This window comes from Podarcis cretensis, assembly GCF_951804945.1.
Source record: "Podarcis cretensis genome assembly, chromosome: 11".
In the NCBI taxonomy this organism is placed as follows: domain Eukaryota; kingdom Metazoa; phylum Chordata; class Lepidosauria; order Squamata; family Lacertidae; genus Podarcis; species Podarcis cretensis.
Window position 1 is genome coordinate 21,496,034 of NC_137180.1, and position 288,358 is coordinate 21,784,391.

The window sequence follows — 288,358 nt, forward strand, 5'->3', positions numbered from 1 at the left end:
CATGGTAAAGGATGGGAACAATAACATGCAGGTGGAAATAGTTATTACTCATTAGGCTAAGGAAAAATTTCATCTCCATTAGCAGAATTAAGGGTCTTGAATAGGCATAGTCTTAAAGAATAGTGGTACTGAAATATACCAGCTAGAATTGAGGAGCCTGGTCCTGGTTACTGCCTTAAGTGGGAGAATGCCTGGAAATCACATAAAAGACCATTCTGAAGGAAGAACAGCTGGGTGTATAGGCATAGTAAAAAGATAAATTCTGTCAGAGTATCAAATCTATGAAACTTGGAGAAAAGCAAGAAAAGGCCATCTCATGTGCTTGACCCAAATTGTGCCTCAAACTAAATCTGTCCTTAAACTTTCTAGATTTCTTCATTTTGATTATAAACTAGGAGAGCAGAAGGCAGAGACTATCCCTGACTGGGATTTGCATATGTAGGGTTCAAAACCTTATGTGGACTATACTTGGATTCATTGTTAGTTAGGTAAGAAGGTAAGGAAGACCTTCACCCACCTAGTCTGAGGAGTTTCCCCACTAAAAATAGAATTTTTGAATAGGTTACAGTCTTGGAAAACAATAAACACATTTCATTTATGGACCACCAATATTTAAGTTACCATCTTCTCTGCAAAAACGTCACCAAAGCCAAAACCGACACAATACACTTCAAAGTAATTCAAAGAACAGCAAAACAAGGTAGCTATACTCTGCCCCCCAATGATACATGTTCTTGAACACTGGAAACTCTGAGGAGATTAAGTCAATTAGAACTTCAGTTTTCCTGTCAATGATTTAATTTAAGTTACTGGCCAAAGAAGAGATAAGCCATTTATTGACAACAGCCAACTAAGTATTTCAGCAAACACTGCCAGCCAAGTTATCTTCAATATTGAAGTGAGAGGAATGTGGTGGGAGAAATTAAGTCTTCACACAGTATCACGTAAGAGAATCCAGCTGTGCTTGTATAGTCTCCAACTATTTAACAGAAAAGAAAAAAGAAAAATGTTTAGAAACATGGAAAGTAGAAGAGAAATAATAAACTCTGCAAATTCAATATATCCAAACAGCAACAAGAACTCCTGAATGTGTTTCCCCATGAAATTAATTCCTGCAAATCTGCAACGTATATAAATGTTTAGTCTGATTGGGTGAGTTCACCATGTGTATAAGCACAAATAAGGATATGCTATCCTGAAAGTCTCTTGTCCTTTTGTTAAGTTTGTAGATTTAAAAGGGTATATAGCAAGCATCACCTTGTTCGAAAGCACTTCAGCGGCAAATGTGAAACCTGCATTCAGTTAGTGCTTTATAGGAGACATAACTCAGAGATGCAGTGCTTTGGGGGATGAAGCTATTACATGTTTACAAGGAAAGCGCAAACCAAAAACAGCTAGAACCAAAGGACTGGTAATAAAGACTTATTAAAGGTAAAAGAAAGGTTATCAAAATGTTAGGAAGTCTGTAAAAGCACCAGTACAGACCTTGTTATAGAACTCAAACAGCTCTTGATGACTGAATTCCACAAACACTTTCTCCATGTTCTGTGAAAGAGAAGAAAAGAGTCAGCCCGTATAATGTGATGTTACCTGCAACACTTCCTTTAGGCATCATGACTCTTAAAGTTTTAACTCCAGCAGTTTGGGACATAAAAGAGCAGAATACTCCAACAAACTCCTACAGATGTTCACAGTACATACATATTTACATTATGGAGAGAGAGAAATGATGTTTTTTGGTCTGCAACTTCATTTGTTCCTCTGGAAGTTGTTCTCCAAGTCATAACAAAAGTAGATGCAAAGAAGAAAATTATTTCATTGCTGTGCTTTTCTTTTTAAACACAAGATTACATTTCAACTTTCTCAGTAGTCCTTTCAAGCGCTGGCAAATTCCATTGCAGGGAGACTGTGCAGGCAGTGAATGTGACTGAACTCACAGAGCCGTTAAAAGTAAGTACATCAGCTCAGAGTTAATACCTCAAATTAATCTAGCAGTTTTGAACTTTTCATGCTGAGATTGCTACAGCCATTCACGCAGCCGTTCTAGTCAAAGTTAACGATTAACCAAGCTGCTTCAAAGCAGTGGTAAACTAAAAGGAAAAGAAAAAAGGACACAGTGGATGAAACCGATAACAGCTCTGTGCATTAGTAATCCTATGGTGGTTTGAAGGTGGCGTTAAATACATTGTTTTAGGCATTTTTTTTTCCATATGTATATCCAACCTGATGGTCTACTTGAGTCAAAAAAAGCATGCATGTGATGTCTTCCTACACTGATTGTGCCTCTGCATTTGCTTCCAGCTATATAGCACTGTTTTCTATCACAGTTGCATCCCGTCCAGAGCTGAAGTAGTACATAGGGATACGCAGCAACTAACTCCAGCAGGTAGGTTAGGCCACGAGGGAATGACCTGTCCAAAAGTACATGTCTCCCCAGCCCAGGTGCAGCACACTGTTCACTATACCACAGTGGCCCAACTATCCCTGTAGAAAAGCTGTCACTGTTGTATTGATCCTGGTGTGTTGCTTTATCGATCTGTATGGAAGAATTTCTTCTTGGCACAACCGACTACGGAAGGAAGTGCAGGAAACAAATTGATGGCAAACACACGCATACACACAAAGTACACTCCAGCCCAATTAAGACAGATATTAAAGTACAAATTGGGACAAGAACCCCATTCAGTTTGCTTGAAGGCTGCACTGAAAATTCTACTCTCTCCAGTGTACTTTTTTTCGGGTAAGACTACTGCATTAGCAGCTAATCTTTCAGTAGGCATTGTTGATCAAGTTACCTAAAAGGAAATAATTTCTGAAGGCTAAAGAATCTGATTTTAGTGCCCAGACTTCTTGTTGTTTAGTCGTTTACTGCGTACTAAACATTGGAAACATTGGACGCAGGTGGCGCTGTGGGTTAAAGCCTCAGCGCCTAGGACTTGCCGATCGAAAGGTCGGCGGTTCGAATCCCTGCGGCGGGGTGCGCTCCCGCTGCTCGGTCCCAGCGCCTGCCAACCTAGCAGTTCGAAAGCACCTCCGGGTGCAAGTAGATAAATAGGGACCGCTTACCAGCGGGAAGGTAAACGGCGTTTCCGTGTGCGACTCTGGCTCGCCAGAGCAGCGATGTCACGCTGGCCACGTGACCCGGAAGTGTCTCCGGACAGCGCTGGCCCCTGGCCTCTTAAGTGAGATGGGCGCACAACCCCAGAGTCTGTCAAGACTGGCCCGTATGGGCAGGGGTACCTTTACCTTTACCTTTAAACATTGGAACCCCAACGTAAACGAATGGTTTATTAAACTGTGGGGTGGTGCTCTTTAAAATAAGCTTACTTGGTATATCTACATTAAACAAGGATAATGCAAAATGTATGTTGATTTAAGGTGAAAATTATTTGGAGCTTTTCAGAATGCCAAGCAAAATATTGTAAAAGGTAATCCTTTTCCTCTGATATAGTATTTTTCTTGCCTATTCAGACATGGATGTAACATGACACATACATTAAATACATCACTTGCCACAGCCTGTATGAGGAGCTGGCCTGCCCCCCAACCCGCCCCCATCCCCAACAGTTACAGGAAGAAAGTCAGGGGAGCTCAGAATGAACTCTGGCTTTCCAGAAAGGTTAAAAACAATAAAAAGGTTTCTTCAGCTATGTTTGAAGCAAGAGGAAGAACAAGCAACTAAGTAGGTCCCAGGCATTCTCACACACTGGATACTCCTAAAATACCCACTCACATAACCTTTATTTTATAACAGATAAGAGTTTCTGAATAAGATGTGTACAAAGGTTAGACTCAGACCTTCTCTAAAGTGATTTATTATTATAACGGGTGTATAAAATCAGTTGTGACCATGCCAGACCAAAAGATTAAACAAATTAAAATGACACTTCTTTCCCCCAAGTGGTTTAAGATGTGCTTTATATGCATCTTCGGTTCAAGGCAGGAAAGAAAAACAGGAACTACAAGGATTGGATTTGACCACTGGCCCAACTATTTCAGGGAACTTGGGACTGGCATACTGAATTTTCATAAGCAAACACACTGCCCAATGCATACCCTTAAAAGTGGCTATTAACAGCCATAAAATCACTGGGGCCAGCATGTCTACCTCAACGCCGCCTCCTCTCTTCAGTAGAAAAAGCCCCTATTCTAGCAATCTGGGGGAACTTACAAAGGACCAGTAATTTGTATGAGAGACTAGTCTTAGCTCTAGTGGAGGGAACAAAGCAATGCTGGGAATGGGGTAGAGAATAAAAAAACAGAAGTCCTGGAAAATGAGTTCTTTCTGCCATGATTCCCGCTGCTCCTCTCTCTATAAAAAACACACACCATAATACGCTAAAAGGAAAGAGAAAGATTTGTAAAATGTTCTGTCGGCCTTGAAACAGAGAGCAACAGAAGAGGGACCCATTTCTAAACAACAACTTACTGTAGTGTCTCAACCTCCTAGTTTATCACCTGCAAACTGAATCAATGCTACTAACACACAATTCTGAAAAGCAAACACACACAAACGTTAGAAAATATTACTGGAAGTTTGCTCTTCACGCTATACAAACAAAACTTGGATGCTTTGCTCAACTGTCAGTCGAGATTTGGCACTGGTTAGCGCAGACCCCACGTTGCCCAAAACTGTTCACAGAAAGTCACAGAAGAAAAGCCTCAATATACTTTTGTGTGTATCTTTTAAACCATTCAACAAATAAGTATATAACAATGCTGTGAAAGAGTACCGCTGACTGGAAATTTTGCTTTACTTTAATTTTTGTTTTAAATGTAATATCCTTGGCACCCATCAACATTCAGAACTTCTTATACTTTATAGGGTTTAGGTATATTACATTTTCTACATTGCTTTCCACTAAAAAGAAGTCCTGGATCAATTGACAACCAAAGTAAAAGAAAAAAAGCAATTACAACATTAAAACAACAGTACAACATAGCTCAAGGGACGCGGGTGGCGCTGTGGGTTAAACCACAGAGCCTAGGACTTGCCGATCAAAAGGTCAGCAGTTCGAATCCCCACGACGGGGTGAGCTCCCGTTGCTCGGTCCCTGCTCCTGCCAACCTAGCAGTTCGAAAGCACGTCAAAGTGCAAGTAGATAAATAGGTACTGCTCCGGCGGGAAGGTAAACGGCGTTTCTGTGTGCTGCTCTGGTTCACCAGAAGCAGATTAGTCATGCTGGCAACATGACCCGGAAGCTGTACGCCGGCTCCCTCGGCCAATAAAGCAAGATGAGCGCCGCAACCCCAGAGTCGGCCACAACTGGACCTAATAGTCAGGGGTCCCTTTACCTTTACTTTTACAACATAGCTCACGACACATCAAAACGTAAACTGTTGAAGTTGGTCTTGAAAAAAATAATCTACTGATGATGCAAGGGAAATATTATTTAAGATAGAGGTGAGGAACCTCCAGCGTTTCAAATCTGGCCCCTTTTACATAAACCACGGTCACCTGACCCATAAATAACATCATATGTGACAACAGGTGTAGGGCCTACAGAGGTGCAGCCGCCAATGCGCTTAAAGTGCACTTCCGATTGTGCATTGGTGAGGGAATCCAGGCTCTGACTCTATGGCACAGCCAAAACCTGCTGAATCAGGTGTGCAGGATTTAGCTGTGCACAGTCTGTGTGCAGGATTTAGCTGTGCAAAGGATTTAGCTTTGAAGTCTTGACTTTGGGACTTCAAATCACCCAATCACCTGGTGTCATTGTGACATCACGTGACTGACAAATGAGCAGCCCTGTACACCTGTCAATTTTAGCCCATGAGGTTAGATCCTTATAAGCCAAAAAGGTTCTTCATGCCTGACTTGAGAGATTTCAGCACTTTAGCATCAAACCCTTCAACTCAGCTTCGTACTGATTCATGTTGCATATTTCATTCATTCTTAACTTCCAGTCTGCATTTTGACACAAAGCACTTGGTTCTATTTTTCCCCCTGCCTTTCTAGGGAACACATATGAAAACAGAATTATGTATTTAAAATATTGCCACATTTTGTGCAATTGTATTAGTGACTGGCAACCTGGAATTGACAGCATGCTGCATATTTCATTTACTTTTTAACTAATGTTATTACTGTTGTAAGCTACTCAGAGAACTTGGTTATTGGGTAGCATGTAAATACTGTTAAGATGTAATAAATAAATGAATGATGAGACTCATGGTGAACACTAAAAATATATATTTAAGGCTGGACTCCTACCTTGACTTGTAACGTTGGCTGTGCTGTGTTTACTTTTATTTATGTATTACTACAAGGTTTATATGTTGTCCATCAACACACATTCCCTGGGTGGCTTACAAAACAAGTAGTATTAAAATGCAAGGTAATAATTTAAAAACCACGTTGAAAAACCCCACTAAAATGCAGCATTAAAATATATATCCTTTCTAGCAGATGAAAATACAATAAATTAGCGTCTCAGTTTACAAAATAAAACATGGCGTAAAACAATGGTCCAGTTTGCACGTAACAATAAGACAAACCATGGATAAGCAAGGGTGTAAAAATCACATCTGCTTTACTCTTCACAGGTCCTGCAGAATCAAACCACGGTTTGGCTTAGCGTTATGCCCAAACTCTGGTTCGTGGTTTGTTTTGTTCAAGGCTCAAAACAAAGCACAAGCTGTAACAAAGCTTTATTCTTGGCACTACCATTCATGGTTTGTTTGGAGAGAAACAAGCCAGAGGCCTGGGTTCAAATGTAAGGCGGAGCCAATCCATGATTTGGCTCCAGGTAAGATTGCCGGAAGAAATATCAACAACCTCAGATATGCAGATGACACAACCTTGATGGCAGAAAGTGAGGAGGAATTAAAGAACCTCTTAACGAGGGTGAAAGAGGAGAGCGCAAAATATGGTCTGAAGCTCAACATTAAAAAAACGAAGATCATGGCCACTGGGCCCATCACCTCCTGACAAATAGAAGGGGGGGAAATGGAGGCAGTGAGAGATTTTACTTTCTTGGGCTCCATGATCACTGCAGATGGTGACAGCAGCCACGAAATTAAAAGACACCTGCTTCTTGGGAGAAAAGCAATGACAAACCTAGACAGCATCTTAAAAAGCAGAGACACCACCTTGCCAACAAAGGTCCTTATAGTAAAAGCTATGGTTTTCCCAGTAGTGGTGTATGGAAGTGAGAGCTGGACCATAAAGAAGGCTGATCGCCGAAGAATTGATGCTTTTGAATTATGGTGCTGGAGGAGACTCTTGAGAGTCCCATGGACTGCAAGAAGATCAAACCTCTCCATTCTGAAGCAAATCAGCCCTGAGTGTTCACTGGAAGGACAGATCCTGAAGCTGAGGCTCCAATACTTTGGCTACCTCATGAGAAGAGAAGATTCCCTGGAAAAGACCCTGATGTTGGGAAAGATGGAGGGCACAAGGAGAAGGGGACGACAGAGGACGAGATGGTTGGCTAGTGTTCTCAAAGCTACCAGCATGAGTTTGACCAAACTGCGGGAGGCAGTGGAAGACAGGAGTGCCTGGCATGCTCTGGTCCAGGGGGTCACGAAGAGTCAGACACGACTAAACGACTAAACAACAACAAAACAGCAGCAGGACTGAGGAAGGAATTAGCATCTCCAAGCTTGCAGGGCTCCCTGAATTCTTACAAAAATAAACCAGCCCTTAGGGCCTTTTGCACAGCTTCATCTGAGCTGTGTTCAGGATCAGGATAAAAACTGAAGGAAACTTTTTCCCCTTTTCTTTTCTTGGGAAATATTTTAGCTGTTTGTCAGAAGGGTACCCCTCATCAAACATGCAGATTCTGACATGAAAAAGTCATCTCAGTTCTAAGTAAAACTGGCATAATACTGACAGATGTCAAGTTTTAAAACTAAAAGCTACCTTTTTTAAAAAAGGCACTAACATGGCAAATTAATGTCAAGCACATCTAAGAAGGCAGATGGAGAGACAGGTTGGCTTGTGAATGAGCTGCAAAATAGCTCTTGCTGCAAAAGAAGCATTCAGAATTTTCAATAGTTTGTTAGTAAAAACTAATGGAAGCCTAGTATATACCCTTTACTTTTTAAGAGTCTAATACTATATGGGGTAAAAACAAAATTTATTATTTAATAATATTGGGATTTCACAGTGTTACCTGCCCAAGATACTATTTAATCCCATGAAAATAAACACGAGTTCAGCTAAAAAAACAGCTTGGGAAGCTTTCTTTCAGATTGCACAGATTATGCAGTACCTTATATCAAAATACCTGGCTGTACTTCTAGGCCTGTCCACAAAATCACAAATCTAGATGGCTTGAAGTATCATCACTGTCAGTACTTTGAGGAACAAGTAGAGGTATGGCGTGAAGCAGCTGGCTGCCTAACTGACCTGTTTTCAGGTGCAAGGAGTGGGAAGGTTAGAGAAAACCTCAATAGCATAGTGTTTTCCTAAATGGTGCTCATAAATAAATAAATAAATAAATGAATGAATAAATAAATAAATGAATGAATGAATGGCCGGGATCTGTTCCCTGATCACACTACTTAGCTGCACTTAGTTACTACTGAAATTACTTTATTTTTCACTCTATAAGAAGCACCAGACCATAAGACGCACCTAGTTTTTGGAGGAGGAAAACAAGAAAAAATATATTCTGAATCCCAGAAGCCAGAACAACAAGAGGGATTGCTGCGCAGCGAAAGCAGCGATCCCTCTTGCTGTTCTGGCTTCTGGGATAGCTGCGCAGCCTGCATTCGCTTCATAAGACGCACACACATTTCCCCTTACTTTTTAGGAGGGAAAAAGTGAGTCTTATAGAGCAAAAAATACGGTAAATGGGACTTACCCCATTTATTTCAATGGGAACAGAGCCCATTGCAATTTCATCCAATTAATATGAAAAAAAACCGAAGCTGTCTTTATCTGTTATGGAACTCTATAGTAAGATTTAGTCTGGGCATAATTCAACAACTTTGATAGTTCTGGTTTTTATACTGCAGCTTTATTTTATTTTTCCAAAACCACTACCTTACAGTACAAGTTGATACTTACTTGCATTAGCATGGATACAAATGCGAACATTTTGTGGACTTCCTTGACCTTTTTATCTGCTGAAGAAATTTTGCCAAGAGCAAACTGTGACCATTCAAGAGTTACTTTCCTTCTGTACTGATCTCTTATCTGGCACAGTATTTCTGCTTTTTTACATTCTCAAACAGAACACACTGAGCGAATTAGGTTACCAACTACATGCCAATCAGAATAGAGAATTCATTTACTGCTGTTTATGTGTGTGTGTGTATATATAAAAGTGTCTGTGTGTGCAGATATGCCACTATGATTTAAAAGCTCACTAGGAAAAAGCTTAGCCACAAACATAAAATGCAATATATATGTTAAGAGTTGCTTTTCGAAAATCATTAAGGCTTAGCATTGCTCTGTAATCGGACTTCTTACTATTAACTGAAAATCATTGATTAAATTAAGAAAGAGCTTCTATTGCAACAACTCTTTCCTTAAATGTTATCTTATCCCACGTATTAAAAATGAACTTTTCTTTTCCTACCCAAGCACACTGTATCAAATGCAATAACACACACCTTAATCACACTGTATTAGCTAGAGATTTGAGAGAGAAAGGCTAAAAGGCAAAGCTCTGCCTTCCTCAGTCAATATCCATTTTGTCTGGTACAGTAATATTTTAACCACAGAAATGAATCAACATACCACTTCATCTTTTAAATTACATTACTGCCTAAACTCCGGAGTAATGAAGTCAGTTACAGCACAAGAGGGAAAGGCAACGAGAAAAGCAAGTTAATATTTCTCAACAACATAGCTGTTTTAGTTTAAAGGAAAGGCAAGGAAGAGGCAACATGACAGAAGGGTATAAAATTACGGAGAAAGTGGAGACGATTCACTGCCAAAGGAGGCAGCAAAAGCAAGGAACCCAGCGTCTCCCATCAGGACACACACACCCCAATCTGACTCTGGGCCCATCGTCATAACACTCAGGTTCTGAAGGTCTGATCCAGTAACGCCATTTGGCTTTGGCAATCCACATTTCCCTCCTTCCAACCTATGCAAGAAGAAGTTGCAGGTCCCACAGTCAGTCTCTAGCTTCTCAGTGCTGCTACTACAGCAGTTAAAAATGGATAAAGATGAAGTGATACACATAATAATATATTAGGACTGCCCTTGAACAATGACCTTTATCAGGTGTAGGTTTACCAGGTGAGCAAAAACTTTTGAACCAATCAGTGTTACACTTACTAATAATATTTCATGTCACTCAAACTAATGTCACCATATTCAAAGGAACAGAATACAATATGCAAGACACAGATTGGTCATATCTTCTTCAATAACAGTTTCCCATAAAACAGAACCAGCTTCTTCTACATCATCATCAACAAAATTCCCAAAACCAGCTTAGACTGTGCTCAGTGGGGAGAAATTTGTTTCAGGCTAATGAAGCTCTAGAAAAGCACCCAGTCACACGGGTTTAAAAGTGTTTATGTTGAGCCAAGACATCACATCATTTGCTTACTTTATTATAAGAAACCACAGCTATATCCCAAGGCTCAACACCAATCAGCTAAGGTTGCTTTGATTTGGATTCTCATTGGTACCTTACTGGACATTTGGACTCATCACGTTTTCTTCCACAAAGCTGTGGAAAGAAAAATCGGCTGCAATTCTGTAAGAAACGTGTTAACTCCAACCTCCCATTTAATCTAATTCATGGTATGTCCTCCAACACGTCTAACCATTCAGTTCCATAAGAAAGTACATCTATTTCAACAGCACTCATTTTTATTTAAATATCTGTTGTCAATATTATGAATGCCCCTGGGTCATTCATATCAATGAGGTTGAACTCTACCACTTTTTGTTTGGAATATAATCCAAGTCTTCCTATATTTTGTGTGTCAGTGTCCCAAAGCTTGTATTTTCATTTAAAATACTGGTCCTATGAACACATTTATTACTATAAGCAGTAACATTACTATAAACAATGTCAATGTTCCTGGAACAACCTTATGAACAGAGGCTGAAGACTATATACTTTAAAGACAGGCATCTTCCCATCTTATTTACAGAACTTTGAGTCATTTTTGTGTGCATTTCAGAACTACGGTTTGTTTATCAGGGGATATGAGCCCTAATTCATAATGACAGTAGCGATATGATAGCCATATGAAAATACAAAAGCGGGGACATGATTGTCCCAGAAGGCCTAAGGTCTACTGGGAAATGTTACATTTCAAATTTTAAGACAATGGAAGACTGAGCCATGATGAAGAACTTGCCAGAACTACTGAAGTGATTCTAAATCATTAATGCACACTGTAATCAATAGACACATTACAAGACAATTCCTGCAGGATCAAACTCAAGTCTAACATTCTTCTCACAATGGTCAACAAAATGTTGACTAGACTACCACAAACCATTGCTCCCCAACATGCAATGGGATTCTACTTCAGAACAAAGAAGGTTTTTTTCCCGTTATGGCCTGTGAAGCAGACTTGCTCAATTCAGGGTTCAATTTTTCATCTTACAATTATGATTTAAAATAATAATAATAATAATTGTGGTCTTGCTCTGCGCTACATCTTCTCTACAACAAACATGTTAACCAGTTAACATATTGGCCATTTAACATTCCAGTCATTTTTGTGTTTTGCAATGGCCTCACTTTCAAGGATTTTTAAGGATTTTAATCCGAGCCACCTTTATACTTTTCAGGATATATTGATTACCTAAACACAGTCTCCGAAACTGACACTATGGAAAGCCTGGTGTCCATCAGATGGTGACCATTTCTCATTTATGATTGATTGTTGATGCTTAAATAGTCCTGTACCAAACGCTTGCCATGACAGCAAAATAGAATGACTTTGCTAAGGGTATGCTCCCAGATAGAATCAGAAGAACTATGAGTAGAATGGTACCCTTTGTTCTAATGTTTGTTCTGTAAAAATACTGAAGAATGGCAAAGCTAAAAAGACAGTTGTCTATACAGCATATTTGGGAAGTACCATTTAAGTCAGTACAGCCAAAAGATCACAGTCTATAAACACAGACATAGCTAGGAGATGCAACAAATTTTTTTCATAAAGGTCAAAGGGGTATAAAAATGAAGGGAAACGAGAAATTGTCTGACTTGGAAACAGCCATGCCGTGCCATGACATCTTCGGGCAGACCCTGAGTGTGATATAGCCAGACTTGGCAAGCCAGGCCCTCCAATGTTTTAACTGTTCTTACAAAGAGAGAGAGAAGGAAAAGGCATTTTAAAGGCATATAGTGAACACTTTCAAGATTGGTTGTTGTTGTTTAGTCGTTTAGTCGTGTCCGACTCTTTGTGACCCCCTGGACCAGAGCACGCCAGGCGCTCCTGTCTTCCACTGCCTCCCGCAGTTTGGTCAAACTCATGCTGGTAGCTTCGAGAACACTGTCCAACCATCTCGTCCTCTGTCGTCCCCTTCTCCTTGTGCCCTCCATCTTTCCCGACATCAGGGTCTTTTCCAGGGAGTCTTCTCTTCTCATGAGGTGGCCAAAGTATTGGAGCTTCAGCTTCAGGATCTGTCCTTCCAGTGAGCACTCAGGGCTGATTTCCTTAAGAATGGAGAGGTTTGATCTTCTTGCAGTCCATGGGACTCTCAAGAGTCTCCTCCAGCACCATAATTCAAAAGCATCAATTCTTCGGCGATCAGCCTTCTTTATGGTCCAGCTCTCACTTCCATACACCACTACTGGGAAAACCATAGCTTTAACTATACGGACCTTTGTTGGCAAGGTAAGGTCTCTGCTTTTTAAGATACCTTCCCATTAATTTTGTCCCTACCTTGAAATGGTTGAGATATGTTGTTTGTTTGTTTGTTTGTTACCATTTCAAAGAAACATTTAATACAAGTTCCTCGTGCCAATATTTAGCCCGGAGTTGCTTTTATCTTTCTTAAAAGGCTCATAATAAGGCCCTGGGGGGAAATCCATAAAAAAGAGAAGGTAAGCAAGGGAATGTTGTTAACTATATGACTGGGTTCATTTTTAACAGCATCTGTAAATAACAGTTTAATGCTATGGAGTGTATTAATAGCAACTGTTGCTGGGCAGACCATAGGACAGTTTGGGTTGCGTGTTGTTGCAGTTTCTCTCTTGGCTATAAAACTAAAAGCAAAAGATCAGCAGTTTTTGCTGCTGAAAAAGCTGAAGGAGAAATGTTACAGAAGACATGGCGCTTCATAATTAAAGGAGTGGTTGCATTTCAGAGAAGAATCAACTAGCTCAACTTTCTGTTTTAAGAGTACTGAACAACAGCCACAGGCTACATTTTTAAAATATATGCATAAACACAAGAAATACTGACTGTACTCCAGCCATCTCACCACATCGGTAAAACAATATAGTTGTAAAGGGGGAGGGAGTGACACGCATACTACTAACCCTATGTTGTTGCATAGTATCTCACACCAGAAAACAAATTCAGAAATCTTTTTTTAAAAGTCCTACAGTATCATTTACATTTTTCTCCCTTCCAAAAATTGACTCAATCAGTATGCAGGCTTTAAACAAGCCCATCTGCTTTCCTGTCCATCCTAGGAAAATTAATTTTCAGTGACCAGATTAACAATTCCTCTACATAACAATAAGAAGACTAGCACTTAGGACTTTTGCTATATTGCTCCTGGCAACGTGCAGAGACCTTTTTCTGTTAACTCTTATTAAAATGTACAATGGTAGGGCATCTTTCAAACTGAATTTTTTAAATCTACAACTCTTCAATGTTTGGCGCTTCATATCCAATGCACATTCTAAACAAAGTGTGTCAGTAGCAGACAGCATATATTAATAATAATCAGGCTATTAGTAGGGACCCTTTATTGCTGCTCTTAATAAGAAGAGGTCGTACACCGGAAAAGCAAGTTGGCTGCCAATCTGAATCTCCTTTACATGCCAGCCTGAATCGCCTTCTAACGCTAACCACTTTGCACAACCCAAGATCATTTTAAATTAACTATGATTATACCTTTACTTACATGTCACAATCAAACAAATTGATATAATTTCAACATATGACCATAACACTTCAAATATGGATGAAAACATATTCCTGGCACTGAGAAAAAAAGGTGAAAATAAATATTCAAGCTACTGAATATAAATTTGTGGTTTTTAAAAAATATATATATTAAGCTAAAGTATTATGCAAAACAGCAACAACAAAAATCAAATCCATGAAATTCGTAAGAGGCTAATTTACTGCTAATTCCATGCTCTTAAAACATCCAGAAAACACTACAGACTTTTTCCAGTATGGAATCATTTACAGACCGTTCAAAATACTGATACACCTCACTCTGGTAGATGTGTAGACCAAGTCTAAGCAAGGAAGTACAGGGGAAAGAGAATCAACATTCTACATTTTCCTTTCTGGAATGACAAAAAAATACCCTAACTTTAATTTGGTCACTCATTTTGCCAAATGATACATCATCTCCGATCTGTACTCCATTGCAGGTTGCAATGGTTGTAACCACTGAATCCTGCAAGCATTGTATAGTGTTGAGGGATACTGTCAGAACTCCCGAGACTTTCATGTCACCAAAAAGTACTCTGTGTCATTAAAATAGTCCAAGTGTCAGTTTGCATTTCTTAGTACAGAACGTATTGATCTGATGTGCAGAGATCTTTCCTATTCTACTTAATTCAAGAGGGTTCTGGAAGCTTATCTGTGTGAAAGAAACAAGCAGAAGGTCCATGATGTTTGGGTTATTCCTTCAGATAAGCTGAGTACAGCTGATTTGAACTGGTACGGTTATCTTGTTCAGTCAAGGTCATGCTGACTATAATAAGGCGAGAAGGAGCCAGGGTTTCACATTCTCTTTCTATCTCTTTTTGTGGTGTTCTGTACATAGTATGCTTAGTGTTTAAACTTATTATAAGTTATTGTAAGGTTATGTCTGCTGCAATTGGATATCTTACGGTCAGGGCCAATCCTGAATGTATTGGATTTGTGACCTTTATGCTCATTTGCCTTCAGTAGCAGTAAAGCTCTGCTGGATGAAATACAATGGCCTCTGGGCTATTTTGGGGGGAATCCTGCAACGTGTTTAAGTTGCTACTCTGCTAACGATACATTGGAAAACACTCTGAGTAGAATTTTCACGACACCAAGTGCATTAGTTTGAGATTTTTAGAAAGAACCAAACAGGTTTTGAAACCATCTGGTAATGGCTAGCTGTGGGCTAGGAGTCTTGGAGGGAAAGTGCCATAATGTAAGTGAGAGTGCTTTTAAGTAGATTACCTGTGGTGAAGCCATTTGCATGGGGTCATATCCCGACAACCACATGGAGAGAAGTGGCCAAATGCACATTATATTTTAACATATCAGCAGAAATGAGCAACATGCAGTTCAGGACATGCTAAAAATAGTCTAACCAACTAAACGTCCTTCGGCTGCACTCTGTCCCCTGAACATACACTGGTACATATATGTCAATTACATTAAAAACAAAAACAAAAAAATTCCAGCATGAACAGGAAACAAGACCAAAATTGTAGAAAGCCAGGTTTTAATAGCACTCTAAGAACATTCCATTCATGACCCCAAACAAAAGGAAATGAATGTATATGAGAAGATGAACTTACTAATTATTCAGTTTGGATACAAAAGTTCATGACAAAAAGATCTATAACTAGAAATTCAGTTTCACAGTGAGTGCATGCCTTCACTAATAACTCGCAGGAAGGACCCCTGCAGTAGATTATTTTATTTTCAACACAGGACTTCATAATTATGAACATACGACTACAATTTAAAGCTGCGTGAACTCCTGAATAGATCTCTGACCAGCCAAACAATAATTACCTACTGCTTTGATATTGCAGTTTCTGCTGAAAGGTTTATAAAATATAGTAGATGAAAAGAGTGAGAATTAATAACCTGGAATAGCAACTTTAAAAAAAAAGCACCGCATAACTTTTGTCGCAACAGTCTGAACTCAAACTCAGCTAGCCCTCATACAAGCATACAATCACTTACAATAACTTAGATACAAAATGATTTTTAAAATAGTAAATAAGTTTATGTTTTGCCATATATTACTGTAATCAATGGACTTGTCTGGAGGTAATACAGGAACTCTGACAAGTAAGGGGGAAACATATGTCTGGCCTGGGGGTGAGCAAGTGGCGATGCCTGGGCCAAATATGGCCCAGCTGGTCTCCAGTTAACCACCCTTCCCTAAGCGGCCTTCCAGTGAAACCACAGATGCCAACTTAACATTTATTTATTTTTTTATAAATATTTATTAAGATTTTTTAAATACAAAAATGCAAAAAATAATAAACAATATAACATATATCGTAACATATTTTCAAAGCTTCTTTGGACTCCCTCATGCCTCCCGCTCCCACTTGCATCATTGTAAAAATTTTTCCAGCAATTTATCAACTTGTTTACATTCTTAAATCTCATTCATTTAATTTAATCTAATAATTCTCCAAAAAAATTATATTTTCCTCAATCTCGTTTATCATCCAGATTACATCTAGTTTAATGGTGCTCAATTGTTTATGATCTGGCATCCTTCTTAACATTCAACCAAATTACAGTGTTTTTGTAAATAAATCCTAAATTTCTTCCAGTCTTCTTCAACCCTCTCCTCTTCCAGGTCTCGAATTCTGCCGGTCATCTCAGCCAATTCCATATAGTCTATCAGTTGCATCTGCCATTCCTCCAGTGTGGGTAGATCTTGAGTTTTCCAATGCTTAGCGATGAGTATCCTTGCTGCCGTTGTTGCATACAGGGAAAAAAATCTGTCCTTCTTTATCACCCTCTGGCCGACAATACCCAGGAGGAAGGCCTCTGGTTTCTTAGGGAAAGTATACTTAAATACCTTCTTCAACTCATTATATATCATTTCCCAGAAGGCCTTCACTCTAGGGCACGTCCACCAGAGGTGAAAGAATGTTCCTTCATTTCCTTTACATTTCCAGCATTTATTATCAGACAAATGGTATATTTTGGCAAGTTTAACTGGGGTCATGTACCATCTATATATCATTTTCATTGCATTTTCCTTCAAAGCATTACATGCAGTGAAGTTCAACCCAGTGGTCCACAACCTTTCCCAGTCCTCAAACATAATGTTATACCCAATATCCTGTGCCCACTTTATCATAGCCGATTTAACCATTTCATCTTGTGTGTTCCATTTTAACAGCAAGTTATACATTCTTGAAAGTACCTTGGTCTTAGGTTCTAACAGTTCTGTTTCCAATTTCGATTTCTCCACCTGGAACCCTAACTTTTTGTCATTTTTAAAGACTTCTTTAATCTGAGCGTAGTGTAGCCAGTCTCGCACTTTATCCTTCATTTTCTCCAAACTCTGCAATTTCCAATTGTCTCCATCTTTTTCTAGTATTTCCCAATATTTTGGCCATTTGGCCTCCATATTGGGTTTTTTTCGGGCCTTAGCTTCCAGCGGTGAAAGCCACCTTGGAGTTTTATTTTCCAATAAGTCTTTATATTTTGTCCAGACATTAAACACTGCTTTTCTGACAATATAATTCTTAAAGGCCTTATTGATCTTAACCTTGTCATACCATAAGCATTGTTAAAACCTTCCAGATCCAGAACGTCAGTGTCCTCGAGAAGTAGCCAGTCTTTTAGCCAGCAGAAAGCTGCGGCCTCATAGTACAACTTTAGGTCTGGCAGGGCAAAGCCCCCTCTTTCTTTCGCGTCAGTTAATATCTTAAACTTAATTCTGGGCTTTTTGCCCTGCCAGACAAACTTAGAGATGTCTCTCTGCCACTTCCGGAAGCACTCCGTCTTGTCCACAATCTGTAGTGTTTGAAACAAAAACAACATTTTTGGCAATACATTCATCTTAATAGCGGCAATTCGGCCTAACAAAGAAAGTTTCATCCAACTTAACATTTAATCTGCCGCTAAGCGAGACTCTTCGTTTAACAAAATACTGTTTCCCTATCAAGGTGCAATCATGCTATCTCTACCAACGCTTTCAAATGCCTATTTTTACCTAAGCATGAAGGTCAGCTAAACAGAGAAATCAAAGGCTGGAAATGGGATTTCCTCTGCCCCCACCTGCTACAGCCCCCTGCTCCATATCCTACACACCATTCTCCCAAGGATCCCCCAAACCCCAGGACAGATTTTTAGGAGGGTGCAGTGAAGTGAAAAGGGGAAGGATGGAAAACCCTGTTCTGTGACTATATTCTGTTCACAGAAGGAGTTAGGATCTTGTTGCAGAATTTGGGACAAACATATGAATGATATGTTCAAAAGGGGGGTGGGATGGGTTTTGAAGTCTGATATTACTAATTGTCTGATATGTCTTTTGCTACCTTGCTTCTGGACAAAAAGGACAATTTCCTCATCCTTCGCATAATGGCAAAACTGTTCCTAAAAGTGACTGCAACGAAGAAGAATCACAGGATTTGTGTTATTTTGTAAGAAGTCTCGTCGTTTGGAAGTGAATGCAGAGGAATAGAAGTTCTGTTGAACAGAGTGAAAAGATCAGGTTTTCCTACTTAGCCATTCACAGTACCCATCTGTTTTTATGTTTTGTGTTACACTTTTATACTTCATTTATTATATTGACTGTGTCCATAATAGAGAAAAGAACATTTTAGATATATATCGGGCTCAAATTTCGAAAGCTGTTAGAGATGCTTTTACGAACTGGAAATTTGCCAGATCAGAATAGCTTTTTCACTGGATTTGGTCAAGCATTTCTGGTTAACAAATTTTGGGGCTGCTCCAGTAGCTCTGCTGAAGCAGCAGCTCCATCAGGCTCCTTCCTCAAGTGCTACTGGGCAGTATCCATCCCATCAGGCTGCAGCAGCAATTCAGATGGGAAGCAGTGCCAGTCAGCTGTTTTGGGAGCAGCTGGTCATTATAAAAACTACTTCACAAGTTTAAAAAATGGTGCCTGAGGGTGCTTGTTTTCCTCTTTCCTCCCCATTCCTTTTACCTTTTGATTACAAGCCTGTGGGCAAAAAGGACTGTCTTGACTGATCATCTGGAAGTCCCTCTGGGAGCCTTTCTGGCAAAGAGTGGTATAAAAATGCTTTCAAAGTAAGGTATATTATAGATGCCACAGAGGTTCTGCTGAATGCCTCAGTGAAAACTTGGTTTGCTTCCATTATTTGGAGAAAAAAAGCAACTATTGGTTTTGCCACCTGATCCCTAGGTTTGATGTCATATTTTGTAACAACTACAGTACAGTCATACCTCGGGTTAAATACGCTTCGAGTTGAGCGCATTCGAGTTGCGCTCCGTGGCAACCCGGAAGTAACGGAGTGCGTTACTTCTGGGTTTCGCCGCTTGCGCATGCACAGACACTCAAAATGACGTCACGCACATACACACACGCGTGCAGACGTGCCATCGCTAGATACGTTTACCTCTAGATGCGAACGGGGCTCCAGAACGGATCCCGTTCGTATCAAGAGGTACTACTGTACTTTTGCAAGACACTCCCTGTTTGTTTGTTTGTTTATTTCATCTATATCCCACCTTTCCTCTAAAGAGCTTAGGGTGGTGTACACAGTTCTCTTTCCCCTTTTATTGGCACAACAACCCTATGAGGTAGGTTAGTCTGAGAGAGAATGGCTGGCCTACGGTCCCCCCAAGAGCTTCAGGAGTGATTTGGGGATTTGAACACTGGTCTCCAAGGTCCTAGTCCAACACTCTAACCTCTACAACCACACTGGCCCTACCTATATCAGGTTGCCTTTAGCTGCCTTATACCAAAGGACCAATATACATGGTCCATTAACGGTCTTTAAATGGCAGCAGCACTTTGTGGTCTTTTTTACCAGTTCTGCTTTCAGAGAGCCTTTAAAAAGAATATATTAAGTGCTTTGCATGCAAATGCAGATAGTCTACCTATGAGCAATGGCATCTTCCCTTCAAGGTTAAAGAAAGGGGTTGTAACATTTCCTCTCCACTCTTTAACTGGGTGTTATGGTCGTCTGTAACTTTTAGTCCAAAGGGACTATTTAATTCTGTGAAGTGTTTCGAAATCATGACACCACAAAGAGCTTGGCTTATAAATCAGAACAGTAGGCAAGCATTCAGCACCAACAAGGACATACTTTAAGTTAGTACCCAGCAACATTTATAACCACAGCAAAACAGCAGCGTTTATGAACTATTTCTAGCCCAAGGGGAAAGAGATTGTCACAAGTTCTTCAAAGATGGTTATGTAAAAAGGGACCAGAAAGATGAAGCAAAGTCATAATGGGACATGATAATGGTGCAACCATTAAATGACCATTAATAATATAATCTAAGTAATTCTATGGTCATTCCCTAACACCATTCTCCAAACACAACTGAAATATTTGACACCTTGGAGTTTCAAGTAAATGGGATTGTTGCTGTCTCACAAACTTGATGGTCAATCTAAACTTCTGCAGGGTATTTGCATTGTTTCATGTCTGTCTGTCTTGCATACAACATGTGGTAGGGCTGGGAGATGTCAGCTTTTCAACACTGCAGTGTATCACCAGCCAAACATTACAATATGGCTATGCATTGTGTTGCAAGCTAGGAGAGGGGAAGGACAATCGCCATCTCCTTGCTTTGAATCGTTCGTTTGCCACCTTCCCAGCGCCACAGTACCTTCCCCTCAGGGCAGCTGATTTCCCAAGGAGCCGATTTCTCCTCTGGGCTGTGGTGCATGTCCCCCACCCCGATTTCAAACCTCTTTCACTGCATGCCCAATTCTCCATGCTCCTTCATCCACCCATCTCAAGCCTGGCCAAGGCTGCTTGTTCCTGCCACCGGGTGCTAGAAGCGGAGGAACTAAGGAGCAATGGTGGTTTCACTCACAGTATACCACTGGGTGAAGCCACCAGAACACTCTGGCCCTCATCCATCGCCTCATACATTGGTACATTGCCCAGGCCCACCATGTGGAAGTCAAATTCCTCATGGGGCTATCCCACACGACTGCTGTGCACATGTATACAACAACCACAAGGGTGTTGTAGATCTCCCTTGTCTCTATTTGGCAAGGTCTAAGTAGGCTTTGAGATTAAATTTAAAGGAAGGGAAGAAGCACAATGCAGCACAGCAAGGAGTTCCTGGCAAAAGGGGATTTAAAATCTCAGCTCAAGTGATTATATTGTCTAAAAGTTATGCTTTTCCTGTTTTTATCAATTCGTCAATTATGAGCCAAGTAACCAAGAAGTAAGTACAAAAAATAGTAACACCCTATTGCTCAGCAGGATGCTACATCCTTGAACTTCCTGCAGTGTTGCTTCCTGTAAATTAAGAAACATCTGCACAGAGAACAACTTTAGTAAGATTTGCAGGAATAATGTCTGCTTAAAGAAACTCCACGTTACCCAAATATAGCCTGTATAACTCCATATAACCCAAATATTATAGTTGCTTCTTTTTCCTCACAGAGTTTAGTGCTTAGAGGAGTTCGGAGTATAAGTAGAAATCTTTTTCTTTAGATTCAGTATCAGCAAAACATTACTATGTGCATACAGAAATGATCAGACCTGAGCTAGGAGTGCTCCGTTTACAAAAGAATAAGACACTTGCCTGAGCTTGTGGAGCAGAGCTGAGAAAGGGACAGACTGTGTTCACAGATAACAACAGCATCATAGTCTGCTGCTCCCATTTTCCAAGACTGCTAGACAGTGTCAAACACTTACTTGTGACTGTTTTTGCCAAAGATTTCTGAGTAATATTCAGAGTCACTAAGGTTTGTTTTGGGGGGGGGGGGTTTTGGAAGCTTAGCTGATTATATATAGCATTCTCCAGTGGAACCTGTAACAAAGCATTGCAGTTATCTCCGGTCCCTAAACAGAGGAGGGTTCCTGGTCTGGGCTTCAGCCAGCCTGGAACAGGAACCCTGTGCAGGCCTCTCGGGAGAGAGAGACATTTCAGGGGACAGGAAAAGGAAAGGACACATTCTGGCCCCACCCCAAGCCCTGTGCCATATACAGAGTTACCTCGGGTTACATATGCTTCAGGTTACATACGCTTCAGGTTACAGACTCCGCTAACCCAGAAATAGTACCTCGGGTTAAGAACTTTGCTTCAGGATGAGAATAGAAATCGTGCTCTGGCAGCGCAGTGGTAACAGGAGGCCCCATTAGCTAAAGTGGTGCTTCAGGTTAAGAACAGTTTCAGGTTAAGAACGGACCTCTGGAACGCATTAAGTACTTAACCCAAGGTACCACTGTATTAGCAGAAGGATTTCATTGCAGAACATTTAATAGCGGCATAGTGGTGGGTGGGGGTCCTGGAGACTGGAAAAGGAAACATGCTCCTTTTTCCTTCATTTCCTGCTGAAACATTCTTGTATAAGTGCAGGGGCTGGGGGGGGCAACCCCCCATACTCCCTCCAGGATTCAGTATAAGCTGTTAGGGCTCTAAGGTGGCCTACTGCCTCTCATTACCTGCCCTCCATTTTTCTCCCCCTTGGCTTACACTGTAACATTCAATATCTCCACTGCTCTCCCTCATACACTCAATTGATGGTCTGTCTACAGGAGTCTAATTTATGCTCTTTTCAAATCCCTTTACTCTCTCGTTTCAAATGCCAATGAATTCTGTAAGTCCTAGAACCATTTTGGTCTTTAAAAAGGAAAAGGAAAACCCTTTTAATTTATAAGCACATATACTTCTGTATCCTGCAAAAGCCCCCAAAGCATATAGATGCCACTCCCTTCTTTTTGAGTGGCCTTGTTGTGCTTCCAATCACCTGTGGTTAATGTTGAAATTAATAATTTCTATTCTGAGGCAGGTCAAGCTAGGAAAGGATACTTGCAACAGTAAGATCTGCATTAATTGGACTGGGAGATAATGAGATCACTAGGAAAGTAGGCAATGTATCTTGCCGGAAACCTGCTGTCGCTAAATTAATAAAGCTTTCATTGCCTAGAAAAACTATTTGAAAACTAGACATGATAGGGGAACAACTTGAAAAGCATTTAACACACCTAAAATACATGAAATGTGTTCCCATGATATGTCATAGAATAAAAAAACTATTAGAAGGGATTTACTGTTGGATCAGAGAGCTTAAAGTTGACACAGCTACCAAGAAGATTGTCAGGAACGGATGATGTCCTGTTCTGTAAAGGTCTTATCTTAAACAGTTAACTCACATCGCAAGTACAGTGGTGCCTCGCAAGACGAAAAGAATCCGTTCCACGATTCTCTTCATCTAGTGGTTTTTTCGTCTTGCGAAGCAAGCCCATTGACGGCTTAGCGGATTAGCGCTATTAGCGGTTTAGCGGCTTTTAGCGGCTTATCGGCTAAGCGGATAAGCGGCTTAGCGGCTTAGAAAAAGGGGGGGAAGGGGGAAAAAGTTGGAAAAACTCGCAAGACATTTCGTCTTGCGAAGCAAGCCCATAGGGAAATTCGTTTTGCGAAGCGCCTCCAAAATGGAAAACCCTTTCGTCTAAAAGTTTTTCGTCTTGCGAGGCATTCGTCTTGCGGGGCACCACTGTATAAAAGTTTCAGTGACAGCACAATATTGCACATACCTACTCATAAGTCAGTCCCATTGAGTTCAGTAGGACTTGTTCCAGGTAAATTTGTATAGAGTCGCAGCTGAAGAAAACTTTTATCTTCATAATCCCAAAAGGTAGTATTTCACTCTGAAGCACATACTACAAGATGTTAGTTACAATTTGTACAGTTAGTATATCATGCTTGTCATTTATCAATATGAATTGGTTTAACACGACAAATTGTTTAGACTAGTAATCTGCCCAAACCTAAACTCCTTTGAGCTTGTGTGCGTAGCTACCACAAAGTTATTTGGCTTTGAAGTTTAAAAATATCACTGGCATCGTAAGCACTAACATATGCAATCAAAATATAAATTCAAATTATGCCATTTTTGGTTTGGAAATATTTTGCTGAACCCTTGCTTGCTTAATTTAAAAAGTCAGGAGTAACTCCTCATTTAATAGGCATATTAAATGGCATAAACTCTGGACAAAATAAAAGCTTTCTCTTATTCTGCATAGAAGCCAAGACCCCAAAAGCAAATTTTGTGTACCCAAAGCTGTACTTGTGTTTTATGAACAGCTGCCTTGAATCCTGTATAGTAAAAAGCTCTCAAAACCAAGGGGAGCAGCAAAAGAAATCTAGGATATGGCATGGAGGGATGGGGAGATGAAATCTGCTGTTGAAATCTAAAATCCCACTGGGTGGGTACAAACTCTTGAATAAGCTTAAAGTAGCTCTTCAGATGCTGGCCAAAAGCAACCCTTGTGATGCTCCAATTTTAAGCATGTATCAGCTCCAGTGAGGTTATCTCCATTCCTTCAGCTGCATTTTGATGCATGAAACTCATATAGTGCGAGGTGGCACATTTTTTAAAAATCTTTTTTTTTTTTTAATGTTATGCTCTTCATTAAAGCCATAGAACAGTTTGCAAGTAACAGTATAAAACGCATAATCATAAACAGTTAATTAAAAAAAATACAGTTAAAATCTCCTAAACCAACTCAACCGTTACAAAGAGCAGTGGGCAATACTGTTCAGTAAATCAGATGTCTAAAAAGCTTCTTTAAAGCAACATCAAAAGGACCCAATGCCCTTTGTATTCAGCATACAAAGGAGCGCAACATATGCAAACATTGCAAATGTTCAGATATAAAAATGTGCAACTGTCATGATACTATTTGATCATCCTTATTAGCTGATTGCAACGCAGTATTTCTAAAAGCATTGTCTTTAAAAGTTTTAAAGAGAAAGCACTTCTGCTGAAATATCACTGGACAGAAAAAGCATTAAGCGGTTAAATTACCATCACCCGCTGTGGATGTAGTCCATTAGGAAGTTTTACCAAAAAAATAACCTCCCTAAGAAGTGTGGCAGCGTAAGATCACATACCTACTAAAATAGAGAGGTCAATTTTGCAAATGCTCCTTAATACAGAGGCACATTCTGTGCTGGACCAAAACAATTTCATTTTGCTGTTAGAACATAAACCGCAATGAAAAATACACACACATACGCACCTAAAGTACTATGGTGTGCCCAGTCTGGGGAACGGAGCCATCACATCAGGTGATTATGCACTTTGAAGTTCTGAAGCCAAGACTTCAAAAGGACCTCACAAACCAACAAAGTACTGCTAAAACAAAATAACCCCCCCACACCCCTTTCTTTCTAGCAGCAAGTTTCTATGAACAACCTTTTCCAGAATTGAAACAAATCGAAAGATCCACTGGACTCACCTGAAGGGTGTATCTTCACACCAACATTTTGGACCTGCTCTAAACAAGAGGCATTGCTCCTGACGTGGGTAGAGGTCAATGTGAAGCGTGTCAGTGGAAAAGCAAATGAGCAAGGGGACCCTACAACCAGGGGAACGGCATTTATCAGACCAACTATTCTGCCAAATCCAAAGGGAAATCAGGCTGATCCAACTAGAGCTGTCCACTTTTCACCTCAGCAACCAAACACCAAGGTTCTTTTCCAGGTACCACCCACAAGTAGAAGCCATGGATGCCCTCCACACAAACTGGTCCAAGGGACTGACTCCTGTTTACTTTCCCCCCTAAAGCCTCTTCTAGCCATAACCCTCAAGAAGATACAGTAGGAATCACAAGAAGACCCTGGCTCACCGAGAAAACATGAAAGCCACCACGGCATCTAACCAGTGTTTCCAGAACTTCTCACACCGGAGACCAGCATAGGAGATAAAAATCTTCATTTTAGAAGGGGACTCCATTCTACTTAGCTGGGTTCAAGTGAGCAAAAGTTCCCTACAGGGAGCTCTCTCCATCATTCAAATGAGCAAGACTGACCTCACCATACATCAGCTGCTGCATGGAAGCTTTACTCAACGATATAATCTGCAGGAGCATTGCTGACTGTCCCACAAGTTGATGAAGCTCATCTGATAGCAAAAAGAAATCAAGCCTTTAGTACAATTGGCCTAATCCTGCGCAATTCTCTGTCCATAGATATTCAGCAGGTACCTTCTATTTTAACCTTTAAAAATCTAGTGAAAACCAAGCTTATTATAAGCATTGAAAAAATATCTTCCTTTAATAATTAACTGATCTATTATTTGAAATCTTTACATGGTTTTTATTGGGTATATGTGTTTGTGGGTTTCATTAGCTGCATAGATTTTTTGTATGAATAGCAGTATTTTATGCATACAATAAAAATAACACATTATGTTATTTAACACAACATAACATAACATAACATAACATAACATAACATAACAACATAACATAACATAATCATAATGTGTTAATAAAAATAACACATTATGATTGATCTCCTTGTTAGTTTTGTAATTGGAGTTAATTTTCTCACGCTTATGGGGACTGAAATATTCACCAAGTGTGAATTCGAGGCAGCCATCTTGGGTTCCAATATGAAAACTACTTACCTGATTGGCAACAGCTTCCCCAACATAATGCAAGTAGCTCTAACTGAAACAGACGTCTGCCACTTGTAGCAATGAGCTTCCTAAGAGGAAACACACTGTATCTAATTTTTTAAAGTTTTGAGCATTTGGAAAGAAAGAATAAGTGTACAAAGCTTCTGTTTATAAGACCTGCGCATGATTATTGTATGAAATAGGCATGATACCCACTTTAGAAGGAGAAATTAAAACCAGCTGCCTTGTAATTTTATTCCAATATATGCTGAAAATATTTTTATTGTGACAGGTGTAAAGCATGGCATGAATTCAAGAGGTAATAGCTTGAAGATGGCAAGGCTTTGAACCGTCACAACAAAACAGTAACTTCTATTAGGTTACTTTTCCTAAATCAATATCAATTACAATAACCCACTCATGAAACCTTTTCTAATCTAGCTGCCTTTTCAAACCCACTTCAAGAAGATAGAAGCTCTCTCATTCGCCACTACTTATCATCATTGTTAGGTATTTTACATAAACAAGTAGGCAAGCAAGAAAACCTCCTGATAAATTAATGTAATCATTCACTCATTTATCGCTAGAGACCGATACAAAAAAACCCTTTAGTCATGTTACCTATAAAAGCTTTTAGAGTGCCTCGCAAATTTATGCATACGTGCCTCTTTCAAGTGACATTTAACTTACTTCCCTGTCTTACTGACATTTATTGAATGACCTAGTTTGGCTGAAGTTACTAGAGTGAAAAAGTATCTTCAGTTTGATAAGTAATTTTGCCCAGACACAGTGTCTCATTCTGAACAGCATACAAGCATCTACGTCCCTGATTGCAAAAAGCTGATTATTCATACACATATTTAGGGGGGTGTGGAGGGTAGGGGAGCTTAGAGAGAAATGTGGTACTTCTAAAAGAACCTTCTTTAAAAATGCAAAAGTAAAGGTTTTCCCACTATTAACCCAAACACTGAAATATATGCTATGAAGTACAGTGGCACCTTGCTTATGGAAGACCGTTCCACTTCCTAAACATTCGACAACCGAGGTGCAATGGGTGGTTGGCAAATTCCATTGAGAAAATCAGGAAACACACCTCGGAAACCATTCGACATCCAAGGCACGTTCGCAAACAGAAGCATTTACTTCCGGGTTTTTGGCCTTCGAAAACCGAAACGTTCGACAACCCAAGTACCACTGTACCTACATGACTGTTTTGAAATTATCTCGCAGGTGGCAACATTACTTAAAAGCAACTCCTCTTAATTAATTAATTTCACTTATATATCTTGTCTTTCCTATCTGGAGTTTAGGGCAGCATACATGGTCCTCTCCTTTCTACCTCACAATACCCTTGAAGTAGTAGGCTAATTCAGAGTTAATGAAAATGAGCCTAGCCTCTTCCAAGGCTTGCACACACTCTGTCATTCACTAGGGTGGCCACAAGGAGGAATCTGGAAACTTTGCTGTGTATTTTTGATTAAACATAGTTTACTGTGGCATGCAAAGCTGGACAAACCGTGGTTAATTTTAGTGGAAACAAGCCATAATTAACAAAGCTAAATTGTTTTCATGAGCCACAGCTAAGATTAACCACAGTTTAAGTTTGGACAGCGTGCTGAAGTGTTCATCTAAGACAGAAGCTTCTGGTCTCCTGTGGTGGAGGAAAGTGATGGGGAGAGGAAGGAGGGCACAAGAGCCTGGGGGGAAAGCTAAGTTAATATGAAGTGAGCTTCATGGCTGATTTGGGATTTGAATCTGGCTCCTCGGCCAACACATTAAACCAGTTCTCTGTTTTGGCAGTAACAGGGAACTCTGGTTTAAAATAAGCCAGGATCTCCATATCAAAGATGGCAATAATAGTAACACAGAAGCCAGTAACTGCTCAGTTTTGCAATTCCTTGCACACACTCTGTCATTCACTAGGGTGGCCACAAGGAGGAATCTGGAAACTTTGCTGTGTATTTTTGATTAAACATAGTTTACTGTGGCATCCAAAGCTGGACAAACCGTGGTTAATTTTAGTGGAAACAAGCCAACCTTCAGCCTTTCAATGTGTACTGTTCTATTATGTTTATGTTTATTATGTTAATGTTTTGGAAGCCATCCAGAGTGGCTGGGGCAACCCAGTTAGATAGGCTGGCTACAATGGTTGCTGTTGATTGTTGTTGTTGTTGTTGTTGTTGTTGTTTTATTGTGCAATTTATTTCTTAAATATTAATTACAAAACCTAGATTCAAGTATTCCCGGGTAGAAGTATTATTTTGTACTGGAGCTTGATATAAACTGATACTGGATTTTTTGGCCTGTCATCTCCGCTGTCTTACCTAGAACTGGGAATACCCAAGTTGAAAACCCCATTCAGACATGAAGTCCACTAGTTAAAACTTCAGTGTAGTTATCATCTCTTTGCCTAATCCACCTCTGCTTTTATAGTTCCTGACATAAACAAAGCCCACCAGAAAGGTCATTTTGCTGGAAACGCCACCCAGAACACCCTCTCCATTCCCAGCTCACAAATCAAATGACTAGAGTGGCACCCCTTCTTGAATGCAACACACACACACACACACACACACACACAGCAAGTGCCCACAGCACCATCCCAAACAAAACATTGCTGTGTTGGAGAAAAAAAGAGGTTGGCTTCTAAACTAATCCAGTTTCTGATATACTGTATCCTGATATTTTATATGCCAATTACATTCATTAATCTTATCAAAGTTTATCGACTCAAATTATATCTCTGGCTGTAGACTGAACCTGGTGGCAGATAGGAAGCCATTCACTGTTATCTTGAAAGTTCAGTAATGTAACACACCTGAAAGATTTAATGAGCGACTTGGAAACTAGTCAGCTTGGCCTTTGGATGAAGACTGGTTATGCTGCAATACCAAACGCAGCCTAGAGTTTAAAGCACAGCAGATACCTAAATCACATGTGCAAAATTAATGTATAATTGCAACTACAGGCAACCAACAACTGTGGAACGTGAAAATGTTCAGTTTCTTTTCCTTTATGCAGCTCACAATTCTACACAGTTCTCTCCTCAATAGGGCATCTATTCAAGAAACAGCTAACAGGTCCCTAAAGGTAAAGGTAAAGGGACCGCGACCATTAGGTCCAGTCGTGGCCAACTCCAGGGTTGCGGCGCTCATCTCGCTTTACTGGCCGAGGGAGCCGGCGTACAGCTTCCGGGTCATGTGGCCAGCATGACTAAACCGCTTCTGGCGAACCAGAGCAGCGCACGGAAACGCCGTTTACCTTCCCACTGGAGCGGTACCTATTTATCTACTTGCACTTTGACATGCTTTTGAACTGCTAGGTTGGCAGGAGCAGGGACCGAGCAATGGGAGCTCACCCCGTCGCGGGGATTCGCCGACCTTCTGATCGGCAAGCCCTAGGCTCTGTGGTTTAACCCACAGTGCCACCCGCGTCCCAACAGGTCCCTAGTTTTGTGCAAAAGCAAATATTAACAGAAGAAGAGATGTAAAAACTGTTGCTGCTTGGGTTTCTGGTAATGCTGCAACCCAGGTGTAAAAAAGTGGGTGAGGAAACAACTCACCACAAGGATATGACTCTGAAGGCCTAAGTAGTAGCAAGAGGGTGCATTTCGTTTGGATGAATCCTGAGCTGTTAACAGGATGGGTCCAAGACTCTTCTGACATGAAACGGTGTCCTCTGAGGCAATGACCAATTTACACGCATCCAATTGATGTGTGACTGCGCACACCCTTGCATCGCCACAACCTGGAAGTGGCCAGGGCGGACTTGTGTGCGCTCTGCCAACATGCACGGGGGTCAGGAATGCAAACCACCACCCCTGCAAAACAGCCATTGCCTGTATCCCAAACCTCATCGGGCTGCTACAATTAGCCTAAAACCTTCTTGAAGCATTCCGGTTTTTACAATATTCATCAATTCATTCACCAAAATGCAAACAAATGTCAGTTACAGTGGTGCCTCGCAAGACGAAATTAATCCGTTCTGTGAGGCTCTTCGTATAGCGGTTTTTTCGTCTTGCGAAGCAAGCCCATTGACAGCTTAGCGGATTAGCGCTATTAGCGGTTTAGCGGCTTTTAGCGATCAGCTGTTAAGCGGCTTATCAGCGGATCAGCTGATAAACGGCTTAGCGGCTTAGGAAAAGGGGGGGAAAGGGGGGGAAACCCGCAGGAACTCGCGAAGCAAGCCCATAGGGAAATTCGTTTTGCGAAGCGCCTCCAAAACGGAAAACCCTTTCGTCTAGCGGGTTTTCCGTCTTGCGAGGCGTTCGTCTTGCGGGGCACCACTGTATCCTATAGTAGATATGTCACTCCTATCTGTAATAAGACAAAGGATTTTTAAAAAACATAATCAAATGAAACTTAAGGTTAAAAAACAGGATTTGTAGCTATAAATAAGAAAAGTGTGTATGTGTGCTGGTAAGTTTACTTCAAAATACGGGGGTGGGGGAAGGCTATACACAAATACATTTTATTGCTTGTAATAAAAAATAACAACTGTGAAAAAGCCAGTGGTATACTTGGCCTCTTTATTTTTGAATTCTGTGCTTCTGCAGTCTCAGTTAATTAAACTAAGGAACTTCTAAAATGTGCACTATGGGTACATTTGAAATTTATGACAAGGGACAACAGCAGGAGGCTTATTGTGCCCTTTGACCTTAAATGATGCTGTTCAATAATGAGGGTCACTTTACAATGCAGCTTTAGTGTTAACAGATGTGCAGATTGCCACTATTCTCATAATAAGGTATTAAGATGAATATGTCTGCAAAAATAAAAATAAAACATTATTATAATTATAATCTCTGATTTGGAGTTTTGTTAAGAAGCCAGACAGTCGTCCAATAAGAGTTCTATTTTTAATTACTTAAAAAAAAATCCATTCTATAATATATATTTATTAAAAGATGCACAATAAAAGCCTAACTCAGACCACACATACCACATATTACTTAGGTTAGCTTCCTCTTGCCCACAATTAATACAAAAGTTCTGAAGCTTTTTCAAAAAATCCCCTTCTGGCCAAAATCTGATGTAGCAATTAAGAAAAATCAGAGCAATCTCTGGAAGAAATGAGAAATATAATTCTTGTTCCCCAAGTTTTTTTAAAAAAATAGCATGATTTGATTATACATTAAGAGCTATGAGGAAATGTAATTCAAACTTCCTTTTTCATTTTAATAAGACCTTTGATGGAATCCATCCCACCAAGGGCCTTTACCACATTTCTTACCTGGGTGGTCATTATGTCATCATTTAAACTTTTTACAAAAGGGCTTTATTTGGTTCAAACAGTGCTGAACAACGAGTTTCCAGGGACCTAAGAGCGGACAAGGAAACGTTCTGCGGTGAAAAACTTCCTCAAAGAATAATATAACCTTACAATGACTTACTGTTCTAGCAGCATATGGGCCTTGTTTGGACTTACAATTGAACATAATTCTACTTTATTTTCCTGACAGTTTTTATGTCTCCAAATCTTCCCAAGTGCTGTGCTCTAATGCAGCTATGAAATCCTCCCAATCGCAGATATTCTATAAGTACATTATCACCGCCAAATGAGTCTTCAATCTTGCGTGTTGGAGGACAAGGAAGACACTAGAGCTGGTTTCCCAAGTCCACTGATGATTGTGAGCCCACAAGCTATTACTTTTGGGGGAACAGAAGTACTAAAGAGAACGTCTAACCGGAATCATCACTAGGGCTGTTAACATTCTAATTTACTTTGAAACATACAGAAGATTTATTTGTTTGTTCCTTTCCCGCCAGCTTGGCTCTACAGAGCTCTCAGGGCAGGCCTACAACAAATCAAACTCTGACGTTCCATCTTTCCCCAACAAATTTGACCAAGCTAGCACACACAAAACTAAATGCACTGTAAACCAAGTTTTCAGCAGTAGCAGATCACTCAATGCAAAACTGCCAAACGCCTACTGAGATAATAAAGGAAAAATAATAATATAAAATCAGGCTGGCCTGATGGGATTTCTCTGTGGAAGGAGTTTCATAAAGCAGGTGCCACCACAAAGGTGGCTTTGCTCCTCAACCCAACCAATCTGGCTTCAGATAAAGAAGATATTTTGAGGAGGCAATTCCAAACGTACAATGTGAGAAAATTCGGAACAACTCCCTTTGAAAACAGAAGCAAATAGCTATGGAGTCATGTCTGGATTAGGGCAACCTATTGTACTCCATCTTATGTTGTGTTAAAACTCAAACATTTTGGATCGGGTTATTTAAGGAAATAGCACATAATGCCAGTCAGAAAGGGGCATCCATGCCTGTCAAGAAGACAGGAAGAATGCCAATCTCCCAGACCTGAGAACCAAATACCCATAGCATGTCCATCTTGTTGGGATTCATCTTCAGCTTGCTGGCCCTCCCCCAGCCTGTTACTGATTCCTGTTAATATAGAGAGTAATTATTCTCAATGCCATGCATTATACCTGATGTTTCATTGACTTCTTCAAGGTATGCTATTTATATCTGTTACAAACTAAAAAGGTCATAATAAAAACTTTGAAAGTTCCAGTGTAGCTCTGAATCTGGAAACCCCAGTAGCTGCTAATAGCGACATTTTACAATTCACTTTATCATTTTGAGTCATAGTACAATATAAACTGCTGAAGCTTTGAGGCGGAGCTACTATGAGCTAGAAGGTTTAAGAGGAGACATATATCATTTTAAGTCTGACGTGAAGTGCATTTGCAGCTCCTTGCTCTTTGGGAAGAAATCTTGATAAAATGTGCAGTTGAAGTTAGAAATCAGAGAGCCAGACCTGGAGCTGGCAGGGGGAGAAATTATTTTACACTTTGGATATTTTAATAATTCAGGGAACAGATGTTCGTCAGTAGCGTAAGATTAATAACACCATCCTATGCATGTCTACTCAGAAGCCAGTCTCACAAAGTTCAAACGGGCTCATTCCCAGGTAAGTGAGCACAGGATTTCAGTCTTAATCTACAATTCAATGTCCACACAGCTAGGCCAAAGTCCCACTGAATTTGGAATATTTCTTTCCAAATAAACAGATAAGGGGTGGGGATAAAAGACTTTTAGCAATAAAAAGCATGAAAGACTTGCAAAGGAGGATTGCAGCTATATGCATGGCTCTTTAATAGAACTATATTTTGATATTAAACAAAAGCTTTACTGGTGGTGTCAGGAATAACGTGCTTCCTCACTGATCAGCAGGACTAACTATTCCCATACCTCAGTGACCATGGAAGACCTTTGGAGGGAGGGAAGGAGAGACATGCCTATTCTAGGATCTGCCTGTTCCCAGATAAGATCTAAATATTTTCCACGTGTGGGAGGGTGCTTTGTTTTGTTCATTATTTTTAAATTGTGTTTCTCCTAACAAACCCAGCAGCAGCAGCAGCAGTTGGCTGCAATGTTGAATCTGTTTGTTTCACCAAGTGCATCCTAATAGATTTTTTAAAATGTTGTCCACCCCAGCTCATTTAGTGAAATAACATTTAAACAAGCAATGAATAAATTCTTTTTTTATGCTTCTGCTTTCTGTTTTGCATTAATATTCACATATATCATATTTCAAACTAAAAGGCATTTTTTGAATAATTTGTAAAAAGAGCTCCAATTTCAGCTCATGCAAATTATAAATGCTAATGACAGGCAAGTGTTTTACTCCTGCTAATCTGTAACGTTTGGAAGAAATGTGGGTTTTTTTATTCATCTTATGTTCAATGCAGAAATATACATGAAGAAGTCAGATCCAATCACTCTCTCCAGAGTGGAGATGTATACGAGATGGAAAAGAGAGGGGTGTTCAATGATTGTTTCCATCTTAGTGCGCATACAACACAGGCCTTTAACTGTGGAGCCACCAAAACCATAACACAAAGAGCAGTCCTCAATCCAAAGGGTCAATAATAGAGGGGGGGAACCATCCTTGTAAGGTGAAATAATATGACACTAACTGCAAGCATTCAGAGATTTTCTCTCTCTCCAAATAGCAATTGAATCTTGTCTTTAGAACAAGCTTTCACTAAACAGTTTGAAGTCAATTTCTGCAATTCTGCAAAAACACAGAAATAACACAGAAAAATAGACTGTAAGAATTTTTTTTTTACAGATAGTTCAGCAATTCTGCAATATTATCGCTTGGAGTTGATTGTGCTAAGCCAAATATGCAGGCTTCAAGAGATGAGCTTGCAACTGATTTCCTCCAGTCCTTTTTGCGCACAGTGTTCATTTGTGTTTAAGGACATTCCCTTCTGTACCTTTGTGCTGACAACTGTAAGTGTGATGAAGTTAAGTTGTAGAATAGCTGCAGGTGGCAAACTTGTTTGCTGCAAACTGCACAATGGGATCGATGTAAACTGCTGGCCTTGTAACTGATTGAGGTGCTGACCTGTAACTTCAGCTACCTGAAACATGTCTGCAATGGTTGCTGGAACACTGTGACTGCTTATTTGGTCCCTGCTAAGCCTATACAGTGTTTATAACATGCAACAATATGGACTGCAATATTCAGCTTGTCAAACAATACAGGTTTTATGGAGATGAAACTTAATCTTCCAATAATCTGCATTACTGATTTTATGTTTTTACCGCCCACCTTCCCTTCCAAGGACCTCACGATGCCAAGCCACAACAACTCTGAGGGGTAGCTTAGATGAGAATGACTAGCCCAGGGTCACCCAGTGAGTTTCATGACTCCTATTTTTTGTATGTTTGGGTTTTTTCCTCCTCATTTCCCTCAGCCCTTGCTTTGTATAACATTCCCGCCTGATGAAGAGCACTGGAGAACTTGAAACCTTGCTGCCTATTTTGTGACATTTGGTTGGTCCCAATGAAGGGACTGCGGATTTGGGTGGTGGTGTTTTTTTAAAACTTATGAACAGATGCAGATGCCTTTGTTATATGCCTGGGAGACAACATACTGAGTGGAATATACAGTGGTACCTTGGGTTAAATACTTAATTCATTCTGGAGGTCTGATCTTAACCTGAAACTGTTCTTAACCTGAAGCACCACTTTAGCTAATGGGGCCTCCTGCTGCCGCCATGCCACCGGAGCACGATTTCTGTTGTTATCCTGAAGCAAAGTTCTTAACCTGAAGCACTATTTCTGGGTAAGTGGAGTCTGTAACCTGAAGCATATGTAACCCGAGTTACCACTGTATAGCCAGAGATTATTTTCTACCACCTGAATTGGGATTCTGCATCCTATGTTGGAAGCCGCCCAGAGTGGCTAGGGAAGCCCAGCCAGATGGGCGGGGTATAAATAAATAATAATAATAATAATAATAATAATAATAATCATTATTACTACTACTACTACTGAGGGATTACATGCCCTCCAATGACCAATACTACACAATTTGGCTTCAGATGACTTTTACCTAGTGTACTACCCACAATTAATCTCCAGCTTTGCTAATATAAATACTGCCATATTTTACTTTGCAGCTGCTTCCTGCCTAACCAGAAACTTGCACGTTTTTGCTCAAAGCATTAGACAGAGCTGGGTAACAACCAGCCTTTAGGTTTTTCCAAATGGGGATCAGCCATTGTTTTGTCATCTTAGAATATTAGGTATTACTGAATACCTGCAACTACCCTGCAGGGACTAATTCAGCCTGCAATCTTCTTTGTCAGGCTGAATTGAAATGAAGACCTCAAGGCTTCAACATCCAACCTAATTTCTGCACTAACTCCATTCCCAGCGTCCCCAACTGTTGCTATGTGCAATTTCTAGCCTGCTCATTGCTTTGTGGGATTATCGGTACTAATAAAGGTACTGCCCAATGTTCTTATGAACAAGTATGAATACATTTGCTAGTTTAAAATTCTGTCTACTAGATCATGAGACCAGTTCAGATTAACCAGCCTCCTCAGTAACACCCTTTCGTATCAAGTTTTTAATCCCTTCCAACACAGCTTCTCTAATTTCGAACAGTAAACAACATAGCTTCTGATCTGCAGGTATCACATACTGTTCAGTTTAATTTTAAGAACAAAAGCCAAGTTTCCCCTCACACTGGTGCTCTGATGCGGCTGAAACTGTGTTTGTCCTGCAGCAGCAGCACTTGACTGAGGAGGGATGTGTCCCTCAACTATACATTCAATGCATCAAATACACATCTGCCAAGAATAGGAGTGCCATGAAGAACGATACAGAACTAGGTGCACGAGAGGAGCAAAAGGTCGCTTTTTACAGGTAAACAATGACACTGGGGAATCTGATTCTTCAGCTACTAAGCCAAAATTATGATTGGTGTGCTCAATGGCATAAATTAATGCAAAGAAACCAATTATAATAATAATAATAATAATTTATTATTTATATCCCGCCCATCTGGCTGGGCCTTCCCAGCCACTCTGGGCGGCTTCCATAAAAACCAAAAATACAGTAAAATCACACGTTAAAAACTTCCCTGAACAGGGCTGCCTTAAGATGTCTTCTGAATGTCAGGTAGTTGTTTATCGCTTTGACATCTGCTGGAAGGGCGTTCCACAGGGTGGGCGCCACTACCGAGAAGGCCCTCTGCCTGGTTCCCTGTAGCTTTGCTTCTCGCAATGAGGGAACCGCCAGAAGGCCCTCGGCGCTGGACCTCAGCGTCCGGGCAGAATGATGGGGGTGGAGACGCTCCTTCAGGTATACTGGACCGAGGCCGGTTAGGGCTTTAAAGGTCAGCACCAACACTTTGAATTGTGCTCGGAAACATACTGGGAGCCAATGTAGGTCTTTCAAGACCGGTGTTATATGGTCTCGGCGGCCGCTCCCAGTCACCAGTCTAGCTGCCGCATTCTGGATTAGTTGTAGTTTCCGAGTCACCTTCAAAGGTAGCCCCACGTAGAGTGCATTGCAGTAGTCCAAGCGGGAGATAACCAGAGCATGCACCACTCTGGCGAGACAGTCCGCAGGCAGATAGGGTCTCAGCCTACGTACCAGATGGAGCTGGTAAACAGCTGCCCTGGACACAGATTTGACCTGTGCCTCCATGGACAGCTGTGAGTCCAAAATGACTCCCAGGCTGCGCACCTGGTCCTTCAGGGGCACAGTTACCCCATTCAGGACCAGGGAATCCTCCACACCTGCCCGCCTCCTGTCCCCCAGAAACAGTACTTCTGTCTTGTCAGGATTCAACCTCAATCTGTTAGCCGCCATCCATCCTCCAACCGCCTCCAGACACTCACACAGGACCTTCACTGCCCTCACTGGTTCTGATTTAAAAGAGAGGTAGAGCTGGGTATCATCTGCATACTGATGAACACCCAGCCCAAACCTCCTGATGATCTCTCCCAGCGGCTGCATGTAGATGTTGAAAAGCATGGGGGAGAGGACAGAACCCTGAGGCACCCCACAAATGAGAGCCCAGGGGTCTGAACACTCATCCCCCACCACCACTTTCTGAACACGGCCCAGGAGGAAGGAGCGGAACCACTGTAGGACAGTGCCCCCAGCTCCCAGCCCCTCAAGATGGTCCAGAAGGATGTTATGGTCGATGGTATCAAACGCCGCTGAGAGATCCAGCAGAACTAGGAAACAGCTCTCACCTTTGTCCCTAGCCCGCCGGAGATCATCAACCAGTGCGACCAAGGCAGTTTCAGTCCCATGATGAGGCCTGAATCCCGACTGGAAGGGATCCAAATGGTCCGCTTCTTCCAGGCGTGCCTGGAGTTGGAGAAATTCCTGAGCTAATATTCAGCATTCATTCCATATCCTTTGGTAACCTTGCAGCTGTAGCAAAAATATTAACAGCAAACTTAAAAAAAAATAATGCAAGGTGTGTGACTAACACCGGGTACTATAACTATGTGTGATTTCTAGTTAGACTGACTACGATGATATACTTCAGCAAAATGTCCTCTCTTTTTTACAATTAGTACATTGAACCAGCTTAGCAGGATATCCTGTATAACTTGCAAGGTACTGTGAAGGCCTACAGTGAAAATGTACTCTCACTAAAAACACTGACTTTGCTGAAGTAACCGTTTTCAACCAGCTTGCTTTATAACTCGCCGTCTCCTTTATACTGGAACTTCCCTGCACCCCACCCGCTTTTACTGGAAAGGCATTAGATGCTTTCTCAATCAGATGGTCTCTAGTCTCATCTGCCACATATCTGAAGCATGTTTCCTTGCTTCAGGGATCACTTATCACTATCTGCAAACAAGAGTTTGCAAAAGTCCAGATCCAAACTGAAAACGTAATTGGCTTTAAAAAAAAATGTTGCAATAAGGTTCAATGGCAGAAGAGCCATCCTAATCACCAATGTGCAATAGCCAAAATGCAAGGCAAGAATAAGTCACAAACAGGACAGAAGTAACCATGAAAGCAGAACTGAGCGACAAGCACCTAGGCTTAAGGGAAAAGCCCATTGCTACTTCCCGCTTCTATTAATAGTCTGCTTTCACTCATATTCCCAGCTGTTCTAAAAAGTTACACTCCCTACAAAATCACTACACAGCATCACTGGTATCTCAGGGGAACGGCAGAGAAAGATCAAAGCGGTTTGGGGGCTGCAATAAGATATGAAGATTGTACCAAAACAGTCACTTCTACATACAAAGTGTGTGTTTGTGCGTGCGTGCGCGCGCGCACACACACACACACACACACACACACACACTTACTTTAAGACCTCTGCATTTTATAAGAAACGAACTGAAGATTCAGAAATTGCCAAGAACAACCTAAAGCCTAACATTGTCAGTGCTGCTGGCTGCAATAATCACATCTTCCCACCTTGTAGGTACCCATGCATTTTCTGAAATTCCAAGATTTATGAGGATATGCGTTGTCTGCCCTCCTTGAAAGGAAAGGAAAGGCAAATTTCCAGCAGAGAAGGGGCAGAGAGCACAGATATAGGATACGGATAAAATTATACTCCCTGGTGTGCACTACTGGTTTAAAAAGGCTGTCGACAGGTATGGCAAAGTTAGCAAGCTGAAACGTTTTCAGAAGGCAGAACCCTGTGGACAGACTTGAAAGGGCCAATATAGCATTTAATTAGAACAGACTGGAAAAAAAGTTTTCAGTTTGAAAAGAACAGTAATTTTAGTTTATAAATCTCAGTGGCATGTTTATGCTTTGATTTTTATCAGGCTGCTATAAAGCAGGGCTAGATAAGAGTCCACAAGAGAAAGAAATCATAAAATAAATCTACAGCAAGTTTGTATTTTACATTTCAGTATCATGTGATTTTGCTTAAATTAAAGATTGTCAAGAAGATTCTGTAAATTCCTTTAATAGGTTTGTTTTGCACAATCACACTTTTCAAAGGAAAGAATTTGTGTGGGAGTCCACTGAAATGCATCAAATCGCACAGCGTGGTGGATTTCATCTTCTGGCAGGTTTCACTAGATACATGTTTTAGGAGGCAACATGACCAATACAGACTACAGCTTTTTTTAAAAAAAAAGAATGTAACAGATACTGTATTCACATAATCAAAAAGAGTCTTGAGGCACCTTAAAGACAAACACAATTATGAGTTTTCAGGGTGCCACAAAACTCTTCATACATTTTGCTTCAACAGACAGCTTTCCCTCTAGAAGATATTCATGTAGTGATATAGGGATCACACAACAGCACCTCCTCCTCTTCTCTGCAACTATTTGTGCACCCTGAAAATTTGCTGGGGGGGCACTAGGGGTGTCTGTGGGAGCTGCCAGAGAACAGGATGGTACTGTCTCATTGCAAGAGTTAAAGTCACAATGTTGGTTCATTTGGGCTATGGTACTGTCTCACTGCAAGAGTTAAAGTCACAATGTTGGATTCTGTCCAGGCCTTCTCGGTGATGGCGCCTGCCCTGTGGAACACCCTCCCATCAGATGTCAAGGAAATAAACAACTATCTGACTTTTAGAAGACACCTGAAGGCAGCCCTGAAGGCTGCCCTATTTAGGCAAGTTTTTAATGTCTGATGTTTTATTGTATTTTTAATACTTTGTTGAAAGCCACCCGGGGAAACCCAGCCGGATGGGCGGGGTATAAATAATATATTACTCTTATTATTTATTATGTCCACAGTTACTCTTCATATTTTCAAAAGAGATGAAAATTTACGTAGGATGAACAGAAGAGTACAATTATTCAATGGATACAGATCTCATTTTTTTGCTGTTCAAAATGTAGAAAATCTAAAGGGCTCAAATCTGGAAAATTTGCTGTCACTGGATTAACAAAGGTCTAACGCAGTGCTGCTCTGGTTTGCCAGAAGCGGCTTAGTCATGCTGGCCACATGACCCGGAAGCTGTATGTTGGCCACATGACCTGGAAGCTGTATGTCGGCTCCCTCGGCCAATAAAGCAAGATGAGCACCGCAACCCCAGAGTCGGCCACGACTGGACCTAATGGTCAGGGGTCTTTTACCTTTACCTAATGTAGCCATTATTCATTTGTTGTCAAACTGATGTTGCAGGATGGTACAAATAAATCTAAAGTACATGGAAGTTGTTGAGGGGGGGAGCAGCATTCGGTTCACCAGGTTTTAGAAAATAAAGGCTTACTTCCAGGATTTTACACAGCCTTTACTTTACACATTCCTCTTTTTTTGTTTGGGGGGGGAGCAGGACATTCAAAGCGTTTTACAGCACAGTTCAATACATGTCTACTCTGACGGAAGTCAGAAGGAAAGATAAACAGGACTCACTACCAGGGAAGCAGGCATACAACTGCAACTTTATGTGGCCAAAATCCTGAAATGACATTTAGTAGTCCACTTAATACGCGCTGTGTCAGCATAGCTCTTTTATTTACATGCAGGATACAATGAACTACAGTGATACCTCTGGTTATGGATTTAATTCATTTCAGGGTGCCATGCGCACCCTGTAAAACCCGTAACTAGAGGTGCTGCTTCTGCGCACACGTGCGGCGCAGCCATAACCCAAAGATTCTGCAACCTGGAGGTTACGCAATATTCTAATAGCCATTAAGAAGCAGGAGGGGGTTTATTGTTCATGTTTTTATTATATGTTTTGTGTTTTTATGTTGTGAACCTCCCCAAGATCTACAGATGAAGGACGGTAAACAAATTTAATAATCAATCAATCAATCAATATCTCTTTGCAGACTTCCAGTATAATAGTCAATTGATCCACACTATCCATCCATCCATAGTTTAAAAGCTTAAAAAGAACTTTCAAAATATATGTTCGGTTGAAATAGTGGCAATTGAGGAAATAAACACAGTCATTACGACAAAAAGTTAAGACTGCAATCCTATGCACACTTTAACAGAAGTATGTTCCATTTAACACAGTGGGGCTTTCTTCCAAGCAAACATGCACCAAATTGCACTGAAAGGGAAAATTTATGGCACAGTAACAACAGTAAGCGGGAATGAAGGGAGACGCTTAAAAAAAAAAAAAAAAGGAAAGAAGAGCCAGTAAGATACATTTTGCAAAGACAATGTTTCTCATCCAGAGTGTTTCCAATTTGAAACGCTTCCCACAAATAGTGCACCCTCTCCAAACAGAATCTAATCCAATTTTTTTGTAAAATAAATTATCCTTTGTTGTCAAGGCGATTTCATGGCAGCACCCTGGGAAGACGGATTAAATATAAACTCAAAGCAAAATGGAATTTTTATTTTATGATAAATATAATCTACCAGAAGTGATTAGATCTGAATTTACCAAAATCTCTCTTCATCAGTTCAGTCACTGCTAAGTTTTGGAGAGCCTCCTTTCCCTTACTGTTAGAACACTGCAATCTATAGTGCAAAATATTCCCCAAGAGTCAAAGAGCTCTGACATAACAACACAAATCTCTTAACACTAGAGCATTAACCGTAAGCGGTGAGTCCTCACAGTTTAATCCGTTCATTTCCTTATACTCACTTCGTAAGTGTTGCTTTTTTCTATTTTTCCAGCAAGGCATGTTTTTAAAAACTCTGCGCTTATTTTTCCCAGCAAGCAGACAGATCACACAATAGCAACTGAGCATGCACTGGCAAGAAAACAGTTTCCGCTCCAAACTATTCCAGCACAGGGCAGACTTAAAGAAGAAAGCCATGCTAGACATCATTTTCACCACAGGAAATCAGCACCCCTGTAGAAAGTTGCCAGTCTCCTGGCCATAGCATGAAGCGGAACTAACTGTACAAGTAAGGTGATTGTGGGGCAAGTTCCCATGTCTGTGCTCTACATCAGCAGTGGCCACCAGTGAAGACGGGGAAGCTAATAGCACCGACTCACTTGGCAAGCTGGTGGGAAACTGATTGCAGGGATCAAGCCCACTTTGAAGTGAGAGAGAGAAGGGGCAGAGAGAAGGGGGAAGAAGGAAGGAGACGGGCAGCCCTGGGAGATGAATGATGATGAATGACGACTATCCAGCACTTCAACAAAAAGAGTTGCACCTTATCAAGTTACACACTTCATTCTCCTCCCATTGATGGAATATGCCTTAAGATGTAGGAACCCGTAAGGAAACGGAATATTAAATTATCTCCGAATAGTCATTTATTGGAAATTTCTTTTGAAATTATGTGTAGATGGTATCTGACCGCATGATGGGATTAAAAGAATGATGGGTTTCACAAGTGGATTTAATATATTCTTCTTTTGTATCTCTGCATTTTGTATTTTATTTTTTATTATTTCTTTTTTGTACATCACCACAATCTCTTTGAATGGTGGGCAGTTTATATATTATATAAGGGGGGCGGGGAATCAGTATCCAATACCCTGCATTTAAAAGCTAACAAAACATATGGAATCAGTGGCTGCACACATCAGCTCTCAGAACTCAGTACTGCTGCCATGATCCAGATAAGGCCTACATGGGCATAACACAGTTTGGCTTTGCTATTTGCTTCACAAGATTTCTGTTGCCAAAGAGACAAGCTGCTTTTTATACTGAAGAGTGGCTTGTCTCTTCTGCACTGGAAACATCTGTGGCCAAAAGCAGCACACAAAGTTTAACACTGCAAACTTTCTTCTTTGGTTCCCATACTGGAACAATAAGCAAAAAAATGGTAATATACCTCTGTGGCTTCTTTTGAGGAGTCCAGGCTAATAAGAAATCCCTTAGGTATGTCGACCACTGGGATTCCTTAAAAGGGGGCAATAAGGCTTCCACTGATGAAAAAAGCATTGCATTGATTTAAAAAGCATTAAAATGAGCAGACAGGTATAACAGAACTGTATTGTTGTATGTAGATTAGAAAAGTAAACACTGTTTCCCACCACAACTAACTTCACAACTAATTCAACAATGTTATTTGAGGAAAGAAAAAAAGCATTCAATGTGTCAAAGAAAAACAGACACTTGGAAGAGCTCTACTGCCCTCTAGCGAGCCAATGCAACACACATTTTGGTCAATAAATAGCTATCCACCAACTACTACTACTAAAAGATTTTGAAGTTGTTGCTTTCCTCAGCAAAAAATAAATAAATAAAAATATGACAGCATAGCTTTGCATGAGGAAGAGGAAGCTGAGAAGGATTAGAAGAATAAAGGCACAAGTGTTTCATCGCACCTGAAAGCAAGATTTTATACATTCCTCAAAATAAATAATTCAGAGCATTCATTTAATGAGGGGACATACTTTTACAAAAGGCTCTTCATAGTTCAAGTTTATTTCAGTTGGCTTTTATTAAGATTCAAGATGCAATGTACGCAGAAAGTTATTCATGTCTGCAAACATTCGGAGGACTGAAAAACTACCCGCAAAAGAACAAGTGTATTATATGCCATCAGAGGTCCACGTAGCCAGCCAAAGTTCATGGTTGCCACAGATCCTACCCTTCTCCCAAGGAGGGGGGGGCCTTGCCCAAGATCACATGGACCATCTCTCAAGAGTCCACATGACTGCAAACTCAAGACTGCACATTTGCCTCAAGACAGGCAAGAGGGTGTATGTTGCTACCATGGCACTAAGTCTTCCAAGGGCTCAGAAAGCAGAAAGATGCTTCACTGCTTACCACACCTCTTCTTAAGAGTTCAGTACAAAGGACTGGAAGAGAGGGACCTCTCACTGTGCCTTGGGAAAGGGTGGAGAACAACATGCTGCCTCACTCCTTTCGGAGCACATTCGAATCAGCATGACACCTACTGGCTGAGGGAAAGGGCAAGGAAACTTTCCAGAACAATAATAAAAACACTTTATTTTAAAAGGAACTCCTACGTCAAGTGAAAAAAATTATACAGCAAGAGATTATCTGCTTAACTGGAGGTAAATCTGCAAGTTGGGGCACTATTAATCTAGAATCCTGTTTATAATCCGCATAGGAAAAGTGATAAGGATTACCAGGTCCCATTTCTCTGGGAAGGGAACTTTTAAAATGATGGGCTTGAGTACAAAACGTTACATATCATGTCTCTGCAAGGGGCAAGTTGTACCAGCATTCATTTCAAGAGGCTATAAGAGAGCTTTGCAAAGCCACAGGCTGCATTCCAAAAAACTGTGTTCCACTTTTTGCTGTGAATGCTCGTAATGGTGGAGGGAAACTGTTGCTAGAGAGGCTATTCTGGAGGAAATCTCCCCACTTCTAACAGGGAGATCACAGAGGATGGCAACAGGCATTTTTCCTAGGATTGGTCCTGTGACATCCCATAAGGTCAAAAGACGGGACTGTGCTGAGCTCTAGAGTTCAGCATCAGGACGATGCTAAGAACACGCAATATGACATTCATTTTACGGAAGTCCTGCATATGTGGGTAATGATGGCCGACTATTTTGGGAACGGGTCAGAAAGGACAGAAAAGGAGACAGGAACATCAGTAATAAGTGGTTCTCATTCCCCAAACACAAATTCAGCTGCACAGATTGGTACGGTTTATATTTCTAAATTGAAGTTCATTGTAATGGGTATCGACTATTATCTCAAATGTGCTGAGTGCTCTTTAGGATTCTGTAATCTTTGTATTAAGGTTAAGATATTGTAGTATTTATTTTATTTATTTGTACTTAACCTTGGAGGCAGTGATGAATCCACTCCAGAAGAGGATTTTCCTGGACTCAGAAGTGCCCACTATTGTTCAGTGGCAAATATCCCCTTTTGGGGCCAGGTGCGCGGTGTGTGTGGGTGTGTGTCCAGTTTCAGGCATGTTTGGAGGACACTAAATATCTGGATCGTTTTTGGGTTTCAGGCCAATTCAGGACACTGAAATTGCCTTAGTTGCTGTGGCTGATGGCATTTGTTTGGGGGGGATGGGGGGAGTGTCAACTTTCTCTTTCTTCTTGACCCCTCGGCAGCTTTCGAGACTACAGACCATGGTATTCTTCTGAAGAGGCTCAAGAAGGTGAGAGTTCTGTGATTCAATCAACAATCAGCGCCATTCATAATATTTATTAAAAAGGTATTTTGAACGGCTGTAATGGTTGAGTTGGATGATTAAAGGGTATACTCTTTAGATTTACTGGTGATCTGAAAATGGCAATGTAAATAAATATTATATGTAATGGTTTTAATGCATCTTCCACCTTAATGACCCAAAGAAAGCCCTGATACAGTAGTTCACTACAAAAATAAGAGAAGAGTTTCCCTGCATGGCACACATATAAGAATCATGAAACCCAGATCATTTAGCAGGGCAATGATACCTCAGCAGCTCTACACACCAAGGCCTATTTAAATTTGTTACCTATATTTGATATCTGAAAACTGGAGCCAGCTGAATCATCACCAGCAACAATGCAGCAATGGCTATGAGATGAGGCTTCTTACCTTTGAATCTTCGTTGCTCATTCCAAGTTCTAAAACAGCTTGAGGAGATTTTTGTTTTGCTTGGGTTGATTGAGCCATCTGAAGGTTAAGCTGCCATCCAACAGACTCAAGCTAGGAAACACAAATGCAAATTAAAAGAAGATGTGCCACAACCACCCAGGTAAACCAATGTTTTAGCTTTCAAGGCTGATGCTATCACTCCCTAAGCAAACGCCGACAGCCTACAGAGTGAAAGAAACACACTTCTAGAAACTTTACTCAGTTCTTCCTTAACCTAAAGCCTGGCTCGTTTTCACTGCAATTATATGAAGTAACAGATAAGGCTTATTTTAGGACAATCACCCTATTCATGAGGATAGACTTCAAGCACCCTAAAAGTATGCAATTGTGATTAAAACCACAAACCACAAATGATGTTTGCTAGTTCCTAGTTCTCATAGGTATTAACTGTGAGAGCTACAAAGATAAAAAGTGCCTGTGCTGGAGAGGTTACAGTGTGAAAACAGGGCCTTCTCAAATCAGCCAAACTGCTCCCTATGTGCATTCAGTCAAAGCTACTGGCTTCTAGCAATGAGGTGCACATTGGTGGCGCTGTGGTCTAAACCACTGAGACTCTTGGGCTTGCTGATCAGAAGGTCAGCTGTTCAAATCCACATGACAGGGGAGCTCCCAATGCTCTGTCTCAGCTTCTGCCAAGCTAGCAGTTCGAAAGCATGCCAGTGCAAGTAGATAAATAGGTACCACTGTGGTGGGAAGGTAAACAGCATTTCCGTGCGCTCTGGCACTCGTCAAGGTGTCCCGTTGCGCCAGAATCAGTTTAGTCATGACCCAGAAAGCTGTCTGTGGACAAACGGTGGCTCCCTCAGCCTGAAAGCTAGATGAGCGCCGCAACCCCATAGTCACCTTTGACTGGGCTTAACTGTCCAGGGGTCCTTTACCTTTACCTTTATTCTAGCAATGAAAATATATTTATAGATCCCTGACTGGTCAGCCATTTTTTTGTTTACCAAGATAAGCGCATGATTCAAAAGCCGTTTCCTTGAGCAGATCAAAATGCAAGCCTGAAGGCAAAGTTGCAAACTTTAACATGATGTACCGATTTTTAAACCTAAGGATTTTTCTGTGTTCTATTTCCAAACATTTCTGTAAGCAAGTATCACATGGCAAACACCATTGTTATTTTTAAAGGAAACAAAAACTTCCAGGATTTATAGAGATGTGTGTGTGTGTGTGTGTGTGTGTGTGTGTATGTATATGTATATGTATATATGTATATATATATATACATTATATAGATATAGACCTATTTAAAAGGGAGGGAAAACTGGTATTATTTGCTGGGCCCTTTTTATTGTTTCCATCAAGTGCTATAAAGTTCAAAAGGGAGATTTTTATTCTCTGGGTGAGTATGAACAAAACAGAAACAGTAGGCCAGAGTATGTGGGTAGAGAATTCTGGATTCCCATTACAATATTAACCACCCCTTAGACAATTTTGATTATGTGAGCAAGTGGTACTACTGGTAGCTGCAAACAGTATTTTCCTAAATGAGTTACCGTAATCTCTCAGAATCCGTTTGGCCCCAGAGGATCCTGGGTCATTGTCTAAAAGGCAACTGGGTCCTCATAGCCATACTGTTCTACAATTCTATTTTTATGTAAATACTTGAAAGCCAGGCTATTTATAAATGTTTTCATTCATATATCACATTTATTTAAATGTGCGACTTCCACAGGGGAAAATCAAACAAGAACACCATATGGTGTACCAGTTTAAATACTGTAAATCAGGATATTTAAAGCTTCAAATTTGCTAAAAGTTTGAGATAGAATTGATAACTTTTTTAAAAAAGCTAGGCTTAGACTTTCAGTGAAAAGTTACCAGTGTAGCCTTGGGGCTTCCACTATATGAGAAATAAAACATTTGACCTTATTAATGTTAATATATCTCTGTTTTACAAGTATAGTTGTCTCCTATAGAAATAAGGAGATGAAAGATGGAATGTTCTTGTCAGAAGAAGACTTCATACAAAGGTATTAGCGTCACATAATCATTTTTCCATCCCGGTTTTAGTCATCTCAAAACATGTTTCATTTCTGACACACAAGCCACAATATATCTTGCGCACATGTCATTGTAAACCATAATGAAAGTTTATAATGAATGCACAGATTTCACGCTTTGCTCACAGAAGAAACAAGCCATGATCCCCGAGTTAACATTATGTCCAACCCAGAGACCATGGTTTGTTTTGCTCCAAACAAACTACATCTAATAGCCAATATTTTTTATTCACTTACTGACTCTGTGGTTTGAGCAGGTTTAAAGAATTGTTGTTTTATGAATATTTTGCTGTGAATCACCCTAAGGTCCCTTGGTGGAAGAGAAATTCATAAATACAAATAACAACAATTCCTTTTGTGGCATAAACAATTCCACACATTTATCAGCCATTTCAGAAGCTCTTCGACTGCATCATGCTGGCTCCCTTTTCTACCATCCCCAACTCATGAAATGTGATGTTGTGTCAATACAGTGGTACCTCGGGTTACAGACACTTCATGGTAATACGCTTCAGGTTACATACGCTTCATATTACAGACTCCACTAACCCATAAATAGTACCTCGTGTTAAGAACTTTGCTTCAGGGTGAGAACAGAAATTGTGCTCCGGCGGCGTGGCAGCAGCGGGAGGCCCCATTAGCTAAAGTGGTGCTTCAGGTTAAGAACGGACCTCCAGAACAAATTAAGTACTTAACCTGAGGTACCACTGTACACCATGCGAGCATTGCTGTGCATGGAACACAGGTTTACCTCACAACTACACTTTCTTTGACGTATGGTTATTTTACCACAATGGCATTGAAAACTATTAGAAAAAATATATATTCAGATTTAACGCACACTTTAAAAAATATCACAAATTACACTGCAGATTAACGGAGTTAGCAAGCAAAGGAAAACACAAGTAACCTTTTCATAGATTGGATAGTCTGATTTTCCAGTGCAATTCAAGTGGAGTTTTCACCCCACATTTCTAGAAGTACAGCTATGCTTTCAAAATATTTGATTAATGTACCATATGCTGCCTGGGGCTTCAGAATGGCTTACCTATTTATTTTATTGAAAGGAAGATTGAATATAATAGAGTCCATCCAATTCTGACTGTTAAGAGTACATGATATATGATCGCAATAAAATGGGACAAGGCATATAGGCATAGAGAAGTGGGTTACTTAACACATGCTGAGAATTAAGGAACCCTCCAAGTAAGCAAAATTATTTTTTACAGAGATTTGCTTTTGAAAAAATGTTATACAACAATATATTGTTACATACAGCAGGTCTCTTACCAAACACAAGTTTTAAGGCTGGGGTTTTATTTTTTGACTGTGTGTGTGTGCAAAATTATCACACCTAATATGTAGAATTACACAGTTCAAAATCATTTCCCAGAAGCAATAACTTATCAGACAGTGGATAACCTTAAGTATTCCATTAGAATGGGAGAAGGCTGACTTCAATCTTGAGTGGTCTATGTCCCTCCCCACTTTAAAGACTCCCCATGGTCCACCAATGTGTTTCGAATTTACACAACAAAAAACCAATGCACACACACATACACAATCTCTTTAACAGCCAACTTATTCCAACCATACACTCTTAAGAACAAGGTATTTGCAAGATCAGACCAAATTCTACATACCGGTAGTTCTCTTTGGAGGAATCCCAACACGGACAGAGACTATGCAGCTCACTAGAAACTGGCCAGCAGGCTGCTTTCTGCAACCACCACCACCACCATCATCATCATCATCATCAACCACCACCATCATCATCATCATCATCATTATTATTATTATTATTATTATTATTATTATTATATTTATACCCTGCCTTCTTCCCTGCCAGGACTCAAGATTGCTTACAGATAAAATCAAGAACTGCTCAAAACAAAAACAATAATTAAAAAACAATTAAACATTGATAGAAACAAAACTATATTCATATGCAGTGAGTAACCCTTCATTAAGCAATGGCACTCTTTAATGAGGGCACTCAATAACCTCACAGTACAGTGGTGCCCCGCAAGACGAATGCCTCGCAAGACGGAAACTCGCTAGACGAAAGGGTTTTCCGTTTTGGAGGTGCTTCGCAAAATGAATTTCCTATGGGCTTGCTTCGCAAGACGAAAATGTCTTGCGAGTTCCTGCGGGGTTTTTTCCCTCCCCCACTCCCACTTTTTCTAAGCCGCTAAGCCGCTTATCCGCTAAGCCACTGAAAGCAGCTAAAAGCCGCTAAACCGCTAATAGCGCTAATCCGCTAAGCCGTCAATGGGCTTGCTTTGCAAGACGAAAAAACCGCTAGATGAAGAGACTCGCGGAACGGATTCTTTTCGTCTTGCGAGTCACCACTGTATCTAAATTAAAGGTGCTTGAAAAATCTGCGACTCTACTAACATATATAACAGATGACAAAACAGTTTTAAGCAAACTTGTACAAAGTCATAAAAACAGTTGACTAGAAAGATTTACCCTTTCCTTCCTCCACCATCCTGTGCCATGAACCATTTTCATTTTTTTTTTTAATAAATATTTATTAAGATTTTTTAAAATACAAAATGCAAAAATAATAAACAATATAACATGTATCATAACACATTTTTCAAAACTTCTTTGGACTCCCTCACGTCTCCCGCTCCCACTTACATCATTATAAATTTTTCCAGCAATTTATCATCTTATTTATATTCTTAAATCTTATTCAATTAATTTAATCTAATAATTCTCCAGAAATTTTATATTTTCCTCAATCTCACTTATCGTCAAATTCAAATCTAATTCAATGGTAGGCAGTTATTTATGATCTAGCATCCTTCTTAGCATTCGACCAAATTACAATACTTTTGTAAATAAATCTTGAATTTCTTCCAGTCTTCTTCAACCCTCTCTTCTCCCAGGTCTCGAATTCTACCAGTCATCTCGGCCAGTTGCATATAGTCCATCAGCTGCATCTGCCACTCTTCCAGTGTGGGTAGATCTTGAGTTTTCCAGCTCTTAGCGATGAGTATCCTTGCTGCCGTTGTTGCATACATAAAAAATGTTCGGTCCTTCTTTAACACCTTCTGGCCGACAATGCCCAGAAGGAAGGCCTCTGGTTTCTTAGTGAAGGTATACTTAAATACCTTTTTCAACTCATTATATATCATTTCCCAGAAGGCCTTCACCCTAGGGCAAGTCCACCAGAGGTGAAAGAATGTTCCTTCATGTTCTTTACATTTCCAACATTTATTATCAGACAAATGGTATATTTTGGCAAGTTTAACTGGGGTCATGTACCATCTATATATCATTTTCATTACATTTTCCTTCAAAGCATTACATGCAGTGAAGTTCAGCCCAGTGGTCCACAACCTTTCCCAGTCCTCAAACATAATATTATGCCCAATATCCTGAGCCCACTTTATCATGACCGATTTAACCATTTCGTCTTGTGTATTCCATTTCAGCAGCAAGTTATACATTCTTGATAATACCTTAGTTTTTGGTTCTAACAATTCTGTTTCCAACTTCGATTTCTCCACCTGGAACCCTACCTTTTTGTCATTTTTAAAAACTTCTTTAATCTGAGCGTAATGTAACCAGTCTCGCACTTTATCCTTCATTTTCTCCAAACTCTGCAATTTCCAATTGTCTCCATCTTTTTCTAATATTTCCCAATATTTTGGCCATTTGGCCTCCATATTGGGTCTCTTTCGGGCCTTAGCTTCCAGAGGTGAAAGCCACCTCGGAGTTTTGTTTTCCAGTAAGTCTTTGTATTTTGTCCAGACATTAAAAACTGCTTTCCTGACAATATGGTTCTTAAAGACCTTATTGATCTTAACCTTATCATACCATAGATATGCATGCCAACCAAAAGCATTGTTAAACCCTTCCAAATCCAGTACGTCAGTGTCTTCGAGAAGTAGCCAGTCTTTTAGCTAGCAGAAAGCTGCGGCTTCATAGTACAACTTTAGGTCCGGCAGGGCAAAGCCCCCTCTTTCTTTCGCATCAGTTAGTATCTTAAACTTAATTCTGGGCTTTTTGCCCTGCCAGACAAATTTAGATATATCTCTCTGCCACTTCCGGAAGCACTCTGTTTTGTCCACAATCTGCAATGTTTGAAACAAAAACAACATTCTTGGCAATACATTCATCTTAACAGCAGCAATTCGGCCTAACAAAGAAAGCTTCAATTTTGTCCAACTATCCAAATCTCTCTTAATTTCAAACCAACATTTTTCATAGTTATCCTTAAATAGACTCAGATTTTTTGCTGTTATGTTTACCCCTAGGTACTTTACTTTTTTGACCACAGTTAGTTCTGTTTCTCTCTGAAACTGTTCCGACTCTACATCTGTCAGATTTTTCCCCAACACCTTAGTTTTCTGTTTATTTAGTTTAAATCCCGCCACCCGACCAAAATCTTGGATCAGTTGTAATACTCTTTTTGTACTAGATTCTGGCTCCTGCAGGGTCAGAACTAGGTCATCTGCAAAAGCTTTAAGTTTATATTGCTTCACTCCGACCTGAATCCCTTCCACCAACCGGTCCCCTCTAATCATATTCAAGAGCACCTCCAGAACTGATATAAATAACAAAGGGGAAATCGGGCAGCCTTGTCGTGTTCCTTTTTCAATTTTAAACTCTTCCGTGACCACATTGTTTACTATCAATTTAGCCTTTTGTTCTGAATATATTGCATCAATCCCATTCTCAAAACCCCGACCCACTCCCATTTCTTTTAAATTTCCCTTCATAAATTTCCAAGAGATATTATCAAAGGCTTTCTCCGCATCTATAAAGATTAGCACTGCTTTTGTATTTATATCAGTTTGCAAAAGTTCCAAAATGTCAATAATGTTCCTTGTATTAGCAAACATGTGTCTACCTGGGAGAAAGCCTGCCTGGTCTTTATGAATTACTTCGTTTAAAACTTTTTTAAGTCTACTTGCCAAAACGTCTGCAAATATTTTGTAATCCACATTTAAAAGGGAGATGGGACGGTAGTTCTTAAGTTGTGTCTTTTCAGCTTCCGATTTTGGTATCAATGTGATGAAAGCTTCCTTCCACGACTCCGGCGCCCTCCTCCCCTCCATAATTTCGTTGCTAACCTCCATCAATGGTTGTATCAAATGGTCTTTTAATATCTTATAGTACTTGGAGGTTAGCCCATCTGGTCCTGGAGATTTGCCCAGTTTCATGTTTTGAATGGCTTGTTCAATTTCCTGGCATGTTATTTTACTATTCAGGAGAGATCTATTTTCTTGTGACAACTTTTAAAGTCCATTTTTCTCTAAAAATTGTTTGATCTCGACCTCATTCTGCGGCCCTTGGGTGTATAATTTTTTGAAATATTTCCAAAAACACTTTCTAATCTCCATGGGGTTCTGAATATTTCTTCCTTCAATTTCCAAATTTGTAACTGTATTCAATTTTTGTCTCTTCTTCAACTGCCAAGCTAGCAGTTTCCCACATTTGTTTGCCGATTCAAAGGTTTTTTTGTTTCATTAATTTAATCTTCCACTCTATTTCCTGATTTATCAGTTTAGAATACTGTGCTTGATAGAGTTTGATTTCTCTCAAGGTCGGCAGGGACTTCGGGTTTGATCTTAGCTTCTTCTCTAGTTCTTTTATTTTCTCCAAAATCTTATCTTTTCTGTCATTTTGTGTCCTCTTCCTTGCAGCATTCTGTTGTATCAAGAACCCCCTCATCACAGCTTTACTTGCATCCCAAATAATTCTTTTTTCCACCGTAGTGTTCATATTTATCTCAAAGTAGTCCTTCAATGCTTTCTGGGCCTTCTTAATAATCTCCTGATCTCTGAACAAATTGTCATTCATCTTCCATCTAAAGGAGCCAGTTGGTAATAGTGTCATATCCATTTTCAATGCATTATGGTCGGAGCAGGTTTTTGGGCAGATTTCCACCTTTCTGACCTTCAGTGCCAGACCTCTAGTTATCCATATTTGGTCGATTCTTGTCCAAGTCAGCTGAGCTTCAGAGAAGAATGTTCCTTCTTTTCCCAAGGGGTTCTTCGTTCTCCAAATGTCAATCCAGTCCATATTGTCAGTCAGTTCAAAAAAGGTCTTTGGTAGTCTGCCATCTTTTGTAACATTCTGACTTTGTGACTTATCCATGTTAGTTGATACGACCCCGTTCATGTCTCCCATCATGATGATGTTGTCATAATCCAGATATTCCAGCATAGTCTCATGCAACTTCTTGAAAAATTCCGACTTCCCTTCATTTGGTGCATAAATTCCTAATATCAAAATCTTTTCTCCTTGATGTTGTATTTCGATTGCCAAAATTCTTCCATGTTCATCTTTAAATAAAAATTTAGGTGACAGGCTCTCTTTTGCATATATCACCACGCCTCTCTTCTTTACTTTGTCTGAAGATCTAAATTCCTGACCAAGTCTTTTGTTTATTAGTACTTTCCTGTGGAGCCTAGTCACATGTGTTTCTTGTAAGCAAATAATGTCCAGTTGCTCCTTTTTCAATATATGAAAAATTTTCCTTCTTTTTTCCGGAATGTTACAGCCATTTATATTCCAACTCAAAAGTTGCAGAGACATCCTGGATAAGTCTGGTTATTTTTCTAGGGGTAGTACCTTGTTCGCTGGGTCTTCAGAATCCGAGGGTGCAGGCACCTCTGGTACTACAGGCCCCGAGGGTAGTTCCAGTCCTTTTTGGAGGTCCTCTCCGTACGCAGTCAAAAATTTGTCTCTATCTTCCGGTGATCTAATTTTAATCTTCTTCCCTCTAAAAGTAAAAGATAATCCTTGAGGAAAATCCCACCTGAAGATAATTGTATTACTCCTTAACAATCTTGTTAGTTCCAAATAGTCAGATCTAAGGTCCAACAGTTGTTTAGGAATATCCTTGTAAATTTTGATTCTTTTGTCCAAAATATCCAGTGACCTTCCGTAATGTAAACCCAAAATCTTGTCCCTTTCCTCCTTTGATCTCAGTATTATTAAACAATCTCTGGGCTTCTCTCTCTTTATAAGTCTTCCAAGTCTAAAGGCTGATATGATTTTAAAGTCTTTTTCCTCTAAGTTCCAAAACTTGGAAAATTCTTTGGTCAAGAACTCAGCTAAGTTGCCTTCTTCCACCTCTGGTACCGACCTTATCCTTAAATTGGTCTGTCTATTCTGTAGTTCTATCATAGAAAGATAAGTCTGATGTTCACCTACTTGTTTGCTGAGTGGCCTTACCTCTTTCTCTAAATTTCCCAATCTTTGGCTGGTATCTTCAGCCAATTTCCGATTTTCACCTGCAGTCTCCTTCAATTCTCCAATTGCTTGCACATTCTGTGCAACTTGTCCAGTTAGTCTATTTAAACATTCAGTATTTTGATCAATTTTAGCTGTTTGCTGATCAGCTTTTTTATCCAGAGATTCCACTTTTTTATTCAAAGATTCCAATTTTTCAAGAATTTTCTCTAAAGTAGAACTAATTTCTCCTGAGGCCATCTCTTCCAATTGAAATTCCTCAGTTTCTGCCCGTGGCAGAAAAGCAGCTTCTTTCTCAGAAGTCTGAGTAGGCAGAGTAAGCACAGTAGGCACAGATGATCTGCGTGCCTGGGAGACTGCGGTTAGAGTTGTTTGTCTGGTTCTCGGTCCCTTTTTTCTTGCGCCACTCATTCCAGAGTTATCTAAAATTCAAGGTCAAGCTGAGTTGTTCCCATGAGAAAGCAGCGGCCCAGATGGTAATAGTCAAACAGGAGGCCGGGAAAAGGAAAGTAAAACAATGTCACTGCTATTAATCCCAAATCCTCTAGGGGGGGCTTAAAATGTCTTTAGGAAAGAAGACAATTCCAATAAAAATAATATAGTCCCATTTAATGTCCGAGAACCTTCTATAAGGTAACTTTTAGCAGAGTTAGCATTTAAAAAGTCACAGTATTTCAGACAGTGCTTGCTGGTATTCCAAAAGATGCTTCAAAGTAGCCAGTTCAAACTCCCTCAGATTGTTTCAAAGTTTAAGTTCAAAAGTATCCAGCCCTGCAAGCTGGCTGCTCAATTGCTCAGGCAGTTCCAGCACCTGGGTTTCTTGTTTAAATTGTAATCCAAATAGAAGAAAGGTATCACAGTCCACATAAGAGTCATGTAATCAATTGCTTAAAGTCCTTATTCTGCTTAAAAATAATTTCCACGGGTGTCCAGATCAGTTAAATTAAAAGTTCACTTTTTGCCTCCACTCCTCCGGCTCCTTGCTTAGTGATTCAATGACAGCGGAAGACGGACTTCGTATTTTTCGTCACTCCGCTTTCAGCCAGATTAAGTACTTTAAGTCCCGAAACTTTTAAAGTCCATTTACTCACGGATTGTTGTTTTCCGAATCTGTAGTTTAGGAAGAAAGGACAGCGCTCACCGGCAGCAGCAACGCGGCTTCACTCCGCCGATTGCGGAACGATCCACAGCGCCGCAACCCCCTCCGCGATCCGGAGCCCCTTACGGGGTTCCTTCAACGTTTTGGGGGCTGCTCCTGGCGCCCGCCGGACCCCAAGACCACAGGCTTCTGCTGCCTGTGGTTTTCCAGAATGGGTCCCCGCTTCGCCGCAGCGGGAGACCCTTTTTCGGCGGAGCTTCCCTTCCCCAGCTAGGAAAGGGCAGCCATTGCCGTTCGCGCCGCCTCCGGAAGTCCGCACAATATTTTGTTTTATTTAGGAACAACAGCCCACCACGTCAGCAGATAACCTCAACCAACAGTGCAGCGCAGCAGCTAAAAGAATGAACTGCAAATCAGTCTCTGCCTTAGGCCACCCCATCTCGCTCTGCCTTCATTTCCCCAACTACGCTATGAGGGATACTAATATCAACCTATTTTACAGGGTTGCCGTAAAGAATACAACTGTTAGAGCTTTCCCTGAACACTTGAAAGCTACTTCCAGTTCAGCAGGCATTTTTTGTGAACTGGGATCCCTAAATACTAATTATGGGCACCTATGTTTTGCATGGGGGTACCCTACACAAACAAAAGGGACGCTGGTGGCGCTGTGGGTTAAACCACAGAGCCTAGGACTTGCCGATCAGAAGGTCGGCGGTTCAAATCCCCGCAATGGGGTGAGCTCCCGTTGCTCGGTCCCTGCTCCTGCCAACCTAGCAGTTCGAAAGCACGTGAAAGTGCAAGTAGATAAATAGGTATGTCAAAGTGCAAGTACATAAATAGGTACCGCTCCGGTGGGAAGGTAAACGGCGTTTCCGTTTGCTGCTCTGGTTCGCCAGAAGCGGCTTTGTCATGCTGGCCACATGACCCGGAAGCTGTCTGTGGACAAATGCCGGCTCCCTCGGCCAGGAAAGCGAGATGAGCGCCGCAACCCCAGATTCGGCCACGACTGGACCTAATGGTCAGGGGTCCCTTTACCTTTTTACCCTACACAAACACACTTTATAGTCACATTCTTGGCCTACACAGTCCTCTTTTTGATACATAAATTTCAATTCAGTTTACATATTCCTCCCAATCCCATCCCCCCCAAACCTGACAGAGTACAGCAGTGGCTCAAACTAGAAAAACCTGCATTTGTTTCTTCTTAAATAGCAGGCATAGTGGAGGGCTGTTAGGGTTAATTTCTCCCTCAGGATCCTGATGAGAATCCCTTCCTCTAGGTGCTATTTGACCTTGGATGGAAGCTGCTATTGGCAGAAACGCTTGTTTCCAGCACCGAAAAGTCACACTTGCATAAATTTCTTATTTGTGCTCCAATTTTAAGCTAAGGAATCTGCGCGTGAAGGATTCATGCTCCCAAGAGGCGGGAACAGGTGAAGAGACTGGGGAGTGAGAAAGAGACTGCAGACAGGTTAGATGATGCATTTAAAAATGAACTTAATGTGATTTATAACAGTGTTAAAACAGCCTCTTTAGTAATGACAAAGGTGACAAAGCCCAACATCGTTTTAGGAATCAAGCTAAAAAGAGGACGATAAGCATCGTTAAACATTAGCGCAGGAGGATCTTTAAACAGACAGTGGCTCTAAGCTCCTGAAAAGAGGACATTGCCAGAAAAAATATGGGAAGCTACGAATCACCTGCTCTTCAGGAAATGTTTCTCGTTTTCAGCAAAAAGGGATTCTTCCAAAAGAGAGTATTCTACTGGACCTTTCTCACTACTCTATGTCCTATTTTTCTTTTTCTTTTCTTTGTTTTTGAAATATTTTTTATTAGTTTTTATAATTACAAAGTGGTAACAAAAATTCTTTATATAATCAAGCCATGAGATTCTCTGAATCTCGTGACCTCCCCCAATCCCTTACATGGGTCCTAATAACAATTTTTTACCAATCTACATATATTCTCCATACTTCTCATAAGTGTAAGTTGTACATAAAACCCGTTACTTTACAAGTGGTTCTTAAAGTCCAGCTAAAGTTTTGATTTGCTTACAGTGTTCTCTTGGGGAGATTATTAATTTTCCCCATTCTTTTTTGTATGTCCTATTTTTCAAACACCCATTAAAACTACTAGCCCATATTTAAAGAAAACTCAGCAATGAACTTTTGTCCTTCCTCTAGGAATGGACTGGATCAAAAGCATCTCTGGGAACTGGGATACAGCTAGAGCCAGTGGCTACATATGCATTAAATACCAATCTTGAAGCATCTCATCTGAGCAGTAGCAAGCTTCTTCTGGACATGGAGCCCAGACTCAAACTGTTGCAGCTGCTTAAACCAATCACATCACATTTAGTGGCTATGGTGCAGCCAATGGGCCACTCAGTACCCCATTCCTAGGAATGTATAAGGTTTCTTAGTGCCTTGCTGCTTGCAACGATGGGCATGGAGAAAGGGAGAGGACTTGGGATCCAACACATCATCATGTCAAGAAAAGAACTGTGAGCAAATCTGAGCCTATAAAGCAGTGCTTCCCAGCTGGTGGTCCTTGAACCCCAGAAGGTTCATGTAAGCCACTCAGGGGGTCCATAGTTCCATTCACCTAACAAAAACTACCATAGAGATATCAACATTTTCAAAAGTAGGGGGTCCATGGCTTGGCTTTTGAAAAGCAGAGGTCCACAGTACTTAGCTAATTGGGAACCACTGCTGTAAAGAAGAAGAAGAAGAAGAAGAAGAAGAAGAAGAAGAAGAAGAGGAGTTTGAATTTGATATCCCGCTTTATCACTACCCTAAGGAGTCTCAAAGCGGCTAACAATCTCCTTTTCCTTTCTTCCCCCACAACAAACACTCTGTGAGGTGAGTGAGGCTGAGAGACTTCAAAGAAGTGTGACTAGCCCGGGGGGCCACCAGGGGGCGCATTGGAATATGGCCGACAATAACATCTCTCCGACCCACACGAGGTAATTAAGAGGCTGCTATGGGAAGTATGCAGCCTTCCTTGCCCCCCCCCCCAAGGGGATGGGGGGACTGCCTTGCCAGCGGTGTCCATAATGCACCCCCGGATTCGAAAGAAGGGGGTGTGGACACTTGGCACGAAGCCCTCGAGTGAAGTCGGCTCTTCCTGACGCTGTCTCCAATTAGCGCACTGGTTCGCATTAGCTCGAAATATTTAATTGGAAATATATAATTGGAAAGAAGCTAATGCACATACATCAAGTTAAGATCGGGAGTAAAGACTGCTGATTAATGGGATCTCTGTGAGCGGAGTGACGGGCGTGAAAATAAATCAAGTGAAGAATCAACATCAAGAGACTGGTATGTTGGAGTGAAACGGAAAGGGAGGGGAGGAAAAAACTTTTCTTTTTTTGCCTTATGTGAGTACCAATAACCCTCCCCTCCAGACAGAGAGAAGAATTGTTGCTATTATTAATCACAAGCAGGAGACTAAGAACTGTGTGGGAGTGGATTATTGATTAAAGAGAGGACTGGTGGAAATACCGGGGAATGAAAGGAAAGTTTTATGACACAGTTAAAAATGGAGTTTCGTGAAGACAGGCTTGCCTAAGGTGGACGAGAGGGAGGAGGACCAGGGTCATTGGAATGTGAATGTATGGTTATCGGAACGTTATCTTGACCTGGCAGAGCCCTCTGAGATATAGATTCGCAAGCTTGTGAATCAACGGACAGACAGTGGGAATGTTTTTAACGGAGGTGTGGAAATGGCATCTGTCCTTTATGTGATATGATTTTTGGAGAGTGTAAAACCCACACAGGAGATGTTTGTCTTTCACCCACTTGTGAAGATTATCAGAGATCACAAAGAAAGGAATATATGATAACAACAAGAAGATGAAGAAAATAACAAAAAGACTATCTGGACAGAACTGGATACAACTTTTTGATCAAGGCAGCAGCAAGAGTGATGTTTTGACCCCTTTCGGAACTTGAAGTATGGGTACCCCCAACAAAAAAATTAAAAATCTGGCTGTATAATTTGGATTTAATATGATTTGGAATTAATGTGATTTGATTGGCCTGTTAATAAAAATTATATTTAAATAAAACAAAGAAGTGTGACTAGCCCAAGGTCACCCAGCAGCTGCATGTGGAGGAGTGGGGGACATGAACCCAGTTCACCAGATTACGAGTCCACCGATCTTAACTACTACACCACACTGGCTCTCTAGCATAATATGGGCTGGTTTCATTCACTTAACTTTTGTGGATTTTTGTTTTGTGTGTCAACCTTCAGCGGGTTAGCAGTAGAATCTTGCCAGCATAAAAAAAGTATATATAAAAAGTTAAAGCCATAGAATCATCTTTTGATGAATTTTTCTTCTTTTTTTTTAAAAAAAGAAAAGATTGCTAACACAGCAATAATATAAGCACAATGAAAAAAGAGCAACCACAAAGTTATGGCACGGTAATAAATCTCGTATTGATCTCTGTTATAATCAACTATCAGTCAGACCACACCAGTCCCTCATTATGTCATCCCTTGAGCACAAAAGAAAAATAAAACTAAACGTTTATTTTTATATTAGATCTAGCCATGTATCTGGATCTACTTCTAATAGTTCTGCTCCTTCTGGCATTAGCAGTACCCCTAACCAAGCTGTTAATGTGAACACTCATGCTTTGAATTTATTCCAGTTAATTTCAAGGCAGCTTCTAACGCATTGCTTCCAAACAGCTACAGGCAGACAGAGATTTTAATCGTATCTTAAATACCTGTACAAGAAGCCATTTGAAGCCAATAACTGCTTCCACCTCCCCCCACCAACCCACAGAACACAAAATGAAGGCAGTGAGAATGAATATCGTCCTGTGTTCTAACCATGCAAATGAACAAAGGTTAATGTACATTTAAGTCAGGGGTCAACAACCTAAGCTCCATGGGGGTCGTTTAACCGGCCCATGGACCGCTGCCGCCCACTCGGTCAGCTCCTGTGCGCTGTGCTAAACCAGTGCGGAGCAGAGCGGGGACCACCCTCCACGATGCTGGCCGGCTTCCCATCGGCTGCAGGAAGCTCCCACAGCCAATGGGAAGCTGCGCACGCCTCCTCCGCGCCAGAAGGAGCGCTGGAAATAGTGTTTGTGCATGCGTGCACACGCACTTCAGCCCACCGTTGCGTCTGCAGGACCGTGAACCGGCCCAAGTCACAAAAACTTTGCCGACCCAATTTAAGTTATTGAGGGACTGTACCAATCGTGGAAATACAAATCAAAAAGCAGAGGCATGGTGTGGCGTTTGCCCTCCTAGGTGTGTGACATCATATTGGGTTCATAAGGAAAGGGTTAACTAATTGTAAAATGACTAACCAATGGGAACCCAAGGGGCGGGGTTAATTGTGTATAAGGTTTAAGAACAGAGGTTTTTGGAGGAGAAGGAAGTCTGTGGGCTGGGCTAGTCTGGTGTAAGAGAGAGTGAGAGAATTTGTTAAGAGGAGTCAGTCAAAGAGGTGATATAATCAGTCAGAAGGTATTAGGAAGGCATAGGCGGTAAAGAAACTAAAGTTAAGAAACCGACAGGAATATTATCTGAGAAACCATAAACTTGTTAATGTTTGTAAAATGAACTTGTTTATTTGGTTCACTTTTAACAACTGTCTGGACTCAGTGTTTTACCCAAGAGTAACGGGTTGGTGGCGGGACCCAGGTGGCGCTGTGGATTAAGCCACAGAGCCTAGGACTTGCCGATCAGAAGGTCGGCAGTTCGAATCCCCACGACGGGGTGAGCTCCCGTTGCTCAGTCCCTGCTCCTGCCAACCTAGCAGTTTGAAAGCACGCCAAAGTGCAAGTAGATAAATAGGTACCACTCCAGCGGGAAGGTAAACGGCGTTTCCATGTGCTGCTCTGGTTCGCCAGAAGCGGTTTAGTCATGCTGGCCACATGACCCAGAAGCTGTACGCTGGCTCCCTCGGCCAGTAAAGCAAGATGAGCGCCGCAACCCCAGAGTCGGTCACAACTGGACCTAATGGTCAGGGGTCCCTTCACCTTTAACGGGTTGGTGGCAGCGGGAAAGCAAGCACAGTGGTGGCACAGGGATCAATAGACCGTTAAATGTCCAGGGACCCTGTGTGATCGGCACACATGGCGTCCTCCTTGTCCCAAAAGATCCCTTTTCACACAACCTTTTGCCCCTAGGCCATGTATGAAGCCTTTGATGGGGCTCCAAACACTGCCTCTTCAAGCCCCTTTCCCATATTCTACTTCCCACCTCCTTTCCTTGACTCCTGCTTGCCTTTTACTGAACTTGCGTCCTTTATAGTCCTAGGTTTGTTGCATTCAAACCTACACCATTCAGTTTTCATCTAGCACCAACAACCCCAAGCTCCCTTCGCAGCCCCTCCTGTCCTGGCTTATGCAACATGAAGCAAACTAAGGGCTGCTTTACACTCACGAGCATTTCCTATGCAAATACGTGGGGAGCCTAGCATGGCAAAGGCCATCTTGCAGCCAGGCGACACTCACCACGTACAGGGGAGAGATTACTGCATCTGAGCAACTACTGCAATTTCTGAGCGACAAGGGCAACACTTTTTCCATGATGCTCAAACATAGGTAGACTACAGGGCACCCAGCCCCCTGAAACTTCGGTGACAGCTCCCTTCTACTGTTTTCTATCCCACATAAGGCACAGAAGTAAACACAATTCTCTTGATAGAGCACCATTAGAGTAGTTTTTGCTTAAACCTTTCCAAACTCATTTGTCACCTTAATTATGCTCTTAACAGTAACAGAGGTGGTTATTTTTTTTAATAGTCCCAGGTTTTAATACTCAGTACATTCTAATTTCCTCCCATCTCCCTTATGCATCCATCTCATATGTATGTTTTTTTAACTGTACATGAATGAAAACTGTAAACAATCAGTACAGTGACAACCAATTAAAATAAGATGAGGCACAGCAGAGAATAAGATTCGTGGTGATACAACAGAAACGAATGCTCTGAATGTATTATTTATTAATGTATTGCGACATTAATAAATGAACAAATAAATAAATAAATAAACGCTCTGATCTTGCTACATGTATGTGTTGCCTTAAGGAAACTTGGGCACAGTGCCCAAGTACATTTCACAATTCAACCAGTAACCACATCTACCGATAATACTATGCAATATGTTATTCTTAAATAAATGGTTTCATTGCCTTATTTGAATCATTTAATGCTGTACTCTCTTACACCAGCCAAGTATCTTATTCAACCAAAAAGCCAGTCACGTAAACTACTGGATTCTCTACAAGGCATTAATGGGTTCAAAGCAAGGTTTGTTGCTGTTTTTTGAACATAATGTGTCAAACTCTCAAAAATGACACATGCATATGTATGTACACACACTAGAATGTTTACATTGCTTGGCTAGCAATAAAATCTAGGTTTTCACTATTAAAATATTTCTTTCAATTTTGGCACACACCTAGTTCTTAGCTCATATGCATCACATTCACCATTTACCGTATTTTTCGCCCCATAGGGCGCACCGGCCCATAAGGTGCACCTAGTTTTTTGGGGGGGAAATAAAGGGGGGGGAATTATTTCCCCCCCAAGGTGCGAGGCTGGGGTGGGGGAAGCCCGAGCTTCCCCCGACCCCAGCCACCAGAACAGGCTGCTCTCCGCAAGCCATGGGAGCCCTCCTGCGGCTTGCGCAGAGCTACCCGAAGCCCCGGCGCGACTGCTCAGCGCGCCGGTACTTCGGGTTAAGAGGCAGCGCTGCGCAAGCCGGGGGAGCCCGGGGGGAACTCCCGTGGGCTCCCACGGCTTGTGGATAGCTTCCTGAAGCCTGGAGAGGGAGAGGGGTCGGTGCACACCGACCCCTCTCGCTCTCCAAGCTTCAGCGAAAGCCTGCATTCGCCCCATAGGACGCACACACATTTCCCCTTCATTTTTGGAGGGGAAAAAGTGCGTCCTATAGGGCGAAAAATACGGTACTGTGTACCCTTTGTCCCAATGGAAAGGTATTTTCTATATGTTTCTGTAACTGTTACCTTCTGAGGTGACAAAGTCCTCTGTCTGAACTTTTCCACCGTCTCTGGACCTGCAGCAGCCCATGTGGTGGCAAACACTTCTGCTTTGTCGTGATCCACTTTGGAATGCTCCAACTGCTGTTGCAGAACAGCTGGCTTCAAGTTGTGATACACAGCCTGTAAAAATAATAATAATAATAATAATAATAATAATAATAATAATGCAATACACACATTTCCCTAGCTGATACACTAGACAACATGCTAAACAACCCAAGTGATGGTAAATATTTGACACTCACAGTTCATTATTTAAGTCAAGGTGGGTATGTCCAAAATGCACAAAAAAAGTTAGCACAAAATTTACAACAGCAATGAGGGCACTGGCTGAAGGAAGAACAGAATGTTTCTAACAACAAAATATTTCTGCAACAGAAAGGATACTTTAAAGTTGCAGGAACCCTTGAAATGATTAGCTGCACATTTGTTGCAGGGCAAACCGATTGTCTGGAAAGACCTTGTAGAATTGACACATGATATATATACAGTACCAGGATAAAATCCTACTTAAGTCAATGTTTAGGATCAGGATGTTGTATTACTTGTAAACCTATTTACATGCCTAATAGCAGGCTTCCTCAACCTCAGCCCTCCAGTTGTTTTTGGCCTTCAGCTCCCATGATCCCTAGCTAGCAGGACCAGTGGTCAGGGATGCTGGGAAGTGTAGTCTCAAAACATCTGGAGGGCCGAGGTTGAGGAAGCCTGCCTAACAAGAACAAATTGCAGCTCTATTATTTCTTCCTATGCACCTATCCCAGTTAACATATGGTATATGTTCTTCAGTCCCATGCACTACAGCACACCATTATATATACCACTGCAAGAAACAGGGAAGACTACATGTGTGACGTGTGTGCGTGCACACACACACAGGATTCTGAATTACAAACCCAGATCATCCCAATTTAGATCACAATCCTATGCATGTTTTCTTGGAAGGTAGGTTCCATTCTGATTAATGCAGCTTACTTACTAATAAGCATGCAGGTACAGGAATCTTAAAGCACGAAGAAGCAATCCCAAGTGTTTTTAATGATGCAGTACCTTAAAGGAGGAGGATTATCCCTTATACTTTGCATCCTTTTACTGAAAGTATAGAACTATAATAGAAGATACCTGTTCCAAAATGAACGCAATGGTTTCAAGGACAAGATGGAGATCTTGCTTCTCCACTGAAAAAGCGGCTTGAAGCTTTTCTTCCTCCTCTTCTGTGAAAGTACTCTCAGCCTGAAATAAAAAGATTCCCATTTACCAAAAATTAAGATACTATTTTATTCCCTAGATTGATTGGTCTCATGCCTTTTCACAAACAGCATAAATGTCAATTATATTGGCAAAAGCTGCTTTACACTGAGTCAGTCCACTGGTTCACCTAGCTTATTATTATTTATACTAACAGGCAAAATCGCTCCAGAGCTTCAAACAGGAGTCACCATCTTTTATATAGCTCCCTCTCCTACTCCCATCTCTTCCAACCTCATCCTCTGGCTGTCATTGAACTAGCTTTCAGCCATTTCCCATGAGAGTGGAATAATATTTTTTAGTGGTGGTAGTAGTAGTAGTAGTAATTAAATTTATATAGTACCCTATACCTGCAAGTCTCAGGATGGTTCACAAAATAAAATTGCCTAAAGGAGAGCACAGCAGACCACAGCAGCATTTTTTAACCCCATCAGTGTGCCCGCAAAGCTAAAAATACCTGTGAAACATCTACTGAATGGTTTTTCCCCCCAGGTGTTCCTCCCAGCAGAAAATATTGCCCTTACAGAGCTCTCAAAGGAAAGCTCCCATTGGCAGAGACACTTGGACAAGCAATTGTATTGTACTTTTCTGGAATCTATACTCAATTGTAGCCCATGGATACTACCAGCTTAAGAGACTTCACTGTGCATTGTGCAGTCATTTTCTCTCTGTGTATACAAACCTTTAGGTGCAGCTTCTGAAGGATGCGGGAGAGCAACCGAGAGAACTTTCCCGTGTCTATAGCATTGATGAGGGACACAGCCTTTCGAACACTAGAAAAGGGGAAGAGAGGATGGCAAGAATCAGTTAAAGACAAGGGACCTGGTGGGCACAATAAGTTTTTCTCTGCTCTTTTCAGATGCCAGGAAGAGGTTTAAACAACAATGAAAAGGGCTGCCTACTTTCCCAGGCAAAGTTCCTGAACACACAGGTGTTGTGAAAAAACCTTCCACCAGAGACGCAGCTGCCGAAGGAAAGAAAAGAAACAGTCTCCTGATCAGGAATTATCACTTTATTTAAAATGCTTATTGAATATATGGAGGGGGGGGAATTGTGTACATATGAAAATGTGGCAGAATTAAGATAAATTTAACAATGTAAATAAGTTTTGATGGATGTAATAATGGAATACTGAATGGCTTAGTTTATACAAAATATGCAGGGATTTATGTTATGCAAAGTGAACCATGGGAAGAGAAGGGAAGTCACTGAAATTTTGAGGTTGTTTAAATGAATATTCTAAAATGTAAAATAGAAAAGTTAATAAAAATTGTAGAAAAAAGACGACAGAATTACCACTTTATTCTATGCTTGAGCATAGCATTTCAGCTTCTGGGAAGCTAGAAATTAAAAATGCTGGAACTGCAAACAAAGGACTTGGAGTGGGTTATACCCAAGCAGAATTTTACATCTGGTTTTGGGCTGTCTAGTTCCTGCTTCTCAACCAGCACACCACCCTCCGCCCTGCCTAAAAGTGTGCGTTGCTGAGCTCATTACTGCTATTTTCCTTTGGTTCGTTGCTCTACACACATCACAGGCTATTCAACAGCAAATGCTGCTGCTGCTGCTGCTGCTGCTGTTGCTTTTCCTACCACTGCACTTCTATGCGAAGAGGGGGAAATCAGCAATAGGTTTTCTTTGCAGCACAATTTGATGGACGTCTCGGAAACCAAGACCCGCTGAGTTCAGGAGAGTTTGCTCCCCAATAACCGTGTGCACAACAGCAACCCCGGTTGCCACGGAACTGTGCAGGCACAGGAATACCTACTAGGTAGGTAACACTGGTGCGGGGAAAGAAACCTGCACATGCCCAGACACCACTTTGTTTTTACTACTTTAAGCCTTGGCATTGGAAAGCGTTTCAAGGCGCCACCCCCCGCCTGCCCGTGCCATATTTAAAGGGAGAAACGGGGTTGGCAGACCCACAAGGGAGGAGGCAGCAGAGCAGATCCTACCTGAGGGTATCCGGAATAACAGTGGGCGCCGCCATCTTGGTCGCTGTCGATCATACTGTCCCCGCCCAGCCAATAGCCAGGCAGCTAAAGCCGCGAGCCAATCCCGGCTCAGGCTGCCTCGAGCTAGCTCCGCCTTTCGACTTCAACCCACAGGACTGAGGTTTAGCGTCGGAGATGCTTTCGCAAAGCGGGACGGAGGGCAGAGCGTCTCCTTCTCTGTCCGCCAGGCGGCGCAGTGCTTAGCTCGCATATGCCAGATCACTTTACGCCAATGGGTCACTGTTTAGGAATAATAATAGCCAGCAGGGGCGGATTTGCGGCACAGGGTGCCCTGAGCGGGGACAAAATGTGAAAGGGGCCCCCTTGTAATATTTCTTATTCTCACAATAATTCCTTTGGGTACAATTGTTTTTCTAATGGATCTTCTCAGTAGGTACAAGTGCTTTTATATATAAAAAGCATGTCCAGAGGTGCTCTCATTTTCCTACTCATATTGAAATACTGCCCCTCAGTGTGGCCAAACTTAGATTCACAAAATGTTTAGGGTATGTGTACCCCTGTGTGTCCCCCAGAAAATAAAGCACTGGGTACTACACATGGGTGGTGGTTGTTATAAAAGTTGGGTGCCCCCCTTACTCTCTGCAAGAGAAAATAAGGTTCCTAGGATCTGTGTTCCTTTGGAGAATTGAGACATGGCAGAGACTGCTGTAGCTTTAAGAAATATGATTTATTCACCTATTTGCACCTTCAGTCTGCATGGAGGGAGTCCAGATCTTACAGCATGGTTATTTCAAGAGGGCACTATTCAATTTCAGAAGCCTTTATCCATACAGATATTGTTCATCTTCATCATTATTATTATTAATAATAATAATAATAATAATAAAATATTTATCTCCCGCCCTCCCCAGCTGAAGCCGAGCTCAGAGCAGCTAACAGTAAAATGATACAACATTATAAAATCATTTAATTATAAAATCAGTTCAAATCAGATTAATGGCAACCATTGGGCTAGAGTTCTGTGAGGATTGCCAAAGGAGGGTGTCAGACTGTACCTTGGCCAAAGGCCTGGTGGAACAGCTCTGTCTTGCAGGCCCTGCGGAAAGATGTCAAGTCCCGCAGGGCCCTAGTCTCTTGTGACAGAGCATTCCCCCAGATTGGAGCCACAGCCAAAAAAGCCCGGGCTCTGGTTGAGGCCAGCCTAATCTCTCTGTGGCCTGGGACCTCCAAGATGTTTTTGTTTGAAGACCGTAAGGTCTTCCATGGGACATACCAGGAGAGGCGGTCCCATAGTTACGAGGGTCCTAGGCATTCATCAGATTAAATATTCATCAGATGTCTTTTCAAAACTGTTGAATTATGAAAACATACTCAATAATTGCATGTTGAACTGGCTTGCTTCAGTGTTATTTCATTCCTCCCCTGCAGTTTTTCTAATTGCCCATCTATCAACAGATGCCTTCCTAGTTCCTTATTTCGGATGCAGAATACTGTTTCTGCGTTTGCACCTCTATGGCTCCTTCCTGGGTCTGCACACCACATTAAAGAGGCATTGTGCATGTGTGAGTACAAAAAGGAGTGGTATCTGCATTTTATTCAGCATTATTTTAAAATAACCCAGAGTTTACCGAGGGAAACAAATATGGGCAATAAACAGCTGGAGGGATCTCTTGACTTAACTGGGCCTCTTATGTAACTTGAACATGATATAATAGGCCCCTGTAACATACTCCTAAGGCACTGTGGTACTTGCATCATAATGTCAGCAGAACAATTCTGGCCCTAAAAGTACAATCCCCCAAAGATTCCTGGGTAGAATATTACATGATAACATATCTGCACTGTTTTAAAAAAGATGAGCTGTCATGTCAGACCTATGGCTCCAGAAAGTCTAGTAGTTTCAATCCCAGGTTTTGACCATTAAGCCACCCCTTTGGGTTTCAAAGAGTGATTCTGATGTATTTTGGGCAAAATGCCAACTGGTCCCACTTCATCACTTGATGGAAAATGAGTCTGGCCTGTTCAACCACTCGTACCGATCAACGTCTGCTAAGGGGAGAGCTTCATAGTTAATGTTCACCAGCCTTGGCCTGTTAAGAGCATAACTATGCCAGAAAATTCACAAATCACAACCTCTTTCCAGGCTCTTTTTGTTTTTCAATAGCATAACCTAACAATACAAAACTGAACATAAGTAATATTTCCAAGCCCAAGTAGATCTGATTGAGGACCGCCAGTCTCAAAATCAGTTAAACTTGGAACAAAGCCTCGGCAAACATTTTAAGATATGATCCAGACACTTTCTTTCTAGGTCTCTGCAATCTTGCAACTGATACAAAACTTAAGTTGTAGTGTGTAGCTGAACACATTCCAAACTCCACACTAGAGTTTTGGAGTCAAAGAGCAACCATTTGTGAAGGGTATCTGGCTGCCTAGTAAGTTAAGTTCTCTGCTTTTTTGTTTTTAATACAATAATACTATTTTAACACACTAATGCTATTCGTAACACAATAATGCTATTTTTAAAAATATAAACAGTGAAAAGCAGCACAAAAACAGTGCTTTCTAGAAGAGAAAGAAATAATTAAGAACACAATAATGCTATTCTTAACACAATAATGCTATTTTTTAAAATATAAACAGTGAAAAGCAGCACAAAAACAGTGCTTTCTAGAAGAGGAAGAAATAAAACTATTAAGAACACAGATATACAATAAAAACTACTAACTTTAGAAGCCCAGATTGTAAGACAACAAGGTGTTTAAAGCCTGAGTGAACAAAAATTTCTTCAACTAGTGCTGAAAGAAACATAAAGGTGGTGCAGGGAACATACGTTACTGGGAAGGATATTCCATAACCAGGGTTTTGCCACTGAGGTCTTTTTTCATTAGCCACCTGATTCACTTAGAATCATAGAATTGGAAGGGACCCATTGGTCATCTAGTCCAACCCCCTGAAAAGCAGGAATCTCAGCTCAAGCATCCATGACAGATGGCCACCCAACCTCTGCTTAAAATCCTCCAAGGAAGAAGAGTCCAGAACCTCCCGAGGAAGACCATTCCACTGTCGGACAGCTCTTGCTGTCAGAAAGTTCTTCCTGATGTTTAGTCGGAATCTCCTTTCTTGTAACTTAAAGCCATTGGTTTTGAGTCCTATCCTCCATAGCAGGAGAAAACAAGCTGGCTGCATCTTTCATGTGACAACCCTTGAGATATTTGAAGATGGCTATAATATCTCCTCTCAGTCTCCTCTTTTCCAGGCTAAACATATCCAACTCCCTGAACCGTTCCTCATAAGGCTTGGCTTCCAGATCCTTGATCGTCTTGGTTGCCCTCCTCTGCACACATTCCAGCTTGTCTATATCCTTCTTAAATTGTGGTGCCCAGAATTGGACACCGTATTCCAGGTGTGGCTTGACCAAGGCAGAATAGAGTGGCTGTATTACTTCACTTGATCTGGACACTACAGTATACTTCTGTTGAATTGTTAGATGCAGATTTTGCTGAGTAGTCTTATACCTCTCAGAATTTTGTCTATATGCCAATAAAGGATTGAGATTGAGATTGGTTTTTGGTCATGCATGTCTGCAAAGGGGAAGCCCATATGCATAGTGTGCTATGCAGCAAACCCTACAATCAGTGGCGTAGCGTGGGGGGTTCAGGGGGGGCTGGCCGCACCGGGCGCAACATCTGGGGGTTAGGGTTAGGGATAGGGTTAAGGGGCGCAAATCCAGGGTTAGGGGGTGCAAATTACTTGCCTTGCCCCGGGTGCTGACAACCCACGCTACGCCACTGCCTACAATTTGTACCGGATACAAGTATAACAAAATTTAAAACTGCAAACCTACTACAAACACAGAAGTGTGACTTGGGCACTTCCCAAAACATTGTTTTGTGTGACACTGAAGGGACTTATGGGTACCTTACAGTAATTTAAGGTACCGTAGTAAGAAGTGAACTGTTGACTCAATGCTTCCCTTGATGGCTTAGTAAAGTTACAATCTCAATTATGGAGTTTTGCAAGCCTTCATTTATTGAAACTAGGTTTCTTTGACTATTTTTAAAAATTCAATTTTAGACACACTTTTAAGCAAAACATCAACTTGTGTTGGAGCTATACCAAACAGCACCAGCTGAAAACCTGACCAAGTTGGCATATCAGAAGTGATTTCCCGTGGCTGCCTGTCTCATATTAACAGCCGATGAGGGAAAAATGAAAGTGAACAACCAAGCCTCCCAATAGAAAGTGTAATGGCTCTATTTTTCTCTGAAATAAGAAAAAGGGGTCAAGGCCACCTAGCCAATTTTGTGGAGGTCAATTGGAGTCAAAAGAAAACTACAACCAAGCAAAGAGGTATTGTGGGGAGGGGGGAACCAATCAACTCTCACAGGATTTCACATGGGAGTTAGCCCAAAGTTCTTTAAAGTTTTAATTTACATTAACAATTTAAGTGTGCGGCTATTGCATAAGTAAACTGCAAAGAGAAGCAAACACTGCAGAAACCTTGGTTAAACAGAATAACAATTTAACGTGTCAGCGTTTCTCTTCGCTGGGAAAGGTGGGGCTCCCTCAAAATTCTAATTAAGTTTTCATTGTGATTTTAGCCAGTACTGTATATCATTTGATAACTTCTTCATATACACCACTATATTACCAGCATACATGCCTATTTCCTTTCCACTAACCTCTATGTCCCTGATTTTTCCCCCCAGTCAAGGAGCCTTGACTTGTTATCCATTTCAGTTTGTTATGACCACAGTATCTTAAGAGTAAGCAACTCATTTAAGGGGGGGGGGGGACGGACTCAAAGTTGGAAATGACACTTTTAACAAAAATCACCTGCATGTTTCCTTTTATGAATACGAATGTCCATTTTTTTATGTACATTACAGGCAGACTAGTGTAAAATGGTTGACTTTTAAACTATGAATTCCTTAAATACATTTAGAACCCGGGTCTTCGTACCAATAAAAACTGTATGCTTGACATTACTTATATCCAACTTTATTTTCTGCAACTTTGCTCAAGGACTTAAACATTTACTTTGATAGCCCCTCGTTCTGCACAGATGATAAACACAGAAGGAATCAATTTTTGAGTTGTGCAGCAGCCCGTTGGGGAACAAGAAGAGGCTTTCATTAATCTTGAATTCCTTGGTTCCCCCTTTCTTCCTTCTGTTTGCAAGAGTCACTTTGCAGTGTGATTTTCAGGAGGGCAGTCTTTTCACCTGAGCAATAACAGGGTACAATAATCTATATGAGGCATGTATAGATGCAGTCAAGAAATAATGAGCTTTTAAAGAGGGGAGGCCTGCTTTTTCTTTAATTTGCTTCTGCTGGCTTTGAATTGGTTTATTCCCGAGGCAGCTGGATCTGTCCAATGAAAATGTTCAAATCCCCCCCCCCAGCCTTAACAGATGAGAAAGATTAAATAAACTTCCTAGTAGCCAATTCCAACTCCTAACTTGTTTAAATTGAAGAAACTCAGAGGCTAGGCAACATATTATGAACCAACGCCTGGCTCAGAGCAAATGTGAACAAAAAGATATGAGAACTTTTTCATCTGCCCTTTTCCAACTCCACACACCTAGTGTTCAAAATGTGGCTATGCATGTATTTTGGCCCCCACAGGCAGAAAAGACTGCTTGGGGAGTGATTTGGAGCAGATACCTAAGTGATGGGTGGTGAAAGTGTTAAGCTCCGCTCTCTTCCACACTCAATATTATGGTCTGCATGTCACACTCTGACAGCTCTGCTACCCGTCTTTGCACGTCAGGCATTTTGTTCCTCTAACTAACAGGAGGAATAATGCCCCTCTCTCTTCTTAAATAAATAAATAAATAAATAAGTCCAGCCTCTGTTTCACAACAACAGTGGTCAGGTAAATAGCCATTCAAAACGGAAATCTGATAACCGGCCCGGCCTCTATTTGAATCTGATCGTAAACCCATTTCCGGTTGCAGCGACACTCTGCCCCACACTTGGTGGAATTGCATTTAGGGCAGGGGTAGAAGCAGCCCAAGCAGTTCTTCTCCAGGCAGTCACATAAATCCGCTTTACTGGAAAGCAGCCGGCCGTGTTTGTCATATTTCTTTACGGGTCTGTAAAAGAGAAAACATGGAATCGCCATTGGTTTTCAGAGTACAAAGCAAATAAAAGTGAGAAAGCCGTGGGTGGGGGCCTCCGTACTTCCTCCTGATACTCCTGCAATATACAGTGTACCTCGGTTGTCGAAAGTAATGCATTCTGGAAGACCATTCGACTTCCCAAACGTTCAACAACCGAGGCGCAATGAGCAGTCTCCAAAGCCCACCAAAGTCAATGGAGAAAATTGAGAAAAGTTTCAAAACGGAAGCAATTACTTCCTGGTTTTTGGCATTCAAAAACCAAAACGTTCGGCTTCCAAGATGCTTGAAAACCAAGGTACTACTGTACTGAGAAAACAGTTTTGATTCTCAGACCTTAACTTGGGGCCATATTACCTAAGTCCAACTTGGAAGGATGAGTTGGGGGTTGTTTTGGGAAGATGTTTGCTAAGGACTGCTGTGCCCTGGTAGATTTTCCACAGGTAACCTAGATGCTCATGCTAAGTTATGCAGTTAAGCACTGTAGCCATATAAAAACAGCTGTCATTTGTGCAGTTAGCAAGGGACCCTAAATATCAGAAATCTGATCAGTTGTACAATTTACCTAACAAATGGGCACACGTATCAACAAACTAGGCTTCAGCGGAGTATTCTGCAGGGGACAGCCAGGAACATTAGCCACAAAGACTGGCCAGCATGATTAATTACAATCCAAACTAACTAGAGATAGGGAATTGCATTCCTGTACTGTCTTGCAAACAGCATATTTAAAATAAATTAGAGGTGTCCTGGATTCTGATCTTGATGAGCACTATCAATAAGCCTATCCTGCTTCCTTATCAGCAGAATTCACAACCACCATCAATTCTAGTTTTCTTGGGATTCAGACTATTTTTTGTCCTCCTCATGCAATTTATTAGTGTCTCTAAGAGTCAGTTCAAAGCCGCTATTTGCTTCCGATTCAGATGCAAAAACAAAATAGAGAAGGGTACCATCAGCATATTGATGGCCCATTTCTCCAAATCCTGGACATTTTCCATGGAGTTTGTTATACTGTACTAAATAAATCATGTGAAGAAGAAGGGGAATGAGAAAGTTTTGCTGCACTCAAGTACAGTGGTACCTTGGTAGTCGAATGGCTTGGTTCCCGAATAAATTGGCTCCCAGATGCTACAAACCCGGAAGTCAGAGTTTCTGTTTGCGAACGTTTTTCAGAAGCCGAATGTCCAACATGGCTTCCACAGCTTCCAACTGAGTGAGGCTCCTGCAGCACAATCAGAAGCTGCACCTTGGTTTTCGAACCATTTCGGGAGTAGAACCGACTCCTGGAATAAATTAAATTCGAGAACCAAGGTACCACTGTAGTCTCCATAAAGATGTAAGCTGTCCGTTACTATTTTACCATTATACTGGAAAAATTCTAAACCAGTTGAGTGCAGTGACCCTAAGGATGGCATGATAACTTATGGCAGTTTCTTTTATGCACTTTTCTCTTGTTTTTTAAAGAGAATGCAGCCTCGGCAGATAGAAAAATCAGCTCTGCCCTCAGATGAGCAGGTAATATTTATGATCAACTGTGGTTCTACTCCAGATGAACACCTGCCTACTGGGGCTACTAAAAAGGATACAGTCTATGTTGGAGCATGGAGAACAAGAGAAGATGGATGTTACCATTGGGCCCCACTTCTGATTTTTCCCTTGTCAGCCTAATGAATGTTAATCAACTACCAATTCTGTGCCTTTTTATCAGAAAGCAAATTCCAGAGAAACCGGTGGGCCTTAAAAGACAGTTTGCATCGTACTGCTGTCTTAAATTATGAACATCAGGACCTAGCCTTATGATCTTATGGTAATTATTATGATGGTCTGTAATTATTCCCAATTTAAAATATAGAATAAGATGCCGCATGTTACTTACTTCTTTGTATTGTTAAAGCAATCCTGGTTTATCATTGACAGGCAGGCTTTCTTCTGCTGCTCTCGGGTTTCAGGGTTGAAGTCTGCTAGAAGCGGTCCCGGATTTTGAAATGCCAGGCATTTCAGCTGACGCTCTATTTGTTGCTAAGAGAAAACGAGCGGTTCTGAGTTACAGTGATAAAATACTCTAAATCAGGCAGTAGCACAGGGTGGACCCATTTCAAGCCAGACCCAAACTTAAAGCATTCTGGGGGTTGTAACATGATTTTGAACAGGGAAGGCATTCACATTCTTACCTTCCCCATTTGAAGTTTGACACCCACACCTACATATACCTGGCCACTTCATTATCACTCACGCTTATTTATTTATTATCTATATTCTTAGTTGTCTCAGAATACAGATCCTCCAGATGATGCACAATGTTAAATAAAACCACATTTGAAATGTAACAATGATGATACAAGCTCACACTAAATGCCAGACCAACACAAAGCCATAAAGCAATGCCTATCCCAAAAACTCATTGTGCACATCAGGAAAGCCACAACAGAGGAGCCACCCCCAAAAAGGCCCTCTCTCTCCCTTGTAGCCAGTGCCTGCACTTCAAGATGAGGGGACAACAGAATAGATGCTCCAGCCATTCCCACAACCTGTCTGCTGTGCTGAACCCACTTTATTGCTTCATGAATCGCAGTGGTGGATTGCTGGGTGCATGAAGGAAGGAAGGGAGGGAAGTATGGTCGACCATCACAATGCAGACGAGATCAGGGTGGCAAAAGGCAGCCAACTGATTTCTGTTGCAATGCAGGAGAAAGGATTGGTTCAGTCATCCATCACTCTCTTTTCCTCTCTTGCTCACCATTTCTGCATGCTCAAGGGGTAGGATTATTTTTACCATGATGGCATCAGCTGTAGGGCACATGCAGTTTTATAAATTATGAATTATAAATTCCCCTCAACTTGTCATAATTTAGCAGAGAGAGCAGGTGGCAAACACAGGGGTGGGGAGATAGCCAATGCACAAAGGAGAAACTAGGTGCAGTGCCAGCCAACCTGTCCTGGCCAGACAGGCAGCTGCACTAACTGCTACTGGAAATGGTGAACAAAATCATGATAAACCAACACTTATGGGTGTCAACAGTAAGTCATCATCAGAAACAAATCACGGTTTACAGTGAATGAACAAGCAATGTGCAGAAGCACTCGTACCCACTCTGCCTTGCCTACCCATAGGAGAAACAAATATTACGTGCAAACCACTAACTGGTAACCCAAGAACAAACCTTTGAATCCATTTGTGGTTTACTGAGAGAGAAACAAACCTCAAATGCTCTTCACATATAACACTAAGGCAAGCCTTGTGGTTTGTTTGTCCCAGAGATGCTGATTGAGTAGAACACACCAGCACACTCCTCATAGTTTTTTTCCCCTGATTATAGCTCACCATTACTTGTGAACCAGATCAAGGTTAAATGACAACAAAGAAAACACAGGGCAGCACCACTGAGCCTCTTGGGCTTGCCAATCAGAAGGTCGGCGGTTCAAATACCCGCAATGGGGTGAGCTTCCGTTGCTCAGTCCCAGCTCCTGACAACCTAGCAGTTTGAAAGCACGCCAAAAGGTGCAAGTAGATAAATAGGTACCACTCCAGTGGGAAGGTAAACAGTGTTTCGGTGCACTGCTCTGGTTTTGGTGTTCTGTTGCACCAGAAGCAGCTTAGTCATGCTGGCCACATGACCCGGAAGCTGTCTGCGGACAAACACTGGCTCCCTTGGCCTGTAAAGCGAGATGAGCGCCGCAACCCCAGAGTCATATGCAGCTGGACTTAACTGTCAGGGGTCCTTTACCTTTACCTTTATTAGCACTAGGAAGGAAGCTGCTAGGCAGGCATGACAGTTGAGTTGCTCACTTAGGCTAATTCTGTGATGTCTAAGAGACCCTCAGTTTGCCTAGGTGCCAAGACAACCACTCAGAATGTACTGGTGTCATGACCAAGGGCCCCTTACACTTTATCTACAGGGGGAAAGGCCATGGATTCAGAGGATATCTCTGACTGGGAGGGAAATGCATCCTCTGAACCCACTTGTGACATGCATCTTCAGCCTGAAAAGGTCATATTACTTTCTTCAAACACCAAGGGCTTCAGCTCAGAAGCTACAGTAATAATAATAATATATTATTTATACCCACCCCCCGGAAATGCTTGAACTCTGCTACTCTCTGCTAGGTAGTTGCCTCCCTCCAAACTCTTACCGTCTTCTTTTTCCACTCATCCCCTTCGCCTGGCAACTCAAGAATCTGAAGGCAAGGAAAAGGCACAGAAAGAATCACTGATGCAAAAACAATAAAATAGGCAGAGGTGCTACAGCACAGTACTGAAAAAAATGAATAAACCAAAAGCCAACACATTAATAGCTAGGGAAAGTATTTCAGGGTGGCCGTTTTATTTTCAGAAGCAAGAAAGGGTTGAATTTTGAAACATAATAAAATACAAGTAAGCAGGTAAATTTGTGCACAAATTCAAATGGGAGCTAAGAATGAGGTCGTGCTTTTATTTATTTATTTTTAAATATCTAAGTCAGCAGTTGACTACTGTATTAATTTAGTTGTTCGAAAAGGTGAGGGGGAAGGAGGGACAAGTCAAATGATTGAATTGCAGACAAAACAAGCATCCGTTCTAATAAAAGGCTTGCACAATGAAAGCGAAATGATAAGGAGCAACGCTGAAGGAGAAAATGCCAAACACATGCAGTCTGCTGAATTAGATAGACTTATGCTTGATCAACTGTGCAATGATGTGCCTATGTGGCTAAAAATATATCACCTGCCTGCATTTGACTAAATCGCTCTCGGGCTGTTACCTTTTCCTAATATCAGCTTAGGGCTGAACGCCTTAAATCCTTCCATGTGGAAACTGTTGTGACATGACGAGTTGTTCGTTGTGGCTCACCATAAAGTCCCAGCAAGTTCCACCAGGGAAGTGCTAACCTCCCTCTTCCAACATCTGTGGTTACATGGCCAAACCTGCCTAATCTGTGAGATGAATCACCATGGGCCAGCAGCTCTCCATGTAACAACAGCTGCCACATGGAAGGATTTAAAGCAGCCTTCACATGCTAAGCTGTACTGGATACATCCCTCCCCTCTCTATCACACACAAACTTTTCAGAGCTGATTGAGGATGCAAAAGCTGATTGAGGATGCAGATGCTAAAGCGTTAACCTATGTTGTATATTTGTAACGTGTGACTGTTTTCTTTGTGTCTGGAACTTTATGTCAGGATCTGGGCCAGATCCTTATCTCCCCCATCATGCACAAGTGCATTTGATAGGTGGGTGGGACCCCTCACCTGTCTGTCATGTGACATCACAATGCCATCAGGCACCTGTGTGGGTGGTCACCAGATGATATCACTGGCGCATGAAGTTTTGATACAGGTACAAGGATGTAGAAATGTTAAGGATAGTGGGAGAGTATATATTGATTAAACATTATCCTTCCTTCACTCACGCCTGTGAGTCATGTAACAGAGCAGATTCCCCTCAATACAGCAGGAAGCTAGTTTGCAGATTCTCTTTAGTTTAAGCAATCCAATCTGGCTTGCCCAGATGCATTATTCCTGGTGTCCCCTTTTTCACCCTCTTAAAAGAATAAGGACACAAGAGCCTTTCCTTAAAAGTAGCAATAAGTTTACTCACATTCAGCTCACAGTATGATCCCTGAAGGCAGGCTTTAGCTTATAATTACATAGCAAATTGCGAGTTAATCCCACATGGGGATTGAGCCCATGTGCTGCTGGCTGAGAGCCAGCAGACAGCAAAATACAGTAAGAGAACAGCATCAGGAGAACAAAATAGAGAGCAGCATGGCATCAAGGGAAAGATGGCTGCGTGACTTGGCTCTTTTGTGGAGTCAGCCAGGGTCATGCCCATCTTTTTGGTCACATGCAGGGGGAGGACGCTACAGACTAGGGGAACAGGAAGTTATACTGGCTGGAGTAACACCTCCCTGCCTGTATCCACTCTAGGGAAACAAGGAATGCTCCAATGGATTACATCCCACAAAGGATAGGTTTTTTTTAGGCAACCACATATAACTTCATGAGTAGGGCAGGTGAGTGTGGCAAAACACACTTGTAGGTCAAACTGGGATGCCTGGAGCTTCCCCACTGCTGTTTTAGATTGCTACTGCTATCCATGTGGTTTGCATTGCCACACCCTCATCGCTGACAACATTGATACACACATATGGATAGGTTCTTTTGACAAGCATTCCCTTTGTTGCCAAAAAAAAAAAGTCAGATGGGCCATTGCACCATGTAGCTGAGTATTTATTTATGTTTCTCAGGGAAGCAGAATGGAAAACAACCACTGGTAGAAAACTGCTACAATATATAAGAAAGCAGATAAAGTAAAAGCAGCTAATACACCAATTCAGAGAAGAATAAACTAGCTATAACTCTATGTGTGTTGTGTGCAAAGGATAGCAGTCTGTACAGTGACGGTACCTATGCACAATACAACCTATTATATGACCCCAACAAAACCATTTGCTGCATCACACATCCCTGACTAATCCACTTTTTGTCTAAGCAACAGCATATGTAAAACTGAATTCTATGCACATGTCAACATAAACACATGATGACGCTAGCCCACCCTAGAGCAGCTATATATTTTCACCCTAAGACAGAGAATGTTTTAGTTGCTGAATCAGTCCCTCCATAAATTTCTTGGTTTGGGTACTTGTGGAACTACAAAGTGACCCAGTTAAAACAACACTGTGGCAGAGTGGTTAGAGTTGTGGACTAGGGTGTGGAAAGCAGTGAAGTTCACTGTATGACCTTGGGTCAGTGGCAGTATCTCAGCCTAAGCTACCTCACAGGGCTGTTGGGAAGATAATGTGGGGACACATGCCATCTTGATTATCTTGGAATGGAGGTGGTATATAAATGTAATAGGCAAATAAACTCATGGTGTGAAGTATATTGTTTTGAAACTGATGATCTTGTGGTTGTGACATACTCTGAGGTCATTTACAGAGTTCTTACCCTTCCCTGTATCCTGCCACATCCTGGGGGGTCACAAGACAAACTTAACTGTGTACCTAAAGGCCCCACCTTAGTAAACAGAATTAAGTCTACAATAGATTAGCCAAATGGATTATTAACTGCTACCATATAGAGCCATAGAACTTTACCATAGTTTGGTTAAAAGACTGAAGATCAGGACAGGGGGTGAGATACTGGAATCCCACTGTATCAAACCACACCAGCTGTGCTTAAATCTCCGAATTTGATTTATAAACCAATTATACACAACATGGTATTGAAGCCAACTTACAAAAAAAAGAAAAGTTTGTTCTGAGTTCTGAACTTGCTTCTAACTACTGACATAGGCAGTGAATGTTTCTCATGTGCTTCAGAAATAAGGTAAAAGGTAAAGGTACCCCTGCCCGTACGGGCCAGTCTTGACAGACTCTGGGAAATAGTGGAAATAGTGGAGTCTAAAATTACCAGTCTTTTGTGCTGCTCTCATGGCAGATGAATAGCATTGCGCCTCACCAGGTAACTCCAACTGAAGGCCCCGAGCATTTATAAATATTTGCCTGTAAAATGAACTGAGGCCTAAACTGCATCCGGACGTTGGCTGGGATGAAACGAAGGTCATCTCTGATGGTCCATTCAGGAAAGGAGGCAGGAAGGAACACTGGGGCCTTGGGGTGTAGCAAAAGGTCAAACAAACATTTCAGTTTTCTATCATTTGACCCCAACTCTTTGTGACAGCTACAATAGTTCAACTTCTGGTTCATACACAACAGCAAGCCAAAATTAGGGGGAAGTGAATCTTAAACATTCTGGCAAAGTCCTTCTGGTAGCACAGGAAGAGAAGGAGGGGGAGAGGCATGAACCCAAAGCTTTGCTTGGAGTTCTTCCAGCTCATGTACATAACACTAAAACTGTGAACCTGTCCCATGTGGAAGGAAGTGTTAGAATTCCTGCTCCATGATTGCAGTCATGGGATTTCTGTCTTTCACAGGACAGTATATGCTTTGACTCCACAGAGTGGGAAGTGACAGAGACAGGATGTTTGTGTTCCGTGAAGTGGGACTATTGTCCTTTGTTTTTTCCCTCTTTGCTGTCTGATGCTAGAGAGAGAGGGAGCCATGTTGCAGTGCTCCATGTGTGTTTATATGTAAATAAAGTAGATTAGCCAAAATGCTGAGTTGCTGAGGTCTGTCACACGAAATGCGCAAACTCTGTGGATCCCTAAGTGTGCCGGTGTTGGTTGACATTGGTCGCTGTGATGTTCGAGCAGAAGAAAGCTTTTGAAGCTCCCGAACAATCGACCAGGAGCGAGGGAACATGCCAGTCAGGCATGTGTCTCTGCCAGGGTCCTACTCGAGTGTAGGCTGAGCTCCTGACAGGAAGAGGGGTGGTCAGTAGTGGTCAGTGGAGTACTGCTTACCTAACCTGACATCCGTATGGCTGTGGCTTTCTGGGAGGGGTGAGGCAGCAGCAAGGATGCCTAAACATGTGAACCTGGTCATTGTAGCAACAAGGATGTACTGGCAGGCAAGCTGCATTGGCTCCAACACCATGCCAAATTCTACTGGAAACAGGAGAAGATATTGGGGGTATCCCAATTTCAAAGCAGCCTTCTCAGAGAGGTTCAACTGGCACCAGTGCTTTTTTCTGGGGGGACACAGGGGTACACATACCCCTAAACATTTTGTGAATCTTTGTACTTTTGTCCATTTACTGTTTTTTTTTCCCCGATTTGAACAATAAAATGGTCATTTTCTTGAGTCAAAATGAGAATACCCCTAAACATTTTTTTAGAAAAAAAGGACTACTTGGCACCATCTTTATGAAATTTCCAGCACCAGGTGAAGAGTTATCTATTCTTTAATTAACACTTTATAGTCTCAATCTCTGAGTCTTAAGCTGAGTTTTGAATTGTGCTTTAGGGGTTTTTTTAAATTAATTTGTTATAGTTTTTTTGTGTTTATACTGTTTTTAAATATTGTTTTTGCTTTGTGAGCCATCCAGAGAATTCCTGCTATGGGAAAACATTATTATTATTATTAATTATTCATATTAATCAAACTTATTAGTTGCCCCTTTTACAAAATGCAACTCAAATAAATGCAATAAATAATCAACAGCCTAGTACTTACTGTCTGAACCTGTGACACATTGTCTCTGAGCTATATATCCCCCCCTCCCATTAAGATGATGAAGAAAAGTACACATCACTTTATTGACAGCATAGTCTATCCTCCATTTCCTTTGTCCCATAAGGACCCTTGTCAGTAGAAAGATGGTTGAAAATATGGGCATCTTGTAGCACTTAGGAATATTGGAGCTGCTAAATAGCTAGGTTGAGGGGTCCAAACCCAAGAGAGATCTAGGCATGTTATACATTTGTATCAATACTAAGGTTCCAGACAGATTTCTAACGGGAGGAACCCCCTGGTTGGAAAATGTAAACTTTTATTTTATTGTTATTTACTAAATTTGTATACCACCATTCATCCTCAGGGCAGTTCACACACACACACACACAAAATACAATATAAAAACCACAGTGTGGATCAACTTAAAATTTCATTTTCTATAGTGTAATTTAGAAGACACCTTTTGAAAGATAGAAATAAATAATATGTGTGCACTCAGATATCCTACCTGTTGTTTTTGCTCTTTAGTGCAAGTGCTAATTGCTCCTACCAGCCCCGCAGCTGCAGATTGTTCTCCTGCTGGACCATTTCCTTCTGAGGAACCATCCATTGTCAAAGGTACGCAAAACCTAAAATGGCAGGTGTACAATGTATACAGGTGAAGCATGTGCCAGACTCTAGGCAGCTAAAGGTTTTCAAAGATGGCAGCAACGAGACATTTTATAGGGCAGATTAACCTAGATACAGAACCCTTTCTCTCCCATAGTAACTGAACCCAGATTTTTTATTATTCATTCTTTCTTACATTACTCCCCTGGCCGCCCCAAAAATCCCATGCATATACTTCATCTCCACATGTTAATTCCTGCAAGAGTACTTCTAAAGCTTCAGAAGGCACAACGAAAATGTTAAAAAACAACAACGGCAGATTAGGACAATTTGAGGGCTGCTAAATCTAATAACATTATCAGCAAGAATGCCAAACAGCCTTGTGGCACATTAAAAAAAACACCTAACAAATTTGTTACGACAGGAAACTACATCAGATGCGTATGCCGTAATAATACATTTGTAAGTGTTTAACGTGTCACAAAGCTCTGCTGGCTGTGGGCAAACAAACTAACAGAATTATCAGAAAGCCAGTGACAAGTACACATTAGAGATATATTAAAAGGTATTGAAGCAATACATTGGTACCTCGGGTTAAGTACTTAATTCGTTCCAGAGGTCCATTCTTAACCTGAAACTGTTCTTAACCTGAAGTACCACTTTGGCTAATGGGGCCTCCTGCTGCCGCCGCGCCGCTGCTGCGTGATTTCTGTTCTCATCCTGAAGCAAAGTTCATAACACGAGGTAATATTTCTGGGTTAGCGGAGTCTGTAACCTGAAGCGTCTGTAACCCAAGGTACCACTGTATACTATAAAGGTCTACAAATGTTCGCTTGGCTTTCTAGCCAAGCCACCAACAATCCTCAGTACTAATTCCAGCCTCACCCACCACCTCTCTGACCCGTGCAGAAGACGACTTCCAAAATACACCAGGTTTTTGGGGTACTGCAAAAGACACCAGGTTTTTGGGGATAAGCTTTTGGTTTCTACTCCTGATGTGTAAGTCTGAGCCCGTCTTCCCTAATGCGAAGCCCTCCAACTATATTGGACTACAGCTCCCATCAGCCCCACCCAACATAGAGGACTCAGGAAGGAGGCGGAGCCCGGCCTGAATTGCACCAGAAATCTAGCTGAGATTTTTTAAAAAAGAATATGAGGAGATATGGTGGCTGCTTTTATTCTTAGCCAAATTAGTTGCAGGTGTGAGAGCCTCTCTGAGGCTGCCTTGGGGGTCTCTCCCACCAAGCCCCCACCCTCCTGAGGAGATCTAGATACAATATATATGCTATATACTAATCTCCTCAAGGGGGTGGGGGTTTGGTGAGAGAGACCCCCAAGGCAGCCTCAGAGAGGCTCTCACGCCTGCAGCTAATTTGGCTTAGAATAAAATAAAATATATATTTGGCTAAGAATATATTATAAAATATATATTTGGAGATTGCACACACAGGGTTTCTTTCAGGTCAAGTTTTGTAACAATCAGGAATGGAGGTCATGGAAATAAGCTAAATAAATCAGGAGCTGGAATCGGGCCAATGTGCTTTCCTGTCCCTGTTCCTCTGCACCAAAACAGAAATCTTCCAGGATTTGTTAATGGCTGCTTCTCCTTGTGTGTATAAGCCCTTCTTCTCATCCCCCCCCCCCCACTCAGGGAACAATGTATCTGGCTTCTCCCTCCTCTTTATAGTCAGAAAGCTCAGTTAATTACAGGGACTTCTTCCATCCATTCTAACTATATATTTCCATTTATTTTTGTATATAATTTTATTAAGTTTTCTGTTTTACAATTTCAGATACGCATTTTACATCCTTAAGATGCCAGTTACTTCATTTCTTCTCTTTCCATGGTTCCTTTTGCATATCATAAACCCCTTCATATTTTACAAAAAAAACCCTATTCCATTATTGCATCCATCCAAACTTGTTTACACTGTTGAATTTATCTTAACACTTCCAGCAGTTTCAGCCGTACACAATTATTTCCCATATATTCAATAAACCTTATTCAATCTTCTTTAAATGTATGTTCTTCCTGTTCTCTTATTCTGTGTGTTAAGTCTGCGAGTTGCAGTGGCGTAGCATGGGTTATCAGCACCCGGGGCAAGGCAAGTAATTTGCGCCCCCTAACCCATGGATTTGCGCCCCCTAACCCGTGGATTTGCGCCCCCTAACCTGTGGATTTCCCTAACCCCCAGATGTTGCGGCCGGTGCGGCCGGCCCCCCCTGCACCCCCCACGCTACGCCACTGGCGAGTTGTGCACGTTCTGTCAACTAGAGTTGTTGCCATTCTTCTTTAGTTGGGACCTCGCTCGTTTTGCATTTTGGGGTAATTGCAGGGACTTTTTAATGACGCAACAGCTTTAGACAGCTTTCCTTAAAGGTGACGATATTTCCAAAATATAAGATAAAAAACAAATAAACTAAAACCTACATACAGCAACAGTGTTTTGTGTTGTGTAGGCTCCTATGGTGCAAGTAATGGGCCCCAAATGCTAACCTGCTCCCTAAAATATCACTGGTCTGCTCATTTCTATATCAATTACTTTGATAAAACACATATTCTGTTATGTGCAAATGGCTTTAGATACCTATTAGGTTCATAAATTACCATATAGCATATATTCAACACAAAAAGCAGCGATAATTTGTTGTTGACAAAGGACAGCTGGACATATAAAGGGCCCATTACCTTCAGTAGCTTAGGGTCTCATCAAACCTAAATGCGGCTCTGAGCAGGGTGTGTCATTTTAAGGGGTGAAACTTATTTCCCCCCCCCCCAAATTTCTTCAGTGAGGGATCTTTAAAATATTGTTTTTGGGTGTGAAGAATTCAAACCTGCTGTTATTTTTGTGACTGGACAACATTTAGCTTAGTAAATCTAAGATTACCACAGAAACATAGAATTGCAGAATTGGAAAGGACCATGAGGTCCAACCCCACAATGCAGGAATCAGTATGGGGCTGGAACACACAGCCCTGAGATTAAGAGTCTCCTAAGAACTGCTTTCAGAAAAGCAAAGAATTTTAATTTTACCTTCTGAAAACGTCAGGTAATATAGAATACGTAACTGCAAATACTTGGCCATGCTTTTTAACAACTTCTATGCAATTTCTCACACATTTTACTTACCAAGCAAAACTAAATTATATTAATTTAACCCAAATATGTTTTGAATTCCCAAGTCGCGTTAGAACTTTTTAGCACCCTTCGCTTTTGAAAGCTGGAAGTTTAAAAAGTCAACACACACAACGCTCACATTTCATTTACCTGCAAAAGTTTTATTTTTATCTGAAACTCATGTGCTTCCCTGTTGCATAATGCCCAAAAGGGAAACACCAAACTCCATTTGCAGTGATGAGGCCAAAAACACTGGCACCTAAGACAAAAAATCCAAATGGCGCTCTCAACTGTGGTAAAATATATATAAAAAACTAAGTAACTGACAATTTGCTGTTCTTAAATGGTACTCCAAATTCTGATATTTGAAGTTGACCACCACGCTCTTTCTCACTGTAGGGCCAATTCCAGAAGCAGTGGCATCACTGTGTTACTCTTTATCTTAAATATGAGTTCTGCTGTCTTTACATCTGATATGTGTTGTTGTTGTTGTTTAGTCGTTTAGTCGTGTCCGACTCTTCGTGACCCCATGGACCAGAGCACGCCAGGCACTCCTGTCCTCCACTGCCCCCCGCAGCTTGGTCAAACTCATGCTGGTAACCTCGAAAACACTGTCCAACCATCTCGTCCTCTGTCGTCCCCTTCTCCTTGTGCCCTCCATCTTTCCCAGCATCAGGGTCTTCTCCAGGGAGTCTTCTCTTCTCATGAGGTGGCCAAAGTACTGGAGCCTCAGCTTCACAATCTGTCCTTCCAGTGAGCACTCAGGGCTGATTTCCTTCAGAATGGAGAGGTTTGATCTTCTTGCAGTCCATGGGACTCTCAAGAGTCTCCTCCAGCACCATAATTCTGATATGTAAATTCTGATATGTAAATAATTCTGATATGATAAATCTGATATGTAGGCCACACATATAACACAGGCCCGCTGTGCCATCTCCCTTCATTGCAATGTTATTTCCATCAGTGGTCACTGAAAAGTATTTCACAAAGTTTAAAAACTGAAATTGGAGGCTGTCTAACTGGTCACGCTGAAAGGCCCTGTGTCGATTTGAAGTAAGAAACAGGACTTTAAAAAAAACAAAACAAAATGATTTTTCCCCCTTAAAAACAAACAAAAAACCTGTACAGCAACATGTAATATGTAGTTAAACTAATATGCCATTAGGTGTCACTATTGTTCTATGAAGGCGCAAGGACAGTATCGTGCCACCCGAGCAATGAAAAATATGTTTCTTTTTGACACAGACTATGAAGCATTCGTTTGAATTGCCATCCCACTTACAAATGAAATACCTTGCAAGGTTTTCACACAGCTTTTAAGTTAGCATAAAAATTATTGCCAATAATTATTTTGACACATAACACGCCATAAATCCCAATGCAAGTTTCAGAAAGAGCCACTATTTCTCTCATCCCAAATACCCGCTTTAACACACAAATCCTTGCCTCCAGGGCCAGCCTTACCACTGGGGCAAGGCAATCGCCTCAGGCGGCACAGAGGGTGCAGTAGCAGCAGCAGCAGCCCCCTATGGCATTCCTCATGAGCCCCCTGGACAATTGCTCTTTCTTGGAAGACCAGAGCTCTGTATGCCACAAAACCTGGCATACATCTCCTAAAGTAGCCTGCACACTCCCGTTTGCTCCATAACTGATAGCTGGGCCCCATAACCTGAAGCAAGCACATCACGTACCCAGCTGTCCCCAGCCTGCCAGGTTGCTGAGCCTGCATAATCATGTCCCCACAGTGATAACTGAAAGGCTGGCCACACCTGCTCTGCCCCTGAGCTCAAGATAAGGGTGGGATAGGAAATAACTGCCCTGTAGCCAATTGAAAGAATCCCTGACTTAAGCATGCTTTGTCTACGCAAGTTCTTAGTCAATAGTAACACAAGAAAGGAAGAAATTGGGCATGCACTTGCTAGGATAGTATAAATGCTTTGGGTTTTGTGCATTCGGGGACTGGTCTTTTGGAGAGATCCTGCCACACCTCTATGCTGCAGCACTGAATAAGCTCTTTTGACCTTCTGCCTGTTGTCTTTTATTGTGACAAAAAGGCAGCAAGGGAGGTCTTGCCTCCATAACATAGCCATCCCATGCCTTCCAACTGCTGGTATGAGAGGCAGTGCACACTTCATGTTTGCAGCAATCCCTATCTATCCTGTATCCATCTTGTCGTTCCTTAGGAAATACAAGTAATTTGCAGCTTAAGTGCATTTAACTTGTACACATTCAGCTTTACACACCTGGCATAAAAATAAATAGAAAGGGGTTGTTGTTGTTTTTTAGAAAATGATTACGGCAATCCCACCCACCATTGGACCCAATGTTTTTTTTACTATACGCAATGGTGGCTTTGCACACAATCGCTGGAACCTAACCCCCACATAATATAAGAGTCGCCTGCACTGCATTTTGATGCATTTTCCTGCAAACCGGCTTCAATCCATATTGCGAAAAATGATGGACCTAGCCGTAATGTGTACACAGCTTCAGGTAAAATGGAGAGTGCTGTCCCATTGCCAGTGTTGAAATAAGAATCAGCTAAACAGTCAGCTTCTGTACATGTAATGTGGTTGGAGAAATGACGTCTTCATTGTCGCATAAAATGCCCTGGGCCAGCTTTCCTTATTTCTCATAAGTCTACCCAGCCTATCCTCTGCTATGCACAGTTTACATATTTTAACAGAAAAATGATGCTACTCATTTGGATAATCAAACTTATGAGGATTTCAGTATTGTCTTAATGCTTCTCTTGGATAGCCATGTGTCCTACTTCGTTGAATATATGTCTCTCTTTAAAGGAGTCCATTATCTGAAAAGCTACCTGTGTCATGGAGTGATCAGTGCTGGATTTACGTATAAGCTAAACAAGCTATAGCTTAGGACCACTCTCTTGGGGTCCCCCAAACATGTCACTATTAATATACTTCTTCTTAATTGTATTTCAGTTCAACAATTTCTCTGATAAAATACATATTTTGTTATGTGAAAATGGTTTTAGATACCCATTAGGTCCATAAATTGCCATATAGCATATATTCAACACAAAAAAGTGACAATTTGTTGTTGACAAAGGACAGCTGGACATATAAAGGGCCCCATTACCTTCAGTAGCTTAGGGCCTCATCAGACCTAAATCCGGACCTGGGAGTGATTCTGTAAAGTATCGCTGGGTGCGGCCCCCTCAGGCAGGTGTTAATAATTAATCCCCAAAGTGGGAGCAGGTGATGGGGCTGCCCTATAAATCTTGGAGTCAACCTGCGGGGGGGGGGGGGAGAGTACACGCTGTAGATAAGACTGCTGTTTGATGTCTGTAACTGGTGCCAGAGAAGACTGCAGTAAAGCCTTGTAACCCAATCCCCTACCTTTGAGTTATTGGAAGCTTGGAGGGAGGACTTGGGAAGGTGACCCCCTCCTTGACAACCTGGTCCAAGTACAGATGAAACCATAAGGATGGAAAACAAGGCTCTTTTGTCGACATAGACAGTGAACTCTGAAGGCAAACAAGGTGACTTGATCACAGGACTTCCTCATTAAGGTAAGATGTATTTCTGTCAAATTATCTAAAGGCAGCTATAAGGGACGCGGGTGGCGCTGTGGTCTAAATCAGAGCCTAGGGCTTGCTGATCAGAAGGGCGGTGGTTCGAATCCCCGCGACAGGGTGAGCTCCCATTGCTCGGTCCCTGCTCCTGCCAACCTAGCAGTTTGAAAGCACGTCAAAGTGCAAGTAGATAAGCAGGCACCGCTCCGGCGGGAAGGTAAACGGCGTTTCCGTGCACTGCTCTGGTTCGCCAGAAGCAGCTTAGTCATGCTGGCCACATTACCCGGAAGCTGTCTGCGGACAAATGCCGGCTCCCTCGGCCTATAGAGCAAGATGACCACGCAACTCCAGAGTCATCCGTGACTGGACCTAACGGTCAGGGGTACCTTTACCTTTAAAGGCAGCTATTTGTGTAATCACTGAAGATTTTTGCTGACCTAGTAGTACAAAATGAGGAAGATAGTTCCAGGAAATCGGACACTGGAGCGGAAGAAGGAAGATACTTTAGCCTATTGTAAATAACATTGCTCAAGCCACAAACAAGAAGGAGGAAGCTGCGCTGATACTGCAGCTGTGCATTTAAATCTGCGAAGGAGCCAGTAATACAAAAACCTTTCTCGGAAAGAGCAACCGCACACAGAGGTAACTGCTACCAGATGATATCGCATTGCCAAACGCACATTTACAGAAAAGGTAATCTGGGAAAAGTTAGTTGGACTGACACCATTTCAGTTTATTATATTATTTTGATAAACCATTAAGTATAAAAGTTTGGATAGTTTATAACATGCTGGTTTAAAAGGAATTGTGCAGAAGCTTGCATTAATAAGGTGCTTTTCTGCCTTAGAAACTAAACCATATCATTCAGGGGGAAACAGAAATCCTTCTTATTCCAAACCTTTCTACAATAGAAGGATGAAACACTGCTCTGTAAATGTTTTCCCCTCTCTTACAAATTTCACAGCAAATTAGTTACTTGGAAGAAGCATTTTAGTCCGCAAATTAAACCTGCACTTGTACTAGAATGAAAAGGGGTTTTTATATTTAACTCTTCCATGTAAAGCTTTTCTCTATTTTTGCAGCAGAGAGGGACGAATGCAGCATTTAATGTGAATATGCACAAAAAATGTTCTGAGTGTCATGAATGCAATGACAGTAACTGATCATTTACTGAAGTTAGCTGCATTAACCTAAAATCATGTCATTTTTTTTAAAAGGTTTCCAGCACATTTGGCATATTAGAGAGAGATCAAACTTTTTCAATAAGCTAAAATGCCTATATCCCATATCAAAGGACCACTGTACATTTTATCTTGAACTGCCATGTCAATAGCGTAAGCTTTGCCAGCTCAGAATTTAGGAGAGAAAACCACAAGTTCCCACCTGTTCTTTTCTGCAGAATATGAAGAATCATCCCACCCACAAGCTGGAACTGAAATTTGAATGTTATGCAAACAGATACATATGTAGATTATTATTTTCTACCAAGTTAGCATTTTTATGTGCATATATATATATATATGTATATCTTACCTAATCTGATAATTAAACTGCAAAAAGCAACCTATCGCTGCATTCCATTTGGAGTTGCACAGAGCAGAAATTCAAATGATGGTAGAATTACACAATGGTCCACAGATAGTCTCTTGGTAGCGATGCTGCTTGTTTGCTATACACAAATGTAATTGGACACAATGGGCCGCCGATTCTGCCAATTAAAATTGTTAGTGCACCTGAGACATGATTTAATCAGTGATTCTGTAGACTGCATGAGAAAAATACTGTATGGCAAAAAGAAAGTGCACATTTTAAAAGTGTGGATGGCAGTTTTCAAATGTTTGATTTGTTAAAAGAGTTAAATCAGCTAGGAACTGTTCAAAATTTAAGAGCTCTCATAAACACAAAACAGACCATTCTCTTCATGCGACTTCTCCATCCATTAGGACTCAAGCCTACAACACACACTATCAGAAGTCATATCAGTTGTGCATTCAGTGTGTGCAACATCACACAGCTCTGGCCAAAGCAGGGATCTTCAGAGACTGGAAGATCAGCCAAGCCCAACAAAGAACAACAGGCCACAGTCAGTAAGCTGGTGGCACTGGCTTTAGGTCAGGTTTCCCTACAAGTCTTTAATTTGAATATGTTGCTGGTGGTTATAGGCTTTCAGGGTTGGGCTCTAGAGCACTGTGTTAGGAGCCAGAGAATGAGATCTATGGGACCAAGGAGAAATTGTCACAGAGGTGTAGGCCAGAGTTTGGGAGTAAGTAGGAAATGGAACCAAGGAATAAGTCAGAGATGAAAATCTGTGTCAGTAAACAAGTCAGAATGAGTACCAAATAAGCAAGCAAGCACCAAAAAATGAGCACTGAACAAACCAATTACTTGTGACTGGACTAAAGCCAGGAAGACTTTGCTTTTCAGGCAAGGCTGAATTCACAACGGAAACCACTTCTTGCCCAGGGAGAGTCAATGGCCATCTTTTCTCATGTGGTGAAAAGGATGCAGAGCCCTCAGCTATTCCACAGTCCCATCACACAATCATGTATTTCATTTCTGGCACCGTGCGTTGTCTTTGACATGAACTTCCAGATTCCGTGTAGTAATTTAGAAGATATATTTTATTAACAAGCAAACATCCAAGTTGTACAACATTCATCAACTGAAAAGCTGATAGGCTTAGCGGAACAGTAACAAATACCAGTATGGGGAGTGTGCATAAAAGAGGGATGCAGAATAGGAGGAGAAAGGAGGCGGCGTGGAAATGGGGTGGTAGTCTGAGTGCAATGAAAAGTTGAAGGAATTAGTTGATAGGAAGCAGGGAGTGAAGGGGTTAATGGTGTGTGCGCACAGAATGGGAGTGACAATAGGAGAGGAAAAGGCCTAGAAACAGGCGATCTGTGTGCAATGGAGAGTTGAGGAAAGTAGGGGCTGTAGGAAATAAAGAAGTGAACATGAAAATGGGGGTGCAAGGTAGAAGGAGGTACAGAAATGGGGTTGAAGATGAAAGCTTCTGAAGAACAAGGGGGCTGGTGGCTTCATAACTGGACAGAAGGTGTAAAGGGTGTTTAGCAGTGTCAATGTGTGTGGGGAGAGATAGTGGGGCTACAGAATAGAAGAAGTGGCTTCAGAAACTAGGCAGGGAAAGTGAAAAGGGAGTTTAGTAGTTTATTGGGGTAGGAAGGCAAAGCTCTAGGGGGTTGATGTGGAAGGAGTATTTGGGGGGTTGGGAAGTTGAGGTGCCCCCCCTTAGTGCGTTTTAAAAAGCAAGAAAGCTGAAATTTTACAGATGTGTAGCCCGAAGAGTCCCACGTCACATAGCAAACTGACAACAATGGCTTCTTCTAGTTGCTAGTTCTTCATTTCAACTGGTAAGGCTTGCTACATTCCATCCATTTGACATAAGCGTCAAGATATTCCTTGAGTTTCCTTCTACCTTTGTTTAGGCACGGGGTTATTTTTTTAGTTCATTCTGTCTCGTATGGCAATGTTCTGAGTAGAAATTTGACTCCACAGTAGCCTGATTTGGACAGACACCATCTCAAGACTACTACCATTTAAAACATGAAGTGGGAGCTCTACGCACAAAATATGTGCTCCTTAAAAAAAAAAAAGCTATTAAAGCAGTTACCAAAAAACACAGATATTTGGAAGAATTATCAAATGTCAGATGTCCATATTTCTTTGTAGCCACTTGACCATTTTAGTAACCGATTCTTTTCTTTCTTCATTTCTAGATTTTGCTTTCTGCAGCATCTCTGTAAGGGTTGTTCTTTGTTCTGGTTCAAGGGTATTGTTAAGAAAAACCTGGACCTAAAATAATTAACGTTTATGGTAAATTGGCAGGTGTTATTCAAAGTATTGCGTTTTCACTTCCACACTCTCTTTAATTATTATTTTAAAAAATCCTACATACATTTCTGCCACCTCCAACCCTCATTTCCACCACGCTCCTCTGCACAGAAGGATAACATTGGGGGAAAACACAGAAGAACAAAGAAAGTGAATTCACAGGACTCTTGTGCATTCTGGCTTTGGGGCAATTGAAGAGAAGATTCCAGTCCCTGCTGATATGGATCAGAGATGGGCAAAGGCTTCTAAGCAGTGGAACTACCTAAGAAACTCAACTGCATTATTCTTTCTATTCCACATGGTTTTTAAATAAGATTTTTTTTTTAAAGGGTTTAAATCCTTCATTTTCAGAGTGACTTTTCTATGTTGTGTCTGTTCTACTTACCACTTGAACCTCAAAGTCTGTACTGATAGAATTCATGAAAGCGTATAATGGTTCAAAGGAGCACCTATAAAAGAAAGCATGTTTATAAAGAGAAAATATTTTGATAAAAATGTTGTGCGTGCGCCACTCGTCTGTTTTCACTCAAGCATATTTTGACAGAATGTTCATATGTATTACCAGAGTAAACAATTCACCTTGTTAAGGGAATGAATGTTCTATGATTTAACACCACGGATGTAGCCAAGGGGGGCGGGAGGCAGATGCCCCCCTAAATCAAGTACCGTATTTTTTGCTCTATAAGACTCACTTTTCCCCTCCTAAAAAGTAAGGGGAAATGTGTGTGCGTCTTATGGAGCGAATGCAGGCTGCGCAGCTAACCCAGAAGCCAGAACAGCAAGAGGGATCACTGCTTTCGCTGTGCAGCGATCCCTCTTGTTGTTCTGGCTTCTGAGATTCAGAATAATTTTTTTCTTGTTTTCCTCCTCCAAAAGATAGGTATGTCTTATGGTCTGGTGCGTCTTATAGAGTGAAAAATACGTTAAATAAAAATATTTAACTAACTGAGGTTCTGCCCATGTTTAACACCCTTATTATGTTTTCCGTATACTATTTTCTGTGTGATTCTTGAGTATTTTGTCTCTGGATTATATTGGTATCAGGGATGCATATATCCTGTCCGCTTCCCCCCGAAGAAAATGCAGCCCTCAGTGGGGAAAATGGTTTGTCACCCCCTGCTCTAGATAATGGATTGGATCCAGAGATTCCCATGAGCTGAATTTCATTCATGAAATGCCGCTGTGAGCAGAAAGGAGGCAAGTAAATAATCCCCCACAACCTTCCCTGCATCCCCAGGTGCCCAACAAAAACCTAATCTGCAGAGTTAGAAAACTCTGAAACAGTATGGGAGATACTTTGGAATATACCATAACAAAGTGGAATGGGGGGTGGCCTCCCCCCCCCCCCCCGTTTTCCATGAGTAGGAACTTCCACTCCTTCCGCAAATGGATTTGAGATAATATGTTGGTTCCAAGCCAATGAGTTTTGGATACTTTTCATTTATATATTCAAGTATATAACATTAAATATCTGTTCATTTTTTAATGCTGTGGTGTTTATTCTCTTTTCCAGTAAATTAATGTGCTTAATAGATTCTCAAGCACACCACCATTGTGTCTGGGTTTTTGAGGGGGGGGGGATTTTATCCCTTATTCTGTTGATACCCAAGTAAAACAAAACATTTGCAAAGTAATTAACACTTCAACCCTACCGGACCCAACAGATTAACATTAGAAAATCAAGTTAAAGGGAAATTACGAAAGCAGTCGCTTGCCATACCTATTATATAAACGCGACCAATTTTCTGTTATGAATTTCCATGCTATCCAGTGGCCAGTCTCACTTTCTGCCACGTGTCTAATTACTTCTGATACAAGATCTGATGAAGTTACAGAATCATTCAGGATATACTGCAAGAATCTAAAGAGAGGTTTATTCAAAATAAACATAAAAATTATAATAAAACAATTTCCAAAACACTTCTAAGATGAGCACCAGACTTCCATCTTCATACATTTTACGTTGTGGAGGGGAGACAAATAGGACTGGGCGAGGAATCCAGTGAACTGGGATTGCAGAGTGGACACACCAGATCTGATCTACTGAGATGTGGCGTCCAGTGTCTTACTCCATTGCCTTGCTCCAACTCTCTTATGGCTTTTTCTTTGAGACGATCAGAGAGCTGCCCATTTGTCCTCCTGGTTGCCTTTTAAAAACTAATCAGAGCTGCCTACAAGTGGCTAGCTAGCACACAGGGCTCCTGCCACCACTATATGTACATTCCAAATAATGTCATCATCAAGTTCTAATGCTCCCAGGGAGACTTTGCTACTACATTGTTTTGAATGTGCACAGCAGAACTGCAACTTCCATCAAACTTGATCATTAGCCACATTTGTTAGGGATGGTAAGAGTTGAAGTTCAAGTAATAATAATAATAATAATAATTTATTATTTATACCCTGCCCATCTGGCTGGGACTTGCCGATCGAAAGGTCGGCGGTTCGAATCCCTGCGACGGGGTGCGCTCCCGCTGCTCGGTCCCAGCGCCTGCCAACCTAGCAGTTCGAAAGCACCTCCGGGTGCAAGTAGATAAATAGGGACCGCTTACCAGCGGGAAGGTAAACGGCGTTTCCGTGTGCGGCTCTGGCTCGCCAGAGCAGCGATGTCATGCTGGCCACGTGACCCGGAAGTGTCTCCGGACAGCGCTGGCCCCTGGCCTCTTAAGTGAGATGGGCGCACAACCCCAGAGTCTGTCAAGACTGGCCCGTACGGGCAGGGGTACCTTTACCTTTACCTTTTATTAAACATTAAAAACTTCCCTAAACAGGGCTGTGTTTAGATGTCTTCTAAAAGTTTTGTAGTTATTTTTCTCTTTGACATCTGGTGGGAGGGCGTTCCACAGGGCGGGTGCCACTACTGAGAAGGCCTTCTGCCTGGTTCCCTGTAACTTGGTTTCTCACAGCGAGGGAACCGCCAGAAGGCCCTTGGCGCTGGACCTCAGTGTCCGGGCAGAACGATGGAGGTGGAGACGCTCCTTCAGGTATACTGGGCCGAGGCCATTTAGGGCTTTAAAAGTCAGCACCAACACTTTTAATTGTGCTTGGAAACATACTGGGAGCCAATGCAGGTCTTTCAAGACCGGTGTTATATGGTCTCAGCGGCCACTCCCAGTCACCAGTCTAGCTGCCACATTCTGGATTAGTTGTAGTTTCTGGGTCACCTTCAAAGGTAGCCCGGAAGTAACATTTGAGGGGCCAAAGATTCCCCACTTATGAGATAAAGCATGATGGACAAGGAACATGAAGAACCTGCATGTGAATGCAAAATCTGACCAACCTGGTAGCTTTCTGTAAGCCTGTGGTGGCCTGGGATTCAGACTCGGATGCTGAACCTGAGGGATCCCAGCCTGCACAGGATTCCCCGCCTCCAGAACCAGTTGAGCCGGGGCCGGGGCATGAGCCTGAAGGGTCCCCACCTGTGCTAGATCCTCAGGTGCAGGCATCAGCTGAGTCTGCTCTGGCTCCTGAGGTGATGGAGGACCCATTGCCTGCAGGTGCTGTACTCTCAGCCCTGTCAGAGAAAGCTGAGGTTGCCTCTGGGTCCAGTAACCCTCCAGCCTTTCCTGAGCTGCAGAGGCTCAGGGCAGAGATGCGGAGGGAACTAAGTTCCTGCAGGAGGAGTGCTCGCCTCCAGGCCAGGAGAGGCAAGTCACCAGAGGATCGGGGCCGCCCTATGCCTCAGGGCAGATAAAAGCCAGCCAGCCCCAGTCCCAAGTTGTGGGAGCAACATTGTTGGTTGCCAGTACCGGCCTGAACCCTGTCCTGCTTTCCTGCCTGAGCTCCTGGCCTGCCCTGGCTCCCTGCTTGCAAGCCTGTTCCTGACTTCACCCGGCTCCCTGCCCTGCACCCAGCTTCAGCTACTACGGACTGCCATCCCGTTGCACCTTTGACCACGGACCGGACTTGGACCTCGCCTCTCGGGTAACCCACGGGACCAGCACAAAGCCACTGGAATGCATATTATTTGTCTTAATAATAATAATAATAATAATTTTTTATTTATATCCCGCCCTCCCCAGCCGAAGCCGGGCTTAGCGGAAGCCCCTGCTGAAGCCTGACCTATCCAGCGAATCCTAAAAATCTTGTCTTCTTTTAAGCAAGATGGAAACTTGCTCTAAATTTTTGTCTTATGATGGCAGAGGTGCAGCTGTGGACAATTTCTCCTAAAGTCGCAGGCACCAGAGACCACTTTGTTAATTAAAGATGGACTTTCTTAACTACACCACTCAGGCCCCCCCCCCCAAGTGCTGAGAGTAATTCAACTTCTATCCCGCCAACCTGATAATCAAGGAGCAAGTTCTGAAGTGTTGTGGAGGAAGGGAAGATTTCTGAGTGCACATTAGCTAACTTTATCCTGAGAAGAAGACTGCCTTCCTAACAAACCCTGCAAGATTGTGTGCTAGACTTGGACAGCAAGGGTTTGTGTTGGTTGTGTTGCGAGGCATTTCACCCACATCAAGAGTGGGGAGCAGCAGCTGTGGAGAGCTCATGGAATGGATGGTGTAAAACAAAACAAAAAAGAGTAACGCTTTTCACACCATTTCTGTTGTTTGTCCTCAGTGCACCATTCAGTTACTGAGCATAAATTCACGATAACTGATCAGATAACCCAGCAAAAAACATATTAGTATTAGTAGTAGTATTATAAGGGATCTCAAAATTCAGTAGTGAATTTCCCCTGTTCAGAGAAAAACTTGAATGAATAAGATGTATAATGTTACTGATTTTCAAACAAATCTGGAGTGGAGTCCCTAAGACATTTGAATGGTACCTTGTATGCCTCTTTCCAGCAACTCCTGGAGCCAAGCTGGTGCCAAATGTTTTGCTCTGCTTTCCTTTGGACCACATCAGTGAAGCTGAGAATGGGGTCTTGTCACCTGGGCAGACCAGGGCTTAAGCCCTGGAGAGGTCACTTCAGTGCTCTTAAAAAAAGCGGTTTGACTTCACCTCCCCCCCCCCACACACACCCAGGCGCACTCCATTGTCTTTTGAGACAGATGCATGCCAACAACAAATTTGGCAAACATTTTTTAAATGCACTGAAACAGTAAGTTAATTATGGTCACCTTTGAAGTAACCATGGCTCGCGGGTACAGCTCATGGCGAAGAGTAGGTGATCATTTCCTTGACTATCATTCCGCTTGTACATTTGCCATTCAAAGTCCCATTCTTTGTCACTACCCAGCTGAATACCAAAGCAATGAACGGCACTGCTAATAGAAACGGGAACCCTGCAAGAGAGAATATCACTTAGAACAGGCACCATGCAGTCCTTTGTTTCACAATTTAAAATAACCTATTGACATAATGAAATCTGTCACTATGGATGATGGAATTTCACATCATACACTGTGGTTGAGACAAAAGGAATTTAGAGTTCTCCATTTCAAAAAATGAGAATTTGCTAATTGGAAGATTCACATTTGGGAATGCTATACTCTTTTCTGATAAAATGGAGTATTCCTATAAAAACATTACCTAGGTACAAAGAGGACAACATCATGAGAATAATTAAGCCAAGTTTGAAATTTTGTGTTTTCAAATATTTAACTTGAGAATTCTGAAAATCTTTCAAATCTTCAACTAAGAAACTTCTGTGAATATTTCAGAAATATGTTTACGATCTCTCCTTTTTATTGAAAAGCTTTTGTTTTTATTGAAAAGCCTTTAGTATTTGTACTGTTTGTTAATTATGATAGAAAGCAGTCAATGGAGAAAACGATGAACATTACTTGGACTATTACAATTTCACTTATTTGTGCAGCAAAATGCTGTTCAAAGAACAACTGAACTTCTTCAACTATTACTTTGCTAATATGAACTGATGTGTTACTGTATTGCCATGTGTGAAGCTAACTTCCACCCCTCGTTCACACTCTAATTGTGGCCCCTTCCAAATGAATCAACACCTAACGCAAAGAAAAACCTACTCAGCCATTCTGTGTACTGAATAACCGTGGGTTGTTTTTTTTTATGAAGGGTTTTGTGAAAATTTCACTCGCTCCAATACACGACAGCCTGGATAGATTAGTTGGTTAGAGCATGGTGCTGATGATAATGCCAAGGTTGCAGGTTCAATCCCCGTATGGGACAGCGGCATATTCCTGCATTGCAGGTGTGTTAGGGGTCCCTTCCAATTCTATGATTCTTTATAACCAAATATGTATCTGACCTGTCAGAAGGGGAAGAAAATCCTTTTTACTGAACCCCAGCAGGAATCATCCGTAACCAGCTAGTATTTTCAGTCGTAAATTTGCAGACAGATATTATGCACCATACTCACTCAAAATCGGGGTCGTTCATCCACTTGGTGAAGATTTCGGAAGCTAGGTCTAAACAGTCACGGACCCCCAACCAACATGCAGTTTTTATAATGGTTCGTATGCCCCTTTTTGGAAGAAAGAACAAAATGTAAATGAATAAATAAAAGGAGACAGACAGAAAAACATATTACCATATTTTTCGCTCTATAGGATGCACTTTTTCCCCTCCAAAAATTAAGGGGAAATGTGTCTGCATCCTATGGAGTGAATGCAGGCTCCTTGGCTTCAGCGATAGCAACGCGAAGCCTCCAGAACGCAGCGGGAACTTGCGCTGCGCTCCGGAGGTTTCAGGTTCCTTTTGCTGAAGCCAGAGGGCAAGACTCTCCTGGCTTCAGCAGAGAGAGCTGTGCAGCGCCCCTTCAGCGAAGCGGGAGGAGAAATGGAAGGGGCTCTGTTTCTCCTGCCGCTTCACTGAAGGGGCGCTGAGCAGAGAGGGGGAGAATTTTTTTTCTCTTGTTCTCCCCCTCTAAAACAAGGTGCGTCCTATGGTCGGGTGTGTCCTATAGAGTGAAAAATATAGTAAATGTGTTGCATCCCCCCCAAAAAAGGGGGGGAGTTGATGTGAACTAATGCACCATCACTGGAGTCACCTGAAACTGCATCCTCTGCAGGCACCTTTGGGCACCTGAGTTTTTATGTGAGTTTATTTATAGGGAATGGCCATGGCCCATTGGTAGAGCATCTGCTTTGAATTCAAGTACCAGTTTGCCAGCATCTCCAGGTAAGGCTAGGAAAGGTTACCTGTCTGAAACCCTGGAGAGTTGCTGCCAGTTACGTGTATACAGTACATAGAGCTAGATAAACCAATAAGGCAGCTTTCTATGTTCCTATTGTCCAGTTTATCTGCTCTCATCGGGACTGCACAATCTGATTTCAGAAGTAGGGTGGGATTTATGAGTGAATAGTTCTGTTTCTGTGCATGGGGTTCGGCCAGGTGGCTTTTTAATTTCTTCCAAATTTGCAATTCTATCCCGTGGTTGAATAGATTCCCAGTCTATGTTCATATGCTTGGATGACAGGGCAACTCGAACAACTAGCACTAAATTTACAAGACCGGGGACAGGATAGGGTGGAGGTGGGAAATCACAGAAGGATTTGTGGCTGTAACTAGCAGGAATTTTTTTAAGGAAAGGTCAGTAATGAAGTAGCCCTAGCACGGTACAGCTGATAGACATAAACTGATGGCTTACCTTTATGTTGCACATTCCATGATAAGGATGCTGGTTTATTAAAAAAATTAAGGACTTACACAGTATAAAATTCATCTTCCAGTACTTCAAAGCTCTGACGAAGGAGATTAGTATAATGATGACATATTGGTGAAATCCTTGTTAAGAAATATTTCTTTGGAGAAAAGAGAAAGATGTAACATATAGATGAACTCTACTTTTATTACGTTTCTTCTAATACAAACAGCACAATCTTTTCATATCTACTCAGAAGTCCCACTGAAATAAATTTTCTTTTTGTTCCAGGTAAGCATGTATAGGGACTGCACACAGCCTTAAGTAGATAACCTAGGTTAAGGTACTGTGGTTTTCATTTTAGCATTCTCCTTTTCCTCCTCCAATATTTATTTTATTATTATTTCCTTTGTCTACATTTGATAGAAAGCCTGTTTGGACAAGGATATTTCCCCCATGTGTTCTGTACAATATTTAGTGTTTTAGACACTGAATGGCAATAACAACGATTATAGCAGAGATTATTATATCTAATTTATATTAAAATATGGGCCTGCAATGTCAAAAAAATTATTTCACTGACGAAATAACAGAACATATTGCTGCTGCTTGTGTGAATGTTTTTTTCTACTTAGAATGAGGATGGAAATAACACATAATTCCTAAGTGGACAGCAAGACATATAGCTAATTCTTTGGATGTTACATTAATGGCCACTTTTCTGCATGCATTCAAATGGGGAAATGTCACACCAGCAAGTATCTGTACTCATTGTAAAATAAGCACCCTAAATTTCAGAATTTAGATACCTTTAAAACTGGGTATAATTCATAATCCCTCTGAATGAGCCCCCAACTCTCAACTTCTAGATGATGCAGTACCGATTCCCACACTAAGGCATCGTCTTCCTTTTCAAGGTACTTAGTTAAATATAGTGGAGTATCATACTCAGTATAACCAGACCTATATTAAAAGAAATCATATTTAAGCAACGCATACAAGCAGCTATGTACATATGTGTATGGGTGTTTTCATTATTAGACAATGATTACGAGCAAATAAATGGTCTGCTCTTGAAATACTTTAAAGAGAGCTCACAAAAGAATATTCTGCTAGGGCAGGGGTCAGTAACCTTTTTCAGCCGTGGGTTGGTCCAACGTCCCTCAGACCATGTGCTGGGCCGGACTATATGGGGGGGGGAATGAACAAATTCCTATGCCCCACAAATAACCCAGAGATGCATTTTAAATAAAAGCACACATTCTACTCATGTAAAAACAAGCTGATTCCTGGACCATCTGTGGGCCGGATTGAGAAGGCGATTGGGCCACATCCAGCAGCCCGTGGGCCTTAGGTTGCCTACCCCTGTGCTAGGGGAATGCTGGGTTGTTTACAAACTGAAGTGTCTCCATTTAGAAATGATATGCAAAGAGTCCTTTATATGAAAGCAGATTCTACTGAAATCCACGGAACTTGCTTCCATGCAAAGTTCATGATCCGGCGAATGTGAAGCCGTGATTCACCGTGGGGCCATTTGCACATGTGTAGCTTCACATTTGTCAGTTATAGGAAGTGAAAGTTTAAAAAGCTTCGATGGGCATCCAGAGCTGAGAAAATCCCCAGACACTGAGGTCTATGAGTGGTTTCCAGGGAATGAGTGCTCACACCTCCCTTTGTGGGCGCCCTTTGCGGGACCGCACACAGCACACACACACACACCGGGCCAGCTGGTTGGGCTGGCCCACTCCCTGTGCTAGTCACTGGGGGTTCCCGCCAAACCCCACTTAACCTATCAGCATCGTGTGGAGGCGGGGCCAGTTGCATAAATAGGCGGCGGAGCCAGCAGCAACCATGCAGTCGGCTCTGGAGCTTCACTCACTCACCCACCCTTCCCTTTGCTTAATGCTTGTTTGCTGGTTAACCATTTCCCTTCCTGTTCAGCGGGCGCTGCTACGGTCTTTTGATGGTTGCTGTTGAAGAGCCGGGAAGGAATTCCCCTGCATTGGCAGGTTTTGACTTCCCCGTAGCAACTGTCACAACTTTGGCGGTTTGAGGACTTGAGCGGAATCCTTTGGTCTATCTTCCCTAAATGGGGAGGAGTGGTGACTCACACACTCCCGCGACCAAGATTCCAGGGTCCCCTCTTAAAGGGGTTTATGAAAAGAGTCACTGGCCACACATTGAAAGGTTATCAGTGAACTCCCCTGCATTGAGCGGATATGGGGTGGGCTGCTGCGTACACAAGCATCTTGCAGTGCACCCTTCCATATCCCATTCACCCTGAGGAGTCCCAGTTTCCCCGGCTGGGGGGCTGGGAGGGATACATGCCCAATGTCTAAGCTGAGGTCTTCCTGCATCTGAAAGGTTTAATAAAGTTGTGGCCAATTTTTAATTCCCTAACACCTTGTCACAAGCCGTTATTCCTTCTGGTGGTCTCTCGGAGTCAGGGGGTCGTCGCCTGGGCACGCAATGTTATTTAAGCTTGAATCCAAGTGAAATCAATCAGATTCAAGCACAAACTTAAATTTCTAAGGAACTTTAGTGACAGCAATGCAATAGGAGAAACTTCATGCGGAAGCAGCTTCCCACATGAAGGGTCTACACTGACATACCTGAAATCACACAACAGCAAGGGAAGCTTCATAACCCAAATCACTTCCTACACGGTGCTGCACCCCACACAGTGTAACTAATGTGGCAATCTGGCATTATGACCCCAGCTTTAATGGTTTATGTGTCAGGACACAAATGGAGGAAAGTCCCAGCAGAATTAGGTGCAGCAGACAGCAGTGTATTATATACTCACAGTTCAAATATTATTGAATGGTGATATTCCAGGCAGGCAATTTATAGGAGGAGGAAGCGGAGCTGGAAGCAGAGTCAGGAAGCAGGTTGAGGCTGGAGAAGGGAGGCCAGGTGGGCTGGACTCAGAACTGGAGCAAAGAGAGGGCAGGAGCAAGACACAGGCTAGAGGCAGACCAGGAAGCACATGTTTGGAGTGTAGGATCAAAGTTGTCTATGAGAACTCGCTATGTGATCGGCTGCTGGCTGCACAGGCAAAAACTTCTATGAGTAAGGTTCTAATTCTAAGCACACCAAGGAGTCTGCTGCGTCAAACTTGCTTCTGAGTAAGCAGCTTAAAAGTGTGCTGCAAATTATACATTTGGGGGACAAATAGGGCAGGCCTTCATTAAGAGAGTCTGTGTACTGGTCCAGTAAACGCTTCCGCTGCGCAACCAGCAACAGTTCTCTTTGCAGAGCATTAATTAAGTCCAGTGCAGAGATTCTTGTTGCAGTACAAGCTTCAGAGTCTCAGCAGCAAAGAAATAACGACACAGGGAAGCCTGTCTTTCCAAAGACAGGTTTATTGCAGAAAGATAACAGAAACACCTCCGGAGCTTTCAGACATTTTTGCTTCATGCCCCCAAGAGGCAGAGAAAACAAACACTCTTTATATACTGAGCAACTTAACAACATAACGAGCTTCACTACTTAAAGTGACATGACATTGCTAACTTGCCAGCGTCTTAGGTTTCACACCCTAACACCCCCTCTCGCTGGCAATACAAAACCAAAATTACTTCAGACCCATTTCTTCACAAAAGTTTTCATGCCGCTGAAACCCAAGCGGTTTTGTAAAACCATCAGCTTGATTTTCATGACTGGGACAGTAATTTAATTTAACAATTCCTGCTTTTACCGTTTGACAAACATTTTGAAAGCGGATATCCAAATGTTTTGTACGACCTTTAAACTGCCCATTTTGTGCTAACTTAAGACACGGTTGATTATCACCCCATACAGTGATTGGAGTGATGGCCTTTTCATACATCTCTTGTGCCAAGCATTTGTAAAATTCTAGATCTCTACATAACTCAGATAAGGCACAGAACTCAGCTTCTGTTGACGACAAAGCAATCAGGTTCTGTTTCTTGGATCTCCACCCAATCAGAGAGTTACCAAATTTTATTACACAGCCAGACACTGATTTTCTATCCTTTAAATTTCCCCAATCACTATCTGCCCAACAAGTAATCTGTGCTTGTCCTTCAGAAGATAATTCAAGGCAAAAATCTTTAGTGTATTGTAAATATCTTAACACTCTTTGAATTCCTTTCCATGCATTTACACTAGGTTTTGAAGCTTCTCTGCTGAGTAAGTTAACAGCGTAAGCAATGTCTGGTCTACTCCATTGCGAAAGATGAAGTAAGCTTCCCAGTGCTGACTGAAAGATTTCAGCACGCTTGAATTCAGCACTATCCTTGAACTCATTGTCTTTTACAAAACCCATTTCCATTGGTGTTCTAACACCTGCACACTCCGTCATGCCAAACTTTTTCAACATTTGCAATATCTTGCCTTTTTGATTCAGTAGAAAACTGCCATTTTTGGTCCTATCTATCTGAACACCAAGATAGACCTTTACATCACCAAGATTCTTAACTTTGAAGTGTTTATTTAACTCTTTGGCTAGTTTTTTTTTTACTTGTTCTTGTGTCTTTGAAGTATAAATCAGGTCATCTACATAAACAAGCAAAGATTCTTGAGCATCTCCTGAACCTCTGAAATATAAGCAATTGTCAGCCTTGCTCCTGCTAAAACCAATGCCTACCAAAACGTCATTCAAACACTCATTCCAATTATGAGCAGATTGCTTGAGTCCATAAATAGATTTATGTAGTTTCCATACCTGATTTGATTTACCAGCTTTCAATCCTGGCGGTAGCTCCATATAGAGCTCTTCAGCCAAGTCTGAATGAAGATAAGCTGTAGAGACATCAAATTGATTCACTTTGAACCCTTTCTGAGCAGCAACTGCTAATAGTGCCCGAAGGGTTTCACTCCTTGAAGTGGGTGCATAGACTTCGGAATAATGTAACCCCTTTCTTTGAGTAAAACCTCGAGCTACAAGCCTTGCTTTGTACTCTGGTTTCCCCATCGCTGTTGTCTTTATCCTGTACACCCACCTACAACTTACTGCCTTGGTACCTTCTGGCAGTTTGGTGATGGAAAACACACCCAGTTCTTTCATAGAATTCAACTCTTTTTGCATGGCCTCACGCCACCTACTGGCCTCCTCCTGGGGTAATTGCTCAACCTCCTCAAAACTTTCAGGTTCGCAATTTGCCAAACCAGCCCAAACACTAATAGCTTGGTACCTTTCAGGAGGTATACCTTTGTTGGCACGCTTGGAACGCCTTAACGGTTCCTGCGATGTTCCTTCAGTTTCCCCCTCTGACCCAGAATCACTAGTCGTCACCTGTTTGTCACTAGTAGTTGAAGAACTTTCTGATTCTGACTTTACACGTCTCTCTTGCTGTACGGGTGAACTTTTAGAGCTAGAAGATTCTGACTTTATAGACTTGGGTGAACTAGACGATTTCTCACCCTCGTCCTCAGACTCAAATTCCTCAGCCTGTTCTGGAACTAATGCCTGCCCTGGGGCCTGAGTTTCATTGTTACTGTTCACCACATCAAATAGTATGTCAGGATTTCCATGAATTTTATTCCAACCATCCTGTTCACAAAATTCCGCACTTCTGCTGATTGTGATTTTTGTTTGATTGCCTTCTACATTCACAAATCTCCAACCTTTTGTGTTGGCTTGATAACCACAGAAAAGCATTTCTTTCAATCTAGGATCGCCTTTCCTACGTTGTGCCCTAGGCACCAGCACATAAGCACGACATCCAAAAACTCTTAGATGATCAATTTTTGGTTTTTTCCTAAATAGCATGAAGTAAGGAGTGTTGCCTACTGTGCTATTGTACACTCTGTTAAAAGTATAATTCGCATACAGTGCAGCCTCAGCCCAAAACCGCTGTGGAAGTCCAGAATCAAACAGCAAAGCAGCAATGGCTTCCTGTAATGTTCGAAATTTTCTTTCGGCAACTGCATTCTCCTGTGGTGAATAGGGATTGGTAAGTCTATGAACTATACCTTTCCTTTTTAACCACGTCTCCAGCGTGTGGTTCACATATTCCCCACCACGATCTGATTGTATTTTACGCACCCTGGTGTCAAATTTACATTCGACTTCTTCAATCCAATCCATCAGGATGGAAGCTGCTTGTGATTTTTCTTTCAGAAAGAAAACCCAACTAGCCCTTGAAAAATCATCCACCAAAATTTGCATAAATCTCGCACCTCCAAGCGATTTGACTGGCATAGGGCCACACACGTCTGTGTGCACAAGTTCAAAGGGTTTCTTGCTTACTCTATCAGATCTAGGATAGTTACATGTCTTAACCTTAGCATGTTTACAAGCACAACAATCCAGAAAATTTGGACAGGGTTTAATGTTACACTCCTCAGCTAAATCTGGCATCTTGCTTACATACTTAAAGCATATATGAGCTAACCTTCTGTGTAGTAGATGTGCACAACCTGTATGAGGAGCCTTATTTACACACTTAGCTTGCGCTTCACCTGTTGAACATCTACCTACTGCTAACTGCTCTTCATCCAAAACAAAAAGCCCATCCTCACAGGGAATTTTAACTAGCTCCTTCCCCTGTTTCGAAATGGTGCACACATCATTTTCAAACTCAACCTTAAAACCACTTTTTACCAGGCATGACACACTCAAAAGTCCATTCTTCATTCCTGGAAGAACGAAAACAGGAAGGTTAGTTTGCAAACAATTAACATAAATTGTGCCTTTAAGGTTCATTTCTCGTTTACTATTGTCTGCTATAGTCACAGTTTTTGCAACTGGCAATGTCTTGCAGTTCATCAAGCTGCCACTAGATGTCGCTGGAACTAAATTGTGACTTGCTCCACTGTCAATTATCCACTTCAAGGTTTGTTGGCTCCTTTTAGGACTCTGTTGTGCTGCCATTGCAGATAGTCCCTTATCAGCACCTGCTCCCCCTCTGGATCGTTGATTCTTGTAGTTCTCACTTCGTCTTCCCCTGTAGCTCCGGAAACTGACCTTGGACTGTTGAAATTCCTGTTGCTTTTCTGGACACTTTGCTATCAAATGAAACCTGCTGCCACATCGAAAACATGACTTGCTGGCCATAGCAGACACTTGTGAGGCTTCCTTACAGCTCTGCCTGCTAGTTCCCCCACGCTCTATGGTGGCTCTAAGGTGAATTCGCCTAAGAGCTTCCCAAATTTCAAATGCAGACCTTAAATTTTCCACATGAGGTAATTGGGAATCGTCTATCGATACCATCAACATGCATCTAGCTTTAGTGTCCATTTTATCATGTTCCCTGTTCTGAGCATGTGCAGCAGCCTGTTGCTCTGCTGTGGCATCTGCTGCAACAGCCACAAATGGCTTTCGCCTCTGGACATAGTCAGCCCACACTTCTTTGGCTTCCAACCAGACTTGAGCCCTCTTAGACCACTGCACGTAATTAGCAGAGTTCAACTTTGTAAAGGGAACCTGGAAATTTTCCACTGCCATTCTTGGGGTCTGCTGCTACTCCCTCTGTGTGCCCTTGCTTCTCTTTCCCCTTGGGATTTGTTTTACTCACTTTTCAGACGCCTCCAGCCTCCTCTGAAGCCTTTTAAACTTTTTTTCCTCCGTCTCTTCACTAGCAACCTACCACCGTCCTCTGGTTTTATTAACAAAACAAAAACACAACGGGAGGTCAAGCTAGCCTTTTGCAGCTAATGAAGCTGTAAATCTTCACTTACGCAGCTCTCTCAACTTTCTGCAGCCTCTCAGTTCCTTTAAGAGCTGGATTTACTACCAAGCCGGTCTTCTCTCATCCGAAAGCTGCTCTCACTTTCTCTGCACACAATACAGCTGTAGAAACGTAGAAGGAGCCATAACCTAAGAGAGTCTGTGTACTGGTCCAGTAAACGCTTCCGCTGCGCAACCAGCAACAGTTCTCTTTGCAGAGCATTAATTAAGTCCAGTGCAGAGATTCTTGTTGCAGTACAAGCTTCAGAGTCTCAGCAGCAAAGAAATAACGACACAGGGAAGCCTGTCTTTCCAAAGACAGGTTTATTGCAGAAAGATAACAGAAACACCTCCGGAGCTTTCAGACATTTTTGCTTCATGCCCCCAAGAGGCAGAGAAAACAAACACTCTTTATATACTGAGCAACTTAACAACATAACGAGCTTCACTACTTAAAGTGACATGACATTGCTAACTTGCCAGCGTCTTAGGTTTCACACCCTAACATTCATTATGGTCAGTGTATACCTTAGCTGATTAAACAGAACAGTGAAGGAAAAACTGTAACAGGCTAAGAAAGCCAAGCTGTTAGCCTGAGTCCTAGCAAGTCCAGATTTCAGATTTATGGACAAAGATCCTGAGTTATAAATAAATCCCAAACATTTCTTTTATTTTCAGGCAAACCTCTGCTTCTAGAAGAAATACCGGTATTTTTCAGTCAAAAAATTGAACTAATTATTCCTCTACTCTACTGTAACGCTGCATCAATAGTGCCAGAATCCATAGGCATGTGTATTGTAGCACAGGGGTAGGGAAGCTCAGTCGGTAGAGCATGAGACTCAGGGTTGCGGGTTTGAGCCCCGCGTTGGGTGGATGATTCCTGCATTTGCAGGGAGTTGAACTAGATGAACCTCATGGTTCCTTCCAACTCTACAAGTCTATGATTCTAAATCTGTGGGAACCTCTGGCCCATGGGACAAACTTGGTCTGCAAGGTCATTGCTCCCTAACCACCTGACATCAGGTGTGGGGCAGGCAGATACACAGCTGATCCCTGCAGAAAGCTGATGCACAGAGGGTTCAATCCTGCTTGGTTCTCACACAGCAAAACCCTGCAGAAAGCAGGACTGACACCCACCGGCTGCCGTCAGCGAATGGGCAGGGAACTCTATCCTGTTTTGTCACTATCTCCCCCTAGCCCCATAGGCCAACTTTGAGAGAGAGGTGGGACCACCGCTTGTCAATCACCAGGCATCATTATGACCTCAGATGATTGACAGCTGGGTGAGCCCACTCACCTGTCAGAATTGGCCCACAGGATGGTGGTGGGGCAAGAGAAATATCTGGCCCACCAGGTCAAAATGTGTCATGCCTCACGCCCAATACATGCAGACAACAGTTGCTGCATAGAGGTAAAGAAAGAGATCTTTATTCCAGCACATAATGGTACAGGCTTGGCAGTGGACACAAGATGTTCAGGACTGCACAGAAGCAACCAAGATGTACCAACAGTCTCCATGCACTGCCTGTCAAGTTTTTAAAGACAAGGCATGGCATGCTCAGTTGCAAAATTTGGCTTTGTGACTGATGGGATTGCAAACAAGCACTCCTCTGGAAACTGGCCTGCCTAGTTTCAGGCTATAATACTGCACTGGTCCACCCCAGGTGCCGGAGGGGGTTGCTACGCTGCTGTTCCCCCTTGGCGATCCATGGCTCTCCCCAGTCTCCTCTGAAACTCTCTGTTCTACTGGGAGGTTGGGGTGGGGAGAAGCCAGCATTCCTGCTCCCCTTTCCCAAGTGGTTCCCAAGTCAAGGAACACCAGAAAGAGACCCTGCTCCTGTATCAGGGCCTGTCGACCGAATCCCAACGGAGCTGCAGGGCTCATGGAACCAAAAGGTTTTTCACTCCTTTTCCAGCAGCTAATCTGCTTGCGCATTTACACTGGTTGAGGAAAAACAAAATAAAAAAAAATTCCTTCCAGTAGCACCTTAAAGACCAACTAAGTTAGTTCTTGGTATGAGCTTTCGTGTGCATGCACACTTCTTCAGATACACTGAAACAGAAGTCACCAGGCCCTTCTATATAGTGAGAAGGTGGGGAGGGGTATTACTCAGAAGGGTGGTGGGAATGGGTGATTGGCAGATAGCTGTGATGAGCCTGTTGACGACTCTTAACGACTGCAATAGGTCTTACAGGAAAAAGCAAGGGGTGAGAAGGTGAAAAATGGCTTTGTCATGTATAATGAGATAAGAATCCAATGTCTTTGTTCAGACCAGGTCTCTCCATGGTTTTAAGTTTGGTAATAAGTTGCAATTCAGCAGCTTCTCTTTCCAGTCTATTTCTGAAATTCCTTTGTAATAGAACAGCTACTTTGAGATCTTGTATAGAATGTCATGTATAGAAAGAGAAGCTGCTGAATTGCAACTTATTACCAAACTTAAAACCATGGAGAGACCTGGTCTGAACAAAGACATTGGATTCTTACCCCTCCCCACCTTCTCACTATATAGAAGGGTCTGGTGACTTCTGTTTCGGTGTATCTGAAGAAGTGTGCATGCACACGAAAGCTCATACCAAGAACTAACTTAGTTGGTCTTTAAGGTGCTACTGGAAGGAATTTTTTGTTTTATTTTGTTTTGACTATGGCAGACCAACACGGCTACCTATCTGTAACTGGTTGAGGAAGTAAGCCAGTGATGGCCAAACTTGGCCCTCCAGCTTTTTTGGGGACTACAACTCCCATCATCCCCAGCAAACAGGACCAGTGGTCAGGGATGATGGGAATTGTAGTCCCAAAACAGCTGGAGGGCCAAGTTTGGCCATCGCTGGAGTAAGCCAAGGGGAAAGGAAGGTGGGGGAGCTCTTTCACTGAATTTGCAGCTGTGATCATCATAGCTGGTGAAGCTATTCTAAGGAACTGGGGAAACTGCAGCCTAACATAGGACAACATTATCCATGTCCACTTTCCCCTTAACTCTTTTGTGCTAAGCACCCTGCACTCTCAAAGCAAAAGGTGGTGCAGAAGAAGGGGTGTGTGTGTGCGTGTGTGTGTGTGTGTGTAAAGAAGCAGACAGAAGTGGGAAAAGTATGGAGCTCATTTACAAATACAGCAAAAACCTGTCTTTGGGAGGTATGCTTACCATCGCAGCTCAAAGGCATCTCCGAACAGTTGGAATCTGCTTACAGAAGGAATGGCCTGCAAAAGAGCATCCATTAAATCTACATGTTCAAAAGGTCCAAACAGTTCATTAAATACGTCTACTGCATTTCCAGATATTCACAAGAATCTGCAGCACCTGAAGTCAAGCTCATGCATACTTTTAATTGAAATGGTTCTCAATTATTCCAAGATGAATGTAATGTGAGATGTTGCACATTTGGAACTGGGACATTGATTTCATTTACTTAACTAAGTTTACATAGCACTCAAACAACGGAATTGCATTTAAAAAATGTAAAATTTTCATAACAAAATACGATTAAAATAAAATCTTAAAGTAGGCATAGAATATATCAAATAATTTTAAAAAATCTGAAGTTTTATAACAGATATACTAAATAAAATTAAGAGTTTGGGTAGACTTGCCTTAACAAAACAAAAAAAATTGGGGGTAGCAACAACAGTACAGCAAAGGTGTCTGCCTAATATTAATAGGCAGGATAATCAGGCAATCCCTAGCTGGATAAGCAAACTTCAGCTAGCATACATACACAAATAATGTAGAGAAGGTACATCATATCTGTATAGTTGATAATAAGTAAAGAATATATTGCTACTTTTATTTAATTACAAAACCAGCCAGACATGTTTTTATTTCACGTCTAAATTAACACAGCTACTGGAATATAATTAAAGGCATTGGTAATATATATATATATATAGATATAAAGATATATAGATATATATATAGTACAAATATTTGGTGGCAGCATTTAGAAGGTGAATCACCAGTGGTAAAAGAAAAAGGTGATTCTCCACATATAAAAAGAAGCTGTACTCCCCACACAAAAAAGGAGGTTGTCTTGACAAAGAAGGTCACATGACTATATAATAATCATTACCTTACCTTTGGGTTTCTTTCAAGCACTTTGGCCAGTCTTCTCCAAGACGTCTGGTCATAATTCACTCTATAGTAGCCAGTCCAATTCACATTTAAAATAATCCAATCATGTTCTGAATCTGATATCTTCATTTCTGGAAATATTTCTGCAAGTGGCATGAAGGAAACAAAGTTGGCATGAATTTAGTGGTCTTTGTAGGCATGTGAAGACTGTGGGCTCATTTCTAAGGTAAGATAAAACATATGACAATACACAAATGTGCTTCCTACAATGCACAAAAAAGCAAAAAAAAATACCAAAAATCCCTGGGAACCAGGCAAAGGACCTTCTCGGTAGTGGCACCCACCCTGTGGAACATCCTCCCACCAGATGTCAATGAAATAAACAACTATTGGACTTTTAGAAGACATCTGAAGGCAGCCCTGTATAGGGAAGTTTTTAATGCTTGATGCCTTACCGTGTTTTAATTTGCTGGAAGCCGCCCAGAATAGCTGGGGCAACCTAGTCAGCTAGGCGGCATATAAATAATGTGTTGTTGTTGTTAACGATCCCCACCAAACATCAATACAAGATGAAGTACAGTACACTGCAGGACTATGCCTGGATCTTAAACTGATGCACCAGACAACAAGTTCCTGAATTATAGCTAGCACCATATTTTTCACTCTATAGGACGCACCCAACCATAGGACGCACCTTGTTTTAGAGGGGGAGAATAAGAAACAAAAAATCTTCCCCTCTCTGCTCAGCGCCCCTTCAGCGAAGCCGCAGGAGAAACGGAGCCCCTTCCATTTCTCCTCCCGCTTGGCAGAAGGGGCGCTGCGCAGCTCTCCCTCTCTGCTGGAGCCAGGAGAGTCTTGCTCTCCCGGCTTCAGCAAAAGGAACCCGACGCCTTCAGAGCGCAGCGTGAGTTCCCGCTGCACTCCAAAGGCTTCAGGTGGCTATCCCTGAAGCCTGGAGAACGAGAGGGGTCAGTGCGCACTGACCCCTCTCGCTCTCCAGGCTTCAGCGATAGCTACGTGTAGCCTGCGGAGCACGGAGGGAGCGCTCCCTCTGCGCTTCGGAGGCTTCGCGTTGCTATCGCTGAAGCCAAGGAGCCTGCATTCGCTCCATAGGACGCACACACATTTCCCCTTAATATCTGGAGGGGGGAAAGTGTGTCCTATAGAGCAAAAAATACGGTATGTCCCAAAAGAGATGGGAGTATGACTATTAAAACCAGTGCTTCCTCACTACATCATAAAGCCAGAAACTTGTGTCTCTTTCCCTAACCGTGTTGAGGCTCCAATGTCAGTAGAAGCAAAATGGGAATGTGCTGAGGAGTGCTTGAATGTGATGGATCTAAAGTGTTCCTATTCCACCAGCATTAGGGGTGGGAAAATATGCCACCCCCTGAAACAGACTGGCAAGGGGAGGGGAAAACACTCTCCTCTTTTCCTACTGCCACAAACCCAGCAGAGCTCTAGATCTGGCATTTTGTTCCCCTTCTCCCTGCTATTTGAATTGCTCTTAATATGCTTTTAGCCTGTTTTCAAGATTGTGTATTGCAAATCCTGTAGAGGCTTTCTTAAATTCAAAGAGAGAGAAAACTACTTACTGCTGCTCTTATCAAGCCATGCCAAAGGTTGTACAATTCCGTTTCTTAACCAAGAAATGGGAATCGTCCACATGTTGCTTCATTAAGGACAAAAACACATGATTATTTATTGAACCTAAGTAAATAAATAGTTCAAATGCAATAAAATAACTTACATTTAGGAAACGTTTTCTGGAAAAAAATCTAGTTCTCTCAGCCTTTCCTTTTAACTTCTTTATCGTTTTAAATGTGCATTTCAAATTGCATCAGCACCTAAAGAATACTCACTTTAATCATATTGGGCACAAGCAAGAGCAGCTTACTCTGGAACTTGAGTTTTGGTGTGAGTTTTGATTCAAGCTACACTAACTTCCTCAGACCCCAATTCCAACTTCCATGAGATTTGGAAAGTCAAGCTTTGTATATGCATGGCAAACCTTCACTTTCCATAACTAATAACTGGGAAGCCATAGTCATCCACATGGCTCCACTCCGAACCAGAACTTGCCCTTGGATTTACTTGCAAGCAAGTCTCGTGGATTTCTGTGCAGTGTGCTTTCATGTAGTGGGAACAATCCATATAGAAGCAAGCACTGTTAAGCATATCTGACTTTCATCATCATAATTTTCATCAAATTTATTATTCACCCTCCACCAGCAGATCCCTGGACAGGTTACAATTTAAAATTTGGTATAAAAACAGTTAAAATAAATTGCCTTCACATGAATATGGTTGGTCCTGAAAGCCCAGAAAACTGAACCCAGATATTACAGTCCCAAGATTCCAGGTCTGCCACGTTTATGCACACCATTCCCCCCCCCCATCAGCCAAAAGATGCATCTTGCATTAAATGCCAGGTGATCCTGACACAAAATCTGAGATCATAGGAGTTATGGAAACGATGTGTGTGCACGACACTTGGTGCGGCACACGTTGTCATATATTTGACACCAGTAAAAGCCTTTCAGTTTAATGCGAAGAGAATCAACAGTGCTTTGACAAAATGCAACTATTTAGTTTCTATACCACTTTATATTTTTAAGAAAAACCTCAAAGCTGTTTACAGCATACTACTGAGAGCTCTTAATAGAGAACAAAAACAATACAACGGCCCATTTCAGATGATCATCCAAACCACACTGTGGAGGATCAGAAATTAGCCCTAGGGTTGCATTTCCCTCTCCCGCCCCCCCCCCCCCCACGTGCATGTTTCACATCTCCTTTTTGACACAACCCCATAATTCATGTTGACATCCAAGGTGGATTTCAATGTCTACTTTGGAAGGAAAGTGCAAAACATAATTTGCAGAGTCAGAAGATGTGGCTAATTATAGTTCAGGCAAAAATAGAAGATTATCAGAAGAAAAGAGTTACCTACTATTCAAATATATACCAAAGTACTTTATGAAATCAAAATTAAAACAATTGTCCTAAATTAGGCATACTTGGTCTTGTTTGTTCCTTTTTTAGAATAAAACTGTTCCTGACTGATGTTCCCAGTGGTCAGATTTACTGTTAGGAGTGGCGAGCCATGTTGGCAGGTCCATGAGTCCATTATAACTTTTACTGGCGCCGGCAACTGGAGGTCATTCTGTTCATCTACTACCTTCAAGAAAAGTCTGGATTAGAAAACAGTTTGGTTTATTTAATTTCACATAAATGTTTCTACTTGTACTAACAGCAGGTTTTCCAGGTACTATTTGCTGGTTCATACACAAGTAAAATCCAGCATTTATTAAACATTTAATAGCTCATATGGAGCGGGGGGGCGAACTTTACAGATCATAAGCAAGGTTGCCATTACCCACCTCAGGCAGCAACGAGGTGTCCAACTCGGAGAAGAAGATCCCATTGGATCAAGGGGCTGAGCAGTGCAAGATGTGGGATTGCTGATCCCTGACCCAGGCCTGATTCTGGAGTGGAGCTGAACCCTTTCAGCCAGGAGCCTCAAGAAACAGAATCCCTCAAACAGACGTCCAGAGACAGTACCACCCAAGCAAGACTGAGTGACTGGTCTCTTCACATCATAGGCTATTAGCTCACTGGTATCTCCTTGCAAATACAGGTAACACACAAAGCCTCAGAGTATTAGACTTCAGGCCAAAGGACTACCACTTAAGGCTCTCTACTCTTCAGGAAGGGACAGGAGCCTGGGAGGTATAGCCTGGTCCAAGAGGGATGAAAGGCCCCTGTTGAGCTCCAGATTTGCCAGAGCAACTTATCCTATTGAAGCCAGTTACCATACTAATTTGTGATTGGGCCTGGGTGATGAAACTGTCAATTATGTATAGGATGCCTGATCTAAGCAGTTCTTGAAGTGGGATGGGGGCTTTTTCTCCACCTACTTTATTCCCCAAGTCTTTATTACCGTATTTTTCACTCCATAAAACGCACTTTTTTCCTGCTAAAAAGTAAAGGGAAATGTCTGTGCATCTTGTGGAGTGAATGTGTGGGTGATTGCTGGCTTGCTTTCTGGCCCCGCCCCCTTGCCCAGACCTCCACTGTTGAATGTTCTGCAGATGAAGGCTGTTTGTTTCCCCAGGGACATGTGACTAGACTGATTAGATTATCTGTCTGGAAACTGTAGAAAGGGCTCCCTTTCCTTTCTTAAAGAAGCTGCAGAACTGTGAGTTGAACCCCATAAAACAGGATATTTTCCCGTTGCAAAGTAAGCTCAACAACTTGAGCTGATCCTCAAAAAAACAGGGCTTTTCCCCTTTGCAAATGAAGCTGCACAACTGTGAGCTGATCCCCCCCAAAAAACGGGGCTTTCCCCCTTTCCTCCTCTAAAAACTAGGTGTGTCTTATGGTCGGGTGCGTCTTATGGAGCAAAAAATACGGTAAGTAGAAACTTTTCATGTGGGATTAGTTTGCACTTCACACACTGCTTTCTGACACACCCATGCTTTGCTGACTGAGGGCACATGACTGCCCACAGATGGTGGCGGAAAGGACTATAGACAACTACAGATATATAAATGTACTGAGATTCATATAGACTTTTGTGTGTGTTAAATGGGCTATTAACCACTGCCTGCAAGGTAATATCACGTACCAGACATAAGCTATCATAGATGTGGGAATGTTTGGCCCTCCAGATGTTGCTGAACTGCAGCATCCCTGACGTGCCTACTGGGGCTGATGAAAGTTGTAGTTCAACATCTGGAGGGCCAAAGGTTCCCCACACCTGAACTATCAGATCAAAAAAATGAGCTGCTGCTCAGGGAAAGACCTGACTTGGAAACATGTCAAAGAGGCTTAATGCAGAATGTATTTGGTGCTGCTCATCACTGAGCCCAAACTAGCAGAGCATCTGAACAGTAAGTTCAGCACTGTTGGTTCAAACTAGTGTTGTGCACTGGTTTTAGCTGAACCCTGAACACCACATCAGGCAGAGTCAAACAGGTCATTCATCTCCCAGCCCTCTCCTGACCACATGTTTAAACTAGGATGAAAAACCCTAATTAAGCATTAGAGCTAGCCCCTAAATTGATTTGGCATATGGATACGGGTCAGTTAGGCCCCACATTGACCTGGGGCCAACACAAAGTGCCAGATTGGGTCTCAGTTCTTATTGAGAGGCCATGCACAGCCCTGGTTCGAAGGCCTTTCAGGACAGGACCAAGAATGCCCCCACACTGGATATTCCAAGAGCACCAGCGAAAACATTAATGGTTTTAATCACCTTTTGAATGTGATTCCACAGATCATCCTGGTTGGCATTTGAAAAGGAAAATGCATTCAGGTACGACTGTAATTAAACAAGTATAATTAGTCAATTCACAGTGACAACACATTTTGAATAGTTGTCGAGAATCCAACTGTTGGTAAAGTTGTTTTTGAAACTCACATTAAGTGCTTTCATTAAAAACCTTTCAGTCACAAAGTTGGACAGCATCCGGATGATGGCAGCCCCCTAAGAGAGAGAGAAATAGATATAGATATAGATGATTTATCTTTATGTATTTAGAATGATGAGACTTTGCAAGTCATGAAACTCAAGACATTAATCTACCAACATTACATTCAAATTAGTAGTTTTATTAAATATATTGATTGTTGTGGGGGCGTTTTCAGATGGGTAGCTGTGTGAATGTTGCAGCAAAACCATATAGAGTCTTTTTATATTATACAGTTTCTTCAAAATGATTCCCTGCACTCATATCATACATCTCCAAGTGATGAGATTTTGTATATCTCACACTGTTATATGGCTTTATATGGAATCTTGTGAGTGGCTATTTTGCCACAGAATGCTTTATTTAGGATGGGCATATATAATTACTAAGGTAATTTTCACAAATGATACAAAGAAGAGTAAAAAAAATTTCTCACACAGCCTAACAGCCACATTGATCCGAATTCACAAATCAGAAGTAACAGACTGGAGAATAAAAAGGCACTTGTGGCATTCAATGATGAAGTTTGCTGACCACATCAAACCTGTCGGGCAGTCATTCTCTTCCTTAAAAACCCTCTCCAGTTCTAGATATGTGGGCACATATTGTGTCTCCTCACAGGTGAAGGGAACATGGGGTGGTATTCAACAAAGCTTTATTCAGAACAGACCGACTGAAAGGAATGGACCTAACTTACAGTGTGATCCTATACATGCTTCCTTTGAAGTAAATGCCATTGTTCTCAGTGGGGCTTGCCCCAACATAACTGTGCATAGGAGCCACTCGTCTGTCCCCCCCCCCCACTGTACACTGCTATTTGATATACAGACTCCACTTCAAATGCAGCAGGAAGCCTTCTCAAACCTGGTACCCTCCTATCATTCCAGATCATTGGCTAAACAGTTTGGGGGCAACAGGAGTGGTGGTTCAAAACACATAGAAGGCACCAGCTTGGGGAAAACTGTCATAAAGGCTTTACCATTCAATTCAGTGGAGGCAGAGAATTCCCTTTCTCATGTTATGAAAAAGTGACAATTTCATACTAACTTTTCAAATCATGTGACCGATAAAATCCTTTAATATACTGCTTACAAATTTTGTTTTTACCTTCTTGTATGTTATTAAACCAAACAGTTTAAGTAATGCACCCGATTCTTGTCTTTCACCTGTGTCTGATAAAGACTGATTTTGTAGTTCATTATCCATGCGCAAGATAGGTTGAACCACTTCGTAACTAAAGATGTTGTCCTGAAAATAACCATAAAATAGCAATGTTTACCTAAAAATAAAAGACCACATTTTAAGTTCTTTTGAGAATTATACTTAATTCATAAAACATTTAATAGGCTTCCTATTTAAAAGCCTTCATTCAAGTCATTGCATTTATAACCCCTTTCAAGAAAATCTGTATTTGGCTGAAATTCTTATTGCAGAAAGTCAATTTGTGGAATGCCAGCATGTGAAATGTAATTGTCAGGAAACCAGTATCATGCCCTAATTTTAATTACCATCTGCTACAGATAATGTAGCATTACATTACAGAGCCTGGCGTGCTCTGGTCCATGGGGTCACAAAGAGTCGGACACAACTAAACGACTAAACAACAACAGATAATTAGTGCGAATCAGTTCAGTAATACATAGCACAAAATTTCAACAAAAAGAATACCTATGGTCTATAGTATTACCATAGCACAAAAGAGCAGTAGAAGACAGCGTGGACCTAGTATACAAGGCATAATTATTAGCTAGGGCAGCTGTTTTTCAACCAGTGTGCCGTGGCACCCTAGGATGCCTTGAATGATGATCAGTGGTGCCACAGGCAACACTGGCCTCTGTCCCTCTTTCCTTCCCTCCCTCCTCTGATGCCCTCTCACATCTCTGCCTCCCAAAGGCTTGCACAGCTGTTTGTTGCAGCAGCCCTGCCTACAATGTGCTCCCCAGGTGAATGGTGCCTCTGGGGCTGGCCAAGGGGTGCTGGTTGCCAGGAGCTGAGGTGGCCTTGCAGTAAGCAAGCAAGCAGGCAAGGGAGCCCAGCCAGCCAGTCCGTCAGCCCTTAGTGTTGGGAATGGATAGACAAGTGGGAAGCTGGGCAGGCAGGCAGGCACTGCGCTGGCCTTTCTTGTGCTTGTTGTGGGCAAGGCCTGCCTGGGAGGTGAGTGCCTGGTTCTGAAGGGGAGCCTTTCTGCCTGGCAGGACTGGCCACGCCTGCCGCTGCCTCTCAAGGTAAGAAGAAGAAGAGGAGAAGAGTTTGGATTTGATATCCCGCCTTTCACTCCCCTTCAGGAGTCTCAAAGCGGCTAACATTCTCCTTTCCCTTCCTCCCCCACAACAAACACTCTGTGAGGTGAGTGGGGCTAAGAGACTTCAGAGAAGTGTGACTGGCCCAAGGTCACCCAGCAGCTGCATGTGGAGGAGCAGGGACGCGAACCCGGTTCCCCAGATTACGAGACTACCGCTCTTAACCACTACACCACACTGCTGACCTAACATGAAAGAACCATTGCATAGATCCCATTAATTTCAAGGGACTGAAAACAATCCCACAGTTTGGATAAACTTTATATAAACAATGATATAGTTCACACCTACCAGAGGCATTGTGGGCATTATGTAATATATACCGAGATACTCCAAGTAAGATGCAAATCCTTCGTTAAGCCATATGTCGTTCCACCAATTCATGGTAACTAGGTTTCCAAACCACTTCAAATAGAAGGAAGAGGAGAGTCTTTCAATGCATTGTTTTCAAACTGCTCTTCTAATCATCAGGCATAAGAGTGTACAGTAGTACCTCTGGTTATGAACTTAATTCGTTCCGGAGGTCCGTTCTTAAGCTGAAACTGTTCTTGACCTGAGGTACCACTTTAGCAACAGGGTGTCCGGCGGCCGCCAGGCCACCGGCGCACAATTTCTGTTCTCATCCCAAGGTAAAGTTCTTAACCCGAGGTACTACTTCCAGGTTAGCGGAGTCTGTAACCTGAGGTGTTTGTAACCCAAGGTACCATTGTAGTTAATAGTCTCACATTGGCATACGTTATCAAAAAGGAATGCTATAATGTTTACAGGTTTGTATGAATTTAGGAAGATGCAGTGCTTTTTTTCTAAAAAAAAATGTTTAGGGGTACTCTCATTTTCCTACTCATATTGAAATACTGCCCCTCAATGAGGCCAAACTTAGATTCACAAAATGTTTAGGGGTATGCATACTCCCAGGAAAAAAAGCACTGGGAAGATGCCATTTTAGAAAAGCTACAAAGATAGAAATCAGCAGTTAAAGTACTAAAAATTCATTCTGGGATTTGATAACATAACCAAATAGAATTCTCTCTAAGTGTGATGCATTCAAGAGCGCGAATGCAATGAATTTGTATGTCTTTAAACAGCAGAACCACGTGGAATGAGGAGGGAGCCATAACGGTCTGGAAGACAAGGCTGCACTACTCACCTGCCTTCCCAGCACTGAGTGTTATTATTGGTTCCTGAGAGGTGCAGGGGAGCTGAGTGTGGCGCAGGCACGGCAGGAGGAAGCACCAGATTGGCTCTGCTGCATCTCCAACATCACCCTGAGCTCCCTGGATCTCCCCTCTCAGGAAGCAGCAGTGATGCTCAGTACTGGGAAGGCAGATGAGCAATGCCCCCATGCCTGACTGCTACTGAGAAAATTAACTTTCCCCCTGCCAACTGCTATATGCATTTCCAGATGAGTTCCTATAAGCACTAATGGAGGCTTCTATTGAAATGGAAATGGAGACTTATCTTGAGATGTAAATAAGCAGCAATTTGGGGTCTGGTCTTTTACCCTTCCCACCCACTCCCTTGATCCTTTTTCTACTTTAATTTAAAAGAGGCATGTTTATGCTTTACCACCCCGTTAATCGTGTCAGGATAAAGCGTGTAAAGCATGGCGTTCCCCCAGTTTACAAACACTTTTTTCAGACACCACTTTAAATAATACTGTAATCACTTAACTCATAATGAAAAGAAAAACAAGTGAATGGGAAACACAACAGGAAAAAATAGATTTGCTTTAACAACATAAGCAGAAGCATATATTGGAGGTTCAAAAGGTTTGTTTGGTATTAAAGTTTATAATAATCTGATATATGTTTGCGGATTTGTAGAGCAAACACTAATCAATCAAGTTTTGATCCAGTGTCTTATTTTACATGCTTTCATTAAGTACTCCTTTTTAGGCTTTTAGCAAAAAAATAGTCTGGTGCTAAACAAATGTGACAATGTTCCCTGCTGTTCCTCTCTTGCTCCCACTTCTGTGCTTCCCCTTGTTACTTCCTTCCCCCTTGTTACTTCCTTCCCCCCATTAAACAAATGAGGTACCGGTACTCCATATCAGTGAGTACCATCACAAAAAAAGCACTGCATACCCATAGCTGCATACTACATTCAGCTTTCAAGGAATGGGATCTATTACAAGGTGTCCAACTGCAAGCTCAAAGGGACAATGCGCAATGAACTTCTGGAAATCACTAAATGTATTATTTTTTAACATGGCTGGGAACTTCATGGAGACTAGCCATGACAGTTAAACCTCCATATTTGCAGGCAAAACACCTCTTGAGTATCAAGTGATAGGGACAAACAATATGAGAAGGTCACCACTTTCCTGTCTTGCTTATGAGCTCCTGTATATTCCTGCCTGTCCACTACTGGAAGCAAAATGCTGGGACAAATGCACTATAAACTGAACCAGAAAGGTGATTCTTGTGTGTTTCACTTATCCTCCTACACTTCTACTGGGACTAGATTGTAGCTGTGTTGCTAATTAGAGCAGGGGCCACTGGCACTGTACCCCTTCTCCTTTGCGGCCCAAAAATGCTATTTAGGGGGGCTTACTTTTAGCTGTTAGGGACGCAGGTGGCGCTGTGGGTTAAAGCCTCAGCGCCTAGGGCTTGCCGATTGAAAGGTCGGCGGTTCAAATCCTTGCGGCGGGGTGCGCTCCCGCTGCTCGGTCCCAGCGCCTGCCAACCTAGCAGTTCGAAAGCACCTCCGGGTGCAAGTAGATAAATAGGGACCGCTTACCAGCGGGAAGGTAAACAGCGTTTCCGTGTGCGGCTCTGGCTCTGGCTCTGGCCAGAGCAGCGATGTCACGCTGGCCACGTGACCCGGAAGTGTCTCCGGACAGCGCTGGCCCCTGGCCTCTTAAGTGAGATGGGCGCACAACCCCAGAGTCTGTCAAGACTGGCCCGTACGGGCAGGGGTACCTTTACCTTTACCTTTACTTTTAGCTGTGGTCTCTTAAACAGCATCTTGTTAAACAGCACAGTGTCACAGGAAGCTTCATAGGTCAAAAGGACAATTCTGGTGTGCTGGCAGCAGTGCAAGTAATTGCTTGCATTTCTGCAACATTTACCTAAGTCATACGTGGGAAGCTTTGGCCCTTCAGATGCTGAAGAACTACTGCTTGCATCAGCACCAGCAGGCATGGCCAATGGCCAGGTTACAGGGGAGCCATATTTAAGCCACATCCAAAGGACCAAAGGTCCCCCATACATGATCTAAGTGCTTTGAGAGAAAGCAAAAGTGAGTCCTTCATTAGTAAATGTACTCGATATATCAGTGACCTTTTTTTAGTGAACAGTCTGTTGAGAAAACTCTCCACATTGCTTATGTTAATCTCAACACAGACACCCAGATGCATTATGGGCTTTTTAAAGGTCATGCTAGGATTCACTTTTATTAAGTTTGTTAGTTCTATGCAATTATCTATAAAACTCTAAAAATGTATTCAGTCAGTGATATGCTGCTTGAGCCTTCTACTTCCCCAAGAACTGTACTCCCGATGACCAATTCCAGACACTTGGCAGTTCTCAGGATTTATTTTCACATTAAATTGGCACTATTGCAGCTACAGCTACTTCGAAAAGAACACCTTCGTTTTTAAGATAGATTAAAGTGCAGAACATTTTACCACATGCCTGGTGTGCTATCTCATGGGAAATAATTTTGCAAATCCAATATTTCTGGCGAGTGAATTTATCTTCTGGGAGATACAGCAAGGATATTTCCTGGAAAGTCATTAGCCCCCAGTGTTCCATAGCACCAGCTCCCATATCAGGTAGCACAAGCAGATCTAGATTGGTTTAAATATAGAGAAAAAGAAGAAGCTTTAACAATTTCACAATTCATACATTTACATGAGTGCTCTTGGCTTAATCTGCTATTTCCCAAGATTTTCAGTTGCTGACAATATTGGCATGAAAAGAAACCTAGTACAGTGGACGCTCGGGTTGTGAACATGATCCGTGCAGGATGCACATTCGCAACCCGCAGCAGTGCATCTGCGCACATGCGGGTTGCGATTCGGTGCTCCTGCGCATGTGCAATGCGCGATTTAGCACTTCTGTGCATGCGCAACCGCCAAAACCCAGAAGTAACCCGTTCCAGTACTTCCAGGTTTCGGTGGTCCGTAACCGAAAAAAGTGCGAAAAAGCATCTGTAACCCAAGGTATGACTGTAAATACTATTGGGAGCTTCCCCCCCGCCCCGCCCCCATGTAGGTTTTTTCCATGTTCCGTGTTTTTTAATAACAAAAAAACAAGGAAGTATTCGTACAAAAGAACATAAAAAGATACCTGCTTAATCAGGTCTCAGGTCCACCTTTGTGTAGTGTGGCCAATCAGATGCCTTCAAACCCTGTTTGTGGGCTTCCTGAAGGCACAGCCCTCTACTCTTGGTTTCAGCAACTGATATTCAGTGGCATATGGAATGTTAACACAGAGGTTCCATATCATCACCAGCACAAATACCCATTCATCAACATATTCTCCATAGATTTGTCTAGCCCCCTTTTAAAACTATTTGGCCGTCGATGTATGTTGTGGCAATTAATTCCAGAAATGGGATTGTATGTCGTGGAGAAAAGTGCTTTCTTTTGCTGTACATACTTCTTTGCTGGCAAAATGGCAGCTTGGAAAAAGGAGATTACTTCTTAGATGTTAGGTGTACCACCAAAAAAAAATCAAAAGGGTGTGGTCAAGGAAGGAATGGAAAAGTGAAGTGATTCAATAAAGAAGGGACACATTATGAATGAGAAATTCCATAAGATAGATTCCAGAGGATTAACCAGTCAATAGCATCAAACACCCACACATGCACCCCAAAATTGACCTAACACTTAGGTGACATTTTGGTCTCAGCTTTCCAAGAAAAGAAACTCAGGCAGAACATCAATCATATATACATCGAAAGGACAAGTACATATAGAGATGTCTGTCAGCATGTTTGCTAGCAAGGGTTATTTCCCTTGACTGTGCCACAGGTTCCTAAGGGCAGTAGCAGAGGCAACCAGAGAGCTGGGGAGAGACATTAATATCACACCCTCACCACATCTCTCTTAGCTGCCCCACCACCAAAGCTTTCAACTGAATTGCATAATCTGTTGATGGCTACTTCAGGGATATTCTAAGGTGTAGGCTGTTTCGGACAGCTCACACCACAATAAACCAGTTAGTTTCAGGGTCACAGAAATGTTATGCCTTTTGTTTAGAACAGCTGTTCCTCAAACACTGTATGGATTTCTAATTCAAAGTCAGAAGAAAAAAAGCATTTCCGGGAACGTACCGTATTTTTCACCCTATAGGACGCACTTTTTCCCCTCCAAAAATGAAGGGGAAATCTGTGTGCATCCTATGGGGCGAATGCAGGCTTTCGCTGGAGCTTGGAGAGTGAGAGGGGTCAGTGCGCACTGACCCCTCTCGCTCTCCAGGCTTCAGTAAGCTATCAGCAAGCCTGGGGAGCCCGTGGGAGTTCCCGCAGGGCTCCCTAGGCTGTGGCTAGCAGCCTGCTGCCCGGAGCGCGGGGCGCACTGAAGCTGCGGCTGGGGGGGGGAATAAAATTTTTTTTCTTTATTCCCCCCAAAAAACTAGGTGTGTCCTATGGGCCGGTGCATCCTATAGGGCGAAAAATACGGTATCACATGATTCCAAGCAAAAACAGTTTTGTCCATTTTAAACATTGTAAGAGGTTGTTTCTTTTTTAAAAAGAAGCAAGCAAGAATACCTGTTTTTGAAAGAGGGTAACTGATGTTAAGTAAGTCTTCCATAAATGAAAAGATTGGTCCAGTGATATTTAAAGCATAATCAGCAGATCCATTTTTAATTGCATCCTTCCGAGCCCAAATGCGTATCTATGAATATGCACAGAAATGGTTATTTTGGACAACTGATGAAAATCTGTTTCATATCATTAGGCCTTCTTCAGTGGCCATGAATTTGCACAGTGACTTTCAGAAAAAAACAACCAGGTATTTAGCAGAATTCCTTAAAACTTCATTGCATTTTAGACCTCTGTTCAGGTTGCCTTATCTTTTGCAGACCACCACATTTTCTTCCACAACATCATGCACCCTGAAAGTCTTGTTCTTTAAAAGCTTAATTGCTCCCACATCCGCATGCAGTTGTGCCATGTATGCTTCCAAACAAAAGAATGTGTTTGCAGGATGAAAGGAAAAGGGAAACGGTTGCTAGATGGTGGGTGCCACTGCTAGGTTTGTGCATGCTCCGTGTCAGTTAAACATTTGACAATCGACACACCAATGAATTCATTTCTGTGTTATCCAGGACTACATAAGCAGTCACTTGAAAAGCATTGTGTGTCTGCTACACACCATGTTTGTCGTGACTACAATTTGTAAGAACCATTTATTACCTGGATTACATGCAGCCAGTCACCAATCAACTTAAAAATCTGCACTAAGTTAAATAAGTGAGAAGGTACGAGTGTGCTAAGCAGCCACAGAATGCTGCCTGACTCTTGATAGGCAGGTGGAAAATTCTGTAGAAGGGGTAATGGAATGGAGCCTTCTGAATTGGTGCATTCTGTTAATATTTTGGATTATCAGACATTTGGGTAAATGGGAGTACTAGCTGCTTAATGGTTAGAGATATGAGGCTTCATGAGTGAAACTTTATATAATCAGTAGGCTGCTACAGACAACTTAGCTAGACAACACAAGCGCTGATAAAGACCTTGGAAAATGAAAAGCCCAGAAACACAAGCATCTTACTCTTTCCCCCATAGTGTAGATCAGTGTTTCCCAAACGTGGGTCTCCAGTGGTTTTTGGACTTACAATTCCCATCATCCCTGACTACTGGTCCTGCTAGCTAGGGATGATGGGAGTTGTAGTCCAAAAACAGCTGGAGACGCAAGTTTTGGAAACACTGGTGTAGTTCCTAAACCCTTCTGCCCATTTTGCAAGTGACAAGACAAATCCACATGGGCAGTTTGGGTAAAACAGACAGTGGGACAGAGTCCCACGAGAGGCTGTGGGCTGCTTTAGCTGAGATTCCTGCATTGCAGAGGTTTGGACTAGATGACCCTCAAGATCTCTTCCAACACTATGATTCTGTAATGATATAATGGCCCAGACTGACAGCCTTTTAAATGGGATTATATCAATTTAATAAATCTTTAAAGGAGCACTCTCAGCACCAGTCAGCTGACTGGTGCTGAAAACATATCTCCAAGGAGTTCCCTGTAATCACTGATTTAATAGTTAGAGCAACCTCATTTGAACTTTGACAGCGATCAGTCACCTGCCCTCTTAATGTTAGGTGATTGACAGGTGGGTGATCCCACTCACCTGTCAAAGATGGCCTGCACGGGGTGAGGGAGATGAGCATCCAGCACACCAGCTAGATCTGGGTCATCTGGTAAACCATGTCTGGGATAGCATTCCCTACACGTTGTGAGTGATGTTCTAGTAAGAGAACCCTATTCCAAAGGTGGACTGGCGTGTGGAAAGCAGTCTTCTAACAAACTAATGTTTCTCCACTAAAGGATCTAGTTGTACTGTGCTTAAACAAAACCTGATCTGGAGTAACCCTGTTCTGAATAAGATTGACAGTGGGAGACGGGAGTAGATGTTGCATATTAGTTTTCAGGATGCAATTTATTTTTTAAAAAACCATTTAATCTTATACCATAATTTAAACATCAGTGCATATTGTGCAACACATAATTCACTCATAAACGCAAGTATATGCTGCTAAAGTCTATAATAAATTCAGCAGACTTATTCACCTCATTGCCCCTCTCCACTGTGGTGACATAATCAAAGTTACAGACCGCAAAAGCAGTGACATATGTGGACATTTTTGGTGTTGTTTCAAATGTTGTGACAGTCCAGTTCATCAGTGCAGTCCCATTACTCAAAGTACTCAATGTGCTTTCATTCACATCTTTATACTCAGATACATCTATAAAAGAACAATTATTATAGGCATTAATACTGAATATTATGGCAAATTTGCTCTGTTCAGAATGGAAGACTAAAGGTGCCTTCTATATAGTGACCACTAGATCTAATAGTCAAGCTGTACTCTTGTTTCCTGTGTAAAAAATGCCATGGCCAAGCGGGGAGTCGGCCCCAGTTTTGTTTCATCAGATTCCTAGGTTCCAGCACCAAAATCTTAGGCACCTAGATGATCAGGGCACCTGGGATTTTTCCAATCCTGGCTGCAGCAACTATAATAGCAACAATATTAATAATCCTAGTACCACTGCCATTACTAATGGGTCCCACCACACAATTAGAAAGTCCCACATTCCCTTACTTACCCTTAATCGGCATGTTGGAAAGCACTTTATAGCTTGGGTGGTGAACAATACTGATGTTAAAGGTAGCTTTCATTGCAGGTTCATCAAAGCATGGGTAAACCCTCCTGGCATCTGCCGGTTCTAGGTGCGATGCGACCAACCACCTAAATTGAGAATACAAATAAGTTTAAAGTCAATAGCTCGTAGTCTGGGGGATGCTCCTGAATCCATCTCGGTCATTAGAGACCTCGGTGGCTGGGAATCCCTTTTACCAGCTTTGTGGTTTCTGCACCGGGATGAACAGTCTTTCACGTGGGATTACTTCAATGCAATCTGCCCTTGAGGCTGGCCCAGGCTGAGGTTGGTATACAAAGCCCTGTACAACCTGGAACACTGAGGTCCAGCGCCAAGGGCCCTTTGGCAGTTCCCTCGCTTCGAGAAGCCAAGTTACAGGGAACCAGCCTTCTCGGTAGTGGCACCCGCCTTGTGGAACGCCCTCCCACCAGATGTCAAAGAGAAAACATTTAATAATAATAATAATAATAATAATAATAATAATAATCCCCCCATCTCCAATACTGCAGTTGTCCAGTGGGGCTGCTGTCCATTGGGGCTGGTGGAAGGCAGGGTGGTCCAAAAGTAGGAGGAATCCAGTGATAGGCAGTTAGAGCCAAGGATAGGCAGACCCAACTCATGTTGGTCCCCTCCTCTTCCCTGCAACAAGTCCAATAAGAGGAATTCGGAGACTGAGGAGAAGCAAGAGGAAGAAAGCAATAAGCAGTACAACCCCGTCTCTGGCGGCAAGCAAGAAGGCAGGATGGTGGGGCCTGGGGCTGAGGCCAGACTGAGGTTGCTGGAGCAGCGCCCCATTTGCTCAAATAGAATCACAGAACTTTAGAGTTGGAAGGCACCCCAAGGGTCATCTAGTCCAACCCCCCCGCAATGCAGGAATCTCAGCTCAAGCATCCATGACAACATGGCTGTCCAACCTCTGCTTTAAAATATGCAGGGTCTACTGCAAAAGGTGTCGACATGTCACGCACATTGGATCAAGAATCATCGCTGTGCCTGGACGCAAGACTACTTGGAGATCCCACCCTCCTTGGAAGACAGAAGGAATAGCGTTGGGACAAATAACCAAATATCAACAGGCACCACCATTGTTCCAAATTGAGTCAGAAGGCCCGTGCTAAGCCCGTGGGCCTCGGGCTCAGGGAAAGTGTTTAACACTTCCTCCCATGCAACTTTCCCCCCTTAGTTCCATCAGAGGGATAAGGCATACATACCCTCCAACATTTCTCTGATGAAAATAGGTACGTCCTATTCCATAATAACAATCATAATAATATTAATACCCCACCTATCTGACTGGGTTGTCCCAGCCACTCTGGGTGGCTTTCAACATCTATAAAAACATAATAAAAGTTAAACATTTTAAAACTTCCGCATACAGGGCTGCCTTCAGGTGTCTTCCAAAGGCTGTATAGTTCCCTATCTCCTTGGTTGGGGGGGGGGGGTCACATAACTGCATACCTTCCAATGAAAACAGGGACGTCCTACCATACCCTCCAACATTGCCCCGATGGAAATAGGGACATCCTAAGGAAAAGCGAGGGACGCGGGTGGTGCTGTGGCTTAAACCACAGAGCCTAGGGCTTGCCGATCAGAAGGTTGGCAGTTCGAATCCCTGGGATGGGGTGAGCTCCTGTTGCTCGGTCCCTGCTCCTGCCAACCTAGCGGTTCGAAAGTACATCAAAGTGCAAGTAGATAAATAGGTACCACTCTGGCAGGAAGGTAAACTGCGTTTCCATGTGCTGCTCTGGTTCGCCAGAAGCGGCTTAGTCCTGCTGGCCACATGACCCGGAAGCTGTACGCAGGCTCCCTTGGCCAATAAAGCGAGATGAGCTCCGCAACCCCAGAGTCGGCCACAACTGGACCTAATAGACCCTTTACCTGTACCTTTAAGGAAAAGCGGGACGTTCCAGGATCAAACCAAAAACCTGGACAGCTTCTGCACATTCGGCCCTTGGAGGGTTCTGGGAAAGCAAGCCCGGGAGCGCATACCTACCTTCTCTCTCCTTCGTCCTTATAGGTGCTCGCGAAGAGCCCGTGGAACTCCGGCTCGGGCTGGATCTTGCCCCGGAAGGCGAGCTGCAGCTCGTAGAGGGCGCCCGCGCTCAGGTTCGCGCGCAACTCCAGCACCGCGTACTCGTTCCGCGGCGCTTCCCACAGCTCGGCCACGGCCACGCTGCTGCTGCTGCTGCCGTTGGCGGCGGCGGCGGCGGCGGGTCCCGCCAGGGGCCCCCAGACGGCGGCGCGCTGGTAGACCAGCCCCACGCTGTGCAGCAGCACCGCGTCCGTGTCGCGGAGGCAGCGCACGGTGATGTTCGCCTGCCCCGAGTGCGTGCGCGGCTGGGGCAGGCCGGGCGCCAGGTGCGGCCACAGCAGCAGCGAGTAGTGCACGGGCTCCAAGTCCCCCGGCAGGCGCCAGGCGTCCCAGGCGCCGGGCGGCCGCGCGGAGGGCTCGGCGCTGGCGGGAGCCTGGTCCGTGGGCGCCGCCTCGTCGCCTCTCGCTTCCAAATCCCGCGCGCAGCGCCCGTACAGGATAGCCAGCGCCAGCAGCGCCAAGAGCAGCGCGCCCAAGAGCAGCGCCAGCAGCGCGGCGGACTTTTTGCCCACGTAGAAGCCCGAGCGCAACTTGACGGTCATGGTGGCCGGTTGAAGGGGGGGGGGGGAGCCTGAGCGACTGAGGAAGAAATTGAGCACAGGATAAGGCCTCCTCTTCTGAGACGGGGAAGGGTCAGGGCCTCTTCTTCGTGGCCTCAGGGGGTCGTCGGCGGAGACGGGAGCGCCAGGACTGCCGGGCTGGAGCCAAGCAAGCTGCTGGCTGAGGTGGTCTGAACGCGGCACACCCCGCCTGGGCGCCCCAAAGCCATCCTTCCTTCAAGCCCGCCTCTTCTTCCACCCTTCCTGGGAGCTCCTCATCTGAACATCATCTCCCAGCAGCTGGCTGGAGGCGAAAGCCCTCCCTGCTTCCCTGGAAGGGTGAGGAGGACTTGGAATTGCTTTGCATCCTCCCAGACTCCTCTGGTAGTCCAGAGCCCATACTGGAAGCTCCAGCAGGAGGGGCTTTTGGCACATTCCTCCTCTGATGCAGCTTGGAAATCGGGCAGGGAAGGTTGAGGGGGGAGTAGGACACTCCCTCAGCCCTTACTTTAGATGTTCAGGCCCCTTTAAGGTAGGAACACAGCTCTTTTTTTCCTCCCTAATTGTATTCCCACACAACACATGTTGGGGGCTCCTGTCCTGGGCTGTGTAAAGTGGGTTTGATGCATCCCAGGTGTGCACCCTTTTCGGCTTCATCAGCACGACCTTGTACTCATCCAAATAAATGACAGTCTGCAGTTTCCCCGTTTAAGTTGCATGTTCCCGATCCGTGGATAAAGTGGTGAAGGGAAATACAACAATATAAAATTGTATGTTACCCAACTGATGGTACTGAAGTGCATGGTGTAGGTGAGTTTGTTTGTTTGTTTGTTTGTTTGTTTGTTTGTTTACTTATAACATTTTTGCTGGATGCCATCTGTCTAACTCTGTTCCCATTGACAAGGTGCTCATCAGTGGGCAGCTGACTGGGCCAAGCAACACAAGGCTTTGGGTTTTTTAACCTGCTGTTTTGTATAAGTCTGGTGTATCAGAAAAAAATTGAGAAGATTGCCATGTGCCCTCTTTTTCCAGGACACTTTTTCATGGGTAGAGTCGTCATAGCAATCCATAGTTAAAAGTAGAAGTCGGCAACTGTGTCCTCTTTGTTTCTCTTCAGAATATGGCAACCCTGTCCATCTTCAGATATGTCAAGGGCTGTCACACAGAGGGTGGTGCAAGCTTGTTTTTCGGTCTAGGACCCGAACCAATGGGTTCAAGTTACAAGAAAGGATATTCTCACTTAACATGAAGAAGAAGAGCTGTTTGACAGTGGAACAGACTCCCGCGAAAGATGGTGCACTCTCCTGCCTTGGTTTTAAGCAGAGATTGGATGGCCATCTGTCATCCCATTTAGCTGAGATTCCTGCATTGAAGAGCTCTGGACTAGATGACACTTGGGGTCCCTTCCAACTCTACAATTGCATGATTCTATGAAAAACAATTGGCCATGCATGCCCATAAACAAATACCTGTGCACATGCCCACAATGGACATCTGGTTTCCTGAACTCAGGATACGGTGGGGAAGTACAAACTGAGGGGAGGCAACAACAACAACAACCCACAGTGAAATACATTCCATTAAGGACTGCCCATGAGTGTGGATGGAAAACATTGAGATAAGAGTCTAAAGTGCTCATGTGTGGATGAATGCGCACAAAAGCACACTTGGAAAAATAAGATCTGTAGCCACCCATGTGTGCATTGCTACTGGATGCAACCTTGAAGGTAGGTGGTCCATGCAGTGCTTAAGACCACTGAATATACATACAGAAGCGAAGGAACTAAATCGCCAGTCCCAGTTTGTGACATGTGCACCTGTGCCATACAAGTGATGCAAAACATGTTTCGGTAATGCACCTGTGGTAACAGTTTTGTGTATCCTTGTAAAGAACTTGGATATCAAAATCTATAAAGAAGCACTCTCCTTACAAGCAGAGACATAAAGCACACAGTGTAAAATCTAGAAATTTTGCAGTGCTTGGGGGTGTGGAGGGACCTTTAGTCAGACAAGGGATTTTAGATTATCCTAGCAATGCAAAATCATTTACGCTTTTGGAGCTGATCCCCCCCCCCTTCAACCCCAAGAATGCAAATGTTTATGTCTCATTCTCCTAAGTATAAAGCTAGTGAATGTTAATACGAAAAAACAGAGGGACAGTTTACATAAACAAGAGTTCATAAAAATGTGTACAATGTGGTGCTGAGATGATACAAATAACCTGTATTTATGGGAGCACTGAGCTAAATCCACTGCTGAGACCCTGACCACTGCTTGTTCACCGCCTATCTGCTCAACCCTACTGTTTTGAAGACATCTGGAAAACAATTTAAATGCATGCAGAAATTCAGAACTCAAGAAAACGTTAGCATTCGTTTTGTTAAATACTAGTTTACATTATCATATCCTGGTTTAGTTCTCTCAGACAGCCTCCATCTGCTTCTTATAGAAAGGACACCAGTTGCTGCATATCGCCTTACATCGCAGTCATCACCATACTGGTTATGGTAAAAAGATGCATATACAAATAAACCCCTGAGCATGCATTATGTTTATTTGCTGTCCTTCTTGAACCTCAAACAACTTTTCCATTCCTCCGTCACCCTAAGCACGGTTCTGAAATCCTGTTGAGTAAAAAAAAAAAAAGACATTACAAGAGGACTACTGTGCAAGGATGGCCATAAACCATACTGCTGTGTGTCTGAGTAAAAATAATGGCTTGACCACAGGTAGCTATGTAAAATAGGGATAGCCAAGATAGTGCCATCCAGATGTTATGAACTACAGAGCCCATGATGAGAGTGCCCAGAGGTTGGGGTTGAAAGCTCCCTTAGAAGCCCAACTGAATGCTACATGTCGGCCAAATGAGCCTCAAAATTCCTCCCATCTCCAGGCTCAAGTCAGGGATCAGATATGTCTGGCACTTGCAAACTCATAACAATGTTCATCTTAAAAATACGGTAACATATATCATCATGCTGTGTGTGTTTATGCAAAGAGCGCTGCAAATCGGCATGGAAATGAGGGGTGGTCTGTGTGCAAGGGGGAGCTGAGAAAGAGGAGGAGCAGAGAAAAAGAGGGGAAGGTGAAAATGGTGTGCAAATGAGGTTACAAAAAAGGAGAGAGTAGGAGGCATAGGAATGGGTTTGAAAATAAAAGCAGGGGCATGATGGAATCTGAAGAATAGGAGGGGTGGTGGCTTCATAATTGGCCAGAAGGTGAAAAGGGTGTCTAGCAGCTGCAGTGTGTGGGAGGAGGACGATGCAGGCGTAGTTGCATAAAAGCAGAGAGAAAGATCTGAAGGTGCAAAGCAGGCCTGCAGAACAGAAGAGAGAAGTAGCTTCAGATATGAAGTTGGGGAGCTGAAAAGCAAGCTTAGAAGCTGAATGGGATGAGGAAGGCAAGTTCTAAGGAGTTAAATGTTGGGAGTTGGCAGACTGAGTGAGCAAGGCGCAGCCTCTAGTTACAGCAATATAAAGCAGCAAGTGGGACAAGCGCAACAAAATTGGACAGTGTGGAATACTCCTGTTTAGTGTTCCAACAACAACAACAACAATTTATTATTTATACCCCACCCATCTGGCTAGGTTTCCCCAGCCACTCTGGATAGCTTCTAACAAAATATTAAAAATACAATAAAACATCAAACATTAAAAGCTTCCCTAAACAGGGCTGCCTTCAGATGTCTTCTAAAAGTCAGATAGTGGTTTATTTCCTTGATGTCTTATGGGAAGGCGTTCCACAGGGCGGGTGCCACTACCGAGAAGGCCCTTTGCCCGGTTCCCTGTAACCTCACTTCTTGCAGTGAGGGAACCGCCAGAAGGCCCTTGGAGCTGGACTTCAGTGTCTGGGCAGAACGATGTGAGTGGAGATGCTCCTTCAGGTATACAGGAACAAGGCCATTTAGGGCTTTAAAGGTCAGCACCAACACTTTGAATTGTGCTCGGAAACGTACTGGGAGCCAATGAAGGTCTTTCAGAACCAGTGTTATGTGGTCTCGGCAGCCATTCCCAGTCACCAGTCTAGCTGCCGTATTGTGGATGAGTCAGCTATGTCTTCTTAAATACTCAATTTTATTCCTCCTTCCACTTGGTTTTGCATTTATTCTCCCCAACAGTCAGTCTGCATTTCACAAACACAGAGTTGCTCAGTCCTCGTTAAAATGTTTCGGAAATTCCTTTAGAAGATCATGTTCTTTTTTGTACTTTGGGAAACCTCAGAGCGCTGCTAATTCGTTCCTCTTGTTTGTCGGCAGTGCCATTTTGGCTACAAAAGCATCAGCCCCAAACAGTGCATCCTTTTTCCAAAGGGAAGTTGCTCACACTCACATTATAAGTTTTGTTGCCCTTTTCCAGCTTTCCAGCTGTGCGGTATCATTCTGAAACGCAGCAATACTATTATGTACAGTGCTCCAGATGTGGTCATACCATAGATTTGTATGAGGGTACTATGATATTACCAGTTTTGTTTTTTATTCATTTCTAATTATCCCATAATCCATAATTCAGCTATTTTACAGCTGTTGCCTCAAGCTCTCCCCTATTACCCCAGGATCTCAGTCACCACCAGTTTTGACCCTATTAGTAATTATGGAGTTAGGAAGTTTTGCCCTGGTGTTTATTGCTTCCTTACATTGAACTACAGGTGCTATTTTAATCGCCATTCACCCAGTTTGGAGGGAACCTTTTGGATCCCCTCCCAATCACCTGACTAATTTGTTGTCATCAGCAAACTTGACCATCTCACTGCTCACTTCTAACTCCAGAGAATTTATGAACAAGTTTAAAAGCATTGCATTTATTTATTTTTTACATGTCAATTCAGAAAAGTTTCCTGGAGGCAACAGGCTTATAGAATCATGATCCAGAAAAATAGTTTGTATCTCACCACAACATGTGGTTGCATATCAACTATGAACAGAACTGGCCAGAAATCTATAGTCTTTGTTCCAGGGCCCATTCCTGGCAGAACATCCAGCCTTCGTCATCTTGAGGCTTGAGACGGACGGCAAGCTGGATAGCACCGACTGTTGCTTAATCATTTTGTAGAGGCTCCATTTGTTTCACTTGAAGATGTTTAATTCTTGAAGTGATGTAAAGAGTGGGGTGCCCTTTCTGCATTTTAACGTTTTGCAAACAATCGAACATTGTCTCACAAACACCTCCATTTTCCTCTATGGATCTGTGGCCCGTTTGAATGGACAGTTTTTTTGAGAATTTGGAATGGGATCAAATAAATGCACATCCAACCCAGCAGTCCATACTGTGTCATCTTCAAAAGTAGTGGCCACCTGAATTACAGGGTGCACAATTGCAGGGCTATCTTAGAACAGACAGAATGATTGCTTCCGGACAACCTGCTTATCAAGCATTAATTCTGATTTGTTTGCAGGGAAGTTAGATGAGTCAAGCAAGTGTAAATCTGCACCTTCCAGTACATTTTTTTTTTACATCACTTTCCTTCTTGTAAGAATCTGGTCTTTTGGGAAAGTGGGCTTGTTGCACAAGACCAAATCAGCTTTAATTATGCAGCCAAAATTTGCTGGTATGTACTTGAATTCCACAGTCTGGAAGCACAATATGAAAGCAGGCCATGTTTTACCTTCTAATCGAGGTAGAATTTATAGTATCTGACCAGGCGTAGGCAAACTCGGCCCTCCAGATGTTTTGGGAGTACAATTCCCATCATCCCTGACCACTGGTCCTGTTAGCTAGGGATCATGGGAGTTGTAGTCCCAAAACATCTGGAGGGCTGAGTTTGCCTATGCCTGATCTACACATAGAAGTTCAGATACCTGGTTAAAAAATGTACCTGTGCTATCACACACTGGGGGAAAATAGTAGGAAATTGTTATTTCCATCTTACCTTAGGGCAGTGTTTCCCAACGTTGGGTCTCCAGCTGTTTTTGGACTACAACTCCCATCACCCCCAATTAGCAAGACCAGTGGTCAGGGATGATGGGAATTGTAGTCCAAAAGCAGCTGGAGACCCAACGTTGGGAAACACTGCCTTAGGGAATCTGGCTGCCCAAGTACATTTAGCTGTTCAGTTTGTGGTTTTTAATATTACACACAACAACAAATCATAACAGAAAAAGTAATTGTGTTCTTGTCAGTTCCTTTTTTCAAGACTGCCATAGCTGTACTTGCACAAGCCAGATAATCTCTAGAATCTGTAACACTACAGGAGTTCTAGTATGTATTCAGTAAAGAATGCATTCATTATACCAAGGTGGTCCAGATCTTTTATCTCCCACCATCCATGGGCTTTTACAGGTGGCCTTCTGCCTACCAACCATCTGACATCATTATGATGTAACTGATAGGCAGGCAGGTGATCCTGAACATCTGTAAATGCTGACCCACACAGTGGCAGGGAGTTCTGTTTTGAGTGGAGAATTCAGTCCTGCTCTCTGCAGGGGCTTGCTTCACCAACACATCCTCTGCGGGGAACGCGCTGATGAATCAGCACCGCTGCCCATCACCTGGCACCACCCAATGATACCAGCTGATTGACAGGTGGGTGTGGCTTTGGAGAAGTGACCTCACACTCCAAATAGTACTCCCTGGCAGGCCAAGGTTGTACCAGGGGCTAGAGATTCCCCACCCCTGAGTTATGCAGCAGAGAGCTCAAGCACAATTGCATTTGTTTTTACTAAAACATATTTTATGGGAATCATCTCTCAACTTTGCAACTAGTTCTGTATTAATAGGAACAGCTTATAAGCCTCAGAGCAGTCATTTAAAGTTATGACATGCAAAGCCACGACTTAGAAGTGCCAAGACTTTTGTTTTGCGGCATGACTTTACACTTAGTTTGTGCTATTTATCTCAAATGTTTTCCCCAATTCATCAAAGTTGTTAAACATAAAAATACAGCATAGATGCTAAAACCAGGCTCAGCTACTGATACTGTTGCACAGCCTTAAGCCTGCCTTTGTCTGACTATAAGACTTTGGAAGTGCAACAAAATACATATTTATTGTAAAGTGGCTAGAAGTCTAAAAAAAACCCTTTTAGATCAAATCTGATGGTTATTAGTATTCAGAGAATACACAAGGATAATGAAAATATGGCACACATCAGCTCTTCTAGGGTCAATTCAGGTTTCCAGCTTCATCAACCATTAAAGGAGGAATTGAGCCTGCTCTCTTCTCCTTTACCTGTTCCCTCCTCTTCCTGTCACATAGACATCTTCACAAAGATCCTGATTTGTTTAAACCAGCTTCCAATTGTGTTTTGATGTTGTGCGAGCTTAAAGTCAGTTGCAATTCCACTTCTGCCTTACAGAAGAGTGGTTACTGAGTAGGACTGGAAGCAGCCACAAATATTCACACCATCTATTTCTCACAAATAATTGTCTTGTTTACCGGTTGAGCATTTTATTTCATCGTGCCAAAAGACTAGAAATATATTTCTTATTCACAATTTCTGCAGGAGTGGCAAAAAGTGAAATGTATCACAAAAATCAGAAACCAGAATTCTGTAGCTCATTTATGTTCCTGGAAGTGAGGCTGGCAGGGGTAATTATTTAAGGAAAATATTAAGGCAGATTTGGCTTGTTCTGATTGTTTTTCTGTTGAAATAACTTTCCCCCTCACTTTTGCAACTCTGATGGCTACTCACAGGGAGTCTCCGTCTTAGAATGAAGATGAATGACTTATGAATCATGTGAAGGACTCTGTCCCAAAGGACCTATGGGGAAGGAAAGTTCTTAGATAACAATGAGTAAGCCTGCTGTGACATTGTTGTAGTAAGATGGCTTCAGCAAATGGGGATTGATGGCATAATTGTATTTTGATAATTTACAGTGCAGATGATGCTCATCTGCTTAGACCTGAGAGAAAGCTGCTGGTTTGCATTTCAGCTTATTTTCTGCTCACCCGTCTCATCCTTCCCTGCTGTTCTTAGATCATTTTTCTGAAGAAGCCCCATATCATCTCACTTCTCGGATCTGCTACCACCAGATTTGTTAAAAGTATTAATGTTGATGATGCAAATCCCTCTGTTACCTCCATTTCCATTTTTTTATTTTTATAAACCATTGGTGGGCAGGCGGAGAGCAGTAAGGGAAACAATTTTCTAGATTCAGTAACTGCTGAGTAAATTCTGCATGAGCTATGTAGTTCAGGATGAGCAGAGTTAAATCTTAACTAATGAATCAACAGTCCTTCTTTCTTTGGTTTGAATTAAAAGCACATGATAAAAAGAAATAGGCAGATGCTTGTGATCTTGCCAGGCTTATTTTTCCAGCTGGAAGTGTGCTGTTCCAGCTATGATTATTTGCAGATGAATATTCAGAAATGCATTATTTCTATTTTTTAGGGACAGTCAAGGCGGTGAACTGAGCCATTGTGGATTGTCTTGTTTATATTATATTTAGGAGAACTTTGCTACGGCACTGCATAAAACAATTTCAAAATACACCAACTCCAAAATTGCAGTGTTTCCTGCAACACTTAAAATGCTTCATGTACTCACCTGTAAGGCAGCCTTTAATGCAGATGGAAAAAAACCTGAAATTAATGGACAATATTAGCCCACTGAAATTCATAGGCAGTATTAGCAGGTCTAGTCGTTGGATCTACTGAGTAAATTCTACTCTCAGAAGAACTTGGTTGGATACAACCCAGTCTAAATAAGTCCTGTTGGTTATATCCATCGGATTCTAGCTTAACCTCTTTTGGAATCTGCTAGCACATTCTTATCTTTATGAGAACCTTCAGGTGTCTGAAGACATCTGCCATGTAACAGAATTTTGCAGCCAACAAGAAGTTCTTGAAGCACATAGGTAATCAAGATAATCAAACTTAACCTCTAATCTAATGCAAACAGATTGTTCTATCATTTGCAAATAGCAGGTTAGACTGTGTTTTCCATAACCAAGCACATATGATGTTTCAAAAAAAATGTCCGAAACCCACAAGATTAGGATAAAAATGTGAGCATTTGCAAATAATGTAGAAGCAACCTTTCAGTTTTCTGTATTGCAGTCATTAACCTATGACTCAGGAAATCCAAGAGCTGTATGCATGTTTGGCTCTCTTTTTGAATGCAAAGAAATGGAAATGAAAACACACTGAACTACTTTGAAGTATATTATTCATCTTTTTTTACCTTTTCTAACCCTATTAAAAAAAAACAGAATAAAACAAATTGTTACAAGTTTCTTTGTGCACATTGTGCAAATGTTTTAGTGCATCGCGAGAAGCCAGGACCTGACGCTAGAGATTTTCTCTATTTTTTCCAGACACATTGGAGCTTAGCACTGGCATGAAAAACAGGTCTGGAGTGGAGCAGCAACTCAGAGGAAATCCTATTTATACAGGCACAGCATAAAGTTGGCTTCCACAGGTACATTTTGCATCTTCATTGGATTATATGTCATCACCTCTCTGTACATTAAGAGAGTAAAGCTGTTTCTTAAAAAGACATGCTGAAACATTTAAATGTATGCCATGTTAGAATTATATAGAATTTTCATATAATCATGGATAAGCTAGAATACCAATTAAATTTAAGGTTCACATAGCCTCCAAGAATCCCCTACATCCCAGTTCATATAGTTGGTTCTAGTTCAATAGTTCAACTTAGCCCATCTTCTTAGCTTGCAAAGAATTTGAACTTTTAAAAATCTCGATGCAGTTATTGGGGAAGGGAACAGAAAATCCCATGGACAGGATAGCATAAATCTGAATTTAGCCTGAGGAATGATTAAGTAATTCTGCATTCCATTTTCCCCCAAGAGATGGGGAAGCAAAGATGTGAAAGAAGCCCTTAAGGAGCTTTGAAAACAAGAAGAGCAATCTTAACCGTGGTGTATATAGTAAAGGGAAACCAAACAAAGATTGACGATATTGTGTATCTGTTTTTCTAGCTAGGCTTGAGATTATGGCCACCCACTTAGTGATTATAGAGTTTATGAAAATCTTAACAGAAATGGTTAGGGACGAGGCAGGAAGCAATTAATACACTGAATAAGAAGTGGTCAGTGAAATGTTCTGGCAACAGCCTAGAAAACAGAATAGAGAAGCCACCCAATATGAGATGTCGGAACACATTTGTAGGGGTTGTACGCAAACTGCTCCATAGAACATCAAGTTTATCTGGTTTCAGGCCCAGTTTTGGAACAGAAACTGCCTTGGTTGCCATGATAATGACCTTTGCAAGAAAGGCTCTGGGAGAGTACAGTCCTATCTCATTCACCTTCCTATAGCTCAATCACAGCTACAGGTATATCCTGGATTTTTCTGTTTTCTATGGGCAGCTCTCTCTACTGCTGTAGAGAAAAACAAGGAAGGACTGAAGTGTGTGTGGGGGGGTGAGAACTGTGTAAAAGTAAAGGTAAAGGTACCCCTGACAGTTAGGTCCAGTTGCGGACGACTCTGGGGTTACGGCGCTCATCTTGCTCTATAGGCTGAGGGAGCCGGCGTTTGTCCGCAGACAGCTTCCAGGTCATGTGGCCAGCTTCCAGGTCATGTGGCCTTCTGATCAGTCACTTCTTTCATTCAAGCCTTGATAGCTCCTCTTCCCCAATTCCTGCGGCTTGCCCCTGTACGCCCTGCTTTTATTGTTTTGCAAAAGAATGAAGAATGCTAGTGTAATGAAGTCAGAAAGCACCCCATGCCTTCAAAGTATTTTTAATTAACATTAAGTATGAACAGAAGACAGGAGTGCCTGGCGTGCTCTGGTCAATGGGGTCACGAAGAGTCGGACACGACTAAACGACTAAACAACAAAAGTATGAACAAGACTTTGAAGGGAAGTGGGTGGCGCTGTGGGTTAGACCACAGAGCCTAGGACTTGCTGATCAGAAGGTTGGCGGTTCGAATCCCCGCGACGGGGTAAGCTCCTGTTGCTCGGTCCCTGCTCCTGCCAACCTAGCAGTTCGAAAGCACATCAAAGTGCAAGTAGATAAATAGGTACCGCTCCGGCGGGAAGGTAAATGGCGTTTCCTTGAGCTGCTCTGGTTCACCAGCTCCCTCGGCCAATAAAGAGAGATGAGCACCGCAAACCCAGAGTCAGCCACGACTGGACCTAATGGTCAGGGGTCCCTTTGCCTTTACCTTTATGAACAAGACTTAAAAATATTCTATCTAAAAATAAAAAAGATACGTTGTGCCAGCTACAAAGCCAGGTTCCTACATTTAAACCCAAAACCATGTTTGCAGGGTTCCTATTCTTTCAGAATCAGCTTGTCAATAAACTTTAACTGGTCTTTATCTACATTTAGACCCTAGGACTACATTTATGAAACTGAGGACAGCATCCAACATATGCTTAAAGCTTTTACAAGTGTTTTATTTCTGGCTGTCAATGTTTTTTGGGCTTGGTGGTAGAACCTCTTTGGACAAGGCAGAAGTCAACAGAGAGCAGATATGTTCCCTCACTAACTCTTCTGGGCCTCTTAATAAACTTTGATATCCTCCTGGATCTCTGAAGCTGGCACTGGTTGTCTTCAGTACCCAGCTTTGGGCCAGCCTTATCTGTCCCAGGTTCCCAAAACCCAAACTCACTGCCTTCCTAAGTGCTTAGCCATTTTAAGTATTACCCACATGCAGCCTAGCGATAGGAAGGGTGCTTTTATTTTTCATCCCAAAATACACACGTTCAAGAATTCTCCAAGTTTACTTTCCCCTAACCCTTCCATAGTGACCTTTCTAGTCACCACTGTGCCTTCAATGTGTTTGTAGACTTAACTCCTATAGCCCTAGCCATCATGGTCAGTTGTCAGAAGTGATGGGAGTAGTAATCTAGCAGAATCTAGCAAGGATCCACATAGGGTACTCCAGCTCTAGCCATATATATAAAAGAGAACACAGCTGCCTGTGTATTCCGTTACACCAGGGAGCTCAAACAATGTTCTTGATGAGTTATATCATCTGAGAAAACTGGGACAATTGAGAACCATTTTTTCCTACAGAAAGTTTTAAAATAACTGAAAAAAGACAAGTGTCTTTTGGAAAATGTTCACTTGAAATTAGGTCCCTTTCATCCATGAATTAAAAAACAACCATCAGCTTTACAAACATATTATAAAGCCTTCCATAACATGGAAAAGCTTGTTTCCAGACCCAATTAGTTTCCAGATATACAAGTGTAACTGTTTTCCTTCCAGTTCTATTCAGACATGTGCTCAACAATAATTTTCATACTTCAAAACTAATCACCTTGCTCCCAATGCAGATGGTTATGCTGATATGCCTGCAATATTTCAACTGAATACCCCAAAATACAGGTGCTCCTTCATTAAATTGTTCCAGTATTTGTTGTGGAAAATCTATCTGAAAACAATGCCTTACGTACTCAAATCCTCAAAATCTCTCATGCAACCTATTGCTCAATACCAATTATCTAAGTGAGCTTCTGGTTCTAGGGAGAATATGTTTGATTACATGGGTGTGGAAAGAAAAAGGCAAGAGCTTTCATTAGGTCCTTGCATGCAATAAAAATCCAGCCAAGAAGCTTTATTTGAAACAGGCTCAGAGAACTCTGAATTTTAAGAATCTTAAGCTTCTTTCCAAATAAGTATGTTTGTCACTTTTCGGTTTGGCTAACCAGATACAAAAGCTATTTAGTTTTTTCAAAATCCCAACCCTTAATGCATCTACTGTATAGTTATTCCATTTTAAGTAAAAATTATGAAAAGGAGGTTCCAGAGTCCTATTAAATGTTAGGCTCCAGGGTGTTTTCCTTTACTGTTCTCTGTTACTTAAAAGTTCTCTGGCTGCCAGTGTAAGGGATGTTGCACTAGTGTAAAGGAAAGAATAATGATTGTACAGTTTGAATGATTGTACAGTGCAGCAGCTGTGCTAGTGAAAGCTTGTGCAACAGGAAGTATTGGGGCTACAGCAATCTGTTACGCAGCCAGCCACAAGAACCATGCTGGCTTCCTGGGCCTCCTCTCGTGCAAGTCATTCTGCTACTGCAACTAGTATACTGCTAAGGAACTTTAATTTAGCACTACACTGAATTCCTCCCTACACTGCACAATTGCAAATGGTTTATATGATCCAATTTTAATGCAGTTTGATATTATGTGCTGTTATTACTGTAGGAACCCAGATTCTGCAACAGAACTTCTACACTGAATTTAAGTCAGGATTTCTGACTGAAAACTAGCATATTTGTGGTCAGAGTTCATCTCAAGTGACATATACACTAGACTTTAAGGTTAATACAGTATGGAACAGTCATTTATTGCTATCCACAAAGGTAACAAACAAATGATTGCAGTCCACATAGTTATGACTTTATTTAAAAAGCAAGAGAAGATACAGCTGAATTGCTTTCATGCAACATTTAAATCAGGATCTTAAATAACTTGAAGGAATGTATACAGGACTGCTGTACTAATTACAGAGCTTAGTCAATACAAAAAAAATGTCATACAAAGTAAATAAACAGTTTGAATTATTTTTCCAGAACATTATATGCTTGCTTTAGATGGGCACAGGAATTTTATTTGGAAATCACAAACCACCCACTCTCTTTAAATTCACTAAGCAAAGCACAATCAACTTCACATAATTTTATAAAGGATTTCTACAGGGTAACATGACGTTTTATTTAAACAGCAAAACATTGGTTTGGTAAACATTTGCGATCAACTTCTATTTGTTCTTCATTTTTACCTGGAGTGCACAATTTATTTAAAAGAGGGAAGGTTTGGCACTTTTATACTGATGTCACCAATATTTATATTTCTTGGGATCTCTGGAAGATTCATATTCTTTACAGCTGACACAGCCCGGGCTGGGGCTCCTGCTAAACCAGCCTGTATACAGAAGAAAAAGATATCACTAAGATGGCGCACATTACACTCAGTCGCATACCACAAGGATGACTTTATTACCATAAATAATTATACACAGACACCAAGACTCGAGATTAGAAAAAACCAGATGGTATTTTGGATTGGAATGAAATGGACTACTCTGAAGTATTTAACGAGAAAAAAAGCAGTTCACACAAACTCTAAAACATGGTTAACACGTGCAATGGCGACTTGATGGAAAAAATTAATGTAGAGTCTGTAAAACAACCAGATTGAGGTTAATAAAAGTTAAAGCTCATGCTGTCTTTGATTTTTACTGTTTCCAGGCATTGCAGCACGCAACCTGCACCAGTGTTCTTACACCTTCAGTTGGTGACCAATCTTGATAATCAGCCATTTTTTATTGATTTGTATTACCTCTAATATGTTTATTTCTCTTATGGCTTTAGCATTTAATCAAATGCTGAAAACTAAAATCATATGCAAAAAATATGAAGAAGCTTTACACTGATTTTATATCTAATCATTCATTTAGTAGTGCTGAATAATGAATGACCTCTATATCTTTTTTCCATTCTACCTCACTTCAAAGGCTATGGGGACGTTCCAAGAATGAAATCCAAAACACTTAAAAATCAAGAGCCTGCCTGCTACATGGCTGTTGATCCTTCAAAAGAACACAGGCTTACACTAAATAATTGATTTTGGCAACTCAGATGCTAAATATAAACATGACTAGTCCCTCCCATCCCTGACTTATTGGGTCTTCCCTTTCCATTTGTAAGGTTTAGAGAAAAATGCTTCTGAGCCAAGACTTCTGAGTTCAACATAATTTATCTATGAAGGAAAAATCCCTGTGTTCAGAATTATTATCCACACAGAAGACAAGTAGTTACAACCGATCTTTAAACAAATACATTAAGGATTAAAACTAAGCAACTATGTTCAGGATAGATTGACAACATAAAGGCTGCCGCTCCAATGTGTGCAAAAGTTGTATGATTCAGAGATTACTACTACCTGTAGCCTACCTTCTTGCAAAATATGCAAGAAATCCTCTCAATTTCTAGAAACGTCTTATATACACATTACCCACGCTGTTTAAGGGATGCAGATTTTGGAAGCTTTGCCATTATATCTGCATTGCTCCCCCAACTGCATCTTGGTATTTCAAACTAGTAAATTCAAGAGCAAGCCAGGGTTATGGAGGACTGCCAGTTACTTCAAAGAAAACTGTTAAGACTTAAATATTCAAATCACTATTGTGGTACATTGTTCTTTAAGAGAAATGTACAAAATGTTTGCCAGCACAGATGAATGAATTTAATTAACCAAGATGTTTATGTCTTGCAGTCCTGCTTTACAAAGCTAGGCTGAACTCTTGCATACTTTGATTCACAAATGAACATTAATACTCACATAAATTTGCCTAACTACCTTCTTGATTTTAAGTTTCCACACTCCCTTGAAGTTAATCCAGGGTAGAGAACAATTCCTTCTGGCAGAAAACTTTCCAGGCTCACACCAAGCTGTTCTGTGACAAAGTACAGGTAAGCCAGTATACTTCTTGCCTGGAAAGTTGTCTTAACATTTTGCTTCATATACTAGTCTACTGCATTCTTCCTTTAGACATGGAGAAGCTGCTTACTACACAAGCACCCTTAGTCAAGGGTTTTTGCTAGGCACTGTGGGGGCCATGAAAGAAACTTTGCCTATGTTAATTTAAATGTATAATTGCTTCTGGGATATTAAGATGGTGGGTAACTGGGGTCTCAGCAGCATTACAGTGTCCCTAGCTGTGCTATAAGCATTTTGTTTAAGGGTTCAGGCTTCCCCTGGCCTTCATTAGAGCTACCTAAAATACAGGGCTACTGTGTTTTGTCTAGTACAAGCATTTGTCCATATCAGAAGTTCACTACTTTCAAAAAGCTTCTTAAATGATCACCAGAACCATTATCCTCTTAATCTGCAATATTTCTAAATACCCTTTAAGTATTTATACAATGGAACAAAAACGATTTCAAATCCCAGCAATCTTTTCACAAGGAAATATATCTGAAATGTGTTACAGCCTACATGACATATGCCAACCAAGCATGCTTGAACACAAACCCCACTGAGTTAGTTCTATGAGTCTTATTTCTGAGTATGCTTGGGATCAGAATGGCAGCAAAGGGAAAAAAAATCCACCTGTTTCATCTTCTGCCATTAAATTCTTCCTCCAAATCCAACCTTATACCCCACTCCACTATAGACTCAATTTGGCAATAATGTTTAGTCATTACTAGTATCAGTTGCAAAAATGCATGAAAGTCACATTGCACTGCCCAAATTTAAACAGGGACGGATACAGAGGAAGACAGCGTTCCTAATCTAGTTAACCTTTAACTGACTGTCACCAACAAAATCCAGTCAGTGCTTTTTCTAACAACTGACACTTCTAGTCTTCTCCTTCCCAACACACACTTTTACGTTCACACACTTTTAAGAGAAAGGGCTTAGCTTCCAAAATTAGGAAGCTTGAATCAGGATTTATATGTGGTTTTATTACAAAGATGCAAAAAAGGCAGAATAATAATAAATGCTGACTTAATTGTTGAAAATACAATTAGGGCACCAAATTAGCAAAAAAAGAAATATAATACACCATAGGTATTTACTGCTAAGTTAAACTCTACCAAGTTAAATATTGCTTACTCCGAAGTATGCATGCACAAAACTGCAGCCTTAGAGCAGAAGATAACTTCACATAAAAGCTCCTGCAATTTTTCAAAGTTCCTTTCAACTGAATTGGGAGGGGGGGAGGTTAGAAAGGCTAAAATTATTACACATGTTCACCTATTGAATCAGAATGTTTAAGACAGGTTAGCTTAAGCAGGTACCATATTGGAAAACTAGGACATACCCTTGTGAACTTGCCAGAACCCTGGAATCTGAATATAATCACATGAAAATATACATAACTTCTGATAATCCCTCAAAATTCTTCCAGGTTTGTTTTGTTTTTTTGTTATGTATTTTGTATTCTCATTTTGTATTTTTCTGCTGTGAACCACACTGGGATCTTCAAATGAAGAGCAGAATACAAATTTATTTATTTATTATTTATATCAAAAGCAGAAGAAATGTAGTTGTAAACAGTCTCTCTGGCAATGTTTATTTGCTCACAAGTCCTAAATCTTGTGATAGCCTCATCTAATGGCTGATTAAGCCCTGGCAAACTCATAATTTTCCACCTATAAATGGTCTAAATTAGATAACTGCTGTAACATGCATCCACTCACATGTTCTCAGCCTTGGGGTTTCATTGAATCAAAAGTATGCATATATGGCCTTAAGTTGTTGTTGTTGTTGTTGTTGTTGTTGTTGTTGTTGTTGTTTGGGTTATACATTAGAGCTAGAATGAGCAGAGATGCTCACTGGATGTTTCGGTGCAGCACTTGATGGCATGATATCATTTGCAAGGTAGCACCATTTTTGTGCTCTGCCAGGCCTGCCAATGTCCATTACAAACACTTGACTAGTGTGTGAACTCCTCCCTTGCCCTGGGAACTCCTTCATATCCAGCCAGTTAGTTGAACTGATTTAATGTGAATGACCTTGGCACCCCACTTCAAAGCAGCATACAACAGGAAACACACATTTCTAGCTTTATGTTGGTTAACATGGCAGCTTTTTATTCCTTTTTTATTGCTGTCAAACATTCCAGTATCCCTTCACCTTACTTTACTTTGAACAGAAAAAGAAAAAAACCTCTTTTAACCAACCTGAAACTGTTGTTATTAACATCATAAAAACACTCTTCTACACCCAAAATAATAAAGTCATTTGGGAATGTCAGTATTCATGTATACCACGACTGGCTACCATCTATTAAAGACACCAACTTTGTTTTATATGATTTCCATAAGCAGACCTTAGTGGGGAAAATATGTACATTTGGGGTTATTCCCATCCATAAATGCTGGGCAGATGCCAGAACAGACAAGACAACATATTTACCCATACACCACTATAAGAGAAGAGGACCAGGACCTTATATTTAATTTGGTGAATTGACATCTGCCAATTTAAACTAGAATGCTGGATTCAACATACATCACTTTAAGCATGGGATACAGGTCACACAGTACTTCTGAGACAATGTGAACAGTTTTGGAATAATGTTTATAAATACTTGGGTGCTTTACCTAAAACACATCAAATATTGGGAACGAATTACAGAAGATTGTGGCAAACATGCCCTTCTTTTTGTGAGCCCATCCAGTTCACATAAGACAGATGGGATGGCGTCTGTCAAAGGAAAGGGACCTTAGGGAGAGACCTGTTTATTCATCTTACCTCCTAAACCCATTCCCGTCTCGCTCCTGGTATCAGAGCTGGAAAGGGAGTGGGCTAGAGCAATGAAGGCAGATGAGGCACAAAGAAAGGATTCAGCACCCTTCATCTGTGTGCTCCTTTTACTGCTAAGGACAGATTGTATACCCCGATTACACATTTATGTTTAAGCGTTTCCACAGAGTTTCAGAAGTACAGTATGAACTTACAGACAGCTCAAATTGCAACTAACCAAGCAACACATTCCCCCAGCTGCTTTATAATCTCAAATTAAATGAGCACACAGCAGTTTGGCATTTCAGTTCTTTGTCAAAAGCCACTGGATAGACACAGAACTTAAAATACTGGCTTGTGGCTATAAACTGAGCACGGTAAAAAGGCTGAGGTGACACAATTAAGTACACTCACCCAGTGCACACAACTAGGAAAGCCATTTCCCTTTCAGCAGAAAATACAGAACTTTCAGGACACTATTTAGTAATATGGAAGTTGTGCATTTTTCTCTTTCTTTTGTAGCACATTACATGTGTTTAATTAACATCAAAAGTGTGTAATTATGATCACTTTAAATCTGTATTATCCCCAGAATAGGAGGATTCTATCAGCTACCTTCCAAGACTTCCTTGGAAGACATATGGACAGGTTAGCGTCCCAAGAGCTTGTGCTCATTATAAAAGGGGAGCCCTTTTATATGCACCTTTCTTGGAAGTGACTCCTCCCACATGTTTGAAACTTGGATATCACAGCTGCTGGTGTTCTGCATTAACCCTTCTTCCCAGAACAAGTATGATTCAAAGCAGCAGGGTTATGAAGAGGATGGAAGGATGCACTACAGAATATAAAAGAATGGTCATGTTCTCTTCTCATGAGGTTAAATAAATGAACAGAATTAGAGAAAAAACAAAATGAAGTCTGCAAGTATATCAAAATGCCAAACAGATAGAAGACTTAGACATACTCTTGGAAATTTCAAGCACTTGGATCACAGCGATAGTAATGGATGGGCATGGTTTTTTAAAATTTTGTTTGTTTGTCATCTCCTTTAAAAATTGCCAGACCCAAAAATAAAAAACAGAACATATACAAGCAGAAAGTAAAATAGAGCAATACTACATAAAAAGAAAACACACACTAATTAAAACCTCTTTTCTTAATTGTAGAATGTTTTTTGTGATTTGGGGGAATTACATCAAACTGAACTGGCTGAATTACTTATTATCTAATATACAAAATTCTTCCATGATTTTGGTCACTTTTAGGTTGAATCCTGTCCAATATAGCCACTTTAAGCCATTGCTCCCACCCACTGTTTAACTGAATGAAGACACATTTAGCTACTTATAACATTTTAAAATTAGCTAAGAACCAGTTCTATAGAGATTTTTCATCTTCTAAAACAATTAGAACAAATATCTGAAGTTTCCTTTCAAATATAATAATGGTGGAAGTAAGATATTATAATAGGATTTTCCTTGTAACCAACAGGGTCAAGGGTCCACCTGACATTTAGCGTATACAGAACTATGATTGCAGCTTTTTTTCTTCTCTGTAAGAGAAGTCTACCCAGAAATATCTACCTTCTGAAGCTTATTGTGTGCAGTTTTCCCTTTCTGTGGAAGTTATTTCAATTCACTGAGTTCTAAAAAAAGATTATCTTCATTTGTACATTATTACTCTGACTGGTTTTTAATTTCCACAAGTTTTGACTGCTTGAAATTTCTTTTAAATTCTTAGTTCTCAAAATCGTAAGACTCACTGAATTGCAGAGTTGGAAAGGGAACCCAAGGGTCATCTAGTCCAACCCCCTGCAAGGCAGGAATCTCAGCTCAAGCACAGAATCATAGAATAGCTCTATGTAAATTAAAATAATACAAATTAGTTGCACTATGTTTGCAATATGTACCATTACAGCTCAATTCAACTGGCAGTGGGGCTATTTATTTAATTCATGCATCCATGCACAATACAGCGTGGGGTTGATTTTTGTTTCCTGAATCTCAGCTACCTTTTAAAAACACGCACTTCTAAGATTCATTTTTGGCATTAGCTTGAAAATACACAAGCAGCTAATCTTGAAAGCTTCATCTGGTAGCACTACATCTCTAACACTATTTCCGCTCAAGTTAAAAATGAAAAATTCCTTCCCTGGAGCATCACATTACTTAAGAAGAACATTCTGACCATGGACTGTGGCTTACCCACCTCCTTCCTGCTGCTGCCCCCTAAAAGTCATTCCCAAGGGTCAGACAACCCTCTAGGATAGTTCTCAATGCCACATGATGGCAGAAATCCAAGACGCCATCTGCAAGTGTGAGCAGAAGCTCCACTAAATTCAAACCCTACCCTTGGGATTATCCATGCTTCCACACCAATAAAGTTTATTCTGCAAAACTTAAAATATTCAATTTGTATTACTGCATTTGTAATTGGGGATCAATAGTCCTTGCAAACTTTTTTTAAGCAATTGGAAGTGGTTTATGAGATGATGTGCTGCTACTCTGTCTCCTTTCCAGAGTATGAAGTCCTTGTGGCATTCTCCATGTTTAAGTGTTACATCACCAGTGATGTTAATTATAACTGAGGATAACCAGGGTTCCTCTTTATTCAGAATTTTAAATCAGCCCGGAACCTTAGTTTCAGATTCTCATTCAGCAGAAAGCCTAAACAGCCTTACTTAATAGCTGACCTAAGAGTTATGCTGTGGTTAAGCCAGATGGTAAAACCCATGCTCCAGAAGGAACAAATGGGAGCAGAGAAGAGGAAACACACAACCCAGATTTCTGCTTCTGATTGCGTAAGCAATTAGAAGCATTACGTTTGTACTAGCACAATCAGATTGCTTTGTAATGTAAGCATACAAATAATAAAGCTACATTAAGAAAAAATTATAAATTCTAAAGTTGAACACTAATGAAAGGGGAAAGTAAAAATAAAAATATATGAAGTCAATGACAATCTAGTAAATACACTACAGGCAATAAAAGATGAGGGAAACTAGCACAAAAAGTAGGCTACAAAGACTAATATGGGTTTATCAACACATAATTTTTGAGTCTGGCCTAATTTAGTTATTGCCTTTGACATCATTTTGCTTTCCCTTTATTTTATAGAAGCACATTTTTTTTCTGAAAATTGGCAATACCTGGATCTACCTGTCCTGTCTGGGAGACTGAAAGATAAAGGTCTGTAAAGAGAAGAATGGAAAGAACTAGAAAAGATCAGGTGGTTTGGAAAAAATGAGGAGTGACTTAAACGACCAAATTTACACCCAGCTGAACACTGCAAGTACACCACAAGTATCCCAGTTTTTATATAGGACACCTTCCATGTCACTGATAGTGCCTGACAAATCCTTATCCTAAACTCTCTTACCAAAGCCTTGAATGAAGTCTTACTAACTTTTGGAGTGAATGGCACGACTTCTGCTTCTGTGAATAGGTATCAGAAACTAACAGCTAAAATTGTTTATAGCTTGCAAAGAGAGAAGCAGAAGGTGCTGTTGTTCCATATCCTGCCCTAAATTCAGCTGACAAACATTATCATGTTTTTAAAAATCATTGATTTCCGAGGCAGTAATGCACCCATTTACTCTGGAACAGCCTTATTCACTTGTAACAAAACCATCCGGGGGAAATGGGCTGTGCAGTGGAGGATAAACTGTTTAAAAGCTGAACAAACTTGGCACTGCTTTGGATTGTCTTCCAAGTTCTGTGCTAGGAAGATTAAATATACAGCTTCCGGAACCAATTCTGTTCACTTTTGGAAAATGAGCTTTGTACACCAATTGAGCTAAACAAATAGGTGAACTAATGACTTGGATCCAAAGAGCCACATGCAGTGCTCTGAGCACACGCCAGGGCTTTCCCTTCCGCCCATTCCCACTGCTTCCTAAAAATGCTTTCTAAAAATGCACCCGAGGGTCAGAGGACACTCTGGAATAGCATGGGGTGCTGGAGCTGAGAGGAATCAGACACAGACACACACACAATCACACACACACACACACACACACACAAACCCTGCACACAAGCAGAAAGGGCACTTTGGATCAAAGCGAATATTTTGGATTAGTTGAAGTAGGAGTTGATATGCTAACAAATAGATCTTCAAAAGAATATACCAAGTAGCATAAAAAGGACCAATTATTCTCTCCAGAGATTATGTTCCCTTTTTTAATCCACTCTTTTAATTGGTGTTGTAACAAGAAGTGGTTCTAAGTGAAGATAAAGCCACTATGATCTAATTACTTTTCCATTATTTACCTGTCAAGTTTTATACAGAAAATAGAAGCTGAGTAGATGAAACAAGGGAAATTGAGGTTAAACTTGTCCACTTCACTTAAGTGGCCTGCTTCGAGAGAATTAATTATTTGACGGTCCAAGTTACAGATCAATAATTTAAACCTCGGCTTTTGTTTTAAACTGTGCTTCAGAAAAGCATAAACAACTTTTTAGGCAAGTTCTCTTGAACCATCTGTAGAAACTCAGTTCTGCATAATTTAAAGTCAGATTCTAGTTTTCACTGATTAGATATTTGCTGATATTCTTGCACTAGCGTAGTGCCATGCATTGTTTCATGACCTACCAAATTTCTGTGCTTCTCAGCCAATGCTCTACTGCTCATGTTAAATGTACGTAAGATAGGCAAAGGGACAGAGAATGTCCAACCAAATTGCAAAAGCTATGTGAAGGGTCAATACAAACTGCTAGGAAACTCACCTCTCAATTTTATGAGCAAACTAGTTGCAAAATGAGTTTCATTTTTAGGTAACACAAGGAAGGATAATGTGTGCCATACCTGTTTATATACAAAAGACTAAGAATTGAAACTAGATGAGACATTTATGCTTGACTGAAGCTATTTGCCCTGGAAGGGAAGGGATTTGCCCTCAAAGCAACTTTCCTCCTCCAGTAGTGGGGGAGTGGGGAGGAACAGCATGAGGAAAGCATTAAAGCAATGTTCTCGAGGACTGATTTAAAAAAATAATAATTAAAAAAGAAAGAAATGCAGTCATTTAGCTTGACTATAAGAATTCCTGGGGTTTTTTCAGTTTATGCCTTTTATATTCCCAGATCATTATTTGTGGGAAAGGCAAGATACCATATCAATTTCTAGGTGCCCATTGGTTTAACACTTTGGTTGTGTAACTCCAGACATACTGGCTTACATTGTTGGGAAGGAAAATAAATCATTCCTAGGATGAAGTGGTGCTAGATGTCAAATTCACCAAGTTCTATAGTGTGGAACTAGATAGCACTTCAGAATCTAGGATTAGCCATGCTAATCTGTTTCTTGCTCGAGCTTCTTTGGCCACTTTGGCCACAGTGACCCTCCAGATGTTACTGAACTGGCACCAGCTCATGGTCAGAGATCATGGAAGCTGCAGTTCAGTTGCATCTGGAGGGATGCAGCTTAGCAATCTCTAGCATCTCATTTTATTAACAGGTTTCATTTCTGTTTAACATGCACACACCCTTCAATAGGGTGTTCTAAAAAATCAACACAAAATTAAGCCTTGACTGAAGGAAGCTCAGAAATGTTTCGATACACAGATGCCAATGGCAGATGGGAGTTCAGTAGAAGGAAAAGGGGATGTTCAGCTATTTCAGCAATCAACAAAGGCTTCAACATGCTACATACTAAATGCTTCTTTGTAACAGTACATGTAGCTAAGTATAAGGCATACTAAACAATACATGACAGTTTCAAATCATGCAGGTTGTGTGACCATGCTCCAAATGGCTTCAATTCTTTCCATTCTTACCTCAGACTTTTCCAATTTATTTTGAGCATCAATTTGGGTGACAATTTCATTCATATTTGTCTCCAAAACCATTCCGCCCATCACCATTTCAGCCAAAATATTATGGACCTAAAAAAAAAGAAATGACAAAAGAAACAAAGGCAAGCAAATTAATCAAATATTATTGCGGAGAGGCTGGTGAAATGTGGACTGGACGAGGAAACTATTAGGCAGATTTGTAGCTGACTGTCTGACCGAACCCAAAGAGTGCTCACTAATGGTTCCTCATCACCCTGGAAAAAAGTAGCAAATGGGTTACCATGGGGTTCTGTCCTGGGCCGTTGTTGTTCAATGTCTTTATATACAATTAGGACAAAGAAACTGAGGTGATGCTAATCAAATTTGCAGGTGACACCAAAATGGGAGGGGTAGCCATTGACACTGAAGACAGAATTGGGTTTCAAGATGACCTTGATAGATTGGAGAACTAGGCCCAACCTAACAAAACGAATTTCAACAGGGACAAATGTAAGGTTCTGCACTAAGGCAGGAAGAACCAGCTTCACAAATAACCTGGGAGAGGAAGCAGTGGAAGAGGACTGGAAGAAATTTAAGGACTATTTACAAAAACACTGTAAACTATATGAGTGCTAAGAAGGATGAGAGATTTGAAAACAACAGGGCCCCATAAAGTTAGTTGAAAAGATTATGAGGAGTGAATTTTATGAGAAAAATAAATTTTGAATAAATATTGTGTTAAAACTAGATATCTAAGACCTAGATAAAAAAATATTCAAAGTTAGGGACAAAACATTGGAAATATGTACAATAAGAATGGAAATAAGGTGATAAGTTGCTGGCCAAAGTTTTATAAATTTGGAACGCAGGAGCGCGAGATGTGAGGAAGTCCAAAGATGAAGAAAAGATGGGTATCACAAGATGTTAAATTTTATGTTTGTTTCTTCTATGTCTATTCTTTGTTTATTCTGTCTTTTCTCTACTGTATTAACAAAACTCTTAATAAATTTAAAAAAAAAAAAAGAACCAGCTTCACAAATAGAAGGAGGATATTGACAAGCTGGAACATGTGCAGAGAAGGGAACTAAAACAATAAAAGGTCTGGAAACCAAACTTTATGAGGAACACTTGAGGTAACTGAGTATGTTTCACGTAGTAAAGAGAAGACTAAGAGGAGATATGATAGCCATCTTCAAACATCTAAAGGGCTGTCACATGGAGGGTGGAGCAAGCTTGTTTTCTCCTGCTCTGGAGGGTATGACTCGAACCAATGGATTAAGTTACAAGAAAGGATATTCTGACTCAACATCAGGAAGAACTTTCTGGCAGTAAGAGCTGTTTGACAGCAGAACAGACTCCTACAAGAGGTGGTGGACTCTCCTTCCTTGGTGGTTTTTAAGCAGAGGTTGGATGGCCATCTGTCATGCATTATCTAGTTGAGATTCCTGCATTGCAGGGGTTAGGCTCTTAAATTCCTTTCTTCTTTGTAAAATTAGTAACATAGCAAACATTTAAGTTAGAGCTGTAACACTGGTTGCTCATAAGATGCAGCTAAAATATTATGGACTTAATGTTAGAGACCCGTGGAAAACATGTGATTGCCAGATCATCCAACACAAAACTGCACACCTCCTTTATGAGGCTCTTCAAATAAATATTGTTCGCAAGTGTTGCATAAAGATTACATATTGATGCCTATATATCCTATGTTTACCAGCTTTCCATACTGGATATTTCTTCCTCATCTATAAAAGCTTCCACGTTTGCAGAACACTGTCAGCACATGTTTTTAACTCGTAACACAATGTACAGTAGAATTGATTTTTTAAAAAATAAAATACTGTCCTCCAGTTCAGGGAGCTGCCGTACTGAAAATGAGACATGGGGTCTCACACTTGTCTAGTACAAAAATATTTGAAATTAAATAATTAAAATCAAGAACCTTCAGGTGCTTTGACTGCAGGCTAACATACATTGCATTCAGCTGAATATTTTTTTTGCAGTTACCAATATTTCAGGTATTGTATCTGCTTCAAGCATTACTGTGCAACATATGCAACTACTCTGGCATTTCAAATGCAATATAGCATTTTAAAGAAGCATATGATTGGAGTCTTTTCTCAAATACGGTTGCCAACTGACCAGGAAAAAAAATGGACCACCCTGCAGATTTGGCATTAGGCCGAGCTCCGCCCAAGATGGCGGCTGTAACAACTTCTCCTCCGTGAACCCTCCTGGATTACAAACCTTTTATAGCCTTTTACAGCCGTTTTTATAGCTGTTTTTATTAGACTTTTAATTATTTTACCTCTGTTAGAAGTTTTAACCGTTTTATCTCAACTGTTGGCCAGTCGTGGCCAATATACGTATTAACAAGGATATTCAAACCTTCTGCTGAGAAGGCAACTCCCCATTTGCACGCAAGTGGCCCGTGCGTGACACGTGATACATACACCATTTTCGACACCGCAAGGAGGCAGGGCGGAACTCAATCCCTGCATAAATGGGGAGCTGCCTGTATATAAGTTACACAGAACATTCCAGGACAATGATTTCCAGTGAGGGCTCTGTGCGCTGAAGTTGCGCAAATCAGGGTAAGTGCACTTAGTTTACATGATTTATCCCAATAGCTGTTTTTCTGCCTATTTCAAAATACCTTGGCAAGGAACAGATTTGCAGAAATCAACAAAAGAGGGAAGGCATAAGCCATTGGGGAATAAGACTTAGCCTAGGAAGCAAAGAAATATTAGATTGCTCAGAAATCACATCACTGAAAACATTTCAGCTGCAGGGTGGAAGAGTGTTTAAAAAAACATTCTTAAAAATTGGAAGGGCAATTTTTTTCATCCTCCTTCAAACCCAGATGTAGAGACGAATTAGCAATTGTTAGTAAGGAGGAGTACTTCCCATAGGAAAAAGGTGGGGGGAGCTTGCTAGTCTTCATAAACAGACGTTTACTGTTCTAGTCCACATCTAATTTCTTGGAAGAAGTAACAATAGCCTCAGAGGAACTATAAGAGGTGTCAAACAGTGAAGCCGGAGGGTGGGGAAAAATTCCCTATACAAGGGAGCAAGTTCAGTTCAGGCACTCAGAAAAGTTGTTTTCTAGTATCTTTAACCAACTGCCTTTCCGCTGCAAGTTATTATAAACTTGGCAGTGCAGATAGAAGTCATGCTCATGTGGAAGAAATCTTGACAATCATTAAAAGCAATTTTATGTTCTTTACAGAAACTTCTGGCCTGTTGTTTCTTTCCCTAATGGAAGAATTAAGCAGCTTATTCCCTCCACTGCCTCATTCTCTCAACAAGCATCAAGCTGCTGTACAACTTGGGGGGGGGGGGGAGTGGGGCAAGTACTTTTAAGTTTTCAACCCACACAATTTTCTTATAATTGTTTTTTGTTTTTACTGCCTAAGCTATATGTTCTTCTCTGCATGGAAAATTATCTTCCCATGGACAATACACTAGCCTGAGTATTGCTTTTCTACAGCTACCAGATAGGAAAACGTCAAAAGCAACTTACAATTCTGAATTAAGACTATATGCCAATCAAGGGGTTTTCTGTATACCACCAGCTTTTTCTTTATAGCACAATTGTATGCATTGTTAAGTCTCAGAAGTTAAGTCTGCAGTATTCAAGGCAAGAAAACCATGTGTAGGATAGCAGATCAGTAAAATGGAGGTCAAGAGGTTTGACTTGACAAAAGCAATACTGCAAATATGTTTTCGAAAATACATGTAAATTTTACTATTCATTTCTCTGGGTAAATTTATTCAGTTAAAAAGTGACTAGCTAATATAAAATGACATTTGAACAAGGAAAGGGACTGTTTACCATTCTGACAGATACAAGAATGTGATTTTCAGGTCAACAGAATACTTTGAATTCATGTTAGAGCAGCTCACCACACTACCTTATCCACATGGAAAATTAAATCCAGTTCACAGACATTCTCAAAGCACTTGTCTAGCGTTTCTACAAATACCTGTGGGGAGAAAAATTGCAAGGGGTCAAAGTTTTATAGCAACTCCATCATTCCATTATGGACAAACTGTAAATGTGGCAATCAGAACACAGAAGACCATCAAGAATTATGGAAGTTTTATGTATCTGTATAACATGTGGGGTTAACACAGCGGATTCTCTTGGCAGATCCCAAGTACATTATTGAAGATCAAACTTCACTAATGTGACAGCTTGACATTCCTGTTCCTTAGCCAAATATAGCACGCGTCAAACAAAATTCACACTTTATTACTTTAAATACTTCACACTGTGTCTTACTATGGTCTGAAAGCTTTACTATCAAATTTTTGTGGCACAGTTTACACAGACATGCTGAAATGCTTAACCTGACAACAACAACAAAACAGATTTGAGAGCGGACTAACCAATTTAATATTTAATCTCATCTGCCCGAAGAGACAGGCATTACCTGAACATCGCATTAAAATTTCTAGACAGTTGCTTTATTATCTGCTAAAGCTAGAGCCATTTGTAGTATACAAGCAGCAGCCTCATACTGCTTCTATTTAGGAGCTATGATGTTCTGCCACAAACACGCAGTAATGCACGCAGATTAATCCATTTAAAAGGAGACAGAAACTTACTTTATTTAATTCATGACTACGTAAGGCTATTACTAAAAGCAGCATTTATACTGACTATATACAACCAAAACATATAAAAATGTTCTGGGAAAGAGCAACAGAGTTCATTAAAGCTAGACATTTGCCTCAACTGGACTCCCAAACATAAGGGAACAATTTTAGGTAGAAAATATTTTCCCCTGAAATCACTAACTGTCTCCTAGTGGACCAGGGTGGCACCTATCAAAATGATTTTCTTTCTGCTTTCAAATATTGCCATTTAAGATTCTGCCAGAATGTTTTAATAGTAAAAAATACAAACCTTCAGTACAAGGGGAAAGCGGTGAGTGGGAAAATGCATTATATATGCACCAAAAAGAGGAAGTTGGGGTTACCAGGCTTCAAGGTATATTACAACCAGGGCTTTCTTTCAGCCAGAACTCGCCAGAACTCAGTTCCAGCACCTTTCAGGTGAGTGCCATTGCTATTATAAGAGAACAAGGGAGGTGTTTCTAGTGAGTTCTGGCTCCTCTGTTTCTAGAAAAATAGCACTGATTGCATTCCTTACAATTAAAACAATCTAGATAAATAGAAATGATCATATGATCCCCTAGAGTTCAGTGGAACTTTACTTTATTGCTATAAACTCTTTTATTCCTATCAGTTAAACCATCTGCACTGACAGGCTGCATGAACCATTTTTAGGAGCTACACCTGGAAGTAATGGGTAGACCTGGAAGTAATGGGTTAAGGTTTTAGTTTTGCCCATCAACAACACTGCCCTTGCTTCCTTTCCTAGCTCACCCCCAGCTTTCAGCCTCACCAAATATAAGCATTTTGAAGCATGATGGGAGCAGGAATATATGGCATGACGGATTAGGCCCATCCTGAGGATTATCCTAGAATGCATCTCATATATGAAAAGTCCCAGACTTTCCTTTCTAAGTAAGCACAATAGGTTACCCAGCACAGCTATATATGGATTTTTCCTGAGAGACACCCATAAATATTTTTATAAAGTGAACAAATTTCTGAACTCAAGTTTACTGAATGGATTCTCTTTGCTAACAAAATATTAAAATTAATAAAAACATGTTTGTACAAGGTTACATAGCATCATAACATGAGCAGACTGGGGTTTTTTGGGGGGGAGGGTTGTTGGGCAGGGTTGCTGATGTTCTTTTTGTATCTTTATTTTAGATTTTGTTGTGATTTATGTGAAGATTATTCAGTTTGGTTTTGTATTTTTAAATGTTTTATTTATTGTTTATGACTACTTTTGTTATGTTATAGTTATTCTTATTAAATTTCTATGCTCACAGGGTGGTTTACAATGTAAGAACACAAAAATACATACCATAATGACAAAAAAAATCCCTAACATCCTGCCCCAAACACCCAGTTTAAAAGATCATAGATTGTTTAGTAAGTGCAAGACCTGGGAATGTTTTTGCCTGGCACCTAAAGATATGTAATGAAGGCGCCAGGCAAGCCTCCCTGGGTATGTATTACAACCAAAATTTCCAGAGTCATTTCAAACTTGGGCAATGAGTGTCACACTACAGCTAGCCTTTTGTTTTGCTGTGGTAGGACACCCTCTTGTGGAACAAAATGGAATGCGCCCCTCCTTTAATTAAAATTAAGCATAAAAAGTGGTATTTTAGCCTGATAACAGCTCTGCAGGCTGAAAACAGGCTTGCAAAGACTACCTAGTGAGCAATATAGCATTTGCCGTATTTTTTGCTCTATAAGACTCACTTTTTCCTCCTAAAAAGTAAGGGGAAATGTGTGTGCATCTTATGGAGCGAATGCAGGCGGCGCAGCTATCCCAGAAGCCAGAACAGCAAGAAGGATTGCTGCTTTCACTGAGCAGTGATCACTCTTGCTGTTCTGGCTTCTGAGATTCAGAATATTTTGTTTTTGTTTTGTTTTCCTCCTCTTGTAGTCTGGTGCGTCTTATAGAGAGAAAAATACAGTAATTGTTTCCCATGTCCTACCACTGTAGCCACATCACCAGAATGGTCCTGACTCAGATTGCATTTATCAAAACCCACGTAGCCCTGTTAAACAGTCACATCCTGAACTGCTGACTTCTTATATATCTAACACATTTCAAAAGAATAAGCATGCAGCACAATTCTATATGTGCTTATTCAGAAGTACATTCCACTAAGTTCAGTAGGTCTTACTCCCAAGCATGCACACAGTTGCCTTAGGAATAGGTTTGAGAAGTTACAAAAACACACGCCACTTGATTACCACAGATTACATATGTACACAAAATGAATAGCAACAGAAACACTTTCAGAAATGATTGCGGTATTTTTGCATATCATGAAAACCTAGTGCCTCATTTCCAGTGGAAATATATTTTATTTTCCAAGCTGTTGTTACATGCAGGCAATATTTTGTTCTATGAGTGGTTCTCCAGAGCACCCAATCCAAGTGAGCTTCTGTTCAAACTTAAGTAAGGAACTTTGCTCACAATCAGCTTCCTAGCACCATTACCGGAAGCAAAACATACAATAGTGTGGCCATTGTTACATAATTTCCTCGCCATATAAGTATTAATACTTAGTGTTGAGAAATATTGTCCGTATTATTATACATAGGCATGTCAAGCCTTACAGGCAAGCAAATACACAGGTCAGCTTAGACAATAGTTCACCCAAAATATTTTTAGTGGAATACAGTAAATACTTCAGGATCTCATTACCTTACATCTAATGATGGACATTGTAGATTAAACTTCTTTATTAGTAGATAAAATAAAGAAAAACAACAGCACAAAAACATACAAAATCCTCTATAAATTACTTACTTGTATTAAATCTAAAATGCCAAGTTCACTTTCTGAAGAATCAACACAGAAGACAAAGTACAATGTGGCATAATGTCGGTATATCAATTTGTTGTCAGATCCACCTATTAATCTAAAACAAAACAAGATAAACATTAACAATTAACTGCAACATTCCAAGTTGCATTTGTTAGCAGCTACAACATTTTTTAAACTAGAAGGTAAAATTGGGGACCGCTCCCCCTAGTGGTGCAGCAATAAAATTGCTAGCACATTGCAAAGCTTAACCAGGGTCCAGTATGGTCCCAAATTTGATAGGGAACTGTGTCGAGACTGTGTGTGTTCTGCACTGCAGAGGGTTGGACTAAATGACCCTTGAGATCCCTTCCAATTCTATGAGACCTGCAAGCCTGCCTTACTCCATGTAGGGCCACTCAGCCACTTTAATCTGGACAACTAGCGCTGTTACAAATGCCACATAACACTCATTCTGCACTTATAAGAAATCTATATTTTAGTGTGGCAACATCCACATTTTGGAACTCCCTCTCTGTTGACGTGGGGCAAGCATCTTCCCTGTAGTCTTTTCAACACCTGCTACAAACATTTTACTTTAGGCAAGCCTACCCAGACATGCATCCATGTCATGTGTTTTAATCTGGTTTTAGCTTGCTGTTGAGTTTAATTATTTTGTGCATGTTTTGAATATTTGTTCTTGATTTCTTTTACTGATAATTGTATTGGGTATTTTGGTAAACCACTCTGATGGTTTTATTACAATCAAACAGTACACACATGTTGTCAAATAAATAAAACACACATTAAAGTCAAAACCATTTAAATCAGTAGGCAGTGACTCCTCATAATAAAGACTATATCATATAAAATGTACAAACATTGTAACGTACAATATAACAGATAATGTACAAACATCGACCTACGCTGGTACTGAAAAGGGTAACTACCCAAATGAACAACAACGCCAGGTAAGAATGTACATATGCCTTCTTCTAAAGCTGGTAGCCATGGCTTGCCAGTTCAGGCAAAACAGAAAGCTACACCTAAGTAGAGACTTACTGGATTACTTTGGGTATATGCAAAGGGACAGGCAAACAAAAGGATTGTTCATATCTCAGTGTATTAAGCTGAGAGTGGTGGTCCTAATGCAACAACATGTGCTTGCTAACATAGTAAGGGACCTTGAATCCTAGAAGATCTGCACCTGGGTTTAGCCAGCTAATCAAAGCCATCTCCCAGAGTGAGGCTGCTGTTGCATGCTGACAGCTTCTAGGAATCAGGTGAGAGCTGAGTGCAAGATGGGGACCAAAGGTGGAGAAACTGCCCCAGAAGGAGCACATGTACCCCACCAGAGGCATTACCCTTCCTCTAACACTCCATACAACCCTATGACACCAGTGACAAATCTGGCCACCATCAGGCATCACAGCAGAATATGCACATTGTCTTCTAAGCCTAAACATTTTACAGGAAATGTCATGGGTTTTGATGTTGGACTTGTACAAAATCAAAATAACGTTGATATGCCAAGTTTTCAAAGTGGGACACTTTTCACCACCTTCATATTTCATTTTAACAACTGAATACAATGCAGGATACTTACAAGCCACCTTCTAGGAAATTACAGACATTTTCATCACGTTTTGAGACTAAATGAAATGTTTCTCTGATAATTTGTTGCTGTGTATCTTCACTCTGGGGAGGAAAAGATACTAGGGTAGTAAAACAATCTATATTTCTAAATACAGTTGGATAACATAAGCACTGATCCATCCCTATCCAGTACTATGTTCTCTAAGTAACAATTTTGGTGCAACATTTTAGGAGGGATATATAATGTATATACACACACAAACGCGCACGCGCGCGCAAACACGCCCTTGGTACTGTTCCATACCACACTTTGTTTCAGAAATAAACAAAATATCAACATACAGACATATGTCCCTCTTAGTGCAAGAGAAAAGAAGTTATTATTCTGAATGGGTAATACAGAAATGCCGAAACTAATTTCTTCAGGGGGGAAATTCAACTAGCATCTCCGATTTTGCTTTGGGACAAGAGTAGCATTTAAACTAAATTATTTATTACACACAAATTGATCCAATTCCAGTAAATCACTACATTAAAAGTAGTATATTTTGCACAGCCACATTTTTTCCATTTCTAATTCATTATCAGAGTTTTGTGGCACCTTATGAACTGACTAATTTATTATATCAACTTTCAATAAATTTGTTTGTGTAAGGTGCCACAAAACTCTTAAGATTGTTGTCACTGCAAAACGCTACCACAGCTATCCCTCTAGTTTAACTCTCAAAGCTGAGTGACTACCTAAACAGAGATTCATCCTCTGAAGCATAGTCAAATCATCATGTCAAGCAAGATGCTGTGCACAAAGACAGACACAAAGGTGCATTTAAAAATCCTTCTTGGCAAGTTTTTTGCACTTACTTCACCTAAGCTGTTCTGTAACTCTACCACATTACAATATTTCTATATTAGCACAACACAAGAAACGAGATTTTCTTATGCAAATACATACCTTTTTGCAGTATTTAAAAGTGACTAAAAAAAATAAGAACTTTCGGAGTTACTAAGGATGGTGGTTCTGCAATTTTTATACAGCATAGTTCTCATCCTATCCTTCTCCCCTCTAACAATCACCAAGTAAAGGAACCAACTCAGTGTCACTTTGGGTTGACATGTAACAACTTTTCTACAAGTACACTTCTTTGTATTAAAAAAACCCGGGCAAATACACCATCATGAATAGCAAATGTACATGAGTTTCAATGTGCAAACACAGCAAAAACAGAATGACCACAAGTACAAAATAGACTTAAGGATACTCCAAATTTTCTGATTGGAAATGGTAGCACCATGTTTCCTCTTGTCATACGGAAAGCAATCTTTAAAAGTGACATACCCTACACATTTCTGTCCTGCTAACAAACATCCAGTTTTTAGTACCTTTTCTCTGTGTGTGTATTTAATAGTGCCAAACACTACAAACCTGGAATTCCTAACGGTTCAGGATCAATACCAACCATAACCCCAAAGCCTGGCTGAGTATCGCATGTCACTAATTAGAAGGAAGCATCAGCTAACAGGCAACATAAGAACTCTTCTGCATCAAACAATAATCACCTGCTTCTCATCTTACCCACTAAAATACCATTAGAACTGCCATCCTCCTACCCATCCCGCTCAGCCCAATGTGCTGAAATACAGCAAAGCAACCCCCTGTGCCACTAACATTTATCTTTCTTCACCATTACTATTCAATATCCCATTGTTGTTGCTGCTGTAGTTGGCATCTGCCTGTCTCAAGAGACAATGGAGTTCACCTCCGGGGGCAAAGTCAAACCGCTGGGTAGCAGGCACTGAAGTGATCTCCCAGGGGCACAAGCCTGGACAGTGTGTATGGAGGTTCTGGGTCACCCATATAACAAGACTCCCCTCTCTCGGCCTCGCTGATATGGTCCAAAGGAAATCAGAGCAATACAAAGGACTTGTGTCTGGAGTGCCTGCACATCCATGGGCAACATCTTTGGAACATTTCTTGCCTCTTCAGTCCTGTAGTAGGGCTACAAGGTGGATGGAGCTGCTTGTTGTTCCCCTTACATGGGCTAAGACTAGTCTTGATATGCAGAACTGAAAAGCATAGGTGGAGCTCATTTTAGGGGCAACACTGTCCCCAGTGTCATCTAATATCTGCATGAAACCACTGGTTGGGTTGTTCATGATGGGCAGTTGCAACTCTGGTGATGGCAATGTCTGTTTTGCACAGGACATTAGGAGAGGGGTCAGGGTGAAACTAAGCTTTATTTCACTGGGGATAAGACCTATCTTGGCACTCCCATGCGCATTTGTGTACACGCACAGGCTGGGAGCCTCAATGGCACCCCTCCGGAGACTTCACCAGGAGCAAAGAAAACCCAGCTAGCCCCCCTCCCCTCCATAGCTAAGGCACTGGGAGGGTTGTTACCTCTAGTGGGCGACACATCATGCTCTTATATCCCCATTAAAAAGAAGGCACGTGTCACAGACCTGGAGAGCCACTGCTGTTGGGGACAGCCACGAGCCAGATGACCCAGTGACCTAACTTCTCACAAGGCATGCATGTGATGGTGGGTTATTACGAGCCAGTAATTCTTCAGCCCCTGGAGGCCAAAATACGGTTGGCAGGTGATGCAGACCAGCACAGGAACCGACTCCTAAGGACTGAGGCCCCTTCGCTCCCTACCTCCCCCAATAAGGCGGGGTGGGGCCCCCCCAAGTGGATGAGCATTGCCATTCCAATGGTGTGTGTGCGTGCCAGTCATTATCGGTTATATAAGGCAGGGCTTACCTGCTCAACCCCCACTTCCCCATTATCTTATTCAAGTTTCAAGCTGCAGCACTGCTTGAAAGGGCCAGTGCCAACACCAAGGGGGGGGGGGAGAAGAAATGCCAAGAAGGGAGTGAGAGAACCAGGGCCAGATTTAGGTTTGATGAGGCCCTGAGCTACTGAAGGTAATGGGGCCCTTTATATGTCCAGCTGCCTTTGTCAACAACAAATTGCCGCTGTTTTTTGTGTTGAATATATGCTATATGGTAGTTTATGGATATCTAAAGCCATTAGCACATAACAGAATATGTGTTTTATCAAAGTAATTGATATAGAAATGAGGAAACCAGTGATATTTTAGGGAGCAGGCTAGAAGGAGGGGCCCATTACTTACACCATAGTAAAAGGTAAAGGTACCCCTGCCCATACGGGCCAGTCTTGACAGACTCTGGGGTTGTGCGCCCATCTCACTCAAGAGGCCAGGGGCCAGCGCTGTCCGGAGACACTTCCGGGTCACGTGGCCAGCGTGACATCGCTGCTCTGGCGAGCCAGAGCCGCACACGGAAACGCCGTTTACCTTCCCGCTGGTAAGCGGTCCCTATTTATCTACTTGCACCCGGAGGTGCTTTCGAACTGCTAGGTTGGCAGGCGCTGGGACTGAGCAGCGGGAGCGCACCCCGCCGCAGGGATTCGAACCGCCAACCTTTCGATCGGCAAGTCCTAGGCGCTGAGGCTTTAACGCACAGCGCCACCTGCGTCTCTTACACCATAGGAGCCTACAAAACACAAAACACTGCTGCTGTATGTAGGTCTTATTTTATTTGTTTTTTTATCTTATATTTTGAAAATGTACATCCAGGTTTTTTCCTTTAATTTTTTTTGATGGGCCCAAGAGAGTGGAGAACTAAACTATAGCTTGCTTAGCTTATACGTAAATCCGGCACAGAGAACATGTGCAGAGTGAAGGAGCATCTCCACCCCCATCCTTCTACCCGGACACTGAGGTCCAGTGCTGAGGGCCTTCTGGCGGTTCCCTCACTGCGAGAAGCAAAGTTACAAGGAACCAGGCAGAGGGCCTTCTCGGTAGTGGCGCCCGCCCTGTGGAACACCCTCCCATCAGATGTCAAAGAGAACAACAACAACCAGACTTTTAGAAGACATCTGAAGGCAGCCCTGTTTAGAGAAGCTTTTAATGTTTGATGTATTAAAGTATTTTAATATTTTTTTGGAAGCCGCCCAGAGTGGCTGGGGAAGCCCAGCCCGATGGGCGGGGTATAAATAATAAAATTATTATTATTATTATTATTATTATTATTATTATTATTTCCCTAAAAGTAAGCCATAGGGGAAGAGAGGAATATTCGTCTTCCTGGGCTGGAGCCGCCTGAGCGAAGGGCGCCTCCTGAGGGAAGAGGGCACCTGCCTCGCGGCGCCCCACCCCACCCCATTCGCAAGGAGGTCCCCCGCCACACAGCCACGCCACCGAGTCCGGCCCGCTCGCCCGCCCGCCCCTTCCTCTCCTCTCCTCGCCCCCACTCACATAGCGCTGGTAGAACTTGGAGAGCCGCGGCTTGCCGTGGTTGTTGAAGATCAGGATGGCTTTAATCATGGTGAGGAAGGAGCAGCAGCTGCTGCTGCTGCTGAGGAGCCGAAAGAGAGAGGCGGTTGGGGGGGGGTGTCCTGCGCCTCCCCCAGTCCGAGGCCCGCGACTCCGGCCCCCTCAAAACCCGCCTCTACCGAAAGACACCACAGGCTCCTCGGAACCGCTCCTCGCTCACGTGACGACGAGATTAGAAGAGGGGAGGGGGACGGGGAAGAGAAACGGTCATCTGACTGAGGCGAAGTGCGAGGACGGAAGCGCGCGAGGGACAAAACGGCGGCGGCGCGGTCACGTGCCCCCGGTAGCAGCCTATGAAAGCGAGCGCCGCTGGGGCTGCTGCTTCCGCTGTTTCGTTGCTATGTCGGAGCTGGGCGAGGAGCAGGAGCAGCCCGGTGCTGCCGCCGCTCCTCCCTCGCCTCAGGAGGGCGGCCGGGGTGAAGGGGGCGAAGATGCCCCGGAGGGCGGGGCCGGGCCTACGTTGGGGGTGCTGGATTCGGCTCCCGCTTCGGCCGTTTCCCCGGTGACCGAGGAACCTGCGGGAGACGCCAGGAAGAAAAGTAAACGGGCGGGTCGCGAAAGGGAGGGAGGGTCGCCCGAGGCAGGTATCGCAGGCCTCCCTGAACGGCTGAGGGCTCACGCTGTGCTGTCAAGTTTCCGAAAGGTCCCGATCTATTGTCCCGCTTACCTGCCAGTTGTGCTTCCGTTGATCTTGCTCTGCGCCCCAGGCCTCCATGAATCAAATGATTTCTTCTGGTTCCCCACCAATAAATGACACCCGTATTAATAAATATTATTGTATATATACGTGGGTGTAGCCAGGATTGGGAGCTGCCCATTGTGGCTGGGGAAACCCAGCCAGATGGGCGGGGTATAAATAATAAATTATTATTAGAATTTTAGTTACGTTAGGGGTGGGCAGGACACCCACCTCCCTCTGGCTCTGTCTAGCAGATTCAGACGGAAACGTCTCAACAATAGTTGTTTTAAATTACTTTCTTTTGACCCCATATGTTCAGAAAAATCTCAAAATCTTTACAATTTCTGCTTTTAGTTAAGTCTTTTTATTTATTTACTTGCTTTGGGGACACAGCTTTTCTCCCCAGCTGCACCCATGTATGTATATCCTGCTGTACCTCAAGGGCTCAGCAGCAGTATATTAAGTATATAAATTCTACAATTATAAGATTTTTGCAAATTATTCCGTTGCATTTCTCCTTATCTGTTTCCTACATTTTATTGATTTTCTTTCAGTATATTTCAGTGACATATTCTGCTGTGTTTCTATTTGTTCTCATTTGCAATGTTCTCTGCTTTCTAGTTGATGTTTTGCTCAAGGCTGTTGGGGATACCCCTATAATGAAAACCAAGAAATGGACAGTAGAGAGAACGCGCACAATCCAAGCCCTTATTGACTTCATCAAAAAGTTTCTCAAACTAGTGGCCTCAGAACAGCTGGTATGTGATGTCCTCACTTCCCTATTTAGGAATATAAGAGCCACCAGTAAGAGCTGAATCAGAGTAGGATGCTGCTGGGAAGCTTACAAGTAGGAATTGAAGGCACCAAATATTCCCTCTAGTTTGTCCCCACCTACCTCCAAAATATATACTTGATGAGTTCTGAGTCCCCAAATCTATTTGGAAGTTTACTACCATGCACATGGGTAAGCTTTTCCAAGGTTATTTCTCATTGTAGTAGAATAATGGCTTTAGATATTTTGAATTACGTCTATCGTGAGATCCTGAGTGGATGTAACTTGAAACTAAATGTAATGTGGGCATCTTCAAGTGAATGATTGAGGTTCCAGGTGTATATTTATGCTGTTGTCAAAAATGACAAAAGACAGAGAAATATAGAAGCTATTAAACATAAAACTATGAAAAAATAGATGTTAGATGAAATGGTTGTATGGGTGCAAAAGTAGCCACATGTTATATACTGGCAGTGGTTTTAGTTCACAAATGCTAACCCAGTCCTGAAATTATTGTTGTGTTGAAACTGAATATTTTAATATTGAATCACTACTCACAATGTTTGATCAAGAGCCATGAACACTAAACATAGTTGGACTCATATCCAATCTAGCTTTCCTGCAAAGCTTTAAGAAATAGCCACTTAGCAACTATCCATAAAGGAGCTTCGGTTGTGGCCAAGCAGTTATCCTGATAGCAAGTTGTCTTTTCTTTCACTCCTGTTACCAAAGGACTTCAAGTAGCTATGAGCTGGAGGTGGGCTGGAGGAGGAGCAAACTCCTGTCAACTCTTAAGTCCTCAGGCCAGTAAATATGGGTAGGCTGGTTTCCTCCTTTGTACAATAAAACTAATGGACCTATTCCTCATAGCAGTGCAGCAATAAAACTGCTAGCACATTTGCAAAGCTTAGCAGGGCCCAGTATAGTTTAAATTTAACATGTCGAGATCCTTGCCTTTGCAGGACTAGATGACCCTCTAGAGTCCCTTCCAACTTGACAATTCTATGATTCTTGGGTTCTTCGCCCTTGTTGAACCTTCAGCTTACAGCTGGCTGTTCTTCTCTTAGCCCTGTAATTGCAGTGACAGGATGCTGAGGTAATACGGGAAAGAATATTGTCTGATAAAAGTTTTCTGTTCAAACAGAGTAACTTCCTCTAAAAACTTACCAAGTATCTCTTTCTCATACAGTTTATTTATGTGAATCAGTCTTTTGCTCCTTCACCAGACCAGGAAGTTGGAACACTATATGAGGTAATTCACAGCTTCTAAGTATTTCCTTTTCTTTGCATTAGAAACTAAGGCAGGCATAGGCAAACTCGGCCCTCCAGATGTTTTAGGACTACAACTCCCATCATCCCTAGCTAACAGGACCAGTGGTCAGGGATGATGGTAATTGTAGTCCCAAACTTATGGAGGGCCGAGTTTGCCTATGCTTGAACTAAGGGCACCATTCAATTGTTTGGATAAGGCAAAGGTTGCCCTACCCAGAACAACTTCACTGGCACAGAGCTGTCTGTTCCACCCACTAAAAGGACAGTCCTACTAGTATCAATCCATAAAAGGGTATTCCAGAGAAGGAGGGAATGTGGCTGAGCCAGCCTGGAATCCATTAGCCAGCTCTACTGCCATGATTTGGTGGCCTTGGGCCCAATGAAGGGTGCAGTGCTTTACCAGCTTCAGGCTGGCATAGCCCAGAGCAGGCTTTTACCTGCCCTTCCAAATGCAGCAGTGGTTCAGTGAGTCTCACTGCCTGCTCTGGAGTCTGGATTGCTCTGTAAGATGTTTCAGTTTGATTACCATTTCACTCCATGTCTGCTGTAGCAAATGCAGCATGTAACTTTCAAAGTATGTTGTCAACAGATGGCAGCATTTCATAAGAAACCTTCAGTAGAATGTTGACACTTTATGTATTAGGCTGTATAATTGCGACCCAACAGTTTATAGGTTTAATTAAATATTAAATTTGTTTAACTCCTCTGTTTCTTGTTCTGTTGCAGTGTTTTGGAAGTGATGGCAAGCTTGTACTGCATTATTGTAAATCTCAGGCCTGGGGATGAATTAGGAGCTACAAGTGCTTGGGATTCTTAGAAAATGAATGGGCTATAAAGATCTTCAGAAACATTCCCCAGGGGCAAACTGAAGAAATGTCTGCATTGTTACCCATGGAGTTCACTTTATTCTCCCTATTTTCTCTACTTGTCAGTATAGGAGATAAATACAAGAACTACGTAGCCTCCTGGCTTCCATTTTCTTCATTTGATCACTTGCTTTGTGCAAATAATTGTGTGTGTGCCATCCGTACAGCTGAGCTGCCTGTCCTTGCTCGAGAACTTGTTTTGAAAGGATACTATCTCCTGACTTGGAGAGTACATGGATCATTATTTCATCAGGCTGCTTGGAAGTTTACAGCCTCCCTTTTAGGATATTTATTGTAGATGGGCAACTGAAGTATCTGTATATGCATAAAATAGTTACATTTTCTTATGACTATTTGTTTTAAACACAGTTGCTGGGATTTAACTTTGGAATCTGTAGTGCCAAAGAGACTTTAGGATGGTGTTTCTCAAGCAGAAGCCCTCCTAGCTAATCTCCTTCCTTCCCCTTGTTCACTACACAACAAAGTATATACAATGAAATGCAGAAATATAAATGTAGGAATATTGGGCAGCTTTGAGAATAAAGGTTATCATTTAACAAATTATGAGTTTATTGTTACTGCTTGTTTGTAGAGCCCCTTTGACATTTCTATTCATTGTAGACTTTCATCTTGTATCTCTTAAACAGGTTGCTTCAAGTTAAACCTACTAGACCCTGTAGGTGAATGAATAACTTTAAACACCCAAAGTGACCTTGTAGGAAAGTAGAGATCACACATTAGCTTCTCTTATCTTAGCTTCAGGAAATAAAATAAACTGGAAATAGGCAGTACCAATAGTGACATACCATTTCTCCATTATCCAAAACCTATTAAATGTGAATATCACAACAGTTAAGCTTTCCAAGTTTGGCCTACATTATTTCTTCCTGGTGCTATTGTTGGTATTGTTAGATTAACATTTACAATGTTAATTTCCAAAAAAACACAAATGCAGCACTGATCATGCTGCAGTTGACTAAACTCAGTATGTGAAGACTGCTTTATAGCCCAATATAATGGGTTGTATGAATAAAATATAGAAACACCATTATGAATGAATGTGACAAAGCAAAAGGTCATTGTCATTGTGTACAACAAGGTAGGACAATCCACACATCTGCACAGATCAAGCTATACAGCCAAGAACACAGTATGCCACAGTTAAATATTTTATCTATATGATAGTGCCATTAAAGGAAATTGAAATGGTTCAAGGAAGTGATATAAAGCAACAGATAAGCTTTCATTGAGTTTCCATTGTTATTAGACAAAGTAAAATGCTAGCAATACTTTAAAAACGCATTACAAAATATAAGTGGAGAATTTGGGACTTATAATCAATCCTAGAAAATGTAAAGCACATTGTTATTAAAGTTCAACTATTTAACACTGGGCAAGCTTCATTTTCCCAACTTGCCATTAACTTAATCTGGGTCTAAGGAATAGCTTCCTTTTGCCTCCAAAAAACCACCCACTTAATGAAACGTTTTATTGCTGACATCAGTGGAGCTCTTCTTGGAAGTGTGAATCTGCTGCTTTTGATGAACAATGCAGGACTGAAATTAAAACTAATGGTGGAGAATGCAGGACTGAAATTAAAACTAATGATGGAGAAACTAATACCGTTTTCAAAGTAAAAAGTTTGGAGATATTTGCTTGAATCACAACTGAGATGTGAAGATGTGCTGGTCCATGTCGTAGGGTACAAGCAAAGTTCAGCAGCATTTCTCTCCTCACCTTCCCCTGCCCCATCCTTAATACGTAGGCAGAGGAAAAGTTCTGATAGACCTTACAGATTGCTTTCTACTTTGTGGGAGATCTACTTTAATAGGCCCCTACAATGGTATTCTAATGTTAATTTTGAATAATCTAAGAATGAAAAATGAGAAATAGAAGTAGCATTTCTGTCCTACGAAACAGGCAGAAATATGCAGTGCTCTTTCCAAAGCTTTTGGAGTTAAATGTCACTGGAGATTGCTTTCTCTTAAGGCACCTGCCTGCTCAATCAAGTCCCTTATATACCTTGCTAAAAATTGAAAACTTCTCTTCCATATTCACTCATGGGGAATGAATTACAGTACTTTGCTCCTAAACCTGCTGTCCTTGGGTGAGAAGCCACCTTTTACCATTCTGAATTTTCCTACAAGACAAAGGTTTTTGCAAGGGTGGCTAACTAAATTGGTAATGTGTAATTGTCAGTGCCTACGTATTTCAATTTATAAACATAGCCTGGTTTCCCAAAACACACCTGTTGGTTCTTGGCGCCATGAAAAGCGGAGACGACTGTAATTTAAAAGAGTGCCTTGCGAAGCTAGTGCCTTCAGCAATTGTGCTGCTGAGTTAGAAGATTAGAATATCCAAACGTTGCCGGGCGGCGGCAATCACTCTTGGCTTCCTCAGTTGTATATTCCTTCTCCCTTTTAAGCCCGAAGAACAGCGTCTTTGTGCTGTAAAGCTACGGCGGCGCGCCAGTCGAGGCCCCTTAAGAAGCGAGGCGGGCAAACGACCCGAAAGTGGGGGGAGCCCAGACGCCCCATCTCGCCCAGGCGACGAGGGCTTTTGAAATATCAGCCTGTGATAGGTCCCGGCCACGGCGGGGGTGTCCCTTTTTCAGCGTGTTCTAAAAGCCTAGGGCTAGCCGAAGCCGTTTCGCGGTGCCTCGCTGGCGCGCTCCCTGTCCTTGAGCACTTGGTACGTTCCCATCTAACTCCAGGGGATAAATAGCGGCAAGCCAAGGCACCGGCTGCGAAGCGACGCGGGAGAGACTGGGCGCTTCCATTGTGCAACTCGAAGCAGGCTCCGCAAAAGCGCAGCATGGATCATCCCGGGCAGACGGAATTGTGGAAGGCGCAGACGCTGGACGAGCTGATCCAGATCCTGCATCGCTTGTTCTCCGGCGACAAAGTCAATGTGGCAGAAGTGCAAACCTTAATGGAAACTTACGAGAGCAACCCGGAGGAGTGGCTCAAATATGCTCAGTTTGACCAGTTCAGGTAAACTCGGTGGGAATCAAGGGGATTAGTTCGCCTGAACAAGCAAGCGGGTGACAAGCTGGCTGGTTTATTACTGTAGGATAAGCTATTCTCCTGGGAACGAAAAGCGGTCGAGATGTGCTTTTAAAATGAGAGTCGCTTTGCTTGAAATGCCAAACGGACGTGATTTTCTTGGAGCATTTCATTAAGTTTGGTACAAAATTAGTGCGGATCTTTTAGAAATTAAATAGCAATCTACTCTCCAGGCGCACTTCTACTTTGTTTGCACGTTTGATGTTCGTAGGTGTTGCAAATCCAAATATCTTGCTCAGATTCCTTTCCGTGTATCTTTTAGCGTTTGCTACATATGTAATTTGCTGCTAATAGCTAACATATGTGTTGTGCAGATAGTGGCTCCTTTTTTTTTTTTTAGCAGCTTGCATTCAGGCCAGCGGTTTGAGTTGCTCAAATCTCCTTTTTGAGAAGTGGGAGGCTGCGCAGCTTGGAGGTGGTTGGCACTTCAAAGATAAGACGTTAGTAACAGCTGGAATGAAAATGCCTACAGAAAACATTTTGGCAGGCCTCCCAGGCGGACTAACTGGCAGCCCATCCCTTCAGCTTGCAAGTACAGCGATGTGCACAAGTTTAGTTCAAAGCACCCAAGGAGTGGGTCAAGGTGACAAGATTAACACCAGGCTTTTGGGTCACAGCCTTTCTTGCTAGTTTGGGCTTCATTTTGTAGCTTGTGTGTTGGTGTGGTTTTTTGGTGTGTTTTTTTCACGACTAGCCTGTTAGATGTTAAACTTTGACTGGTTTATCTTGCAACATTAGGGCTTTTCCAAAGTTGTTTTCCTCTTCTTTCTTGGGCATTCCAGTCCATTTGAAATGGCACTCCAGAACAAAGCAATATGCCCGGTGGTGAAAATCTGGAGGCAGCCTAATAAAGGTAGAGTTAATGTGCCCTCCAGGTGGTGGTAGACCACAACTTCCATTATTACTGACCATTGAAAATGCTGATGGAGCTGTAGTCCCAACAACAACTTCTCAAGGGCATCATATTACCTATTCCTGGCCTAAAACATGTGCCAGGAGTGGGGGTGAGGTGAAGGCACTAATGAGATGTCTACTGAATACCGTTCCAAATCTTGTGTCACAAAAGTCCTGGGCCTCCCTTAATTACTGGATAATCATCACTAAAAAATTTCTCAGAGGCCTGTTTCATAATCTGTAGTATTGAACAAGGCTAAATTCAGCCATTGGTAGCTGTTAAATAGTTGGTGATTCGCATTTACATTTCCTTTCCATATGGACTGCATGAAGAAATGTATCTGCCCCAGCAAGTCCCTCTCTGGGAATTGTCAATGCGTCAGAGTGACAAAAAAAATATTGCAGCAGTGTGAACAGTAATTCCCTCTCCATCAGCATTAGTACAACTGTTCAAACATTACATTTTAGCCTTAATCAAGAGCATGGATTAAGGCAGCTAGCCTTTTTCTGCAGTCTCAGGTTCACTGCCAAAAGTGAATTGTCACTTTTAAGCAGGGTTTTGCAAATGGTGCAAATTCCACCTTATTTTTCTGGAGTTTTTCCCCTTGAAGAAAGAAATGCAGGTTATAAATATTTTTTTAATAACTGGCCACTGAACCACAATTTGACCATACTAATTTGAGTGTGATGGAGGATGAACTTGGATGACCCAAAGTGCCTCCAGCCATTTGGTAGCCTAGTTGTCTGTTACTTCCTGTCAAGTAGCAATGAACAATAGGATATATCATTTATATGGCATGTTAAAGTTTTAAAACAATCCACATCTATTATTAATGCATAATTATATATAATATAAGCAGAAGGAGCATGCATCATCAGCTGGTGGTTTTCATTAATTATGATGCATGCTGCTGCTACTATAGTGAGTACATAATTTTACCACACAAGCTTAGCCTATACCTGACCAGAAATCCAGGTATGAGCAATCACTGGCTATTTCCCTCTAAAACTTGCCCAAGACATTACATGCACATCAGATGTGCCCCTATAATCATAATTGCATTGTTTATCCCTTAACCATCTTGAGTATAGGTAAAAGGTACCCCTGCCCGTATGGGCCAGTCGTGACCAACTCTTGGGTTGCGCTCATCTCGCTCAAGAGGCCGGGAGCCGGCGCTGTCCAAAGACACTTCCAGGTCACGTGGCCAGCGAGCCAGCATCAGCGCCACACACGGAAACACCATTTACCTTCCCGCTATAAAGCGGTACCTATTTATCTACTTGCACTTAGGGGTGCTTTCGAACTGCTAGGTGGGCAGGAGCTGGGACCGAACGACGGGAGCTCACCCCGCCGTGGGGATTCGAACCGCCAACCTTACGATCAGCAAGTCCTAGGCACTGAGGTTTTACCCACAGCGCCACCCGCGTCCCTTTTGAGTATAGGTACTCCTGCAATATACATGTATATGGTCACTTCATGGTGTTCAGGCTCTCCCCGTCTTTAATGTGGTGAAAATCACCAAAGCAACTTCAGAACTTGCTTCACTCAAATGGCTGCATGCACAGCAGTTTGTTTGAATAAATCAGCATGACTGTTGATTAACCCTTAATGCTGAAACTAAAGCATCTTTTTTATGGAGCTATTCATAGTGATTAGTGGAAACATAAAAGTGGGTTCTTCGGTTCATCCAGATTATCATGTGTGTTGTATAGGGTGTGCGGCACAAACTGAACCTTATCCCGTGACCTGTTATTTCCAGCTTCTGCCTCACTGAAGAGACCATAAACCATACAATGATCCACTGGATGGCACTGGGGTCCTATTCTGATACTCTCCCTACAGAAAAGTGTGTGTGTGTGTGTGTGTGTGTGTGTGTGGATAATACATTTATAATTAGCTTAAACGCCAGTTTCTCTGCAAATGCATTTTTAGCAGAAGTTAAAACAGGTATTTCTTAATTCCATATCAAGCCTCCTCTTTTCTGGTTCCTGTTCTTTGGCACACTTTCCCTCTAAATGATTAACTTATGTAGGTGACAATAAGTCATCTTCAGTGTTTCTTTGTAAGCAGCAGCAACAGAAAAGGCACATGAATAGCCAATTCATTAGGGAGGCTGATAATCAAATCAAGAGGATGGCAGGGGCTCTAAGATGCAGATTCCACTTCTGCTTTTAGTTCAGAGTATCGTATTTGGGAAGGGGGTTTGGAGGGAGACTTAAGTCCAATCCATTATGTGCTGCAGAACATACTGGATGGTCTGTAGCAGTCTGGCATACTTGCCTCTTGGGCTTTACACCTGCCCTGAAGGCTGAATATTAGCAAAGTGGCTAACAATAAAAAAGTGAAAACAATTCACTATGAATATTAAATACAGCAGATAAATTTCAGCTAAGCTTTTTTTGTGTGTCAACCAGATGGTTGGTGTTTCCAGCCCACCCAGGAATGGCTGTGGGCAGGATTAGACTAGAGGGTTAGACTAGAGGACCCTTTGGGTCCCTTCCAATTCTGATTCTGTGATCTATGGCCCTGAAGACATGAGGATTACTCACAGGAAAGCCTCCCTTGTAGGGGAAATATCCCACAACCAGACTGCCATAGCCCAGATCTGCGAGGGTCCCCTGCCTGAAACCCCGGAAAGGTAGATAATATTAAGCTAGATAGACCTATGATCTGCCTTGTTTCAAAGCCCCTTCCACTGGGGCTCTCTTTGGAGGCTACTGGGTGACCCCACTGGGGCGCGAGAGCAGCGCATCCACGGCGCCCGCAGCCCCGCCCCCTTTCCTTGCGCGTTCCCTGCCCCGCCCACTCCTTTTGACTGCTTTCTCCCGGCTTCTCCCAAGTGCCACGCATTGAAGGTTTAGAGGCAGAGGGAGGGCGGGGACCCGGTGGCCAATCAGAGCCGCTTTTGAGCAACACCCCTGAAGGGTTGGGCCAATGAGAGCTGGCTCGAGATAAATAGCAGCCCGAGCCTCCCGGGGAGGCTGGAACTCGTGTGCTTTTTTTGTACTTTTATAAGAATCGATGGAGGGGCGTTGGCAGTCCTGGAGGACAATGTCTAGTTCATAGGGCTGTGGCCCGCAAATGACTTAAGCAGCAGGCTATTACTGCGCGAATTGATCGGATGCGCCTTCTTGGTCGCTTTTTGCAAATAAACTGCTTTCGAAATGTTAACGAGGAGGAAAACGAATGGCTGACATCAAGCCAGGTTTTTTTTGTTTTTTTCTGATCTGTGTCAGGTTATTGTGTTCTCTAACAGATATTTTTGGGACAAGGAACTGGCAGCAAATCAGGGGCTTTCTGGCTTTTCAGCCTTCTGGCGTTTGACTGTTGGAAAGGTCCTCTTGGAACCCTCGTCTGCAAACTTGCCTCCACTGGATTGTGTACCGATTCAAACTTGCGTGCACACACCTGACCTTTAAAAGTGAAAACAGGGTGTGTCTACTGCACCGTATTAAAAGTCAGGGTTTGATTTAATTATAAATCAGGTGCTACGGCTCAGTCTGCCGCCCCCCCCCGTCCCCCTTTGCTGTATCCTTTAGTCTTTTTCATACCATTTCTAATCTTCGATTATTGTGCAACACTTGCTGTTGGCATTGTGAAACTAGTTTGTTCTTATCTTGCTTGGCAGAATTCCCTGTAAAGTTGGCTTTTTATCAGGAGAGTCTCTCACCCCCCCACACACACTTTGGATTTGCATATACGGTATATCTTCTGCAGAAAAGTAGCTTAAATGGTTGGGACCGCTTGATAACAAGCTGTATAAAAAAATCAGTAACTTCCTTGTTGTTACAAAGCTTTGGTAGTTATAATCTCATTGCAGAAATTACCTCACCCAAGAAGTATTTGGGTTATGTTGTGCTTTTCCATTTATAGATTGTGTTGCTGAATTTCATTTACAGAGCAGCTTGGAGATCCCACCCCCCATATGTCTTCTTGGTTTTCCAGTGTTTACCAAATGTTAACCATCACTCTACACCCTAATTTATATCTATCTAGTCTTTTTCAGAATTATTGAACTATAGCAATAGGATAAATGAAGCCCAAATATTTGGGCTTCAACCAGATCTGCAATTAATGGGGTTTACACCACAATCCAGTGTTTTGTTTATTCAGTCTCACCGATTTCCAAGACCCACTGATCACACAACTGTGATGGGCCTGATTGACTTCTGGGCTTCCATGATGGCTTGGGATTCAGAACTACCGGTACTTTAGCTATCCCATAAGGCCAGTGGGGTTTCTTTATTCATTTCCTTTGAATGGTGGACCACTATGCCATGTCACAAACCTTTGGAATCTTAAAAGGGAATGAGGACCTGCTCCGTGAGAAAGACATGTCCAGATTCCCTTAGGTACATGCAAAAATTGCATGGTTCCTTGCAATCCAGTCAACAGAGAGAAAAGGGGGCCATAGCTCAGTAGTGGAAGCCGAGAACATGCGTTGCATATGCAAGATTCTGGGTTCCATTCTTGACATCATGCAGGGCTGGGAAGGGCTCTTGCCTTAAACACTGGAAAGCAACTGCCAGTCACTATAGACTATAGACCTAGGTAAGGACCAATGGTTCAACGTCTATGTGTATATATAATGTACTACTAACTTAAATGGTTTGTTGAGACAGACAGATGCCAACAGCTAACATAGATATATAAAGTACCAAGTCTATAATCACCGGAACTGAATTCCTGAAATTTGTTACTTAAGACTTACAACCTAGTTTTTAATAATTTGTATTTTACACAAAAGTTAATTCTTGTTGACTTTTCATTTGATTCTGTTCACTCTCCTTTTTATGAGAAGGATCCTGGAAAGGATACAACTCACTCAGCATTGTAAACCACTGTGATATATTTTTATGACCCTTATGTGATAAAGGTATAAATATATTGCAGTTTTAGGATGCCACTGACTGAAAGAAAATAGGTCACAATATATGGACAAGTGCAAGAGTGTGTTTATGTGTATGTGTGGCTTTTTTCCATAAAAGATAAAACTTGGGAGAAATACAAACACTTCACCTATATTACCAGATATATTATCTCAATGAACCTTAGAACTACCCAGTAAGGTAGCAGAGTGTTATCAAGATAATCTGTATGCAGTAGGCACTAATTGTTCAAAGCAATGCAGTGAGTAGAACTGTCATACAGCTCAATCAGAAAAGATTACTAGATGGTTGGGGCAGGGGAGCAGGCTGGAAATTAGCAACCATTAATTTTTTTAATTTGTATATACTTTTCTTACATCTGTTTCTGCTTCTCAATGATGGCTCTTAAAATAAAACCCTGTATCTTATTCTTTCAGGTACACAAGAAATCTTGTGGATAAAGGAAATGGAAAGTTCAACTTGATGATCTTATGCTGGGGTGAAGGCCATGGCAGGTTTGTGGCTATATATATTTTCCCCATAATATAAAGCTGTACAGGCAGAGGGCCTTCTTGGTAGTGGTGCTTGCCCTGTGGAACACCCTCCCATTAGATTTCAAGCAAATAAACAGTTATCTGACATTTAGAAAACATCTGAAGGCAGCCCTGTTTAGGGAAGTTTTTAATCTTTGATGTTTTTTCATGTATTTAATATTCTGAGTGGCTGGGGAAGCCTAGCCAGATGGGCAGGGTATAAATTTATTATTATTATTATTATTATTATTATTATTATTATTATTTATTATTATTATTATTATTATTATTATTATTATTATATTTATTATTATACAATACATTACATCTGTGCCACACACAAAAAAGTATTGTAGCCTTATATAGACGGTATATTATAAAATTCCATTAACTCTAACCTCTCCGAAAGCTGGGTGGTTCCCTGCATGATTTTTTTTTTACATCCAACTATTTAAAACCAAACCAAAGCAGTACACCAGCTCTTAAGGGTCAATTTTTGCATATTTGATTCTTTCAGTTAATCAGCATTTAAGCTCTGGGTTCCTTACACTTTTTAAAAACACTTTAAAAGACCCTGTGGAAAGGTGAATATGGCTTTGTGAGTACCCCAAGTTCTGTGTGTGATCCTGCTCAGGGAAGGGTGGGGCAGGGGAATATGTAATTGACACAAGGGCTGGCCAATCAACACTGTGCAGATCTAGCCTCATCTGCAAGCCAGAGGTACCAGATTTCCCAAAGTCCCTAAAAAAAAACCAAAAAACCATATGTTACTGTTTTGAGAACCATTTCTCTCTATGTACTAGATATACCGGTATATGCCCTTTTTCTCTTGCCTCTGCAAAACAGACAATTATCAGACATCTCTTAAGCATGAGGAATGTGATGCTTCTTTGTCAGAGCAAACTGTTGTAGAACCACTTGGTGACTTCCTTCTTTGTGCTTTCTTACAATGGTAGTAGGTTTTTCATTGCTCTATGTATGTTAGCCCCAGTGTTTTACTAAAGGGGCATTGTGCTGTCTCTGCCTCTAGACTAAAGCAGGGTTTGTCAAGTGAGAGAGTTCCCCCTCAAAACCCCAATTTTGTAGATCAATAAGATCTGGTCAATGTACCCTTGACAATTCCCAGAACACAATGGGTGGCATTCAATTAAGTTTTATTCAGAGTACACCCATCAAAATTAATGGACCAAAGTTAGTCGTATTCATCCATTTCAATGCCTCTACGCTGACTAAAATTGCATGCTACCCAATATGCCAAAATTTGGGGTTCAATTGCCTTTGCAGCTGTTGCATTGAATCCTGAAATGCCCTGTTTCCATTTGGGTAATGCAATGATTGTGATGCAATGATTTAAGACTCTGAGGACTGTGGAAGTGAGGAGTTCTGTTTTCACAAAAATGTAATTTGCACTAGGAAAGCTACAGGTGGTGTTTGCTTAACCCTTCTCCCATCCCACTGCTTTTCCTTCCAGTTGGGATTCCCAGATGTGTTTTTGCTGCACCAGGAAGGAAAAAACTGATGGCAAGGGGATTCAGTAGGTGGGGAAGGGTGACACTTTCCTGGCTGCTATCTTTCTTCTGAAAATATGTGCAGGGGTATACACACACCCCTAAATAGCAAAGAAAGAGTAGCTCAGATTCCAAGATTTGTGTTAACGCGGGTGGCCCTGTGGGTTAAACCACAGAGCCTAGGACTTGCTGATCAGAAAGTCGGCGGTTCGAATCCCCGTGACGGGGTGAGCTCCCGTTGCTCGGTCCCTGCTCCTGCCAACCTAGCAGTTCGAAAGCACGTCAAAGTGCAAGTAGATAAATAGGTACCGCTCCAGTGGGAAGGTAAACGGCGTTTCCGTGCGCTGCTCTGGTTCGCCAGAAGCGGCTTAGTCATGCTGGCCATATGACCCGGAAGCTGTACGCCAGCTCCCTCGGCCGATAAAGCGAGATGAGCGCCGCAACCCCAGAGTCAGCCACAACTGGACCTAATGGTCAGGGGTCCCTTTACCTTTACCTAGCTACCTAGATTCATCTGAGAGAAGTTGCTGGGGGCAGCAAAAGATACCTGGGGAGGGGATGCCGCTTGTGTTTGTCTTCATACAATTACAGTTATGGACAGTGAGAAAGAGCTGAACTACAGGATTCCTTTGGTACCATAGTGAGCTGTCCAGCAAGTTAAGCTGGCAGAGAATATATTTTTGGATGCTAGGAAGTTCAGGAAATGATTTTGGGAATGAGTTTATTATCATCGCGTAGTATTATTTTTAGTTCACTTTTAATCTAGTGTCCTATGAGCCTTCAAGGGGTGGGGTGTCTTTATTAACAATACTGTTACCTGCCTTTAACTCCTAGGTCGCTTTGAACCTTACATTATTACCTGTGATCCCTGTGCTTGGTTTGATCCTGGCGCACATGCACACACATACCCTAAGCCAATTTGGGAGGATGTGGGCGGAGGAGAAGGGGGAACCCCATTACACAAGTAGAACTTTTTGTGCTGATGGGACTCATTAGGTGAATCCCACCAAGCATAAACAAGTTCTATTAATAAATCTTGTTATGACCCGATCTGGGGCAAGTCTGCACAAAGATTACTGAAGTGAAAACCAATAATGAACAAGAGTTTCAGCCTCCCCTAATGAGGAGCAAAAGCACATCTGGCACATTGTTATGCAGATTTATCTAGGGCTGCCTCACCCTGTCCCACTTGTGACCATTCAGACTAAATAGACAACTTACCCATGTATGGTAGCCTACTAGAGGCCGAATAAATAACTTGCTTTTGCTGCCTTTCTGTGACCACAGAAAAAACAACGGGCTTCTGCAGGCAACCGTATGTGACTGTTGGGCTGTATTGAGCTTGGTGGCAGGTCACAAACTCTGCAAACCTGACATAGGATCATTACTTTTTTCAACACTGCAAGCTAATGGCTCAGTTTGAATGTAATGTTGGGCCACAGTTTACTGCTACAGGAATGAACCTACAGAAGAATTTTCAGGTTAACCTCATTTTATCATTGCATCTGACAAGGGCAAACTGTGGCGAGTTAAAACTGATATACTGAAACAAGCCTGGGTCAAACCATAGTTTATTACTAATTACTATTACCATAGTTTATTATTCTAATTTAATGCAACAAGCCACAGTTTCAACTGAGTTCAAAGGCTAGATGTAAGTCAAAATGGGTTAGCTTAAACCAGGAAGTGAGTGTTCCTAATCTTCGGCTGGTGGCCATGCCGAAGGAGGAATGCTTGAGTTCAAGGTTCGTTTAGCTAGCATTGTGCCCAAACTGGGCTGTTGGTTATCTGTGGTTTTTCTCCAGAATTGCACTCCAAGTTTCTGCCAAGTGCATTGTGGTTTGCGAGACAGATGAGCAGCTGTTTAAAAATAAGAAACCACAGCTTGTTTTAATTTGTTGCACAAGCAGCACCAGTTAGTCAAGGAGTCAATTAAATCTGAATGGGGGAGTGACAACGTGGCGTTCCCCCCCGCCCCCGCTCCAGAATATAGCCAGTAACAGAGAAAGAACACTGCCACATATTTTCCAATGGAAAATATGAGTGACTGTTTTGAATCGAGTTCATGATGTAAAAGAAAACTATTATGTGTATCTGAAATGAGAAGTTTCATCTCTGGAGGTAGTGGTGCTTTTTTGTTAGAGGGTTGGGGCCGAAAGCCAAACATAAATATAGCATCGGTTTTTATCTTAAATTGAATTAAATTCATTGGACAACTATAAGAGAGCTTCCAGGCAAAAGGTTGTGTAAGTAACAGGCAGGCTGTGTCTGCACGCTTGCTACCCACAAGCAACATAGAGACTGCCAGTTCTAGTGGTGGTTGCTGTTGACGTAGTAGCATAGTACTAGCCAGCAACATTCACCTCTCTTGCCCTCAATTCATACAAATTCGTGCCTTTTCACTGAGGCACCATTTCCCCTTCACTTCTCATTCATACACATTGTGTAGATGCTGGTCAAGTAGCTCCTTCATTGCAGCCCAAGTCCTTTCCCAGGTAATGCCTTTGAGTTATGGTCCTATTGTTTAATTGAATTCCTATCTAGACATACCCAGCCATCGCCAAAGAACAGATTATTAGCAAATTTTATCAGTGACATCACAGTTTCCTCAAAATCCTCTACAGCTGCAGTCTCTTTTCATATTTGCAGAAATTCTAATATTTCCCTTTAAATCTGACTCTCTTTTCACTTTGACTTTTTTCACTTTCATCCCACTTTCAAGACCACTATAAAATGATGTGGGCAATAACAATATTTGTCTTGTATTAGATGTACAACACAGTAAGCCCTATTGACTTCAATGGAGCTTACTCCCAAATAAATGGGGTTAGGATTGCAGCCGTAATCATTTTATGATACATTATGTTTATACTACTGTACAGTCAACTTGCAACTTGCACACATTTAACTTACTCGATTGCAGCTTTATGTGCTTAGTGGCCAGCCAGCTGACATTGCACAAATTAAATGCATGTCAGAAAGCTTAAAAGCTCTTTTTTTTTTGTGGTAAGCCTGCGGGGTTCAGTAAAGGATGCTTGCATGGGGGCAGGTCCAGAATTGTTTTGATCATATGCAATTTCGGCTTTACGTGCTATCCGCAGAACACAACCCTTATGCAAGTTGAGAGTCGGCTGTATATGTAAAAGTACAACAAAGCTATCAGCCCTGCTAACTTCATAATGGTATTTTTTGTGTTTGTGTACATATACAGCAGTATCCATGATCACACAGATTCACACTGCTTTATGAAAATGCTTCAAGGAAATCTAAAAGAGACGCTGTTTGAGTGGCCTGGCAAAAAGGGGACTGGAGAGCTGCTGAAGAAATCCGAAAGGGTTTTGAAAGAAAACCAGTGTGCTTATATTAATGGTAAGCCCTTTTGTTTTGGTTCATCGTAGATACCCAAATAACCTTATAACTTCTTGGCTAGACGTTTCAAATCTTGGAAGGTAATGTTGTTTTTCATTTCTTGGATAAAAGAATAGGACACATGGGGACATTTCATGTTATAGAATAAGTCTAATCTTTCCTCTGCTAGTAGCCCACTTCGTTTCTTCCTTATATCTGAACTACTGTGTGCAGAATTTAGAGTTTACAAATTAGGCATAAGATTCCTGTGCATAGTGTTGCTGACCTTGACTGCTACTCCTTTTAAACACAGAGACCTATTGTAATAGATGCCATGGAATGGATTTTAAATGCTGCTACAAGCACCATGGTTGCATGCAGCACTTCCGAAAAAGTTATTTATCCTAATCTGTTTTTAGGATCTTCCATTATATCCCACCAACCTTTGTGGTGGTTCTGAAAACTGAGATGATAGGTAGAGCTCCCCTCACCCCCCCCCCACAAATCAAATTTAAGCACTGTAGCAAGTGTCTTGATCACAAAAAACCAGAGACCCCCAAGGTAGTGTCTGTAGGCAAAAAAAGGGCTGTGGTAAGGAAGAAATACTAAAGCTTCATGGACAACTTTTGGAACAGGATCCTCACCTGGGGCTGACTGCAACGTTGTCTTCAGTCTACTCCCCAGCCACATCCTTCCAGCCATTTTCTGGCATGGCTGCCAACAGCACTGGCAGGGACCCGTACAGCACCTGTTTTAGAACCGATGGATAGCATCCATCGCATTAGTTGCTTATTCTGCACTCACCATGGATTAAAATGGGGACTTTAACACCTCACAGCTTTAATCATACACAGTGGATTTTCACCCAAGTCATGGAGAGGCAGACTCTTGTAATATTTGGGAATTTTTGACATAAACTTAACAGACAAGAGAAGGAAGTGAAAGTACGGTATGTTTGGGTTGCAAAAGGAGCATCAGAACTGAGTGAGGGCTGCACTTCAAGGCAAAATATTCAAAGTACTGTATTTCAGTTCTGTTCAGAATTTTGTGAAACTTGGCCAATTTATCATGCTTACCACCAGAATTCTCCATGCTTTGATTTCAGGTGGGATTCATTATTTTGACTTTGAGGATTAGAATGTCTGAGCTTACATGGAGTGGACTAGTTATTTTTGCATTGGGGATTCCATAACTGTTAGCTGCCTTGGGCTTTTTAAAATAAAAATGTGGAGCATGAATGTAACTAATAATAATAAATAATGGTAGAACATGATTTGATCCTTCCATCTTACAGAAGCCATCTTTGCCAAGATAATGTCAAGATGGCACATGCCACAATGGCCTTAGCTGATCTTGGGTATTTTCAGTTGCGGTTTATTCTTGTATGCCAGATGAGAAAATACTTTCCTTGGGAAAGTATTCAGTTCAATACTTGGCGCACGCACACCTCTTACAAGGAACTAAAATCTCAGCTATGTTTTTTCCTCTCTGTTGTTTTCATGTCCGAACACTTTGATTTGGAATGAAATCAAAAACAAATGATGTATGCACACAAGCAACTTTGAACATTGCCGAAAGGCATTGTCTCTTCTTTCTGAACATCTTCAAACTAAAATAGTTGCTACACAGAAAGGTATGCTAAGCAAAAAGGGGGGTGGAATCACATGTATGGGAGTGTGTTGCTTATGAGACTTTACAACAAATGGATGTCCACAACTTACAGCTCAAAGATGGGTAGGTGGCAATTTGGCTTCCTTTATACAATATTAATTCAACTATAAGCTTTGCATTAAGCCAGCTCATGTGTTCAGATTTTATAAAGCAACAATAATATGTTTACTGATGCTAAGGTAGCACCTGAAGATTGTCAAGTTTTGTGGATTTTTTTTGGATATTAAAATTTGGTACCATATTTGAAAGACCTGTTTATGACATCACAATGATAAATAACTTGATATTTTTACATAAGGCATTAAAATGGCTAGTTAGAGTCTTCCGGGTTGGCGCCATCGCCGAATGGCGGACTCCCTCCGAGCTCCGGAGGGAGCCTGCTCGGCAGGGGCTGGGTTCTACTGCGCCGGCGACGCGGGGACCCTCAAAAACCATGGGCGCTGAAACCCATGGGCATGGTGACTCGGCGGGCACCGTTTGCGTCCCCCCCGACCCGCGAAGGAGCCTTTTTAAAGGCTGCGGAGCGGGTGACGGGGGGGGTGCTGTGAGTCCTCCGCTTCCCCTGCCGAGCGAAGCCGCATGCCATTCGACGGAGAGCGCTGACTTCTTCCATTGAAAATTTGGACTTTAAAAGAATAACCCGTGAGTAACTGGAACTTGGATTAAAAAAGGGGAAAAATTCTTTTTAAATTCGGAGCGAGCGGGGGAGGTGCAAAAAGGAAGTCAGCCTCCCCCCTGTTGTAGAGGAGCTAAAGCAAAGGATTTGACAACTAAGATCGAGTGCAACCTTTTTTTGATAAAATTATTAACTTCGCGATGGAAAATTATAAGACTGGGCTGGAGGAGAAAAGTGGAATGTGAATTAAAAGGCAACACCCCCCCCCCCGGAAACCCCGGGAGCGATCCGTAAGAGTGCCGGGAGAGGAGAAAAAGAGGTTTTGACAGCTGTCAAAGGAGCTGTCAAAGCGGAAGAACAAAAAGAGAACTTTGTTACGAGGACTTTGCTGGTCACATTTGTTACAAATTGGATATAAATTGTTTAAAACAAGGAATAATAAGTTACTTTGACTGTTGGGTGTGATCGGGAAGGAAACTGAGCTACTATAATCCCTCTAGAGGAGCTGTGGGACACTACAAGTATTGTTGGCATCAAATTTGAATAGGACTTTTTATCTCCTGGGAAACTGCAGAAATGGAACACTATTTTGTCTACAGAGGTCTACACACTAAAGGAGACAATAGATTTATCTATTGAAGAATGGAAGGGACTTGTTTTGTTCCTGAATGTTTTGTTCCTGAATAACAAAGCCTCTGCAGAGGAATTAGAAGCTTTTTGGAATTAGAACATTTGTGCAGGAGAGCAGGGGAAAAAAAAAAAGAGGAGGAGAGAGAACAACAAGAACAACAAGAATAACAAGAACTGGACAAAGTTGGAAGATAGACTCCTTCCAAGATTGGACATGTGAAATCAAAGATGACCAAAAGACGGCAAAGACTAATAAAAAGACGGCAAAGCGGACTGGTGAAGGACTGTGGTTTAGATGTGGGAGCTCCAGGATGACAGTAGATATTGACGGACATTGGGAACGCAACCGGGAAAGGGGGGAGGGAAATTTGGAATCCAAAGGGTGTTAAATTACATTTTATTCTTTTTTCTATTTTTCTGTTTATTTTATTCTGTATTGCATATTAAAGAGGGGAACTCGTGGAAGGGAACAGGTCGATTTTAGGGGATGGGAAAATATTTTTTAAATTGGGTCAATGATAAATAATTTTAAAATTTGGGGTAAGAATTTGTTGAATCTATTTGAAGGAATTGGAATACAAGAGGGGGAGGGGAGGGGAAGTCCTGGAAGGATGCCAATGAAAATTAGGTTTTAAATTTGGATGTTTTTCTTTTTCTGTTATATTTGAAAATCTTTAATAAATATTTTTTTTTTAAAAAAAAATGGCTAGTTAGAAAAGGCAGAACCAATTACTGGAAGAATAAAGGCTTCACCCCAGAAGAATTATTTCCTTCATCATAGGGCTAATTTCCTTACTATCTGCTTAAAATACAGTTTGGGGAATCTTTTGAGTAAGAGGGCCCGTTGCTCCTCTGCACAACGCTCCAGGTGAAGCATTCCAGTGAGAGGCAGGACTAGAGGCCAAAGTGAGCAGACCAATGAATGTGACCCATTGCACAATGAGCTACATTCCAGCACCATGCAAAAGTCAGTGTTGTTACACACATCTCTCTACCTCTATCCCCACGAGCAAGAGTTGGAGGACACATTTCAGCTTGGCGAAAGAACTCAAATGTAGAATACGGCTGGTGAAGGTGAGGCCTAGAGAAGCCCGATGGCTAGTTAAAGAAGCCTGGTGGGGCCCTGAGAATTTCCAAACTTGATTTAAAATATAGCATCTTTTCCAACCCAAGTTCTTGGAAAAATAATGGTATTCTCTATTTCATTTATTTTCCCTAGAATTTTTACAACATCTTTAAAAGAGAATACTGCATTTGTACTGGTGGCAGATGATTAAATTCACAGCACTTGAGATCTCACTAACATTAGTGGAGACATCCTGTTGGCCTTTATCAGACTATAACTATGCAAAATTCACCTAGATTTTTAATAGAAGCTAGGCATTTTACTTTATTTTATTTTAAAAGATCCTAAAATTGAGGGTAAAATTGTTGGATAAATGATCTAACCCAGTGCTCTTGTGTTTTCTTTCGTTAGACTGCATTGGCTTACACCGTGTGGAGAACCCAAGCCATACGGAAACTGCTGTTAGTCTCCATTTGTACAGCCCACCCTTTGAATCTTGCTACACTTTTGACCAAAGAACTGGACACAAGCAAAAAGTTAAAATGACATTTTATAGTCAGTTTGGAGAAAGAACCCCATATGTAAGTATAAGGATTTGCACCTTGCCTGTACCATTTAGCTGATCACTGCAACCTTTCTATGGAAAGAAGGCAGCTCATGCTAATAAATGAACCCCTTGTTGGAGGCCCAATACGTTATTTCATTATAATTATTTATTAAATTTGTATACCGCCCTTCATCCAAAGATTACAGGGTGTTTCACAACATAAAAATAATACATTCATTGGATTTCTGATGAGTTGCAAATGTGCTGGAGCAGGGACCAGAGCAGAGGGCCATGAACTGCCATGTTGTTCTGGAAGGAAAGGGGATGCTGCAAAGAAGCCAACTTGGGAATCAATAAACCAGTGGCATAGCTAGGGGTGCACTGGGAGTAAATTGCCCTGAGCAGCATTTACCTTTGAGGGCGGTACACCGGAGCCCAAGCTGGCGCACAAGCCCAGCATGGCACTCTTAAAAGCAGTGCGGGGCTGGACTCGCAGCACGCCCAAGCTGTTGTAGTCCCTTTCCTAGCTGGTGCCCCACCCCTATGGCACTGCATGCGCGCCCCAGACGCCGTCAGGCCTCATTATGCCACTGCAAAAAAAGACTTGCAGGGCTACGAACTCCAGGATGGAGCATTTGTATATTTGCCTAAGAGTTAAAAAATAGCTAAATATGTTCTGCAATTTCCCATTAAAAATACACAGCAAACTAAGATTTGATTTAAATGTTCAGCTACAGCTCTTCCCACAATGTCAGACTGCCAGAAGAGTAATATTTTTAAAACTATTAAAATTTCAAGGGGAAAAAACAGCAACCCCGAAAGCTCTCTGAACATAGAAAACTAGCCTTTTGTTAAATGTTTATGCCAGAATTCTTATCCCAGACACTGTAGCTCTCCTTGGGCAGGGCTTTGCCCTATGGGAATATTAAAAAATGAGGTAATTTTATCTTCTGTTTTGAAAGGGCTGTTCCATGTAACGTTTATGAACATGTGTAGTGGAATGAAATGAGAGCATGTGGATATTTTTCAAGCAACTTTTAATGAAGGCTTTCCTATAGTGTCTTTTACAGCAGCCACTTCATGAGGCTGCCCCCTATACTATTCCTCGGAGGCCTGTATTAGGACTTTTATATCTGCCAAGTGTTTTAGCCTCTAGTCTTTTTCCTCTGCTTTGCTGAGATCCTTCACTGCTCTGCTTGATGCAAATGACTGTTACACCATAGTGCTGATTTCAACCTTCAGTAACATCCCCAAAAGTCTTTGGGCATAAGTAAATTCCAAACACACCCAGGTATGAAAAGGGCTTGGTGTTGGAGCACAGGACCAAACAGCAAAAAACTATCAAGTGGGAACCATGGCAGAATTTAGTTACCCTCTATTCGCTCACATGTTTTTAGATTTTGTACCTCAGACTTCTTTACTTGAAATAACTGAAAAATCTAGACAACAAAGATTCTCTCTCTTCTTTCTAGGCAACATCAGTTTCACAAGAGAACAACTGAAAAGCACAAGGCAGTTGGATGGTTTATTATTTGAACTGGAGCAGAAGGATTGTATGATTGATGCCAGTACCAAGCTGTATCTGAATAATCTCTATGTAGGACAACAGTAGAACAGCTATTTGGTCAAGTAGTTATCATTCATGATTCCTCTCTTGAACACTAAAGGGAGTAGTGCCATGTATTGCTGCAGAGTTCAAATGACTCTCGCAACCTACCATAAAACCAGGGTCCTTTCCCTACCATTTCTACTTTTGAGACTGTGTACACAAACGTCAACATTTGGGCTTTTAAGTATGACTTGACTTTCTTAACAGCCCTACCTGTTTGAATGTATGCCATTTTTACTAGTAATGTAACTTCTTGATGTCATCTGTACTGTGTACTGTATACTGTTAGCAGCTTCATTTTAACCAGGGTTCAATGATCTGTTGGAACTTCTAAAAAATTGTTTGTGCATCTTAAAATCTTATGTGTAAGATCTGATTATTTTTTTTAACGAAAGAATAAAATAGGAGCAATAATGTCTTGTACCAACACTTATGTCCTGGAGAAAATGTTTGTTAATATCTGTTAAAAGTTAATGATGTTGAATGGGATCAATTTGTTTTTAAAATGATTTGTATCATAAACTTGCCCAAAAACCTGAATAAAACTGAATACGGGCACACTTTCCCATTTTTGTCCTGTAGCATAATTGATGGCTGCTCATCTGTCTGTTAAACTCTTTCATGGTTTCCGGATGCTGTGTTAAGGCCCCATCATACAAAAGGTGAATATACAGCAACTCGCTGGTGTGCCAGAGCTCCAACATTTGGGTTGGGTTAGTGAAGCAATATGCAATGTTGGAGATGGAGTCTGGAGGTGCAGTCCCACTGTCTGACCATGTGTTGGATTTCTGCTGCGGAGGGGGCTTTCCCCTCTTGCTCTGCATCTGATTAGTTTTATTTTTATTACACCATACTTCTTACTTACAGGTGGAAATTAGCCCCAAAAGCGCTCTCTCTCCAAACCCTTTTGTTTGCCTGTTTGAAAGGGAATAAGGACTGTGTGAAGTAACAAAGAGTTCTTTATGTAAGCATGTAAAAATGTTAAGTCAGAGCCAAGTGTCTGCCATAGCCTGCTTTCTGCAGGTCCTAGATCTAGTATTCCTATGGGGGAAAGGTGTTGTTGAATTTTTGGGAGTGATGACATATTCCTGCCTTCTTTCTCTCCTAGAACATGCTATTTTCAAATACAGATAAATGCTTAAGAGCATCAGCTGGATAGGTATCTTTTCTTACTTATAATACATGCTTCCAGTTCTGTGTTTGAAAAAAGAGCATTTGTCTGCATCAGATGCAATCTAAGTTCCACGATTACATTACAAATCAGACTGAAAAGGCTGTTTGTGAAAAACAGAAATTTGATCAGCTTTGGGAAACTTGTGGAAAGGTAGGAACATAGATCACATACCCTGCAGACAATATTACTCTGCCATTTGTGATCAGCTATTCCTGAACAACAAACTGCCACTTTTTTAGGAATGTGCTGAAGGGATATAAGTGTTATGTCAGACTTCTCGACTGATTAGTCCAGCTGTCAAATGTGGTGTGTTAAGAATCAGCCATTCATTCCAGCTATGCTGCATTTGTTGTTGTTTAGTCTTTTAGTCGTGTCCGACTCTTCGTGACCCCATGGACCAGAGCACGCCAGGCACTCCTGTCTTCCACTGCCTCCCGCACTTTGGTCAAACTCATGCTGGTAGCTTCAAGAACATTGTCCAACCATCTCGTCCTCTGTCGTCCCCTTCTCCTTGTGCCCTCCATCTTTCCCAACATCAGGGTCTTTTCCAGGGAGTCTTCTCTTCTCATGAGGTGGCCAAAGTATTGGAGCCTCAGCTTCAGGATCTATCCTTCCAGTGAGCACTCAGGGCTGATTTCCTTAAGAATGGAGAGGTTTGATTTTCTTGCAGTCCATGGGACTCTCAAGAGTCTCCTCCTATGCTGCATTACTTTTTGTTTTAATGACGTGACATGTTTGGGACTAGAATAAGCATTTTTAATCTAGAAAAAGCACCCTTTTGATCAGGTGTGGGACCCATCTTTCTTGGCCACAGACTATGTTTGCTAGGGGTGATAGGAATTGTTCAGCAACATCTGCAGGGTCAAAGCTTCCCCGAATAACCAATACTGCCATCACAGCTATTCATTTTTGCAGCTGGAAAACAAATGGTCTAACGCTAACTTTCCACTGGAGACAGCTGGTGGAGATGAGACAGAGGCTACACTGTTTGACTGCTTCTTGTTTGCTCTTCTTTTATCTGCTTCCATTTTCTCACAAGTGGCATGTGTGCAGGTGGGTGGAGAATGAATTTATGCCATTAGTCAGCAAGTGCAGAATGGGTAAGGAGGTACTCTTCACAGTAAACATTTGTTCTTCACCTCTACTTGTGCCTTTCGTCCTTGGCATTGGCTTGGGGAGCTGAAATCTGGAGCCTAGCAATGTGTTTTTCTCCTCTTTAAGCTAAAAGTACACCCTGTTCATTTGCTAATTCATTTTGCTTATTTTTGTAGCCTCTCCCAAGCCTGGGAGAAAATTGTTTGCTCTGCTGGGGTGCAGCTTTACCAAGGTTAAAACATGCAATCTGCTTGTGATTACTCTCTGGAATTACATGTTGAAATGATATTTTATTACATTGTTTGGCACTTTCCTGTCTTGAGCAATCTAAGTTATAACATTCTGAGTTTGAATGAAATTGAAAGCTGGCAGCAAGGACCCATTACGCCACCAACCCATAACCCATAAAGGGGTGGTGTTGGCTAAAAAGCAGTCCTCCAGGCATTGTTGGACTACAACACCCATCAGCCCCAGCTATTATAGCCAATCAGGGATGGTGGAAGTTTAGTCCAACAACAACTGGCAGGCCAGATGGGCTCCACCCCTGCCTTAAAGTATAAATCATTCTAAGTCAGATTAATGCCAGCTGCTATGGAAATGGAAAATGAAATACTTTTATATTTACAGAACAGGCATGCCAACAGGAGCTTGATTATGTGACTAATATGCCACTAAAGCAACCCGCTAAGTGACTTTATGATATGATTTGCAAACAAAGGTATTAACTGCTACGGTGAATGCTACGGTAAATGTTTGCAGCAATGGGCCTCCAGCAGTTGTTGCAAGTCACAAGAGGACCATGCACACCAGGGATGGAGAACCCTTCTCAGCCTCCAAGGGCTATAATCCCCTTCTTAGCAACCTATTGGTAGCCACATACCAAAGGGAAAAGTGAACAGAGCAACACGTTAATTTTACCCCTTGCACAGTAGGCTGGTTTCTACACATACTCATGCACCGCTTTTCTTCTTTCATCCAGGCAAGCAAGCAAGAGGCATTATTGGAGTTCAGGGGCAGATTCCAGCCAGGCAAGGGTACTTTCAAAGAGCATGGAATTTGCTTCAATAAGATGTAGCAATGGCCACCAACTTGGATGGCTTTAAAAGAGGAGTGGACAAATTCATAGAGGCTATCAATAGCTACTTGGCACAATGACTGTGCCCTGCCTCCAGTATGTTTCTGAATACTACTGCTGGAAACAGGAGGGGGGAAGAATGCTATTGTGCTCAAATCCTGCTTGTGGGCTTCTCATAAGCATCTGCTTGGCCACTGTGAGGACAGGATGCCGGTCTAGATGGGTCACTGGCTTCATCCAGCAGGCTCTTACATTTTAAAGTGCCATCTAGAGAGGTATGGAGGGCCACACCAATATATTCAACAGGACTTACTGCTGAGAGTATTGATGTTTAGGATAGTGCTGTTAATTTTTAGCAAGATCCTGCAATTGAGGGAGAGGCAAGAGGAGATTTAGAATTCTAGATTGCGTAAAGGATTATATGGGTTCTTTAAAGTTACATTGGTGAGTATGGGCCTAGCAATTCACTGATCAAAGGGTTATCAAATCAAAAGTGTTCTGAAAAGATTAAGTTTTTCCTAAAGTGATAAGGAGAACTGTGGGATAATCCTGTCAGTGTGTGCATAGTACTCTCTGCAGTCAGTTTTTACAAAAATGATACACATCTTGTTGAACTGGAAGGGTGATCAGTGACTCACAAGAGAATGTAGTTAAACTACTTTTCCAGTGCACACATAAATGGTCTGATGGAAGTAAAAGCAGGTAGTTTTTAATCAAGCTGACCGATATGAACATCACTGGATTTTATCCATTAACTTTCCCTCAATTTTTTGTTGTAAACTTACTTTAACATGGGTAGTAAGACTACATAAATAAGTATACTCTCCCCTGAACTTTGGAACTTTGGAAATATAGGAGATAATATTTTTCCTTTCAGTATTTATATTTTCTTAAACAGTTCCACCCAACTTACTTTTTTTGTATCCATTTTAATTAGGTAAAGATTCCACAAATGATGCTTTAACCACAAGGGCATTCTTGCTTCGGAAATGTGTCAGAAAACAATAAAAATATAACTGCATCATTCAGAATGTGATCAAATGAGATTTTTACATTTTTCAGCTCACTATGTGGATTTTAAAATTTTGGTCAAGTACTTTGAAAGTAAGCGGATATGTAGTACGGCACTTTTGAAGAGTGGGTAGGTGAAAGATACAAAGAGGCAAAAATATTTCCCTGTTTATTCTGATAAATAAAAAGCACTTGTAACTAACTACCTCTGTATAGGAACAGGGCTGGAATGTCTAACTGGCTTTCTCTGTTTTCAGGGTCTATGTAAAGTATTTCATTACGAGTATTTACAAAAGAGGTTCATAACTTGATTAAGAGCAAAGCAAAGTCCTTGGCTGAAGAAGCCTTTGTTTGAGTGCCGTATTAAATTGCAAACGTGTTTTGTGTCAGGATCTTAGGTTTGTTCATTGGCTAAGGGAAAAAAACAGATTTCACTTGTTGGCATATGTTCCTGTATCACATATAACTTTGACTTTGACATATAACAAATGTCTGGAAAAAAACATGAAAACCAAACAGTAACAGCACAGCAAGATTTGACTTGCTTTAGTGGCAAAGGAAATTCTTTGCTTAGCCTGAGAACATTGTACTGTAAATCCTGGTACATTTTTGCATATGTCTCCCTTACTGAAGCAGAAATATCAATGGGAGGGTTCCAGAAATTGTTTTTCCAATCCTTGCCACTATCTAAATTACTTTGGGGTGACTTCTACTTATAGAATTGTAGAACTGGGAGGGATATGAAGGGTCATCTAGTCCAACCCCCTGCAGTGAAGGAATCATTTATTCTCTTGTATATTTGTGACTGATAACTAACAATTTTTAATTCTTTTATTCAGCATGAAATAAGATTTTAGGGATCCAAGAGAGTCAGATATAAATATAAAACTAACTTATATCAATACACATCTTTCATAGTCAACACAGGTAAGCTAATTGTGCTGTCTCTCTATATTGATTCAAAATTTGAATGTATTGAAGTCACAAATATATATACTTTATAGCTAAGCAAGAAGTACTGAATACTCACACCAAGGGGAAAAAAGGTGAATTAGCAATAGTAAGATTTATTCAGGAAAACAGAACATTCATTACAATGTGATCAAGCACTGCAGCCTAAGCTCACTATTGTGGGATATGGTAGGTTCCTTGGGGCAGGGAACTGCAGTGCTGCTTGCTTGACCTTGTGGTCAGCAGGTAGGGCGGAGAGGGTCATGCCTTGTGACAAGTAGTGTGAGCAGGGAGGGAGGGGTTTTGAGTGACTCCCTTGGTGAGCACTCAATGGCACTCACATAGTGAAGGGATGTTCTCCCAATCTATTATTTATTGGTTAAATATCTTTCCTGCCCTTAACCATAAGGTTATAGGGTGGGTTACAAAAATCCAGAAATACAATATTAAAATCCGTTAAAACAATTTACCATCAATCATCAGCAGAAAAGGGTGGGTCAAAGGGATGAGGTGCATCTTCAGAATGTGATGAAAGCTATATAATGATGGGATCAGATGCACCTCAGTGGGGAGGGATTCCCACAGCTCTTGCTCAAGGAGAAACATGACAGACCAAACCTTGAACCCCATGAGGTTCTTCCTTCTGAATGCTGGACACCAGGGGAGAGGAGAAGTGCTCCTCTAGGGCAACCCCTTCAACCAGCCATTTTAGGGAAGTGGGTAAAGAAAGGCTCTGATCAGTATATTTTAATGAGGGGCTTTGAGCCAAGATGGGTCTTGTCATCTGAGCAGTTCAGGACCTCCATACACATTGCCCAAGCTTGCGCCCCAGAGAGGTCACTTTGATGCTACTAACACAGTGGTTTGGCTTCACTCCTGGAGGCACACTCCATTGTCTCTCGAGACAGACAGATGCCAATTACAAAAAGTTACTCACTGCACATACCTTTTTTACATTAATAAAGTTGTCCCTTCAAACTCAATTAATGTTTTGCATCTTCATTCTGTGGTGGGGTGGGGGGCAAAAACTGTTAATATTAGGAACAGTAAGATTTACCTATTTAGGAAAATGGAACACAAATTCAGGCATACAGTATGTTAAAAATTTAAAAAGCCAGAATATAGCATTCTGTCTAACATATTGACTTGGCTTAGTACATTAAATGCATAGATCAGAGCTAAAATGCTAGAGTCAATGCAGTACACTTTAATAACACTTATTAATAAAGGAAGGAATCTTTTGGTGACAATGTCAAATCTCTCATGGGGCAGAACCGATAATAAAAGTGGTTTAAATTTCTGTACAGAGAGCAACAGATTAATTTTTATGCAGATCGCATAGAGAATATTGGAAATGACCTCAAGAATCCAATTAACACTTAAGAGATGTCAACAGAACTATCAGGAAGGAAGCCAAATAGGAATTCAAAGGATATGGTTGCATCCAGCCTACCAGTTCATAGCATGCTTTGCATTCAAAGGCACCCAAAGGAAGTCCAGCTCACAGGTAACTTTCACTAAGGAAAAGCTTATTCTGTTATATAACTTGCAGAATATGTTTGAGACTGTGACTGTGTGTGTGTGTGTGTGTGTGTGTGTAGCTGCTTTGACTCTGTTTGCTCTTAGAAACAAACCATGAAGCAATAGGGATGCTCAGGTGTGGGGAGGAGAACAGCAAACAACTAGTGACTGTGTAAGCTACCACTGATGCCTTGGGGCAGGAGCTGATAGCTTGCCTTGAACTTTGGACTCCATGACTGCCAAATTTGAGAGAAGGGGCACACATGCATAAGTAGCATGATATCTTTTCAATCAATCGGTTAGGGTTGAAATGAATCTCGGATTCTAATTATAACATGGGAACAGTATGGCACACAGTTGGGATCAGAGGCTTAAAAACGACCTTCATCTGACATAAATGTACACTCTTTTCAACAAGATAATAAATCGATTTGTGCTAGTATTAGCAAAGATTGGCTGTTGGTCTCTTTGGATCTGTGAGGCATGGAGTTCATTGTGGGGTGACGTTGTGACATATGTATTATGAAATGCAATACAATTGTATAAATGTGATGTTGCAGGAGAAGAACCTTTTGGGTCTAACTTGCTTGTGATGTGACCCAGCAGGCTTTACTAAGATAAACACACACACGTCTAGGTCAGCAGGGACCTGGAAGAAATCCTCAGCAAATCATTCTCTAAAAACCTTCTGACTTGAAGTAAAAGGGCTTGCTCTGTAGTTCCCCTGTCCAACGATAAGGGATTCCCTTCTGGATGTGTGACCCAACAAACTGACCAGGCAATACAGGGGACCTTATTTTGGAAAGATCTGACAGCTGTCAGAGCCAAGCAGGACATTTATTATTAATACATATATTATTAATTTTTAATCTAAATTTATATTTCACACATCCTCCAATGAGCTCATTGTGGCATACATGGTTCTTCCCTCTCACATTTCATACTCACAGCAACCTTACGTGGTTGGTTCGGCTGAGAGGGTATGACTGGCACAAGGTCATAGAGTTTTGTAGCTGAGTAAAGATTAGGACGTGAGTCTCCTCGGTTCTAAAATGACCTTCTGCTATATCATACTGACTCCTAATGACTGGAGCATCTTAAGACATTATGCTCTTGCTTTCACTGTTTGTGGCTGGTAACTACTTGGTGTGCTGAATCATGCTATGATGTTTGTGAGAGACTATAGAGAGTGTTGTACAAAGAGAATCCATAATTTTCCAGAGTCAATACGATATCTGACCTTGGAGGGCTGTATCTTTCCTGCCTTATCTAGTGCAGTAAAATCTCCAGAAATAGTCTGCCCTGATGCCCTAAACAGAACCACAGTAGGGCTCAGAAGTTTCAACTCCCTCAGTTATGTTCTATATGGCATTATGGAAACAAGAGTTACTAAGGAAAGTAACAAGAGTACTCTTTATTCAAAGTTTACATAATAGTTTTACCTCCAAGGTTTTTTTTTGGTTTTTTTAAATGGCTAACAGATCCTGGGCCAAGCCAGTTTTTCAACTTCTACATAAAGATGCAAGTGATAACAAATTGGAGGCTTCATATGACTATCTTCAGGATAACTATTGCTATTGTAGAACACTGCATTGTCCCTAGTAGAAACAAGCTTCTCCCTCCACACACACGTCTTCCTGATTGGTGCCTTTACCATGCAGTGTTCGTTTTACTGTATTGCTTCCAATAATGCTGATCGTCACATCTTACAAAAGTGCGATGGGAATTGGTTTTCCGTAAGTTTTGTTCACACAGGAGTCGTTTTTCAAGTTATCAGCATAGAAATGCAGCTTTCGTTGCTGTCACATGGCAAAAGAAGGCACCATCTATTCAATTATAAGATTAAAAGGTTATGCTAGTAGTCATAAACTTTCTATGGGCTTTCAGGCCTAGAATATTATGTTTGTTTTTATATGGTGTACTTAGTTCTTTTTGGCTTAGCATTTTTATACGGTGGTACCTCTGGTTATGAACTTAATTTGTTCCAGAGGTCCGTTCTTAACCTGAAACCGTTCTTAACCTGAGGAACCACTTTAGCTAATAGAGCCCTGAATTTTCCAACATTCAACTTCATATATCTCCAAGCTCTAGTATTATGAGGGACAAAAAAAAATAAAATCATTGTCTGTTTTCTCAACGCTATACATTATTTTATAAACTTCTATTTCAGACTATCAAAACCAACTTCTTGGGTGGGGGTTACAAGAAAATTCATGAAAGACAGCGCTTCTGGATCTGTGTATACCAGACAGTAGGGGTCATCATTCACTATATGTTATATTGCAAGTTTTACAAAATTCCAAAGGCAAAATATTTAAAGAAAATTCAAGAGCCAACCAACACTCTCAGTGACTGATAAAATCAAACATCTGATGTCTAGTGTAGCTAAGCCTGTTATGTTTAGCTAAGTTTGCAGTAAAAGCTTCCCAACTCAGGAAAACCTAGGAGTCTAGCCTTGTGACCTGAAATATATGGTATGCCATATTTGCATGTATATTTTATGCATTATATGTGTTTTATTACATGTGTTTTATTATGCTGTTTTCATGGTACTGTAGCTGTATTAGTTTGTTGCAGTAAAACCAATGATGTGTCTTGTGGTACCTTACAGAATATACAAATTGTGATGTGAGTGTTCACAATTTAAAATCTACTTCATTAGCTGCAAGATCACATCTCATTAAGTGGGCTCTAGTCTACAAAAGCTTATGCCATATTGAATTTGTTCCTGTTAGGTGCCACAAGACTTTTGGGGTTGTCAATATTTTGTGGGAATGAGTCAAATGCATAAAGGGAAATTTAGGTCTGCACAATTAAAGTGGATTAAAGTGCTTTGTCACGCTAAACATTCACTTTAAAAAAAGAAATTAACTTTTTGCAGTTAGGAAAATGACTTATAAATGCATTGAAATGTGTAGTAACAGTGATTAATAGAAAGATTATAAACACTCTGCAAAGAAATCAGGATGAATGCAGATTGTTGTATAATCATCCCACAAACAAACCAGAACAAATGCTCCATACAGACTAAACATAGTCTAATCTCTGTGTAAGCTTTGTGCAAGCAAATCAAAGTGAATGCTCAATCAACAGGTTGTCTGGGAGAGCCCTTTAGCATTGTCATCCTTTCCCTGGCAGGTGTCAGTGGGAGTTCTCTACTGCTCAGGTTAATAGCAGGGAGCGGATTTTAACTGGGATTGCTGTTGGGGAGGAAAATGTTAAATTAACCTCCCTATTTGCTGCAGTCCTAATGAAAACTGGCCCCTGCATCTTTTTAGTAAAAAAAGGGGGGAGCACTTAATGAATTTTCTAAGTTGCATTTACTTTCATGGGCTCTGTCTCCATTGGGACATCTTCACTGCTTCCATCCAGTCCTGAACATCCTGCCTAATTCCTGAACTTCCAAATCATGACTCCTGAATGGTGGGTCTTCTGCCATGCCTTCACCACTGCTTGCCTGAATAAACACTTCTTTTGTATGTTGTAGCATCACATGCAGTTTAGCCTAAGCAGGATCGCTTCCTTTAAGAGAGATAACACAATAATACAATCCTATGCCAATTTACTTGGAAGGAAGTCCTTCCCAGGTCAGTTGAACTTACTGCCTTTAACTATATGTAGGACTGAGCCTAAGCACACAAACTTTTCAGAAGCAAAGGCTAGTTAACTGGGCAGAAAAATACTTTCCCACAATATGGAAAGCGAATGTTCATGCTGTTTTAGTTGACAGAGCCCAAATACTAATAATTTCCAAAACATTTAATGCAATGGTTTAGACACAAAGAAACGTGAGTGGAAGTGGAGAATATAGTGTTATTCCATGGACTCTTACAAAACTGCTAAAGTTTCTCAAAATAGCACCACCATGCTTAGGGGTAGTATTACAGAATGAGAAACAAGGAGAATAAGGAAAATATATACAGGCTGGAGTGGGCTATTAGAAGGGCCTGAGGGGGGGAAATAATTTCTTCTTTTTCTAGGTCAGAACCAATCCTGCCATGAGCAGAAGCGGCTTTCGAGTAGTACAGGGGTGGCCAACTCCCAAGAGACTGTGATCTACTCACAGAGTTAAAAACTGGCAGTGATCTACCACCTTTTTTGGGGTTCAGGTCAAAGTTCTTGAGTTTTTTCAGGGAGGAGGTAAAATGTTGAGCTTTTCTTAGGGGAATCACAGTTGTTGTTTTTTTTTTTAATAATTCAAAGAGCAGTTTATTATGTCTATTATACATAGTTGCACAATTTGAGGCTGGTTAAATACAATCAGTTTTCAAAAATTTATTGGAATAGTTTCCAGATTACAACATGCAAGTGTCCATGAAAATATTTGGCATTTTTTGTTTGAAATTCTGAATAGGCACTTACTTAAGTTCTCTCAGTCATAGACATCCATGCTAAAGAGAAATATCCCAGCACGCAGCATCTTTGACTGCTTTATCAAAGTGCCATGGTAGTAAAACAGTTCTTACAGAAGTATAATTTGAGAATTTCACTTACTCATAAAGTAAGGTAACCAATAACACTTGCAGTGAAGTTTAGAAACATTCTTGGTAGATAGGCCAAGTGAACTACAAATATGAGTAGCCATCTAATTCAGCAGGTTCCATATTGTGACCGTAGTTAAACTCCATTTCTGAAAACTACATGCTTAATTGTGGATAGATGGAGGCTAACAAGGGTTGTCCAAAGACTAAATTCACTAAAGTTAAAAATGACTGGGTGTTTTGCTAGACAGAATTCCAAAGCCTACTTAGAATTCAATTTGGTTTACATACACAGACCTTCCTACAAGCCAATGTTTGAGGTGGTAAGATGAAGTGTGCATTTTAATGCAAAGTGATCTGAATTTTGTGCCTATGACCCGAATTCCAAAAGTGTAATCAATAAAAGCTACATTTTCACACACCTTTGCCACTGAAACACAGCTTAATGGGATAATTCTGTATTTTCGCTAAGGGCATATAAGCCTTCAAGGGCTTTGCAATTTGATAATAGAATCATTAAGATGGAGGTGCCAAGAAAAGAATTAGAAGAGTCATCACCCCTCTTATAAAGCTAGTATGAGAAAGAAGCTTGTTTTATTATATACATTCCTCAGAAAGAGACAAAGTCTGAAAACTCTGGCATGAGAACTATTCCAAGTGTATGGACAAAATCCCATTATAAACCCTGAATTTGTCATTTTAGAACAATATATTTATTAGTTTCGAAGGATACAGGCAGACGATGAGGAAGGATGTATGATATGACTGTGGTATAGGAAGAGGAAATGCTTTAGTCTACCATCGATGATAAGCAAAACTTAAATGCACCAGCCTACATGCATGGGAAAACGTAACTTTTTTAAGCTTTATGCATATATCTGAGTGCATCACACCAGACAAAAAGTAAAATGTGCAGTATAAAATAGCTTTAGAAAGTTCCAGTGTTTGAGAAAGCGCTTATTTTAAATGTATGTACACACTTGAATGTTTACTTAAAGAATGTTTTAGTAGTGTGGGAAATGCAGCACTGTAAGATGAGGAAGACTGTTGAAATGGGTGGCCTTCTTCCCTACAGGCTGTTGCCACCTTTAACCTGCTGATCTATCAACAGTTCTTTCACTCCCAACACCCAGTTCACATTTCAGGCTGCTCTGCTGATGCCTGTGGTTCTGGACTTTCAAACCGCTGGTGGAAGTTGGTTCGTTGTTTCCTCAGCTTCTCAGGAGCTTTTCTCCAAAGAATGATCTCCTGTTGCTTGAAGTACCTTCTGTCCTCTTCATCAACTAATACTAGGTTCAAGAAGTATCTTACTGAAAACTTTTTATTCACATCCCTCATTGTAGGAGTAGGATCATAGCCCGCCAAGAAGAGTCTTATAGGAATAGATTCACCTTTAACTGGTGCACCATCCATTATTTCATACTTTGCAATGGTCTCTGTCTCTGTCGTGGTACTAGGTCCAATTCCAGTAATCTCTTTTTTGATCAGTTGTAATTCCATATGCTGAATTTTTATTCTTACTAAGAGAAAGTAAATTTTTCCAACAATCACATCCTTTAGATGATACTTGGATTTGTTGTATTCAAATTCTATATGCAGACAATCTTCAATGCCGACTTCCATTTTAATAGAGTTGTTAACATCTGGGTATGTCGCAAGCTGGTGAACGATAAGGTCATACTCTTTTACCAAGTCTGACAATCTTCTTACTATCGTAACTTTAAGGAAATACCTCAATTTGACATTGGTGTAGGATTCATATGGCTTCTCAACTTGCATAAACTCAAAGTCGTAACTTCTACTTTGTGTTAATTCACCAGGTAAGGCCAGTTCTTTCACTAGGTTTACAAATTCATGAGTATTGCTCTTGTCACTGAAAAGCTCAATTTGTCCTACAAATTCAATTCTAATTCCTTGATGCTCTAGCCTCTTTCCAAGTTGTTTAAAGACTATGTTTACCTTTCCTGAAACCGATTCTCCATCATAGAAAAGATAATGTTTTTCTATTTTACCATCTTCTGTTTTTATTTCAGCTGTTTTTCGTGATTCTGCGTCATTAAGAACAACATCAATCTCACAAATGGGACCAAACAAGCCTCCCAGAAAACTCATGGTCAGTCGGACTCCGGCCCCCCTCCCCAAGCAACAGTAGCAACCCCCGGGAATCACAGTTGTTCAGCTTCTTTGGGGGGAGCCAATGATCTACCAGTGATCTACCGCAGACGTCCAGTGATCTACCGGTAGACTAAGCTGCTTCTGGCGAACCATAGCAGCGCACGGAAACACTGTTTACTTTCCCGCCGGAGTGGTACCTATTTATCTACTTGCACTTCGTGCTTTCAAACTGCTAGGTTGGCAGGAGCAGGGACCAAACAATGGGAGCTCACCCCATTGTGGGGATTCGAACCGCCGACCTTCTGATTGGGAAGCCCTAGGCTCTGTGGTTTAGACCACAGCGCCACCCGCATCCCTTGAGTACAACTGCATATTTGGATATAATCATTATCTTTGTGCCAGAATACCTGAAGATTATTTTTTCCCTGTTTTTGTTCTTTTGCTTAAGAAAGCAGTCTACTTGATAAAAGGGTCACAGATTAAATTTTAAGGGCCTGAGGATAGACTCATCAGATATGATTTTAAACCAGGTTGTTTCTAGGGGCACAACAGATTTAAAAAACAAACAAAAAAAGCCTTAGATTTTTTTTTAAAGAGCACAGATGTTCATCTACCCTGATGGACAGAGGAAGATTTGGCTTCAGAACAGAGTGGTCCTGCTTGATTATACAGTAATGCAAGCACAAGTTTTGCGTCAGTCCAACAAAAAGATGTGACTAGACACGGTAACTGTCCTGGGGTTAATACGTGCCTAAGCTCATAGTGCAAATATGGACAATCATTTGATCAAGTATAGCAAACAAAGCTTAGCAACAGCTGTGCTTACAGCACAGCGGTCAGCACCCCAAATCAGTTTTCACAAGAGTCGGGCAGCTCAAATCCCGCAGTTGACCCAGAAAGACCTGGCTATGGAAAGCAGTGACCCTTCCAGATGGGTGTTCGTTGTGAGATTAATGTCCACCATACATACAATTTTTTGCAGTCCCCATACACCACCTTTGGAAATCCACGAAGTAAAAAACATCCTGCTGCCAATGTGACTTTGGCAATATTTCAGTGACCCATTTGCAAATTAAGCAATCCCTGGTGGTCAGACATACTAGTACAAATTCTTGGCCAGTTTTTACTTTGAGTTTCTTAAGATTCCTGGAGTAAAACATATTTTTCTAGCTTTTATTATATAGCTCTTGAAATGTGAATTAGTTTTTCCTCTTTTTTAAAATCTGGGAAGGTGCTCCTTATCAGAATTGAGTCCCAAGTTGCTAAGGACTTTATATTCTCATAACAAAATCCTGAATCAGTAGCTCAGCAACAGTGAGTGTTGTGGTTTAAGGTGGTCATATATCCCTTCTCACTGCCTCCCATAGCAACCAGGCTTCAGCATTCTGCACCCTAAATCAGCTTCCTGAGCTAACTACCTCACTCTGCCCAATGACAGAGCTGGTCCTGGTGCCAAGTCTCTCCAAATATAAATATTTAAAGGATACTTTAACAATGAGCCAAATATTAGTCCTTTATTATTCTCCCCCCCCACCATTTATAACAACTGATGGATTAGGAATCAAATTAAAATCTGACAAATTTGGATTGGGTTGAGTGAATCTTACAGTACAGTAGTAAAAGGAAAGAACAAGTAGAATGGTGTTTCAGCAGCAGCTAGCAAGCCAGCTAATATTGTATGTGCCTCTTACTGTCTGGAAGTGAGGTGATTATGCAGATATAAAAAATGTGGCTTCAATTTCTCAAGGTTTCCTGAGGGTCAATGCCACACTGCTGCAAGGTTCATCAGCTACATAGAAAGGGGACATTGCTTAGTAGCTAAATAAACACCAGCATGAATGGAGCTTTTGTGTATGCTTCTGTTGTGTGTGCCTTGGAAAGTATACAGAGCAGAAACAAAACATCTTTTGACAGAAAGAGGAAAAACAAAGCTGAAATTCTTAACTATCCATGCCTAGCTAAAAAATTGACACACAAGTTCTGCATTTAGGCAGACATTCAAGGATTTGGATTATCTTTAGGGTTTTTTAAAACTGTGTTTCCATAACTAAATATCATATCAGAAAATGTAGGTAGATTAATTTTTCCTTGTAAGAGTGGCTCTGAACATTGCAGATGTTCAAGCTCAAAAGACTGGAAATTCAGAAAATAAGATAAAAAATCACCAGTCATGTTTGTTTGGTCAATTATCTACAGAGGTTTCTCAGACAAGAGCTAGGCTAGTAGAAGACAAAGCAACATAAGATAAGGTGGTTTATTATCAGAAACCTTGAGTCATCTATCCCTTTTACTAGACTCATGTAACTGAAATTCTATACATATTAATAACACAAAGTTGTTATAAGAATTTAAGGTCTCAAATATATAAATTGAATGTACAAGGAAAATACGTACATAAATATATATACCACATGTCTGAAACAGTACAGGAAGACAGTCCTGAAACCATTTTGACCCTCCCAAACTGACCAATGTTTCTCTGCAAGGAAATGAAATGGAAAAAACCTCCCCACTGTATTTGTGCTCACAAATCCTGGCTTAAAGGCACATTTAAGGTGTGAATACAGGGACGCAGGTGGCGCTGTGGGTTAAAGCCTCAGCGCCTAGGGCTTGCCGATCGAAAGGTCGGCGGTTCGAATCCCTGCGGCGGGGTGCGCTACCGCTGCTCGGTCCCAGTGCCTGCCAACCTAGCAGTTCGAAAGCACCTCCGGGTGCAAGTAGATAAATAGGGACCGCTTACCAGCGGGAAGGTAAACGGCGTTTCCGTGTGCGGCTCTGGCTCGCCAGAGCAGCGATGTCACGCTGGCCACGTGACCCAGAAGTGTCTCCGGACAGCGCTGGCCCCTGGCCTCTTAAGTGAGATGGGCGCACAACCCCAGAGTCTGTCAAGACTGGCCCGTACGGGCAGGGGTACCTTTACCTTTACCTTAAGGTGTGAATAGAGTGAGCCTGTGACCTGGCTCAGGAATTAAGTATTTATCATTACAAAAGAATGGCCAGGCTGCCCGGGTGATCCAATCCGTGACCGTTGACAGGTTTTCTGCCAGACAGGATTTTGCTGGAGACCACCTCTTTCTGTGATGTATGTATGATGTATTGGGGTGGTCTTGAGTTTGAGGGTGGGCAATTTCAAAAGTCTATATAAAAGCTGGCACACCTTTGTTCTGGGTCCTCCTCCTCTCTCCTGCATGTGGGGGAAGCACCCTGTTGCAACTGTTTTAATAAAGATCAGGCTTACTAGCTGCTTTGCTTCTCAATATTCTCTGGTTGGTCTCTGTTATTTTCTCCTACCAATAGGGAACCCGCTTAAGGACTCTATACGGGCTCTTGGAGACCCCATAAGGGGAAAAGGGCAGATTTTGCTTACAATGAAGTGATGCATGAAAAAAAGTAAATTAATTGACTCATTGATTCATATAGAAAAATAGTAAAAACCATCTTGTACACATGATCACAACACTTGAAGATGAGAGAATATAAACTAAACTAGTTTGGGTTGTTTTGAAAACTATCTTAAACAAAGGTTTTAGAATAATCAGTTTAGAATAATAACCTAAATCTTAACGTGATAGATTAGCAATCAAATGAGGGCAGGAGGACTCCCAAAATATATCAGCTTTCACCGTCTGGAATTTCTATAATGCCTTACTAAGTATACTTGTACACGCAATCCCTCCCCTCCATATTTGGGGGTAGTTCAAACCTCTTCATTGTGGATTAACAGAGCAGAAGCACAAGAAGGTGAATGGAAAGACTGCAAGCACATACTTTGAATAATAAAAAATTAAATCTGCCCGTATTTAAGAAAATTTGAGTTTACATGGTATTTGAAAGAAAAAGCCAGAAAAGTTCAACAACAAAAGGCGTAAAACATAAGAGCAGCCATACAAGTTCTCACATTGCCTGACCTCTGATGTTTGTCTGGCTAGGAGATCGTCACATTCTTCAGAAAATAGTACATACTTTGTTTCACTGCACGTCTCTCTGAGGTATGGAAGTGAGAGCTGGACCATAAAGAAGGCTGATCGTCGTAGAATTGATGCTTTTGAGTTATGGTGCTGGAGGAGACTCTTGAGAGTCCCATGGACTGCAAGAAGATCAAACCTATCCATTCTGAAGGAAATCAGCCCTGAGTGCTCACTGGAAGGACAGATCCTGAAGCTGAAGCTCCAATACTTTGGCCACCTCATGAGAAGACTCCCTGGAAAAGACCCTGATGCTGGGAAACATTGAGGGCCCAAGGAGAAGGGGACGACGGAGGACGAGATGTTTGGACAGTGTTCTCGAAGCTACCAACATGAGTTTGACCAAACTGCAGGAGGCAGTGGAAGGCAGGAGTGCCTGGCATGCTCTGGTCCATGGGGTCATGAAGAGTTGGACATGACTAAATGACTAAACAACAACAAACAACAACAAACTGTGATGATAACTCCTTAATTCCTCAATCCAGGTCACAGGCTCACCCTATTCATACACAGAGACACCCTTAAGACAGGATTTGTGAACAAAGAGACAATGGGGAGGCTTTTTCATTTCCTTCCTCCTTGCAGAGAAATATTTGAGGTGACTGAAAGATTCAAAATGGCTTTAGGACTGTTTTCCTGTACTGTTTCCAGACATGTGGTTTATATATTTATTTATTTATGTATGTGTTTGCCTTGTACAGTTAGGAACATTTATTTTATACATATAATACCTTAAAATTCCTCTAACAGAGAAGAAGCAGAGTGGAGTTCATTCCTTTTGGCAACCTGAAAAGCCTGGCTGATGGAATATTCAACATAGCATGCTGCTGAAGTCTTTCCATACTTGTTATCATTACTCATCCAACAGAATTCAAAAAGAGGAAGGGGTTGTCTTCTTGTGAGTGAAAGACTAATGCTCAAAGGAAATGGCACATTCAAACTATGTCCAAGCACAGGCTGTTTCCAGTAGGGTTTTAGGCCTCAAATATAGATACAGTCATTAGTTTACCAGAATTTAAATTCCAGGTAATTCCCTTAAAACTTCCTCCTTTCTAAGGACTATGGCATTTGTCAGAATGCTTTGAAAAGATGCAACAGACAGCAATCACATTCATACCTAGCTTGAAAAAAAGATAGAAGGCTATTCAAGATGCCCAATTGTATCCATTACAAGATACCCAATTGTAAACATTAATCCAAACAGATTCAACAAAAGGCAATCAAATATAGAAAATTAATTACAAAAACTTCTTTGGAGCTAAGTCCCCTACTAACATCCACACAATATTTCTCATTACAAGGAGCAAACAGTCCTAGTCGATACTTGTGTATGATCTTGCAGGCTGTTCATTCATTTCAAGCTCAGGAAACATCAAAAGCAAAATACCATTCTACTCTGTTTATTTCCAGAATGGAATGTATCTGAGTCTTAATTCTAGATCACTAAGTTCCTCTTGAAGTGTGTATACAAAAACTTCCTCAAGTGACTCAACAAGGTTATTCATACAAATTAACACATATTATTGTCACAAATCAGTGCTTACGTCCAGCGTCTGCTACAAACCAGGCTTTTCCCCCTCCCCGCCTCCAAAGCTTGAAAAGAAAAAAACCCTATAGCTTTTCCTGCTTTTTATCACCAAAGTAGACAGAATAATTTTTAAAAGGAACTTGACAGGTTGTATTATGCCTTCTTCCACCAGATCTACTTCCACTGATTTGAGGAACATGGATACAAATCTTCAAAATCTGTAGATTATGCAAGTGCAACAAAGGAGTATTTGTCCAATACGTAAATGTCCCTTATTGTGCTAACAATCCCTTCTTGGTGGTTGGGGCTGCCAAAATGTTTTATACCATCATAATTACCTGTGACATAGCTACCTGATAGGAATAACTTTTTTATTCCCTGGAATTTTACACCTTCCTGTGGTGCTCTGTCTATTTTCTGAGAGATGTTCTTACTAGCATATTATCCCACCTTAGCTCACAAAAACATTATCTGAGTATAACCAGAATTTTAAAAGAATATGTTTTATTTTCAATATTTATAAGGAACTAGACTCTGGAAAACTACAGTGGAACCTCGTGTTACGTACTGTCCTCCTTGCAAACGCTAACCCCGAAGTAGCTGCTCCCGGTTGCGAAATTTGCTCGGGATGTGAGCGGAAGTCGCGCACTGGCAGCACAGCAGCAGCAGGCATCATTCTGAGCGGTTTCAGCTTAAGAAGGGACCTCCTGAACAAAATAATTTCCTAACGGGAGGTACCACTGTATTCTGATTCAACAGCTCCCTCTAGTGAATTACAGAAATTATGGCTTCAACTGAGAAGTTTACTTTTCAATATTTCATGTGTGCTTTTTCTGACCACCTTGTTAAGTGACTCCAAGATGGTGGCTTATTTTACAAAGGTCAGCAACTTTTGGAAAACCTTATCTGTGTACCTGAGGCTGCAGTCCAGTACTTACTTGCCTGGGAAAAAGTCTCAATGAAATAAATGGAACTTAAGTCTGAATAGACATGTATGTCTATTGCACTGAGACTTTGGTTACATACAAACCATACATTTAAAGCACCCCCCATAAAGCACCCCCCCCATATATTCCCTACTGGAAATAGTATAGGCCTGGAGAGTTTAGAGCATTCTTTTCAGTATTAAAGTATGTATTTTATTGTTTGTTTGTTTGTTAAATATGTATACCTCCCTTCATCCGAGGATCGCAGGGCAGCTCACAACATAAAAATACAAAATGAGAATACAAAACACATAATAAAATAAAAACTAAAACAAACCAACAACCCCCCTTCCTCCCTCACATTTTTTAAATTGAATTAGCAGGGTAGGACTTTTACTAAACTTTGTGATTTTAATTTTTTTTTAAATTCTATAAGAATTGCAAAACTAGAAAGCTTTAATCAATGATTCAGGGAAAGACTAGATGACCCCTGTGGTCCCTTCCAACTCTGCAATTCTATAATTCTATTAAATACTCTATACTCAACAAATGTTGGTTATGGGGCCATAGGATTTGGCAGACGCTCCACTACACTGACAAAACACAAGATATTTTGTCACCATGACAGATACACTGGTGGAACACTCCATTGTCTGCTCTCTCAAGTACCCTGGAGTGTGATGTTGCCAGGGTGTTTGAGGCAGTCGAATGGAAGGAGGGGAGGAGGAAGTGGTGGAGAAATGATAATTAAAATTATTGAGATACTGCCTGGCAAGGTTGGCTTATTGTGCAAAACAGATGAGGGAGAATGTTGGTTATGCAAGTTACCACCAGGAGAGAGACAGTCAAAAGGACTGGGCCTTGCAAGAGTCAGGCTATTGGTCCATGAAGGTTTCCCGGAGTTGTATGCTGGATTCAAACCAGAGATCCTCTGCATGCAAAATGTAAGGTGTTCCACCTGGCCCGGGGTTCCTTAACGTGATCATGGCATCTTTGAGTAGTTATTGGGCTGGGAGCAAGAGGGAGCAGGCACACTTCCCCCTTTTTCCCTGGCGGGTCCTGAATTCCCATCTCCTGCTTCTCAACTCTGTGCATATCTGTATTTCTCACTGTTGATTCTTCATCTGGCTCTTTCCCTTTGGCGGTGCGACCCCCCTCCCAAAGTCTCTCCCTCCCTGGGTGGGATCAGAATCCCAGGGGTGATTTATATACACTTTGCAGGTACTCTGCCCAGGGAGCTTATGTGTAAGTTGTATTACATGGCCTCTCCTTCCTTCCAGATAGTTCCTGTGAGGAGCATAAGGGATTCAAACCTCTACCCACAGGGATAGATGGAGACTTGCTATACTATGAATGAATGAATGAATGAATGAGTTTATTACGGTCATAGACCAGAGAAACATGGAACAACAATAGTTTACAAAGGGAGCAATGGTGTCAATCTAAAAAAAAAAAAAAAAAAATTGTAAAATTATACATAAAAAGCAACACACATGCACACACACACACACACACACACACATATACACATTTATGCACTGCAATATATGTATAGGCTTAAAAGATAAGGGGGCTTATCCAGGGGTCAAGTCTTTTACTTTTTTACAGCTAATGCCCTCCGCTTGATCGCAGCCGCAGAAAATTTGGCCACTTTCAGTGTTACTTCTGGGTTTTTATCTCCTAGTAGGATTTTCAGCCGCTGAAGTTCAGATCGACCTGGAAATTTCTGAACGATGGGGGAGATAAACAGTGACCTAATATCCCCGTAAAGGTCGCAGTGTAGCAACACATGTGAAGCCGTTTCCACCTCTTTCAGACCACATGGGCAAACTCGTTCAGCATAGGGTTTGCCCTCGTATCTGCCCTTTAGTAAGGCAGATGGCAGTACATCAAATCTGGTAAGGGTAAACGCCCGCCTGTATTTTGCGATTTGTAGATCCAGCAAATATGGTGTTAGATTAAACCCTTTTCCATAATCTTGGATAGCTGGATATTTATCTATCTTGCTCATATGATCCTGAAGCTCTGCATCTCCTATTCGCTGGCTCACCATCCTTTTAGCCTTTTCAAAACCTGAGGCTATAAGTTCTTGTGAGGAAAGCCCCAGGCCCTTCAATTTTTCATAAAGCGACACTCTCCATTTAGACTGAAACGGGTCTAATAGAGTCAATGGAGCCACTCCCACTGGAAAAAATATAAGTTTTAGCCAGAGGTGAATCTTCAAGATCCATATCCTGGCATTAATAGAGAGTTGACCTACCTCCAGCCTAATGGCTGCGTTGGAAACGCAGGTAGGTAACCCTAGTAGGGAGCGGTAAAATTTAGTTTGTACAGATTCCAGGGACTTAAGTTTTTGACAATTAAATATCTGGGTGCCATACATCAGTTGTGGAAGTATTTTTGCGACAAAGACCTGGGAGGCAGCAGGAACATATTGACCTCCTTTTCTGTAGAAGAATCTTATGATAGCTCTAGAAGATCTTTGCGCATTTACAATGGAATTCTTAATCTGATGGCACCAAGATCCCTTCTCATCAAAGATTATTCCAAGGTATCTAAAAGATGTTACTTGCTCAATAGGTTGGTTATTAATTTTCCATTTATGTCGGAGTTTTCTCTTGGAGAACACCATAATTTTTGATTTAGTGTAATTTATTATTAGGTCTTCAGCTTCGCAATACTCTGTAAGAGCTCGTAAAAGTTTTCTTAGGCCCACACAAGAGAAGGAAATAAGTGCCGCATCATCTGCGTACAAAAGGACTGGAATTGGTATATTATTTAGGTTTGGGGGGTGAGTACTTGCTTCCTCCATCTTTCCGACTAAAGAGTTTATATAGAAATTAAATAGAATAGGGGCAAGAACACAGCCTTGCTTGACACCATGGAAACTTTGGATTTCCTTTGATAGGTTCCCATAACGGTCGCATCTAACACGGATCCGAGTATTTTCATGTAATCTACGGATGAGAAGCAAAAGACGTCTGTCGATGTTTGTGGCATTTAATTTTTCCCAAAGTCTGTGCCGGGGTATCAAATCGAAAGCTGATTTGAAGTCTATAAAGGCTACATAGAGGGAGCCTCCTTTCTTTGAGGTGTATTTCTCCACTAGATGTTGCAATACCAGTCCTTGGTCTAGAGTTGATCTATGTGCCCTGAAACCAGCCTGGGCTTCCTTAAGGATGTGCTCCCGTTCCAGCCAGTCCGCAAACTTTTCACGTAAGTGAGTTGCATAGAGTTTGCTGATGATGCTTAAGAGACTGATTGGTCTGTAATTGGCTGGATCAAGTTTACAGCCTTTCTTGAATATGGGAACGATGATTGCCAATCCCCAGTCCTCTGGTATTATTGCTGTTTGATCTATGCTGGTGAATAGGCTGGCAAGGACTGGTGCCCACCAGTCAATATTGGCTTTAAGAAGCTCAGGAGAGATATTATCTGCTCCCGGGGCTTTTCTGTGTTTGAGTGCCTGAATAAGCCTCCTGACCTCCGCAACCGACACCGGAGGCCACTCGTCACCTGCCTCACACTGTGTTAGTGGCTGTGTCAAAGGCAGAGCTGAATATGAAGATTGGAAAAATGCCTCCCATGTCCCTGCAGGTATAGTATACTCCACTTCTGAGGAGGTAGATCGCACTCCATTTGCTACCATTCTCCAGAAGGTGGCCGAGTCTCTCTCTCTGGATGCATCTATTAGGCATTTCCATTCTCTTTTCTGTGCCAGGAGTTTTTTGTTTTTGATCAGGATTTTATAATTTCGTTTATCTTCAAACCAGACCGTGGGGAGTTGGGGTAAGTTGGCAGATCTATAATTTTTGTATTTTTTCAGTAAGTTTAGCTTCATGTCCTGACATTCTTGATCAAACCAGGGTTTGGAGTTTTTATATACTGAGGATTGCCTACTTGACCTGTTCCTTTTTTCCTTCAGGGAATCTTGAAGGAGTGAAATTAACTCCTGAAATAAATTTATTTTTAATTCATGGCTTGAGGAAGTTATAAGGTTATCTCTCTTAATGAGGAATTCCTTTGAACACAGCCTACTTGAAATTTCCTTATGCAGTTCATCTGTCCATCTGATACGAGAATATCTGAGCTCCAAAGCTGTAGGGCTCGAATGTTCGATTTTCTCAGCGCAGGATAAATCCTTTCCCGCAACTACGAGTGCACTTAATGGCAGATGGTCACTGTCTAAGCGCTCCTCCACTTTGCATTCCAAAACTTTGTTTTGAAGATCATACGACACGATTATATAATCAATTGTGGAGGCGCCATTATTAGATATAAATGTAAATTCTCCGACCTTCTCCCCCTCAGTACGGCCATTCAGTATAACCAAGTCCAACTTGTTGACCAAGTGTAATAGGCATAAGCCGGCATAATTGCAGCCTTTATCCTTGGAGGTTCTAGCTGGTATTAAGTAGGCTTCCTCTATAATGGGGGCTGTTTCATGGAAATGGGCATACAAGGCCTCATCAGATTGTCCAGTTCTGGCATTTAGGTCGCCTGCCACCACTACAGAGGCATCAGGAAATTGATTTGATAGTTTGTCAAGATACTGTTCTAACTGAGCCCAGGTATTTCTTATCAATCTTTTCTCTCTTTGTGGGGGTAGGTATACGTTAATCAGCAGCAAGCTGTGGGTTCTCCACTGTACTTGCACAGCTGTGGCCAGATGGTCTAGTGGGTCTAGTTTTTTAAATATGGCCCTTAGCCTTGTTGAGATTAAAGTAACTAACCCACCTTTAACTCGCCCCCCTCTAGTACTTAAGAGACCTGGGAGGGAGAACGCAGAAAAGCCATTTAACTCCACTTCACTTGTGCTCCAGGTCTCCTGGAGAAACACAATGTCATGTCTCTGAATATATTTAACAAAGGATTGGTCAGAAGTCCTCTTTTGCCAACCTGCAATATTCCAAGTTAGCAGGGCAAGGTTGCACGTTGTCTTGCCAAAAGTTGATCTTAGTCAATTTGCCTTTAAAAGGTTTTTAGGGCCTATCTTTTTATTTATTGGTTGAATTTTGTTCATTTTGGCAATGTCCATAGATGTATTATCACCCAGATACTCAATGGAATCGATTGAAGGGTGCAGCGTGCTAACATTAGTGATCAGTACTCCTTTTTTTGGCGAATCTACCTTAGGGTGTTCTATTTGTCTGATACCAAGTTCATCCTCATCCAGGTATCTCATGCTAGTCCAAGAGCGCGTTGTAGTTGTCATAGGGATGGTTTCCTTCTTAGATGGTAGTTTGTTGCTGTCCCTTACACACTGTGTTAGATCTGTTGCTGTCAGCACATGTTTGAATTTGTTTTCTGATGATCTTACGACAGCTGAGATAAGATTTACTTGTAAAGCAAAGGAGGAGAGAGGACACTCAAAAGACAAACTGGAACATACTGAGCAAGGGTCCCTGAAACTAAGACAGGAGATGAGACTGCCTAATGAGGGGACTGATAACTTCTATCCAGAAGAAAAGGCATTAATAAATCAGTTTGGATTGTTGCCTTTCCTTGCCCAATCTGAGATCTTGGGAAGATTGGAGACCCTTAGAAATAAGCTAACAGAGATGAATGTTCAGGAAAAAGTGAGAGAGAAAGATCCGGCAACGGACCAATTAAAGAAAGAGAACCTCCCTGAAAAAGCCAAGACAGACCCCATGAAAGATTACTCCTATAATACCTCTGTAACTGCAGAGATAACTGGGCATTGCTGTAACTGGGCATTGCTGGCTGTGTGCCTGGGAGTGATGACTTGAGAGTGCTCTGGCATCACTGTACATGCAACAATGCTGGGGGCATGTCCTTGTGGATTCACTGGCCTCTTTTGTTGGCAGAACATCTCCTGATTGTTGAGCATTCACAGTCTATCAAGGGTTGCTGGGGCAGTGTCTGCTATTTCATACCACTTTTCTAAGTTTTGAGTTTCCCTCCTTCTGTACCAAGCTGAGCACGCGTAGAATATGGTGGCCATCCTGGTGGAATTTCACCTCCCTCCCCCGCTCAGGTATAGAGTATATGACTGCTTTATTCAGTAAGGGTTTTCCTGCCCCCCAGGTGATTTAAATTAATTGGCAATGCCCAATGGTATGGTTTTTTAATTGGAAATTAACTATACTTGCAGGTTAACCAAGTGAGTTACTTCATCACACTAAATTCTTACCATTTGTAGATTAAAAAATGGATCATCTGCTTATTCTTTAAGAGAGATGCTTAGCAGAAAAAATGTCTGGATAACCTAACCAAGCAACAAGCAGTCTGTGCTCCTCGTATTATTAAATCATGAGCAGCAGAGTAACAATGCAGTAAGCTTTTGAATCAAGAGTTTCCTCAAGTGGTTTTAAGGTCTGCTGATTTGTTCTCAATGCTTCAGAAATCAGAGAGCGTTATAGAACTAGACAGGAAGCTTATAAACACTGTGGCTTTTTCCCAAGAGGTGGCAGCAACTTCAAAATTAGTCCCTTGGGTATTCAGAGGAGTATCACTTTTCATCTTTGTCAAGGACACTTATGTCAGCAATTGCAATCTAATAAAAACCTACAGGGTTGGGGTTTTTTTTTAGAACGGGGGAAATTATTTTTTTATCTAGTGTTTTATCCTCACATCAGCGATTTGAATAGTGAGGGGTGGTGACCCTATTTTATTGCAAGGGTTGGCTAACTGAACTCAAAAAAAATGAGAGGCACAAATACAAGATGGGTGACACCTGGCTTGAGAGCAGTACATGTGAAAAGGATCTAGGAGTCTTGGTTGACCACAAACTTGACATGAGCCAACAGTGTGACGCGGCAGCTAAAAAAGCCAATGTAATTCTGGGCTGCATGAATAGGAGTATTGCATCTAGATCAAGGGAAGTAATAGTGCCACTGTATTCTGCTCTGGTCAGACCTCACCTGGAGTACTGTGTCCAGTTCTGGGCACCACAGTTCAAGAAGGACACTGACAAACTGGAACGTGTCCAAAGGAGGGCAACCAAAATGGTCAAAGGCCTGGAAACGATGCCTTATGAGGAACGGCTAAGGGAGCTGGGCATGTTTAGCCTGGAGAAGAGGAGGTTAAGGGGTGATATGATAACCATGTTCAAATATATAAAAGGATGTCACATAGAGGAGGGAGAAAGGTTGTTTTCTGCTGCTCCAGAGAAGCGGACACGGAGCAATGGTTCCAAACTACAAGAAAGAAGATTCCACCTAAACATTAGGAAGAACTTCCTGACAGTAAGAGCTGTTTGACAGTGGAATTTGCTGCCAAGGAGTGTGGTGGAGTCTCCTTCTTTGGAGGTCTTTAAGCAGAGGCTTGACAACCATATGTCAGGAGTGCTCTGATGGTGTTTCCTGCTTGGCAGGGGGTTGGACTCGATGGCCCTTGTGGTCTCTTCCAACTCTATGATTCTATGAACTTAGTTTAAAGGATTTAATTTTTCATTGCTATTATCATTAGTGCAATGGGTTTTTTTAAAAAATAAATAAATAGTTTTATATAAAAAACATTGATTGTAAGTCACTGTGTGGACAGACATCTTTTGAATGTCAGCATATACTTAAAAAAAAATGAACCATGTGTGTCACCGTGAACTCCTTGGAGAAAAAGGTGGGGTATAACTGCAGAAAACGAGTGAACGATGAGGTAAAATAAAATTATTTTAAGTACATACATAAGTCAACAAACACCCAGTGAGTTCAATGGGACTTACTCACTGATTATATGTGCTTAGGCGTATCTGCCAGCGAAGGAAAAAGCGTTTACACGCATCCAGAGTGAGGGGAGCGACTTCCACACGCCACCCTTCGGCGCCTCTTTCTCCACCTCAACTGAGCACAACCCGCCGCCGCCGCCTCTCTCCCGCTTCCCATAAAACTCCCTCACCCGCCCTAACCGCCGTCACCCGGCAACATCCAATCAGCGCCTCGCCTGGGAAGCGCCAATAAGAACGTCCCGCGGCTGGCGTGGACTCGTCCTAGCTCTCCTAGCTCCCTCAAGCCCCGCCCGCCTCTTTTGCCTTAGTCCCCGCCCCCGACCACTCCCCGCCCCCCTCCGCCTTCTCCCTTCAAAGAACACCACGTCTACAATTGACAACTCACCCGGAAGTTGCTGCTGCCGGAGCCAGGTCACTTCCGGGTCGCCGGCTCCGCTTCGTTCCCCTCCTTTTTTTTTCCTTCGGCCACGCCGCAGGTGGGAACCGGCTTACATCCGGCTCCCTTGGCAGGTGAGGTTGGGGTGCGACTCCCACCCTCGCTAGGCCTCGCCCGACGCTTTGGTCTCACTTTCCTTTCTCGCTTCTCGCTTTTCAGTTCACCCTTCCGCGCTTGCGGCCGAGAGATGTTGCTGAGGAGCTGGCAGGGCCCCGGAGCCTCCCTCAGGTTGCCGGCTGCGGCGCTGCTGCTGCTCCTCCTGGGCTGCTCCGTCCGCGCCTCGGAGATCACCTTCGAGTTGCCAGATAACGCCAAGCAGTGCTTCTATGAGGAGATCGTGCAGGGCACCAAGTGTACCCTGGAGTTCCAGGTAAGGGCGCGCCAGACAGGCCCTTGTCTCTTGTCAGAGCTGTTTTTCAGTTGCCTGCCTTTGGGTTATTCTAGAATACAGTGGTACCTCAGGATAAGTACTTAATTCGTTCCTGAGGTCCGTTCTTAACCTGAAACTGTTCTTAACCTGAAGCACCACTTTAGCTAATGGGGCTTCCTGCTGCCGCCACGCCACCGGAGCACAATTTCTGTTCTTATCCTGAAGCAAAGTTCTTAACCTGAAGCACTATTTCTGGGTTAGCGGAGTCTGTAACCTGAAGCGTCTGTAACCGGAAGCATATGTAACCTGAGGTACCACTGTAAGTGCTGTGGTGTAATTAGAGGTAGGCACGCGTGGCGCTGTGGGTTAAACCACAGAGCCTAGGGTTTGCCGATTAGAAGGTTGGCGGTTCGAATCCCTGCGACAGGGTGATCTCCCGTTCCTCGGTCCCTGCTTCTGCCAACCTAGCAGTTCAAAAGTACATCAAAAGTGCAAGTAGATAAATAGGTACCACTCTGGCAGGAAGGTAAACGGCATTTCCGTGCACTGCTCTGGTTCACCAGAAGCGGCTTAGTCATGCTGGCCACATGACCCGGCAGCCGTACGCCAGCTCCTTTGGCCGATAAAGAGAGATGAGCGCCGCAACCCCAGAGTCGTCTGCAACTGGACCTAATGGTCAGGGGTCCCTTTACCTTTACCTAGGCAGGCAATATTGTGATTTAAAATTACACCCTAAAGCAGACACTGAAAAGCCAACGTGGAGTGGGGAGATCTACCTTCTTGTCTTCTTTTTTGCAGCTTTTTATGTTTAGGTTCTTGCATTGGAGGGGAGTGGACTAGATGAGCCTTGGGGACCCTTCCAATTCCACAATTCTGTGTTCCTGGCCGGAGGGGGGTGGGCGAGGCACAAATAGGGAATTCTTCCCTTTCTGCTGCTGCTTGTAAATGCCAACGGGTGGTTAAGGATATCTCTTCCAGTTAACTGTGGTTTGGTTATTTCGGTTCTTGCATTTAACCTTCAAAAGATAATATAAATGTTAACTGATATCTTTCCTTAAGGGAAATGTGATGTTTCAGTATCTCTCGTGTGTCTGTCTGTATCCACTCACCGTTTTATATTGTGCCTAAGATTCTGTTTTATTTCTCTGTGTATGTTAATTTGTGAGTGCTCAGCCCTGAAAGGTAGCTATTAAGCAATTGAAATAAAAAAAGGGGAAGTAATTGAAATAGTCAGATACTGTCTAAGATAACATGTTGAGATGTTTCAAAGTGAAGCTGTGGTTCTCTTGAGAGAAAAGAGAGGTCCAAGTTTATTTAAATGCTTGCATGAGTAAAGGGCATATAACACCAACAGGGACGCGGGTGGCGCTGTGGGTAAAACCTCATTGCCTAGGACTTGCCGATCATATGGTCGGCGGTTCGAATCCCCGCAGCGGGGTAAGCTCCCGTCTTTCGGTCCCAGCTCCTGCCACCTAGCAGTTCGAAAGCACCCCTAAGTGCAAGTAGATAAATAGGTACCGTTTTATAGTGGGAAGGTAAACGGCGTTTCCGTGTGCTGCGCTGGTGCTGGCTCGCCAGAGCAGCTTCGTCACACTGGCCACGTGACCCGGAAGTGTCTTCGGACAGCGCTGGCTCCCGGCCTCTTAAGTGAGATGAGCGCACAACCCTAGAGTCGGACACGACTGGCCCGTACGGGCAGGGGTACCTTTAACACCAACTGCCTGTTGGAGTTTTCAGTGACTCCTTGGATCTCTCTGGTGCAGCTGCATCTGTTCAAAAGTAAACGGTAGCAATTTTTTGGCTTTCAAACCATCAGATCTGGTGTCCTTTAATACTTGCACTATTCTGTGCATAGAAAAGAGAATAATACAACTTATAACTTATTAAATAAGTTAGAGTTAGGTTAAAGGAATGCAGTATAACTTACAGGACTGAAAAATATATACAACTGTTACTCACATGGCCCAGTAAAATGCATCATTTTTTGGGTGTAATCCAATAAGAGCGTATGCGTTCTGGTGTGTTTCACACTTTTGACTACTTTCTGAAAACTAATGGGAAAGATTGCTACCATAAGTTATTTCTTTGTGTGCTGCCAAGGCAGAAACTTTGAAAGAATCAAGGAAGTTCAACATGTATTACTATTCCTGTTTTCTTTTTTAAGAAGCAGAGACATTGGAATATAAAACCTAAAGGCAGATTGCTACATTGCTCCAGCTACCACTTCTCTGTAAAATGGCAATGAGATGGAGCAGTGGACAGCAGAGATCAGTAGTTAGGGGAGCGGTACTTAACCTTTAACCCCACTGCCCCCACTAGTGTTTCAGATTTTTGTTTCCATCTGAACCATGAGAATGAAACCCAGGGGTAGTGTGTCAAATAGTGTTTTCTGTTAAAGATGTTCACCAGGTGCAACCTAAAATGTCAAGCAATACATTTCTTTACCCAGCCTGAATGGTGAATCATCTCATCGTTAAATGGAGACAAAGGGAGCATTCCTTATTATGCAATCTGGCAACGCCAGTTCTGTGAAGCCACAGAACACTAACCTATTTGACAACTTTAGATTGTCATGCTACCTACTTCCTCATTCCTTCCACTCAGCAAGGTGTTGTGCTTCTGCAAATCCCCCCACTGCTGTTTGGGTTGAGCAATTTTAGACCGTTATTCCCATACATCAAATTGACTTTACTGAGAGAATGTTTCAAATAAAGAAGGTTTAGGAGATTGTGTTAAAGCAGTAAAATAGGTACCATCTCACTGGTGTCTTCCACGCATAGCTATGTGGGGAATTAATGTTATAAGTGGTCCCTTTTCTTGGCTCTCTTTATAGCTTAATACTCTTCCCATGCTGGAGCTGAACTGCCTTTAATAATTGTACCTGATGCTAGTGGTTTCCCCTTTCTTATGGAAGGATATTTTGCTAGGAAGGGTGATATGGCTGACTATTCCAAGTACCAGTTTTCTTTGTTCCATAGGTGATCACTGGAGGGCACTATGATGTTGACTGCCGCTTAGAAGATCCAGACGGCGTTGTGCTATACAAAGAGATGAAGAAACAATACGATAGCTTCACCTTTACCGCATCCAGAAATGGGACGTACAAGTTTTGTTTCAGCAACGAGTTTTCTACCTTTACACACAAAACAGTGTACTTCGACTTCCAGATTGGAGATGATCCGCCTCTGTTCCCTAGCGAAAACAGAGTTACTGCACTTACTCAGGTATAAATATAAACTGAGTATAAATATAAAGTTAGACTTTAATTCTCATACCACCAATTAGAATTTTGAGTTTTGCTGCCTTTGGAAGACTTGGGCATTTGTCATAGCTTTACAATGCATTCCTAAGCCCAAGCTATTCAAAAGTAAGTCCTTTTGAATTTAATGGAGCTTATTCCCAGGTAAGTAGTTTTAGAATTCTGCAGCCCTAGTTATTCAACTGCTCCACTACTAAATAGTTGCTGTTTTTTGTCCCAGCAAGAGGGTGAAGAGTTGGACCACTGGGGTAGGAAAGAAATTGCTGCACAATATCAACATACCCTAGTGCTACTCTAGAAATATTTACTGTGAACAATGTAGTCAGCCAGCCTATATGATACAAATAAGTATATGATGTCTTTATTTCCGAAGGCTTTCTGTCTTCACACAAAATCAAAACCTACATATTCAAATGTGGATATGTAATCAGATCAGCAGTAGTTGATAGCTTAACAGCTGAAAACGCTGGCAGCATTAAGATAAAATCAACAGTGTAATTAATTTTGAGTGACGTAAAAATGGAGAACTGATTAAAATGGTTATAGTAAAATAAGCAGGAATGAAAGACAAACAAAATGAACCATGGAAGGAGAAGGAGGGAAGCCGTTGGGATATTTAACAGTATGTAAAATGTTTATTTTGAGATTTATAATTAAAAACTTAATAAAAATAGTTATAAAATAAAATGAAGCTTAATGAGCTGAAAATGCAAAATCCTGTATACCTTTTTCAATAGAGAGTACTCATCAGTCCTCTTTCTTTCTGTATCTAGATGGAGTCAGCATGTGTTTCGATTCATGAAGCTCTAAAATCTGTCATAGATTCCCAGACTCATTTTCGGTTGAGAGAAGCACAAGGCCGCAGCAGAGCAGAAGACTTAAACACACGGGTGGCTTATTGGTCAGTAGGAGAAGCCATCATTCTTCTTGTAGTTAGCATTGGGCAGGTATTTCTTCTCAAAAGCTTCTTCTCAGACAAAAGAACCACCACAACTCGTGTTGGATCATAACTCATGTTGAGAACATGAGTTTGTAAAACCCACTGTTTGTAAAAATATATATGTATATATACTGTTCTTCAAATAATTTCTGGTTACAAAGCAATGAAACATGGGGAACATTTTTAAGTACCTTTGCCCTTCTTAAAGTTGCAAAACACATGCTCCCTAAAAGCTGTGGGAGAAAACAGCTTTTAATGTGTGATATATTGGTTTTCTCCTTCTGCTGATATGTGCTGAGACATCTAAATTAAGGTTGCTTTTTAAAATAAAAATAAAAAACAGCCTTTGAGACTATTTGGTAGGAGCACAGTGCTTTCAAGAAAATTCTTTGAATGATGATTTAGAAGATTGTCCATATTAAAAATGCATGGCAATCAGATTTTTTTCAAGTTTGAAAAGTGGGGGAATATAAAGAAAAACAAATGTGGTTAAATATTGTCTCAGAGCCTTGTACTGCACTGTTGTGATTTGCTATGGAAACTGGTCTCATTTACTTGCAGAACCATTTCTGGGGTGGGGCGGGGGGAAGAATGTGTGTCTTCTTTTACAGTACTAAATTTTAGGCTGAGAATTCCAGGGCAACCAGTTCTCTGTACAATGGAAAAAGCTGTGTGGGTTGTTATTTTTTGAATTTATCTTTTTAAATTAAACAAATGAGGAGACTGTCTTGTAATTCTAGAAGCTGGGTCCTTGAGCTTGTGGAGCTGCTTCATTTTTTTAAAGATCTGAAAGAGAACAGGCTGTGTCACAAATAACCTATAGTCTGTCAGTACCACTTGGAAACAAGAAGAGTAAAGTAAAGTGCACTGGGTTTAATATCTTGTGACTCAAAGCCAGTCTTGTAATCTCTTTACTACTTGGGCAGTCCCATAGGACCACGCTGGCCTAAATGGTTTGCGAATTGTAACCTAAAATAAGTGGCTTATCAAGCAACATATGCACAATGCTGGACATGATTGTATGACACCTGTGAAAGCTTATTACATTTGCCTATTAAAGAATCTAAATAATATTTTTTTTGAAAAACTCTTTCTTCTGGGTGTAATACAGTAATGTGTCGCCTTGTCCTTGCTTCTACCAATTTGGGGTTAGAGGGCTGCATTGAGGTTCATGGGAGTTAGTTGCCACATAGCTGGTATCCTTTGTGTATGCCTAATAGAGAACATCTTGCATACTCCTGTATGTGTGCAAGGTTGCTTGAAACAACAGTAAAATGTGCAATCAAAGTATAAGTAACATTATTACCCCAATCATACAACACATCTATTTGAAAGTAAGCCTAATTGATTTCACCAGAATTTGCTTCCATGTATTTATATTTTCTATTGGAGAATAAGGTTTGTTAGAAAGGATAAAGATACGTGATTCCCAGTGTTTGTAAGCATATGAATACCACTAAGCTCAAAAGCTTACAAGCACAAAAATCTTATCTGTGTCGAATTGCCCTCTTATATAATGTTGACTCCCTCTACTTTACCATTGTAGATGTTAAGATATCAATCTTGGAAAAATACATGACAAAATCTCCTGTCTTTTAATGCTCTGTAAGAACAAAGACTATTGTCTCGAGTTTAAATGCTGATGTGGTATTAAAGGGAGGTGTGGATGTGATCTTAACACTGAGTGGTTCAACATCCAGTTTCTAAGCTTCTTAGTTTGGTTAGTTACTGAAGCTGTTTGAAATGTCTACTTCACTACCACATAGTGTGCGGGTGTAGCTTTTTAGATACAACATTGATTGTGTATTAGTAGCAAGGAAGATCTCAGCGCTGTACTGGTTAAAGTCCTGCAGAAATAACTTGGTGTACAGTGTTTTGTCTCCCACTTGAGCTTGAGTAAAATAAATTTCTTGACTGTACTTGTCTATTTCTTGCATTAAAACTCTACAATACTCTATTTCTGAAGACAGGCATCCTGAATAGAGTTTTCATAATAGAACGCTGACTCATGCTGAAATCCAGCAATTGCTGCGGCTTCCACTGCATGTTAGTGAAGCATATGTAAGAAACCCACACAGTGGAACAAGCAAAGACTGTTGAAAGTAACGCTCGCAGGATCTGGCTGTAAATTGGGTGGAATCTTACAAAAATATATCTGTTGAAAACAAAGTATGATACCCTTGTAAGTATGCCAGCTGGGAGCTTTTCAGCCCCAATTCATTGGTCCAGAAATGAGCCATTTACAACCACCTTGTTAACATGCACGAGATAGGTGAATTTGGATAACCAGTAGTCATCTAAAAATACTATAGTGTTTATAAGCAGTCTATCTCCTGCTCTCTGATGTAACCATGTGGTCTGAGTCTACACATGACTGCTGCCTAATACAGTTGCAGGTGCTCTTACCTAATAATAATTCAGCAGCAGTTGTGCTGCAGTTTCCAGAGCAAATTCAAGGTGAGCCCCACATTGGATTACTGTAACACATCCTACTTGTTGGCATCCATTCATCTTGTGATACCACGGAGTATGCCTCCAGGAGTTAAAGGTAAAGGTAAAGGTACCCCTGCCCGTACGGGCCAGTCTTGACAGACTCTGGGGTTGTGCGCCCATCTCACTTAAGAGGCCAGGGGCCAGCGCTGTCCGGAGACACTTCCGGGTCACGTGGCCAGCGTGACATCGCTGCTTTGGCCAGAGCCAGAGCCGCACACGGAAATGCCGTTTACCTTCCCGCTGGTAAGCGGTCCCTATTTATCTACTTGCACCCGCAGGTGCTTTCGAACTGCTAGGTTGGCAGGCGCTGGGACCGAGCAGCGGGAGCGCACCCCGCCGCAGGGATTCAAACCGCCGACCTTTCGATCGGCAAGCCCTAGGCGCTGAGGCTTTAACCCACAGCGCCACCTGCCTCCCCTGCCTCCAGGAGTTACGGTAAGTCAAATCACTGCATTAGCAGCACCAAAGCAACCTCCCCAGGGCACAAGCCTGGCCAGTGTGTATGGAAGTCCAGGCATGCCTAGTTGATAAGACCTCCCATTCAGCCTCACTGATGTGGTCCAAAGGAAAGCGCAGCAATTCGTTGTGTGCCGGTTTGGCTGCAGGAGTTGCCAGAAAAAGGTGTACAAGGCACCATCCAACCCTATTGGGGACTCCACTCCAAATTTGTGTAACAGAGGTTTAGCATCAGTTTTTCTTCTCCTAGGTGGGCTACCTTGCCAGGTTGATGAACCCTATCTGCCCCTCACTTCCCTCTACAAGCATGTGCAGAAACTGCTTTCTTAACCATTGGACCCACTATTGGCCTCATCTGCTCAGTTGACCAGAGCCTGTCTTTGGATGCAGGAGAAGTCCCTAAGATTTGAGACCCATCAGCTGTCCTCAACTGGTTTAGCTGGCCAGTCTGGACCCAACCAGTCAAATCTGCTCTGCTAAATATAAGCAAAGAGGGAAAGAGGTCCAGACGTCATCAGGTGTACAGCCAGAAGCACTCTGAGCCCATCATCAGGTCATATAAGCTGAAACCAATCTCGCAACCCATCACTTGGAACTGCAGCAACAGCAGAGGCAAGGTCACTCTGTAGTTGGCCAACTTGATTGTCAAAATGTCCAGCCAGTTAGTCACTGCAGCTCACTGAAGGCTCCAAGAATCCTTCCCTTTATGGCAGTGGTTTTCAACCAGAGTGCCATGGCACCCTGGGGTGCCTTGAACGATGGTCAGGGTTGCCACGGGCAACACTGGCCTCTGTCCCTCTTTCCTTCCCTCCCTTCTGAAGCCCTCTCGTGTCTCTGCCTCCCAAAGGCTTGCACAGCCTTTTGTTGCAGCAGCCCTGTCTACAATGTGCTCCCCAGGTGAATGGTGCCTCTGGGGCTGGCCAAGGGGTGCTGGTTGCCAGGAGCTGAGGTGGCCTTGCAGTAAGCAAGCAAGCAGGCAAGGGAACCCAGCCAGCCAGTCCGTCAGCCCTTGCTGTTGGGAATGGATAGACAAGTGGGAGGCTGGGCAGGCAGGCTGGCACTGCGCCGGCCAGCCTTGTGCTTGTTGTGGGCAAGGCCTGCCTGGGAGGTGAGTGCCCAGTGCTGAAGGAGAGCCCGGCAGCACCTGCAGCTGCCTCCCGAGGTAAGGTGAAGGCCTCACGTTTGTCCAGTCTCTGTTAGGCCACTAAGGCTGGGGGCATCCTCTTGCCAGGCCACTGGGGGGCAGCGTGAGGAGGCACCTCTCTTTTGTGTGGGAAGGGCAACTCAGAGACCAGGGACAATGATAGCCACCGCCCAGAGGACTCCCAAGGGGAGGGGAGAGAGAGGAGGCTGAGGGAACACTCCATAAAGCATGAGGGGCTGCCGGCTCTGCAGGCAAGGGGTGACATAACTGGCTCCTGAGTACCACAGGGGTGCCTCAGAAAGAAAGCAGTTGCTCAAGGGAGCCATGGACTCAAAAATGTTGAAAACCTCTGCTGTATGGGAAATACATGGGAAAGTATTGTACAGTGGTACCTTGGCTTAGTAGTTGAACAAATCAGCTCCCGAATGCCGCAAACCCAGAAGTGTTCCAGTTTGCAAACGTTTTTCAGAAGCCGAACATCCAACGTGGCTTCTCTGGCTTTCAATTGAGTGTAGGAAGCTCCTGCAGCCCAGAACGGATAAAGTTCAAGAACCAAGATACCACGATATAGGGGACGAAATTCCACAATCTAGGGGCTGCTGAAATGAGGGTGGCAGAGCTACCAAGATCTTAGTACCCAGGAAGTCTGTAGAGAAGGAGGCAGTCTCATAGCTATTTGGAGTATAAGTCATTTAGGGCTTTAAACACCAGTTTGAGCACCTGAAATTGTGCCCCGAAATGAACTGGCAGCCAATGCCTCTGTTTTAGAACAGGGGAACCCCACCAGTAATCTGGCTGCTGTGTTTGAAGCCAATTGAAGTTTCCATGTCATCTTCAACTGCAGCCTAATGTAGACAACGTTACAATAATCTATGAGACTCACTTGATCCCTAAAAGGTCTCTAAACAACTTATATTTAAAAACATTAACTGTATATCCTATCAGATAGCATGCAAGAGCATTTTAGCAGACATCTGCATTGGTGGGATCAGTTGCACCTGAGTAAGAGTAGTGTGACTCAGAATGTGTTGGATTTACTGCTCTTTGAAAACTCCTCTTTGCCATCCATTCCTGCACTTCCTATCTTTCCTTCCTAGAACTAAAAATGAACTGATTTCAGCATCAGTTGACAGCTTTCATTTCCAATGGCTTTCTCTCACGCTATTTTACCACAACAGAAATATTCCTTTAATGTATGTATTATTCATGTTATAATGATGGCTTGAGTCAGAGCCCACTACTACTATTACAACTATTATCATTACCATCAACTACGTGCTGTTTAGTGGTTGAATTAAGAAAAAAAACAAGCTCTGGCCAGAGGGTTACAAGAAGACACCGAGACCACAAAGAAAGGGGAAGAGACCCAGAAGCACAAAAGGAAGTGGGAAATTGTATATTTAGCAAATATTTGATGAGAGGGAAATTCCATGCGTTGCCTTTTGGAAATAATGTGACACGAGAGAGTCTGAAAATAGTTTTTATGTAAAATAAATGTGCTGTTGCAACTGAGGCTGGGGCAGGGAGCGAGTGTCTGCTTGAGAACTTCAACTGCTTGTGGTATAATGGTCATAAATAGGTAAATCAATATGTACATGGTTTCTCTCATTTGTGGGGAAAGCCATTGAACCAGTATGTGTCATAACAGAAATAAACTCCTATCTGTCAGTTGCTGACGAGTAAGGACAGGGAATAAATATCAACACCATGCCTTTCACATGAACTGATCTGCTTGTATTGCAGATGTGACCACTGGTCTCATCCTGCATTCCCATGTCCTGTATGTGAACAATTTAGGCTGCAATACTTAACTGGGGTGTAGGTCACCCTTGAATTCCATAGGATTTAATTTTGAGCAGGTGACAGCCACACCATACATTTACATCTGAGTTTTGTTAGGAAACCGCTATTCCCCTCACAGAGCTACAATTCTCAGAGAGGTTTACCAATCAAATCCCTCTTCACACAGGCACTGGGAATTGTGGTTCTGTGGGGAAATAGGGCGTTTCCTATTAATTCTCAACACCCTTAACAAACTACAGTTCCCAGAATCCTTTGGATGAAGCCATGAGTGTGGTTTTATAGTGCTTTAAAGGTGTGGTGTGAATGTGGCCTATAATGATTGTGCTGAAAGTGGCTTTTAATGGTTCTGCATAATGCAACTTTGATAACACAGCCTTACCAAACATGGGTGGGAGCTTGTCATACATTTCCCTCCATTTCACAATCTCAGGCAAGCAGCGTCTGTGAGCTTTATTGAGTACCTAGTGAACCACCGTGCATGGCAGAATCTCCAAGCGTCCCTATTTTCCAGGGACAGTCCCGGATTTACAGAAGCCGTCCCGGTTTCTGATTTGATCCTGGAATGTTCTGCTTTTCCTTAGGAGGCCCCTATTTCCATCAGAGAAATGTTGGAGGGTATGGAGTTATGCGACCCTCGAGCCAAGGAGATAAGTAACCATACAACCTTTAGGAGACATCTGAAGGCAGCCCTATATATTTTATTACATTTTTATATACAGTCATACCTTGGGTTAGATGCTTCAGGTTGCATTTTTCGGGTTGCAGACCGCCGAAACCTGGAAGTACCAGAATGGGTTACTTCCGGGTTTCGGCAGTTGTGCATGCGCAGAAGCGCCTAATCCCAACCCACGCATGAGCAGACGCACCACTTAGGGTCGCAGATGCTGTGGGTTGTGAACGTGCATCCCGCACAAATCACGTTTGCAACCCGAGCATCCACTGTATGTTGGAAGCCGCCCAGGGTGGCTGGGGCAAACCAGTCAGATGGGCGGAGTATAATTAATAAAACTATTATTATTATGGAATAGGGTGTTCGAATTTCATCTCACTTTCAGGCCGAGGGAGCCAACGTTTGTCCACAGACAGCTTTCTGGGTCATGTGGCCAGCATGACTAAGCCGCTTCTGGTACAATGGAACACAGGCATTCAAACCACCAACCTTCTGATCAGCAAGACCAAGAGGCTGAGTGGTTTAAACCACAGTGCCACCCGCGTCCCTCTGAAGGTCTAAGTACTCTATAGCCAGTGGTTCAAGACAGGAACGCTTGAAGCAGATTGGAGGAGCACATGGGGAGAGAGAAACAGAAGTCCCACTGCACAGGCAGAAGTCATTGTGCTAAGAGGACAACTTTACTGGAATTTAGGTTTATTTGCTTTTCTGTCTGTTTTTTAAAAGAGACCATGAATGGTTAAAGAACTATAAAACTCAATGGGTAGTTATAGAAGGTATGAGTGGCTCTTCTTGCACAAGTCTTCCCTATAAAAATGAGTGGGGGAAACCTGGGGCAGGTACCATCTTTAAATGTGAGAGAAATTCTCACATGCTACAGAATGAGGTTATAGAATTTTGAGCTAGCAAAGTGAGCTGTGCCACTTCAGGCCGTGGGTGGGAAATTCTGACTCCCTGAGAGTCAAAAGTTTGAGTATCAGAGGAAGCGGTTTTAGTCAAGCCCTCTTCCTCTTGTCCTAGGTTTCTATATGCAATGATATTTTCACATGGAGAAATATGCAAACATGTAATCTACCACCACCCACAGAATCTTGATGATCTCAGAACTCTGCCAGCTTATTCTGCTGGTATATACAGTGTAAAAGGTAAAGGAACCCCTGACCATTAAGTCCAGTCGCGGATGACTCTGGGGTTGCGGTGCTCATCTCACATTATTGGCCGAGGAAGCCGGCGTACAGCTTCTGGGTCCGGTACAATCCTGTGTATGTTCACTCAGAAATAAGCCCCACAGTGTTTAATGGGGTTTCTTACCTGGCAGGGGTGCTGTGGATTGCAGGGTTCAAGTGTGAATTTGGGTAAAATGACATCTGTATAACTTGTTGTTGTTGTTGTTTTATTAAGGGAATTTCATTTATAAAAAAGAGGAAAAAAGAAAAAGTGAGAATGGAGGAAAAAGAAAAACACCCCATCATACATTAATATACACACGCGTACACAGTGGTACCTTGGGTTACATACGCTTCAGCTTACACACTCCACTAAGCCAGAAATAGTGCTTCAGGTTAAGAACTTTGCTTCAGGATAAGAACAGAAATCGGGCTTCAGCAGCGCGGCGGCAGCAGGAGGCCCCATTAGCTAAAGTGGTGCTTCAGGTTAAGAACAGTTTCAGGTTAAGTATGGACCTCCGGAACGAATTAAGTACTTAACCCGAGGTACCACTGTAATCTTATTATCTTAATGCACATATAATTGTCAATAACCTTATATATTCTATGTAAACTCATTCCAAATATCATTTATCCAAGGGTAAGAGCAAGGGTGCCAAGTTGAATAAAATATTGGGGGAGCCCAGGTAAGCCTCGCCCCATATAATCAATAATGGAAATGCCTATCAACTTTTTTGGGGGGGACGGCCCCGTCAAATATTTTATTGGGGAGGGTGAAAGGACCTTGGCCCCTAGGAGTTGGCTTCTATGCGTAAGACACACACACACACACACAGTGTTTGTGTGTGTATGACTGGAGTAATACACACGCACAAGCACAGTATGCAGTGTGTTGCTCCAGTAAAACAGATACCATTGTGTGTTACACAGTCCTGATACTGTACTTGTGTTTACATCAGTCGGAAATGTCGACGGGTCCACCCGAGGGACACGATTGCTCCTTTCTTTGGCCAGCTCCCTCCGGATGGGAAACTGGCAGAGGGGGTGGCGAGCTCCGTCTTGCTGCTTTTGTAGAAAAAGCCGACGGGTTCAAGCTCTGGGCCCGCCCCGTCCATGTCATGCTTCCCCTTTTCTCAGCAGCGGCCGGACGTAAAAGGGGCTGAGACACAACGCCTCCCGGCCACAACTTCCGCAGGGGGAGAGAAGCTGGACGTTCCCGGACGCCTCCGCCGCGGGGAGAAGGACCAGGCTCACCTGCTCGACAGGTAAGTGCTGCTTCTCAACTCCCTCGCCCCTGTGGCAGGCAGACGGCTCCCCCCAACCCTCTTTTCAATGGGCTTTCGCGTGTCTTCAGTCTTTTGTAGAGTAGGGGAAGAGAAAGAAAAGAGTATTGTGGCATCTTAAAAGAGATGATGCTACCAAAATCTAGTTACTGGATTGATAGATCAGATGTCAAGGAAATAAACAACTGTCTGACTTTTAGAAGACATCTGAAAGCAGCCCTATTTAAGTAAGTTTTTAATGTTTGATGTTTTATTCTTTTTTTAATATTCTGTCTAGGGAAACCCAGCCAGGTGGGTGGGGTATAAATAATAAATTATTAAGACAACTATTATTATACTGGATGCTTCTCTCAGAGCTCCCACCCCCCACCTCCCCAGTTATTTTATTTGTTCAACACTCCTGTAAAGGCTGAGAGGCTATTAGAATTAGAATTTATATACTGCCATTTACCCGGAGGTCTCAGGGCAGTTCACAGAATAAAATCAAAATATAAAACCACAAAATATATAATCAAAATAAAAACAACAACCCGATAATGCCCCCCCCCCCAAACACACCACGTTTTAAAAGGGCATAGGATGTAAATCAAATCAACCAAAGGCCTGATTGATAGCTAGAGGTCAGAGCAGCCTAAATCAGTACCCGCATAATTCTGGGAGCAGGAGGGAAAGGGGCTTATTTCCTAACCATCTTCCAGCCTGTGGAGGTGGCTTCGAAAAGGGAACGTGATGGTATCAAGTTGAAAATGCTGGAAGTAAGAGAGGAGGTGGATCGCAATCTGCTGCTGTCTTCCCTTTGATGTTGGATGCCCCTGGATTTGGGTTCTCTGGAAATCCAACTTCTTGTTTCTGTCTCAGATTTCTGAAGAGCCATATGGTGTGGTGTCCAGATGAATCATACTCAAAGTAGACCCACTGGAATCAGTTGACTTAATTTATCTCAGCGGGTCTGCTTTGAGTATGATTTAGTTGGACACACCACCCATTGTCTTTTAATTCAATTCAAAAATCCTTTATTAGGCATAGCACACCACACATTGTCTTTTAAAAACCCTGTGCATAATATAAATCAGCCAAGAAGTTTGTAGGATTCATTTCATAGAAGTAAAAGCTGAAAAAAAGTTTTTCAACATGGTAAAACTATTCTACTAGTTAAGTAAAAAAAAATTTGCATGCAAAGAACATGAGAGTTTCTAGTTGCGACTTGGATTTCCCCGTTGCCTGACTATATTTAAGAGGCAATGTAAGACTTGCTTACTGTAGAGTTTTTTAAGAGAGTAGGGATAAGAGAAAATTGAGTTCTTTTGCTTTTAAAAAGAAGGAAGTGTGGTTGTAGCTGGATATTTTTTCTCTTGGGGTTTTTGTGCTTCTGTTTAATGTTAGTAGATTTGGGGTTTATACAGAGTTTGTATGTGAGTAAAAAATCTTCTCCAAACAGGCACAATAGCAACCCTTGTCATCAAAACATCTCTTCCTTTGGTTTACCTTACTTTTCCAAACATCTACTTTGAGGAAGAGTTCTGTATCACCCAGAGGGCTGCATACTGCACTCTTCAATTCAAATTGATCTAAATAAAAACTATTGTTTCACATGTTCTGATTTGGGGGTCAGGGGAGGGATGTTGGACCAATGTGACTAGAACATGTTTTAGAACTTAAAACACAATATAACATAGGGGTTTAGGTGTGCCAGGTTTTGTTTTTCATTGAGAGCATACAAGAAGTAATGGGCGAAAGTAAATTGTTCATAAAGTGTTGCAACTTTAAGTCTTGTTGTTGTTTTTCCCCGGGCTGTATTATGTTTTTCCTCTAACCATTCCTTTCTTAACCACCTTGTATCTATTGGTTTGTGGATCAGCTATTAAGAACATTTGCCATCTGCAAGGTAATTTGAGTGAGTTTATTTAGCAGTTTTTAGCCAGGAAGTTAATTAGGTTGAGGGCCCTTTGAGATCTCAAGCTGATGCTCAATTCCCTGGTGTCACTGCCTTTCGCTATCTTTGTTTGCTATAAATAAATGAGACTGCTTCTATTCCTTCTTGCCTTTAAAACTGTGGCTGGTTTCCTGCATTGAACTTCACCTGAAAGTCACAGCGATGCTCACACTGGTATGTCTATAAAGGTAAAGGTAAAGGTACCCCTGCCCGTACGGGCCAGTCTTGACAGACTCTGGGGTTGTGCGCCCATCTCACTTAAGAGGCCAGGGGCCAGCGCTGTCCGGAGACACTTCCGGGTCACGTGGCCAGCGTGACATCGCTGCTCTGGCCAGAGCCAGAGCCAGAGCCAGAGCCGCACACGGAAACGCCGTTTACCTTCCCGCTGGTAAGCGGTCCCTATTTATCTACTTGCACCCGGAGGTGCTTTCGAACTGCTAGGTTGGCAGGCGCTGGGACCGAGCAGCGGGAGCGCACCCCGCCGCAGGGATTCGAACCGCCGACCTTTCGATCGGCAAGCCCTAGGCGCTGAGGCTTTAACCCACAGCGCTACCTGCGTCCCTGCGTATGTCTATAGCATCCTAGAATCCTATACCTACACCTACACCTAATCCTACACCTGCGTATGTCTATAGCATCCTAGAATTGTAGGGCTCTGAGGATCATCTAGGCCAACTCCCTGCAATGCAGGAATATCCAGCTTTCCCATAGAGGGATTGAACCTTCAACCTTGGCATTACCAGCACCACGCTCTGACCAACTGAGCTAAAATGTGAGCTGTTGAACGAAGCAGATTGAGGAAATAGTATGTAGGTTCTGCAATGGAATTTTTTTATGTCTTATGTTTACAGCTGAGCTCCTCTATTATGCATGTCCTTTCTGCTGATTCTACTCCTGTGTTGATTATTTCATGTTTATAGGGTTCATAGGGTCAGGGCATATCAACAGTTTTCTACATGCCTGGTTGCATTCACAACCAGGAGTACAGGAAATGTTCCTGCAAAAGACACTTAATGACTCCAGATGGACAGGCTACACTTAGTCCTCTGCCTGTCTCTGCTGTTGCGTCTCTGTCCACTGAGAACCTTAAAAATAACAGATGCCAATGGTTGTTTGCTCAGACCAAAGATGACTGGAGATCTCAGCCATTTCAGCATTCAGCCAAACTTTTTCTAAGTCTTCTCCCTCTAGGTCGATTCATTGTATTCTGGAATATTGGCTAGACTCACAGAGCAGATTCATTACAAACATTAGACCTGTTGGATGTAGAGCTGAAACATTCAGGCTGGAGGGAACAGAAGCTGTGAAAAACAACCTCATTCCAGCTCCTAAAATCAGAGCTGCCTGGCTGTATCTGAAGTGCCATGAAGAAAGTTGCCTGGTTTATGTCTGCCTGGTAGCCTTTTAATCCTAGTTGTGTGTTAAGTAAAATGCGGGAATCACTGATGGGGAATTCCAACCTGTTCTATATCAAGATATATTCTCTGCACAGTACTAACTGCCATAGGAAAACAGACTGGGCTCAGGCCAGCTTTTGGCTACGGTTTCATGTGTGCATATTAAAGTGCATATTAATACAGCACTTGCAGTGTACCTGTGCCATGAGGTGGTGCTGTTCCCCCCAAAATAAAACAGCCAAAGTCTGCAGCTGCATCTGAGCCTGGTCTGATGAGCATTTCATACAGAAAGGTAACATATTCATCAGATAATCGATCTTGTATGCACATCTCGTTTTTCACTGCTCATTCCAGGCTTCTTCAGCAAGGGTTGCTATCAAAGCAATGGCTTTACCATTTAAATTTCAAACCCTCCTTGAGAACTGAAGAGCCCTGCTATATTACACCACAGTCAGCATTCTGTTCTCACAATAAGCAACCTGCTGGCTATGGGAAGCCTATCAGTAGCACATGTGTGCATTAACATTCTGCTGCTCATATTCCCCAGCAACTGGTATTCAGGGCCATGGGACCCAAAGGTAAATGCGGCCATTGATAGCCGTATCTATGAATTTGCCTGCTTGCTGTCCCTCATTCTCACTACCACCTTAAGCTGACCTGAGAGTCAGGGAGGTATCCCCAGTGGCCATGGGTGTAGCCAGGATTTTTGTTAAGGGATGCAGGACTTTTGTGGGGGGGGGGGCAGGACTGATGTGATTGGTCAGTTAGTTAAGTATTTCTATTGTTTTACTTGAGCGGGGGGTGGCAGCTGCCCCCCCCCCGGCTACATCAAAGTGTTGGTATTGACCTTTAAAGCCTCGGCCCAATATACCTGAAGGGGCGTCTCCACCCTCATCATTCTGCCCGGACGCTGAGGTCCAGTGCCGAGGCCTTCTGGCGGTTCCTTCACTGAGAGAAGCAAAGCTACAGGAAACCAGGCAGAGGGCCTTCTCGGTAGTGGTGCCTGCCCTGTGGAACGCCCTCCCATCAGATGTCAAAGAGATAAACAACTACCTGACATTTAAAAGACATCTAAAGGCAGCCCTGTTCAGGGAAGTTTTTAATGTGTGACATTTTGATGTATTTTAAATCTTTGTTGGAAACCGCCCAGAGTGGCTGGGGAAACCCAGCCAGATGAGCGGGGTATGTATGTATGTATAAATAAATAAATGATTTTATTATTATTTTATTATATTACACCCATGCAAGTGGCAGTGCAGTATACATAAATATCACCATTTAGGACAGAACTTTTCAGACTTTTCATGTTGGTGACGCATTTTTAGACATGCATCCTTTAACGACACAGTAACTCAGTTTTACTAGCAAACTGAGGGTTAAACTAACCCCTTATAAGAGTGTTTGCGCGACACACTGCAGCCAATATACTAACATTTTGCAACACACAGTTTGGAAAGCTCTGAGTTAGGGAAACAAGTGACACCCCCCCCCCAGTACATGAGTAGTACTTGCAGCAATAAAACTGCTAGCACATTTGCAAAGCTAAGCAGGGTCTGGTAGGTTTCAAGTTGGATGGGGGACCACATGTTCAGATTCCTGCATTGCAGGGGTTGGACTGGATGACCTTCAGGGTCCCTTCCAGCTCTTTAGTTCTATGATTCTTAACAATTCCTTTCCAATTGCACCCTAGGCTCTCTAGATCCTGGCCTGTGGGTTTTCTTTGGCGTGGTAGTTTCAGAATATTCAACATAGTGAGCACATCTGCGGTTTGCTTATTTGGGGGAGTTGATAAGCTCACATGCATCATATATTCAGCGAACTCACACCACTGACAGGGACAAAGACTCTTTAGCATGTGCTATGTGGTCTGGGACGCAGGTGGCGCTGTGGGTTAAAGCCTCAGCGCCTAGGGCTTGCCGATCGAAAGGTCGGCGGTTCGAATCCCTGCGGCGGGGTGCGCTCCCGCTGCTCGGTCGCAGCGCCTGCCAACCTAGCAGTTCGAAAGCACCTCTGGGTGCAAGTAGATAAATAGGGACCGCTTACCAGCGGGAAGGTAAACGGCGTTTCCGTGTGCGGCTCTGGCTCGCCAGAGCAGCGATGTCACGCTGGCCACGTGACCCGGAAGTGTCTCCGGACAGCGCTGGCCCCTGGCCTCTTAAGTGAGATGGGCGCACAACCCCAGAGTCTGTCAAGACTGGCCCGTACGGGCAGGGGTACCTTTACCTTTACCTTTACCTATGTGGTCTGAAAGGATGGCTTCTTGTTGTAGATTCAAGTAAGCAGCTTCTGAGAGCAAAGGATGCCTACATTCCTCGGAGTGCTTTTTTTGGTGTGCACTTGGCAGGGACCTGCTACACAGTGTTGCCCTGTTAGTTAACCCTTTGGCCACCGCTTGGAAACAGCTGCAGGGGAAGTATTTCAGCAGCCATTTGCTGATGTCCAGAGCTTTAACCACCTGAAGTGTTAGATACCTGTTTCCTTTTCACAGCAAATAGAAATGCTAAAGTAACTAAAAATGGGGAAGTATAAAGGCAGTCTAAAATAGGGGCCTTTCCAGGTTTGTAACATATAATGTTTCTTTGAAATTGTCGTGCTTCATTCTGGGCAGTTTACAACATTAATAAAAAATATTCAGTAAAAAAACCCACACACACCCCATAATAAAACCAATTATGAACAATACAAATCATAACATAAAACAACCCCAAAGGCCTGCAAGAAACTAAAAAGTTTATTAATAGTTATGTACATGTGTTCTGTCTTTTTTTGGGAGAAATACATTGTCTAAATAGCAACAGAAACTAACTAATATCCTGCATTATGTTATAATAATAATAATAATAATAATAATAATAATAATAATAATAATAATAATTTATTTATACCCCACCCATCTGGCTGGGTTTCCCCAGCTACTCTTGGCAGCTCCCAACAGAATATTAAAAACACAATAAAAGATCAAACATTAAAAACTTCCCTAAGCCTTTTATAGGCTTATTATCATGTCACAGTCCAAAAGTGTGTGTATTATAGTTTCTCCAGAGCTCTGCAGTCAGTGGTCTGTTCTGTCTATGTATATGAGAGGCTCTTAAATCCCCTTTTTCCTCCTCCTTGCTGCTGCTTCACATGCTTTCCCTGTAATGTACTTTCCAGTCTTGCCTCGAAAAACTTCTGCTTCCCCCACCACTGCTGCCCTAGTTCCCTTGTGATTTCAGAATAGCTTTGAATGAATCTTGTGCCATGTTAAAAGACGGAGATCTTTTCCCTTCTGAACTTCTTTTTCATTTATTCTATAGACTGGAAAAATCGGGATACTTCATCGTCTTTAGATCCGGGTGTTTTGCTGCAATGGGAAATGGAAACTCCAAAAGAACGTTTCCTTTTTCTCCAAGAAACAGCATGAAGGACAACCATGCAAGTCCAGGACAAGAAAGCTTTAAGCAAAAGCCCAAAACGTTTGAACTGTCACTGGGTGAGGAAACCACTGGTGATACCAATACTGAAGAAATTCACAGCAGTGACGAAGATGCTGGAGAAGTTTTTTACAGGTTTGTGGTTCTTCATGCTGAGGAAGATGTCGAGGAAGCTGCTAGAGTCCAGGACTTGCTACAGAATGAATTCTGCATTAAACCAGGAATCATATTTGCCGAAATGCCTGGAGGGAGGCATCTGTTTGAAAATTTAAACGATGCAATGAATGGATCTGCTTGGATAATCATCTTGCTGACTGAAAACTTCTTAAGTGAGCTTTGGTGCGAGTTTCAGTTCTGCACGTGTCTGTTCAGTGCATTGACCATACCGCACAAAGGATACACCGTCATCCCAATGAGGCCGCGGAATAACCCACTCCCAAGGGAGAGGACTCCTTTCATCCTCCAGACCATTAACACACTACAGGAAGATAGCCCTGGATTTGCCCAGCAAGTGAAGAACATTTTCCAGGACTCGAGATACAGGCAACAGCAAGCCATATGGCAGTATGAAAAGAAGAAGGAAGAGGTGCAAAAACTGCTCGAGTGGCAAACCTATTAAGGCAATTTCTGCGAAAACCCCATACGGCCCAAAGAACTGCTTTTTTCGAATGATCCCCACTGAGGGTTAATCATCCTAACACTTCACTGTGTCTCATAGCATAAAAATGTTCCCTAGCTATAAGAGCTGACTTTATGGAAGCTTTGCAGAGAGGATTCATAGATCAGGGGTTACGGAAACAGATCTAGCCCTTGGCATCTCCAGTTAAATGATCTTTCATAGAGCCGGAAGTAGTTCTGCCTGGGAGGGGGCACTACCAGTGAGAGCTGACAATACTGGGCTAGATGGTCCAATGGTTTAAACTCTGTGGTTCTCAAAGTGGGCAGTACCATCCCCAGGGAGGGGGAGCAGTTACCTGGAGTGTGTGCTATGAGATAGGATGGCTCTGGAGGTGTAAATGACTATCAGACTTTAAGAAGCTGTTATCACTGTTGCACTAATTGAACTAAATAGTTTTCATTGGATTTTGGGCCACTAAGGCTGGGGACATCCTCTTCCCAGTGTGGGAAGCCAGCGTGGTGTAGTGGTTAAGAGCAGTGGACTCGTAATCTGGTGAACCGGGTTCGCATCTCTGCTCCTCCACATGCAGCTGCTGGGTGACCTTGGGCTAGTCACACTTCTCTGAAGTCTTTCAGCCTCACTCACCTCACAGAGTGTTTGTTGTGGGGGGGGAAGGGAAAGGAGAATGTTAGCCGCTTTGAGACTCCTTCAGGTAGTGATAAAGCGGGATATCAAATCCAAACTCTTCTTCCCAGGCACCTCTCTTTGGGGCAGATGGGGGGGGGAGCTCAGAGACCGGGGGGGGGGCAACAACTGCCGCCTGGATGACTCCCAAGCAGAGGGGAGAGGAGACGAGGCTCCACAAGGAAGGCTGCCAGCTCTGCAGGCAAGGGGTGAGATAACAGCTCCTGAGCCCCAAGGGGTGCTGCAGAAAGAATGTACTTGGTCAAGGGAGCCATGGAAGAAGAAGAAGAAGAAGAAGAAGAAGAGTAGGAGTAGTAGTAGTAGTTTGGATTTGATATCCTGCTTTATCACTACCCGAAGGAGTCTCAAAGTGGCTAACATTCTCCTTTCCCTTCCTCCCCCACAACAAACACTCTGTGGGGTGAGTGAGGCTGAGAGACTTCAAAGAAGTGTGACTAGCCCAAGGTCACCCATCAGCTGCAAGTGGAGGAGCAGAGACGCGAACCCGGTTCCCCAGATTATGAGACTACCGCTCTTAACCACTACACCACACTGGCTCTCAGTGTGGACTCACAAAGGATGAAAACCTGAGTTAAGGTCTTGTTGGTAGCCCTGTTTGCTTTGGCTATTAAATAATGATGTGTTGAGCAGAGCCATCAACATCCCTGGTCCCTATTGTGGCCACTTTATGCAAAGGATCTGTTAGACCACTCTTTAAGTTTTGCACTGTAAACTACTTAAACTGCAACAGAGCAGAGTCTCATGTTGTGCCTGCCATTCAAACCAAATAACAAACAAGCTGGAGATGACAAAGTTGCCTGGCCCTTGCCCAGTAATTGTGCTCGTCTCCAACATCCAAGGCACAGATACTGGACCATAAATCAGTATGACGCTTCAGCAGCTGTCTTGGTTCCTTCAGTCATTCCAGATCTTTCTTTTTTGATGTGTTTATATAGCTCAGATTCATGAAAAAAGGCTTCTCAGCAGAGAGCTTCCATCAACTGGCCTCATTCCCATCAAACCACAAAATGGCGTGTTGCAACATGTCTTGAACCGCATGAACAACTGTGGTCTCCAAAGAGTTAGTGCCAGTTGCTCCAGGCTTTTTCATTACATGACTGGCAGACTAACTTCTGCAACCCTCTTTACATACGTTAGCAGATAGCTTCTCTCGTTCTGTGGCACTCTGTTCTCCTGTGTGATTGGTTAGTTGAAAACAAAAGTTAAAATTAGGGTGACCAGATGCAAAGAAGGGCAGGGCTCCTGTGCTTTAACAATTAGGTAGAACAGGGAATTTCAGCAGGTTCAACCTGTTAGGCAAAAACTTCACTGGCTCAGATTCCATCTCCTACGTGACAGCCTTCTCCTTTCCATATGGATGCCCTAGTGCAACAGTGACAGACCTGGAAAAATACTCCCCGATGCTAACTTCTGGTCCTGGTACTGCAGGTAAGAGCAGAACCATCATATCATCTTGCCTCCCACTCCCACCTCAGAGAGCCATTCCAGGAGGACACCATAGTTGATGGTGTCAAAAGCTGCTGAGATAGTACTTCATTAGGGCAACCAAGCCATTTAGGTGTCAAAACCCCATTGAAATGGATCTCTGTAATTAGTCTCATCATAACACACCTAAAGTTGAGCAGTCATCACCCTTTCCATCACCTTACCCCCAAAGGGGACATTAGCTATTGAGCAGTCGTTTTTTAATACCTCAGGGTCCAGGGATGGCCCCTTGCGAGAGGGCACTAGCACCTCTGCCATTGGTATCTCCTTTCACAGAGAGGCGTTTACCACTCCCCATCCCAACTCCCCCCAGTCGCTGCCCAGCTGGCTCTCATAAGTCATATGGGCATGGCTCCAGAGTAATGTGGGATGAACAGATTATTATTATTATTATTATTATTCCCTGTCTGGTTTGCCCCAGCCACTCTGGATGGCTTCCAAATGATATAAAATCATAATAAAACATCAAACATTAAAACCTTCCCAATACAGGGGTGCCTTCAGATGTCATCTAAAAGTTGTATTGTTCTTTATCTCCTTGACATCTGATCGGAGAGCGTTCCACAAGGCAGGTGCCACAACCAAGAAGGCCCTCTGCCTGGTTCCTGTCACTTCACTTCTCACAGTGAGGGAACTGCCAGAGGGCCCTTGGAGCTGGAGCTTAGTGTCCCGGCTGAACAATGGGTGTGGAGACACTCTTTCAGGTATACTGGGCCGAGGCCATTTAAGGCTTTAAAGGTCAGCACCAACACTTTGAATTGTGCTTGGAAATGTACTGGGTGACTTGTCAATATACTTGAGTTGCAACAACTGAAGCTAATCTCATATAATTGTAACAGGCGTGGCCCTGGACATTTCCGCTCATCCTTCAGCCTCAATAGCATCAAGTTTGGAGTGAATATGAGTAACTTTCTTCTCAAAGTGCCTTGCAAATTCATCACAGTTGGCCCCAGAGGGTTCTGTTGACCCTGAAGAAGGACTGGCATCAGCCAGCCTCTTCACAACCCTAAAAAACTCAGTGAGTTGGCTACTTAAAGATGCTGTGGTTGGCAGAGAAGTGAGCTCTCTTTGCTGTCAGCACTGTCAACTGGTAGCAGGGCTCAGTCACTCTGGCAGCTGCCCCAGGGTGCCAGGTGCTCGCAAAGGCCGTGGCACTGTGCTGCCCTGGAAGCCAAAGCCTGAAATTCTATCACTGTGCTCTTGGGCAGTTGTTAGTTTGCACAGGCTCTACAGTTCAAGTGCAATGTTGCAGTGCAAGACCATTGGCTAGTAGTTGTCCTTTTTTATCCTTTCTTTGTTTGTACCAGGCTGTGCTTAACACTATGTGGAATGTTGCTTTGATACTTGCATTGCTCTATTTATTTTAGGAAATTAACACCCCCTTTCCTCCTCCACTTGCTAAAGAAGTGCTAATCTGATGTGATCTCCATCACATCTGAAGTCAGGAAAGCATTTGATAAAAATAGTAAAAAAATCTCAGCAGCAAAGGAGTTATTCCATATCAGAACACTGAAATCCTTGGTCTATAAAGCAGTTTATAAATATAATTCAGAGGGTGTGTTGATACGTGGCAGACTGGTTATATGTCATGATGCTTAAGTGTTCTGAATGTGTTTTTCTAGAGGACTAATGCAGCTTGTCAAATTATATACATACAAACAATACAAGCTGAAGGCCACCACAGTCCATAAATAGAGAGTACACAATGTTTAGCGTCAGCACCAACACTTTGAATTGTGCTTGGAAACCATCTCCACTGCAAATATGGGGAATATAAGATACAAAACACTCCACTGAATTTTTTGTATGCTGAGCATTATTATTTTTTTAGCTGCTGTAGCTAATTTTGCAACTCTCCTTTAAAAGATGTAAAAGGAATCACACATGCAAACTTGTACAGTTATATAAAACCCAAGGACAATGCTCACCAATCTCTGTGTGTGTCAGTAGAAATTTAAAAATTGCAGCTTGAATTTACTCAAGGAAAAGGAAAAAAAAAACCATTAGGGGAGAGGAGCTGGCTTGTAAAGGTAAAAAAATAGCAAAAGGACCCCTGGACAGTTAAGTCCAGTCAAAGACAACTATGGCGGTGTGGTGCTCATCTCACTTTTCAGGCCAAGGGAGCTGGCGTTTGCCCACAGACAGCTTTCCGGATCATGGCCAGCATGACTAAACTGCTTCTGGCATAACGGGACACCGTGATGGAAACCAGAGCGCATGGAAATGCTGTTTACTTTCCTGTTGCAGCAGTACCTATTTATTTACTTCTGCTGGTATGCTTTCGAACTGCTAGATTGGCAGAAGCTGGGGCAGAGCAATGGGAGCTCACCCCGTCATGTGGATTCGAACCTCTGACCTTCTGATTGGCAAGCCCAAGAGGCTGAGTGGTTTAGACCACAGCGCCACCTGTATCCCTGGCTTGTAGAGACATATTTGCACTATAGAGGTGCTGTACTGATGATGGCTCTGTGTGTATAGAATCATAGATGCATAGAATCACAGAACTGGAGAGTTGAAAGGTACCCTGAGGATCATCTAGTCCAACCCCCTGCAATGCCGGAATATGCAGCTGCATGTTTGCTTTCTATCTGCTCAACCTGTACATTTTTGGATTAGCAGCTTTATTACAAAATGACTTGTCTCCAATGATGCTGAAAGAGGAGTGGGAAGTGGGAAGGACCACAGGATTTATTCAGATGACTCCATTGATGCACACATCTACAGATGGAGTGGATCAGTGCTCAGAGCCCCACCCTGCCATGGCCCCCAAGAAGAGTTTGGATTTCATATCCTGCTTTATCACTACCCTAAGGAGTCTCAAAGTGGCTAACAATCTCCTTTCCCTTCCTCCCCCACAACAAACACTCTGTGAGGTGAGTGAGGCTGAGAGACTTCAGAGAAGTGTGACTGGCCCAAGGTCACCCAGCAGCTGCATGTGGAGGAGCGGAGACGCGAACCTGGTTCCCCAGATTATGAGTCTACCGCTCTTAACCACTACACCACACTGGCTCTCCAGTCCAGATATGCAGCATGAAGTTTGAAATGGGAGTCTACATGCGTAAAGCCTGTATGCACATAGGCTCTTCATTCAACTAGAAATCCTGCTTTCTCTAAATAATAGTATGCCTGGGTATTTCAGCTTTGCTGTTGTTTTATTTCAGCATGTACTGCGACTTAATATACCTTTCCTGGAACTGCAGAACAAGAAGAATTTGCTTACGTGAGGCTCCTGGGAACCAAAGAAAAAGAGAAGTAGCTGAAAGTGTTTCAAGTTCTTTCTTCAGGGAATAGAGCTTTGCTGGAAAAGGGGGTAACAGACACTGGCTGGCAAATGATCAGCAGCACAAGTTGTTCTTGCTCCGAGAAGCAGCAATCAGTGCCCAACATACCACTAGAGGTGTCTGTTGAGATAAATTTTGTTTTTCCTTGATTGGAGGAAGGAGCCTTTGAGACCATAGAAAATGTGACCAGCCCAATGAAAATGGGACCCTGAATAGGCTGTTCTTAACCTTTTAACCTTGCTTAGAGAAAAAGAGGGCTATAAATAAGAGATGTGTTTTGCTGTTGTGGCATGACACTTTCAAAGCAGTGGCAAAGAACGCCAACAGAAGGCTGGGAAATGGATGTGGGCTTGCAGCTTGCAAATCTCATACGTTAGAAGTTTAAGGGATTGCTCCATTGGAGAACTAATTGCAGGTAAGAGACTTTCCTATACAGAGGTGAGTCTGTGCAGTTTCATGACATGCACTGGTATTGCCGATGCATTTCCTGGTAGATAATGCATGAGATCACAATTTCCACCTGATACTGTAAACACTTGAGGCTCCATTTGGTTACTCTAGTTTTACAAGCTCTCAACGTGCTTTTTATGCTGTTCTCTCTGAGCAAGGTGTTAAGACAAGGATGGGACTGCAAGTTGAATCAGCTCACTGCGGAAAAGAGGTCTGCTTTAGAAAGCAGACTAGAGGAGCTCTGGGTAATCATCCTTGTTGTGGAAGTATGTCTGTGTAAGCCATGTGCTACACACCACAAGCAGTGCGAGATTCCAGGAATTGCAGGTGCACTTACCACGATCTGTGTTCCCTTTTGGGACAATGAGGCACAGCAGCTACTGTGGTGTCTTTATGATATATGGTTTTATTTACACATAGACACAACCTGCACCTAGGTGGAAGGATTGCAGAGCATTCACATCATTTGAGAGTCTGGCGTCCTGCTTAAGGGCAAAACCAGATTCAAACTACAGCAAAAAGCCATTTCCTTTGTCTCTTAGTTCCAGCCTGTTATCCTCAGCTCACACAGAGTTCTCCCCTCCTTCTCCTTCTCACTGCTAACTGACTCCAAGTACTTCCCACCCCCAGCCTGTGTCATTCAAAACTGAAACCCTAAACCTGGCCTTTGCCTCTGCCCATTAGCACCCAGCAAAGAAGGGGTCCCAATCCCCCTTGCCCAGCAATCTTGCCCTCTGATTGTTTCCTTGATGGGCCACCACCAACCTTTATCCCCTGCTAAACTAGAGCTTAGGGCTTGCCGATCAGAAGGTTGGCGGTTCGAATCCCCATGACGGGGTGAGCTCCCGTTGCACGGTCCCTGCTCCTGCCCACCTAGCAGTTCGAAAGCACGTCAAAGTGCAAGTAAATAGGTACCGCTGTGGCGGGAAGGTAAACGGTGTTTCCGTGCGCCGCTCTGGTGAGGCATCTGATCAGGGCCTGTATTTTAAAATGAGCTTAAAGATTTTCAAATGTTTTATGCCAGGCAGAAGACCATCTGCCTAAGTACTTTGGCAAGATGTTTATCCTCCTGGACAAGGGTGCCCCCTGATTTAGAGCAGAAAACAATTCTCAAAGTCGTAAAAAGGGAATTACAGGCTGAGAGCAAAGGTTACACTGACCCTACATATTACAGAATATAAAAAAAGCTGAAAAAACACAATTAAATAGTAAGTTAATACCAGGGGCCTCCCACTAGAGCCTCTAATCACATTTTCCTAAGGTTAAAGAGCAAATGGAGAAAGCAGCTGGCTGGAGAAGGGGGGTATAAACAGAAGAAGAGACTTCTTCCTATTTCATTTTGAGGCTGTAAACTGTTCCTTCCTTTTTACTTTGAGAAGGTTTATTCTTCTAAAAAGCTATCTATGTTAATGTATTGGCTTAAATGTAATTATGCAAAGGATTTAGAAACTAAGAAATGTTAGATCCTTATGTTAGATTTTTATTTCATAGAATCATAGTTGGAAGAGACCACAGGGGCCATCGAGTCCAGCCCCCTGCCAGACAGGAAACACCATCAGAGCACTCCAGACATATGGTTGTCAGGCCTTTGTTTAAAGACCTCCAAAAAAAGGAGATCTTTCATTGATGATGCGTGAGAATGTGAACCCAAGATCTCTGACATCTGTTTAAAATAAAATTAGCCACCATCTCTTTTAGCCATCTGCTCTATTTTAGAATTAAGGGGGCAAAGGTGATCTGGTAATTAAGGTGCCTTGTAGAGGTTAATGGCTACTTGTTTGCCAATTATAAATAGAAGAATATATAGCTTTTTGTTTCCCATAAAAGGCAATAGGAAATGGGTGTATCTTTTATGATTGGTACTAGCAAACAGCCAATAGGAATTTCAACCAGGCTGATTGGACAGAGGCAGCCAAAGGAGGAGCAAGGGGGCTGGGTTAAGGAAATATAAGTGCTGGCCATAATGGCAGGAGGCCAGGCCAGAGCTTGGTAACCATATACCACTGTGCCTCTCATTTATTTGTCCGACAAATAAATTATTATTTTAATTTCTCTATTGCTGCGTTGAATATTTCATTCCAGCTAAGCGTTAACCACAAGCAGGGTGCTACACTGGTTCGCCAGAAGCGGCTTAATCATGCTGGCCACATGACCCGGAAGCTGTACACCGGCTCCCTCGGCCAGTAAAGTGAGATGAGCGCCTCAACCCCAGAGTCGTCCGCGACCGGACCTAACGGTCAGGGGTCCCTTTACCTTTAATAGCTCATCCCACTGGCTCTGTGCTCTGGCTTGGCTACTTAGCATCACTAAATCCAGGGGTTGTCTGTGTTTGGCAAAGTTCAATCAACCTTGATTTATTCTAACCCAGCCAGATGGGTGGGGTATAAATAATTTTTTTTTTATTAAATTATTTATTTACTATCTGAATATTTATTACAGCTAGGAATTAAATTCCTGGGATCTGGCACCCAGGAATTTAGGGGAATCTGGCCCCCCACCAAACCCCTAACACAGGCACTCCTAAATGATCTTCTGCACATAATTGTGTTGGCCTTTATTAAGGTGAGTGCAATCTTTATTTTCTCTGAGAATCCCCATTAGTAAAAATGGATTGTAACAACTATCTCCCTGTAAAAAATATTTCTTGGGGGACGGGGAATGATCAAGAGCATTGTGGCTGAGCAACTGCAGACATTCCTGAATAAGATTGACGATCTGGATCATGGGTATGCAAACTAAGGCCCGGGGGCTGGATCTGGCCCAGTTGCCTTCTAAATCCACCCCACAGACGGAATCAGCCCCACAGTCCAGGAATCAGCATGTTTTTACATGAGTAGAATGTGTGTTTTTGTTTAAAATGCACCTCTGGGTTATTTGTGGGGCCATAGGAATTCATTCATTTTGTTTTTCAAAATATAGTCGTCGTCCCTGTCCCCCCCCCCCCAGGGTCTGAGGGACAGTGGAGTGGCCCCCTGCTGAAAAAGTTTGCTGGCCCCTGATCTGGATCCATGACTGTCTGGGTTCAGGCCTGGGTTTGAGACCAAATCAGCCTTGGTCATCCTGATAGACAGGGGGGATGCAAACCTGCTCTTTCTCCTTGATGTCTCAGTGGCTTTTGATATCATTGACCATGGTATCCCTCTGGACTGACTCTGAGTATCGGTGGAACTGTGTTATGATGATCCTGTTTCCGCCTTCAGGGTTGTGTCCAGAAAGTAGCATTGGAATTTTGGAAGACTGTGTGTGAGCAGCCTTTTGTCAACCACACCTGGAAAGAAAAGCAAATGTTCTCCTCCACCTTGTGCAGCATCAAAACTGCAAAATGACGTGGATTAATGAGACCATTTCAACTTTTCACAATTCCTCCACAAGGATATTAATATCCCTGCCCTATTTGTACTTCCATAGAAATAGCTATTAAATTGGCATTTTTTTTAAAATTCGTGCAATATTGAAATATCCAAAGGATAATCACCCTCTTGCCAGAAAACCAGCACTTGTGTCTTGGGAGAGATATATTCTGTTTATCTATTAGGTAACTACAGTGTAAAACAACAGCATTTCGCTCAGTTATTCTACACCCTTCACCGCTGTCATCGCCAGTTTCTTCTGATTACTGGAACAGCTTAACATTAAAGAGCCAAATGTTGCCACATGTTATGAGCAATTGGAAATGTTTTTGGCCCTTCCCAAGGGTGTACAAGAGGACTCAATTACTTGAGTCATCATTGCTTGCAAACCTCTCTTGCTAGCATTTCAGGCTCCATAACACTTGCTGTGTTAACCTGTTGCATTACGTGCAGCGAGTGTTTTGTAAATATCTGAGCAATCACCTCCATCGTCAGCAAAGGTATGACAGGAGCAGAGATGAGTAGGTAGTAAAGTTTGCTTGACAAAAACACAAAGCAAATGTCACCACTCAGTCGTCGACTTTCTTCATATTTACTGAGCAGGATATGAAATCGGTCCCAAATATTCCATGCTGGGCCAGCAGATAGCCATGGTTCTTGTTCCTTTATGTATGACAAAGAGGACTCACGAGATTCTTCTTTGCTTATGTTGTGTACATACAACACACTGGAGATCCTCAGCCTCGGATTCCTAGATGTTGTTGTACTATGTCTCTCATCATCCCTGATCGTTGGGCCAAGATGGCTGGGGCTGATAGGGGAACCAAGGTTGAAGAAAGCTGCCATACACTTACAGCATATTTAAAGCACATTGCCTACTCCAAAGAATCCTGGAAACAGTTGTTTGTTAATTGGTTGAGGAATTGTAGCTCTGGAAGGGGTTAAACTACAGTTCCCAAGATTCTTGGGGGGGGGGGATGTGCTCACACAGCTCGTTTGGGTGATAGCATCCCCACCCCTGCTTGTGCAAACTGGTTGGGGAGAGGGCTAAGAAAAAAACACATACAAATAGGTAGAAATATTTGGGGGCCAGAATGCTTCAGCAATGGAAAAGAACCTAGAGGCATGTGTCTGCCTGCCAGTGGATCTTCCTTCCAGTACTGTAATATAAAACTCTCTTGAGTGGGAGCTGCCAGTTCTGTTTGAAGAAATAAGAGAGTGTAGGAGCCAAAAAGTTTATTTACCTCCACCCAGTGATACCTTGTCATCTGAACTTTGACCAATTTGGGTTAATGCCCAGTACTGATTATGGTGTGCAAAGCTGTCCTCTTTTAAGCCGGGGAAACAGTGAAGTTTTTAAAGTGTCTCTCTATTTGTGCCAGTGAATAGCTGTACATTATCTGAAAAGTATTTCTTTGTTCGGTTACGTGTATTTTCTATACCCCCACTCGATCTTAATTTAGCATTTACCCAAGCTGAATGTATTTTAATTCCTTTAATCTTTCCTCATAAATTAGCACAACTAGCTCCTTAATCAAGTTAATTGCTCTTCCAGGATTTCCCTCCAATTAGTCTTTCTCTTGTAGATACTAAGGTCCACAAAATGTATTCTGTATTCTAGCTAGAGTTTATAACTATACACAGAGGAGCGTATCCTGAGGATGCTGATGCTTTGAGACAGGATGTAGCTCCTGCACCACCTGTTACCTGATAATCCTCAACACCTATAGCCTAACCAGGAGAAGGTGGCTGCATCTTGCTTTGTATCTCGGGACCAAATGACATGTTATGAGCAAATGCCTCGGCCTCTGGCCTGATAGTGGAAAAGCCAATTCTGGAGAGGGTTCTCAGGACTAGACAGGTGGCACACAGGGACTGGGTATTCAACCTCTTCCCTACATAGTTTCCTGCTCTCATTCAGAAAATCCAAATTTAGCGATGGAGGGAGAGTGTGGGCTGCCACTTGGATGAGGATGTTGTGTGGATGCCACAAAAATAAGCAGAGACCCAAGTAGCTTCAGATTCACATTAAACTCCACTGCAGATGAGCCCTGGGTGAGAGTACCTGGCAATTCAGTTGAAAGGCTAAAGCAGCTGCAACTGCACCCATAAGGAAGTCAACCGAATAACTTTGCCTGCTGTGGGGAGAAGTTGTCATTAGAAAGGGCATAGAGCAGACTGCTCTTTGGAAAGTATTTTTAACCATGGAGAATTGTGGTGTACTGCCACACCTGTGGCCTAAACAGCCATAGTATACACTGGGCTCATCCTAACCTCCTTTTGTGTTGCATTTCTAGGCGCAGGTCCATGCTCAAAAGCTCCATGTCTGAGATTTACATTCATGATATGATATGATATGATATGATATTAATTGCATTGCATTGCCCTGGTGCTTTCCCTGTGAAAATCTGCTCTTTACTGCTGAATCAGAGCAAATGACAATCCTTTGGAAACTCAAATTGCCATTTGTTCTGATTCAGTGTTAAAGAGCAGTGTTTCCTGGGGAAAGTGGTGAGGCAAGAAAGAGCACTCAGACACAGAGCTTTAAAGGGTAGATCTGTGCCTAAAAGTGAGAGGCAAAAGGTGTGTGTGGATAAGCCCTTAGTTTGGGTATTCACCTGACCTCCAGTTGGTTGTGTTGCTGACACTTACTAGGAGGTCCTGGGGTAGGTGTGAGTCAGTGACAGAGCTCAGTGCAGTGCAAATGAACTGCTGGGAACACTGAATTAGCTCTGCAGGTAGATTTGTACCTCTCTGACCTTGCCCCTCCCCTTCTACCTCCCAGTAAACAGCAGTGATGTGGCCAACCAGAGGTCAGGTGAACACCACCCCAACATGTGCTACTGAATATACTTAAAAGGAAACGTAACACAAAGAAAGGCACAAAGCAAGTACCACCTCTTTTACATCTTGGCCTGTTGTGGTATTGATAGGTGCCCCATTAGCTCTGGTGCAAGCTTAAGCAACAATTCTGAAGCAGCTTGCTTGATGCTGATTTGGGAATCTGCAAGTCTATTCAAGGGTGTGGTGGTGTTTTGCATGAGAGGCCCAGCAAAATGCTATCACTAGTGACTTACAATGCTTTTTTATTTGTCTGCACTGCAGCATTTTTATACGTTAGACTCCCAAGGGGAACTGCCTTAACAGCCATTTGCTGAAAGGCGGAATAAAAAAGAAAATTTGCATCTGACCATGTACGGTGCAGTCAGAACTAAACCCTGTAATTCCACAGTAATGTATAATCATAATGAAAGACAACTTCCCGAAAGAGCAAACTGGTATTTTTGCTGTTATTTAATCTAATTTATCTCTAGTGATAAGGACTAGAAACTTTCTCTTCACCTATCCTCAGGTTTTTGCTAGTCATATAGCATCATAGGTTCCTAACATTTTATAATACTTTGTTTTCTTTTTGTATCTGTTAGGCGTTTGTGCATTCTATGGAGTTGTAAGTTAGCTTTGGGACTTCCATTGCAGAAAGCAATGAATGAATGCAACAACCAATAAATCACCCTTTAAATTGCTGTTGATGATGGAGAATTGCAGATTTCCAACATGATGAAATAGCACCATCATACAGAAGCTGCAGTCTTGCACAACTCAATGAGGAACTGTTAAAAAAATTAACTGCGAGTCAATGAAACTGGTGTAGCAGTGGAGCCAATTGATATTAAAACCCCCTCAACACCAGTTAGAACTCTCTCTACTGCATTTCGCACCAAGGTTGGACTGTTAAGTGTACTTTGTGCTAGACATAACTGCAATCTTGTTTGATTGTCAGGATTGTCATATCTGGAGACAGGAAACCATTTTATCTGTGGTCAGCTTGGGTTGTGATCACATTTTAGTTTTTGCATCTTGTCTTGTAGTGAAAGGCAGCTTGAATATTTAAGCCATCTGGCCTAATTAAGATTATTTGACCTGCAGGCTATTTTAAAATAGTCTTTGGAATTGCAAAGCTGAGGGAGGCACACTCTAGTCTTTGCCACTGGACAGGAGACTAAGGGCCAATGGAAGTTTCATCTTTTCCTCCCAGGAGGAACAGCGTGGCAAAACAAGCTTCACCCACTGGCTCCAGCTTTTCCCCTCCCTGCTAGAAAGAACACTCAGCTCCAACTGTCAGTTGTTCTACACTTGCAGAGCTGTAGGGAAGTACACTCTGGTCCCATCCATCAGCAGGAAAATAATAGCTGCTGGGCTGTGTGAGTTTGCACACATCTGTCTACTGTTTTCTGCCTTGAGGATCATTCATTCATAAGGTAGGATATAAATCTTCTAAATAAATAACAGTGCATGTTGTTCAATATGTTCAGCATCTGACACACTGCCTTTTTGAAAAAAGCTCTAAAACATTTCTTTTACAGTGACTATAATACAAATAATGTAGAAAGCGCTATATGCTTCTCCTCTTCTTCTGGTGTCCTCCAATGTTTTGGTCTGAAAATCCCATCTACCCCAGTTAGCAGGGTAGGGATGGGAGTTCTGGTCTAAAAAAATCTAGAAGGCACAAGGTCAAGGAAGCCTGGGTTAACCTCAGCCACAATGACTTTTCCCAAGCTACTGACTGCATGATTCTGTGCAGCTAGGTGACCTTAATTCAGTACAGTGGTACCGCGGAGTAAGTACTTAATTGATTCCAGAGGTCTGTTCTTAACCTGAAACTGTTCTTAAACTGAAGCACCACTTTAGCTAATGGGGCTTCCCGCTGCCGCCGCACGATTTCTGTTCTCATCCTGAAGCAAATTTCTTAACCCGAAGTACTATTTCTGGGTTAGCGGAGTCTGTAACCTGAAGTGTATGTAACCTGAAGTGTATGTAACCCGAGGTACCATTGTAATGTGCATGTTCACATCTCACTCTGTACAGGAGTGGAATACCAGAGAACAACCCCGGCTTAAGCTAGTAGACATGTCTGGAGGGTCCTCTACCTTATCAGCATATGTATTTGAGATATTTATAAATCGCTTTTCAAGCAAAACTCACAAATATCACACAAAGAAATATTAAAATATTAGGATGCTAGAGCATAAACTAAAAACATATCGTAAGATTGCAAAGCAGCAGTGACACAGGCACCCTCTAGGCAAGCTTGCCTACAAGGACACCTCAGAGTGAGGCCAGGAGAGCCTGCTGCTCTAACATCCCTTTGTTGGAAGCAAGAAGGAAGGTACAGAAGCAGAAGCTGGGAGAAGAGATGAGGGTGGCAGCAGCAGAGGAGGGTGGTGGCGGCAGGGAAGTGTGACACAGCCTGCTGTCAGAGGTGGCGTAATGTCTTGCACCAGCCCTGGCTATAAGGGGGAAACATGTTTTCAAAATTATCTATCTTCTCCCCCTAGGGCAATGAGCACTCAAGGTAGCCCTGTGATGTTGACTCAGAGGCAATTGATACTGATATGAATACAGTGGTACCTCGGATTACATACACTTCAGCTTACATACGCTTCAGGTTACAGACTCTGCTAACCCAGAAATATTACCTCGGGTTAAGAACTTTGCTTCAGGATGAGAACAGAAATCGTGCTCCGGCGGAGCGGCAGCAGCAGGAGGCCCCATTAGCTAAAGTGGTGCTTCAGGTTAAGAACAGTTTCAGGTTAAGAATGGACCTCCGGAATGAATTAAGTACTTAACCCGAGGTACCACTGTACCAATTATTGGGCGCAGCTGTTGCCTTTAGGCTCTGATGTTTGTGGGCTTCCCAAAGGTACTTAGCTGACCACTGTGGGGAAAAGAATACCAAATGGTCCTCTGGCCTCATCCAGAGCTTGGAAAGTTCATTCTAAAAAGGAACTAGCTCTAGTTCTTCAAAAAAGGAACTAATTCCAATTCATGTTTTTCCCTTTACAGTACTTAAAAACAAAACAAACCTGTTCCATTCATAGTTCAGCTCGTTCATTCAAATGATCCTTGGCAAAAAGAGGGGAATAAGAGCTTTCTGAGTGTTACAAGCTGCTGAAGCATAACATATACTGTACTTCAGAAGTTGAATGTAAATTACCATATTTTCCCCATCTATAGGATGCCCCCATGTATAAGATGCCCCCTATTTTTTGGGACTCAGATTTAAGAAAATGAGGGAAGATGTATGGGTGTATAAGACACCCCCTAATTTTTAAGGAAAAACCTAGTCTTATACACGGAAAAATACGGCATTTATTTCCCCCAACAATTATTATTTTTGAAGCTTAAAGGCCTGAAGAGTCTAAAGAGTAAAAAAGGGGGAAAGTGAATGAACTTGAGGATGAGCTAGAAATTGTTCAAAGTTCAACCCCAAACTGAACTTAATTCACTCAGCAATTATGAAAACTTTCAGATACAGTTCAGAGGTTTTTGAACTTAAGCAGTGAACTTTGTTAAACCAAGCTATTTAATTCCAAGAATTAGTCTTACCTACCCTGTGGGGCTCATTATATTTTTATTTCTGTACTGCAACATTTGAAGGCTCAAATGGGACATGAAACCCAACTTAAGCCTATGATGATGACATCATCAGAGCTGTAAGGATCATGGCCATGACCTTTTCAGCCCAGGAGCAAAGTGCTAGGTCTGAAACTGCTCATCTAATGACAAACGTGATTAAGGTGCAGAGGAAGAAGTCACTAACTCCACACCCTAGAGCAGTTAGCCAGGATGGAGCCAGGCCCTTCATATAAGCATACAGGACAAACAAAACCATTTTTAAAATTGGAACACATTTTGAATCAAAAGAGAATTGGTAGGAAAACAAAAAAGTTGCCAATGAGCATAAACAAAAGCATACCCTCCAACATTTCTCTGATGAAAATAGGGACGTCCTATTCATGCCCTCCAACATTTCTCTGATAAAAATAGGCATATGCAGTGCTATTTTTTCTAGAAAAAGAGGTGCCGGAACTCACCATTAACACCTCCCTTGTTCTCTTAGAATAGGCACAGGCAAACTCGGCCCTCCAGATGTTTTGGGACTACAACTCCCATCATCCCTAGCTAAGTGGTCAGGGACGATGGGAATTGTAGTCTCAAAACATCTGGAGGGCTGAGTTTGCCTATGCCTGTCTTAGAATGACAATGGTGCCTACCTGAGAGGTGCTGGAACTGAGTTCCGGCTGAAAAATGGCTTTGGGGATGTCCTATTCCATACCCTCCAACATTTTTCCAATGAAAATAGGGACGTCCTAGCAAAAAGTCGGACATTCTGGGATTAAATGAGAAACCAGGATGGCTTCTATAAATCTGGGACTGCTCCTGGAAAATAGGGACACTTGGAGAGTCTGAAGGTTGATATAAAACAACTTATTGTTGTCAGTTGTTTTTAATGCTCTAACCCACCCTTGGACCTTACAGTGAAGGGTAGGTAATAAATAATAGTAATTAATAGTAATAAATTATTATTATTATTATTATTATTATTATTATTATTATTACTACTACTACTACAACAAATACAAAACCTGGACTGGGGATGTGTGGTGGCTAGAGTGGGATACAACTTCAGAATGATGGAGGAAACAAGGAGGCAGCTAGAGAACCATCCTCACCCAGATAAAAGATCAATGCATTTAGTATCTGTAGGACGTAATCCAAGATGGCTTGGAATCTCCCATAGGAATGCTGTTGCTGTTTTGCTAGCTCCCTGAGAACAAACAGGTTTTGTATACTGATAACAGCATAAAGTCATGATCTGCCCTTTAGCTTTTATGTGATGGTTGCTTTTAATAGGCTTTTATTTTTAATGGTATTATCACTGATTAGTTTGCCACTCTTGGCTCCTTTGGCATGAGATATACGTGTAATAAATACATAAATTACAGTCAACTACTCGTATTGCACCAGAGGGCTTCATCTTTTGCAAGCGACTGTGGAGCAGACAGTGCCAGCTGGCCCTAGTCCTGCATCTTGCCAGAGGAAGGCAAATACCCCTTCCCATAATTCAGTGCCACTTCTCATCCTTTCAAGTTTTGATCTACAAGTTACAGCACTGTAATGAGACACCCAACCTGCCCCCCACCTCTGAAACTGTGGCAGGACTATCACAAATGTTTCTATTTTAGGGTTGTTTGCTTTTGTTGTCAAGAATTCTGCCACTTTATCCTGGTGGTGGGTAAAGCTTAAAGTAGCTTGTAAACAAAAAAATACAGGAGACCCTAATGCAAAGTACCTGTAATTTCTAAAAAATAAAAACCAACCCTAGCTTAAAAAAAATATCACAGAAAACAGTGTCCCTACGCATAACCAAAGTGCCTTTCCTCTTTCATGGTTAGCATGGCGATTAATCAAAGGCATCTCTTTGACACAACTTGGGTCTTCCTTTTTTCTCTTTTACTGAAGAACAGGGTATTTTAATGTCATCTTCCTCGCAGAGGTGTCTGTGGAGGGGATATACTGATTGAAAATGTCTAGTAAACTAGATCAGTAGTTGGGTTCCTATTGAGAGTATTTGGTGAGCTAACATGACAAGTGTTGTGGGACTGAGGATGGTTGGAGTGATCATTCTGTGATATTATGCCAACGGACAAAGCTGTATTGTAACTTTTGAATAAATGTGAAAAATTTAAAAATAAAAAAATTGAACATGGTGTAGGAGCCAGTGGTGGTGTAGTGGTTAGAGTACTGGACTAGGACCTGGGAGGAGACATGGGTTAACAACATCCCCATTCGGCCATGAAGGACCAGCCACTGTCTTCTCTCTGCCTAGCCTGCTTCATGGGGGTAAAACTGTGGAGAGGGACAATGGGGGACATGGGCTGGAAATCTGAAATAATAATACAGTAATAATAACAACAACACCCTGAACATTTCCAGAGTGCTTCCTCTGTACAGTTGCATTTCCCCACCTTTTAAAAGTGCACCTTATACAAATTAGGGAGAAACGAAAAACACCTGAGCTCCCCCCCCCTCCCCAAGCTTTGGCTACAGATCCTTTTGGCGACTAGCGGCCCTTAACTCTCCTCCTCCTCGGTTCTCTGCCCTTATTCAATCCCACGACACACGTCTGAGGGAAGAAGCCCCTCAGATTCCTCCTTCCACGTCCCACAGGCCAGTGGCGGGAAGCCGAGGGGAGGCAGCGCGACAGGCCAGGCGACACGGAGCCCGGCTCCCCATAGGCCGCGCTCGCTTGGCGCCCGCCCGCCTCCATTATGTGCTAATTTAGCCCCGCGCTGAGCGAGGCTCGGCTTCCCCGAGCTTTTCCTCAGCCCGGAATAGCTCGGCAGCCCCTCCGGCGGCGGCGGCAGCAGCGCCACCCCCGCCTCCCCAACCGCTTCCCTCAACCGCCTTCGTGCTTGCGCTCTCAGCCCAACTTGTCCCCTAGCGAGTCCCGCCTCCGTCCTTCCCTGCCGCGCGCCTCAGGAGGCTGGCGGGCGGCGCAGGGGCCACCCCTCCACTCGGCCTCGAGACGGGACGCAGCAGCAGGGTAGGCTGCGCCGGGTTCTGTGTTCGTTCGCTCGAGCAGGGAGGGCGGGGAGGAGGAGGGAGGAGGCTGGCTCGTTGCAGTTGGGAGCGCCTGTCATGGAGGAGCTGCGCCGCGAGCGGGGCGCGGCGGCGGCGGCGGCGGCGGCACTGACGGCTGGGCTGTGAGAAGCGGCGCGGCGGTTGTTCTGAGGAGACGGAGCCGGGCCTGCCTTTCGGCCGGAGAGGTAGTTGGCTGCAGAGCCCAGAGGGGGAAAAGGAGAGAGAGAGAGAGAGAGGCTCCTTCCTCGTCCTCCTCCCTTCGCCTCCGCCCCGGCCTGGCTCTCAGGCGTTGCCGAGGCTCCTCCTGCCTTGCCGGTCGCAGCGAAGGGCGAGCGGGGGGCGGTTGGAGTTTCGGCGGCCGGGCAGGCAGCGCTGCGGTTCGGGGCGGGCGAAGGGAACGCGAGGAGGCGACGCAGGTGAGGAGCGGCTGCGCGGCAGCGGAGCTTTCTAGGCGACGTCGTCCGCCCGCCCGCCCGGCCGCCTGCCTGTTTCCTTTTGGCCGCGGGAGGCTCCGCAGGGGAGAAATCAGGACAAAGGGGGCGGAGAAGCGAAGGGCGTCCTGGGTGGCTCCGTGCCCGGAGCGCAGCCCCTGCGGGTGGGCCTGGGGTCGTGAGCAGGGCGAAGCGCCTCGGGGGTGGGGGTCGTGACCGTGGGGGTACCAAGGGGCCATCTATGCCGTCAAACCGTGTATGTAGGGCAGGCGGGGAAATTCCTGAGGGCGCCCTCCCAGCTGAGGGCGCACTTGAAAGCTTTCCTTTTGTGAGTCTTGTGATATTTCGGGCATAGGTTCGGATCCCAGCCTTAAAAAGTTCTTCGCTTTTGCTTCTTCTTTTTTGTAGCCACCAGGTGGTGACAATCCCGTGTCAGCTAGGTTGTCTGAACCCAGATGGGCTCAGCAGACAAAATAGATGGTTAACCGGTATGAGAAGTAGCAAGAATAATTTGCATCGGGGATCCTATCTCCCTCATAGTCATCTCAAAAGCTAGCATTTGTTGCCTGTAAATGTTCAGATCCAGGTGCCTTTTTCTTCTGGGGACAAGTGGGAGGGAAAGTATAACCAAGGGTAATGATTGTATTTTGAGTGTCTTCACTTAGCTGTCAAACTTTGTCTTGTTTTCTAGGTTGCTGAGCATAGTATTTGCTTTAAGAGGTCTCGTGTGAAAGCTTCATGCAGTACACAGAGGCAGCACATCCTTGGAGGAGAGTGTGCAGGGAGCAGCTTCAACTCTGTGGTTCCAGTTATCCCATTATCTGTGATTCTGAAGAACAAGTCAGAGAGAGAGGAAGAGACTAAATGGATCTTAAGACAGCAGTATTCAATGCAGCTCGGGATGGCAAGCTGCGGCTTCTCACCAAGTTACTGGCAAATAAAACTAAAGAAGAAGTGGCCTTGCTGGTGTCAGAAAAAACAAATGGTGCCACACCCCTTTTGATGGCAGCCCGCTATGGCCATCTTGACATGGTGGAACATCTACTGGAACAGTGCAGTGCTTCTATAGAAGTTGGTGGCTCTGTGAATTTTGATGGTGAGACTATTGAAGGTGCACCACCATTATGGGCAGCATCAGCAGCTGGCCATTTGAAGGTGGTCCAGTCTTTACTAAATCATGGAGCATCTGTCAACAATACCACTTTGACAAACTCAACACCTCTTAGAGCTGCCTGTTTTGATGGTCATCTAGAAATTGTCAAGTATCTTGTGGAACACAAAGCTGACTTGGAAGTATCAAACCGCCACGGGCATACATGCCTTATGATATCGTGTTATAAAGGGCACAAAGAAATCGCTCAGTATTTGCTTGAAAAAGGAGCTGATGTAAATAGAAAAAGTGTCAAAGGTGAGTTCAGTATCCATTTTCAGCAGTGACTTTTAAAGAACTGTTCAGAATGTTCATTTGGTTTGACAGTTCAAAGGTTCAAAGTCCAAGCTTAATTCTGTCCTTGCTAAATTTTCCATGCTGCATATAGCATTCCTTTAGGTTTCGTTTTTAAAGGGAATTGTTCCATAGATTATACTCTGGTAGTGTTGTATAGTTACAATGATGTGGTGATAATTCCTTGTTTTTTTAAAAAGCAACATCATACAGAAACTGGATTATTTTGGATCATTGAATGGAAGAATTTAATCACTATTAATACAGGTAATACTACAAATACAAATTGCATTGGCATTCTTTAGGCATCACCACCCATTATCTAAACATATCTATCTGCCTGCTAGGTATAGTAAGGAAATATCCCATATTAGTCTTATCCTTATAGTTGTAATAGAATTACAATAAAGGGACAGTGGCACTGTGTCACAACTGAAGCCTTTGTTCTTCTTGTTTACTATGTTGACACTTCTGGTCAGCAAAATTGTTCTTTGGATTATTCTCGTGATTGTAGTTTACTCGTCCATTTGTTCTAGACATGACATTGCTTTTTTATTACAGTATTTTCTTTTCTTTCACATTTTTACTAGTTTGCTAGGAATGTTTATTGCTTCAGAGAGTCACAAAGACTACTCTGCCCATCCTGTCTCTGACTCACATGCATCTGACCTCCCTCACTACACTAATCTAAAAAACAGGACGTAAAACCGAGAGACTGTGCAGTCCTACACAGGTCTACTCAGCAGTAAAACCCAGCCTTAGTCTTACGAAAATCCATGGGCTTTGGTTCAATCATTTCCACTATGTAATAACAAATATTGTTTGTATGCTATGTAACTGAGAGTAACTGAGAGCACACTGGTGTAACTACAAATCAGGAAATTTCTAGTTTTGACTTGTTTCTGTCGTGAACCCCCCCCCCCCCCCCCGACAGTTGCTTAGATTCCTGGATGCAATATAGTGAGGGGATAAATCAAACTATGATTATGTAAATTCTTCGAACAGTCCACAGCTTTATAGAAATACTAAGTGTTATTATTATTGACCAGCTGGATCTTGTTTTGTGACTTTTGTCTTTCTTCACTCTGCTTAATGACTCAGAATTGAAGCACAAGTTCTGCCCTTATAGCAATGTGAAAGGAATTCTATTTTTATAAGCAGAAGAAGCATACTGCTGTCACTGACACTCGGTAGCAGAACTTTACCCCTTTCTGTTATTTTAATTTCTCAGTATTATTTTAGTACATTAACTAAAAGAACTGTGTCATGGTCATGGATTCTTTCTAATTGAAGCTATGCCAGGTGAGAACCCACAGAAACTTTTATGGATGTCCTTTCCTAAACATTGGAGAGTGACACTGCTGGTTTATTGGCAAATGAAGCTTACAGAGTTGTTTATCCTTGATGATGCTCTTTTTCCCCAGTTGGTGGAATAAGAGTTTTGGCCTAGAGATTAAAAAAAAAAAATCACCAGAAGTTGTGACTTCATCTATTTTTCTTCGTCATAGGTTCACATAAGATTAATTTTATTGAAAATAAAATCTTAATTTTATTATAATTATTAATAGAAAACGTAATTATCTCAATTCCCACATCAATATATTCAGAGGGTAAACTGGGGAATAATTTTTTGTAGCGACCAATTTAACGTGACTGCCAGTTTTGGACTTTGAGTAGTATTTTGTGCACATCTGTACTGTGAGCTCTGAAGTTTCAAAATAACACAGGAAGTAAATATTTCAGAGTTTTTGTTTTCATGCAGTATATATGCAGATTGAGTATAGGTGTCTTAAAATATCTCGATTTCACCTTTAAAAAGGTAGTCTTATAGCTCAGAAAGCAGTGGGTGGTCTCCAGTTAACTCATTCTGTCCATGCAAGCATTTTCACTTGTCCAATGGAACTTCTCCCTTCTCTCATCCTTCCATGTGCCCCTTACTGTTCTGGGTTTCCCCCCAACCCTCTGGAACCGATGTAGGGAGGATATTAGGCATGTGCAGGGAGAGGAGACGGGAAGTTCTGTTGTGGTAGTGGAAATCTCTGTGCTGATGGAACAAGGTAGTTAGATACCATTTGTAGTCCTTTTTTATATAATGCATAATGGGTCAGTTACATGATGCTTTTTGTTTCAAAACATGCATAAATGTAGGTTGGGGCAGTAAGGCCTGTCTTGCCAGCTGGGGAGCACTCTGGTTTCTGATTTCTAAAGGTACTTTGAAGCAGCTCGCAAATGTAGAGAAAATACACATTTTTTCCTTAACTGTGCTATTCTATGAAATGTATAGAATAGCACACTTAATGAACAAAGCAAGCTCAGAAATAAGCTCAGTTGAATCCTAACCCCTGGCTAGCAGTGGCAAGATTTGCTGGAGCTATTCACCTAGCCACTGCAGCCACAGTCCTGCTGCTTGTGCTTGGCAGGGTGGGAGGGGGCAGGAAAAATGCCTCTTCACTGTGCCAGCTACCAGGATCATACCCATTTGCCATGTGATGGCAGCATACCAGCTCATCTTGTGTCAACCCAGTCCATCCCTATAATGCCTCATTTTGGGGAGTCTCCATTGGAGTAGTGATAGTGCCAGTTCTAGCTTCCATCTTTCTGCTCTTTGGGTGGGCATATTGAACTGCAGCTCTGCCAGTGGCAAAACTCCCCTGCTGGTGCAGGCTAGTGGAGCCAGGCAGAGCTGGATGGAGGGACACCTTTGCTGCATCTACACTCGCTCTGAACATGGCCATTGGGCATTTGAATTGCTCTGTTTCTCTTAGACAGATGTGGGCAGGAGTGCAACCAAAGTCTCCCTGCTGCAAATAGCAGTAGCCTGGAGACTTTAACAGGGTTGGAGATACAGGCAGCCCTCCAAATGTTGCTGAGGCTGATGGGAGTTGAAGTCCAACGGTGTCTGGAGAGCCATGCTTTTTAGACAAATCTACCAAAGGGTAATTAGCTGTTCTGAACCTATCAGTTTTATTCAGTTCCTGAGAAGCACTTTCTTCCACCATATGTCCTCCACAGTGGTGATAGTAAGAGCAGTTTCTGTCTCGGGTTTCTATTTCTGGCTCTTTTCTCTAAATCCTTAGAAGATTGTGCAGGCAGTATGTGGAGGAGCTAGCTTGTTTATTATGTTGTTGTTGAGCTTGATCCTGCCTTTTGAAAACTCCTAGGTTTGTGTGGAACAATTTATGTGCCTATAGTATAGTTGTAGTACAGTATGGTGGTGTGTGTGTATTACATGAAATGATATTTAAGATATTAGTTATTTGGCAAGGAACCTAAAATGTGTGTGTCCAGCGTATTCTAGAGCCAGACAGAAGAACCATGTGAATCCCTTCTTTGTTAGTCATACTGTTGTGCTTATATAAACCTATCACATTTTTGTGATCTATGATTATGACTTCGGAGTCTATCCATGGCAACATTGTCACTTGGAGAAATATTAAGCTGCATAGATTTAGAGAGATTTTATTTAGGAATCTTTTAAACGTTATTCAAGGACTAGGAAAATGTTATACTTCTTCCCTAGTGGATACTTTTAGGAAGAAGGCAAACATGTTAGGTTAAATATGAAATTTACAGGAAGCTAAGCATTTCAGATGATATATTTTCATTGCACAGATAAGGAAGTTGAGTGAAAACTAAAATATATGCATCACAATCCTATGCAGATTTGCACATAAGTACTTGCCCCAGAGTCGGCCACGACTGGACCTAATGGTCAGGGGTCCCTTTACCTTTACCTTTTACTTGCCCCTCTGAATGTTCAGTATGTCTTACTAGCAGCTGTTACCTCAGGCTGCAGTCATATGCACAAGTGGAAGGGTAGTCTTTCAATAAGGTTATGAGTTACCGTATATACTCAAGTATATGCCAATTTTTTCAGCACATATTTTATGCTGAAAAAGCCCCCCCTGGCTTATACTCGAGTGAGGCGGCCGGCCCGAAAGGAACCCTTTCTCACCGCTGGTCCCGCCCCTGCCTCTCGCAAGGGCAGGCACAGGAGCCGTGGTTGGGAGAGGCCCTGCGGTGCGCTGTGCTTCTCCCAGCTGCGGCTCCTACACCTGCTCTTGTGAGTGGCAGAGGTGATAGCAGAGGGATGAGCGGCTTGAAAGGAGCCCTTTCGGGCTGCTCCTTCCTCCTCCACCGCCTTTGCCACTGTCGGCAGCAGCGGAGGAAGAATGAGCAGCCCGAAAGCAGCCCTTTTGGGCTGCTTGTTCTTGCTCCACCACTGCCACCACCACCAGGTTTGTGGTTTGGTGAACCAGCTTATACTCAAGTCAATACGTTTTCCCAGTTTTTTTGTGCTAAAATTAGGTGCCTCAGCTTATATTCGGGTCAGCTTATACTCGAGTATATACGGTAATTATTTAAGGGTGAAATCCAGTTTTCCACCTAACTCTTGGGATGGGTTTTGATCCAGCAGAGGTATCTGTGAATGTCAAAAGGGGGAAGCATTTTTCTCCCAATTCTCTTTGCTGATGAAGTCCCTCACACCACTTTTCATAGTGTTCTAAAAGGTTCCCTGATCCTCTAGAACAGATTTGGGCAGGCATTAGAAGGTGAATTAGAGAAAATCTCATCCCCTCCTCTAATGTTAGCAGATGCCTGTGCTAGAGCAAAAGCTGCCCTGCAAGTGAGAAGGCAGCATTCAATGCATCTTATTCTAAATAACTAAACAATGAAATGTGGTGGTTCTGACAGGACATGATTAATGCATGTATTATGGCTTTCAGAAAGTTAAAAATAAAATTGGCACATTGTCTGTGATTCAGAGCTTAACAGATTTATAGCCAGTAGTAATATACTTGGGAAGATGACTACACTCTTGTAGACATTTAGTTGTACTCTGTCCATGATTGTACACTGGGTTACTTTACCAACCTGTTAAAGAGTTAAGATTTTGGTGAGCTGGCCTAGTATCTTAAACTATGTGGCAAGTGAGCAAACAAATTCAATTCCTGTGAAATGGTGAACTATTGGAGAGAAGCTGAATCTGATTCTTCAGTGAAATACTGGCTGTGTTTTATCAACAGTAAGTTCCTTCCCCAAGTTGGGACATAGGGACATGATCCCAACACAGTGCTTCTGTGCTGCATTATTACCCAGACATATATAAGCTAGATGTTGAGTAGTATTGGCATCAGTGAGCCATGTGCATATGAACTGGTGTAAGTGGAACAAATGTCAGTAATAATTAGGTATTTCAATTTCAGCTTTTTACATCCTTTTCTTAAGCTATCATGCTTTGGGCTTCCTATCTTTAAATACCTTCTTGGTTGTCTTCCAAGTTATCTCTCCCTGCCTGTCCACAAAGATCTGTCTCAGGGCCCCATGTGAACAATTTCTTGGACATAATGACTTTTCATTTTCCTCATAGCAGCTTTCTTTTTTGAAAACTCTCCCGTTAATTTGACTTCACAGTAATACAGTAGTGATGGGGTGGGACAAATAGGCAACCAGTATCCTGTTTGTGGGTTTTTTGCTATACACATAAACAGGGCTTTATTACAGGAACATTTTGCAAGACATGTTCAGAAGGCTCTCTACTAAGAAATTTACCCAGTATAAGTGGAGGGAAGCAGAGAGGTATTAGAGTACAGTGACTCAGTCTGCAAGCTTTCACACACATTGTGGTAGAAATCCAATTAAAGAAAGTCAGACTTCTTTCTAAATAAGCATGCATAGAATTGTGCAGCATATCTCTGTGCTGTTCATTTGCAAGGGAGTACCTGAACCTATTTTTTCCTTGGGCAAGCTGGCATATCTATTCCATCTTGCTATTTCAAGCAGCAAACCAGTACAGCCACTCATAATAGGAATATACTTGCAGTTGAACTATAACTATTTCAAAGGCAATCTTTAAATTTATTAGAAATAATTAAACAAACATCAGCTGTAGTTTCAGTTGCCTAACTGGATGCAGATTTACTCCCCAATTTGTGATTTGAGACATCACGCTGGAACAGATACCTACAAACAAATGTATTTGTAAAATTGTGCCATAACTGATCATGTCAAATGGTGGGATGGAATACTTCCTGTTGCAGGATCTGCTTACTTGTAAATGCTCCAATCTGCCCCTTGATACAACAGAGAAGGATGCTTACCTGCAGGAATTTATTTATTTTGATAATTATTTTACAGTTCTAGATACGTGCTGACTGCAACCCCACAAGCAGCAATCAGACTCTGCATTGATTGTGAAACTTATTGGAGAATTTTTCTTTCTCCTATTCACAATTATCTAAAGTGGAGAGGGGATTGCTACAGAACTTGGAAACAGTCACTGCTATGACCTCAGAGATTTTGATGCTCCTGAAGGGCCTTGAAACTGAGTGACATGATAAAGTTAGGCTTGTGTAGAGCAGAAAATTATAGATAATTATTTGAACTACGCGGGTGGCGCTGTGACCACTGAGCCTAGGACTTGCCGATCAGAAGGTCGGTGGTTCGAATCCCCGTGATGGGGTGAGCTCCCGTTGTTTGGTCCCAGCACCTGCCAATCTAGCAGTTTGAAAGTACGTCAAGTGCAAGTAGATAAATAGGTACCGCTCCGGCACGAAGGTAAACGGTGTTTCCATGTGCTGCTCTGGTTCACCAGAAGCGGCTTAGTCATGCTGGCCACATGACCCACAAGCTGTCTGCAGACAAATGCCGGCTCCCTCGGCCTATAGAGCAAGATGAGTGCCACAACCCCAGAGTCATCCGCTTCAGGTTACAGACTCCTATAACCCAGAAATAGTACCTCGGGTTAAGAACTTTCCTTCAGGATGAGAACAGAAATTGCGCAGTGGCGGCAGCGGGAGGCCCCTTTAGCTAAAGTGGTACCTCAGTTTAAGAACAGTTTCAGGTTAAGAAAAGACTTCCAGAACGAATTAAGTTCTTAACCCGAGGTACCACTATAATATGTGTCAGAGCTGCCTCTAGGTCCCAGCTCACAGAGGACCAACGCTAGGCTGTCGTTATGTACAAAAGTCTTTATTGAGGTTCAGTTTCCATTTCAAAGCCGCAGCGCGCAGCTCTACGTCTTAAATCCTAGACCGGCGAAGTACCGTCTGAGTCTCCTCCCCTATGACACCAGTTTAAGATCCTAGCCCTGCTCCACCTTTTACGCTGCTCTCTCCTCCTCTGGGTCCTCCTGCCCGCTGGGGCATTGCCCTTTCTGGACTCTTCCGACGCTGAGTCGCTTAGCTCCTCCCCCTCCCTCCGGCGGGCTTTAGGACCCGGTTCCCAATCCTCATTCTCTGCGCTCCTGTACATTTGAACTTGCCTCTCGCGCCAGCCCAGTGACCTTTCTCCTAACCGTTACAGTACTTCGGTCACTGCTTCCCTCTTCCGGGACACTGGCCGGATCTGACCTCTCCTCCGTTGTCCGACTTTCTGATGGAGGCGTGGTCAGCCCTGCCTTATCTTCTCTCCCTGGTGGGGAATGCACTGGCCCTGATCCTTGGGACTCTTCCCCCCCACTCTGCTCTGGTGGGGAAGCTGGTCCTGATTTCCAGCTACTGCTCTGGGAGTCCCTGCTGCCCCCTTGCTCCTGGGGCATTCCCCTTGGGAACCCCCTACCCCTGGCCACTGGCGCCCCCTTCTGTGAATCTTCCGATTCGCTGGAGAGGCTCATGGAATCCCTCGGTCCACTGTCCTCTTCTCCTACGCTCCCCTCGGATTCTTCCCCTTCGCTCTCCATCTCCTCTCTTCCCTGTGCCTCTGCTCCTGAGCCCCTGACAGTATGTAACCTGAAGTGTATGTAACCAGAGGTACCACTGTATAGGGACTGTATTGGGAAAACATGGGAAAAATTTTAGCTCCAGCAGAACAGCTGCAGTGGGATGTTCTGGCAAAATGCTGTAAGCTTTGTGTTGGCAAATATAAAAGCCCACATATTCAAGGCTGATTGTTTTTCTTAAATTCAAACAGGAAGATTATTAAGTGACTAATAAGGAATGTTACTTTTCTTACATGTTCATGACTTAGATTAAAATGCCACCTTTGTTGATTATTTGTCCACTGCTTATGATGAGTAATTTTATAATTATTTTAATGACTAACATACTTGATAATTTGAATTCTGTACAGCCATAATTCCTTCATTGTTTCTCTGAAAATGTGTCATAGCATACATGATTTTTTTGCTTTCTTTTTTCTATAGGAAACACAGCATTGCATGATTGTGCAGAATCTGGTAGCCTGGAAATAATGAAGATGCTTCTCAAATATTGTGCAAAGATGGAAAAAGATGGTTATGGAATGACTCCCCTTCTGTCTGCTAGCGTTACAGGTCACACAAACATAGTTGACTTTTTGACCCAACATGTTGAAACTAGCAAAGTAGAACGTATAAATGCACTGGAACTCCTGGGAGCCACCTTTGTGGATAAAAAAAGAGATTTGCTCGGTGCTTTGAAATACTGGAAAAGAGCTATGGATATGAGATACAGTGATAGGACTAACATACTGAGCAAACCTGTGCCTCAAACATTAATAATGGCCTATGATTATGCCAAGGAGGTGAACAGTGCCGAAGAGCTAGAAAACCTTATTGCAGACCCTGATGAGATGAGAATGCAGGCCTTGTTAATTAGAGAACGTATTCTTGGCCCATCTCACCCAGATACGTCCTACTATATTCGGTACAGAGGTGCTGTCTATGCAGACTCTGGAAACTTCAAACGATGCATCAATCTGTGGAAGTACGCTTTGGACATGCAGCAGAGCAATTTGGACCCCCTGAGCCCTATGACTGCGAGTAGTCTGCTTTCGTTTGCTGAACTCTTCTCCTTCATGCTTCAAGACAGAGCAAAAGGCCTGCTGGGCACAACAGTTACATTTGATGATCTCATGGGTATACTGTGCAAAAGTGTCCTCGAAATAGAACGTGCCATCAAGCAAACTCAGTGTCCGCCTGACCAAATACAGCTCAACAAAGCCCTTTCCATCATTTTGCATTTAATTTGCTTGCTGGAGAAAGTTCCTTGTAGTCCCGAGCAAGATCATTTCAAGAAACAAACTATATATCGATTTCTTAAGCTACATCCTAGAGGAAAGAATAACTTCAGCCCACTCCACCTTGCTGTTGACAAGAACACCACATGTGTGGGGCGCTACCCAGTTTGTAAATTTCCTTCTTTGCAAGTTACTGCTATACTAGTGGAATGTGGCGCTGATGTAAATGCTAGAGACTCTGATGACAACAGCCCTTTGCACATATCTGCACTGAACAACCATCCTGACATCATGAATCTTCTTATCAAGTCAGGATCACATTTTGATGCAACAAACTTGCATAAACAAACTGCTATTGACTTGCTGGATGAGAAGGAAATGGCAAAGAACTTGATCCAGCCCATCAACCATACTACACTGCAGTGTCTTGCTGCCCGTGTAATTGTGAATTATTGCATAGGTTACCAAGGGCACATCCCAGAAAAACTTGAGAACTTTGTTTTGCTCCATAGATGACAGTCTGACAATAGGCCCTTGGTACTGTGGGAGCACGAGTTAGTAACATCAATTGTTGCTTTCTCAAGCACTGTTGTGATATGCCAGCGATACACCATCATTCATTCAGCTTGGTCCATCCTGCTCATTTGCAAAAGCATTATTAGAATCAGATCTGCAGAATTGGTTGCCCAATATTTAAAACAAACATACCATATAATATATTTTGTGGATTATTTAGAAATGTAATGCTATATTCGGACTCACTAAAATTTGTCTGCCAAAGGCTTGTCTACTCTGGTTTAGTTTGCCTGTTGGTTGTTTGGGACTGAACTGAATAATTTTCGTGGTGTTGTCTTATTCTTACTGGTGTGTGGATTTTATATAGTTGGGAAGTCATCTTTTTGTTCTTGCTTGAGCATTTCTATTCTTTTTTCTAATGGGTTCATTGCTGAACTATTCAAGTTGTATGGACTTGTTAACATTTGCAATTACCATAAGTGCTTTTATCCTCTCTATGCACTGGCTTGAACATGACTGTTTGTGTGTTGGCATATTTCTATGCAGCAGTTGGCCATTGTCAGTTCTGACACTGTTTTCTTGCAGTTTGTTAGAGAACTCTTTGAAAATATACCCTTTACAGTTTGACATTTCTTGAAGACATCAGTCAGCTGTCTAAACTCATGTGACTTTTTGCCCCCAGCTTTTTCTGCAGTTGCTTTCCATTTATTTTTCTAGAGTTGCGTGCTGAATTTGGGAGTAAAATGTGTTCTTGTTGGCAATCCCACTTTTAAATTAAGTCTGAAAGTCATATAAATATGTCTTGCTGCGAGGAGAGAAAGGAAAGGAACTGCCATATTCTCCTCTACACTAGTGTCTTGCTTGAGCTGATTGTGTGACTAGGCATAGAGAGTTTTTTTCCAAATTTAACCTGAAACTTAATCATACAACTCAGTGAGTACTAGATCAAACATAGTCTGAAATTACAACTCAAGATTCTTAAGTACAAAAGAAACTAAAGCATGTTGGCATGATGCTTGTCAGTCCAGATCTAGCCATCAACTAGTATAATTAACTATATGGTTGTAATCAGTAGCCCTCTGCAGGGGCTTCAGAAGTTTAGTAGTATCCCCTTCATTTTCAAATAACTCTTACAGATAATTTGCATGCATTTTATTCTCTAATACCTTTCAGCCATATTTATGGAAAACATCAGAGGCCATGTTGAGTACATAGTCTCGACTGAAAGCTATCTATTTTTATAATACTTGCACAACAGCTTAGCTATTGCAGCAGAAAGGGCTTTTTAGACTTGATAAGGAAACCATAAGTGAAGACTACAAATGAGATTAAGATTCAGGTAATTAATATAATTCAGCACTTTATTGTTGATTCATAATGAAACTTATTATGGCATATTAGACCTGCAAATGTCTTAAAATAAAATGGTTCTCAAGAAAAAAAAATCCCACCTCATTTTTCTTCAATGGAATACAGTGTACTACTATACCTGGTGCTTTTTCAGATCACAAAAAAACAACAACACATAGGTTACTCTGAATCTGTAGCAGTTGACAGTGCAGGAAAAATCAGAACCAAATCAATGCATCAAGGCTGGCATGAATCTGGAATTCCTTTTTTAATTACAGCATTACTACCCTCAGTTGATTGATCACATTTGGTTGGCACATCCTCACAGTACATATTAAGTAGTACTCACCCTGACTTTTTAAAATCATCACTTTATTGGCCTATTCAGAAATAATGCTAAACCATGGGTTAGCATTTTGAGAACAAACTGCGTCTTTGTGCTTTCTCTTTTTCTTCTCCTTAGTGTTTGTGGGAAGAAGTCTGGAAACCTCCAGTTTCATTTTGGAAGAAATCACAATATCAGGAAACTGGTTTATTTATTCTAACTAGTTAGTTCAAATGAACCAGGATTAAACAAGTTTTACATTCTCATTTGTTAAAACAAACCAGTTAGCCACTTCCCAAACAAACCAGTCAGAATTAGCCATTTCCCAATTCAGGATGCTATGGGAATATGTAATGCATTAAAACAAGGTAGAAGATTTCTTTCTTCTTTTTTCACATGCAAAGGAAGAGGAGAGCCGAGAGAAAGGGATGCAAGTCCAAAGTTCACTGTGGTTCATTCTTGCAATGCTAATTCGTGTTTTAGTGTTGCTTTTGAAGTGGGCTGTTGCCTAGTCTAGAGTGTATATGACAAAAATTAATTTGTTCCATCACACCAAGAAAGGAATGAGAAACTTGCATTGCTATTTGTTTAATTTTCAGAACTGGCAAGAAATGCAAGTTATTTTTTGTTCATGGGCACATCTGGGTCACTATCAAAAGCAAATCGTATGGGGAAATTGGGTTCACAAGTATAAAGAGAACATTTAATTTAACTAATTACTTTTACCCTGGTTGAAACACATTCCTATTTCTGGATTCACAGCCTGAGCAGTTTGGGGGTGGGGAAGAAAGATTTTTCATAATCTTCATTGCTTGCCTGCAAGTAGACAATACTAATTCATATACTAGAAGGGCAAAACCTAACCTACTTTAGCCTAAAAATAGGACATGAGATGAACAGGGAGACTGTAGAACACTGTGTCCTCAAAAATGTTTTATTTTCCTTTGTAACTTTACTCAGGCAATACTAAGCGTTTGGAAATGGGGATATCTCTTGACTTATTGGGCATACTTTGAAAAATATCTTCTGCTGATAAGTTAAAGAATTGGTATTCTGTAAAACTTTTAAGAAACCTTAGTTAATGGTGACTGAAGACTCCTTATATTTGCCTTCTTGCTAAATATGGCATCTCCGTACTGAACAACCATACTTCATTTTTTAAAATACAATTTATTTACACTCTTGCTACTTCATTTTTAAAAACAATTTTAAAAACAATACAATTAATTTACACCCTACATGAAGACTTTGTCTCATGAAGACAAAGTCTGGTTCTCTTCTTGTTTTCATGTTAATTTTCTAAGTCTTTAAACTACTGAAATTAATTTGCTAAATGTTCAAACTAATGCAGCTCTAGATGCATAGTAAATTAGAAACTACCAAATAGCCATCTCTTTGTGTATACTAAAAAGTAGCTTCCAACAGCAATTACCCACCACTTGGAATACTGATGATAGCTGTTCCTGTAGTCCTGGAAATTATGAATTAGTATAAGGCTTATAAGCCATTCATGAAGATGTGTTTTAGCATAGGTTGCAGGAATATCTACTTGCCAGCATTAGGGAAATGAAGCCCTTTAAGATATTCTGACTGATCATTTCTCTTCAACATAGTTTCCCCTAAAAACATCTAGTTTCTTCTTACTGAACTGCTGTCATGCCTTATTTGAGAACCTCACATAACTTTCAGATAAACCATCTCTTTATTTGGAAAGAGGCAGAAATGTGTACCATCAGTATGGCTCATCCTGATTCTTGACCAAGTTTATCCCATTTATTGCTTTTATGTATTTCCCTTTTTATTTATGAATGCTTGTAATTTTTGGCACTAGCACAACAGTTCCTTTGTTAACATGAGCTTGGTTGCCAGAGAGGGCTCCAAATAGTGTTTTCCTCTAATGTTGTGCTGAGCAATTAAGAAAGGGAAGATCAGCCATACTTCGTACTAGCTAAATATCCCACACAGTGATAATGTTCATTCAGTTAGTATTGTTTGAGAGCAGAGAACGAGGGAGTAAGACTGTTAAATTATGGAGATAAAGTTTTTGAAGTAGTAGCCAGATTTTATATGCCAAAGCCACTGATGGCTCTGCTCTGCTAATCTGTATGGAATCTGATGATGAGTCAATATTTTAAAGATAATAGCAATAAATTTATATTTACATTAAAAAATACAAGTCCTCAGAATTGCGGGGGGGGGGGAGGGGGGGGAGATCAGTCCACTTAGAAGAAATACATGGAAAATCCTTTAGTTGCTGTGGATTTTTGGACTCCTTTGGATACTGATTCCTGTATTTTGGTGGATTTGTGGTACACAACTGAACCTAACCATGCTAAGCTCCCAAGTAGGCAAGTCTAGGCAGTCCTGAAAGAGTCTAGAGGTGTAAGCTATTGACTTCCCTTGTAATGACATAATCCTGATTAGTTTTAAGCTTAGCAAAACAAGTTTGGCTGTTGACTCTTCCTTTCTTTATTGCCCATTAGTGTCAACTAAAAGCTTTAAACCATTGTTTTCCTTGAGTTTTTCAGCAGCATATTCTGTTTCTCCTATGCAATCCTGTCATTTGATCTGTCCCTCTTTTGTTCCTTGTATGTTTACTGTCATTCTCCCAGTCTCTTATGTGGTACGCCTCAGTTTTCTCATCCTTCCTCATGAGCCAAAATTGAGATGGGGCACCTGAACCCATTACGAAGCAGGAGAACTTTCTTGAAAAGCATAAGATCACTGCTTCATAGTATAATGTATTTATTTTTTTCTTCCTTCAGTCTTACCAAGTTGTGCCTATGATAAGCCTGTCAAAAATGGAGGAACACACCTGCTAAGAAAATACTTTATTATGCCTTTTTTCCTTCCTACTGGATGTGACTTTAATACATTAAAAAAAGAACAAGATGAAAGATCTTGTTTCTTCAGTTCCTTATCAGTTAATCACTGCTAACCTTGCACAAGTCTTTCAATGTGTTGTTGTGAAGTTAACATATCAGACTTTAATAAGTTGATGTATGTAAATGAAGAGCTCAGGGCTGTGTGTAAGTGCACTGAAATTGAAATTTTGCACTAAGAAAAGACTGTGAATAAATGTAATAATTCTGTTTCTGCAAACAATTTGTGAGAGACAAGAAATAATATAAATCATTGACATTTCTCTGAACCCTGTTTTCCAGCTGTCTCTACAGCTTAAAGAACTGGAAGCTTTTATTTTCAAATGAAAGCTGAGATTCCTGAGGTGCTGCACATGGCACGCTCAGAGCTTGCTATCCTGCGCATAGCTTGATCACAGATGCATAGATCACACAATAAAAGTGTTCCTGTAGGAACTCGGGCTTATGGCAACACCTCTAACAATATTGCTGACATTTGTGGATTGTTACAACATAGATATTGAAAGAACAATAATGGCATGTGAAAGAAACATTGAAATTGCTGGACCTACAGGGGAGATTCTCTTCCTGTCTACACACAATGCAAATATTGAGGGTTTTGTTGTATAGCCATTTAGTACAAACACAACACTGGGGTATATCACATTTCTGATAGGCTTCTTTAAAAAAAATAATTCCAGGTTGCTTCTCTTCTCCATAAAGGTGAGAAATTGATTAACACAAAAATTTTCTTTCCTTTTTTTCTTTCTTTTTAATAATAAAACAGGTGTTTATTAGGATGAATTTTCCCTGGTATGATGGCATTTTCTGGGATGCTGAGATAGAAGTATAAACTGTAAAGAATAGCTTTGTACCAGCATGTAGAAAACCTTTGAACAGAAATTAGCTGAAGTTCATAAAGTGGAGTGGTACCTCGGGATAAGAACTTAATTCATTCCGGAGGTCCGTTCTTAACCTGAAACTGTTCTTAACCTGAGGTACCACTTTAGCTAATGGGGCCTGCCGCGGCGGCGCAATTTCTGTTCTCATCCATGCTGCCTATGTCTCAAAAGTAGTGAAACAGAGCCATGAAGGTGATTTCTCATGTCCAAGCAAGCAGTCTACCAATACCAGCTCAGTCCAATCTAGTTTTGTTCTTTCCGCTTTCCTGAGCAGCAGGACATTCCAGGGCAGCTTTAAGTGGCCATTTCTTATGAGGAGACAGTGCTTACATTTTTATTTTAAATATGCACAGAGAAAATGTGAAGCAGTGCTAATTCACAAGAAGAATCATTCCCCCATGCCAGCTGTGTTCAGCATGGTTTATCTGCTGAAATTTTAAAACTCCCTCTTCCTTCACCCCTCTTCACTTTAGCTATACAGTACCTAAATCTGTTCCAGAGGTTCAGGCAGCGACAACCTTCAGAGCGGCGTGTTAACAGTTTTGGGAGGCCCATCCCTCTCAAAAGTTTGTTGACAGAAGTAGAACAATGTTACAAGATACATAAGATGTAGTAAAAGGAAAGACAGTTCAGATTTTAAAATAAATAATGTATACAACAATTCTAAATATGGGGATTGTGAGATGGGTCAGCCTGCATTGCTTCAGGTGTGCACGTTAAAAAAAAAAAGCTGTATTTCTTTCCTCCTCCACCCTTCTCTCACAGTGCAAAGTTATTAACCACATGAATGTTGGCAGAAAATAGGTTGCACTGGGGTCACTCTTCATTGATGCAGTATGCAGCTGGAAATATAAAGAGAGTGTATTTGCCTGTCTCTCTGAAGCCACTCTGCATGACTTTTTTTCCCTTTTACTGCAAAGGGCTCTGAATGTATTAAAAATTATCTGTCTGGCGACTGAGTTCTGAACACCTATTATCCTTAAATTACGAACAGTATGTTGAAAGAGCTATGTGCCTACTCCATTGCTCAAATTGATCTCAAGGTTTTTATTGGATGAGTCACCACATGAGAATTCCTCACCCTTGAATTTTCTAATTAATGAGATTGCTCAGATCTACCTTGTTTCTCTCAGACTTCCCTTGGTCTTCTGAAAATCCCTTGCACCGATTCCTGAGTTATGGGTTCATTTCAACTTTTCTCTCACTTGTCTGATTTCCCAAGTTTTGACCTTGATGTATGGAGGTGTTGTAGACAGGATTTAGCTTATTACAAAGTATACTTAAAAGAACAGATCACAAATTGACTATGGTTCCTCCCTCTATTATATTCAGTGGCGTAGCGTGGGTTGTCAGCACCCGGGGCAAGGCAAGTAATTTGCACCCCCTAACCCGTGGACTTGCGCCCCCTAACCCGTGGATTTGCGCCCCCTAACCCTAACCCCCAGATGTTGCGCCCGGTGCGACGGCCCCCCCTGCACCCCCCACGCTACGCCACTGATTATATTTGTAATAAGCTGAGATCAGCAATGTGGGAATTGGGTCTGTTCCCTTAAAAAAACTCTATAATGTTGTAAACAATTTTTGGAAATCATACTTTTATCCTGCTTTTCCTTCAAAGCATGTAGGCCTAAGTCCAATTCAGAGATGGAATTAGTGGTTGTAAGCATGTCTAAGTCTGTGTGAGATGTAGACCTCAGTCTTTACAGAAAGCTTCCAATATATGTTCTCTCAAGACACTGACCATATTATGGCAAGCCTAGTTTTCTATACTGAGTTTCATTTTTTGGACCAACTCTTCTAGGGAGATGGCTAATCTGTGGCCCTCTTGCTGTTACAGGACTCACAACTCCCATCAGCCCTAACCAATATGGCTGCTGGTCAGGGAGTTACAGTGGTACCTCGGGTTAAGTACTTAATTCGTTCTGGAGGTCTGTACTTAACTGAAACTGTTCTTAACCTGAAGCGCCACTTTAGCTAATGGGGCCTCCTGCTGCCACCGTGCTGCCGGAGCCCAACTTCTGTTCTTATCCTGAATCAAAGTTCTTAACCTGAAGCACTATTTCTGGGTTAGCGGAGTGTGTAATCTGAAGTGTATGTAACCCTGTATAGTCCAGCAGCATATAGCATGTCATAGATCTTGCCCTAGGCCTTGAAACTAGGCCTCCTCAAACCTCTCCTTTTCTTAAAACAGCTGGCACAAGCCCCTACTCCCCAGGGGGAGAAGTTCAGTGAAATTCTCAAGGATCAGGTGCAACATTTTTGTCCCCTTACTTTTGAGATGGCCGAGGTCCTCTCTTTTTTTCCATTTTACAAATCTGGTAAAATCTGCATTGTACAGCTATCCCAGATGCCGGTGCTGGAATTAAATCCTAGGGAAGAGACATGGTGTTGTTTTTTTCCAGAGCAGGAAGAATGGGCAGCTCCCAGAGGCTGCTAAGTGCTGGCGAAATGTTGACTGGAATGAAAAATACACACCCTTCCCAAGCCTCCTTGCAGCACTAAGGTAAGTTCAAGATCGCTCACCTGAAATTCTAAAGAAAGTCTCAAGTTCCCTGAGAATGAGGCAGAGAAGTGAGAGCCTCTTTTGCAGAGAAAGAAAGATTTCAAGGAACTGAACACACAGATTTGGTTAAGCACTACATGTAACTGAAATAACGTGTGATTTTCCTGTTTACCCATGTTTTTCCTTCCCTTCTGTAGTTTCTAATTGCAGGTTGTAATCCTCCCAGCAAGGGACCTACCCTCTTGTGTTATAGACATCGGCGGCACTGTATTAATTATAATAATACTGGCAAATGGGTAGCATGTGCTACCACCATGCATAAGAAATCTTACAATTGCCTGAATGTGTGTGGGGGTTGTTTTTTGCATACTTCTTGATCGGGATATTTAAAAACAAAAACAAAAAACCCAAGGTGCTATCTGTGCACGTGCCCTGTCAGCAATTGATTGACATAAGAACATCAACCAATGAGAGGGCAGAGAGAAATACAAAAGGTATGAACAGGATAAGGCTGAAATTGCTCCTCATATGCAAATTCAAATACACAGGAGTGTAGTCTAATTTTAATATAGGGGAAGTAGATTAAGAGCTAAAAACGCTCTTTTTGGATAAGCCCCCTGTTTTCTGATAGCGTCAGGAACAAGAGCAGTTTGCAGGAATCCAGCTTTGCAGGAATGTTGGTTTAATACTAAATGCATTTTACAGCATTAAAACAATGTAATAGGTGTACAGCACAAAAACTTTAACAGTTATTTCGATACAACGCCCAATAAAAGCAGCTGTGTCAAACTATTCATAAGTTATAGAAGTCACAGTCCCCATATTTCGAAAGCCTGTCAGAAGAGGTGCACCTTGACCTGTTTCCTAAAAGAAAATTGTTGCTGGTATGTTCAGTATAGCTGCAGTCTCTTCAGACAGCTGCTCTTGTGGGGGGGGCACCTCTCCCCATAGGCCCAGAGCACTTCTCCCTTTGGCCTTATGTAACAGAGTTACAAGTGTCACATATCAGACTGGGATTTGCTCCCAAATCCATATAAGGATCTCTCACTTAGGGGGTTTCCTGTACGAATTCCTTGGCCAGCTGCCTCCTGCTGCCTTGTGAATATTTCAGCTGTGCTCCTAAGCAGTATTCTCACTATTTGAGTAGGCCGGCTACTTTCCAGGATTTTTTGAAATGCCTGCATTGCCCTTATTTTGCGTATATTCTGAGTTGCCCAGTGAGGCTTGAGATGGTGTTGCTGTTGCCCTCATATCCTGCTGGGCCACCGATTCCTCACGCACTCTAACCATGGGACCTTGTGTATATGCAGGGCTTCTTTTCAGCCTGAACTGAGTTTCGGCCCCTCCGTGGTGCAGTCTGGCTTCTCTTTAGCATTGCGTTCCTTCCTTGGGGTTGTGCGGCTGGTGGCATGGCGCTGGTAGCTGTGTGCTGTGCGCGGCACGGTGCCCTTGGTTGTGTGTCGGAGGTGGCAAGCAGCACAGCGATCGGGGCAGCGTGGCAATCGGCGTGGCAGAGTCGGAGGACAGCAGTGTAAGGTGTTGGGGTTATGTTGCTGCATCAATGCGCCTAAAGCAGCTGTGGGTGGTTGCTGCCCCTAAAAAAAAAACCTTTGGCATCCTCCTGAAAGGAGCTCAACATCTTAGGGTTGTCCATCCAAAAAAAGGTGGTAGTTCCTGCACCTCAAATCAAATTTTATTAAACGGTCACAGACCAGATTAACTCGTACAGCTAGTCAGCGAAGCATAACACCGGAAAAAACAAAGGACAATTTCAATACAGATTAGGCCATAACAGCAATTTAAAATTAGACAGCATGAATAAAATTAAGTGTTTGCCTTCGCCTGCATGTTGACATTGGAAAGCTCTTGTTTCCTGCGCCTAATAGCGGCTACACAGAATTTAGCAACATTGATCGTGATTTCAGGAACCTTATCTTCTACCAAGGCTCTCATACATTGGAGTTCTGGTTCATTTTTAAGCTTTTGTAGAACTGGGGCAATAAAGGTCAGGCGTAGATCCTCGTAATAACTACAGTGCAGCAATACATGCAAACTTGTTTCCACTTCCGATGAGCCACATGGGCAAACACGTGATTCATATGGTTTGCCCTCATATCTGCCTAACAGCAGGGCAGAGGGCAGAACGTTAAATCTGGCCAGGGTAAAGGAGTGTCTGTACTTAGGTATTTGTAAATCAGCCAGATAATTTGCGGGTGAGAACCCTCTCCCAAAGTCTCTAATTGTGGCATGCACCTCTTTTTCTAGAAAAGAAGCACTTTGTATATGGCTGCAGGTATATCTGTTTTCCAGAGCTGCTTCAGTGCTTTCCAGGGATGATTTCAGGGAGCAGTGCAGGAGTGGGGAACTTCTGGTTCATAGACCTAATATGGCCTGTGAGGTATTTTCCTCCAAAATAAGCCCATGTGCCCACTTGAGGTCAGGTGTGAGACAGGTAGAGAGACCTGGTTGCCAGTGCACAATCAGGAACACAACTGACTGTGTTCTTCTAAATGTTGCCCATCACTCCATTCGCTCGCCCACCTTTCAGTCACAGTTTATTTGATTTTAATGTACTGTAAATAGCAAAATCCTAGCTCTCTGAATAATGGTCCTTGCCACCCAATTGTTTCCCCAAACTATTTTCCCCCAAGTTGCCCCTGGTTCTTTCTATATTACACAGAGCTGGTGCTTATGTGTTAATTTCCCATTTCAATGTGAGTAAAGCTGAATTCTTCAGTCTAGTATATGGAGAGGAGCAAAGTCTGCAAAAAGCCCACATGTCTGGCAGAAGTGAGTGCTCAGCTATATTCACATCTGGATAAAGACGTCCTCTTTTATCTGCAATATTTGTAATCTGTATAACAGTAGTTTATATGAGATGACTAGGCCATCTGTACATTCATTGAAATGTGATTTGAGTGCCTATAATGTAGTATGAGTCACAGACAATTTTCTTATATCTTATTCGACTTCCTAGTAAATGCAACGCAAAAACCAGCTAGAGGATAATGTGGTGCCTATTATGTCAGGACAAATATGTTAGAGATTCAATTGACAGGTGTCTGAAAAACCTAGATTCTCTCAGCAAATAATACACCCTAAATAATCAAGTGACCACATTTGTTTTGATTACTGGTTGCCTGGTTACCTGCATTGTAGCCTGGATGTGAGGACATACAATCACAGAAATAGTTTAGGTGTAGTTCTGCTTCTGCGTTAAAGCAAACGTCTCTATATTAACATTGAAAGGGAATCATTAACATGCTGTGCAACCCAGTCTGAAATATCACTTACCCAATGAATTTTGAAACCGCTTCTACTATCAATGGCCATTTCTGAGACAAAGGCTTTGATGTTGCTATTCAAATGCAAGCGGAAAATGCTGTAAATCTTAAATTTCCCCAATAATGTAATCCCAGATTTGCATATGGAACCACAGATCAGCAGTTCTCCCTGAGTGTAAGGGTGTGATTTTGTGCATCTGATGTGAAGAGAAACAGAAATATGGCACAATAACTTTGTGCTGATTCATACTGGAAATAACAGCTCTAACAACAGCAACGAAAGCCAAACATCATGGCTGCTCAAACACTGAGAAAGAGAGCTAATACCAGATTTGCCTTTCTCCCTGTTTAAAAAGCCAGCATTAGTCTAGGAGATTTTCTTGGAATGATTGAAATACTAATGCAGTCCAGAAACAGGATAAGTCTGAGTCCCTAAATTTAAGCTGGTTAAGTACTCATGAACTCTGCTCCATTTCACCTATTTAGTTGGTTTGTGAACTTCTGTGCCTAGCCCAGGCAACAGCTATAGAGCTTTTGTTTGCGCAAAACAAAAGGCCAACAGTAGAAAAAAGAGAAGAGATTAAACTAGGATTTGTCATCGTCTTCTTCTTTGGCGATCGCTTGTAGCTGAGTAAGATTGTCTCCCATAAACATGGTTTTAACAATGAGTCCGTAGTGGGAAGTTGTACACTGGAGATCTGTAATTATATTTGAGTAGAAAACTTACTTCTGTTATTTTTGAGAAATTCTAAAGCAAATGCTAACCTATGTTGGGGGTGGAGAACCTGTCCAGGCCTTTTTGCAGTTTTTATTTCTTCCTACATATTTGCAGTTGCTTCAGCAAACAAATGCACGCTTGTAAATTGACTTCACAATATGTACTTTCCAATAAACAAGTGGTGAAGTTAGGGCAGCATTTGGGGGCAGCATACCACCCAAGTGTCCCAATTTTGTTGGGATGACTCCAAAATTCCTAAAGCCGTCATGGCTTCTGACTTGACCTCTGGGCGCCCCGATTTCTCCTGGGCAGCGGATGGGGGCCGCAGAAGCAGCTCCTGGGGCGGCAGTGGCATTGGGAGGAGGCCCGTGGGCTCCTTCCCAAAGCATAGTTAGTGCTTACTAGGCTTTTGGGAAGAAGGCAGGTGGACTCTAAGGCCCCTTCAGAGCCCTCACGCCTCCTGTTTGAAGCCGTACAAACCCTTCCTCTTGCTGCTTTCTTCAGGTGAGGGAGAATGGGCTTGCCTCCACTCCTATGCCTGCAATTCCAGTCTCTCTAACTACCGTGGTACCTCGGGTTACATACGCTTCAGGTTACAAACTCCGCTAATCCAGAAATAGTACCTCGGGTTAAGAACTTTGCTTCAGGATGAGAACAGAAATCATGTGGCGCGGCAGCGGCGGGAGGCCCCATTAGCTAAAGTGGTACCTCAGGTTAAGAACAGTTTCAGGTTAAGAACGGATCTCCAGAACGAATTAAGTACTTAACCCGAGGTACCACTGTATTGTAAAGGTTTCTCTGGCCGGTTCAGTGTCTTGCTAGCTCGTTTCTAGTTTCTCCCAGCTTCATTGTTAGCTGATAACCGATTTGTAACCTGCAAAATGTAAGCTGGCTAACGACACCAAGAAGAAGAAAAACTATGTTTCCTCCTCCTTGTGTTCAGCTGCTGAGTGCAGTCTGTCGGTTTCCTGGCTGCGTTTGCGGCATTGCAGTAAAGCTGCACATTATCCTCGATCCCTAACTGATAGGAACGGGCTGAGAGGGGAAAGCAACGGAGGGACTAGCGTGCGCATGTTCGGTGTATGAGGTCCAGTGCTGTGGCAGTTCAGTTGTGTGATTTTGGGGGCAGCTGCATGTGTGGAAAGGAGAGTGGGATGGAGGCTGGGAAGCAGCAAACTGCCCTCTTGCGCCCCCTGGTACTGGTGGCGGGTTGGCAAGGGGAAGAGAGCAATGAAACGGGCACCTTCAAAGTGTGGAGCTGGTGCGGCTGCGGCTGAAAAGTCGTGGCAAACACCCAACTCCGACACACTTCTGAGGTGGGGGAAGGAGGAAGAGAGTATGTTGTAGTTCTGTCACAAACCCCTAAAAAATGACTCTGTGTGTTTATACCTGCCAACATTCCTCAGATGAAAATGTCTCTGTTTTTATCTGAGGGATGTTGGAGGGTATGGGGAAGAGGTCCAGGGCCTCACTCTGCAGAATGAGCAAGTGGGGTCCCCCCACAAAAGAACAGGACTGGCTCACCCCATTTCGAAGTAAGTGAAATAATAACACGTAATCATCTAAAGAGTGGGCCCCATTAAGTCCAGAGTCAAAAATTATTGAACTATACCATGTTGAAACAAAAAAATAATAAAATAATAAATAATCTTCCCAACAATACTATACTAGCTACTATGGATGTGGAATCTCTGTATACCAACATCCCACACAACGATGGTTTACAAGCTATAAAGAACACCATTTCAGATAAAACCACAGCGGACTTTGCCACCAAACTCTGCCAATTTGTTCTTACCCACAACAACTTCAAATTCGGTGATGACCTGTTCCTTCAGATCAGCGGCACAGCTATGGGCACCCGCATGGCACCACAGTATGCCAACATCTTCATGGCAGATTTAGAACAACGTTTCCTAAACTCCTACCCACTCCAACCTCTCTTGTACCTGCGATACATTGACGATATTTTTATCATCTGGACACATGGTCAACAGACCCTGGACACCTTCCACCAGAAATTCAATGATTTTCACCCCACAATCAACCTAACAACGAATCAATCTATGCAAGAAATACATTTTTTGGACACTACTATAAAAATACAGGATGGGCGCATAGACACCACCTTATACCGTAAACCAACTGACCGACAAACATATCTACATGCCTCTAGCTACCATCCCAAACATACCAAACAGTCCATTGTATATAGCCAGGCACTACGTTACAGCCGCATCTGTTCCAATTCTACAGACAGAGACTCTCACCTAAGAGATCTACAGCAAACCTTTTTAGAACTAAAATACCCAGCAGATGAAGTTAGACAACAGATCAACAGAGCCAGACTGATACCCAGAGAGAACTTGCTGCAAGACAGACCCAAAAAAGAAAATAACAGAACACCTCTAGTCATCACATACAGCTCCCAAGTTAAAACAGTACAACGCATCATCAGAGATCTACAACCTCTCCTGGACAATGACAGTTCTCTTTCTCAAGCTCTGGGAGGAAGACCTTTCATTGCCTACAGACAGCCACCCAATCTTAAACAACTCCTAACCCACAATAATACTACAACCAGACCTAACACGGACACTGGCACCAGAGCCTGCAATAAACCCAGATGCCAACTTTGCTGCCACATACACCCGGACAACACCATTACTGGCCCCAACAACATCACACATACCATCTCGGGACTATTTAATTGCTCATCGTCTAACATTGTGTATGCAATCAAATGCCAACAGTGTCCTTCAGCTCTCTATATTGGACAAACAGGCCAGACCTTACGCCAAAGAATAAACGGACATAAATCAGACATCAGGAATCACAAGACAGAGAAACCAGTAGGAGAACACTTCAATCTCCCAGGACATTCTATACAAGATCTCAAAGTAGCTGTTTTACTACAAAGGAATTTCAGAAATAGACTGGAAAGAGAAGCTGCTGAATTGCAACTTATCACCAAACTTAAAACCATGGAGAGTCCTGGTCTGAACAAAGACCTTGGATTCTTATCTCATTATACATGACAAAGCCATTTTTCACCTTCTCACCCCTTGCTTTTTCCTGTAAGACCTATTGCAGTCGTTAAGAGTCGTCAACAGGCTCATCACAACTATCTGCCAATCACCCATTCCCACCACCCTTCTGAGTAATACCCCTCCCCACCTTCTCACTATATAGAAGGGTCTGGAAACTTCTGTTTCAGTGTATCTGAAGAAGTGTGCATGCACACGAAAGCTCATACCAAGAACTAACTTAGTTGGTCTTTAAGGTGCTACTGGAAGGAATTTTTTTTGTTTTGACTATGGCAGACCAACACGGCTACCTATCTGTAACTATACCATGTTGAGAAACATTAAAAGGGACCAGCGTAACACAGGCAAACAGTGGTATAGGTTTGAGGGTGTTTTGTATCTTACATTCTGCATAAGTTTCTGCAAACCTGGAAAGAATATGAATTTATGACGGCCAGAAGAAAACACAACTGTGCAGGCATGTGTTTTTCGCCTCGGCACCAATTAATTTTAATGAAGTTTGCCTTGGAAAACGTTTATGTATGCAGCATCTCATTCTGTGTCCAGTGATAAGCGCTGTTATGCCTGGGTTTCTTAGCATGAAAGTGTTTTGTGCCTCAGAAAATAGACACTATAGCTTTATACGTAAGTAGCAAGCTGCCAAGGAGAAGTAGAAAACAATCTGTTAAAAATTCTCTACTGAGTCAGAAAATCTCTAAAACTGGTAGCTGTAGAGAATTCCCTATTTATAGAGAATGTGTACAGGCATGTCTCTTAGTCAATAAATCAGGGCCATGAACTTGGGTAAAAGCCTTGGCTGCTAAATGCAACGTTTTTCTTGCAAATGCATTTAGGGGTAGCAGGTTTTGTGTGATTTGCGTCCAATGTTTTCCCAACAGGCGTAGGAGGAGAATGTTCATTTTTGAGGAATGCATTTGTTCCTTACATTTCCCAGAGTTCTGTTCACAGCTAGATTTCTTGAAGGGGCTGCAATGCCACTGGAGTTTTAGGGGAAAACAAGGGCTTGGACTCCAAATGGCCTGCTAGCATAGAGAACAGGCACCATTGCTATTTTTCTAGAAAAAGAGGTGCCGGAACTCACCATGAACACCTTACTTGTTCTCTTATAATGGCAATGGTGTCCACCTGAGAGGTGCCAGAACTGGGTTCTGGCAAGTTCTGGCTGAAAAAAAGCCCTATCAGACCCTGACTCTTTCGAAGTGGCCCAAGTCTTTTTGGATAGGTAATGAATTTGAGAGAAACTGAATTAGGGGGACAATCGGGGTTACTGAGTAGGCTAGTAATTTGAGGAATACAGTGGTACCTCGGGTTAAGTACTTAATTCGTTCCAGAGGTCCGTTCTTAACCTGAAACTGTT

At 42.1% G+C, this 288,358-nt stretch overlaps 9 protein-coding genes, 4 long non-coding RNA genes and 1 pseudogene across 34 annotated transcripts; 7 read left to right on the top strand and 7 right to left on the bottom strand.

The window, feature by feature from the left end:
- Nucleotides 1–780: 780 nt before the first annotated feature.
- On the bottom strand, nt 781–67,742 carry COMMD10 (COMM domain containing 10). The gene is made up of 7 exons (XM_079995869.1): nt 67,646–67,742; nt 66,373–66,463; nt 65,565–65,675; nt 64,410–64,565; nt 46,032–46,142; nt 1,486–1,545; nt 781–979 (listed from the first exon to the last, which is right to left on the bottom strand). The coding sequence occupies exons 1-7, from the start codon at nt 67,678–67,680 to the stop codon at nt 941–943; spliced, it is 603 nt and encodes a 200-aa protein (XP_079851995.1). The 5' UTR covers nt 67,681–67,742; the 3' UTR covers nt 781–940.
- Nucleotides 67,743–72,633: 4,891 nt separating this feature from the next.
- On the bottom strand, nt 72,634–90,094 carry ARL14EPL (ARF like GTPase 14 effector protein like). Of its 11 annotated transcripts, none has more exons than XM_079995857.1 (5): nt 89,662–89,685; nt 83,338–83,458; nt 77,904–77,948; nt 75,649–75,791; nt 72,634–73,745 (listed from the first exon to the last, which is right to left on the bottom strand). In XM_079995857.1, the coding sequence occupies exons 2-5, from the start codon at nt 83,437–83,439 to the stop codon at nt 73,538–73,540; spliced, it is 498 nt and encodes a 165-aa protein (XP_079851983.1). In that variant the 5' UTR covers nt 83,440–83,458; nt 89,662–89,685; the 3' UTR covers nt 72,634–73,537. The 11 variants fall into 11 exon arrangements, with proteins under 11 accessions (XP_079851983.1, XP_079851985.1, XP_079851991.1 ...); XM_079995859.1 differs by lacking the exon at nt 89,662–89,685 and adding an exon at nt 88,248–88,576; XM_079995865.1 differs by lacking the exon at nt 89,662–89,685 and adding an exon at nt 88,021–88,201.
- A 2,606-nt stretch (nt 90,095–92,700) lies between these two features.
- On the bottom strand, nt 92,701–131,899 carry LVRN (laeverin; the record flags this gene model as incomplete). Its single annotated transcript, XM_079995395.1, has 20 exons — nt 92,701–93,910; nt 94,335–94,398; nt 95,670–95,810; nt 99,019–99,183; nt 100,236–100,340; nt 101,525–101,619; nt 102,269–102,422; nt 112,236–112,291; nt 113,163–113,302; nt 114,755–114,831; nt 116,180–116,340; nt 118,420–118,485; nt 118,585–118,650; nt 119,741–119,881; nt 121,225–121,338; nt 124,569–124,723; nt 126,652–126,778; nt 128,675–128,850; nt 129,212–129,354; nt 131,259–131,899. The coding sequence occupies 20 exons, from the start codon at nt 131,897–131,899 to the stop codon at nt 93,764–93,766; spliced, it is 2,934 nt and encodes a 977-aa protein (XP_079851521.1). The 3' UTR covers nt 92,701–93,763.
- On the bottom strand, nt 104,428–111,042 carry LOC307226881. Its single transcript, XR_013843649.1, has 2 exons — nt 109,602–111,042; nt 104,428–104,644 (listed from the first exon to the last, which is right to left on the bottom strand). It is a non-coding gene; the product is annotated as an uncharacterized lncRNA (long non-coding RNA).
- A 386-nt stretch (nt 131,900–132,285) lies between the features above and the next one.
- On the top strand, nt 132,286–151,804 carry LOC307226860. 3 transcript variants are annotated; one of them, XR_013843607.1, is made up of 4 exons: nt 132,286–132,428; nt 133,014–133,623; nt 141,146–141,249; nt 145,999–151,804. It is a non-coding gene; the product is annotated as an uncharacterized lncRNA (long non-coding RNA). The 3 variants fall into 3 exon arrangements; XR_013843608.1 differs by lacking the exon at nt 133,014–133,623 and having other exon boundaries at nt 132,291–132,428; XR_013843609.1 differs by lacking the exons at nt 132,286–132,428; nt 133,014–133,623 and adding an exon at nt 132,611–132,706.
- On the bottom strand, nt 134,430–141,036 carry LOC307226932. Its single transcript, XR_013843712.1, has 2 exons — nt 140,377–141,036; nt 134,430–134,520 (listed from the first exon to the last, which is right to left on the bottom strand). It is a non-coding gene; the product is annotated as an uncharacterized lncRNA (long non-coding RNA).
- Nucleotides 145,126–169,924, bottom strand: AP3S1 (adaptor related protein complex 3 subunit sigma 1). 3 transcript variants are annotated; one of them, XM_079995877.1, is made up of 7 exons: nt 169,053–169,301; nt 164,783–164,874; nt 163,183–163,294; nt 159,686–159,757; nt 155,775–155,882; nt 153,153–153,194; nt 145,438–145,672 (listed from the first exon to the last, which is right to left on the bottom strand). In XM_079995877.1, the coding sequence occupies exons 1-6, from the start codon at nt 169,119–169,121 to the stop codon at nt 153,159–153,161; spliced, it is 489 nt and encodes a 162-aa protein (XP_079852003.1). In that variant the 5' UTR covers nt 169,122–169,301; the 3' UTR covers nt 145,438–145,672; nt 153,153–153,158. The 3 variants fall into 3 exon arrangements, with proteins under 3 accessions (XP_079852002.1, XP_079852001.1, XP_079852003.1); XM_079995876.1 differs by lacking the exons at nt 153,153–153,194; nt 169,053–169,301 and adding an exon at nt 169,798–169,924 and having other exon boundaries at nt 145,126–145,672; XM_079995875.1 differs by lacking the exon at nt 153,153–153,194 and having other exon boundaries at nt 145,126–145,672.
- Nucleotides 169,381–173,280, top strand: ATG12 (autophagy related 12). The gene is made up of 4 exons (XM_079995823.1): nt 169,381–169,669; nt 170,431–170,567; nt 171,771–171,833; nt 172,580–173,280. Exons 1-4 carry the CDS (start codon nt 169,471–169,473, stop codon nt 172,637–172,639), a joined length of 459 nt encoding a protein of 152 aa, XP_079851949.1. The 5' UTR covers nt 169,381–169,470; the 3' UTR covers nt 172,640–173,280.
- A 2,050-nt stretch (nt 173,281–175,330) lies between these two features.
- On the top strand, nt 175,331–193,640 carry CDO1 (cysteine dioxygenase type 1). Its single transcript, XM_079995868.1, has 5 exons — nt 175,331–175,712; nt 181,985–182,062; nt 186,800–186,957; nt 191,331–191,500; nt 192,939–193,640. Exons 1-5 carry the CDS (start codon nt 175,534–175,536, stop codon nt 192,966–192,968), a joined length of 615 nt encoding a protein of 204 aa, XP_079851994.1. The 5' UTR covers nt 175,331–175,533; the 3' UTR covers nt 192,969–193,640.
- Nucleotides 175,721–178,485, top strand: LOC307226913. Its single transcript, XR_013843690.1, has 2 exons — nt 175,721–177,770; nt 178,122–178,485. It is a non-coding gene; the product is annotated as an uncharacterized lncRNA (long non-coding RNA).
- An 11,318-nt stretch (nt 193,641–204,958) lies between the features above and the next one.
- Nucleotides 204,959–206,538, bottom strand: LOC307226547 (vacuolar protein sorting-associated protein 26A pseudogene; annotated as a pseudogene). Its single transcript has one exon. The product of its transcript is annotated as a vacuolar protein sorting-associated protein 26A pseudogene (transcript).
- Nucleotides 206,539–220,968: 14,430 nt separating this feature from the next.
- LOC307226833 (transmembrane emp24 domain-containing protein 7-like) lies at nt 220,969–227,528 on the top strand. The gene is made up of 4 exons (XM_079995924.1): nt 220,969–221,114; nt 221,200–221,410; nt 224,389–224,634; nt 225,443–227,528. The coding sequence occupies exons 2-4, from the start codon at nt 221,228–221,230 to the stop codon at nt 225,677–225,679; spliced, it is 666 nt and encodes a 221-aa protein (XP_079852050.1). The 5' UTR covers nt 220,969–221,114; nt 221,200–221,227; the 3' UTR covers nt 225,680–227,528.
- A 6,779-nt stretch (nt 227,529–234,307) lies between these two features.
- Nucleotides 234,308–242,449, top strand: TICAM2 (TIR domain containing adaptor molecule 2). Of its 3 annotated transcripts, none has more exons than XM_079995804.1 (2): nt 234,308–234,606; nt 241,251–242,449. In XM_079995804.1, exons 1-2 carry the CDS (start codon nt 234,455–234,457, stop codon nt 241,984–241,986), a joined length of 888 nt encoding a protein of 295 aa, XP_079851930.1. In that variant the 5' UTR covers nt 234,308–234,454; the 3' UTR covers nt 241,987–242,449. The 3 variants fall into 3 exon arrangements, with proteins under 3 accessions (XP_079851930.1, XP_079851931.1, XP_079851932.1); XM_079995805.1 differs by lacking the exon at nt 234,308–234,606 and adding an exon at nt 234,708–234,851; XM_079995806.1 differs by lacking the exon at nt 234,308–234,606 and adding an exon at nt 238,351–238,532.
- A 5,340-nt stretch (nt 242,450–247,789) lies between these two features.
- On the top strand, nt 247,790–276,791 carry FEM1C (fem-1 homolog C). 5 transcript variants are annotated; one of them, XM_079995562.1, is made up of 3 exons: nt 247,790–247,872; nt 261,806–262,522; nt 270,702–276,791. In XM_079995562.1, the coding sequence occupies exons 2-3, from the start codon at nt 261,979–261,981 to the stop codon at nt 272,009–272,011; spliced, it is 1,854 nt and encodes a 617-aa protein (XP_079851688.1). In that variant the 5' UTR covers nt 247,790–247,872; nt 261,806–261,978; the 3' UTR covers nt 272,012–276,791. The 5 variants fall into 5 exon arrangements, with proteins under 5 accessions (XP_079851688.1, XP_079851686.1, XP_079851685.1 ...); XM_079995560.1 differs by lacking the exon at nt 247,790–247,872 and adding an exon at nt 260,545–260,645; XM_079995559.1 differs by lacking the exon at nt 247,790–247,872 and adding an exon at nt 260,899–261,099.
- The last annotated feature ends 11,567 nt before the right edge of the window (nt 276,792–288,358 follow it).

Excerpts from the sequence above, each read along its gene's own strand:
- COMMD10 (XM_079995869.1), bottom strand. The coding sequence starts at position 67,680 with ATGGCGGCGCCCACTGTTATTCCGGATACCCTCAG. Across the intron at positions 1,546-46,031 it reads TGAGCAACGAAGATTCAAAG|AACATGGAGAAAGTGTTTGT; the intron begins GTAAGAAGCCTC and ends TCTCTTTCACAG. Across the intron at positions 980-1,485 it reads TGTTTGAGTTCTATAACAAG|TTGGAGACTATACAAGCACA; the intron begins GTCTGTACTGGT and ends TCTGTTAAATAG.
- ARL14EPL (XM_079995855.1), bottom strand. The coding sequence starts at position 90,037 with ATGTCGACAAAAGAGCCTTGTTTTCCATCCTTATGGTTTCATCTGTAC. Across the intron at positions 83,459-89,921 it reads AAGCTTCCAATAACTCAAAG|GTTTTGCGTACCTTTGACAA; the intron begins GTAGGGGATTGG and ends CTGCCATTTTAG. Across the intron at positions 73,746-75,648 it reads TGCTTTAACAATACAAAGAA|ACCCGTAAAGAAATATGACA; the intron begins GTAAGTAACATG and ends TCTCTTTTACAG.
- AP3S1 (XM_079995875.1), bottom strand. The coding sequence starts at position 169,121 with ATGATTAAAGCCATCCTGATCTTCAACAACCACGGCAAGCCGCGGCTC. Across the intron at positions 164,875-169,052 it reads CCAAGTTCTACCAGCGCTAT|AGTGAAGATACACAGCAACA; the intron begins GTGAGTGGGGGC and ends TTTCCTCCCCAG. Across the intron at positions 145,673-155,774 it reads ATAAATTGGAAAAGTCTGAG|GCTGGTTTAGCAGGAGCCCC; the intron begins GTAAGAATGGAA and ends TTCTGTATACAG.
- ATG12 (XM_079995823.1), top strand. The coding sequence starts at position 169,471 with ATGTCGGAGCTGGGCGAGGAGCAGGAGCAGCCCGGTGCTGCCGCCGCT. Across the intron at positions 169,670-170,430 it reads GGGAGACGCCAGGAAGAAAA|TTGATGTTTTGCTCAAGGCT; the intron begins GTAAACGGGCGG and ends TCTGCTTTCTAG. Across the intron at positions 171,834-172,579 it reads AAGTTGGAACACTATATGAG|TGTTTTGGAAGTGATGGCAA; the intron begins GTAATTCACAGC and ends GTTCTGTTGCAG.
- CDO1 (XM_079995868.1), top strand. The coding sequence starts at position 175,534 with ATGGATCATCCCGGGCAGACGGAATTGTGGAAGGCGCAGACGCTGGAC. Across the intron at positions 175,713-181,984 it reads GCTCAGTTTGACCAGTTCAG|GTACACAAGAAATCTTGTGG; the intron begins GTAAACTCGGTG and ends TTATTCTTTCAG. Across the intron at positions 186,958-191,330 it reads CCAGTGTGCTTATATTAATG|ACTGCATTGGCTTACACCGT; the intron begins GTAAGCCCTTTT and ends TTCTTTCGTTAG.
- LOC307226833 (XM_079995924.1), top strand. The coding sequence starts at position 221,228 with ATGTTGCTGAGGAGCTGGCAGGGCCCCGGAGCCTCCCTCAGGTTGCCG. Across the intron at positions 221,411-224,388 it reads AGTGTACCCTGGAGTTCCAG|GTGATCACTGGAGGGCACTA; the intron begins GTAAGGGCGCGC and ends TTTGTTCCATAG. Across the intron at positions 224,635-225,442 it reads GAGTTACTGCACTTACTCAG|ATGGAGTCAGCATGTGTTTC; the intron begins GTATAAATATAA and ends TTCTGTATCTAG.
- TICAM2 (XM_079995804.1), top strand. The coding sequence starts at position 234,455 with ATGTCATGCTTCCCCTTTTCTCAGCAGCGGCCGGACGTAAAAGGGGCT. Across the intron at positions 234,607-241,250 it reads CAGGCTCACCTGCTCGACAG|ACTGGAAAAATCGGGATACT; the intron begins GTAAGTGCTGCT and ends TTTATTCTATAG.
- FEM1C (XM_079995562.1), top strand. The coding sequence starts at position 261,979 with ATGGATCTTAAGACAGCAGTATTCAATGCAGCTCGGGATGGCAAGCTG. Across the intron at positions 262,523-270,701 it reads AAATAGAAAAAGTGTCAAAG|GAAACACAGCATTGCATGAT; the intron begins GTGAGTTCAGTA and ends TTTTTTCTATAG.